The 253087-nt window shown below is 46.2% G+C and overlaps 2 protein-coding genes across 2 annotated transcripts; one reads left to right on the forward strand and one right to left on the reverse strand.

The window, feature by feature from the left end:
• Nucleotides 1-16295: 16295 nt before the first annotated feature.
• Wdfy4 (WDFY family member 4) lies at nt 16296-242837 on the reverse strand. Its single transcript, XM_057770469.1, has 61 exons — nt 242795-242837; nt 218863-219118; nt 210827-210941; nt 209838-209944; nt 208468-208602; nt 207248-207437; nt 204351-204540; nt 201712-201869; nt 199765-200217; nt 198555-198659; nt 195892-196082; nt 189196-189773; nt 180746-180839; nt 170113-170327; nt 167986-168162; nt 167498-167574; nt 166280-166501; nt 165107-165285; nt 163993-164224; nt 162633-162778; nt 161456-161567; nt 160818-161008; nt 158869-159021; nt 157642-157715; nt 155806-155967; nt 155143-155234; nt 152935-153034; nt 150199-150404; nt 149020-149189; nt 146889-147014; nt 142753-142917; nt 139708-139911; nt 139067-139181; nt 137259-137416; nt 135873-136111; nt 132707-132828; nt 130737-130922; nt 128998-129134; nt 108975-109052; nt 104385-104591; nt 102885-102936; nt 100198-100364; nt 87047-87195; nt 82590-82710; nt 80260-80345; nt 78570-78632; nt 48267-48309; nt 47254-47373; nt 44524-44641; nt 43537-43646; nt 35070-35223; nt 32777-32868; nt 31493-31705; nt 30748-30898; nt 29149-29333; nt 28236-28394; nt 24861-25040; nt 23743-23925; nt 21447-21531; nt 17642-17753; nt 16296-16723 (listed from the first exon to the last, which is right to left on the reverse strand). Exons 2-61 carry the CDS (start codon nt 219094-219096, stop codon nt 16657-16659), a joined length of 9405 nt encoding a protein of 3134 aa, XP_057626452.1. The 5' UTR covers nt 219097-219118; nt 242795-242837; the 3' UTR covers nt 16296-16656.
• Nucleotides 67541-73389, forward strand: Lrrc18 (leucine rich repeat containing 18). The gene is made up of 2 exons (XM_057770468.1): nt 67541-68337; nt 72871-73389. The coding sequence occupies exons 1-2, from the start codon at nt 67574-67576 to the stop codon at nt 72893-72895; spliced, it is 789 nt and encodes a 262-aa protein (XP_057626451.1). The 5' UTR covers nt 67541-67573; the 3' UTR covers nt 72896-73389.
• Nucleotides 242838-253087: the final 10250 nt, after the last annotated feature.

Here is a 253087-nt window from a genome sequence, read left to right on the forward strand (position 1 = left end):
TGTGTGTGTCCACTCGCTTGTCCGTAGACACTTGTGTCATGAACAGTGCTGCTGGGAACAGGGTGTACGGTACCTGTTTGAGCCTTTGTTTTCAAGCTGTTCATGTCTCCCTCAGCACAGAGTCTCTTAAAGAGCGATTGTCTACATGAATATACCATGGAGGACTTGTTCCCAGCATTTGCTGTGCTTTGAATGAGTTCCCACTCCGGCAGTGTCAAAAGGTGGGGCCTAATGAGAGGTGCTGAGCTCAAAAGGGCTCTCGCCTCATGAATGAATCGATGCTTCATGTAAGACTTAGAGACTGTGAGGTCAGCTATGTGGCAGGTGTCTTTTCTTACCTTTCTGCTTCCACTGTGGGACAATGAGACATTAGATGCCAGCTCCTGCATGAAAGTCTCCTCAGATATCAACTCCTTGACCCTGGACTTCCAAACTCCCAGAATCATACAAAATAACACTCTGTTCTTGATAAACCAAGTTTCAGGTGTTCTATTATAGCCACACAGAATGGACTCAGACCCCATTTGTCTCCTCCCAAGAGCAATGGGTTTCCTAGTTTTGAAGAACATGCCTTTGTAAGTTAAGTGTCTCTGAGAGACACTGAAAAGTTGTGATATAGTAAATTGATAATAAGCAAGGATAATTTTTTTTACTGGTTTAGATAGTAAACCATAGCTTAAAGCATCTATTTGTTTAACTCAATAATTGGAGGCATGGAGAGTTGTGATCACTTGCATGAGAACATTAAGAAGCTGTGACAACGAACGTTTCTGGTAGGACATTCCAACAACCGCATTTGTAGAGCATGGCTGGAGATCTGGATTTGCTTAGACCCTCAGGATTACAGTGACACTGATGACCATGGAAGGGACAGTGTGCCTCAGGCTGGTGACCAACAGTCGGCCAGATGTGCTGGCCTCTTGCTGTCGTTGGAGTCAGCACACTTGCCCATCTGATCTCCCTCCCAGGAACCATTGCTCCTCCATCTCACGCATTCCGGCAGCTGTGACCCTAGCTTCCATGCTTTTAGTGGAACAAATACTAAAATCACAAGGACTTAGACTGCGGAAGGCTCAGGACAAAGAGGAAGGAGGCAGATGGAGTTGTTTAAGCTTTAAAGGGGAGAGAATAAGAGCCAGTCATGGAATCTTCTAGCATTTCTGGCCATTCTTGTGCTGTGTCCAGTTTCCCATCCTGTCATGAGAGGGGCTTCTTCACGGGCTAGTGATAAACTTCACAAGATTGACATAAGCCAGGGACACAGACTCCCATGGCCTGCTCATGCTTATCGTGGCCTGCTCAGGCCTCCCCCCCCCAATCCCATCCCTCAGGCCTCTTCCTTCCCCCACAAATCCCATCCCTACTGTTTACCTGGGGGTGGCCAGTTCTGCACTGTTCTGCCTGTGGTGGCATCCTTGGGATGACGGAGAGCACAAGCTACACGGACTGAACCAGTGCAGAGGCATCTGTCAGCAGGTGCTGAGTTCGTGGATTTGGGGTGTCAGAGGCTTTTCCTTCTTCCCTCCTCTCCACACATTTGCTTGGCTACCTCGGGCCTCTGGTGGGGGCTGCTGTGTGGGAGTCTCCCTGGCAGGCCTCTACTCAAGCGACACTAATTGTACCAGAGAGAACGGCTCACTAGAGTGGAAAATAGTCGTCGTATATCTAGCCGAAGACCGTAATGACCTTTTAAATAACAGAAGCAATTTTATTTCAATACCTCAATTACTCTGAACTCTCAAATGTCAAAGTGCTCGGCACTTTCAAAAGAGCTTAATATAGACATTTATAGCACTTAGACACAGCTAGTTTCTTATCTAACCTAATTATGGGTTGTACAGGAAATGGCGCAGCTGGCCGTCTGTGTTATTTTTCACAGCCGTCCTCTAGCGCAGCTTTTATCCTGGCCTGGTCTCAGTCCACAGGGATGTCTCGCCAGGGAAAGCAGCTATTGCCTGAGAGAGAAGATGGCAGGGCCTTGGAGGGTAGGGAGCTGACTTCAGATATCACAGGGAGGAGGCTAGAGAGGACCTCCCTGTAGTAGGGAGCTGCGGGCCTCTTCCCACAGCCCGGCTCATGGTTGCCTGGCTAGCTTATGCCCCAAAATAACGACACACAAACTCTATTCTTTTAAACACTGCTTGGCCCATTTCTGTTCATGTATGTAGCACCCCAAGGTGCGCTTACCAGGAAGATTCTAGCCTACGTCCATCCTGGGTCAGAGCTTCATCGTGTCTGCTCTGGAGAGGAGAGCATGGCGTCTGTCTCTCAGAGGAGCTGCCCTGCATCTGAGCTCACTTCCTCTTCCTCCCAGCATTCTATTCTGTTTACTCCACCTATCTAAATTCTGCCCTATCAGATGGGCCAAGGCAGTTTCTTTATTAGCCAATGACCTTCCTCCATCATTTCCCCTTTTTCTGTTTAAACAAAAAGGAAAGGCTCTAACATAGCAAAATTGCATATAGCAAAACAGTTATCAAGTAAGAATTACAGTTACAATATTTACATCTATTTTATCTTTATCATAACTAAAGAAAACTATAACTATCTATCTATTCTTCAACTCTATCAAAGACTCCAGAAGAATACAATATTACCTAAGCAAACAAAAAGTAAGCAACTTCTAAACTCTAGAAATGACAGAGACATCTCACTGCCTGGACAGTCACCCAAAGTTTCTCTGTACTGTTGGGGCATCCATCTTCAGCCTTCAGGCCCATAGTATCCAGCAGACTTTTCCATGAAGCAGGAAGTTTCAAAGGCAGTTCAGTCACTATCTGCTGTGTCCTACAGAATGTCTCGCAGACTCTTTCATAAATCAGGAACCCTGAGAGATCATCTCACCTTTAGGCAAGTTCAGCAGTCCTCTCTCTGTGGGTTCTTTGTGTCCAGTTTATGCAATAGTCCAGGCAAGAGCAGTTTCTTGCCCAAATGGCTATCAAACTCCATAAGGTGCCTCTTCGATGCCCATCTTCTGCTTGAAGTAGATTGGTGCTGCCAGGAGCAGAGTGTCTCATTGTCATGAAAAACCCTAAGTTATTAAAACATTTAAAATACCATATTCTCTAGCCTTTGAAAGATATGATGAATGCCTATCTGAAATATATGCATGCACATCTAGAAAATCTAACATGACTACAAACTTGACTATTATTGATAATTATCCATTAACAACCTATATACATTACATTTTTAAGTGAACTACACAATCACAATACCTTAATATCAGAAATACATATACATATAATAAAATTGACCTTAAATTAATATCAGTAAACCAAGATTCATATCAATGCAAATTATTCACATCTATATCATCTCCCCCTTTAAATGTAAAAGAACATTTATAAACAATATATGGGAACATGGGCGCAGTTTTTTCTCTCTAAACTGCTTCCTGCTGAATGGGGGCGCTGTTAATCAAGTCTTTCATGGTATAACCTGTGTGCTAGGTTCCTCTCAGTCGGCAGTTGAGAAAAGTAATTTTTTGAAGGTGTTCACAGCAACCCTTCAGGAGGACGTGGTCTATCATACCATATTGGAATAGAAAAAATCGACAGGGTCTCATCCTCTGTGAAAACAAAAAAAGAAACTCTTTTCCAAAGTATCATATCCTTAGATCCAAATTCTGAAGTCAAGGTATTTTGAAAATATCTATCTTGGATTAGTTCAGCAGCATTTATAAACAAATATCTTTTAGCATCTGTTGCTCCTTTCTCAGCATTAAAACAATTCAAAGAGAGCATAATAGCATACAGTATCAAGATTCTCTGTGTATTTTCCATCTTTGTGCAGCTTTATTTTAACTCTATTTTGTTTACTTTTACTTTTGTTTTATATTCTCTGTATATATTTGTCCTGGAATAACTCTGTAGACCAGACTGTCCTTGAACTCTCAGAGATCCTTCTGTCTCTGCCTTCCAGGCATTGGGATTAAAGGCGTGTGCTACCACACCTTAAAGTCACAGAGGTAAATTTCCCTCTGCCTTCCAAGTGTTGGGGATTAAAGGTGTATACTACCACACCCAACTACTCTCTTTCTTCCTTATTTTACTTTTAGGAACTTTAACTTTCAGCCTGCATATATTTTTAAACACACTGTAAATCATTTAAAGTTTTCTTTGTCTTTGAATCTCTCTTTACTGTATATCTCTCTTTTTCTGACCACATGAGTCTTTAATTTACCAAGCAATATCAGTAGGACGAAAGCCGTGGCTTTGACGGCTGGATTCAGCCCATTTCTTTGCTTTCCAGCCTCATGGCTGAGGTACTGGCTGTAGCCATGTTTATCACCACAACTCTGTGGCGTTTCAAGGTCCTTGCCAGCAAACAAGCTGCAATACTATATCCACAGACAACATTCAAGTCCTCTCTCTGTAGTCAGCCCTCCTGCCTCAAACAGTCAGAGTTTGCCCTGGCAGGATGGCCCAGAAAGCCGGCATTTTAAAACAGCACAACTTTTTTCCTGCTACGGCTGAAAACCGAAAAGCATGCCTTCAGCTTTTCACCAACACCGTTTTAAGTATTTCGTGGCAGGACCTCTTAAATGAGCTGCAAAGTTTCACAGCTGAAGCTGAGTCAGGAAGCCTCTCTTAGATGAGAGCGCTTGCTTGCCTCTAGCAAGCAGAACAAAACCAAGAAATTGCTGCTACCAAGAAAACATGCTTTATTCTTTCCCAAGCTTTCTCAGGCTTTCAGTGGATTCAGTCATCCACGTCTGGGCGCCATCTGTAGTAGGGAGCTGCGGGCCTCTTCCCACAGCCCGGCTCATGGTTGCCTGGCTAGCTTATGCCCCAAAATAACGACACACAAACTCTATTCTTTTAAACACTGCTTGGCCCATTTCTGTTCATGTATGTAGCACCCCAAGGTGCGCTTACCGGGAAGATTCTAGCCTACGTCCATCCTGGGTCAGAGCTTCATCGTGTCTGCTCTGGAGAGGAGAGCATGGCGTCTGTCTCTCAGAGGAGCTGCCCTGCATCTGAGCTCACTTCCTCTTCCTCCCAGCATTCTATTCTGTTTACTCCACCTATCTAAATTCTGCCCTATCAGATGGGCCAAGGCAGTTTCTTTATTAGCCAATGACCTTCCTCCATCACCTCCCGGTTTGTTGATTGCAGCTGCACCGTGCTCTGCCTCAAAGGACCCGCATGTGTCAGGTGGAAGGACCCAGAGACAGAAGAAAAACCTAAGAAGTAAGCCAGTGTCAACGGGATTAGGGCAGTGGGACGCTCTGCCTATGTCATTCAGCAGTATTAAGAGTTACCTGTTCAACATGTGTGGATAGGGTCACCTGACATGGCCACCAATGTCTTCTTTCTTCTCTCTGGCCTGGTCTCTGCCACTACCATGTCCCACCAGGATCCCACTGGGCATTTCTGTTTCTTGCAGCAACCTGTATCTGTACTAAGATGTATACCTGGCTGTTCCCATGCCGGGGACGCACTCTTTCTGATCATCTAGCTCAAGTGAGGGGTGCCCGAGTTTCCTGCTCTTTGCAGCAGCCAGTCAGCATCCTTCTGTCGCAGTTGGCTGAGCTTGGCACAAGGACTGCGGAGAGAAAGCACTACCCTTGTGAGCATTGGGGCTGCTCAAACATACAAAGTGTCCCCTGCCTTGTGCTGTCCAGGTGACACATGTCAAAGGCAGAGGGGACCCCTGTACCGCTTTTCTTGTGCCTGTCACCTACTTGCAGTCCCTGAAGTGTCCTTTACCCACTGGCCCTGCTACAGGGCCTTCTGAGTTCTGTGCATGTGCTCCTCAACCTTGCTGACCGAAATTACACCATACCGCACACAGAAATAAGTAATGACACCCCCTCAACTTGGAGTTGACTTTGCCATCTCAATCTTTAAAGCTCTCTAAAGAGTTTCTCATGTTGCCTTGGACACTGACCCAGTCTCAACCCTGAAAATATAGCCCAAGGGTAAAAAGTGTTTATTTATTTATTTATTTTACATTTTTAAATGTTTGAAGACAGTCATTTTGTCACATAAAATGATAGAAAATTCTATGTTTTATCCATAATACAGAACACAGCCACCCTCATCTACCATGTGATGCTCAGGGGAGGAGTTTTCAACTTTCATGTGTGGGCATGAAATGCAGAACATAGAAAATGAACCTCAGACTCGGATTTCACTCTGGTCCTGGGCTCATGCGATACTGGGGAGCACGGTGTAGCTTCAGCTCCAGTCTGAAGCCCTGGATGCTCAGTCTGCAGAGCTGCGCAGCAATGGTGCTCCCGGCTGAGGGGAGTCTATGCATTCTAGACTTCTGCTTTCTGTTCACTGTGGCTTTGGGAGGCACAACCGGATCACCCACGCAGCAGCACTTGCGGTTTTTCTATTGCTGCTTCACATTCTGAAGACCGCACTTCTTTCAAGCAGGTGTTTGCACCATTTTACATCCCAGGGCTGTGCAGAGCCCAGGGTCCCTTCGGCCCTGGCCAGCTCTCAGTGTGCTCTGTTTTCTGAGTGCTCGCTGTTTGTACAAGTGCTGCACGGTGTCACTCGGTTCCATGGGCTTCCTTTCTCCTTCCTCCTTCCCTCTATTCCTCACTTTCTTCCTCTTTTTCCCTTCCTTCCTTTCCCTCCCTCACTCCCTTCTTCCTTCCTTCCTTTCTTCCTTCTCTTTCCCTTACTTACTTCTAATCATTTTTATTAATTCAATTTATTCATTTATTTTACATTCTGACTTCAGTTTCCCTTTCCCCAGCTCCTCCCACTCTCCCCCCAACCTCCTTTGCCCCTCCCCCACCAACCCACTTCTCCCGTGGATATCATGGATATCGACAAAGCACAGCATACCAAATTGAGGTAGGATTAGGCTCCTCCCCTTATACCAAGGTTGGGCAAGGCAACCCAGTTTGAGGAATAGGTTCCTAAAAGCCAGCCAAAGCCTTACGGGCAGCTCCTGCCCCCCGGCTAGAGTCCCACAAGTAGACCAAACCACACAACTGTCACACATTTGTAGAGGGCCTAGGTTGATCCCGTTTAGGCTTCCTGGCTTGGGGTTCAGATTCTGGGAGTACCTATGAGCCCAGGTTAGTTGTTTCTGTGGGTTCCCCTATGATGTTTTTGGTCCCCCTGGCTGGTACAATCCCTCTTCCCTATCTTCAACAGGATCCCCCAAGCTCTGCCCAATGCTTGCCCGTGGGTCTCTGCATCTGTTTCCATCAGTTACTGAATGAACGCTCTCTGATGGCAATTGGGGTAGTCAACATTTTCTAAGTATAGCAGAATATCGTTAGGCATCACTATGTTGATATTTTTTTCTAATCATGTTTGGTTCTGTCTCTTTGCCATCTGACCTCTGGTACCTAGCACACCAGGCAGTGGCAGGGGTGGGCTCACTCTCTTGGTATGGATCTGAGGTTGGACCAATTTTTGGTTGGCCATTCCCACAATGTCTGCACCATCCTTACCCCTGCACATACCACAGGCCAGACAGACTGTAGGTCAAAGGTTGTGTGGCTGGCCAGTCTCCCATTCCCTCCACTGGAAGTCCCACCCAGTTACAGGAGAAGACCAATTCAGACTACACATCCACCATAGCTGGGGTCATCTTTGTAGATTCCTGGGAGTTTCCCTTGCCTCGGGTTTCTACCTGATCCCGAAATGCTCCTTTTCCAGTCCTCTCTTTCAGTATCCCCTCATCTACCCCAACCCTATCCCTCGGGGTCCCATCTCTACCTGCCCCTAGTCTTCCCATGCCGCACATCGCGCCCCTGTGTCTGCACTGTGCACTGGCACCCAGTTCGCGAGCTTCGGGCAAGGGGGCTGGAGGTTAAAATACACAGACACACACAGACAGAGAGATAGTGACACGGGTCATCCTTGAATTCCCCAAGAATGCCCCCTTTATTGTGTTCAGGGCCAGATTATGTAGAGATAGCCACGCCCCCAGCCAGCCCACCAGAAACCACTCTCCTGCCATCAGGAACTCCTGAAGGTCTCCTGCTCAGAGCAGTGTAGACACTTAGATCAGGGGAAAACAAGTAGTTTACAAGAAATTCAGGATCTGGGGTCTCATTGCTCCCAACATTCCCACACAATCTTTTTTATTTCCTCTTCCATGGGAAATCTGGGCATCCTGCTTGAGCCCTCCTTTTTTCCCATCTTCCCTGGGATGTGGATAGCATAGCTGTCCTTTACCACTATCATTCACTTCTAAACAAGTGCATACCATGCTTGTCTTTCTGGGTCTGGATCACCTCAGTCAGGATAATTTTTTTTTCTATCTCCAACCATTTGCCTTCAAATTTCTTGATTTCATGGTTTTTAACAGCTGAGTAATACTCCATAGTGTAAATGTACCACATTTTCCTTGTCCGTTCTTCGGGTGAGTGACATCTAGGTTGTTTCCAGGTTCTGGCTATGACTAATAATGCTGCTATGAACATAGTTGAGCACATGTCCTTGTGGTACGATTGACCATCCTTATGGTATATACTCAAAAGTGGTATAGCTGGGTCTTAACATAGGTTGATTCTCAATTTTCTGAGAAACCTCCATATTGATATCCAAAGTGACTGTACAAGTTTGCACTCCCACCAGCCATGTTCCCTTCACCCCACATCCTCTCCAGCATCAGGAGCTGTCTCTTGTATTTTTGATCTTAGCCATTCTGAAAGGTGTAAGATGAAATCTCAGAGTCATTTTGATTTGTATTGCCCTCATGGATAAGAATTTTGAACATTTCTTTAAGTGTATCTGCCATTTGGGATTCTTCTGTTGAGAAATCACTATTTAAATCTTTACCCCATTTTAAAACTGAATTTGGCTTTTGATGTCTAGTTTCTTAAGTTCTTTATATATTTTGGAGATCAGCACTCTGTTGGATGTAGGGCTTGTGAAGACCTTTTCCCATTCTGTAGGCTGCCATTTTGTCTCATTGACAATGTCCTTTGCCCTACAGAAACTGTTCAGTTTCAGGAGGTCCCATTTATTGTCAGTCTTAATGTCTGTGTTACTGGCTTTCTATTCAAGAAGTGGTCTCCTGTGGCAATGCATTCAAGGCTATTTCCCACTTTCTCTTCTATCAGGTTCAGTGTAACTAGATTATGTTGAGGTCTTTGATCCACTTGGATGTAAGTTTTGTTCCTGGGATAGATATGAATCTATTTTCAGTCTTCTACTTGTTGACATCCAGTTATGCCAGCACCATTTGTTGAAATGTTTTCTTTTCCCATTGTATAATTTTAGCTTCTTTGTCAAAAATTAGGTGTTCATAGGTGTGTGGATTAACATCTGGGTCTTCTATTCTATTTATTTTGTCTGTCTGTTTTTATGCCAATACCATGTTGGTTTTATTACTATAGCTCCATAGTAGAACTTAAAATCAGGAATGGTTATACCTCTTGAAGTTCTTTTATTGTACAGGATTGTTCTAGCTATCCTGAGTTTTTGTTTTTCCATATAAAGTTGAATATTGTTCTTTCATGGTCTGTAAAAAATTATGTTGGAATTTTGATGGGGATTGCATTGGTTCTGTAGATTGTTTTTGGTCAGATTGCCATTTCCCCTATGTTAATCCTACTGATCCATGAGCATGGGAGATCTTTCCATCTTCCAATATCTTCTTTAATTTCTTTATTCAAAGACTTGACATTCTAGTCATACAGGTCTTTCACTTGTTTGGTTAGAGTTCCCCCAAGATATTTTATATTCTTTGTGGCTGTTGTGAAGGTTGATGTTTCTCTGATTTCTTTCTAAGCAGACATCTACAGAAGATTTCACCCAAATACAAAAGAATATACCTTCTTCTCAGCACCCTATGGAAACTTCTCTAAAACTGACCAGACACTAAGTCACAAAGCATGTCTCAACAGATTTATAAAGAATGGAATAGCTCCCTGTATCTTATCAGATCACTATGGATTAAAGTTGGAGTTCGATAAACAACGCAAATAACAGAAAGCTTCCAAACTCGCGGAAACGGAACAACTCTCAGCTGAATTGCCAATGGGCCAAAGAAGAAATAAGAAAGAAATTAAAGACTTCCCAGAATTCAATGAAAATGAAAGCATAGCGTACCCAAACATATGGGACACAATGAAAGCAGCGCTAAGAGGACAGTGCATAGCGCTAAATGCATGCAAAAAGAATTTGGAAAAATCACATACTGTGACTTAACAGTACACCTGAAAGTTGTAGAACAAAAAGAAGCAAACATACCCAAGAGGAGTAGACAGCAGGAAATACTCAACGGACTGAAACAAATAAAATAAAAACAAAAAGAACAATACAAAGAATCAATGAAACAAAAAGCTGGTTCCTTGAGAAAATCAACGAGGTAGATAAACCCTTATCCAAGCTAACTAGAAAGCAGAGAGAGAATATCTAAATTAATAAAGTCAGAAATGATAAGGGGACATAACAACAGACACTGAGGAAATCCAGAAAATCATTAGGTCATACTTCAAAAATCTATATTTCACAAAATTGGAACATCTTTAAAAAAAGAACAAATTTCTTGATAAGCCATATACCAAAATTGAGCTAAGACCAGATAAACAACTTAAATAGACCTATAATCCCTAAGGAAATAGAAACAGTCATGAAAAATTCCTAACCAAACATTTATTTTAAAAAATATTTTGAGTCTCAAGTATACTGGGATGGCTTTGAACTCACTAAGTAGCTAAGGATGACCTTATCCTCTTGCCTCTACTTGCTGAAACGACAGACAGCCTGTGCCAATATGCCCAGCTCTCCTTTGCATTTTCCTAATGACAATGACATTGAGATGCTTTCTGTGTGCCTATGTACCAAGCAGAGATTTTCTGTGATGAGGTGTAAGTTCAGTCATTCTTAGGTGCAATGTTGAGGCTCCAGATCCTACATGCAGAGTTTTGGAGTTTCCTCTGCCCATGGTTCACCAAGGGGCAGTGTTCCTGTGCACTGCAGAGGGCATCCTGGGCTTTAAATTTGACCACTTCGGCCTCTGTCCAGTCCTGTGCTCTAGCCTTGAGCAAGGCCTCTCTCCTCTGTGTCTTTCTCCATGTTTGAAGTGACAGAGCTTGGGGTCATGTGTGAGCCACAATGGCCACAGACTTTGAAGATCTGTGTGTTGGGCATCTGAGCCTGGACCTGGTCCTTTTACATCAGCCTCTCAGCTTGGCATAGACCATATACTCAATGAACCCTGTGCAAGACAGGTGAGTGTCTGAGTGGCTTACCAGGTGCTTCAGAGGAAGGTAACATTATCCCTATGCCAGTGAGAACTCCTTGGTGCCCAGAGCCTGTGCAGACCTCAGGCTGCAAAGCATCACTTCATGGCACCGGTGGGGTGGCTTGTTGCCCTTTCTCACCGTAACTATAACGTGAAGCAGTCCTGGCAAAGCACAGGGAAACGTCATGGATAAGGATGTCACAGGACACAGCAGTTTGGGGGCAGTCAGAGATCTCAGGTCAAGGCAAACACCCGTGTTCTCTAAACCTCCAGGGCACACAGGTGGACACACACCCCCATGCTCAAACACATGCCTACCTCGCACTGACATGTGATGTGTACCCGAGAATCTACTGATGGAAAGCTGATTTGGGCTCAGAGAGATCTGATTTTCATACTAAGTAAGTTTTATCTAGATTTACATCCGAAGGGTCTATTCATCCCCAAACATGCCCTGTCTGGCTGCATTCTAATGTGGGCAAATCCAATCCCTGAGTTCTCTCCAGGTCCTGTGACCGAGTTCTCCAAACTGGCTCCTGCTGCTGGCTTGGACCAGCCAGTTGCTGTCTCTTGCAGGGATTGAATTTCTCTTCCGGAGCATGAAGGAATGAAGGACAGGGGCCAGTGTCAATCAGGATGCTGTGGCCCCTAAAAGATTTCCAGAGGAACCTAGAAGTACTAGTAGCTTGGTGGTACCAAGACCTCATGGGGCCCTCTTTGGGCTTCCACTTTTAAATGCCAGTTTTCTCTACATAGGCAATTCATTTGTCATCCATAGTGTTACGATAGCCACCTCCCTGTCCAGGCGGCAGCTTCCTCATTTGGCAAGTAGAAACACAAGATACCTGGTTAAAGTTGAATCTCCTGGGAAATACTTGGTTTGTGTGTGCTTGTCTCAGGTAAAGTCAGGCCTGTCCAGACTCAGAGAGGGGTCTGGCCTGAGCCTTTGGATGAAGCCCATTCCCAGAATTCATATGCCCACCATAATGCCAACCTTGTGCTTTCTTGGTGAGCCCTGTTCTCCTCAGTCCTAGAGTTAGAAAGAGTCCAACTGCCCAGCTGCCTTTCCTCATTCCTCAGAGGATGTAGCAGACTGAGGGAGGCCCCGAGTATGCCTCTGTGTCAAATGACTGGGCAGGAGCATGTTCTGGGGGTGTGTGACCAGAGCTGACACTTCTCTGGGGAACAAAGGTGCTCATCTCAGTGGAATGAGCAGGAGCCGTGGAATCACCTGGTGGGATGGGGTTGGGGCCACAATTTTAGGAAGTTGTGATGAAAGGCAGCTCAACTGAATAGGAGGCAGTCCCCTCTGTGTGTTGTTTCTATTGGTTAGTGAATAAAGAAACTGCCTTGGCCTGATAGGCAGAACTTAGGTAGGCAGAGAAGACAGGACTGAATTCTGGGAGGAAGAAAGCAGAGTCAGAGGGACAGCATAGATCCATGGCCAGAGGTAGACATGCTGAAACTTTTCTGGTAAGCCACTGCCACATGGCGATACACAGCTTAGAAATGGGTTAAACTAAGATGTAAGAGTTAGCCAATAAGAAATAAGAGCTAATGGACCAAGCAGTGATTTAATTAATACAATTTCTGTGTGGTTATTTTGGGGCAAGCTAGCCAGGCAGCTGGGATGAACAAGTGGGCCCTCCTCCTACAACTGGTGAAATGTGGGTTTCTGACCTCTGAGGCCTTGGATCTGCAGCCATCTGGCCAGCCGGGTGGGATGAGGAGACAGCCACCTCTGCATGATTCCAGGACTCCCGAAAGCCTGGATTTCACCCCAGCATGCTTCTGGGCAATACTATCCAGTGTGCAGGGCTGCAGTGGCCTGAGATGCAGCTGGGGAGGCCAGCGTACCTGCTGCCCTCACCCCTGTTGCCTCTTGTCCCCTGAGTCTCTCCTCAGTCAAGTAACAGAACTCTGTTCCCTGAACTCCAGCACAGGGCAGGCTCAGCAAGGTAAACTAGTGAGCAGACATGTGAAAAAGAAAAGAGAAAAAAAAAAAAGCTTGCACCATGCATGGCCATCAGTCTGAGTTGGCTCTATTTCCTAGAATCTCATTAAATTTATGATAAATAATATATCACATAATATTCCTTACTTTACAGTCCATCATTTTATTATTTCAATCTCACAAGTTTGGGACATCCACCAGAGTCCTGTTTTAAAGATACAAAAACAAGCTGAAATGGATAGGAAGCAGACACCCTAAGAATGAATGGTGTCAGGCTCTGTCACCCATGCACTTAACGGAACTACCTTTCTACCTCAGTCTCAGGTGCCATCTGTGCCTGAAGGTTTGTGATGTCCCCTGCTCAGACCCCTGCACGGTGGCCGGGATCTGTGTGGTCCTTATCACCAGCAGCTGATACTCCTGTCCTGCCAGAATGTCCTTCACCTGTGGGCGTGCTGCCAAATCCTCTCCCTCTCATCCATTTCCAGGCCTCTGCCCTGACTTCCCTCTATCCAACCAAGATGTCTACTATGAGCGGGATGAACTGTTGGAGCCGCCATGAATGCCACAGCTGCTGTGAATCTCTGGTGTTAGCTCTACTAGATGGGGCTTCTCTATCTCAGACTAGCATGGCTCTGCTGTTTGTAACCCTCTCTCCCTGGACCAGCAGATGAACGTCTCATGAGCCTGCAGTAAAGTCTCATGTTTAATGCTTCAGGGACATTTATGTCCTCTTCCAGGTCAACCCAAAGTCATTTTCCTCCTGCAAGTAACAGCCCCCCAGAACCCTGTTACCAGGTGTCACCAAATATTCCCAGACACACAGCGGTGGCCAGTTCTTCCAGCCTGTCCCGTTCCTCTCCATAGTGATCTCTCCACTTGCAGCCCCTCTGTGTCCTCACAGCATCTCCATCAGCTCCTGGATGCCCCAGCATCCGCCTTCCACTGGCCACATCCTAGCCCTGTGCTAACATCTGCTAACATCCACACACGACTCCTCTAACTTCCTCCCAACCTTCTTTCTGTTTTACTTCACTCCACACAGAGAGGGGTGGTTGCTTGGACCTGCTGGTGGCACTCAGGCTGTGTTGCTCCTGGAACCATCGACTCTAGGCCATTTGCTACCATGGTACATCTACTTGTGACACAATCATTGCCTATTTGACTCTTGGGGACCTGCTCCCTGGGAGAGGACATCCATCTCGGCTTCTTACTCTACTCACACTGCCCTTCAACAACCTCCAAGCCTTTGATCAGAGCAACAGCTTTCACTTTGGTTCATCCCTTCTCCCTTGGTCCATCCATTCTCCCTTGGTCCATCCGTTCTCCCTTGGTCCATCCATTCTCCCTTGGTCCATCCGTTCTCCCTTGGTCCATCCATTCTCCCTTGGTCCATCCGTTCTCTCTTGGTCCATCTGTTCTCCCTTCGTCCATCCGTTCTCCCTTGGTCCGTTCTTCCTTTCTGCAGCCCAACATGCCCAGAGTCTAATCCACTATGACTGGTGTCATTCTCAGAAGATAGCAGGGCACAGGCTCACAGAGGTAAAGGAGAAAGTGCTATCTGAAGAAAGCCCCAGAAGGAACCAAGCCTGTTCGCACCTTAATCTTGAACTTCCAGCCCCAAGAACTGTGAAATGAATCTCTGCCACTTAAGCCACTCAGGATGGGGTACTCTGATAGCAAGCAGCCTAAGCAAGCAGGCAGCTGAAATGTCACCTGTACCTACCTATGGCATGGGATATCTTATGCTATCTCTCTCACCCAAGTCCCATTTGTTTGCATTGACATCTCAGCCCAAAAACGCTAGCAAGAAGACTCAAACCTGTCTCCCCATTTTCCCCTTGGGAGAACAGACACAGCAGGAGGAGGCTGTGGCTGGGGTGGGGAATCCCAGAACCATTTGGAATGGGGCAAATGAAAGGTAAAAATTCTACTGGCATGAATGAATGGAAGGCAGACTTTGGACCAACAAGCCTGTCAGCCCTGATAATGGTATAGATTGTGTTTTGAAAACTGACAGCAGACCCAGTCCTGGTATTTATGGCATACTTCTTGGCTTTCCTGGGGAGCAGGGCTCCCTGATGTTATAATTATGGCCCTTTGGCGCAGTCCCAGCCGGACACGGCATTGCAAATGGACTGTTTGCTAATAGTGCATGCAGATGATGTGGGGGGTGGCATGATCCTTGACCCCAGGGTCAGACAAGAGCCCTTCCCATCCAGAGAGGGGTATCCTGGACTTATGAATTGGCTCGTCCCCCAGCTTTCCCCACTGCTAAGCCCTTGAAGTTCAGAGATAAACCAGGATGCCCTAACTGCACTCTTTTGCTGTGTTTGCCATGGCCGTATACCACCTCACCTTCCTTAATATTTATCTGTAAGTTGGTTCACTGCTCCTTAAAGGTGGGGTGATCCAAAGCCACCAGACACCAAATTCATTTTCCTACCACCCCTAGGGCTGGGTTTAAGGGAGTAAAGACAACCGCCATAGCCTCTTCAGGCTTGGAGAAACATGCAAAGGAATCATATCCCTGCTTGGGCCCCAGAAGAATATGCTTTCAGAAAAGGAGCTGAGCTGCTTCCAACCCCCCTCCCCATGTACCTGCAGCTACCTGAGATTCTTGATGTTATTGGTTTTGATTTGTGTTTTTTTTTTTTTTTTTTTTTTTTTTTTTTTTGAGACAGGATTTCTTTGTGTAGCCTTAGATGTCGTAGAACTCGCTCTGTAGATGGGGCTGGCCTTAAACTCACAGCGATCCATCTGCTTCTGCCTCCCAAGTGCTGAGAGTAAAGGCATACGCTACCAATGCCCGGCCCAGCTACCTGAGTTTTAGTCCATTAAATACTTCTCCAAGATGAGGAACAGCTCACAATCAATGTGAGGGTTGGGGACATTTGGTGTCCAGTTAGAAATGGACAGAGGGTCAAGCTAGCCAAGGCAGGGCCTGGCTGGGAACCACCGCTTTTACTGTAAAGTTGGGGTAGGGATGCCCAGGCCTGGTGTATTGCCCTGCCTGAGGCCGCCCGTGTCAGGGTCAGGTGACAGTCGTGTGTGGCCCTTGATTGAGCAGCGGTCAACACAACTCGTGAACTTGTTGACTTATAAGAATTCAGACAAAACAGGGTGAGGTGACGCTTAAGCAGCCTTCCATTTGGGAAATGGTGTTTTAATAAAATAGACCGCAGAAAGGCTTCCATGAACCAATACCCGCTCCTTTCTTTTCTAGCACAGTAAGCCTTTGTAGATGAGTCACACATCAATTTCCTGCACAACTTGTCACCAGCTGGTCAGTTTCCACAGGAATGTCTACCAGCATCCTCATACAGAAGTCTTGTGAACCCCAGAGATGTTTGGGGTATACAGTACAAATCATCAGGTGTCCTTGAGAACTGTGGGAGGAGAGTTCCCCAAAAAAGCTTGCTCTGGGTATAGGGCCAGGCGACACATCACCTGGATGCCAGCAGCCTGCCGCTGCAGGCCCTGAGACACCCAGCTTCAATGCCAGTGCTTTCAGCATTAGTGTGCTCCTACCCATCAGCTGACCAGCAGAAGATCCTCCCCTTCTCGTCGCCAACCAAGAGCTTGGTCTGGTTTCTTGAGAAGAAAAAGAAAAGATAAGAACATTGGAGTTCATCGTCTGAGACCCACACATCCTAGCCAGCACCTGGGAAAACAGTGTATGGGGCTGTATCCAGGACACGGTGGAAGCTCCTCTGTCCTGTCTCCTCTGATGCTGATGGGGGAGTGGAAGAAATGGACCCTGTATGGACCCGAGGATGGGGGTGGGAGCTTTGGGAGGGGATTGTTGCAGATCCAGAGGCCCTGGGGGAAAGCCGAGGTTCTAAGGAGTTGGCTGAGTTCTCCCTCCATCTCTCCATCTCTGGGAGAACATCTGGCTGAGAAAGGATGGAGCTACATCTCTGATGTAGGATTAGCATGTGCACCAGCGAGGACCTCAGGTCTGCTCTTTTCTAGTCCCACGACCATATCATCCCACTCAGGCAAGCCTGGCATCCAAACTACTGAATTCCTCACACCGAGGACTTCAGAGGGCGATGGTAGGCCAGCGAGAGAGGAAAGAAAGATAGAAAACCAGCTGCTCTTGAGATTGAAACTCCTTAGAAGGGTTAACTGGGTCACCATGACAGCTAAAATAACGAGAACCCAATGTCATCTTTGAGACTACTCTTCATTGGATAAGGGACTTCAAAGTACAATGGTCGTCATCAGTAAGTTATAATGACTATTGGGATTCAGGACAACAGGACCTCTTCAAGACAAAACTACACAATATACTTCCCTAGCATTTGCAGTTCTTCATGAAGCTGCATATTCATGAAATAGAGATCAAGGACATATAGGGATTAACAACAAGATGGGTTTGCTTGGGTCCCTGCAGTGATGTGACCTTCCTGGGTCTGATAATTTAAACTCAGCTGGAAATACTGGAAATTGGCAAAGTTGACTGTAGCGCCCTCTGCTGGAGTCCTGGAGAAGGCCGTCTGCTCTTACCTAGTTATGGCCAAAGCTGTCACAGCCGGGCTTGTCTTGCTAGGCTTGCCACTCAAAGCAGCACTGACATCCAGCTCTCGGCTCAGGGCAAGGTTTTTGGCCCACTTGTGCCCTGTGGAAAGCACAAGAAAGAAAAAGTTAGAGTGCCCCGTGGCTTCACGGACAAGCCCATATGCACCCCATGCATAGGACCACACAGATACTAACATTTATATTTGTGGTCAGCAACTTGTTAAATTGAGGGGGAAAATATATTTAATCTTGGCCTGTGCTGTTGCAAAAAGGGCCGTCCCAATTTAATTTGCAGGCTGTGATAGTTACATGTGCTGACGTGCCGCGGTATCCATTGTGTACCAAATTGGATTTGTGTATTATTGCTTTCTAAATTGCATGCCTAGTTCAGCAAAATTGCTCATCAGTGTTTACTGGCTTTATGCTTAATAAGATGCCCCACAATACCTTGCTGCCAGGGTGTAATGCAGCCTGTAATTGCCTAGTAAAAATAAATTACATAAAGTCTGCATTATCAACTTAGCGAAATCCTCTCACGCCCAACCAATAATTAAATGCTGAGAGAATTTTCTCAAAAAAATATAACTCAATGATTGTTACTTCACTCATTCTAATGACTACATTTGGAGACAGACAGCAATTCCTTCAACGTGAAGGGTGAGATGGAGAAACAGCATGTGGGCACGTCCCTACGAGACACGTCATTGTCTCAGGGCCTGAATGGCACCGCACCCCCAGTGGTGCTGAATTGGCCACTTAGGGGTGCAGAGGTTCAGTGCACCAGGGGACACACGAGGATATGAGTAGAGAACACGGCTCGTAGGAAGGGACAGACACTTGGAAATCTGAGCACAGCTCCAAACATCACGCTTTCCCTGAGTCCAGATCTAGGAGCTGCTTTCGGAAGCAGATCATACTTTCGGTGGTGGTGTTCTTACTGCAAATGAGGAATAAATGCGTTCCGGGCAGAAATGAGATTACGGCTGCCTGAAGTGCGCATCCTCAGCGTTTACAGATCTCCTCTCGTGCCCCTTAAGACATTTGAGGGGTGCAATAACATATGCACCAATAGGACACATATGCAAATATTCGCATGCCGTGCTTAATTCTGATCCCTTCCCAACAAAACGGCTTTGAGCAATATGATGAGGGCATCGTGCTTCCTTCTTAGAGACCTCCAGTGGGTTATGTTCACAAATTTGTTCTCAGATTTGTTGACTTCAACAGAGGCGCAATCCAATTTTCTGTTAACTCTGTGTGCCCCACCCCCACCTTGTCGGCTCATCTGAGTTGTAACCCTGCTCCTAACTGTCAGTTCCGCAGGGCAGCTGTGACCCCCAGGTCAGGACAGACAGCAGGGGGACAATGCGGATCCTGGAACTCCCTGCCAGCCAGAAACCATCTTGTAATTCCCCTAATGTCATCATCGCTATATTCAAAGAGAAAAGTTTTAGAGGTCTGAGGAATGAACTCTGTAGAGTAGATTTTTGTCTACTATTTCTCTGTCCCCAGCACCCTGCATGACTGGAGTCACAGGGGGATATTCTCAACTAGCCGAAAAGAAACAGGGCCACACCAGTTGTGAGGGACGGAGTTGGGTCTCCAGCTTAGTCTCCTTCCTGTTCGCCAGACTACATGGCCGTTACTCTTGGTACCTAAGAGAAGCTGGGGTCCTCCACCATGCACTGAGGATCTGTCGGCCAGGACCTGAGCTCACACTTCTGGCTCTGAAGGGCAGTTGATCCCGAGACCTATGTAGGTCCTGTGACTTTCAGTGTCATACATGTGTACATGAGACGCGTTTCACAAATAGCCAAGGGAAAAGGATGCCTGAGCTGGATCCTTCCAGGGGGACAGAAGCAGGGGAGGGGGTGGAAATGTTGCTCTCCAGAGAAACACAGAGCACACGGCCAGGCCCTCCTCATGGCCTCGAGTCACGCTGGAGGAACAAGGACACTGACCTGGAGACGGCTCTTGGTTTGATGATGTCTATGCTCTGACTCAACCCAGATTACCAGCCAATTGCTGGAAATGCCGAAGGATGGGATTTTCAGTCTAGACAGAGTGTAGGACAGAGAGGAGCCCCAGCAAACATCCGTGAGTGCTTACAGAACTCACAAATGGGTGCCTGGATGAATCAGGAAGGCACAAAACATGCAATAGAGGCAAACTAATTGAAAATGGTCACTACATGGCCAAGGGAGCTCTGTGGGGTCGGAGAAAGTCTGATCCTGTGGACAGTCATGGGTCTGGAGCTAACATGAGTACTTGGCCGACTGGGGAACTCTCCAAGTATGGTAATGTGCTTCCTTCATTGGGGGCCGAGGAGGGACAGTTTGGCTCTGGACTGAAGTCTTCTAAAGAAGGAGATGAAAGGGGGAATGTTTGCAGTGGAGGGAGTGATGGTGGCAGGGATGATGGCAAAGACGGAAGTGAAGTAGTGTCAGCTATGAGGACGAGGCCTTTACCTGCATTGTATTGCAGGTGCTGCTGGTGGTGATGGCATGATTGCACTTGAGGTCAGGGTGACTGTGGCTGCTGTAGTGGCAGAAGTGAGGATGGTGGCAAGCTTTGGGGATGACCTTAGGCAAGTTACTGAGCTGCTCTGTGCCTCAGTTTCTTTATCTCTATGTTGGGCAGCTTGCTACAGTCTGCTGTGCAGGACTGCAATGAGAAAGGAGGGGTGTGTAGGAGGGTTCAGAGTGTCTCATGCTCTCTGAATCTCAGCCCTGGGTATCCTGGGTGGTGGAGATGGCAGAAGGGTTTTGTGTTTCAGTCTCACCTGCTATAACGAGAAGGCTTTGCCACCAGATAGAGGTCCTCTTGTTGTACATATAACTGGGAACACATGTGATATTTTCAACCCATCAACTGAACTTTTTCAGGGGCGTGGGCTGAGTCCCAGGATGGAGCACTACATTTGTATTAAACCCATGGCTAAATGGGAAGGGAAACATAATGAAGGCTAATGGGGCATCTGAGGCACAGTAGAGCCACCTCCTCCTCACTGGGAGAACAGCCCCTCCCTTCTGTTTACAGGATGCTAACCAGTTACATCCAGATCCCGGGCTGTGGACTCTGGCTTTCCAGTACCATCGGGGAGCATCAAAGAAGAACACGAGGGCATATGCACACCCCAAAGACCTGGGTACCTGACACCCACCATGTCATTGTCCACTGTCCAATGGGTACCATAGTCCAAATGAAGGACTCAGTGGGGCTTTTCATGGTGCTTCATGATCCACTAGATGCTTGCAGGACACAAAGTGTTCTCTGATACCCTCCCTGCCACTGTCTGGATCTGAAGTGTCTCTCAGGTTCATGCTGGGAATGCTCGGAGTCCAGCACTGCTTTGAAGGCCATAGGGCCTGTAAGGGATGGAGACTGTTTGGCAGGAACATGTCACGGGGTGGGCACTTGTCTGTGTCATACCCAATGCTGGTCATGCTCTAATGTTCTGCTCCCTGCTCTGTTGCATGGGGACGTCTAACGTGTCACACATCCTCCGCCACAGATGGAGTCACTCCTGCCACTGTGCCTTCTCCCCAGTGAGGGACTGAAATGCCTGAAACCATGAGCCAAAGTAAACCATCCTGTCTCTGACCTGTGTCTGTCGCGTATGGGATCGCAGAATGCAAAAAGTCATGGATCTAGTCCCCACCCTGGCAGCGCTTTCTAGAGCACCCGTGGCCTCCCTAAACTCAGACGCTCTGGGTGGGCTGCAGCCCTGGTACCAAGACAGGGAGAGAGGAGTACAGGAGGGCAGCGTGAGTTAAGCTCCTCAAACGGGTACCTCTGGGGCTTAGGGGCTCAGTGGAGGGCTCTTCTGTCACTGCCTTCCTGGGAACAGACATCTTCACGTCCTCTGTCTTCCAGATCTGTCCAGAAAAGAGAACATGTCATGCTTTGTAGAATGGACCTGTCTTCAGGGTCAGGGTGGTCCACCCCATTCTCTTGCATCTGGGGGAAGGGGTGCTGGCAGATGGGGATGTGCTCTGAGTATTCACTTCTGGTGTTATTATCAGGAAAACGGTTATCTAGGCTCCAGCCTCCCTGTGGTGGTTCAGCCTGTAACAACAGCAGTTTGGATGGCTTTATTCTCTTCCCTGAGGCTCTCAAGTGGATCTCCTCCTCCTCCTCTTCTCTGCAATCCTTTATCAGTTCGGTGTGTGTGTGTGTGAGAGAGAGAGAGAGAGAGACAGAGAGAGAGAGAGACAGAGAGAGGGAGAAACAGAGAGAGACAGAGAGAGAGAGAGATCACAGACATGCATACGTGAAGATGTGAAGGCACATGCACCCATGTATAAGCCTGTGGAGGTCAGAGGTCACCTTCGGGTGTCTAATTTCCATTCTCCTTCCTCTGTTTTGAGACAGAAGCTCTCACTGAAGAACTTGCCCTTTCAGCTAGACCAGCTAATTAACAAGCTCTCGTCACCACCCCCTAATGCCTGGATTTCACACACAAACCACTTTTTATTTTAAACCTAGCTTTTGCATGGGTGCCAGAGATGTGAGTTCAGGTCTTCGTGCTTGAGCACATATTTTAAGCCATGGACCCATCTCCCAAGCTCCTCCTATACCTTATCTAACCTTAAACCCTGCCGTCTGCTTGTCATATTGTCACTGAGTCAACCACTTAGACCCTACAGTCGATTTTCCTGCTGTCACTGAGGGAATGCCTTCTTATTCTGCCATCTTCTAGGCCCACCTGTCTTCTGGGTTTGATCCTAAACCTTGTGTGTGAGAGCCCTCAGGATGATCACAGGTGGCTTATGTCCGCTGAAGGCAAAACCAGCAACGGTTCAAAGGTTTCTGTGTGCTCCCCAGCACCTCACAGAGCTGGGGCCAGGAGGTTCCAGGAGCCCCGTCACTACCCTGACTGAATGAAGGCTGAGCTCACAGTCACCTCCTCCGTGTGTCTGCTACAGACTCAGGGAAGAAGCACTCACCGCTCAGTCATCCCAGTTCCTCTTTCTTGTCTGCATTCAGATCATACCCACCAAAGCAAGGTCTTTTTGACCTTTTATTTCCTGGCCAGGTAAGGACGCAGGTCATGTGCCCCTCACTGAGAACATTGTCGGTGATCTTCCTGGGGACATCTCTCTCCAGGCTCATCTCTTGCCATTCATGCTGGCCGACTGAACTCCCAATATAGCAACTGTTCCGCATCCTTAGAGCTCAGCTAAAACGCCACCTCTCCCGAGGTCTGTCTGGCAGAGGGAAGTACGTGCTTCTCCTGAGCCCTACTGCATCACCCCATTTCTCCCCCAGAAGCCCCGTATTCTCACAGGTCAGCACTGTGGGCAAGCCTCTCAGTTATTCACAGTTGTCTCCCATTCTTTCATCCTCCATGCCAGTCTCAGAGAAAACAACCTGAGCCCTGTTCTTCCGATCTCATCCCCTGGCTTCAGTGTTTCCCTCTCTTCGTGGCTTCCAGAAACTCCTTTCTTAAGCTCATGGTACTCTTGATTATCTCAGCCACGAGACACTCCACATGAGTAACATTTTACATGTACTCTTCCAAAAACCTGAGTGTCCCAGGGAAAAGTGCCTGGCAGTGGCTTATACAAAATCCTTGGCACAGGATTAAGAGTTAAGTAAGTGGGTAGATGGATAGACGGATGGTTAGATAGTTGGATGGGATGGTTTAATGGATGGATAGAAAGATTGCTGAAAGCTTGGATAGATAAGGGATGGATAAGTCAGTGGGTCGAGGGATGAACAACCAGGTATGTGGGTAGATGGATTAGTGAGTGGATAAATGGGTTGATTCATTTCACATATTGTTTTTTTTTCAGTATTGTGTTATCATCTGCTGAACTGGACCATTCATTATTCATACCTTCACACCTTATAATACTTTACTATATGTGTATGTATGTGTGTGCAGTGCCGTATTCTCTCTCCCTGTCTCTCATTTTTCTCTTGGCCGTGAAAAAGCACCACCTTTCCCTTGATTTGCTATACGTAACTAGTATGGAATACTTTCAAATTTCATATGCGGTACTTGGCCCATGGAGGCAGTGAAGAAATGAGATAAACACAATTATCCTCCCGTGTACTCATTCTGCGCCCCCAAACACACTTACCCGGACCATGCCATCCTTACTCCCTGTGATGATGACATGGCTTGCATCCCACACTGGTCCCTCCACTATGCAGCAGCATGTTATGGTTCCTTCTGGGCCCCAGGCTGTGGTAATACTGGCCAAGGGCTGACCATTGACATCCCACAAGGACAAATGGGCTCCGGCACAGGAGACAATGGTTCCCTATAGCAGTGAGAGTTGGCTTTATTCTATGCAAGATTCACCAGCACTTTCTCCAGCTCAGTCCCCCAGTTTGTATACCAAAGTACCCCAACTTATCTTCTTCCAAGGCTTCAAATCTCATCAACCCACTTAGACATTTACAGTTTGATGGCATTGTTGAGATGTAGTAGAAACTAGGTTTTTCTAAGTTGGAATAAACAGGTCACTGGGGGCATGCCTTTGAAGGGTATATCTTGTCTCTGTTCTTTGGGGGCACTCTGTTTCCTGGATACCATGCCATGAGCAACTCTGCTCCGCCACGCCCCATCTAAGTATTTTTCTGCCTTGTCTTGGACCTCAAGCAATCGAGCCAGCTGAGCCCAGACTGAAACCTCTGAAATGGAGCCGCAATAAACCTGTGCGTTATGACACTGGCCCAGGCTTTGGGCTACTCCAAGATCCTGATTCCTAACCACATCTTGACTTTCACAGCAGACAGCCTGAAGACTGCTCCTGTTTCTCTGGATAAGAGACCTTTGATTGGCTGTCCAGCAGTGCCTCCATGAAGAAAATGTGCATTTCATCTGGCGGAGGACACACAGAGGTGCCAGTGACAGCAAGTGGCTCATAGAACTTTGCAATGTCCTTTCAGAAGTAATCTTCAGGGAGAGAGCGAGCCCTAATGCCTCCTAAAATACTCCTTTATATCTTGAGTGTAACTTACTCTGGGCACATCTTCCTGTTTAACCTTGCTGTACCTATACCAGAGCAAAGACCCCCTAGTGCCTACCTTCCACTGGCAGAGGATGGTTGGCACACATGGGGCCTGATCCACATTTGGGAATGACCGGCATATGTCTGTCCCTGGGTTTTGCGGTACTATCCAACACAGTATTTGTGTAGACCCCAAGACATGGTGAGTGAACCCAGACACGCAGAAATGAAAAAGGCCTCACCGAAACATCACTGATGGCAATAGCGGAGATCCCTTCCCGGTGGACAGGCAGGCAGGCCACTCGAGAGAAATGGTCCAGGTCCCAGAGGTTACAAGTGCGATCCTGGGAGCCACTCACCAGGAGGCTGAAGGTGACTGAGGCTGTCAGACATGTGACAGCCTGGGTGTGTCCATACAAGGCCTAGGAACAGGAGGCATAACCAGAAGCTATGAGAGAGACTCATAGTATAGCTACTAGTGGGTTGCTGCTGCTTCTGGGCCTCAGATGAGGAAATGAAAATTCAGAGCGAGCCAATGATTTTAAAGATGAAGGGGGCGGGGGAGTGCATGTGTGTGTGTGTTGGCCTCTTGGTGGCATCCATTTCTAGGACCTGAGATCTAGCTGGAGAGAAGAGATAGTCCTTTTGTAGTAAGTAATCCAGCCCAGAGTTTCCTTATGCTTTTTCCCCTTTTTGAATTCTTCTTGTATCTGAAGCAGCTCCTAGCACAGTTAGTATGCAAAGGTTTCAAAGGGCAAAGTATATGCCCATACCAGAAGCCTCATCAAATCTGGGAGCTTAGTGAATTGGCCCCTGGTCTTCCAAATCAGGAACTCTGGTGATGGAGCCCTGGAATCTGTATTCTTTCACATCAAAGAAATTCGTATTCAGGCTGGAGATGTACTGCACTATGGGAGACTCAGAAACAAAACAGTCCTTAAACCAGACTGGGAAGACCGCAGGATAACACAAGAACACAGTCCACAAAATCAACAAAGCAGGGTTCTCAGGGACTCGACAATCAGGGAGCCTGCGTGGGTCTGAGCTAGGCCCTCTGCATATAAGTTATGTTTGTGTAACCTGGTGTTCTTGTGGGACTCCTAACAGTAAGAATGGAGGTTGTCTCTGACTCTTTCACCCTCTTCGCACCCTTTTCCTCACACTGGGTTGCCTAGGAGTAGATCTAGGGGAGAGGGGAAGTGCAGGGAAGGGGCTGGGATAAGTTGAGGGAGGGGAAAGTGCAGCTGGGGTGTAATATATGAGAGAAGAATAAAAAAATCACATTTTTTTTAAAAAGCTTAATCTTTTGTATTGAGACAGAGCTGTTGGCAACACAGCCTAGGTGAATCTTGAACTCATGAACCTTCAGTCTAAACTGGGATTCTAGAGCTCGAATTATCAGCATGAGCCACTGGGTCTGCCTAAAGATATGGATCAAACACAGACTGACATGCTTGGCAGTGAACACCTTCACCTGCTGAATTATCTCGCTGGTGTAAAACGTTACTTTTTCCAACCTACGGATGTGAGTGCATGTCTTGTGGGTCTCGGGGGACTTGTTTTTAGCCTTCCGGCTTGGACCGTTTACTCTTGGCCTTCAGGCTTGCTTCATGGATGTCTGTGAAGACAGCTCTTTCCAGACTGCTTAAGAGGCCAAGTTCCTTCTGGGGACATTGCTCCTGGCTATGGTGAGGATTCCTAAGCATGCCAGAGGATACCCAGAAAGCCTGACATGCCTTGGAATCATCGAGGAACGGAGAGGTGGCACACAGAAAGGGTCTGGCCTGGCTCAACCACGCTGGAGCTCCAGCCCTGGCAGAGACAAACTGCTGACTCATTTTGGTCATCATTTCTCAAAGCTGACATCTTGCCTGGTCACAGCTATTAAACATTTTGTCACAGGTTCCCATTTGTCCTCAATGGAGCCTAATGTGACACCTGCCAGATGGTGGTGGCAAATCTCTGGACATGACTCACTGAAGAAGACTTAAGTTGCCTCAAGAGTGTGGAAATGGAGAAAGGAAGAAGCTTGATAAGAATTCTCCGATCTTCCAGAACAACCTGAGTCTGATAAGTAAGTTCTGACCACAAATGATATAACACTTCCAAAGGACACAGCCAAAGGGACCCTGACAAAACACTTGGGGCTTCAGAGAAAAGAGCTTGGAGCCCGAGTGGCAACGCAGGCTGCATTGTGGAATCAAGTTAGCCTGTGCTGGGCAGAGAGGGCCCATGTGCATGGCATGGTATGCCACTGCCGAGATAAGCGTGGTTTACTGTCACCCATCGGCCCAGAAACTGCAGCATCAGAAGGCACCCAGTACCCTGTCATCTGGGAAGGCAAGGAAATCAAGGCAGAGCCCACAGTTCTAAATGTGCACTTTTCTTTCCTTCTTTCTTTTTTGCAGAAGATATGTCAATTAAAAAAACCTTTGCTATATCATCTAAGTAGCAAAATATAAATACAACGCAATAAAATAAAACTTCTCAAAATAATTCTCCATAATGGTGGTTATGGTGAGGTGGCTAGTCTCAATAAACTCTTGATAGCACTGGAGAGCTATAGAGTAATTTTGAAAAACTTTGTGTCATTGCTCAGTAATTCTTCTCAAAATACATCACAAGGAAACAATTAGTCAGAAGCAAACAGCACATATATAACATGTTTTCTGCGGCACTGTTGAAAATGGTTAAAAGTTAGAAATAACCTAATTGTCTAGTTTTAGAAGAAATGGTTTATTAAGTCGTGGTATACTGACATAACAATTGAAATGTAATTTTATGAAAATGGAATAATCTGCAACAATTGAAATGCAAATTATACAGGCCATAGAAAAACAGAAACAATTTGATAAGCTGACAGAAAATGTAACAAAAATATTCATATAAGATTCAGAAAGGTATAAATATGCATATAGGGGTTGGTAGTATGCAACAATAAACAATTTTTATAGGGGAAGCAGAGAATTTATTTTTAAAGTGAATTTAAATTTGTCTTTAATGTTTCACATCCTTAAACAGTTTCTGAACTGTTTTGAATCCATTTCATAACGACCTCTAGGAATACAGGTCAAGGGCAGACCCTCTTTGATGAGGAGCTGGAGGTCTCTGCTCCCAGCCTGCTGTGGGTCTGCCTTTGCTTACGTCACTCCCCTTTGGAAAAAGTTCCATTTTTCTGGATCTAGACACTGGGAAGAGCCACTTAACTTCCTTGTAACTTTTTTGTTTTTAACCAAGGCTGTGGGGGTGGGGAGGGATAATGGTCGGTTCTCCTTTCCCAGGACTGTTAGAAGGTAAATCACAGGATGCTGTGAACAGGCTGTGTCGGCAGCCAGGGCAGAAGGCTAAAGCCTGGCCTGGCTCAGGAGACTCTGCTTCCCTGACCCTGGGCAGGAAGCAGCGGCTTGTGCCCCCAGCATCCTGCACTACAGTTGGGCCTCCGTGGAGGTCCCTGCTCTGTCTGCTCAGCAGATCTACCCACCGGCATTGAAACCATTCCCCAGTGACAACTGCGGACTGAACCTGCATCCCATGCACTAGAGAGAGGCAACACTTTTACCGGATTGTGGTTTGGCACCACAACTGCCAGAGACACCACACCAATGACGGGCACATACCTGCCGGAGGTTCAAGCCTCTTGGGCGACCTTTGACCAGGCTGAGCTCCCACACGCACACCACTGCGCTGGCCCCAGAGGTGACGATCATTGTAGGAGATGGGCATACAGCACACAGACAGATGCCCCAGGCAGCCAGGTTCTCAAACGTCATCAGGATCTGTGAGAGATGATGGGCCACGGATGCTGACATGGGGCCAGCAGACACAGAGAAACCAGGTCGGAGAAGTAGGGGGCGCACAAGTGAACGTAGGGGGGCCGGGGAATGGGGGCCATGCTCTAGGTTCTACCAGACCCAGGTGACTGAGTCTAGGCCATCCTAACGGGTCCCCACAGAGGAGCTCCTACTCCAGCCAGTGGGGAGAAGAGCAGGCATCTGAGCGGCTACTCAGATGCTGTAAAACCCTTGGAGTTGGGATGGGGGTGCAGCTCAGCCTGAGACAGTGGTAGAACCGGAAATAGAACTGGAGCAGGATAGTTTTGATGATTGCCACTGGCAGATGGTGGGGCCAGGTTAGAATGAGAAGGGCTAGAGACATGGGATATAGAGGATTCATGGTATATAATCGGGTGGGGTAGGAGGGGGTCTGAACAGGGAGGGCTCTGTGAAAAGGTCAGAGACAACTGGAAGACTTTAAGGATGGGATCTTTAAGGAGAGAGAGAGAGAGAGAGAGAGAGAGAGAGAGAGAGAGAGAGAGGTTTTGCAAGTTGCTAAATGTTCATTCTGAGCTGCTCTCACATGAGTGGTGGCTGTGGCAGCAGAAGCCCAGGAAGTCCCAGACTGAAAGCACATCTGGATGGGCCTTGTGTAGCCCTGTGACCAGAGTGGGCTGTGAAGGTGATGGTGTGCTTTACCAGCCTAAAGTCCCCCTGGAGAGAGTCAAGACCCCAGAGCCCTGCCCCTGTCACCCACCTTGTCAGAGCCATAGCTCCCCAGGCAGCAGCTGAAGTCATCAAAGCCCCAGCTGAAGGTCCTGTTCCAGAGAGGCGGCAGCAGCATCTTGTTCTTCTCCACCGCCAGGATAGTCTTCTCGGTAGGAACGATGTGGCCAATGGCCCCTTTGGGGGATTCTGATCCTAGAGAGAAAAGGTACATATCTGCTCCCCAGTGAGTACGGTGGAGTATGCAATGAGGAAAGCACTCACTTTCTCTGGGCCCAGGGAGACAATATTACAGAATAAAGAGCTTCATCCTGCACACGGCCTGGCCAGGAGCCACTCACCCAGGATCTTCTTCTCCCACTGGTAGCCCAGGTGCCCCTTCCTCAGCTCCTCTAACTGGGACTCACACGTTTTAGTGACTCTCAGACAGGGATACCAGAAGAAGCCCAGACAGTCTGTTGAGGCAGATGATCCAAAGCCACAGGGATCTACCTGTCTACCTACCCTTCCTGCACTATCTTGAAGGGACCTCTGGCATGTGGCCTAACTCCTACCATAGATCCACTAGTCAAACTCTGGAAGCCATTCCTGGCCCCATTTGGAACCCAGCTCAGCATTCAGCTTGCCGATGACCAGCTGATATCCCAAGCCTGTTATCCCAGGGAAGTCTGACCCTTCTTTCTGCAAAGTCTCTTTGGAGAAGCAAAAATAATGATCTCCTCTCAGAGTAAGCTTGCCAACCGGCCAGCACAGGTACTCATGCTATGGGAGGGGACTGTGTGCAATGCGTATTCAGTCACGGGACCTGCCTTCCATCATGGTGGCGGATGCCCCTCGCTTACCCTGTGCAAGTTCTTACGAGAAAAGCACCCTGTTCCAGAGCAGAGTTCACACAGCTGGAAAGCTGTGAGGCTGGGCTTCACAGGCACCTGCCCCAGGACACATGTCCTTCGCTATGAACTCTGTGCTTGCATGCATCTGGGGGCTTGAGAGCAACAGCGGTGCAGAGCCAGTCACTGTTTTTGTAGGGGTGTGTATGGAATGTGTTAGTACACGTGTACAAGAGAGAAGGGTGTGTGTGTGTGTGTGTGTGTGTGAGAGAGAGAGAGAGAGAGAGAGAGAGAGAGAGAGAACAGACAGACAGACAGACAGACAGACAGAGGGGCAGACGGGCAGGCAGGCAGACAGACATGTGGGTCTAACCTAGAAGTACTAGACTCCTCCAGCAGAGACCACCCTTCACTACCCATTGAATTTGGAGACAGTCATTACAAAATCCACTAAGTCCCAAGCCCATGCACGCCCTTGAGCTCCTAGAGCAGTATTTCTCGACCTATAGGTTATGATTCCTTTGGGTGGGGGCGTTGAACAACCCTTTCACAGGGGTCAAATATCAGATATCTTGCACATCAGATATTTACATCACAATTCATAACAGTAGCAAAATTACAGTTGTGAAGTAGTAATGAGATAGATAATTTTATGGTTGTGTATGTGTGTGGTGGGGGTCATCACAACACGAGGAACTGTATTAAAGGGTCACAGCATTAGGAAGGTTGAGAAGCACTGCCCTAGAGGAATTCAGTCCCTAAAGAGAGAAGCCTGAGACAATGCAAGGACAGGCGATCACCTTTGACTGTGACTTGAGACGGTTTCAGTGCTGGCAGGTTGTGGAGGAAGGACTGGGAGTGGCCCGGAAGGCCCGCTGGGGAGGAGACATCCTTTCCAGGCAGTGGTGGCTTCCCTGTGCTGTTTCTGGATGGGTGAGGTTTAGTGAAGATCTGGAGATACATACAAACACACCACATAGGTCGCTAGGAGGTGGATGCCTTAGAAGGGAGCCATGCACATCACAGTTGTACCCTTGCTCTGGCCACTCTCAGGGCTGGCCTTTCTCTAGCAGAACTGCTGTGTCAGCAGGGTCCTTGGATGTTACAAATGAAGGGCCTGGGGCTCAGAGAATGGCCACTGTTTTCTCCAAGTCACAGGACAAGTTCTGCTAGTTGTCAATTCTTTTCTCTCCCAAACTGCCTGGGCAAAAGCTGCCCTTGCTGAGGAGGGAGGTCCTTAGGAGATCCTTCTCAGCTACTTGACAATCTTAACTCATTAGGAAATTAATAATAATAATAATAATTTATGGTATCTATTAAATATGTAACAGAGGAACACAGCATTTGCCCCGTATTAATGATGTCATCTGACCTCTTCAGGTGGTAAGTGGGTGGAGCTCTGGTTCTGAAAACGGGATGAATCTCCTCTCGCCCCCACCACAACCTTCACTCCTAAAGGCATAGAACATCCTTGTCCTCTTTCCCAAGCTTGTGCTGTCCACGCTCTTGATAAAGAAGACGAGCGTCGTGGCCTGTCACACCTACCTGCTTGGGTACCTGTCCGAAGTTGCTGATGAACCCCAGGATGGTGCTCTTGATCAGGGGGTCACTGATGCTGGTGAGGTCTATTCGGTCACCATAGAAGTAGGGATGGAAAGTGTTCACTGCCTCTACAGCAGCCTGTCCCTGCTGCTTACATCCGAAAACCAGGTCTATCCAGTGGTGGAGGTTACCACTGACGAAGTCGCTCTCCAGAGCCTGAAATTGAAACCCGAAGAACAGCAAATCCTAACTAATGTTTTTATAAAATTCAGTTCTCTAAATTTAAAGGCACTGTGTGTATGGGTTGGTGTATATGTGTGCTCATAAGTGTGTATATGAATACTGAGGTTAGAGGTCAAATGCAGGTGCATTTCTGCAGGTGCTGTCCTTCCCCCACTTAAAACTTTTTTCTAATATATATATATATATTGGTTTTTTGAGACAGGCTTTCTCTGTAGCTTTGGAGCCTGTTCTGGAACTAGCTCTGTAGACCAGGCTGGCCTCAAACTCACAGAGATCCGCCTGTCTGTGCCTCCCAAGTGCAGGGATTAAAGGTGTGCGTCACCACTACCCAGATAATTTTATTATTATTTTTTAAGACAAGATCTTTCACAGGCCTGGAATTTGCAGAGCTGGCTAGACCCCAGAGAGCCCAAGGATCTCTGTGTTTCCACACCCCTAACACGGGGCTTACAAATGTGCACAACACCCAGTGTTTATTGTTATGGGTATGTTGTAGCATCTCATTCTGATTTGAATGAGTTTCTTTGATGACTAATGATGCCGAGCATGTTTTCATTTCCTTTGGCTAACCCAGAGGAAGTGGGACCCAAGACAGACGTCCCCACGTAGTCTCTGGCCTCCATCTTCATCAGTTTTTCTGGATGGCAGGCTCAATCATCTCCACTATTAGAAAGCCCTGTGGTAGGTGAGAGCTTTATGAGGTCTCCAAACCATCTCTGAGCAATACGGAGAACACAGCTCGGGTAAGTGGCACTACTGGGGTGGGGGTGGGGCTGGAGAGGACACTGACATGCCACCAGAGCAGCCTGAAAACATCAGACACGACACATGCTGGCACGATGCCCATCACAGCAACCTAGTACAATCACAGAGCAAGCCGGTGCTCTTCAACCATCCAAGGACACAAACTTCCCTGGTGTGCTCTCTTCCCTGGTTCCTCCAGACATCAAAGTCTCAAGGTTTGTCCCCACCAGTGAGATAGAAAACTACACGGAGCCTGCGGGGATGCCGAAGTGCACATGAGGATAGACTGGAGTGTCTCACCTGTCTGTGCAAGCTGATGAATTTCCTTGGGTCCCCATCAGCCCAGGGAGGGAGTTGCACGTCCCCCAGGGTTGTTCCATCCTGCATGCGCCCTGAGTGTGAAGGGAAACAGAAGACATAAGTGAGACCACACTAGGTTCAGAACCATGTTGTCTACAACAGCCAACTCCCTGCAGGTTGGAATATGAGCTGGATCCGACCAGATCACACTGCTTCCCGCCACTTCTATCCACAGAGCCAAAGTCTTCCTCAGCTTGGCCATACAGCTGGCATCCTTCATGAGGTTCTCCTGGCTTCCCAAACGACACTAGAGCTAGCTTTCCAAGTCGCACAGTCTTACTGCTACCACTATTGGTACATCTGCCTCACCACTAACAATGCCTTTCGCTGGGGGAATGAAACAGAGGAAGAAGACGCTGATGATGACCCAGGCATGCAAGTACCCAGGTCTCTATCGGGCACCACTCGAAGTTCTTGGCACACACCGTCTTCCTAAGTCTTCAACCACTTATAGTGGGTTTTTAGTGACAAATTCCAAGAGAGCAAGAAGGGCAGCCTCGCTTCCAGCCCATGTCTCCCCTTTCCACCAGCTGACAACTTTGAACAAAATGCTTGGCCTTCCTGGGACTCAGTTTCTCCATCTGTAAGGGTGAAGGTACTGACCAAGTCTTACAGGGCTGACACGAGGTGAGAAAAGCAAGCATACAGCACTCACAAAATAATACCAGCCATGACCAGCATTCAGCAACGCTCCTATGGTTTGATTGAGCCCTCTAGAGCACTTACGATGCAAGCTGAACAACATTCCCCTCTGGTCTGGGGCTTTCAGGCCATGCCCACCCTCATTTTCTCATCACCCACACTCGACTCCAGGATCTCCCTGGGGAACAGAATAACACAGGTGCCCCCAATTCATTCTCACATCATGGCCCTGATAATTTCACGTCTTTATTTGTTTATAATGTAAATCCCGTCCCCTCACCTGGAACATGTCTTTAGGATAAACCACATCTGTCTGAGGTGCCTGTGCACAGTAGATACTATATGGTCGCGTGTTCTCCTAATGACACCTGGCTGTCTCTGACCCTGTTGTTTCTCCATCTAAGCCTGTCACATCTTCCTTCGAGGACACAGCTGTAATCCAAAGGCAGAGGTGAACTCTGCAAGGTTCTGCTAGGCATCTGAGAACCAAAACACTGCCAGGCTCACCAAGGACCCAGGTCAGGCTTGCTGGCTGGACCAGAACTGAAGAGACTTGAGGTGCTCCATGGCACTGTGGCTTCATGCCCAGGGCTGGAAACCACATGAGATCTCACTTGGCCTGAATCCAGGCCCGAACCCTTGCTTGAAGGAAAAGGGAGAGGCTAAGGGTGGGTGGGCCTGAAGGATATCGATACCCACCTCCAGGTATTGTCTGCAGCACCCATGGCCTGAAGGATATCGATATCCACCTCCAGGTTGTCTGCAGCAGCCATGGCCTGAAGGATATCGATATCCACCTCCAGGTTGTCTGCAGCAGCCATGGCCTCTCTTGATCTGGCTAGAGAGCTTGCTTACTGTCTGCTCCAGCTCTGATCATTTATCCTCTCATAATATGGTTCCTTGCACCTTCCTCTCACACACACGGGAGAGACCCCTGGCACATGTGCAGTCTCCAGGGCCTCCCTGGGCCCCTGAGTCTCTGTCACTGTCTGTGCTGTCTCTGAAGCAGGAAGAAGGCCTGACACAGCCTAGGCTACGGGACAGAGAATGTGCCACACGGCAGTCAGCCACAGTGGAAATGGGGCTAGTGAACCTCAAATAAGAACATGAGGCCGGCGGTGGTGGCGCACACCTTTAATCCTAGCACTTAGGAGGCAAAGGCAGATGGAGCTCTGTGAGTTCAAGGTCAGCCTGGTCTACAGAGCTAGGTCCAGGACAGTTAGGGCTTTTACATAGAGAAACCCTGTCTTGAAAAAGCAAAGGGGGGGGGGGAGAATGTGGGTAGGCAGTGCTAGACCTGAGTTGTCAGCAAGGGTTCTGGATTCCTGGCTACTATCTTACTACGGACATCATCTCTTGGCATCCTCAGAAAAAAGGCAACTGCCCAAGATAGGTACTGGGTGCTGAAACCTGGGACTCAGCACCCTTCCTGGGAAGACACTTATCCAGCAGAGACTTTACCCCCCACACCTCAGTGCACCAGCCCTGACTAGGGGCCTAGTGTGGTTTCCATCAAAGACACTGATGAAATCAGTGTTTTCCTGGAGACTCCCTGGCCTCCCCCAGCAGGCTCTCCCACACCTCTGCTCACCAAACTCCACTGCATTACAGTTGGTTAGAAACTCGGGCAGGTAGAAGAATTCAGGGGTCAATTCCCTGACGTCGCTCATGTTCTCCTTGGAGGCAGATTCCCACGTGCTCTTCACACTGTGGAACATTCTATCAGCCACATCAAAGCTTCCGCCCTGTGGGAGGAAGGGAGACGCCATCAGCCACATGTATGTCTCCCTCTATCCACTAGGCCTCCGAGGAAAGAGCCCTGAAGTCAGGAATGAATTGGCATCTCCATTCTATAGACCAGAAAACTGGTACCCAAAGTGCACTGATTTCCCCAAGGCTACCAAAGCAGTGGATGCCAGAGCTGGAGCCAAGCCCATGGGTACAGCTATAAAAGGTATGTTTTACTCTGCCAGTCCCCAAGGAAATCGCTGGAACCAGCACAAACTTGGCCTACTATGTGGACGCGGAAGGTTGAAGAGGACTCAGCTCTTTCTGAGAGAAGAGGATCTGTACAGATCTAAGGCATGTCACCTCTGGGCAACCTGGTAGCCAAACACTGGGTGGTCCATTTTCTGAGCCAGAGGTATTGATCCATTGTGAGCCATACATCATTTTCTGCACAAAGACAGAAACACTAAGATATCCGGGTCCCCATGAGGTCTCGACCATAACACACAGCTTCAAGATGTGCCCCCACCCAGGTCACTTTGCTTTGCGTTAAAATTAAGAGATGATGTCCACCATCAAATCAAAATGGAAATAGAAATGAAGTGTTGGAAATCTAAATAAATCTTCACCTAACGAGTTGCTCATTGAAATGTATTAAGAGCTTTGTATATTTAATCTGCAGTCTGAACCTCACATCGTGGGAGATTGATGTCTTCTCCTGGTCCCATTTTTTCCTTTTGCAGCTTTTATAAGTGCTGATGGTAATCTCCTGAGAAACAATATGATTTGGTAATAAAAAGATTACCTGTATTAAATAAAAATAATATATACATAGGAAATATTGTTAGTGCTACAAATCTGGTTAAAGATATTACCACAAAGAAAAATGTTATTTTTTCACAGCTGTCTAATGCAGTTTAGCAAAAGTAATATCTTTAAAACTTAAGCCTGTATTATTTATAAAGGAAGCAATAACTGATTTTCCTATTTCCTATATTAATAAATGTATTTGCATACATTTGTTTCAAAATTAATGGCTTTTCTCACTTCTGCAATACAAAAGAAAACACCAAATTCCCTAGAAGAAAAAGTGGAGTTGCTTTGTTGCTTGCATTGTGAGTGTGCGGGTTGACATAAACTCCAGTGCCCGCTGGCAGTCATTCTCAGACAGAACTTGGTTCTTAGGCAAGCAGGCAGAGATGACAAGAGAGAGGGCAAGACTGAGGAGCAGTGAGCTATGCGGTTCAGCCTTGCAGAGTGACCCACAGGAAGAAAATCCGCCAAGTGGAGTAAGCAACAGCAAAATGTAGTCTGGGAATGGGGAGGAAGAAAGTGATGGGCAAGAGCTTCCCAGCTGAGATTGTCCCCCTTGTCCATCCTGCAGCTGCCCTTGCCTGTCATGAATAATGTGTATGCAAATGACCAGTGACGATCATATGTGAGGATCAGTAACATAACTGCTCAACGGCAGATGATGTCCTGCGTGCTGCTCAAAGCTGGAAAGCCGTGGAGCCAAGTTAAGGCCGCAGAGCTCAGAGAGAAAAGGTTCACACACATGATATCACACACATGGAAAATCACCGGCAATGTATTTTGAATATAGTAGGGATCAGAAGATTATCTGCGGTATCTTGTTTATCTATAATATTAAGAAGCACTCAGCAATACTGAAAGATACAAATCAAAATTATGAGTGAAGTAGTGGAGAGGCGAGGCTGTGACAAGGGGAGTTTCTGAACATCAAATTAAAACCAAGGAAATGTTGGTCCTTGCGCAAGCACATAGGTTGTAAATGACTTGCCCCATAATGCATATTGGTGAAAGCATGCATGCAAAATGCTCCGTTTGCATGAGCCTTAGGTTGCTGTCATCCCTGGGTAAACTTTTTAGTCATGGCGTTCTTAAACCCCTCTCTAGCCTGGGCAGGAAGAGAATGTCAGAGGGCAAATATTCAATTTTTAGCCCATACTCAGAAGAAACTCAGACCTTACATGTGTTCAAGGACATGTGACTACACATACATTCTTTTCTATTAATATATGTTATTTTTCATTATGTATATATGCACAAATGATATACACACACACACATGTACATACATGTGCATAGTGTTCATGCCCACAGAGTCAGAGGCAATAGATTCTACTAGAGCTAGCAGTTGTGAACTGTGAGCATGGGTGCTCAGACACAAACTCAGGGCCCTTGCAAGAGCAGTACCCACTTGTAACCATGGAGCCATCTCTTCAGCCCCTAGATATCCTTATGGTATATACTGAAACCCTTCCAACAGGGACCAATACAGACCGGCCCACTAACATCTAGCTAAAAAACTGAATTGGTTCTGGGAGCGGATTGATGACCTATTAGCACTGTGTAGGCATTTTTTCTTAATAGTTGAGAAGTATCATGTAAGCAGTGCACTTGCTTACTTGGGTCAGCTGATTTCAACGACCATCTGTCCATCAGGCAGTGTGCCATGGTAGAGAATGCTGTGCTCTGGAATTAAGCTGACTTAGGTAAGAATGTCCGTGCTTACTTGGAGGGTGAATAGGAGTTTTTAAAATCGCTTTAATCACCTATCCCCTCCTCAGTGAAGCTTGAGTGATTGTTTTGGCTGTGAAATCAATAATGTATATGCCCCAGCAAGTATATATATGAGAAGGCAAGATATACCACCTCCAGGTGGTAAGCTTGGTATAAAGAAAGCATTATCAAAGGAATGAGTCCTGTATCTTTTTTAAAATTTGTATTGAATTACCTATATGGGTTTTTGAACACACATATATGTCTGTGCACCGTGTTCTTACATTGCTCACAGAGACCAGAGCAGGCATGGATCCCTGGAGTGAAGTTACAAAAGGTATAAACCACCTCATGGGTGCTAGGAATCAAACTTGGGTCCTCTGAAAGCGCAGCCAGTGTTCTTAACCACTAAGTCATCTCTCCAGTCCTAGTCCTATATCTTTTATTCTGTATAGTTCAGGGACTGTGATGGGATCCCAGTCTTAAGATTCAATCTCAGAGTAGATAAGGAAAAAAACCTGGGGCTCTCCAAAGGAATAAAGAGAAATGGAGTGAAAAGTATTGGAAACAAAACGTCGAGTCTTGGGGGACAGGTGTCTCCAGTGCCTGGGATGGAGTCAGGAGGGTAGAAAAGGCTAAGACACCTTAGGATGGGGACAGGAAGTAAGAGGGGCATTTCTAGGGCAGGTCATAGTACCAAGTAAAGAGGAAAGAGTGGGAAGGTAAGAGGAAACTAGCTGGACATCCCATGAGCCTCTGCAAACAGCCTATCTCGACATCCTACTCCAAAATATAATGCTATGGGTGACATTTGGGAAGTCCAGGCACTAGTCAGTGCTGCTCTCAACAGGGACTGGTCTGAGCTAGAGCAGCCGCTGCTCTCCTTCCTGTAGGATGAGACCTTTCTCTTAAGCAAGTACCCCAAAGCATGTTGACATCCATGCTTCTTACTGTGAGTCAAGCCAAGCTTCCATCCTCATCAGTCAGGGGTTGAAAAAGATAGGGAGACTGCAGCTCAAATATTCAACTATCAAGGAGAAAGTCTAGGGCCAGTTTATCTGGGCTCATCAACTCTGCCAGTGCCTTTTCCAGTACCCCTAGATAAAGTCATATATCAAAATTATTCCAGCCGGGTGGTGGTGGCGCACACCTTTAATCCCAGCACTCGGGAGGCAGAGGCAGGCAGATCTCTGTGAGTTTGAGGCCAGCCTGGTCTACAAGAGCTAGTTCCAGGACAGGCTCCAAAACCACAGAGAAACCCTATCTCGAAAAACCAAAAAAAAAAAAAAAAAAAAAAATGATTCCATACTAGAGACCCTGAAATTCTTGTAGGTCATAGTTTAGGACCATGAAAACCCCATGTTTTCAAGTTCTGATGATACGTTTAAAGTGTGACTGGAGGTTTTCTGGTTCAGCCCTATCCTTACTATGCACAAAGTATTTGGTACCAAGGGCAAGGTACTTGGTTGGGGGCCGGAGCCTAACCTGGAAGCTGTGATGACATCAGGTAGGAGGCACAGAGGCAGTGCTCACTGACACAGGCTCTCTGTCTTCCTCATGTTACTGTGACCCTGGTACCTACCTGAAGCTGGGAGGTCACAGCACAGGCTGAGCCTACTCCAAGATTCTCAGTTCCCTGCAGTCAGCAATGCCTAGCACTAAGTTCTGCCATCCTGCCCTCCCGCCATCACGCCTCAGGTGGTTTGGGAAACCCTTCCCCGCTGCTGGTAACAGCTGACTTCACGGGGGTGGGACTTAATTAGCACAGTGTTTTATTTCCATTTCTTATTAAATACAGCAGCTGCCGCCACACTGTGTCCTTGCTGGGAACAGGCTGCCTTGCTGGGCAACACTCAGGCGAGATCTCATCTTAAGCCTGAGAATATACAGCACTTTTGCTAGGATAGAAACACAGGCCAGGGCTAAGGTCTCACAGCAGGGGTGTAGCCTCACAATGACTTGGCTATCAGGAAGCTCATAGATCCCAGATAGGCGTAGACTAGGCTCATGAGAACTATAGAATACTGGGATTGTCATTAATATGGGGTAGCAGCTACTTGCCCTGAACACAGTGGTCCATCCCTCCCAGAGAAGGAGTGAACCATAGAACACGTGACCATGACAAGTCTGGTCACAGTCTACATACATCCCACCTCCCACCTGCTCAGACCACACACAACACACACATCTACAGTTGGAAGACCGTATCTGAGGGATGGAGCCACACTTAAAGTAGAAACCATAGACAGGAAATATTTTAATAGATCATGTCTCTCTCTAGTGTATGGGCTTTTTCTTCTCACGGTTCACTGAACCATATAGTATTACAACAGCTTATAGGACATTTGCACTGTAGGGACATTGTAAATAATCTAGAGGTAAAGGATATGGGAGGATGTAGAGGTTCTATGCAAATACGATGCCCTTTTATCTAAACCACCTGAGCATCCTCTGATTACAGTATGGGAGAGGGGGCCTGGAACCAACCTCATGGGTGAGCAATTATTCAATATCTTCTAGACTATAAAAATCTATCGTTGTATTGACAACTTTGAGTAGAAAGAGAAAAGCATCAATACTGAAGAGCATCAATTCTAAAAATGGCCTAAATGTAGGAGCATTTAACCACAGGGGCGTAAGGAGCCTCTTACAGAGTCAGGACACAGGTCACTGAAGTCCTGAAACTGTGGAAATCCTGGTGCTGTCCACACTCTGGGCCAGCACATGCTAAGTCAGTAGAGCCCACAGTGTCCCGTGTCAGCCTGCCAGCAGCTCAGCAGGCCACACCAGGTGTGTCGCACAAGCACACAGTGTATGGCAGACAATGTGCTCCGTGGCACACTACTCTGGCACTTCATACCACCGAGCTCTATGTTTAAACATAGCTACAGGGTAGATACCACGTGATGGACACTTTGCCACATAGGAAAGCTTAAACTTTTTAGTGGTGATTGTAAGGTACTTGGCATCATCTGGAAGTGTGTTCCAGACTAGTGCTGTTATGAAATGAACTTCCAATAAGCCGTATCTTACCCTCCGTCTTTATCTCATGAATAAGGAAACCAAATCCAGAGAAATGCAATGGTCTGTTCCACATCAGAGGGCAGAGCCAGGACACAGGGCCCTGAGGCCCCAGTGACTCACTCACATTAGCTGGTGAATGGCATTCTGCTCAGCTCAGAATGGAGAGCATGCTGACCCTCAAAGCTCAGAGCCCCAGCGTCCAGCAAATACAGAAGGCCTCTCTGCAGGCATGCTGAAACCTCCCACTCTCAACCCTCCAACTCATCCACAGCCAACTTAGAAGTCAGATCCTCTGGTGGGTGAGACCACAAGGAAGGAGACAGTGTCACCATGTAGGAGGGCAGGCAAAAGTCTCCTGAGAAGAGACAGGCCTGCCCCTAGGAGCAGACGAGATGAAACCAAGATGCCAGAACATTCCTTCTGAGATCTGGTGAGGCCCAGGGAGGATTCTCTCACAGATGTTACTCATCCACTGAAGAACTAAAACTGTTCTTGTTTTGTTCTAGGATAAGACAAAAGATGCCTAGTTCTTCAGGGCAGTGATGACCAACTGGAAATTCACTGGTCCAGAGCAAAGGGTTTACACAGGGAGCCCACATGATTACAATTTGGATGGACCAATCTATCAAAAGACAAACTTGAGCCAGAAAAAACTAAGAGTCACACTTGAGATTCCCAGCGCGGTCACACTAATAATTGCTCAGCTGCCTCCTAAATACATAAAAAGTTGGCTCTGGTCATCTCACCCTGGGCTAGACCATCCCAAATAGTTGGAACTAACTAGTTATTATTGAAGCAAACTGGCTGCAGAGAGCTCACACTAATGATTAGCATCATTACCCAGATATTCTTGTGGGCTTCGCAGAACCTGTTTAATCTGGCTCAGTCTGCTCTGGGATGCTTTATTGTAGTCTAGGCTGCTTTAAAGTAGTTTAAGCCAGAGGAGACCAGCTTGGACAAGTTCAGTTCTGCTCAGATCAGATCTGTTGGTCACAGAGGGAAGAGGGGAAGTAGTCATGGCTGACCACCAGAAGTGCCAGGGGCTGGCGTAAGGCTTCAACGCAAGCACTAGCAGCTTTCCTTATGTTTTTTCATTTGCTCTTCTGAATGATCCAGTGATCTGTGCAAAACAAACCCTCATTTCCAGAGGTAACATATCACGTGGGTTGTCTGTATCTATTAAGTGGAAGGTTTGTAAGTCTCATAGCACAGCCTGTCTCCATTCCACTCCATCTCTTCCCTGTGGGGAAAGGCCCTTAGAAACAAGTCGAGCTGGGACCTCTGCCTTTACTGTATCTGGCGTGAAGGCCAAAGGGAAGCTGTGAAAGCATCTTGAACATTTGACGGCTTCGGCTCCCTGGCTGGGAAGCAGCAGCAGAATCCATCATTATCATCAACAGCAGTGATCATCATTTCTTGTGGATTAATGAGCAACATCTGGAAGAAGTTCCTGGCTTGGGGTAGAGCTCTGGGACCATTCATTCTCCAAACTAAACTTACTTAAGATGCTTGTTGCCTGAGAAAGGCCCAGGGGGGGCACACTTATTATTTCTGAGTGGATTTCCAGAGATACGGGGGTTATACAAAGTCTAGACAAGCCACACAGTCAGGGAAAGGGGGATGAGTGCCAAGAAACAAATGATGCGAGGGTTCACTCCTTACTGGAGAAGATGCCTGGCCTTGCCTTTCCATTCTTTCCCAGGGATTAGGTGCATGTCAGTGCCAGCTAAGGGTGACTCTTGTCTTTCAGGGTCATCTATTTTGAGTGATCCAAACTCACAGTTTCTGGGACACTAAAACTTCTCTGAGATAAGGCTCACGAGTTAAAGTGAGGTTATGTGTGCTCAGTGGGCCCCTTGATCATGAGGCCCATGGCTTTCTCTCACAGGACTATTGCAAGGTGGTGAACATGTCAGCCACGAGCTCGGTCTTGTAGTGCATTCTCCCTGTAGTGAGCTCAGCCGGCTGGCTCAGGCTGGGCTACCTGGCAGCTTTCCACATTTCCACAGCTCTGCCTCTGGATGGGATCCTTGGGTTCAGGATTTCAGGGGAGGGTTTCATGGTAAGGGAGACAAAGCATCTCAGCACTGTCCCAGTGTTGCCCAAGAGTGACTCTGACTTTGAAATTTTGCAACCAGGATCCCAGCACTGGCTCATCTCCAGCTCCTCCAGGATGGCCAGATGAAACAACACAGGTGACCCAGATAACTTAACTCTCGGAGAAGCAGCAGATAACTTTGCAGTGTGTCCTTGCTTAAGTGGAAGTCGCTGACTATCCAGAAGCAGACTTGGTTAGGTATCTGCTTCTCATTTGTGAAACCTGCCAATCCTAGGCTGGCAAGGTAGCGGCTTGTTAGCTTATGGATGGGTTCTGAGTTAGCTGTTTTTTGTTGTTTGCTTGTTTGTTTTTAGTTTAAATAATTGATTTGTTCCATGGAGCCTTTCATTTGCATTTTGATTCTCATTGTCCCTTTTCTTTATTGATCTTTGATGGTGACATTTTTAGTCTTAACAATTTTTACTTTTCTTTTTCACTCTATCTTATTTGTATTAAATTTTCACATTTTTTTCATAAGAAATTTTCTTATTCCCTGCTCTTTGGGGTATTTTTTTTTTAACAAATTAGTCAGATGTGCAAGTATTTAGAATAAAAAGCAGTCTTCCTACAAGTATAGGCGCCAAGTTAAGGTTTGGGTTTTCGGAGAGGAGGCACCCTCCTTAGCCAAACCTGAGACTCTGTGTATACATGCCCTTGCATTCAGGAAGAAACGACAGTAGCTTACCTGTAAGGAGCAGAAGGCCTGCGTGAAGGGTGGCATCCGGACCAAGTAAGAAGCAACGATGATGGCTGAGGAGTAGTGGGTGTAGTAATGGCACTGGACGGTCATGTCGCCTACAACAAAAGGACACGCTTGAGGGTGGCTGCCCGCCAGAAAGCAGAAGACAGGCTTCCCTGTGCTTGAGAAGAGCATTTTAAGGTGCATTTATTGAAATTCAGGCGAGTAGACGTAAGGAAAAGCATCAAGGCACTAATGGCTCGAATGGCATACGAATATGGCAAGGATTGTAAAGGTGATGTATGGATTGCAAAGTTTGAGGACTGAGCTCTAGGGCCAGTCAACAGTGGACTCTATCATTGAGAGGTGATTAGGTTGCTTAAACTCAGAGTTTCTTTTCTCTGCGCTTTGGGAAGAACTGTGCCAGACAGAAACACTAGAGGAGTGCAGTGTCCCTCTAGCTTCCCTACCACCAGATGTGAAGTTGCCAGCTCTCAGCATATTTTTCCCATCCAGGATGGCCATAAAAATCACCCAGGCTATGCCTTACTACACACTTAAAAAAAAAAAGAGAGAGAGAGATTTCTTTTTATTTTATGCTTATGGATGTTTCGCTTTCATGGAAGTGAATCACATACATGCACTGCCCACAGGGGCCAGGAGAGGGCATTGGATCCCCTGGAGCTGGAGTTAAAGATGACTTTAAGTAGCCTTGTGGGTGCTGGGAACCAAACTGGAATTCTCTGCAAGAACAGGAAGCGCTCTTAACTGGTGAGCCATGTCTCCAGTCCCCTTAGCTAACAAGGTCTTAGCTAACAATGCTAACGGCTGGATTCAAAAATTCTTTATAAACGTAATCACTGGTGGACTGTGCGACCAACCAAGTTATTGATCTTTTCAAGAAGTTGAGAACAGCACTGCACACACTTATGTATAACTGTGTACACACACACACACACACACTCAGCCAAAATTAAGAAGGTATGTACCCACCTTCAATCTTTTCAACTTCTTTAAACCTCTGGGTAAATTTCAACTTCCTTTCCTTGGTCTGAGCCCCCATTGGCTTCGAAAGATCCCGGAAAGTCTTGGGATTTGTCAAGTTCAACATCTAGAAGGCAGAAGTGAAGCTGAGTTAACTCCCCCAGTCCCCTGGTGCCCCAGGAGCCACGCTCTTTAGTTTTATGGCTCCCTTTATTGGTTTATTGTCATTTGGTCTGAACCCCTGTGGTGATTAGCTAGCTACCTGGAGTTTTATGGCCCTGAAGCCAGTGATCCACAAAGACTTAATAGGGCAGAGATGGGAAGTGAGAGGAGGGAAGATGGGTTCAAGCCGAGCCTGTTCCTAGATGACCCAAATCAGAATGTGACCAGGCTCTGAAAGAGACATTCAAAAGAATTCTCATTGCCTGTAAGACTTTTAACTGTTGCCATTACTAAATAGTTTGCTGCAATAGTTCAGGGGCCTGCTTCGAGTCAAATTGATTTTATTGGAAGCTAGAGGTCATGGGACTGGTGGGGGAGGAGGGAGATGAGAGGAACATGTTCATTTTTTTTTTTTTGAGGTCCATTATCTTTTGGGCAATTAAAGCATGTAATGCTGGCCCTGCTCCTTGTAGAACCCAGCCATGACAAGCTCAATAGAGGCCCGATTCTCAGTAGTTTACCCTTAGACAATACCTGGTTCCAAGAAAGATCACAAACTGAGACTACCCAGGCACCACCTAGGAACAGACCATCCAAAGGAAATTCCTAATGTTCCAACCATTGTAGACAGGATCACCTGCCAGCACACTGCCATCGCTTTTCACCAGGACACCCCCTAGACATATGCCAGCCAATCAGGGGTCATGAATCTTAGAAATCCCTCACCCCTACCTTTGCTATTATAAAAACCCAACCCCAATTGAGTTTGGGGCTCTCCTACCATTCCAATACGCTGGACACACGGAGAGTCCGAGTTTGCAAACTTGTGTAAGAATAAAGGCTCTTTGCTTTTACACACAGGACTTGGTTTCCTAGTCAGTTTTGGCGGACTCTGTGATCTGGGCGTAACACTCCTGACCTTGAGAATCACCTCAGTGGGAATGGGAAGGACTTCAGTGTCTTCAGAGACTTGCTCTGTGTGTTGGGGGGGCAGTGGGGACACTAAGTATCCCTGGACTTAGACATTCACAAATCTCTTTTCACAGTCCCTTGATCGAGGGACAGTGCTATCACAACTGCAAAAGCAGGCAGAAAGCAGTCCCAGACAAAAGGGAAGCAGCCCCCCGCTCAGTTTCCAGGCAGTGGTTCACAGCTGCCAGAGCTCCAATTTTCCCCAAGTTCCCAGATGTTCAGGAGAAATCCTCCAAGTGCATGTGTGAATGTGTGTGAGTGTGTATCTGAGTGTATGCGTGAATGTGGGCATCTGTGGGTATATGAGTGTATATGTGGATGTGTGTGCCAGTGTGTGTATGTGTGTGTTGCATGTATGTGGTTGTAGGCTTGCAAGTGTCCAGGTGCCCATGCCCTCATGTGTGAAGGTGGAGGGTAGAAGAAGCTCTTCATTGAACCAGAGGCTCACGGCTCTGGCAAAGCTGGCTAGCTAACATCTATGGGATTATAGGACACCCAGCCATGCCCAGCTTTGTACATGGGTGCTAAGGTTCAAACTCAGACACCCATACTTGTGCAGAAAGTGCTCTAATCCACTGAGCTATCTCCATGGCCCCCTAAATTTCCCAATTTTTAAACACAGGAAAATAACCATAATTTTAAGCCCCAGGTATGTATTAAACAGTGAATGTTTACAAACACTGCTTTGCAAGCATGGTTTGATTCTTGAATTTTGAAGGTTCCTATTTGTAAGGCCTTCGCTTTCAGGTGAACCATTAGTGTGAGAAAAAACAAGGAGTGGCCCAGTGAGAAGACGTTGCTGCATTCAGTGTCTGAAGTGGAGATGGGAAGCCACGAGACAGGAAGACTTCCATCCTCCAAACCTGAGACTCTTCCACATAAGCATCCATAGGTAGAATTGGTCAGGGCAGGTCAGGCTGCTCTGACCCCATGACTCACGAACTTTTGTTTTTCACACACACTCAATACATCCCCTGATAAACAGAGTATCAGGGCCCAGACCTACTTCACCACCAGGTTGTACACACACACACACACCACTCAAATATTGCTGTGAGGGTTTTCTCCCTCCTGACTCCTACATGCTGAGATCTAGGAATGGAGGCCAAGAGAGATGAGTGGTCTGATCTTGCCATAAGCCTCCCTGGCCATGTCATGTCTTTATTCAGGCACTGGGGTGGAGCTCAGATTCCACAGTCTTACTAGGCAGAATGGGTTACTGTCTTTTCCTTTTCATCTCTCTGCCTCAGACCCCATTTCCCTCTCTCTGTACCCATTGATTCTAGGAAGGAAGCCCACAAAGAGGTTCTCTGTGAATGCAGCATCTTCAGTGCTGACTCAGCAGAGAGGCTACAGTTTCCTTCAGAGGTGACGGGAAGCACTCTGAGTCTCACGCCACCCATGTGTTGATTAACATAATCCCAGTCGTGGTGATAATCTCTCACTGGATCTGCAGCAGGAACCCAGGTAAAGATTGCCATGGCTTCAGAAGAGCCTAGCAGCCTTGAGTCCCAGGGAACTGAAGTTAACGGTAAGGATCTGTGTGCTCATGATAGGGACAGGAAATCCCCGAAGCCTTGACGCCTATCCTGGAGAATACTTTACCTCTGAGGTGTAGTCAGCAAGGACCCAGGGAAACACAGGATACTGCATGTAGTCGTTGTAGGTCCTTCCAGCCAGGGTGTTGAGGTACATGAGGTATTCAAAATTGCTGAGCTCCCTTTTCTGTCAGAAGAGACAAAAGGGGACAAGTCTAACACATCTGATAACCATCTGAGGCTATACGGACCTAACCCTGAGCCCCCAACAGGAAGCCTGGACTGCAGGAGAACAAGCAGGTGGCACCTAAGCTCTCTGTCCAAGTCTTATACAGAGCCGGCACCATGGCAGGCTAGCACCCACTGATCTGAGTGTGAAAGGAAGTGAGCATATTTAGGAAGCTATACTAGCCAAATAAGTAGACCAGCAATTCAAAGCAAAGGGTATGGCTTTCTTTGGAACACTCAAATGCTGACTGAATGCCAGCACACATGCTGGCGGTGAACTCGTTGCTGGCCCTCTCACTGTTAGAAAAATGAGCTAAAAGATGATAGCTACAAAGAAAGGAGTCCTCACTGGTCTGCCTCTGATGCTCTGGGAAGGGCTTTCCCTGTTTGTCTTTATCAGGGTAACACACAGGGCTCTCCGGCTTAAGCTGAATGTGCACAGACAGAGGTACAGGCTCCATGTGGAAAGTTGTGCAGGACTGACCCCTTTGGGGTCTCTTCTGCACTGAGAGCTCCAGACTGTGACTCATTTGTGTTGGAGCCATGCATGTCTCCTAAGAAGTGACTTGCATGGCACCCCCCTCTCCCCAGCGTGTGCATGTGTGCACATCCTCAAGGAAGGGAGGATGGATACACATAGAGGCATCTATACATCCTCCGCTTCCTACTCCAGTGCTCAAAGACTAATCTTCCATCCCTGAGGTCTTGTCAGAGAAAGAGCTGGAATTTAGCACACTTAAAACACAAACTTTCTCCTGAAGTACATGGCACAGCTCCTCTTAACAGATCTGGGTCCTTTCTGCTTATGCAGGCTGTCCCCCCACCAGCACTACCACTGGGGAATGGCTATACCTGCCACTTCTGCAGCATGGTCCTGTCGAAGCCCGGGTGTCTCCTGTGGTACAGAAAAACATAGTGTGACCAAATGTTCTAAGACATGACCTTGAATATGGGAGATAAGGCTTCCTGGAGATTTGGGAGGCCAGGGGATTCTGGAAATCCCCAGACTTTCACAAACATGTGACAGCTGTCAGAGGCCAGCCCAGATCAATCATTTTCTGGGCTCATCTTGCGTACCCTCCCTACTGAGGTTAGTTTTTCACAGCCACCACCACTATACACAGTACACACATTCTATCACATACTGTTATCAAGTGTAACCCAACATGTCTCCAGACCTCATTCACTGTCCCTCCTGGTTCTCATGGCTTCATATGAGTTAGTCTCCCTGACGCCACACATTTTCTTGGATGCCAAATATAAATATGAATGTTACTCAGGAAAAAAAAATGTGAACATCATAAGGGAAACTATACAACATAGGTCTTCAAGCTACTGCTTGAACCTAACAAGCTTAATTAATAATTTCTAGTTGTGTTGGCACAGAGAGCGGTTTCCCATGCTTATGTCCATATGCTTGTGTATTTTGTGTTTAATTGATCAGACATGGACTCAGGTCACATGCACAAGTTCCCCACCTCACGTGTTCAACGAGGCTCCTAGAGACGCACTCACGTTGCCCTGGGTTTGTGTCACAGCCTCAGGACTGTGCCACACGGGTGGGTTTCCAGCCGCAGCACTACTAGGTAAGGAATATTTTGAGCTTCATTACACCTTGTCAAACCCTTCTCTTACACTTCTCTGCAACTAAGACATACAGAGCCAAGGAAGGTGAGAACAGTGGTTGGCCCAGCTCGAAGAGTGAATTGAAAAGTGCATCAAAACACAATGTTGGGAAAGGTGTGGGAAAGGAGCCCTGTTCCTTGTCATTCACCAAGACTTGTAAAGCTTGATTCTTGAGCCCCATTGCTGTCCCTTCCTTCCTTTGCCACCTGTTTTCCTCCATGCCGTAGCCATGAGAGTTCTATTCTCTGCTCAAGATACTCCACTAAGTCCAAACCACATCACATCTCCTAGGACTGCCCATATTTTTATGAACTGCTCATAAATGCCAACTCCCACAATGCTACCTGCCATGCTTGGCCTACCAGGATGGCCCCCACCCAGACCTCAGCTGAAACAGGCCTGGATGCCAAAAAGTTCCCAGCAGAGACAGAGCTAAAGCCTTAGATTCACAAAGATAAGGTAGATGATAAAGCATTTTCTTTAATTTTGCTTAATACAAAGAGACTAAATGTTATAACTGTAATTCTTGCCTGGAAACCATTTTGTTATATGCAATTTTACTATGTTAAAATTAAAGCCTTCCTTTTAATTAGAAAAGGGGAGATGATGTGGGATGTCCTTCTGTATTTGTTTGCTTTTGGTTAATGAATAAAGCTGTCTTGGCCAATGGCTTAGCAGAGTAAAGCTAGGCAGGACATCCAAACAAAGATATAGAGAGAGAGTAGGCAGGGTGGAGGAGACACCATACAGCCGCCAAAGAAGAAGATCCTAACATTACTGGCAAATCATGAGCCTCACGGTAAAATATAAACTAATAGAAATGGGCTAATTTAAAGAGAGAGTGAGCTAGTAATAGCCTGAGCCATTGGCCAGACAATTGTAACTGACATTAAGCCTCTGAGTGGTTATTCAGGAACAGGCCAGCAGAGAGAAACTGGTATGGGGCTGGGGGGGGGGGGGCAGCAGGACAGGGATACTGGAACTCTACAGCATCTCACCATCTTCCCGTTAGAGCCCCACCACTGCAGTATCTGCCATGAGCACCCACCCCTCTGCATTCAGTTTTTTTTACTTGATAAATTTTCTACAAGGGAGCAACTCCTGGGCTAGAATTTTTTCTCCATTTTTTTTCCATTTTTTTTCTCCAGGAAAACCACCAACACTCTGGGAGCAGAGCATTCTCAGGTTTAGTGACCTAGCAGCAGAGCCTTGTGTGAAGCCTCTTTTGGTTGGGTTCTATCTCTGACCCTGCCCTCACCCCATCACCTGCCTTCACCTCCTCCTGGAGGACAGTTTCATTGAGGGCTGTAAAAGGGAGCAGAACCAGGCTGGCAACAGTGAGGGGTTGCTACTTGGAACCCTCAGGAACATTCCAGAGCCATAAGCATGGACCCGATATACTGAAGCCCTTCTAAGCTTACTTTTTATTTTAGAATATGAAAGAAGAGTGAGAATTTGGGATAAAATTTGGTCTTTCAGAGTTCAGGAAATAGAGGAGCCTCTGCCATCATTTCTTTCAGAAAACATTCTAGAACTCTGCTGGCCTTTGTGAGGTTTCTCTCAAGTGGAATGATGTTGGAGAAAAGAAGGCCTTCCCTAGTCCACAGCCCCAGATCACCGGCTATGAGCTCCAAGGAAGGTCCACCACTCCTGCTCCCATCGTAGAAGAACACCATTACCAATGGTGATAAGACATCTAGCCAAAAGTGAGTTATACTTTTAAACATATTATTTCTCAATAATATATCGGAAAAATAAGTCTATCTCTTGAAATAGTCCATGGCACTGCTATCCATACCTGGTGATTGATAAAAACCATTTCTTCAATTGATAAAACTGCACTGTCCATCATAATAAGATGTGTTTGGGAGTAAATATGATGTCAGATGTGGCTCCTGACTTTCTAAAGCCCTCCTGAGTTACAGGAGAGGCGGTGATGGGAAGACATTTGGCTTCGGAGATGAGAAAGCCTGGACTCATAGTCACTCTGCCCCATTTGACTAAGATGTATGGACACCCAGACCATCTGAACCTTTCTTAGCTTGTACTTCCTACACACTAGTTGGACTTACATAGGAGTGTGGCAATCAAGTGTGAGCATCAGTGTGGATAAGGCTGGAGCAGGAGTGGGCCCAACATCCCCCATGGGTGTGATGGTAACAGATACTGGCATTCGTCAAGAATGGTGGCTTGACTGTTTTATGCTCCAGAAGGAAGAGGAGTGTGGCGGCCAGAGTGGGACCTGCTTTCTGATGAAGATGGGTTCCGTTCTGCCCATCCCTTCTAGGTGATTCTGGAATAATGTATAACCTGTTCTTTCAACCCAGTTGGCTCCCACAGTTCACTGGGAGTCTGAATGAATGTAGTTACTAGGCATGAGCCTGGGCCCTTGGGCAGCTTGAAACTGAGTTTAGAAGAAGAGAAGTTCTCAGTTAAAGCTGTTAAAGATGAGAGAGTATGACTTTGTCTAGGCTGAGGGTGGTGTAGCTTGGTCCCCACAGAAGACAGCTCATCTATCACCTCTTCATCTCTAGGCATCAATATTCACTTTCTTGTTAATGACTTTCAAAGATGAAAGAGCAATCTCTCATGAGCTGCATGTTGGATCTGCTTCAAATTCTCCCTTCTTTATTCTGAAGGGATTTCCAATGGGGCTTTCTCCATTTGTGATCACATGTTACCTTAGGGGCCTTCCAGACCCCAAAAGCTGTATAGATCAATGTTGTTTCATGGCTATGCTTAGACTCTACTGGCCTGGGATAGGCCCACCAGACCAGCATCCCAACAGCACTTGGAAGCCAATCTTCTGGAAGGGTGAATGGTACCCTAGCTGTATTCCAAAAATTTACATCTCCTTAGAGGGCTCGACAGAGCTCCCTAGAGTTGGGCCTTCAAAGGTGGTGGTTAGTTCCCAGAACAAACTTTCTGCCATTTACTTGACTGCTTGGAATCTATAGTCTCTCCACCCAGGAGGGAACCTGGAGTCTCCTTCCAAGCTTCAACCCTAGGTCTAATCCCAATTTGGAAGATATTCAAGGAGAGCCCAAAGTTTAACATGGCTTCTGCCTCAAAGAAAAAACATCTTAATGCCCAACTCCTTCTATGATGTTTTGTCTTTTAGAAAACAGTTGGAAAGACACGATAGGATAGGTTAGCAGGGAGCTGGGAGATCCGATAGGATGGGTTAGCAGGGAGCTGGGAGATCTGATTCTCAATCATCTAGAGAAAAAAAAGCCAATCCACAATGAAGAAGATTTACTAATTTCAGCAACTGGAACTATATCTCTGCTGGTGGGTTTGCTGTGTGCCTCAGGACAGGGGAGCCTGTGTCCAGCCCAGTTCTTAGCCTGGTAGGGTTCTCTGTGCCAAATGACGCTAGGGACAGTGTCTACCATGAGCAGTCACCTACCAAGAAGCCAAGAGGCTGGCATTGGAAATCTAATTCCCAAGTTGTCTTGTTGTTTGAACCCCAGAAGCAAATTCAGGTTAACCTGAACCCCAGTTTTCATATTCAGGTAACAGATCAATAGAAATCAATGAGGAGAACTCAGCATAGTGGTTCATGCATGTAGACCTACCATAGGGAAGGCTGATGCAAGAATATCACAGAGTTTGAGGCTATCCTGGGCTACAGAGTTAGACCCTGTCAAAAAAAAAAAAAAAAAAAAACAGAAAAGAAGAAAGAAAAAAGAAAAAAATCCACAAGAAGACATATTTTTTTCAGACTAGAGACCTTTGCTCTGATTAATGGGTCTTTCTTTCATGGCTTCTCTGCTCCCTCCTGAGCCCTCCTTAGCGCACACACCTTGCATACAGTTCTAGACTTAATGATAGGATGTCATGGCTGTCTGGCCTGCTCCAGATTACAGGGATGTCTCACCTATTGTCTGATTTCCCACTATAGCCCACTTCCTCATCATAAGTAAAGGCAATGCCTATTTCACTGCATCTACTACAGCTAGCTGCCAGAGTTACACCTGTTTCCCCTTTCCATACGAATTTATGTATCAGTACTTTAAAGATGTTTTTCTTTATATATATATATATGAAAAATTATTGATTTTGTGTTTTCATTTATCTTAATTTCATGACTTTTAAATTATGTTTTCTAACTTAAGAATTCATATATGTATGTATTCAGATTATAAATATACCATGCAGTAAAATTTTGAGTATTTTAAATTTTTTCTAATTGTATTTTTAATTCAGTTAAATCATTTATTGTGTAGATTCAATAATGCATTTTATATTACCTTTATCTTTAGGCTAAAATATAAAATAGTAGTATCATGACATCAAGATCTTTACTTAATGGTGAATTTTCTTTATATTTTTAATTTAAAATTAGTTCAGTTTGCTTCTCTATACAAAATTTTTCATTGTTTGGATCAATTATAGATCAATATTAAAATATTTTACTTAACTGTTAGCCATTCTATTTGTTTTCTAAATCATGTTCAGTATGAGGAATTAACACTACAATAATAATTTTATTCCTCCATGTCATTCCTACAATGTCATTTTCTTACTTGCAGAATGATGCTCTTACTTGTTGTTTGACTGATTTTCTTAAATAAGAGAAATTTGATCTAAAGCAGAGACCCTTTGGGGTCAAACAACCCTTTCACAGGGATCGCCTAAGACCATCAGGAAACACAGATATTTATATTACGATTCATAACACTAGCAAAGTTACAGTTATGAGGTAGCTATGGAAATAATTTTATGGTTGGGGGTCACTACAACACGAGGAACTGTATTAAAGGGTCACAGTGTTAGGAAGGTTGAGAATCACTGAGCTAAAGGAAAACACAAGTTGTCAAACAAAGCCAATGCACACGCAGGTATGTGAACTGCAGCTGTGGTGTCAGTTCAACGTGACACCATCCAGGTCAGGCTTGACTTAGTGCATTAGTTCAAGATACAGATCCCAGTGACAGCACAGCAACGTTGGCTGAGAACAGCTACCAGACAGAAAGTGATTGCATGCTTGTGTGACCTCATGAGCACTGGAGTTGCTTTGCTCCAATCGGGTGAAAGGAAAAACAAAGCTGCAAGAGAAGTCAATAAATTCAAGTAAATAAACATTGAAAGGACAGCCTTCCCCCAACAGAAGAGCAGGAACACCCACAAATACATGGGAAATAAGAAGGAACTCGAACGATAGCTTGTGGGGCTGAAGGCTACTGAAGATGGCTTTCCTTAAAGGGTGCCATGTGGACTGTTCAGTGTTGCTGGGGCAGTTGCCATGGAAAGTCTCTTCCTTGGAAACTCTCGCCCTTCGCCACCCTGCTGTTTGAAGCTGGGGAAAACACACAGAGATCAGGTTTCCTCTCCCTGGGAGACCAGTAAGTAACCTCAGCCTTTGCCTTTCCCTGTGTAGGCTGAGTCAAGAGTATGCTAATTAACTCCAAGTCCCAAGACCCTTGTTGCCTGGTGACAAAGTTGCACAGAGGAGGAGCACCAGGAGGAAAGGCAGGTAAGGTTTGCTCCCTGGTGGCCTGCGCTTACTCATCTGCCTGAAATGGGCTTCTCTCTGCTCTCATTAAACAGCTCGCAAATGCCTGCTCTCCCGGCTGCCTCCTTACAGAGCCCAGACACCAGCTAATGCATTATTTAGGGGAGGAGGCCACACACCCTGAGCCCTGGCCAGGACAAATAGTTAGCTGGGGATACAGGCTGGTTTTCAGGTGTCTGGAGCCATGGGCAAGTTGGGCAAGGGAGACACGGAGCCACAATTTGGTTCTTCCTAAAAGCTGGGTCTCTCTGGACATTTGTTGCTGGCCCATGGCAGGCGGAGGTAACATGCAGGCTCGGAAAGGGCAAGAGACTTGTACAAAGTCACACAGAGAGAGGAGTGGAGCAGTGACTGGTGCAGGTAAGAAAGATACATTGTCCTCAGCCTTCAGAGCAGAAGGGAGGGGCTGAGAAAGCCACCTTGTCTCACAAGAGTCCTGGAGTGTCCAAGCTTGTCTATTGGTTTGTCAATGCTAGTGCTTGGTGCCACTAGCTTCTCTGTGGGTCTCCACAGGGTCTTTTGGGGCTGGGAGGGGGAGAACTTAATACACTGCCCCCTTTTGTTGGCAGAGTGGCCGAAAAGCGAAAGTCAGGTGATCTTTCCAGGTACCTTTTCCTGTGCCTACCGAACCCAAGGTGCGTAACTGAAGCGGCCCCTCATCCTGACAGGTGACTGCGATAGCCACCTCAGTTTATCACCAGTTTGATCCACCGCCAATTGCAGATCAATGTTTCCCAGCTTTCTCTCAGTCTCAGGTAATGAGACTTGTATAATACCATGGCTAGGTGTGTGAGGCACACATGCCTTAAGCCATGAGGATAGACCTTGGCCTGGGCAGGAAAAACATTCCCGCATCACTTAGCTGAGCTCCCTCTAGCTCCTAGAAAGGCTCAGAAAGCCAAATGCATTGCAGTTTACTGTAAAGTCAAACTTCTATTGGCAAAGCAATCAGAAGCTAGGTTCACAACACAAGGAAACAAGAGACGCGGGCTCTAAGTTAGTAGTGTGTGACTGATAAAGGAGAGGCTGTCAAGCCTGGAGGTTTCTTCTGGGAAGTGGGGTGTATATGGGTTAAATGAGCTGAGGTTCACAAAGTGCTCAGACATAACTTATACTGCATAAAAAAGGGGGGTGGGTGGAAAAGGAATAGTAAATGCCAAGGCCCCTAAGGCTCCATCTACTGCTCATACTACAGATATCAAACCTACCTCTGGGCACACATTACCTTCCTCTGCCACTACCCTGTGTGTCTTTTCCCTTTTTCGGTCTCCTCAGCAGCCAATTATTCCTAGCTAGACTCAGGCAGGCCTGCTCCTAAGCAGGTACCCACCTCTCACACATACTAAGTATCCTTTGTGCCACATGCTTTTGCACCCTGAGATCTTTCCACCGCCTGTAAATGTAAAGAAATTCAGTCTAGGAAAGCGTGACTCATCCCCAAAGTCCCATCTTAGCAGGAAGTGGGGAGCCACAGCCATAGTCCTCCACCTCTCTCCATGTGCCAGGCCCCGCCCACAATCTGTTCTTCCCCTGTCTCCATCTCTTCATTCTCTCTTCTTCAAGATGCTCTCACAACTCCCGTAACAGCCCAGGCTTCTCCCAGCTCTCAGGACGTCTGTCCTGGAGACACCGCTCTCCCTGGACTCTTCTTCCTCCAGTGTTCTCATGTGATGTCTCCTAAGCATTCAGCAGGGCAAATGCCACCTTCCTAGAGAGGACTTCTCAGCCCCCTCTGAGATTAGCCATCCCCATACACCAATATCTGCAGCCTAACTCCAGGCCTCTCTTTTCCGCAATCACTTCTATCTTCTGTAGAGCATCTACACCATTGGAAATGGCCCTGGGTTTCTTGACTTGATCGCTCAGCAAGTGGGAAATTCATGAAAAGCACACCACTGTCTGCCTTAGTCATTCAGTGTCTGTCTCCTGACCTGGCCTATAGCACAGCCCCAATAAAAACCAATGCGGGGATGGATGAACAAATGAATGAATGAATGATTCGCTTGCACTATAGAGAACTCTAGAGATTAAAAGCAGTAAACACATCTGTAAGTTGATTTTATATTTTTGTATTGCTGGTGATAGTAACAGTGTGAGTTTAAAAGTTGCAGCTGTTTCATTTGGGAGTCTGCAAAGACTGTTTCCCAAACCTACACCTGACATAACGGACCAATAATAGTGTCCAGGGTCGCTGGTGGGAGGGAGATGGTGAATGGCACTGCCAGGTTAATCTCAGTCCACAGGAGCTAGCATCACTGAATACCCACCATAGTCCTTGGCATATACAAATCACCATATTTCCTTCCTATCTTCCTTCCTTCCTTCTTCCCTCCTTCCCCCTTCCTTCTTTTCTTTCTTTATAACAAATTATATTATCAGCTTACTGATATATTTTGCAGATAGGCAAACTGATTCCAGACATGTCACATGGCCAGAGCTGACAATGACAACTCCCGTTGCCTGCTCCACAGTGCTCTCATATACATCAGGAAAGGGACAGACCACATGGCCCCCGTATGTGAGAGATCTGAGAAGTTGCCCTCACTAAACACAGCAGAGATAGTTGACATGAGTCTTAGTAACAGTCATGTCTGTCCAAAGTCAGCAGGAAGGGCCACTCATATGCCTAACATCTTGAGAGTCTTGCTCTTACACACACACACACAGACACACAGACACACAGACACACACACACACATGCACACACATACACATGCACACACACATGCACACAAATACATGCCCACACACATACACATTTAAAACAGAGTAGAAAAGTGATCAAAATTTGTGGAACATGAAAAAAAAATCATATTTGTGAGTGTATGTGAACACTGCAGAGAATCCAGAAACTGCCGACAGCAATACTGTACTCTCCAGAGCGTATGATTGTTGCTGCTGGCTGCTTTTTCCATTGCTAATTCTCTCTCTCTCTCTCTCTCTCTCTCTCTCTCTCTCTCTCTCTCTCTCTCTCTCTCTCTCTCTCTGTGTGTGTGTGTGTGTATATACGTACTCATTTCTTGCTAACATTATCTTAAACATCTTCACTTTTGGAAAAAAGGTTTTTGCTTTGTTTTATATTTGATTCATTCTGTGACTGTATAGTAATTATTCACTATCATCTTTTATTTGACATTTTAGCTGCTTTTAACTATTTTGTATGCAGGAGTTCTTTGTTTCCTAAAAAGGGGATCTTAGAAAGAGTTCCATCCATTCCCAACAGCTGGGTGCATCTCTCCTGTTCTCTGCACCATCTCTTCACTCCATCCCTGTAGGCCATCTCTCCCTCTGGGTGTTTCTCCTTCTCTTCTAGGTTTAACTCCATTAAACCAGCTCCAGCTGCCAAGCCCTCCCAGAACACTCTGCTGTAGCCACACACACTACCATAGGGATGGAGAGGTGGCTCTTTGATTAATTAAGCACACTTGCTCCTAGAGGACCCAAGGGTGGTTCCTAGCACCATGTAGGGTAGGTCAACCACCTGGAATTTCAGTCTAAGGGATCCAACACCCACTTCTGGCCTCCATCACCATATGTCATACATACACACACACACACACACAAACACAAATTTAAAAATCTATAATTTGAAAAATAACCCAAAGTATTTCTGACCCCAAGAGCATCACACGCAAGGCTGGCCATCGCTTTCAGTGATCAGCCAACACTTGAGTGCCCGAGTCCCCTTCCACCCACAAAACTCTGAAAAAATATTGTGTTCCAGGAATCATTTTTACATGGATAGAAAAACAATGAATTAAGTTAGTTATACAGGGCCAAGATGTGTTGGGGCAATAACAGAAATGCATGTATTACAGGCCACACGTGACATGAGCCCTGCGCAGCTCCATGTGTCCTCTTGTCTTCCAGGATGGAGAAAAGCCTAGGTGACAGGGATGGCTCTCATAGTGCATCAGTGATTCTCAGCCTGTGGGCTGTGACTCTTGAGGGGGAGGACCAAAGGACCCTTCACGGGGGTTGCACATCAGATATCCTGCATATCAGATACTTCCATTATCACTCATAACAGCAGCAAAACTACAGTTATGAGGTAGCAACGAAATAATTTTATAGTTAGGGGTCACCACAGCATGAGGGACTCTATTAAAGGGTCACAGCCTTTGGAAGGTCAGGAACCACTGTGGTACACGGGGTGGTCAGGCTGCAGTTTGTAGGGGATTTCTACCCAGCAAGAGTACACTATGGGCAGTTTCTACCCCACTGTGCAAGCCTGTCTCCCCACTCCTCACAAGGCTACATGCTCTTCCCTTGTATCTCGGCACCCCTCCCCTGGAATCAGCCTTTGTGGTATCTATTACCAGCATAAAGTTCACAAGGCTCAGAAGGTTGTCCAGCTTCACGTGGAGGATGAGCAGGGAGGGACCACGTGGTTAGCACCCTGTTCTAACAGCTCTGGACATCTACCCGCTCTACTATGCTACTTCTCTGAACCCCAGTTCTCTGCTTTGCAAGGGGAGGGTTATCTGTACAAAACAAAACAAAACAAAATGGAAGCAACGCCTGCCTGCAAGAGCAGACCTCGAAACCCCGTTAGAAGCTACCAGGCTGACATGAGCCCTTTGTCCTCTGCTTGTGTTCAGGCTGGTTTGCGTGTTTGGAACATGTGGTTGATGAACAAGGCCTTTCTAGTCTGTTAAACTAATAATCTTAAAATTTTATTTTAATTGTAAGGCACCTATTCCCTTTTGTTCCTTTAACAAATCCAATTAAAACAGAGTACATTCAAAATTACAAAATAGATGCTATTAAGCCAATAAGAAATCATAATCTTTCGTTATGGGGCCATGTGACCCCTGGGGAACTTTTGCTCCAAATAAAAGTTGAATTCTTGTTACCCACCAGGGGGAAGAGGACAGTTTGACAGATAGCACTTTCAGGCAGTACGTATGCCAAGCCACGCTGGTGCAGAGAGAGAAGTAAATAATGCGAGGGTGGGCAGGGCTGCAAACACAGAAGGTCCCAGCAAAAATCCTCAGACCGGCATTATCATATTAACCAGATAACTGCCGAGTCAACGGTCACCCCATGTAGAGAGTGTTGACGCTGCTATTCTCCAGGCTGGGAGGAGCTGGGACAGGATGGAAGGAGATTCCTCCTCTACAAATCTAGAACAGAAGGGTTGGCTTTTCATGTGAGCTCGTGTGGAAAAGAGCAGCCAGTACTCTCCAGAGCAAAAGTATGGCTGCTTAGGCAGGAACCGGGAATGATGTTAGCTCAGGTCAGGCTGGGTGAGAATCTTGTCTCTTTATAGCCTCGGCTCATTCAGTATAAAAAGATGCTCACACTAAGTCAGCTCCATGGGTACTGAAAGGGCTGAAGGACAAAATCCCTGTCTTCATCATTGCCCACATAAGCAAACAATCAAGCACACATATTTATTGAGCTGCTGTACGACTTCTTTGTGTATGACTTCTAAACACCCCCTTCTCCTCTCTCTCATTTTATTTTAAGAGTTAAACTACCACATCAAGACCATTAAACATTACTAAAATTTATACTTTGTATATATCTAGATGATAGATAGATACACACACACATACATACATACATATCTACGAAGTGGTTAAAGGGTCAGCCTAAATGGTTTCTACAATTCCCATCTTTCTATGTTCCCTTCAGAAGTTCAGTGGGATATGTGCATAGCTGACCCACTCAGAATCTTAGGCCAAACTTCTTGTCTATGTAGTTGGCAAAGAGCTCATTCCCTTCAAACAGTTCTCATATCAAGATAGGGAACATTCACATGTACCATAGCCAGTATCTGGTCACCTAGAATCTGAAGACCCTAACATTCCTGGGTCCCACTGTCATGGAACCCACTAGTAAGAATTCACCTTCTTGGTTTGGGGCATGGTCTTAATATTCTGCTGCAGAAGATTGGATGGGGTTCTAGTCTGGTAGTACTAGGATTGCAGAATGTCTTCCTCATTTTGGAGGGAGTGGAAACCAGCACTGTGACCCCCACAGGAGACATTTACCACCACTGTAGCACAGATAGAAGAGGCTGAGGGTCAGGCAGCAGATTGTAGTGGAAGTCTGTTTATAAATTCTGAACCATCTAGGTTTGACTTTGCCTGTGGCCTGTGTAACCTGGGGCAAGTCACTTGACTATTGTGAGTCTAAACTCTATTTCTTTAATAAATCGGGTTGATCTCTGGTTTAATGGCTATAGGGACCGGAGATGTATGAGGGCCCAGCAGCATGTTCACAGCGAGGACCTTAGCCCATCTCACTTCGTTAACAATAGCACACAACTCTGGACAGCTGGCAGCATTCCACAACAGACATTGGAAAATTTTGGGATCACAACAACCCTGGAAGATTCCATCCGCACTGTCCACTCTCTCCAAAGCAGGGGCAGTTAGCGGAAAGCGTGGAACATTTAACAGCTCCATTCCCATAACACTCCAAATAACACCATGAAACAAATAACACACAGTTCCTGGTCCAGAAAGGGTGCTGGACAAGCAGTAATCCTTTCTCCCAGCCCAGACTGCGCCTAAGTCAGGAATCAGCGCTGACCTGGGGGAAAGCTGTAAGGACTTCCAGACACTTTGTCTCCACAAAGGGGACTCAGGGACTTTTGTCTTTGCCTCCCGAGTGACTCTTCATAGGACACTAAAGCCCTTCCTTGGAGTGAGTAGCACCTGCTTGGGGGAATGATAGGAAGCCATGTGGGCAACCACAGAAGCAGGTGAGCCCGTTCGTTCGCTGCCTAGTAAATGTGATGGGCAAAAGAACAAATGTAGTTCCAAGGATGCTCAGTCTAGGACGATTAACCCTGAGATTTCTTGACTTCCAGGTGGGGGCAAAAGTAATAACTGCTCAGCATTATACTTGGAAGGTTTTTTTCTTTTTATTTTAAATTGTGTTGTTTTCCCAGTCTAGTAGTGTGACACATGAACCCCTCTCTCAGTGGTGCGCAGCTCCCACCAGCACTCCACAGGTGTTGTGTTGCTAAGTTGGGCTGTTTGGGAGACTGGGTCGAGCCCATGCATAGTTCTCTTACAAGTGAGGAGGGATCGTCAGGGTATAACATTATGCTGCATTAAGATTCAGCTGTACTTAGGGGTTAATGGATTTCTCAGGGAAGTTCTTGTCACTGCCTAAGAGGGCCCACAAGCCAAGGGTATTTCGTATTTATCATCCGTGTGACATGAAGTTTCCCCAAAACACTGGCTAAAAAATACAGTGGTAATTTGGCAGATCCAGTTCGATTATATTCTATCCTACATTTAAGACATCAGTCAAAGAATGAAGTAATTATTGTGATTCTATGCTAGGAAGTTATTGAGACATATTAAACCTGTGAAAACAGTCAATGTTACTTAAAAATGAAGTCCAAGACTCAGGAGTGTGAAGCACCAGACACATGCTAGCATTATTATGATTGCAGGGCGCTTAGAGCTGAAGGCATTTGCAAATGTTTTGGTGGTATTAAAATATAGGTTGCCATTACATTTTTAATTTAGATATCCGTGGGGTGTCCTTCCATGCTGTTTCATTCACAATGACTAGATAGAAAAATTATTCAGAAATTAAAATCAGACCAACTGGCCCACTTACCCCCAAGTATAAAACACAGATGCAGAGGACAAAAAAAATATAGGACTTCCTTGGAACCCTCTCGTACTGGGCTTTCCAGTCTGCGCATGTGCAACAGGACCCCCTCCATCCGTAGATCCCCTCATCCACAACCCATCTGTCTGTCTTCTGTATTTATGTATGTTCTTCCTTGTGTGGGTTGGCCACACTATGATATTTGAAGACTTTCACAAGAACAAATCTAGTTAAAGTTTTGATCATCTGCTAATGAAAGATCATTAATGATCTAATTAATGATCAAAGACTATCTGTTTCTCTTCCACCTTCACCGCTTCCTCTCCTTTTCCACGGGTGGGCAGGCCTGGCCTTAAACAGAAAAGTGACAGGGGATAAGTCCCTGATTTTTCTGCCTCTGAAACAGAACTCATGACCCTGCCCAATTCCAGTGATCCTAAGCAGCTTCGGGGATCAGAAGGGTCTTTATTGGCACAGCGTTGTAGGCAGCGTAGTAGGCTGCCTACAACTGATGATTCCAGCCAGTGAATGGTGGCCTTGAGGAGAGCATTAATAAAAGGGGAGAGGATCCTGATGTTCCCATGTGGCTTGATCTGTCTGGGGATCCAGACTCACTAGGGAGGTGGCAAAGTGCATTAGGCCAGTCAGCCCCCTACTCTGCCTTAAGCTGATTGATGGGTAGGCTCAGAGCCAAAGGGCCCATTGGAGAGAGGCTCCTTAATGGACCAGTTCTATAGCCGGTCCCCAGCGACTCCCTTGCCCCCACTACTCAGACCTGGGAAGGCTTCTTCCCACGGCATGGGTGGGCTGTGGGGGAGGTTCAGCTGGCCTGACTGGATCCCAGTCTGCTGGAAGCATCCTGTCTTGTCTAGGAGCCTTCAAACTCATGTTTGAATTTATCTTAAGAAGAAAACCAAATGGCAGCCAACCTTTGAATATGCAGGGCAGTCTGGTGGCCAGAATTAGTGACTGTTTGGATTTTAACTATTTAAACTAGGGTGTGAGTTCATGTACAATGTATGTCGTTCAGAGGCTTGATACCAGGTAGGCCCCGGTACACTCAATCAAGGAGTAAACAGATGGATTCAGGCAAGAATAAGCAAAGGGACTTGGTTTAAATCAGTCTCAAAGGACTAAGAAGGCCTTCAGACAAAGGGAATTTTGTTTACTGCTTGTTCAGGCCCCAGGCTACGGCTACCTAAAATACAGCCCTATGCAGGATTTGAGATGTTCGAATTAACACTCTCTCTTCTTCATCTGAACTCAAGTTTCACTAGTGACTCTTAATTTTATTTGCAATGTCTGGGCACTCTACGAGAGGCACTGATGAACAGAAGTTTATGAGTATATAGGTTTTCTTGCGCTGAATTCATCTGTTTGGTGAACTCAAGTGCAGAACAGTTTCTCTGACATGCCTCCCGTGAACACCTCTCCCTGTGTTCACAGCAACGTTCAGATGCTGCACATCGGCCTCCTCTTAAGGGACAGAGTGGAACTGTTGTGGACACACACACAATATCCTCGAGAGCCAACCTAGTCTGAACAAGCAAGCACAGAGAGAAAGTCACAGAGATTGACCATGGAGTTACAATTAGTTTTTAAGTTTAAAATGTAGCTACATAGCATCTCCCCTTTGGGGAGGCAAATCTCTGAACTTTAAATATATACAGACTCATGTAACTGTCCCCAAAGCACGTCCAGAAAAGCCATCTCCAGAACACTCAGCCACACTGCTTCCTGGAAATCTACTGTCCCCAGCCCATAGCCCCTGCCCTGGTGGATCTGTTTCCTGCAGCTACATAAATGGATTCATTCATCATGCAGACCATTCCAATGGCTGCTTCTGGCAACAGTGTGCTCTTAGGAATCACTTAGGCTATTGCACACATGAACAAATATGTTCTTTATGGATATTTGAAATGCATTTTTATTTTCACTGATACATCATAACTGTACGCATTTATAGAATGAGGTATGGCATTTCAATGCACACATACAAAACCTAACAATCAGACAGAGATGATAAACATAGCCACCTCCTTTATGCTCTGCAACATTTTAGTGTAAGGGCTCCATCTCCTGAAGGATGCACCTGCCCTGTGGGGCAGTTATGAACGTGGCACTGATAGACACAGGAGTAAGCTTTTACATGAACAGAAGCTTTTCTTGTCCTAAGTACCTGCTGGGGAGGATGAAACAGCTGATGATGAGAGTGCGGCTAATTTGTAAGAAATCGCCCAACATTCCAGGGGCTGCCCCGTTGTCCATTCCACGAGGGGCTGCATGGCCTCCCTCTATTGTCTACTATTGGTTTTCACTACAGACCTTCTTCCTCTGTTCTGGATTCCAGGCCTCTTTGCCTATGTAGCTTACAACTATTTCCCTCCATTCTTTGAGTTATCTTTCTATGCTTAATGGCTTGTTCACAGAGCAAAATTTTTAATTTTTCAAGCCCATTATTTTTTTAACATTATCTTTTAGAGGAATGAACTTCTGCCAAACTATAGGTTATAAATTTTTTCTCCAGTTTCTTTTAAAAGTTTTATGGCTTATATTTGTATCCATGATCCACTTTGTGTTAATAGTTATTTCCATTAAGTAGTTAATGGTTTATTCAATTTTATTGTTTTATGTATGAATGACCAATCACCCACCACCATTTATTGAAAAGTTTATTTTTCTACTGAAGTTTTGTTAGAACACAGTTGACTGTGTTGTCTACATCTGTGCAGATCTGCTTTCTGGGCAGTGTCTTATGTCTGGGTGGTAGTCTATGTGTCTGTCCCTTGACTGATAACACATGTTAATTACATGGGAAGTTTTAAAATTATTTTAAATGAATCCTCCTTCAGTGTTTTCCCTTTTTCAAATTTGCTCTTTACTTCTAGTTCCTTTATCTTTCAACATTTCAGAATTTCAAAGTTTTAGGCATTCTTATGCATAGAAACATGAAATAAAAATCTATTCATACATAGATATATGTATATAATCTTGCTGAGAGTTCAAGTGGAATCATCTTATGTCGACCAATTTCAGGAGAAGTAGCTTAACAATATTGGGTTGTCTAACTCATGCATGCTATGGTTTCCTATGAAGAATATTTTTCTTAAGTCATTATTTCATAATTTTCATCATAGAACTCCTCATTAGTATATATATCTATATCTATATCTATATCTATATCTATCTATCTATATATATATATCTGAAATAAGAATGCATTTTCCTTTGGGGAACATTTTTTTTTTTCTTTCAGGTTTTAGCTTCTGCTTGTTACTTGCTAATATGCAGATATCTGGCAGGGCAGCTGTGTCTTAACCTTGCTTCCCATGATCTTACTAAGTTCAGTTATCAGTTTAAAGACTGTCCTAAACATTTCACGGTTGTCTCTATGTGGACCGTCGGGTCACCTGCACATACAGGTATCTTGACTTCATTCTTTTCTGTTTACCCTTCATTTTCTTGCATTATTTCACTTCCTAGAATTTCCAATATAAACTGATAGGTACAGTCAAACGTCTGTCTTACTCAAACACCTGAAGACTTGAATTTTAAATTAGGTACTTATGTGTATATCTGTGTGTGCACCTCAGTGCAGTGTCCCCAGAGGCCAGAATAGGGCATTAGGTTCCCTGGCACTAGAATTACAAGAGGTAACTAGCTGCCCAAGTGGGTACTGGGAACTAAACTTGTCTGCTACAAGAGCAAAAAAAATGCTCTTAAAGGCTGAGAGGTCCCTCCACATCCCGTTTTCCTTCCTAATACAAGCCTGCAGAGCTCCAGGGCTGCCTTAGACTGCGTTTGGTTCTCCTAGGTTTTGTTCTGTTTTCCCTTGTCCAGACTGGAGATTTGGGAATGTGTTGCTCCATTGCTAACTGTTTAGAGCCTGTCGCTGGCTGTCGCTGGCTGTTGCTGGCTGTCGCTGGCTGTCGCTGGCTGTCGCTGACTGTGTAGAGCCTGTCGCTGGCTGTCGCCTCCCTCACTGCTCAGCATCAGTCTCCCTCTCCAGACAGCAGGGACAACACTGGGTCTCCTGAGACTGTTGAAGAGTGGGAACACTCTGTGTACTTAGTAACTAACGGTTAAGAACCCCCATTACCAGTGCTATGCAGAATTAGACAATCTATATCCCCTAGCGGCTCTGTAAAGGGACTGTTTTCACAAATAAGGAGACTGGGGCAGAGAGTTGAAGAAAATTGCTAACTGCTGAACTGGACTTCCAAGACAACTCTCCACATTCTAGGCTCTGTGTGGTGCTCTCTGTGCTGCCCCCAAACCTAGTTATGCAGAACAATCTATAGGTGACTGTTGGTGTGAAGGATGTGGGGGAGGCTGTGGAGCAGTGGAGATGAAAGAGCATTCTCTAGAAGGCTTGGCAGCCCCACCCTGGCACCCTCCATACCTAGGGAGAGGAGGGGCACTCTGGATGCTGCTCCCCAGACCCAGGGCTGCTCTTACCACTCTGTAGTTACAGTAACCAAAGCCTGCTAGCTCTTATGGGTCCCAAATGTGAAAGGGATATGATAGCCATTTTTAACACTCACTGTTTCCTCCCTTCCAGGCTTCTGCTGCCTTTGACGCAGCAGCCCCTCCCTCCGCAGTCTCCCAGGGTGGTCTTTTGACAATGCTAAGGAGACTCTGTATGTGAAAGTCTGGGAAATTAGAACATAGCCAAGCATACACACCCATGCACATGCACACATACATGCACACTCAGACACACAGGCACAGACAGACAGATACAATCCACACACACAACCTGGAGTCAGGACACACACACATACACCATACACACACACACACACCCTGGAGTCAGAAGGACACACACACACACATACACATACACCATACACACACACACACACCCTGGAGTCAGAAGGACACACACACATACACCATACACACACACACACCCTGGAGTCAGAAGGACACACACACACACATACACCATACACACACACACACACCCTGGAGTCAGAAGGACACACACACACATACACATACACCACACACACACACACACACACACACACACACACACACACACACACACCCTGGAGTCAGAAGTCTACTTCCCAGGAAAATGGCCAGAGAATAAAACAGTGAGAGCAGCACCGAGCACACTTCAGCTCAGCACTGCCTCTCCCATCTGGGAAACTGACATCTGGAGAGATGAGAACTGTTGAAGACCTCTGATCTACTGCTGCTATCCTGATTCTTCTCTTCTACCCTGTTTTGTTTTGTTTTCTTTTCTCTCTCTCTCTCTGTACCATCAGGGGTCACAGCACAGTGTGGTGTCCTCTACTAACCAGATTTATCTTGTTCTCTTCTTATCAGAGCTTCCCTTCTAGCAGTTTTATGTGACTCCTTCCTCAAAGTCATCAGCATCAACTCAGAAAAATATCTTTCAAATACACTCTCATACTAAGAGACCATGGCCAAGGGTGGGAAAGGCCCCAAGGGCAAGAAGATCACTCTCAATGTGGCCAAGAATTGCATCAAAATCACCTTTGATGGGAAAAAACGCCTTGATCTGAGCAAGATGGGAATCACCACCTTTCCCAAGTGCATCCTGCGCCTCAATGATGTGGACGAGCTCGACCTCAGCCGGAACCTCATCAGGAAGATCCCAGACTCCATCTCCAAGTTCCAGAACCTGCGGTGGCTGGATCTGCACAGCAACTACATCGACAAGATCCCTGAGTCCATTGGTCAGATGACCTCCCTGCTCTTCCTCAATGTGAGCAACAACAGGCTGACCACAAACGGGCTGCCGGTGGAGCTGAACCAGCTTAAGAACATCCGCACTGTGAATCTGGGCCTCAACCACCTGGACAGTGTGCCCACCACGCTGGGGGCACTGAAGGAGCTCCATGAGGTGGGGCTACATGACAACCTGCTGAATACCATCCCTGCCAGCATCGCCAAGCTCCCCAAACTGAAGAAGCTCAACATAAAAGGGAACCCCTTTCCAAAGGCAGATGAGACAGACGCATTTGTGGACACCATCAAAAGGCTGGAAAACCTCTATCTGGTGGAAGAGAAGGATCTGTGTACAGCGTGCCTGCAAAAATGCCAACAGGCCAGGGACAAGTTGAACAAAATCAAGAGCATGGCCCCCATGACACCAAGAAAGGCCATCTTTTCCAATTTGGTTTCCCCCAACTCAATGGCCAAGGATTCCCAGGAGGACTGGAGGTGACCTGGGACCCTGACCCTGAGGCAGGAAGGGAAGAGGTGGTAAGGGGGAGGCAGTGAGCTGCACCCAAAGGAAAGGACTCTTGTGTTACTGTAGGGGTCTTTTCATCCAAACCATAAAACACCCTTCCCTACCTCTCTGACTATGGTTTGGTTGGTTGAGGGGCTTTCTGTCTCTTGCTATTCTGCATACTTTATTATTTCTTTCCATACATGCAGCTCAGGGAACAAAGAAGCCCTCATCTATCTGTCCATCTCATTTCTGTCCCGAATGCTCCTGGTGTCACCCATTGCCCAGGGAACTAATGCTACCAACATATTCTATCACTAGCATTTGGGGGCACATTGTCAATTCCCAAATATGGAACTCATTCCATGGGAAAGTTTTGGATGTAGGCCTCTAGGCCAGCAGTCTCTTAGGGGTTGGTAGAAAAGCAAACGGCCCAGAGATGGACAGGCATTACCACTAAACTTTGCCAGGAAATAGCCAGAAGCAGCACTTGCAACTACATTTGCACAGCTGCTCTAGGAGCTTTCCTGAAGGCCCTTGATGGACTGTGAATGCGCCCAGTGCCCTTTAGGACTCTTAGGTAATGAAAGATGTCATTGTAGTAGACGCAGGGACCGTGTGCAAAGGAGAAAGCTTGGTTGGTATTGTGCCAGCTGGAAAGAGGCCATCTGAAAGGAGCTGGCCGGAGCATTCTGACCTGAGAAACTTAACAAGTCAGGGACTTTTTAGCTTCTAAGCCAGGTAGCACAGAGCAGACACTCAGGAGACTTCAGTTCCATCCACAAACAAGAGCCTAGAGTACAGCCAAAAGACTGCCATAGGCAGAGTCAGGAGCCACACTAGTTCTTCAGGCAAAAATAGCAGTTGTGGTGATAATGTTCCCATTATTGTAAGGCCCCACCCTCAATACACACACAACCCTACCATGTGTCCCTTTCATTCACAACTTCATAGGCCTGAGAACACAGGACTGAGAAAGATACCCTGCAAAAAGGCCCTTCCACTGACTTGGCTAAGTGGGTGGCAAGTTATGCAGTAGTGGCCAGTGCACAGCTCTGATGACCTCCGTGCAAGGAACAGGCAGTAGCCAGTGCACAGCTCTGGAGGTCTCCATGCAGGGGACAGGCAGTGACCAGTGCACAGCTCTTAAGGCTTCTGTGCAGGGGAGAGGCTCATTTCTTTACACTATAAGCCACAGTAGACAGCATCTTTCATCTTCCAGCTCCTTAGGATTCATTTTCCTTTCATAATGCTTAGTTTGCAACACTCCCTATTGGACTTAGACTTCTAAAATCTCAGAATAATCTAGATTCAAAATTCCTGCTGCAGTTTTCCCTGCTTATTAAATATTTTCATTACAAAAATAACCCAAACAGTCTAGTTTTAAATAGAATAGCTGATCATGTCTACCATTCTGTGGCATAAGCCAGCTGTAATAGTGGCATGCTTTCTTCCTGGTTATTTTTCTGTGTGTACACTTCCACATGGCTAAAATCAGAGCATTCATATAATTTCTACCCTGTTTTGAAACCCACGTTGTCACATGGTCTTTGAAGCTAACATTGCAAACATCTGCAAGACGCTCGTTCTCATGATATGCAGAACTATATATTCCTGTGGGCATTTAAGTTGTTTCTAATTTTTGCACTAATGGAAATGGTTCTGTGATGAGCGCCCAGATGACTAACACATCGTACCATGGTTTAGATTATTTCCTGGCAGTCTTGCATCACTGCAAATAGTGTGTTCAAGGGTCTTTGTTTAAATAGCTGCGACACATGTCATCAAGTAGACTTTACACATTTCTACCCACCAGCAATAAACATCACAAAACCACTCGCCACATGCTCCCCTGTGTGGGTGCTTTCTCTTCCTTTAATATCACAGATGATTTATTGGGAAGCCATCTAAAGGGGATGTTATATCTGAGATGTGAATCACTACAACAGAGCCCTGGGCACAAGGATCCGTGAAGGAAGCATATCTACTGGGAGCAGAAATGGTCACTCAAACAGCTCTGGTCTTAGGAAAAAAATATTCTCATCAGGTCTGCTGATGGGGCCCATAGCTAATTCTGCATGGATGTGTTTCCCGGCTTTTGTTTCTTCTTCTCTTTTCTTCTTTTCCCATCCTGCCCGCAACATTTCCTCTAAGCTAGCCAGGAATTCACTGTGTAGACCACGACACTAGCCAGAGATAGAAAGTGAAGTGTTGAGCATCTTTCTGTCCAGCCCTGCATCTCTAACATCTGGGCAACTGATGTCTCAAGAGATGGCCTTTGCTGTGGGTTGCTGCTGTTGATGCCCTGACTTCTCTCTGCTACCCTGCTTCTTTCTCTGTAGAATCAGGGATCAGAGCACAGTGTACTGCCTTCTCCTAACTAGACCCATCTATTTCGGTTCTTATTGGGGTCAGTCTTCTAGCAGAGATTGGGCCATCTCTTCCTCTCAAGTGCTTGGACTAAAGGGACCACCCCACAAGCTGTTTCTCTTTCCTACAAGTTCTAACACTGCTATGGGGGAAAGATACTTAGAATTTCTGTCTTTCAAGTTTTAGGCAAAACTCCAAATAATTTCATTTATAAAGTCACTAGCCAGGTCTTCAGGTTGTGAGCTCTGGTGACAGAATTTGTCTGGCCCCTCAGCAAGAGCATAGAGTTCTGCCTTTTAGAAGGGAAACCTCCAGGGCTTCCATCTGTGGCTCAGTGGCTATGGGTGAAATCTGGGATAGTGACAGTTGTCAAAACTAGTATTTCCTCCTTCCTTCCTCCTTCCTTCCTTCCTTCCTTCCTTCCTTCCTTCCTTCCTTCCTCCCTCCCTCCCTCCCTCCCTCCCTCCCTCTCTTCTCTTTCGCTAGCATCAACAATACCTTCTGCCTAGCTTGTGATAAAATGGAAAAACTGAGCATTCCTGCAGTCCCATGGCTTGAGAGACTAAGGCGTTGTTGCTGAGAGTTAGATGGTAGCCAAGATTAAATAGCAAGAGTATAAATTTCTTTTAAAAAGGAATATTTTGGAAATGACAGACATCTACGTCCCCAGTAAATCCCATCTGTTCACAGCGAGGTTTCATTCTTCCGCATCTTCTTCCCTTGTGACTTTTCGCAGTTTGTGACCTCCTTGGGAGGCTTCTGTGGTTCTTTTCTGGCACCCAAATCTGGGGTTCTTCTTGGAACTGCTTGTCAAGAAAGTTTGGATTTTGCTGTTGTTATTGTTCTTAGTCTGTGCTTTTGGTGCCAGTGTGCAAAGACAGTGAGAAACTTAGAGGCCCAGGGCTATTTGGACATCTCTTTGTGGTCTGCAGGAGAGCCCAAAGTGTTGATTTCTTCTGAGCTTGCTGGTGAGGTGTGATTACTTCATTCTTGTAGAACTGCATGGCACAAGTGATTTAATATCCACTCTGATGATGCACTTGGTTTCTAGAAATGGCTGTCTGGAACACCTGGCTACTATGTCTTGTACCTTGCTGAGGTCTTGGGTGAAGTGGCTGGCAGAACACCTGGCTACTATATCTTGTACCTTTCTGAGGTCTTGGGTGAATTCAGAGTTTTAGCCAAGGCTCTCAGGACATATCATTTTCATTCCAGGCATGGAGACTTCTACAGGAATCCTTACCCCGAGCACCCCAGTTAGGAGGTAGAGTCTCGGATGTGCCCACTAGGGAGCCAGGCTCGCAACTACAGTTTCTTTCTCTCTGACTCAGGCATTTCAGGATCCACACAGAAACATGATCTAGGAGAGAGCAGCAGTCTGTGGATGCTGCCCAGTCCTACTGCTCCTCCTGAAGCTCTTTCTCTGTAGGATGGGTACCACCTTTCCTAGGTATCCAGAGGAGTCAGCAAAGAGAAGTTAAGGAAAACATTGCAGCTACAGTCCATGCCGAGAAGGGTCTGGGTCTTGACTGGATTCTCCTGTCTGCTGTCTCTACTGTTCTCTCCCTGCCTCATCCCCACTAGAGTTGCCACCTCTCAGCATGCTTATCACTGGTCCTCAGAATCACCTCGCGGACTTGCAGCCTTCCGTTGGGCTAGTGTACACAATGATGCTTCCTTTCCATCCTCACCGAAGGTGCTTCCTGCCACTTTCACTTTTAAAAGGGGTTTAAGCACACTGAACTTCATTAGGATTGAGAACCAAGCAGGCAGACATCTTTGATTTGTCTGGCATGCACTCCAATCAGACCCATTGTTAGCTAGGAAGTGCTGGGTACCAGACAGCGCAAAGATTGGATTGAGCACTTATCCGCCATCTTCTGCATCTTATTCAATATTAATACTCTTTCCTTCTATAAAATGCCACTGCCATGTTTATTCCCTGAAACTTGCATTAAGCCTGGAATTACTTGATACAAAGCCATGGGTTTCTCTTTTCCCAAGTAGAACAGAAACCGTCCACTGTGACAGTAGTCCCCATTTCTCAGAGCCAGGTCCAGCCTGGGTGGCCCTGGTGTGATCACAGTGTGACCTGTGTTTTGCCCTGGTTGCCTGGAGCAGTTGCCTTAGTTTCTTCTGTCTCTATTCCCCAGGATGCGCTCACCATCTACCTCCTAGAGTACCTTATGGCAAAAACATGAAGACCAATCAGCCAACAGAAATAAACGACTTTGAAGAGGAAAAGTCCCAAATTAGAAGACAGAGTGGCAGAGGGAACATTCTGGAAGACAGGCTCTCCGATGCTACCCAAATTATTGAATTGCTTTATAAATTTCACTTTGTTTCCCTTGGTTCTAGGCTCCCTCCTTGTGAAATGCCTTTGGAAGAGGTTTTGTGTGGTTTTCTGCATGTACGTAAAAAGAGCATCTAAGAAAATCAAAGATTTTATAAATTAATAGGTAATTAAAGTCTTAAAAGCCTACATTAAGACTGAAAGTTTCAGTCAAAATGGTACATTCTCATTACCAGTAACTTGTAAAAATTACATGTACATAATTACATGTAATTATCAGGAGATAAAACATATAAAATATGCACAAAGAGAAATGTACTCAAACATACTATAGATAAGTTAAAGCCAAATTTTAACTATCCCCTTAGTTGTACACAAAAAGGCAGCAAAAGAAAAAACAGGGGGCTGGAGAAATGGCTCAGAGGTTAAGAGCATTGCCTGCTCTTCCAAAGGTCCTGAGTTCAATTCCCAGCAACCACATGATGGCTCACAACCATCTGTAAGGGGGTCTGGTGCCCTCTGCTGGCCTGCAGGCATACACACAGACAAAATATTGCATACAAAATAAATAAATAAATATTATTTTTTTAAAAAAAAAGCCGGGCGGTGGTGGCGCACGCCTTTAATCCCAGCACTCGGGAGGCAGAGTCAGGCGGATCTCTGTGAGTTCGAGGCCAGCCTGGTCTACAAAGGGAGTTCCAGGACAGGCTCCAAAGCTACAGAGAAACCCTGTCTCGAAAAACCAAAAAAAAAGAAAAAAAAAGAAAAAACAGGAATCAAGAAAAGCACAGACACAAAAGATAAGATGGTCAACTTGTGTTCTAACACTTTAATAATTACACTAAATGTAAACGGCCAATTTTATTTGTAGTGGTTCCAAATTAGAAACAACCAAATGGCTTTCAATCTACAAGTAGCTGAGCAAACTCTGGTATCATACCATGCATATAGAGTACTACTCAGCAATTAAAAAGAAGCATACTATTTGAATATGCAACAACTTAGTCAGATCTCAGTGATATTACTCCAGGGTTTAAAGGGCCAGTCTTCAAATATTGCAAACTGTGATTAAGTTTATAGGACAGTCTCTAAATAACAAATGAAAGTTGTGAAAGGAAGTAAGCATAAGTGACAGTCAGTGCAAGAGCTGTCTTTGTAATGACAGAAAGATAGCACTTGCATGAATCTGCACACATGACAAAAATCACAAAGATGTAGACATACATGGAATAGTCCTGGTTTTCAAACTGTTTAAGTCAGCGATTAAGCATGCTCTCAGGAGGGTGGAAAGTAAATGAGACAATTATAGAGACTCTGCTCTTTTGCAAATTTCTGTGAATCTACAGTTATTTTTAGAATAAAATTTAAAAAAATACAGTCTAAACTCAATAATAGGCAGATCTTTGCACATTTCTCCAGTACAAACTTAAAAGTCACTATGGCATGGTTAATGTGAGACTCTAGCATACTGAATAGGCTCTGAGCTGCAATTCTACAGCCATGTCATAGAGTTAAGGCAATTCAAGCAAAAGAACATATTACCTTCAGCTCACTAGGCATACTCATTATTGATTGTATCCTTGCAGAGTCTAAGAAACTTGCTTTGAAAAAAAGTATGGCATCTGTGTCTATGTTCTAGGCTTCTTGGAGTTAGCTGAGTACATGTAGCCTCTGGGGAGGATGAACCAGTAAGCTGCTTCCCACCACTCCTAGACCTTCACACGCCTATTGCACAATTCATGTTGCTCTAGGAATGTGTAAGGAGCATCGGAGTGCTAGAATATTGGTTGTCACGCTCGTTTTGAGTTTTGTGGCAGCATTTATTCTACCTCTGGTTATAACTCATGTTCCCTACACCCAGAGGGATGGACTGAGTCATCTTCCACCATGGACCTTTCAGGGTTTCATATGATCAAGACATCCAAGAACCTTATTGCTCCATTCAGGGAGGAGCCAAAGTGAGCTTTCCTAAAGTGGTTATGTACATTACAGATACACTGATCTCCAGGGAGAGAGACTGGAGGCTGAAGCATGGTAAGAAGGGGACTTGATTCTGAGCTTGAGGCTGCTGAGCCTGTGCCCTTGGCACTGTCACCCATCCCAAAAGATCACCATCTTATAGGGATTTCATAGCTTCTTATCACCCATACTCTAAACATTTTTAAAGACAATGTATAAAGAAAATAAACAGAAACTCTTCAATGGTAGAACACTATGCTGAAAATTGGGTTTTGTTATAAATTCTAGAGCACTGTGTACTGTTCTCAGTGGATGATAGAAGGTTTCTACGAGGGTCTCCATTCTGGGGCCTATGTGGGAACTATGCTGGGCAGGCATGACAAAGCATAGCCCAGGCAGATCCTGCCATATTGTGAAAAATCATCACAGTGGACCTAAAAGCAGCTGTTCCATACATGGGAGGAGGCACACAAGGTCATTATCAGCCTATGGATGAGGGTGGAATTTCCAAATATTTAACCCATCACAGAGAACTGTCGTTTAGCACCTGACAGCCATTTCTGTAGGGATCCCCAGGGTAGGGGGTACGGTCAATTTGTCTACCACATTCTTCCTTCTACCCATTTTGTCTGCCTCCTGGCTAGCTGAGCTAGAAACTGAGACAGATGGGGGTGCTGCTGGGGAAGAACCCCTTAAGAGTCTGAACACAACAGCCTGAGAATAGCTAGAGATGGCTAGGGATCACCGTGTGTTTCACAGGATGTGTGTCTAAGAGCACACCGACCTGACCGACCAAACCATCTGGTTGGTTCTAAGGTGAACATGTAAACTAGGTTCAGAAAAAATCAGTTTAGGCTATTTTGCTAAAATTACCTGGATACAGTGTGTGGTATGAGGCAGATCTCCTATGTGACTGTTGGTTGGGAGATCCTGGGGCAGTGATGCCAAAGCGTTCTTAAAGACTGCCTAGACCAGAACTGGCCAAGGGGAAGTCCTCACTTAGAGGTCAAGCTATAGCTTCCAGCAGACTTTGATGAGCCTAGAAGAGTCAGTCACACACGGAGGTGAGCTGGGTTGTTTGTTGCTTGTTTTGTTTTGTCTCCAGGCAAACGAAGCGATGAGTCCTCTTTTTTGCTTCTATTCATTCACTTGGGTGGATAATTACAACTTCCAACGAAATGACCTGGGGACCCCAAGTGTAGGCACTAAGTCTCTCACAAGAGCAGTGTAAGATGCCCAGGGGTTATATCAGCCAGCCGGTGATATCCTAGAGCTTATCTTCATCAACTACTGAACTATGTCCAGTAGAGATGGCAAACAGCCACCTTACCACTGAAGACCCACAGTAGTGCCCCGACTCACCGTGACATCCCACTCTGTGAGCGAAGGAGCTGATGCCCTGCTTCTGTCAGCAGCAACTGACATCGGTCGGAGCTGCCAGTGATTCCGTGTTGCCAAGATCAGTGGTCGTATCTCAGTTTATATCCTGCTTGGCCTACTGAGACTGTTTGATCACTCCTACCTGCAGCGCTCAGCAGGCTTTTTTGAGCTTTTCCACACACACAGCCTGGGCTAGTTAGCTCTCTGTCTCTCCCCGCTTCACCTCTAGTGGGCCATCCCACGTGCATCCTCTCGGCAGGCCCGTATGCTTACAAGGCACCGCTCATGGCTCTCCACCTCTTTCCACACGCATGCTTTCACCGGCTGCTCTTGTCCACTTGCTTGGTTTGAAATACCATTTACTCCAAATTACATCTAGTCAAGATCCCTGCCATCTCTCCCCCCTCCCCCATTAAACTCGGAAGTTCGCATTTCTACATGGTGCCCCATGACCCCCTCCTGAAAGTGTGGCAGACATTTCTAAATTCACGCATCCCAAACAAAGCTGCTGATAGTCAGCTCAGCCACAGAGCAGCGACTTGTCCTGGCTGCCCCCGGTGCATTTTCCAGCCACTCAGGACTGAGTGCCCCCTCTCACCAACACCTCACACCTGTCATCAGATCCTGTCATCTGTCCCTTCAGCCCTGTCTGCTGTCTGACCATTCCCATCACTGCTCTGCTGGCTCTGACCAGCACCGATCCCCAGGTCACTGCAGCAGGCTTCGAACCCCAGTCTCTTCTGTCCTTGACTTACTAGTTTCTTTTCCTGACCCAACTGCCAAGATAATTCTTCTCAGACATAAGCCAGGCCCCTCCTCCTTCTGCTGACCATTAGCCCCCTTCCTCCCAGTTACTCATTAAATCGCCCCGCTCTCATGGTCCCTCCAGGACTTCAGAAACTCACCACTGAGCCTCTGTCTGGTCCCTGCAGCTCCCTGCATGCCAGTGCAGCAGCCTTCGCCAGACTAGCCAAGCTCCCTGTGTGGCTGCACTTTGCCTCCTGACCCCCAAAAGCTTCTTCCCAGTCTCCCTCATGACAGGCCTGTCACTGACTATGTCTTAATTCAAGTTGATTTCTCTTATTAAACTTTCCCTCACCAGACCTTCTTTCAATTCCCAGACAAAATTGAGATGTGTATCCTTCTCATGAGAATATAATAGTCTCAACAGCATAAGGGAGTCTGGGGTTGTTTTGCTTGTCACTTGATTGAGCACCAGACACCACATATCACAAGCTATTGATATTTTGAGTGAATTGGTAAGACCCACCCATAGCTAATACGAATTCACTGAATACCCCTCCTGGGATGGCAACTGCCCTGCCCATACATACTTCTGGATAAAACTAGTCCCATCTTCCTAGTCTCACTGCCGTCAGAAGTAAAAACATCTGCTGGCCCTAGATTGGGCTTCCAAGGAGCTGGAGCCTGCCGAGGAGGTGTTACGCTTGGGGATGGAAACCTTACCGTTGACCGGCAAGATGACCCACACAATAGGCTTCTAAGTTCCCATCTAATTCACACACCACTCATACTGAGTCTCCCTTATATCCAAAATGCTTAGAACCAGAAAATCTTGGAGTTTGGACATGTTTTGAGTTTTGTATATTTGCATATACATAATACGGTGTCTGGGACATAACTGTCACCGAGAAATTCCTATGGGCCTGTTAACAGTCTGTGCAACTCCCTTGTCAGCAGGTTCAACGGTCGTGTTGCATAGATCCTCTAACAAAGCCTGAGCACTTTTACACAATCTTTTTAGTGTACTTGACTGGATTGTGACCCACGTGTCACTTGAGGTAACACACAGATGTTTCTACTTGTGACAACCCATTGGCGCTCACTGATTCAGATTTGAAGAGTTTTGGATTTCCCGAATAAGTATGTTCAGACTGCATTGATTTAATTTCTGAACATCCAGAAACCCTCATGGCTGGTGCACACCCATTCCTGAGGGCCTGGATCAGGCTGTGCTGGAGTTATCCCTTCTATAGCGGGGGATGAGAGCTTTTCAGGCCTGAGACTGTCAGGGACTGTGCGGGTGGACTCCAGGCCTATTTGTAGAAGTTAATTTGAAAGCAGAAATGTCAGGAGTGATAATAAGGATGTCTGAAGATTGGAAAGAAATTTATAAACAAATGGCTGTGCCCTTTGTATGGATCCTGAGCAGGAGAATAAGACAGAGCCAGGACAGAGTGCACCCTGACCTGACATTACCTTAGGTTGAATGGGTCCTCTGCGTTGCCTTTTCCTTTCAAGCTGGGCTGGAAAGTGCAAAAGCTAAACAAAAAAATAAATCGTTTCGTGAGCAGAGTCACTGCCCTCCCACCAGCTTACTCACAAAGACACACACACACACACATACTCCCGCCCATGTCCCTCCTACCAGCCTGCCCTGCAGTCCTGATCACCAGGCCTCGGGTGCCTCTGAGGCGTCTGTTTGGCAGCCTCACAGGCCAGGTCCATCCACAGCAGCGACAGCAGGAAACAATAGCTTCTGCATTATCGCATCAAGGGGTTTGAAAGTCCTTTTCAGGGTCTCGCATTTCCATGACCAATTTGATAACTCCTTTCACACATTTCTGTGTATCACTGTGGACTCTCAGCTAACATTACAATCCTACACACACACACACACAAGACCTGGAGAAAAGACTTGGTTCCCAGGCTGCTGCTATTGGACTGTGATGGGACTTTGGGGAGACGAGAAGAAATGAAGGCCTTTAGGTCACTGTTGGGCCTGTGGGACCCCAGATGCCTTCATTTGCTCCTGTTTACTTCCCTGCCATGAAATGATGCCTTTGTCACATGCTGTATGTATGACGCACTGTTTGACAACAGGCCCAGAGTGATGAGGCCAACTGATCAAGTACTGGGACCTCTAACACGCGACAACAAATCAACAGCCCTACTGTAAAATGGGTACCTCAAAGACACCTTTAGCGTGGCAGAAAAGAGATGTGTGAGGCTTCTAGAAAGCATCAGGAAAGCTCAGCTCGTACCCAGCAGCTAGAGGAGCACATGGGCAACAAACATCAAAAGTCTGCTCAGGCCAGCAGACAAGGTGGCTTTTAGGAGGCGGCTGACCCAAAGTGGGTAGCTCTGGCAGACACAAACCTGTGAACCCCATTTCCTCCATTCCACTCCTGAGTCCTGGATAAGGCAACCGGCCCTGGGGTCACTTACCAGCCAGGAGCACCCGAAGGACAAATCCCGAAGCTCCCCAGGTCAGAGGTCAGAGGCCACCTTCTCCCTTGAGTCTGTTTGCTCTGCTGGTGGCCAGGGCACAACCCTCCTTTCTGCCTAGTTTCTCTGTGGACCTGTCCCTGCCTCTGTAAGTCCCTAACAACAGAAATGGATAACTGCGTGCTAAGGATCCAGTCGCAGGCTGGCGTTGCGTAGATTGATTCATCTCTTTGGAGAAGAGAAGGAGCCGAACTGTGACAACGGCTTCTCTTAGGAAAGATGCTTCAGCATGTGAGTGGGAATCAGGGTTTGGAGTTCTTTCCGGTTAAAATATGAAATTGGAATGACCAAAATTGGCTATTGGAATCCAAAAGACAGACTAAGCCAAAAAGAAAAAAAAAAGACTTGGAAAATTAGAAAATATAGCAAAAATGTTCTGGAAGGTCCATTACACAGTCACCATCTTAAAGAACTCTGTCTGCAAGACTTTTTCCTGGAGCCATTACCACCATGCTACCTCAGTCCACAGAGATGAGACTCCTAGCTAGGCTTTTATTTGTACTTTGTCTCAAAAGTCAGGAAGTTCTTCCTTGTACCTCACCTAAGTTCTGCTTGCTATGGGTTGGGAAGCCTTTTCCCAAGAACACAGCTGGGAAATCTCCATTTCTCTGCCCAGGGTTTGGGTCGGTTTCTTGGAAAGGAGAGTGTGTCAGGCCCTTACCTTTTGAAGGCTTTACCCCGGTCGCTGTTGTAGAAGACGAGGAGTTTAGAGTCGCCATTTTGGAAAAAGATCTCCAGGGAGATGTCCTATGCAGAGAAACTACTGTCACTACAAATGACTCCTGGAACATGGGTGCTCGTGGATGACAGAGCAGCTGGCATTTTGCCGTGTGGCTTCTGGGGTAGGAAACCCATATGGTTCGTGTAGCCCGGGGGGTGACCACAGAGTGCACCTGCTGATGGAGCAGGAAGTGGAGGCTTTCTTTGCAGGACAGGAAGAGCAGACTGAGGGAGAGCACGCGCAGTTGCGCCCTCAAGCTGCGTGACCTTTCTGTGTCATGGGCTTGGTTCCCTAAGGCAGGAATCAGCTCCACCAGAAGCCCCAGAAGCTACGGAGGAGGGATGACGCTCTGTGTGAGCCCCACTGTGTGCTCATCTGTCGACATGCTACTCTCGGGCGCCTCCCACACCCAGGGTGCTGAGTCATCCTGACGTGACCACACAGTGTAATGCCTGATGAGTGGACTCCACATGCTTCTCTTGCCTTTTCCTTTGGCTATTTCCTCTCCTTTCTCCGCCTCTCTTTCCCTTCCTTCTATCCCAGGATATGCATATAACACACTTGGAATAAGGGATGCCACAACGCCAGAGATGAGCTGAGCCTCAGGGATGACATGGTATCTGGGACGGAAAACTCCCAGTACTGGAGGGAAGTCCAGGGAGACGGAAGCCTGGACATGGGGAGCCAAGGGCCAGACTTGGACCTAGGCTTGTGCATCCAGCAGCAAGCAGCACTTGCTTCTCCTGGTGGTCAGCAAGCTCTCCCAGAAGGGGAGGCATCTGTATGGGCACCTCCAAGTCCTCTACCAAGACGTAAAAGAGCTCTACAAAGAGAAACGGAAATGACGAGAAGACAGAGGGGACAGCTTCCTCAGATCCTTAGAGTGACAGGCTCTAGCTCTCCTGGGAGAAACTTCTCCATCAGCCACCCTGCCCCTTGGTGACACAGATGCTCCCCCACCTCTGGGTTCCACAACCATACAAAAAACAACCACCTGGAAGCAATCGCTATTTCCTGGAAAAGAAGAAACCCACTGCCGGTAACACTTCCTATGCGCATAAGCTGTGAGGCCAGCACAGAAACCCAGGAAAGGTTTCTGTGTGTCTGACAGGTGCTCGGTGCTGTATGAGGAGGGTGGGAAAGGCGAGGCATGGCTTCCTATGCCTGGAGAGTGAGGTGGCCTGGAGAATTGACCAAGGGAGCCATACTGGGGACAAAGCCCAGAACCTTGTCTAGGATCTCGCTGGAAGAGACTCTTCCACACTCGGCCTCCTCACTTCCTCCTCTCCTTTGGAAAGAGCTCAGGGTCAGAAAAAATAGGAAGCAACTTCTTCAGGCAACAGTGGAGGAAAGGGGGCTTAATAGAGCCCTAGACCCTGGTCCACAGGTAGCTGCAACTCTAGAATTTACTCCCTTTGGAGGGCCTCCCAAACTTCAGCTTTAGGGAGGCTTTCATGAGGAATTAAAGTGTTCCACACACCCCAAATGAAGTCACAAATCCAAGGAGCCCTTAGTAGATTCTTCCAAGTCAAATAGTGTTTTTCTCCATCCCTGTGTCCCGAGGCTGCCTTGAAGGCCTTGGAGGCAGCCCTGCCCTTGCTGAGGCCATTCTGATACAGGTAAGTTAGGGTGTAGGCCACTGGGCTCCAGAGCTCTCTTCTTCCTACCCATGCTGCAGGTGATGATTCTAAACAGAATGTTCTAGGCAGAAAGTGGTGTGGGAGCTCATGACTGAGTGCATTTTCTCACAGGAGCCTCCATCTGTGTTCAGAACACAAAAAGGCCTTGTAGTCAATGGGGAGGCTCTGGGAGGTATATCGGAGGGGAAAGCCACCAGGTCCCTAAATCACTTGGTCTGGGACATAATGAGAAGCTCAGAGCTAGACAAGATCTAGGGAAAGTCAGGAGAGGGGAGTGGTGACATGTGCTCAGGATCACCAGCTCTAAGTGATGTCCCCAAATTCCTAAATCATCAATACATTTGTGTATCACAGGAAAGATGCCTATTCCTAGATGACCCTGTGAGCAAGAATAGCTCAGCAGTTAAAGGCCTGGCTGGAGAGCCTGGAGAGCCTGCCAGAGCTCCAAGTTGGTTGACAACCAGATGATGCCCAGGGAAATGATACTTATGGTTTCTTCATAAGAGTCCTGAGCTGTATATAGGAGCCACGAGGAGTCAAAGACAAGTATCTCTGATGATGCCCAGTTCACTTGTCATGATGAGTGAACCACCTCCTTTAACCGTGGTGGGTCAGAGCCCCTCAACTCACCTGCAGGAGAAAGCGGGCCTGCCGGAGCTCTCTGAGGTCACTGTACGCATAGCGTTGGCAGGAGTAGTGGTCAGAGGACCTGTCTTTGCTGCACATGTTGAAAATGAAGGGATCACTGATGCTAAAAAGGGAACAAGACATGTGGTGTTAGGCTCCTCCCACCCACTGCCATCTCACTGGAGGAGAATGTAGTCCAGCCTCCTGTTCTGTTGGCCTCTGATGATCTGATGAGCCGAGTACCAGAAACCCATATGTTCTGCCCCTGAGGAGTAAACCAAGTGCCAGCCTCATTGGGGGAGTCATGTTGACCCAGGGTGTGGGGGCTGGGTGTGTGAAAACAGCCCCTGTGTTCAGAAGTCTGCAAACTGCTTACACCACATGGTTCTTTGGTACCTTTGACCCACTTCCCCCATCCTGTATCTTTAATGGCCCCGGAAGCTCTTCATATGGACCACCCAATTGTCGAATATGCCTCTCTGAGACAGAGGTCCACTGAATTAGAAGACGCAGTAGAGTCAATGGACAAAAGAACTAACTGGAAATGATTTGGTTTGCAAGATCCAGCCTTGGTTGAGAGAATAGAGTACCTTCCAAATTCTCCGAAACTGGGCCTTGGAGGGTCAACCAGCAGCCTACCAGAGAGTAGAGCAGAGCCACATGTGACCTGAGTCCCACCTCCTGCAACAGGGAGGGGTGGCCTGTAGGGTCCAGAAGGTAGAATGGGACCACACAGAGATCTCAGGTGGCTTTCCATCCATCAATTATTGAACAGTTCAGAATGAGCCTTCATCCTTGAAGGAAGAGGAGAGGGCAGAGAACCTTGGACATGCCCGAATATTTGTTCCCAAAGAGGAGAACAGTCTATGTTTCAATCACTAGTGAACCTTGAGTAGGGGAGCTTTCAGCACCCACACAGATGGCATCTTGGGAAATAAAATTACCTCCCTTTACAGACACATCCACTTCTGAAAAGCTAGGTCATGTAGCCAGTATTTCACATTTATTTAGATTTTATTTCATCTTAAACTGTGTGTGCACCACTACACACTTTCTGACCATTTTGATAAAATTTCCATTTTAAGATAAATGACACCTGCCCCCATACATCAGTGCTACAGAAATTCATACTCCGATCACAAACCTAGAGAGGCCAGAGATGGAGATATGGAGGGGGGACTGTTTCATCTCCTCCTGGTGTTGCCCCCTCCCCAGGAAGTTCATGAGGCCTCCATGCCACCATTCTGTAGCTGAGAGGAGTCAGACTGTCACAGACATGGTGGGGATTTCTAGTCTAGTCGGTGGACCAGGTTCACTTTATGAAGAGCTTGTACTTTAATATTATTTGAAGGTTCCCACAGGTCAGGGAGGAAGCCTGGACCCCCTGGGTAGCTCCTTATACAAATAGTGTTGAAGATGCAAAGTCAATCTCTTTGCAACCCCTGCTAGCCCTTCTCTAAGCAGCCTTCCTGGACCCTCTGCTCTGAGCCACATCGCTGTGGGTTAATCAGAGAGAAAATGTGGTTTGGGTTTTGGAAGCCTTGGCCACGGAGCTTTAATTCAAAGCTGCTGCTGGCCGAGGCCCATTGTGCATGTCTAGTGCCATGATAAGTTGAGCTGTTTCTAAGTATTTCTGACTTTCAAAGGGGCAGCAGTGGAAAGTCTAGCTACCACCCTTGGCTTAAACCAAACAGCATCCAGGTCAAGGTCTGGTGGGAAGGACAACCACTAATCTTGTTTGTGCCCCCACAGGCTCCTGCTATGAGAGCCATAGAAAACCCCCTCTACACCTTAGGTCCTCCACAGAACTGGCCAGCATCTCCTGTGCAGGCAGAGGCAGAGGCCTTGCTCTTGGCTTCTATGCCCTCATCTTCCCCTGAACCCTATGCATGTTTGCTAAGTGACTGCCATGCTCCCCAGTTGCACAGTGCTTCCCCATCCAGGGTTTACTTTGGTCTGAGATGAGTCTCCCCTGAGCAAGAGCCAGTTCTAAACCTGGAAGCTGCTTGTCAGAGGTGCTGCTTCCCCAAGGTGACATTCTGTTACTGTATTCAAACCCAGGTCCCCTTGATTCATAAGCCCAAGCTCAAGCAACAGTGTCCTTGGAGGCAGAAAGGCTGGCCTCAGAGTTTTCCCAGAGCTCTTCTGTTCACATCTCTCTCCTTTCAGCTACCCCAAGCTACAGATTCCACCACTGACCTGTGGCTGTGTAACTATAAAAATCTTGTTATTTTAGGCCACTTAATTCTTGACAACCCTAATGAACTAAGGCTGAATTTCCAGTCATGGAGGGAGCCCAGTGTAAGTAACATGCCTAAGTCCAGTGGTGGGGCACTCATGGTGTTCTTGGGATTGACTGGGGGATATTATTATGGTGCATCAGCGAACCTCTTCCAAGGCCTAATGCTCAGCTGTGCTCTACTTGATGACTTTTAGAAAAGCATTTCAGGGCTGGCCCAGCTTTATTTTTAACAGGCTTATTTATGTATCTTCCTTAGTCTCCATGGTCAAAATAAGGCCTAATCCCCATTGATCTGACATGATCTGTGATCCTGGCGGGGAAAGCTGCCTCCTTAGTAGAGCTAGCACTTTCCCAGGCCACAGACGAGACCAGGAGCAGGCGGTGTGTGTGTGTGTGACTGTCTGATTAACAAACATTTCCTGAGCGTGAACTAAAAATACCCAGGCAATTCCCTGGAGATACCCCAAGGTAATCAATTGTTTCCACTCTCCCTGTATTCTACAAAAGTACGGTTCAAGACAAGGAAGTCACTCTTGCCACACAAATCAAATACCCAACCGCTGGGTTTCCATTGCGACTATGGGGATAAACAACTTGATGCTAAAACAAAACGTAGCTGGTCAATAGGCTTTTAGCTAAGGCTAGTTCAATCCAAGCTCAGGTGAAGTATGAAGCGATGGGCTGCACATGTCATTTCATGGGCATGCTGAGCAACTAGAAAGAACAGAGAGCTTCCATCAGCTTAGAAAGACCAGCCTACAGACCCACTGCTGGTATTGATCGGTATCCATAAAACACGAGCAAGAAGATGGGATAAGTGTGCCAAGTATTAATTATACTCCTCCAGCTTTGGAAAATCATCAAAGACTTGCAGCAATAGAAGAAGTTTCAGTATGAATAAAAGATGGAAATTAATGAGAGGACTGGTCAGCAAAGATAATGAAGCAAATTTCAACCCTACTCTAAATCAGGTGGGCTTGCACGCAGTCTTCTTTCTACATATCCTTTAACCTTCCTGACATATCCTTCCTGACCCAAATTGGAGATCATGACCACTGGGAGTTCAGATTCTTACTGTTGAGAGGTCAATACTGAATTCTTTGCCAACATCTGAAAACAATGGTTTTCAAAGTATGGTCCCCAGTGACTAGTTGAATCAGCCTAAGCTAGGAGCTGGCAAAGTTTCAGATCCTACCATCTATTGCATTAGAAACTAGAGATAGGGCAGAGTCCAGAAGTCTGTGTTCTAATGATCGCTCCAGGTGACTCTGGAGTAAGCCACGCTGAAAGTAACTAGTCAGTATGCTAAGAAGTTACTTGGTCACCATAGGAACCTTTGTAAACCATGTTGAAAAACAAAACAAAAAAACCTCTCCATCCATTAAAAGCAAGGGCCACAGGAAAACACACAGTTTGTCAACTTGCACAGTTTGAATTCGGGGGGCCATCCTTTCATGAGCACAGAATGGCCAATAGGGGCTAGTTGAATCCCAAAAGACCAAACATTTGTCACTACAGAAGGGTCTTAGGATTTCCTGCCGGCGATGTCTGCTACCAGTTGGGGAAAAGACGGGAGACTCCAGTTTCTTTCCTTATTTGGTTGTTTTGTAGTGTTTTCTCAAGATAGGATTCTCACTTGTAGCCCTTGCTGGCCTCAAACTTGGGATCTTCCTGCCTCAGGCTCCTGAGTATTGGGATAATGCATGTGCCACCTGATCTGTATGATGGCTCAAACGTCCTGTCCAAGGCTCACCCATTGTTAGGTCTTAGCCACACCCTCAGGCAACCCTCCCTTATCACACCAGAGCCAATATGTCTCCCAAGATGGTTTGGTCCAGAATGACAGTGTGCTCAAGCTCTTTTCATGGAGCCTGTTTGTGCTGTCTACAGCACTTGAACGCCTCTGCATACAGGGCCAGCAGCACTGTCTCATAGAGGACGACGGGCAGCCAGCCAGTTGTTGCATGTGTAACCTGATGTCAATAAAGTCTTTTATCCAAATAACCTGAAGTAAGGTCCCCAAGTGCTATGACACATTTCCAGGAAGGAGAGACATAGGAATTGCCACGCAACATGTTACCCAACCCTGAAGCTGACTTTGGGGAGCCATAGCCGTGGGTTCTAAACCCTCAGCAAACAGTTGGAAGGGGAAGAGGAAGAGAGGGAACTGGAAGGAGGCAGGGCTGGGAGGAAGCTGCCGGGGAAAGTGAGAACTCACTTGGATAAGCAGTGGCGGGTGCAATAGACATCGCCTGTGGGAGACAGGGTAAAGTTCTCACAGATGTAGAAGTGCTGTTGGCCAAAGAGCAGGATCCCTTCTGAGACCAGGTGGCCCTGCACAATCACCAGGGGGACCTTCTGTGACACCTGGAGGGAGAGAGTGTGCAAGAGTCAGGTTGGATGCAAGTGAAACGTGCCTATGAATCTTATGAAGAACAGGGGGCAGTCACCAGTCACTCCCAGGACGTTAGGAGGTAACAGTGGTGGTGGCATGCAAGAACGACAAGCTGTACCATCCCAATTGCAACCCATGTGCTTTGTTTATACTAAATACCTCATACCACTTATAATCTACCCAGAGACACAACTACCCTGATCATGCCATCTGGGTGACATCTATTCCCAGCACTTGAGAGGCAGAGGCAAATGGATCTCTGTGAGTTCGAGGCCAGCATGGTCTACAAAGCAACTTCCAGGACAGTTAGGGCTGTTACACAGAGAAACCCTGTCTCGAAAAACCAATATATATTTTAATTATACCATTTCTCCCTTCCTTTTCCTCCCTCCAAGCCCTCCCATATGCCCCTCCTTGCTCTCTTTCAAACTCAAGGCCTCTTTTGCCATTAATTGTTGTTACATAGAATGTATATGTATATAAATATATCTATACGTATGTATTTACATACACCTCTCTACATATATACATCTATACACACACACATATTCCTAAATACAATCTGTTCGGTTTGTGCAACGTTACTTGCGTGTTTCCAGGGCTGATCATTCGGTTTTGGATAAGCAGTTGGTGTGCTCTTCCCTGAGGAAGACTATTTCTCCTGCTCCCAGAATTCCTTACCCGTTACTCTGCCCCCTCTTCTGCAATGTTCCCTGAGCCTTACACTGGGGAGTGTTTTGTAGATGTATCTGCTGGGACTTACTGCTGTAATCCTAAGCATGCCCAAGTCCTTTCTCTTACATTAAGCTCCCTAACAAACAAAACATTCCCCAGTTCATAATGAGGCAAGTTTGACTGGGGACAAGCAATTGTCCAGGGACCCTCTGGTACTAGCCAATGAGTAGCTGAGCCAGGAATAGAACCCAGGGATGTCCAAAATCAAGTACAAGCCTGGTACTGTTGCCTCTGCAAAGCCAAGGCAAGTGTGAGTTCAGGATGTTCAGCGTCTACACCGACGCTTGCTCCTGGACCACAGTTCATACTCCTTCACTGATTGATAGCACTTGGGGCAGGGGCACAGCCCTTCCCAGTGACAACTTGCCCCTAGCAACAGGTAGTCATGAGGCAGGGCCTCTTTGCCTCAATTCTGAGTCACTGCTTGGGTGTGATCAGCTGAGACCACTGCACCACAGCTGTGCCAGGCCAGACCTGAGTTCCACGCACCAAAATCCTTCCCGAGAGCATATGCATGTGGAGATCCTAGGGATTCTGACTTGTAACAATGACTCAGAGTCCAGCATGAAGGAATAAATGATGAATAAAACCCAAAGGGGCTAAGAGTAAGGCCAAAGCTACTGTTTCTCCAAGTATTTCCATCCTTTCAAATGTATAACTGACAGGTAGAGGTGGTACACATTGGCAATGCCGACTCTGAGGAATGAAGGGGCAAGGGTGTCTAGAGACGTTAACACAAAGACTGGGGGCTGGAGAGGTTGCTCAGAGGTTAAGAGCATTGACTGCTCTTCCAGAGGTCCTGAGTTCAATTCCCAGCAACCACATAGTGGCTCACAACCATCTGTAATGAGATCTGATGCCCTCTTCTGGTCTGCAGCATATATGTAGGGAAAATGTTGTATACATAATTAATAAATAAATCTTTAAAAAAAACACAAAGACTGAATGTGGCATATACCAGGAAATGCCAGTGCTAAATTCTGAGGCAGGGAAGGTGTGTAGGGGGCGGGGGTGTGAATCTAAAGGCTGAAAGCAGCATGCACCTGTATTCCTAGCTACTCAGGGAGCTGAAGCAGGAGGAATAGTTAGTTGAGAGACTTGTTTGAAGCCAACCTGGACTACAAATGAGACCCCTATTTCTAAAAGGAAATACGTAGAAGTCTTGCCATAGTCACCAGCAAACAGCGGTTTGTTCCAGCAAAACCCATGTTGAGGTCAATTTCCCACAGTCACAGCCATTGGGGCCATTGGGAAAGACACTTAGGGCTTCATAGTAGATCCCATCAAATTATTGTTTGTTTGGTGTTTCATCTTACACAGTTTGTGGAGACTGGAGGGGAACCTGGCCAGGAATCAGGGAATGGCTGTGCCTCCCAACGGTCTTCTGAATGCAAGTCAGGCTTTTCTTACACTGCTCTGGTCTTGACACAAGCACCAGGTTTCCACAGTTACCTTGTTATGGCTAGTCTTTTCCCTGAGCAGCCCCCGTGGAGCGCCTTCCTACCGGCCTCGTGTAGACATGTCTGGCTTTCAGTAATAGTGACAGACTATCCCAGCGCAGTTTGTTTGACCAGTTTTTCCTGAATTCAGCTTTCAAATATCTGGCATTTGCAGGGCTGTGCCAGCTTCCCTCACGCTGCACGGGTCTCTTTGAATTGACAGGTACGTCTGAGGAATAAAGTTCTGGAAGCCAGGCAGGGGCCGGGGTGAGGGTGCTTTAAATCCTCACAGCTGTTGCAATTACTCCAGTGCAGAGTGACACAAGATTGCTAACATTGTAAGACAAGTGCTACAACCTGAATCCAGTTTGACTGTATTTCCCAAGGACTCAAAGTCTACTGCCCATAGTGAGGCAGGAGGGTGGAGAGGAGGGGCTCTTTGGACATGGTTGCTAGTGCATCATTAACTTCAGCAGGATGGAATCTCTAAGAGTGCTGACCTTAAAAGAAAAAGATCAGAAGATTTGCGTTCACACAGACTCCCTGTATCTTGTCACACGATACCCTGTTTCACCCGAGACTATGTCATCCATATGGACCCTCTGCCATCCAGACCCATAAGCCTAAAGAAACCTCTTTTCCTTATAAAATAACCAAGCCTCAAGTCTTTTAGCATAGCATCACAATACATACTGATAATGAAGAGTTATGCTAGGTTGTTTAAACTTTTTTTCCCTGTGTCTTTTACAGGTGAAATTCAGAGATACCACCTTCAAGTTTATAAGGTGATATGTGAAGTCACAATGCTAACATTGGCACAGGCACCCCCAGAACCACTCCCCTGCCCAGGCATCAGCCCCATTAAAGCCTTCACAGTTCCAGCAGTGGGGTTTTGGAGCACATGCCAAATCTGATCGGACGCTTCCCTTTGGGGAGGCTTAAGTAACAACCAGAATAAACCAAACCACAAGAAAAATGTCTAAAGAGAGCTGGGTTAATAGCTTAAAAATTGATTCTGTTAGAAAAGAAATGGCATTTTAAAAACTAGAAGATGAGCCCAAGTGAACTATTACCTGCTCTTCCATTTAAATTAGCCCAGAGAGGGCTCCATTCGTGTTTACTCACGACTAAGAAATCCCTCATGCCTCGATGCTATCGATCATTTGAGACAAGGGGAACTTTTGTTTCTGCAGAAGAACTTTTTAAAGACCTACTAGATGATGTATGGTCATTCCCAGCGGGTGGATAACTGAGAAAGTAAATACACCTCCATTTGCAGACGATGGACAACAGGTTGTCCGGAAAACCAGAAAGGTTGGAGACAAAATCACTGGGAAGCAGCTCACCAGGACACATGGCCCGAAAGCAAGGCTTCGTCTTGGGGTACGTCTAGAAAGCGCAAGGACAACTACACATTTCTGGAAGCTGTGTGTGGCAGCATTAGTCTGTAATCTAGTGCAGTATTCAAGTTCATAGGAGGAAAAACTGAGATGCAGAGAGGCCATTGGAGCCACGGAGCCAGCAAAGGAACTGCCCGATTTGTCTATTCTCTCTTCTATTTCTGAGCGGGTGAATGATGTACCCCCACCCCGTCTTGTGTCCTCAGTACGTGCTATTAGCACTAGGAAACGGATTGGGTACAGCTATTCCTTGGTATTCTTGGGGATGATTCCAGAACCTCTGTCCACTGCTACCAAATTTCACAGATACTCAAGTCCCTTTTATCTCTATTAAATAGAGAGCCTATTGCTTTAAATCATCTCTAGATGATTTTTAATACTTAATATATATAATGCCAGCACTGTCTACACTGTTGTATTATATTGTCTAGAGAAAAGTCAAGTCAGGGTTGGAGCCTGCAAGATCTCAGAACAGACACAATGCTTCAGAGATAGTTTTTGATTCACAGGTGGTTGGCTCCATCGATTTGGAATCGATGCTTCCATAGCATTTGGAAGCATGAGAATTTGGTTATATATTTAATTTAAAAAAAAAGATTGTTGAGAAAAACTAAACTAAAACTATGAAAAAGGAGACAGACTGCAAAAGCCATATTTGTGCTGATTCCCATAAACCCCAGCTCTTACATTTCCTCATGGATCACAATTACCTAGAGCTTCAGTCACACCAGTGATGAGAGAAAGATTTCTAAGGCAACGTGGAGCTTCTGCGTGTCTGCCTGTGTCAATACGGCAACACTATGAAGCAGCACCATGCTGGGCCTTTTTACACGAGTGCTTCTCTCTGAGACAAGGAGCAGGGATGCCCCCTGCCTGCCTGGCTGTGCCACTTCTACCATAAACAGTTATGTCAGCCGCCCTCCTTTCTCTGCAGGCTGTGGGACCGGGTGGAAGGATGGCGACTCTGGCACTGTATGGCTGCTCCAGAGTAATGTAAACATTACACGAGTCCCAAAGGCAGTTCAAGGCTCAGTGCCCACCACTGCCGTCCCTGAGGGTAAGCTTGTTGACACTCAATTGGTGGCGTGTGGGAGTGTGTCTAGCCTGGATCTCTGAGTACTATAACCCTGGATTGAGGGTCTTGGGAATTGTTACTGTTGACATCTGAAATATTCCAAAGGCTGGTGTGTTGGAGGCTTGGTAGCCAGCTGGTTGATGGAATAGTTGAGAGGCAACTGAGTCGGGACAGGGGGGTTCTGGCCTAGTCCATGCCTTATTGAGATGGGAACCCTAGTTGGAGAAGGGAAGTAACTTTGGGCCTCCCCTGGAAGAGAATGACTTTCTCTGGTTGCTCACGTTTTCTCTCTGCTTCCTGGTAACCGTATGGGGAACAATCAATCCCTGCCGCATGCTATAGCCACCATGATGTTCTTCCCTCTCAGACCTGAAGCAGCAGGGCCAGACCTATGAACTCTGAAACTGTGAGCTGTTTTCCTCAAGTGTTCAAAGACGGTGACAAAGACAGATGTTTATCAAGAGTTACCAAAGCTGCTGCACAAATGTCATGGTCCCAAGCTGCGTCTCAGTTAAGCAGGTGCAGCCTTGGGCCTTAGAAATAGCATTTTGAGAACACGCCTAGAAAATTCTGGTACAGATGACCCGAAGAGCACACACTGACAAGTACAGAGAGCCAAGAATTCCTGCTACGCAGAGAAACACTGTTTCATCTGATTTAAGCATGTTGTTTGGAACACATTCATCTCTTTTCTCCTTCATTCATTAACTCCGGCACAACATATTAGCAAGTACCCACCCACTGGAGACACAAAGGAATTGAATCACGCCTTCAAGACGTGTGTGATCTGAGGCTGCTGGACAGCAGTGGTGGGAAAGAACAGGCTTTTGAAAGTACCGTGAGGGGATCTTTCACAAGCTGCATGGGAGAACAGTTCACAAGGAGGTGACCCCAAGGGTGAGTTAGGGATTGGAAAGGGGTGTGTGTGTGTGTGTATGTGTGTGTGTGTGTGTGTTCGGAAAGGGGTGTATGTGTGTGTAGGTAGGTAGGTAGCACTTCTGTGCAATTAGGTAAAAGGTCAACCGTGTACATGCATGTGTGTGCATGTATGTGAGTTTATGCACATACAGAAATGAGTTATGAGTCAACTCAAGGGTCGCCTTGTGTAAAAACTATGCCACAGAGAGCTTCAGAAGACATTAATCCGGGATGACATGGGCAGCTGTGCTTTTTACCAAGTCCTGTTGAGTCAGTGAAACAGGAAGTTTGGAAACAACCAAGTTAGTACTCTTGCTAATGTCCTGCAAGCAGTTTTAGTTAAAGATACCAGGGAAGAGCATATGAGATGCGCTGTCGAGAACAAAAATATCTCACTTTGAGCTCGCTACGAAGGTCAAAATCACATTTTACAATGAGTTTGCATGAAAAAAAACCCAGTTATTTAATTTGTCATGTAGTCAAAGAGAATAACAAACAGCAAAAAGAAGCCAGCACTATAGGTCTGAGTCTGGATGGATCCAGAAGCTGCATGGAAGGGCATGAGATACTATCCCAGAATGGAGTGACTGAGGGGCCCACAATTAACATGCATTAACTCCACCACACAAACACAGACAAATGGAGATGATTGCAGGGAAATGTGCTGTGGTTCTGGGAATCACTAATCAATGATGCAAAGGCAGAGCTGAGTAACAAAGTAATTACCTTCCCAGGTATCGCTCGAGGCAATGAGGGCTCAGTTGATCACACAAGGAAATGAATTCTGCTGAAGCCACCCTGGAGTTCCAGGGCTGTGCCTTGGCTTCCCTGCATCCAAAACAGACGTACAATTCCAAAGGTCTCAGCAAAGACAGACTAGGTTTCTCGAGGTTACGCACGGGGCCTCTCGAACTAAGAATACAGGCTCTCCAGACAGCAGAAGGAAGGAAGAATAGGGATTCTGAGAGGCAAACATGGATACCCTGCCATGAACTTTCCTGGAGCATTTAGAGATTTAGAACATGTGGGAGACCCAGTGTCTTGTGAGGACAAGGATTTATCTTCATATTTGCTTGAGTGTGTTCATATTTCGAAGAACCCTGCTCCCACTCATTTCTCATGAAACTATAGTTCCATGCTTGACAAAAACAATGATGAACCAAGAATGATATCACAGTTGGCCAGGCATAAGACCATGAAAAACCAGAAATAAGGTCATCATGCACAAGGATAGGCCATGGTAGACTAGAGATGAAGTCATTAGGCCATGGTGGACTAGGGATAAGACCATGGCAGACCGAGGATGAGGTCCTCATAGAACAGGGTAAGACCATCATGGACCAGTAACAACGGATGTCCTGGAGACCAGGAACTTGACCTATGCAGCAGGACAGGGCGCATGCTTAGCATTGTGAGTCCTAGTAGTGGAGCTGGGTTGGTGCTGACTTAGACACCTGTCCACCCCACGTTAACATGAAAAGACTATATAGGAAGTACCCAAAACCTAAAGTACTATTTCCAGGCTGGATGTGGGAAAGTTACTGAAGAATCAAGATGGGGACAATTTATGTCACTTGCCCAATACAGAGAATCAGAAGACATTAGAGAGAGGAGAAAAATGACATGAATCAGAAGCGAAGAGCAGGAGGTGTGGTGATGAACTCTAGACATAAGACTGCATGCATCTGGGTGGCCATTGTGTGAAAAGTGGATCCAGTCCCAGAGCCAGCACCACCAGCTCAGCTCCGCCCAGCTCAGCTCCGCCCAGCTCAGCTCCGCCCAGCTCAGCTCCGCCCAGCTCAGCTCTACCCAGCTGTCCCTGGTTTACAGCAGTCTCCTTCCTCCAAACCATAGGTTTGCAGCCCCATGTGAGTTCCCAGGGCCTGTTTCCTCACATTCCTCCCTGCTTCAGTCTCTAAATCCAAAGGCCCCCTTAGTTTTACCACCTGTCAGTCCAGACTCCAACCTCAGGAAGTTTCTTCTTCCTTAGAAAAGGCACATTTTATGGAATGCATTCAAACTTTGAGAGGCCCCGTTCCAGCGGGCCAAAGTTTCCTCGGGTCCCACCCTGACCTTTAATACATTCACCACCATCTTGGCAAGACAAAAAGATCCATTCGAACTCTTTCTTTTGGATGCCTACTAAGCGTGTTCTCCACAGCATGTCCCTAACACCATTCCTTGGCTCATGAGATCATCCATCTGAAACAGGCATTCCTGCTTCATAGATCCCTTGACATTTACTTTTTCCTATCCTCGGGGCCATGACAGAGGTCCTAGGGGTTTTAGGAATATGAGAACAAACTGACAGCTAGGCCACTACAAGGGCAGCAACAGCAATCACTACGGCTGAGAGTGTTTGGTTGGAAGTATCACCCTAGCTTCCCAACACGCCTTTATACAAGAAGTCTGGATTGTTTGCCTGGGGGCTTCACATCAGCTCCTGGAATAAGACCACTTCCACCACTGGGGTGGGGAGGGGGTTACTTAAACTGCCCCCCGCCCCGAGAACTAACAAGTGGTCTCTCCTCTCTCTCTTTCCCTCTCCATGCCTTCCCAGTGCCACCCGGGAGCATTGCATTAAACATGGGCATCTTGTCTGATTCGGTCTGGTTGGAGCTATTTGCGTCGGCGGAGAGGCTCGGCTTAAGGAGAACCTAACCGAGCTCCACTTGAGGTCTAGATACAGAGGGCTCAGCACAGAGAGTCTCAGGTTGAGGCATGCAGCACCTCTTGCAGCTTTGCCCCAAGCCAATAGACAAGGAGTAGAAAACTCCATTTTGAAGATGAAGTTCTGGGAAGTTCCATTAAGGATCAAAGTGGCTGAGCTTGGTGGTGGTGAAAGTGGAGAGGTGAGGCTGGGACGCAGAGGGCTCTATACACAGCCTTGAGTGTACTGTCCACCCAGGGCTCTCGCACTGACCTGCTTCTCCAGTGACCTGGGTGGGCGTGGAGGGAGGGGCACTAAGCCCTTCCCTGCTTCTACTGAGACTAGAAGCATCAAGAACAAATAATTCAACACAAACCCAAGAGTGACCAATATGAGTGACACTTGCAAAATCCCACTACCCAGCCAGGAGGAAAATCCTCTGGTACAAAAGTCTGCTTCCGGTTCCAGGTTGCTGGTGCTGTATTCCCTCTCCCCCACCGCCTTGCCCTGCAGGCACAGGGACGAGAACACTAACTAGGCACTGGCAGTTTCAGTCCCCCCCCCCGCCCCCCAATTCCTTTCTACCCCTGCTGGAATTCAAACACTCTTATTTGCACATCCTGGGGACCCCTGCTGCTGCAGCCCCCAGCACTGCCACGGCTTCCTGCTGTGTAACAAGGAAACGAAAAAAAGACTGAAGCTTAAGTAAGACCCCAGGAAGGATAAAGTCCCTGCTGTTTGCCTTGCCTCTCTGTGGGAAAGGCAGCCTCCTGTGTGTTCCAGATCCTTGTTTACCCAAATGAGACCCCAAGAAATAAGCTGTCACTGGGTGGTGGATATGCCGGAGAAAACCATACAATCTGCAAAAACAAGACTCTCAGACAGAGGGAACGTGTTAAGGACTTCTGTTGGCTGCAGGAGATTGGAACTGGAAGTCTTCTGAGTCAGATCTATAAACCTCGGAGGTTTCCCACAGTCGTGCCCACAAAGCGTTGACTGCCACCATTACCCTGCTGGTCTTGGAAGAATAAGAACACCCAGGTGTCTAGAGAGGTTTTCCCAGAAGCCAAGGATGGAGCTTAGGTGAGTCATGAGTCCCGGGGATACCCCATGCAGTAGGTTACAACCCAAAACATCTCCAGGGATCCCAGGCCGCTTATCCCACACACAGTAGGCTAGCCGGCTGCTCTGAGGGGGTCTGGCTTCTGGAGATCTTTCTGGACCATCTGGTGAGGCCAAGGCGAGCCCTGATTCCAGCAACAGAAGAGTCCAGTAGAGAGTAGCATCAAAAGAGAAGACAGAGACTGGATAAGGAGAAGCAGAGCAATTCATCTTGCTGACTGGCTTGCCACAAGGCCAGGGATGCAGGTCCTTTCCAGAAAGCTGAGGATGTCTAAGCTGACAGTCATCAAACCTCAGCCATACAGAGACATGGACCAAAGTCTCCCAGCAGCTGAATGATGCTGGAAAGAATACATTTCCAAAGCCCCCAGGTTGCAGTCCTTGTCAGCATCCCTATCCTGCAGGGCTCTACCGGAACCAGAGGGTCCCACGGTGCTGGATTCTTACTAAGGTCATGGCTGTTTGGTAGCAATGGAAAACTAATACAAAACATCACAGGGCTGAGCATCTTTCATGTTTATTTTGTTTGTTTTATTTTTATTTATTTATTTTAATTAATTAATTTATTTATTAAAGATTTCTGCCTCCTCCCCACAACCCCTCCCCCAATCAAGTCCCATTTCCCTCCCCCTCCCCCAATAAAGTCCCCCTCCCTCGTCAGCCTGAAGAGCAATCAGGGTTCCCTGCTCTGTGGGAAGTCCAAGGACCACCCACCTCCATCCCGGTCTAGTAAGGTGAGCATCCAAACTGCCTAGGCTCCCACAAAGCCAGTACGTGCAGTAGGATCAAAAACCCATTGCCATTGTTCTTGAGTTCTCAGTAGTTCTCATTGTCCGCTATGTTCAGCGAGTCCGGTTTTATCCCATGCTTTTTCAGACCCAGGCCAGCTGGCTTTGGTGAGTTCCCGATAGAACATCCCCAATGTCTTTATTTATTTTTGTTTTGGAGACAGTGTTTTTCTGTGTAGCCCGGTTGTCCTGGAACTCTTTCTATAGATCAGGCTGGCCTCTTTTAATTTTTATTATATATTATTTTATAATATAATATTATTATATCTTTTATTTCTCAAGTGCTGGTGTTAGGAGTCTGTATTGCCACATCCAGCTACATGATTCTCCTCTTACCAAAACATTGAGAAGAATCAATATGGAGATGGCATGAAGTCAGCTTCCCTTTCTCTTGAGGAAAACAGAAAGAAGTGGTGCTTGCTTCCCATCCCATGTGCTCCTTCCACCCCTAGGGTCTCCCCATGTCACCATACACACTGTAGCGTGTGCCAGCATTCCTGGTGTCCCCCTTCTCCCCACACACACTGTAGCGTGTGCCAGCATTCCTGGTGTCCCCCTTCTCCCCATACACACTGTAGCGTGTACCAGCATTCCTGGTGTTCCCCTTCTCCCCACACGCACTGTAGCGTGTACCAGCATTCCTGGACTCTGATGGCACTAAATCCCCTGGCCCCAGTCACGACAACATGTCTCCAGGCCTTGGGAAACACCCATTGGGGAGGAAACTTACCCCTCCCCCAAAACTGCTACTTTATATAATCAATCCATTAAGGATGTAAGGTAATAGAATGCTTCTACAGAAAACCCGGGTCTCTTAGCGCTCATCAATTGACTAGGGGTTTACCTAATGTTCAGTTGCCTTTGTGAGCATGTTAATAGAAAACAACTGTTTCCAATTAGTCCTCAGCTATAGGTCATGATGAATATACATATACATATGCAGAGAACCAGCAATGACAGAGGCAGGCAAGTCAAGGTAGCTTGGGTGTCAGTGGCAAATGTGGGAGGTAATGCAGGAGGCAGTAGGAACAACAAAAAGGGACACACCAATTCTCAGGTTCTAGAACAGGGAGCAGATAAGATTAGCTGCAAGAGTTGGTTGCAAGGTTCCCATAAGCAGAGTACTGCAGGCGACCGCCTGTGTGATGACCAAAGTCAGTAGCTTGATACAATGGACGACCATAAGCCTGCTGGGACTGGAGGTTGTGCAGGTGAAATGTTTGCTGAAAGATTGGCAGCAGCCAGTGTGGCCAGCATTTCAAGCCAGTCCTCTAAGCCAACCCTGGGGAAGACCAATGCAGCTTTACAAGCCCCAGGAGTCCCTGCAAGGAGACTGAGAAAAGTACTACAATCCCTGAAACCTGCGCATGCCTGTCCTTGGCTCTCCGGATTGTCATTTGTCCCTAGAAACTCAGCCCGCTCACTCAGCAGGCCCCAGTTAGATCCACCCTCACCAATTCAGGGGCAGCCTGGCCCTCAGTCTCAGACATTCATCTCCTTAAAATATTTACCCAGTTTTCTGGGTTCACCCTGCCCCCCTCATATTTGTCTGGGGCTTCTCCTTTGCCTACATGCCACGGAAGAACCTGCTTTCTGCTCAAGACCTGAAGCCCACAGCATTTTGCAAAGGGAAGAGATTAGTGTTTATTGAGTACCTCCCATGTGGTCCATCCTCATTAGTCTCTTCTGCTACCCGGTCTAAGCCTGCCAGAGCTGCAGGAAGAGGATGCCAAGGTCCACAGGAAAGAGGAGAAAGCAGGGCCACAAAGGTGGTCAGAGGAAACTTGAACTCGGATCTGATTTGTTCTAAGACATGTGGTTCATCTTCCATTCTGTCTTCAGACTTGGGTAAAAGGACCCTTTCCTGGGACCTTAACTTTATTGTGTTCCCCATCACACTTCAGTATATTTTGGATGAGTATCCACCAAAGGTTCCATATCAAGGTTTGGTCCCTAGGGTCACAATACTAGGAGGTGCTATATGTATTTAAGAGGAAAGGTCCAGTGAGAGGAACTTACGTTCCTGAGACTGTGCTTTGAAAGAGCATTATGGGATGCTAGCCTTTGTGTCTCCCCCTGCCCCCCCCCCGTCTCAGTCCTCCTTCTCTTCCTCTCTCTAGATGTGATCAGTCCACCATCCCACCATGCTACAGACTCCAATAAAGTTCTAAACCAATGGGGATGCTCAGTCTTGGACCTGAACTCTAGAACTCTAGGCCTAAACAACTTTTTATCTTCATAAGTAACCTTTCTTAATTATTGCTTTGTAGCAATCTGAAGCTAATATATATTCCTGTGGCCATGCCAGGGACATGTACAATAACTTGGGATCCCCAAACACTACCCACCAGAACCCCAATTTTTTGCCATCCAGCTCTGGCCTGTCTCCAAGATTTGTGTATACTTCCCCTCCATACAATCCTATGGAAGATGCACGATACCACACACCACTCACCCCTAGGCGTGAGTGATGTCACAGAGTTGCCATGGTATAGAGGCAACTTAGACATACAGGTGGGCATGTCAAAATATAGTGTCCCTCCAGGTGTAGATGGACCTTTCAGGGCAGCCACATTTTAATGCGAGACCCAGGAACAGCTACAAGGTCAAGGGAAGCATTTAGAAGGCATTTCATACACCAGTTTGTTAGCTTGAATCTCATCTTGTGGATGTTTTAACACAGGGCATATAGGACGTCAGGGAAATCAGGAGCCTGCTCCCTCTGCTCATTGTTCATGTAGTTGGCAGGTGTGGAAGTTATTGGAGACTCCCTGCACCCGTAATGACACCCCAGACTGTCCTGTCAGACAGTCTTCATGGATTACCTTTGCTTGGACCACATATTACCTTTTCTCCATCAAGAAGCTCTTGTAAAATGATTTGTCTTTCCTTGCATAATTCCAAGAAATCTTCTGAGTTCAGACTTTCATGCAAAGCAGGAAAGAAGGTCAGTTGTGTGCAATCCACCCCCACCTCGTCCGGCCTGTTCTCAGCTTCCTCCAGTGTCAGCTCATCTGCAGTAGCATAAAATGGACACATTGTTGTGGTGCGGGCTACACGATGTCACAAGGCAGAACACACAGCACACGCCTTTGCCACTGAGAACTGGGAAGCTCTGAGGCAGAAGTGGCCAGCGTGCCCTTCCACTGTTTCTGGAAAGGAATACAGCTGCCTGACCCCGTGTTACAGTTCACACTCCTGCAAGCTGCACCCAGCGTGGGTGTGCCCAGTCCTGGCTACTCTACAGCTTTCAAATGATGCAAGGCAACATTTTGGAATTTACCCTCACTGATTAATGAAATGTATCTCTATAGGTCTAGGATTTGCTCCTTCTGAGCCTGTTTGTTTTCTTTTCTAAAAGAATGCCATTGATATGTCTAAACTCCAGAAACCCTGGCTTCTTACTTAAAGGAGTTGGGAAAGTCATACTGCACTAATAAATGAAGAATATCATGCTTGTGTGTCCTGGGGTATGAAGAGTGTCAGCCTCCATCCAGTAAGTGCTCTGGGCTGGACACTGCAGTGGCATCTGTCTATATAGTTCTATCTCAGCTACAATATCCCACCCTCAGATTGCAAATGAAAAATCTGAATAAGGCTTGGGACTTTGCCCAAGATCATATGGTTACTGAGGGATGGGAAGCAGATCTCCTGGGTACAATGTAAGGTCTACCCCCATATGTTTAGCCCACTATTCGGCAAAGTGACTGAACAGCTTTTGGTATATTTTCTGTATATATGTGTATATGTGATTTTTAACATAAGAATAATGTTGTGCTTACAAAATTTCATTCAAGATTATGTCATAAGTATTTTCCCAATCTGTTTTAAAATTTTTTCAATAATTTAAATGGTATTGAAGTATTACACTGTGTGGCTATTTCATAATCAACAAATACCTTTCCTGTTCTTTAGAAACATGATGGTTTCCATGTCTGTACCACCAGGAATATTCTGTTTTGTTGTCATTCGTAGTCTAGATTTGTCTGGCAAGAGCCAGGACATCTGGATCTAAGCTAAGCTGATAACAGCATGGATGTCTGAGCTAAGGAGACCACAGCAAGAATGTCTGAGCTGAGGAGACCACAGCATGGATGTCTGAGCTGAGGAGACCACAGCATGGATGTCTGAGCTGAGGAGACCACAGCATGGATGTCTGAGCTAAGGGACAACAGCATGGATGTCTGAGCTAAGGGACAACAGCATGGATGTCCTCATCTTACTCCTTTCTCCTCACTTGTTCTGAGTGTGTTCCTGTCTGGAGTAGGCATGTTGGTCATGACTGCAAAGCTATGAGCCATGTTCTTTGTGACAAAGTTCAGCTCTTTGACCACCTCCCCATTGGGAATCTCACATGAGGAAGGATGAAAGTACCTGCTGTTCCCAGAGCCAGTCCCACAGGCTCTGCACAGAGCATACTTCTGTAGGGACAAGTATCTGAGAAGGTCCTTACTATTTTTTTTATAAGAAATTTAAAGTAGGGCCTGTGCTGGCAATATTAAGGAGGCTCAGGGCTGTGTATAGCCATAGATTCTTCATCTAACAAAAGGGTGAAGCAACCTAAGGTTACATCTATGGAAACCCAGCACACACTTCCCAGACCTTAGCTCCTAACTTGGAGAGGTGGAGAAGGTGAGGATGCTGTGATTTGGAGCTAGGAGTTTAGAGTGTAGAGGAAAGAAGCCAATGGGCACATTGTCATCTCAAGTCCCAGTGCACAGTAGAATGCAAAGTCAACCTGGGATCAGAACCTGAGATTCTCAGTCTGAGTTTGTGTTACTACATACTGGCAGGCAGCAACCTCAACAGCAGCCCTGCTACTCAGGCAGCAGAGGAGCCAGGCTTAGTAGTGCAGAGATGCCTGCCACAGGGCAAGGAGCAACCACTGGCTGCCCCTAAGATCCAAGGAACTCACATGCTGGGAGCGTGCACCTCAAAGATAATCATAAGCGAAAACACAGAATTGAAATTCTCTCTCTCTCTCTCTCTCTCTCTCTCTCTCTTTCTCTCACATGTGTGTGCATATCCTAGATTTTAAGCAAGTCATAAATGACTCCACACATTGTCTTTAAGCCTAAGGTATATAGGGACTGCCATGTTGGTCACGACATAGAATAATTTAATGTGAAAGTATTAAACATATATACGATCTATTTTCTTCTAAGACATCTTATTATTCATCTACATATTTTGAGCACATACTAAACATGTATTTAAATTGTGTTAAGGTTATTTAAAGTCTACTCAATAAAACAAATTGATGAGGTACTCAAAGTTACTATTTTAAGCTTACTAAAAACTCTCTCACTTCCAGAGGCCTGGGTCTGGAATAAGTCCCCTTTGTTCTGACACACAGTACTGAAGAGCTGTGTGCAAACTGCTCTGGTTTCTCAGTATTTTCTCTCCCCAAACCTACACATATAGTAATAGCTTTAGTGAGATGTTAAAGGAAATCAGCAATAGGTTTTTGATTACTGAAGAGAAAAACTTATTTAATTATTGAAGGGAAAAAGATAAATTTATAAACTTGATACCTTGGTTTTCAGCATTTGTCTGAGAAAGACCATCTTTTCTGTCTTGGCTCTCCTGAAATAGGACCAAAGAGAAGAGAAAATAAACTCACAGACATTGTTTGTGCCCCTTTCCTTTTCCATAAAGTTACAGACAGGCGTAAACTTGTGTTTTCTTCATGCTAGTCTAGACTAAGGTACAAAAGGACTAAGGTACAAAAGGAAGAATATACTAAATCTTAAGGGATCATGTAAAATGCCTGTGCTCATTGTTGCAGTCAGAGCGGAGACTGCAGTTAAGTAGCATTTCAAGTAGTTTCCATGAGGTGCCAGGGGAGATTCGACAGCATGCCGATGTGACCAGGTTACAGAGCACTCTCATCCGCACAGCCAACAAGACAACTTTTCTCCTACCTCCACATCCTAAACAAACGTTCTGAGGGGAAAAAATGCTACCTGCCTCTAGTCATTTAGTCATAACTAAAACTACAAGGTCTACTGAATAAATAATCATATATTTATAAAATAATTTTCTCATACGTTTTCTGGAGGGCAGGCTTAGAAATGGGTAAAGGTGCTGGAGACTTCAAAATCAAACTAGCTCCATATCTTGAAAAGGAAGAGAGAGAAGAAAAATACCCAGCATCCCAGTGTTTGGGGATGAGGATAAGAAAAATCATTGCTACTTTAAAAAAAAAAAAAAAAACTACTATAAAATAAAGCCAAATGATTTCTCTTCCTTAAAATGCAAAATGTGTATCTGATGATCTAGTTATGTAAGCTTCAGGAAAGTCAACTCCCAGGTATTTCCTGATTCCTCCACTCAGAAGCCAATACAGCCTGGGTGCTGTGTGGACTAAGTGGGTCACTGGTTTGAGCTTGCAGAACTGCTGTGTTTGAGAGATTTTTCCACTGTAAAACTTATTACAGGATTTCTTTTTTTTTTTTTTTTTTTTGGTGTGTGTGTGTAACTAATTCCCAGAAGGGCAGATACCAAGTGTTCAATGAGAAAAGATTCATGTGGGCAGACAGTGGCATTGCCAAGCAGAATTCCCCTGGATTTCTGTGGGTTGTATTGCAGAATGGATTAGGGCTTAAGGAGAATGACTACTCATTCAGGCTCGGGGGAGGTGAGTGCTCCTCTTTCCCCTCCTAAATGGCTTTAAGTATAAACTTGAGGACTCTTTTGAAATTATCTAGGTACATTCTGTCATCTTGGTTAACAAAACAAAACAAAATAATCACACACACACAAAAAAAAACAAAAACAAAGAACCAGCCGGGCGGTGGTGGTGCACGCCTTTAATCCCAGCACTCGGGAGGCAGAGGCAAATGGATCTTTGTGAGTTCGAGGCCAGCCTGGTCTACAAGAGCTAGTTCCAGGACAGGAACCAAAAACTACGAAGAAACCCTGTCTTGAAAATCAAAAAAAAAAAAAAAAAAAAAAAAAAAAAAAAAAAAGAACAAGACATGAAGGCCACACAGCCACTACCCCGTATACTTCCCACCATACCCAGTACCTACCGTGCCCCCTCCTTGGTTCAGGGCCTCCCAGGAAAATAAGCGTCTGATGCGTTTCCTCATTCGAGCTGGTCCTTCTCTCCTGTCCAGTTCCCACTGGGAGCAGGGTGTGGATTTTGTCATTTGGCCCCACAATCCCAGCTCCCCAAAGAGCTGTTCCTGAATCCTGGCCCAGGCCATGGCTGCCTTGATGCTGCCACTTTTCCGTCTCTGGGAAGCAGAGATATAACACCACGCTTAGATACATTCCCCTTGCAGGCCTGCCCCAAAGCTCCTGAAGTGGTTATTGGAGAAAAAATGGCCCTCTAGGTAGCCCTCAGGATTATACAACATCCTCTCTGGGGCCAAGATCAGGCCAGGGAGAAGGAAATAATTTCTCAGCTTCAAGACTATTCAGAATCAGGTGGGGAAGGAGAAAACTGCAGCCTTTGGCTTCCTGAGCCACTAGCCTGTTGCTGGGATTGTACAGGCAGCAGCAGGAGCTGAGGACGTGGGGTTTTCCTATGGCCCCTGACTTCTGAAACAAAGCCTGTTCCTCTGGGAGACCCAGACGGGTGGCAGAGTGGGAACTAGCAGTCCTGGGATGAGTGACGGCTTGAGAGAGCCAGTCTCATCTCTGGACTTCAGAATCCACAGTGATTACATAATAAAAGGCTCAGCCCGCATGGTGTGTGAGGACCTTTACATCCTATTGTCATATGATTCTTGAGTATGGAAGGGTTCTAGAATAGTCAAGGAAGGGAAACCTGGAGTGAGTGTACATGCAAATGACATGGCCTTCAGGAAACCCTCTGTTTAAGTCTTTTTGAAAGCGCACTGACACGCCACACTGTTTTTGTAGGCCACATTCAGGTTCATACCACGCCAGCAAGGAAACACTTGTCTAGTTTGAACAGCAGGGTTAACTTCATATAAACTTTTGTAGTTATTCAAATATTCGATGGCATTGTCCTAAATATTAATTTTTCAGAAAATGGACAGGTAAATACAGTAATGGAAGCAACAGATGTTTTAAAACTTAACATAAATAGAAAGGGAGTGTGTACATGATTTAGGTCAGGTTTGCAGTACTCTCGGAAGCCCACCCAAGCAGAGAAAGCAGGTTGGCCCTTCTACCTATGTGGGGCATTTCCCCCTGGACAGTGACAGCCCTGCAGACATGTGACTTGGCATTGAACGAACTGGAAAACTATCTTGTTTCAGGATGAGGCTCGGTGCGCAGAGTGAGTTCACCCCAGGCTCGTTCATTTACCCATGTGCTCTTGGGCTTCAAACTCACCAGCAATTTCACACGTGGGCGTTTGTTGCCAATGTGTGAGAGAGGAATACTGAATGAGAGACAGAAAGAAGAGAGAGAGAGAGAGAGAGAGAGAGAGAGAGAGAGAGAGAGAGAGAGAGGAAAAGAGGGAGGGGGGAGAAAAAGAGGGAGGGAGGGAGGGAGGGAAAAACAATAAAGAGAGATTCGAGAGAGGAGGGAGAGGAAAAGAGGGATGGAGGAGGGGAGGAAAGAGAATGGAAACGATGGTCATCTGGATCTAGTTCTGCATGAAGCCAACCTTTCTCCTGAGTTTTCTTTATCATTTTACCAGTTGCATAAGCCAGGTAGGGTTGATGCCCCGACCCCTGCTCCTGAAGAAGCTATACAAAGACTTAGAGACAGAGCCTGAGAGAGGAATGAATTAGCCCATTGGTCCCTAAGGAGCCCGGAGGAAAGCACATGGCTCACATGTGAAAAAAAGAGCGTCTGGGGTGACAGGCATCCTGTCAAGACTTTAAGACAGCAAAGGCAGGCTGAGGCACATCTGTGCATCATGGCAAGGCCCTGGCGTGGTAACAGCATGGCCAGGCAGAGAACAGAAAGAGGCAGAGTGTCAGACATCTGCAGAGAAGACAATAGGCAGAGTTTGGACAGGGCAGAGGAACAAGTGAGCAAGTCAGAACTGAGCGATGCTGGCAGAACTGCTGTCGGCAGAGACATTTAGGGAAGCTACTGTCTGATATGACAATGTTGAGGAGGACCTTCAAGGGCACTCTGGGTGGAAGAACCAGGGATGCTCTGGGCTCCCTCCATCTCTGTGAACCTCTGAGTAAAGTGAATGTTGAGGACTTCTTTAGTGGCTTGTTATTGGCAGCTCTGCAGTGGGGCTGCTGGCGGGGCTGCTGGCTTCACTGCCACTTCCATGGGAGAGGGTCTCCTTGGGTTCACTTAGCACAGTGATTCTCAACCATCCCAATGCTGCAACCCTTTAATACAGCTCCACAAAATTATTTTAGTTGTTACTTCATAACTGTAATTTTGCTACTGTTATGAATCAGAATGTAAGTATCTGATATGCAGGACACCTAATGTGTGACCCCAAGAAGGTTGAAACCCATAGGTTGAGAACCATGGAGTTAGTGGAAACTGACCCAGAGTAACCATCAGATTTCAAAATGCCAACTTCTGTCAGTGTTTGAGCTTGTCCCCGGAGCGATGGCTCCTGCTTTTAATCCCAACACTGTGGAAGTACAGATAGGCAGATCTCTGTGAGATTAACGTGGTCTATTGTGATCTATATAGGCAGTCCCAGGCCAGGCAGGGCTACATAGCAAAACTCGGTCTCAAAACAGACTAGACTTTGAGCTTGACTTCTGTGGATGTGATGTGTATTGAGTAAGTGTGCCAGCCCTCAGAAAAGTGGGGTGAGTGCTCCAGCCCCATTATCTCCAGCAGACATGATCACATCTGCATTCCTCTAAATATCGAAACATTTTAAATATTTAAAGACTTGGAAATGTAAAATACCTTAAAAATGCTGATTTTTCTTTAAAAAGATTAACCAACAGTAAATCACACAAATTTTTCAAGTACTTCTGAACCCCTAGTCAGGTCCCACTTATGAAACCAAGCCAAGCTGGCGCTTCAGAAGACTGGTGCCCTCCTTCTTGGCTGGCACCTCTGTTGCAGTCCTAGTCCTACCAATAGGACTTTTGACTTTGCAGAGTCAGCAGGAACTTAGAAAGCCCAGACTGTAGCTCTCTCCTTGGCAGAAATTAGTGGACCAGGTTTTCACAACAAAAATAGAAGGCTCTTGGTGAGATGCTGATTGTATATACCCTCTGCCACAAAATGGCCTAAGTGTGAGGTGAATTTCCCTAAAAGAGAATGCAACCTGAACTCATCTCTCTTCCCTTTCGGTGGCAACTGACTGTGTTAGCAGCATTGCTCACTCCGGACAAAATCAGTGAGTCCTTTCAGAGGATGAACCGATGTCCAAGGGTCTCGTCCCACAGCCACAGACAGTACACAAACAGACCGGGAGGTCAGGGCTCTTCTGACTCCCAGTCCCAGGCTTCCTGTGTCAGCCTTTGGGGGTCTTCACTCCAACGCCTGCACGATGTATACTAATGCTTTCTTCTTTCACCCATTGTGCCCTCACAGTGGAACATTCCAATGTGAGCCTAGTCACCCTGTCCTGGAGATTCTCCTTCACCCCTGGCCTCGTGCTAAGCTCGAAACACCTTCAAGGCAGAGTGCCGGCTTTACAAATGCTGGGTTTTCAGTACAGAGCACAGGCTTTGGCCCAGACACATTCCTCTATAAAGGAGAGATTGGTGAGTTCTGATACTGAGTACCATGTTGTAGAATGGGTACCCAGTGAAAAGGTTCTGTTTTTAATATCAACCAAACCCTAACGTCTTAGCAATTGCATAGTCCTGTGTGAAATACCTCTTGTCTACCAGTCACAAGCTAAGGACATAATCCTTGTTCCTGCCTTCTTTATGGTTAGAAAAATATTTTTGTCAGGGAAGGGGTTAACATGGCTAGAGTGCTTTGCCTAGACTATACAGAAGTCACACCTGTGTGGGTGCTTCAGATGTCAAAACTCGCCCTTATTGCTGGCAGCTTTCTACATTTAAAAGCAAAACCTTAATGTGCCAGGAATTGTCTGTGGTTTGGTCCCATATTCATCTTCACTCTGTGACTCCCAGTCTAGGCCCTTCCTACCAGTTCTTTCAGTAAATCAGTGACATCCAGCTCCCTCCTCCCTCGGGATCCTTACACACATTTCCCAAAATTCCCTAAAAATATTTCAGCCCATGCCATCCTCTGCAGGCCTCAGCTTAAACACTCCCTTCATCAGACAAGGCATCTAAATTGCCCAAATTAGATTATTCCCTTTGCTAACATCTTTTATCTCCTTGTTAAATCCCCACTATAAGTCACAGATAGCTACTGAGTTTGTTAAGTTGTTTAATATGAATCTCCCCCTTATAGTGAAGCCATCCGAACACGAGACCCAGTTCAGTGTTTTGTAATAGCACTTGCAGCTCCCAGCAGGGTCTGAGGAACCTGAGCTCACAATGTCCACCTTCTGCGTGATGCAAGACCCAAAGGGTGAATAGCAACAGAACCAGGCCCTCTGCTGCTGAGCTGTGGGCACCGTGCCCACTGGACAAGCCAAGAAACCTGGACCCATCATTGGCGACTTTTCCATTCTAAAACTTCAAAGTCACCCTGGTTCTCTCTCCTCTTTCTCTTTCCCTTTCTTTCTCTTGGTTCAGGGTAGCTGCGAGCATGCTCTGTAGTGGAAGGCATATCTCGTTTCTTACCTGCACATAGTCTCTGTACAGAGATGCATACAGCTCCTGCCCTTTTCTTCTGTAATTCTCGATACAGGACACAAAATCCTGGAGAGGAGAGAAAGCAGCCACCGTTTAGTGATGCATAGGAGAATGACATCCACGTCTCCACTCTGAGCAATTGTGACAGGAATTGCTGGCTAAGGGTCTAAAACAGTCATAATCTTCTGAACAGTAATTTCACCTGTGCTGATCTGCTAACATGTTCACACACACGCACGCGCGCACGCACACACACACACGTGTGTATGCCTTTCTTTTCTGACTGTGACAGGCTCTGTCTCCCTCTTTCGAATAATCACCAAAATGTAGCTTTTGAGCAATCTACTTCATAACAGACGTTAGAGAGGTGGCCAAGAGAGATGTGGTTCTCAGTCCTGGAAAGAAAGAAAGCTCACCAAGGTGTACCTAATAATAATATCTTCACGTTTTACTTTGAGATACTTGCATATTTTTAAATGGAACAGGGGATTGGGCCGCTAAACAGAAAGTAGACTCTAAACAGCTGAACTCAGTGGGGCTTATGGCTGCATCGCCTGGGGGTGGGGGTGGGGTGATGGTGGTGGAGAGTTACCCTCCGAGTCCACCAAGGTATTCAGACCACAGAGAATCAAGGTCCTGGAAATAGGGCAGTAAGGAAAATTACACATAGCTTTCTGTATCCGTGACCTCATAGAGAAGTTGACAACTGAGAAACGGGGTGAAATGGAGAAGCTGAGGTGAGTAAAGACTCCCGCAGCCTCAGTTTGGAGATGTGTGTTGAATGAAGACTTAAAGGTGGGATTTCTGTTAGGTTTCACTTCTCAGACTCACTGGTTCAACAGTCGGTGTGTTAAAATGGGAAGTCTACATAAAGCATTCCCGGAGACTAAAACAACTGATGGCTGTTTTAAGGATAGGTGAGCATGCTTCCGAGCAAAGCTAGGGGTCTCCATCACAGAACAGCATTGCTTTTGTTTGAAAGAATGACTGACGACAAAACCATAATTATTGACACTGAGTATTTGGCAGATAGTCCCTTGAAAATGAGTCAACGGAACAAGCCATCTCCAATGAAACAAGTGGCTACATTTGTTGCCAAAACATGTTCAAAACTGAGACTTCAAGCTTCAGGATGCTGGAACCCTCTCTCTGCCCTGGGAAGGCAGCAGTTTCCCACCTGCCACAGGCTTCCCTGGTGAGATGACTGGGGACTCAAGCCTGCCTTGTCTGTGCATGAGTCATAGAGTTTTTTTGGGGGGTGGGGTGGGGGGAGGGGTTTCGAGACAGGGTTTCTCTGTGGTTTTGGTTCCTGTCCTGGAACTATCTCTGTAGACCAGGCTGGTCTCGAACTCACAGAGATCCGCCTGCCTCTGCCTCCCAAGTGCTGGGATGAAAGGGGTGCGCCACCACTGCCTGGCTCGTCATAGAGTTTTGATTGCTCTGATAAAACACCGTGACCAAAATCAACCTGGAGAGGAAAGGGTTTATGTCACCTTATAGCTCTCAGATACCACCCTACCACTAAAGGAAATCAGAGCAGGAACTCAAGACAGCAGGCTGGAGGGGGCAGAGACTACGGAAGAGCTCTGTTCACTGACTTCCTGGTGGCTTACACACTGGGCTCTCTCATAGCACCCAGAAACACCTGTCCTGGGGGCCACTGTCCAGAGCTAGGCCCTCTCATTGATCACAATCAAAACCTACAAATTTATTTACAGACAAATCTCATGAAAATGTTTTTTAATAGTCTAAATCTGGATTTGTTTACTCGAGTGCTGGCAGTGCTAAACAGCGCATTTTCCATGGCTCTGACTGTAACAACGTTTATTCTCTTGTAAAAATCCCTTTTGTGCCAATGTTTCAACCCAGGCCGGCCTTCCTTCCTTCCTTCGTTCCTTCCTTCGTTCCTTCCTTCGTTCCTTCCTTCCTTCGTTCCTTCCTTCCTTCCTTCCTTCCTTTTTTCTTTCATTCCTTCCTTTTTTTCTATTTCTGTTTTTTTATACTTTTCCTTTTATTGAAATAGATTTTTCTCTCACTTACTATATCCTGATGATTGGTTCCCCTCCCTCTACTCCTCCATGCTCCTCCCAACTTCTCTTGCCATCAAGATCCACTCCTTTTTCATCTCTCATTAGAAAACAGATTTCTAGGTGATAATAATAAGATAAGATAAAACAAAAATTAACACTTGGAATTAGACAAAATGTAAAAACAGGAGGAAAAGAGCCCAAGAGAAGCCACAAGAAGCAAAGACCCACTCATTCTCACACTCGGGAATCACATAAAAATACAAAACTGGAAGCCATAAGATATTCGCAAAGGACCCAGCGCAGGCCCTGTGCTTTACGCTCCGGTCTCTGTGGTTCATATGATCTTTGTTCATGTGGATTTAGAGGGCCTTGTTTCCCTGGTGTCCCCCACCCCTTCTGGCTCTTACACCGCAGTTTCTCAATTGAGGTTCCCTCCCAGATGTGTCTAGGTTTGTGCTGAGTTGACAAAGACCCAGTGGCACTCTGAACAATGAAATGTTTCAACAACCACGAAACACAACTCGGGAAACCAATATCTCCGTTGTGTGGGACACACATACTATAATGCCTGTTCCAAAATACAATATCAATATATATTATATATACAATACAGTCTCTATTCTAAGTGCTAGGCAGATCAAAACAATTTAATGTAACAAAATAGAACGATTTCACTGGCTAAGATTTCAGGCGAGCTTTAAAAACATTGCTATTTAAGCCTAGTGGTGGCACACACCTTTAGTAACAGCTCAGGAGGTTCTCTGAGTTTGAGGCCAGCTTAGTATACAGAGTGAGTTCCAGAACAACCAGGGTGAAGTCACAAGTGATGGGTGACCCAGACACATGGAAGGGGAAACACCCTGAACCCATGTACAGGCAAGGTTTTCTGAATCCTGCTCCTCCTCAGTCTTGCCAGAGAGGATTTAAATAAAAGACTGGTTTAATTCAATTTTTCTCCTCATTTTTAGCATTTTTTGATTTAGTGCTTTTTGTGGTCATCCTGGCAGCAATTTTAGATTGAATTTGGTAGAGGGAATTCCCTGAAGCTACTACCGTGGCCCTGCGGGGGAGAAGCCACAAGGTACAGAAGCATCAAGTTTAAGACCATCAGTAACAATTGCTGGTAGGAACTGGCAAGTGTATGAGAGGGTGAGGATAACTCTGAAACTTCCTGTTTACTTACCTGTGTGAATTAAATCAGATAAGCCAAGAAAGAAAAAAAAAAAACAGAAGAGATTAGAAAAACTAAAAAGAAAGAGCAAAATTGATTGTATGATTAAAAAAAAAAGACAGCTGGGTCTTTGCAGACGGAAACTCAGAAAGTGGGTCAAGGCCCATATAAATCTGTGAGTTATTAGCAGTGTAGAAAAGGCCCAGTAAAAGATCCCCCAGAAGAACAATGACAGAGTGGGGGCTGATGGGACAAGGTCAGAAACCTGGAGAAGGGTCAGGCCAAAGGCTCAGAGAGTTGAAAGGGAACCAAAAGGAGACTCTTTGTTAAAACTAAGGGTTCAAACTCAGCACAGAAGACGAGCGGTGAGACGAGGCCAGGAAGGGGACCCGGATCCACCCTGAGGAAGGAAGCTACGTTTCAGAGTCCTTTCAGAAGAATAAGTGGAGGGCTGATAATGGTGACTGAACAGAATCATACAGGAGTAATGAGTGTGAGCAACTCACTTAAGAAGCATGATTCTGCAAGAGAAAAGAAGCAGAGATGAAAACAAGGCATAGGCTCCAATAAGATAAGACTAGATAACTTTCAATAAGATGTTGGATAAGAAGACCCCAACATCCTAGGAGTCAACCCAATGAAGAACAAAGGTTTTAAATACATATTCTTATAATATACAGCCCTATATAGTCAGGTCTGTCTGCAACGAATATCTGCCTGTTCTGAATATTTGGGGATGTTTTCCTTGTTTTCACTTCTTTTGTTTGTTTGTTTGTTTTCAAGACAGGATTTTTCTGTGTATCCCTGGCTGTCCTGGTACTCACTCTGTAGACCAGGTTGGCCTTGAAGTCACAGTGATCCACCTGCCTCTGTCTCCTGAGTGCTGGGATTAAAAGTGCATGCCAACACCACCCAGCTTGTCTTCACTTTCTAAACAGTACCGTGTAACAACCACATACACAGCACCAACAATGCAGCCAGGTGTCGTTAGTAAGCTAAAGATGATCTGAGGTGCATAGACGTTCACAGGTTAGGCACAAATATCCATTACACCACTTTCTAAAGCATGGAAGAGCATCCGTGAGTTTGGGTCTCAGTAGAGGGTCCTGCAGTCAGTCATGGACCAAGGGCTGACTGTATGTAGTAGCGGAAGGGAACATGGCGATAGGAAGGACGAGGTCAAAACACAAAGGTGAGAGAAAGGTCCCCGGCGGTACAGGATGTGAGCAATGGCAAAGAGAGGCCCTTCCTGCTTGGACACAGAGGGAAGGGGTGCAGATGGGTGCCTATATGGATTAGGTGTTGGTGGCACCTGGAGAGTGAGGGGGTTCACCCTGATTGTTTCCACCTCCAGTGCAGAGAAGGGAAGTACGGTGTTTTCTCCCTGAGAGCTGAGCAGGAGTCGAGTAGAATGGCAAATGGGAGGGGACTGACCTGGAGCACATTCGTGATTTATCTAGGAGCATGGAGAATCCAAATGCTGTACTATCCTCTACCTTATACTCAGGGAACTGACGGGCACATAGCACTTTGCAGCTGATAAAAGGATCTGCATGTACAAAGCATATCTAATATTAAGCTTCCTCATAAGCCCGTGCCGTTATTACTCCCATTAGCCCAATCAGACACTGAGGCAATGTGGGGATGAGGGACTGTAGGTGGAATGGGAAAGCAAGATGGGTCTGGACCCTGTACCACAAGCATCTTCCGCATGTACATCTTCATCTGGGGCATCTCCCCAGTGCTAAACAAACCTTGAGAGCCTGTGACCTCAGAGTCCTTCTCTGCCCTGGAAAGTTGCTGTCTACAGGATGCAGGAATAAGAGTAAGGAGATTTGGGTCAATTCCAGGTCAGAGGACCATCTGCTCGGACAACAGTGCATAGGACATATTGATTAGGGACAAATTCACAGTGGAGTTTTGTGTCGCTTATTGGAACTGAATAGCCTTTGTTTAGCGGCCGGCAGTGTGTTAAAGAACTTGAGAACCCCTGAAGCAGAGCAAAGGGACTCCAAAGGCTGCTTAAGCCTTTAAGGGGGATAGAACAGGTACGCAGGGCCCTGCTTTCTGGGTGTCTCCTTAGCAAAGCAAGGGCTTCAGGATACAGGCTTGATCTCAAGATGGGGGGTGGATTAAATAACACATAGAAATCATTTTTAAGTCGCTGACCACAGCTTGGTGATACCAGGAGTACCCCTGGGGCTGGCCAGTTGCTGGTGACATGATTGTCCAAATGGGACGCACCCGCTCTCCACTGATAAGAGTCATTATGCTCGTTTGTGCAAAGGGTCATTAGTCCTGTAATCACAGATGTGTCGTCTCCCTAAGGGAAAGGCCGCTAACAGAGGGTTGAAGCTCAGACTCTGCTTAGGAACTTGGTGCAGAGCTCCCGTTATGAGTCCTGGTTTCTGCAGCCCAGCACCATGCTGCCTTTAGCGTTCTGACCACTTTTCTCATTGCTGGTAATTTATCCCAAGGACACCATCAGATATCCACACAAACACTCAGTTGGCGGGTTGCTTTTTTTTTTTTTTGTAACCTATTTATAGAAGCAGAAAATGAAGCAATTTGCATATCTGCATAAAGGGATGCTTTGTCCCTGTCACAGAATACTATGCAGCCATTGCAGACTGCATAAAGGAATGTCGCAAGTCTCCACAGCAAAGGCGAGACTGTAGCTTCCCTTTGCCACCCCTAACTGGATTCTCTATACAACAGTTCACGGTAGCCTTAGTGTCAGAAAAAGACATTCCTACCATAGTGAGATTTTTAAAATGGAGTTAAAAACTAATAGGCAATTACAATGATAACTAAAACAACAATTACATTTGCATGGAAAAGAAAATGAATATCTAGATAGATGATAGATAGATAGATAGATAGATAGATAGATAGATAGATAGATGATAGATAGATGATAGATAGATAGATAGATGATAGATAGATAGATAGATAGATAGATAGATAGATGATAGATAGATAGATAGATAGATAGATAGATAGATAGATGATAGATAGATAGATGATAGATAGATAGATAGATAGATAGATGATAGATAGATAGATAGATAGATAGATAGATAGATAGATAGATAGATAGATAGATATCCAGGAATTAGTGCTCTTTGACCACAAGTTCTAGCTCTCCCCTCCTGTATTTTTGTGGTATCATCACACTTCTTGCTAACTCTTGGTTATGTGAGATCAGGGGGAAGGATACTTAAACTCTTCTTTAATGGACCATAAAATAGAACATTCAAGAAAGCAACTGCTCTAGTGTAACCAAGTGAGGTTAAGGCACTGAATCCTTGACCAGTTTGCAATGCACGTGTAGTGTAAGTGGGAAAGGAGATTGCTGCTTTGGGCAAGCTGGATCTGAGAGTGCCTGTCACTGGGGCAACACTGGACTTTTTCAGAGTTATATACAGAGCAGAAACAATGGGATTGGTCAGAACGCAACTGTGTCTAAAGATTTGCGAGTTTTGGAAGTTTAACTTGGTGGTTGACTCCATCTTCATTGAGCAAGAAACACTGAGTGCCACTCCAGCAAAGCCCCACCCAAACCAAACAATAACAACTGAAACAAAAACATATCTGAGGGCAGGGAAAGAGACCAAGAGGGTTACGGTAAAGGGCGAAGCCAGGTAGATACTATGGGCGGTGTGTTAGAACAACTCAAGAAACAAGATAAGCTACTTAATGGACTTAATGGATCCTACTCCTGATTCTGAAATAAGCATGGATGATTCCCTACTGAGATAAACAAAACACTGAATAGACAAAGAGATGGAGGAGAAAGGATAACCCTTCCTTGAAGGAGAGTCTCAAATGATTAGCTTGTTCACCCTGCTCCTTCAGGAGGTGGGGTTCACTTGCCCCTGCATTTTAAGGGTGGGGTGGACTTGCGAGTTGAATCCCAGGGAACAAGCGGAGGCAGAAATGATCAAATGGCAGTAGAGTAGGCTGGCAGATACAATCTTGACATCTGTGTGATGGATTCACCTGACTATCGCAAATTCTAACAGACTTTACCCGACCTCTGTCTTCGTCCTTCCAAAATGCCATGCCTCCAGAAAAACAGTAAACAAATCAAATCTGACAGAAACTCTACAAAATACCTGCGACTCCTCAAGCTATCAAAATCATAAAAACAGCTAAGACTATGTAACAACTGTCACAGCAGAGGAGGTGAAGGAGCCATGACAACCCTGTGCCCTGTGGCTCCTCAGTGTCCCGGATTAACGGTAAAATGCAGAAGACAAAGTGAAGCAGGAGACGCGTGGCTTTGATGGATGAATAGAGGCAAACCATGCCTGCTTGCAATCTCACAGGTAGAAGGGTGTCAACGGCCACAGATCTTAGCATCCTGGACATGTGAACTTTGTCTGTCTTGTTGACAGCTTCCCCTTTCTCTGCCTCCCTGGCAATGCGAGTCACCAACCTCACTGGCGCATGATGAGGGCTGTTCACAAGCCAAATAAAGGCTATTTGAACACAAGCTCAGTGTTCCCGGCAGTTGAGTCTGTCTGATCAGTGATTGCCAGAGACCACTGAAGTTAATAAGGATATCACACAACCAAAATAGCTTCTTAGTAACTGATGGGAAATAGGTGTCTGCAGTATGGGGGACATCAGACAAAGGGGTGATCTACCCCGGGGCAGGGCAGAATGGGATGTGAAGGTCTTCACCATGCATACACCACCAGTATAGCGGTGTGGACTTTCAAACTTAGAAATCATTTATCTCTAGAATTTTCGCCCCAGTATTTTCAGACTACAAAGAGCAAAACTGAGGATAAGGGGGATGGCAGTACCTCAACAGTTCCTATAGTTTACATCTTGCAAATAAAGCTGGCATAGGGACCTTGAAAGTGTGAGTTCTTAAAGAAGACCTGAATGAGGGCAAATAAGAGAAGCAATTAATAAGAAAGAAAAACTTAAAGGTAATGTTTCCCCAGGTTGCTGACGAATCACCTGCCATGTCTGCCGCTGTGCCCTTTGACCCTAGCTACCATTGTGAAGAAGACGTGCAGGTGTTGATGGCAGTAGAGCCCGGACTCTGTGTCAGCCAGAGTTGCAGCTGAGGGTCTTTGGGGGGATTTCTATTTGGATGACACAGGGCAAGAGATTTTCTTTCTCTGTGTGCCCAGATAATTGCACTTTTCTCTGCTGTGGAGGCTCAGCCCCTGGAACCTTAATAAATGTCAAGCAATACCAGAGTAATAATCATATTTCCAGCAATAATGACAAACAACTGGGGCCCAGAGTGGGTGAAGAGGGACCAGCTCACCACAGCGCAATTCATCTCTGGTTAAACTCACTCACATATTAATTTCTAAGATGAACAGTGGGTTCTAATTTGTCTTATTTTTGAACTGTGATGTTTTTATTAAATTCAATCGTCATGAGTACATAGAGAATGACTACTTGAAAAAAAAAAAGAACACCAGCACTCTAGTGTAGCCAGAGTAAAGACTTTAAAATTGTTAGAAGCAAGGTTTCTAGAGGAAGCCCACCCTCCCTCCTTCCTCACGGTATCAGGGCTTCTGTGTGGCTCAAGACAGTTGGGAAATGTCACTAGACTGGCCTTTCTCTAACACTGTGTCTCTGAGGTCACACTCACAAGACTGCTCCTCAGAAAGGGACAGACATTTAGGAATTACAGGAAGGCACCCAAGTAAAGAATGAATATCAGTTCTGCCTGAGAATTTGCTACTCAAGGAGACATGAATTGAGGTTTAAGACACTATTAGGGACTGAAGTGTGTTCTTATTCCGGTTATTCAGAGGACCATATAAGAGGAATAGATACCCAGTGGACAGAACAGGAAACCAAAACAATCCTCTGCTATAGCCCCAGACCAGGGAAGGACTAAACATCTGTAGTTGAGGCTGTCCTGCACAGACATTTTGTTACGTTGGCCTGAGCTGTGAGCGTCCCTCTTGCAAATGCCAGAAGTGATTCGGATTTCATACTTGGCAGATTTTAAAATATTTGCACATTCATGATGGGGTATCCTGTAGATAGCACATTCATATAAATCACTAACTGATTTATGTTTTGCATGAATTGTAGCTTCATGGGCAAGGTGATGTGTTTTCAGAGCACCTGGGTTTGGGCTCCAACCCTTTAAAAGGGAGTTATGAGTGAAGTCTCCCACTTATGGAGCCATGTTGGTCTTAAAAGGGTTTAGGATTGGGGACTTGGAAGGTTTTGGTTGTGGAGGCTCAGTCTATAGCAGGTGTTTTCACTCCAAGGTTACGTGACATTCAAGTATCTGGACAACTCTGTTGACATTCACAGAAAGGAAAAAAACATGGCTGGAATTCATGGAGAACATGCCTGCTTTGGGCTTACCGAGGACCCTTAGCCAAGGCTGCTTGTTGCTTTCCCCTCAGAGTAGAACTTTGCTCTAAATATTCAGGACAGGACTGGCTGCTACCTGGGGACCCAGCTGAGTTCTCTGAGGAACACACACACACACACGCCTACCTATAGGACATTCACCAAAACTGTCTACTTGGCACTCTTGAGACCCACACCAGGGCTTACTAGTAGGTGCCCACTATTGATCCACACCATGTCTCCAAATCACATGGTCAGCAACCAGCCTCCTCATTCATCTGGGTCCTCACAGGGGCAGCCATTGTGGGGAAATGGATGTATAAGCAAGAGCTCCCCTGATCTGGACCCTGTGCCGTTTCCAGAGTCTTAGAGATGAGCATAGCATAGTATTTTCCCAACATGGACTTTACACTCTTCTGAGGAGAGTAAATAAGACTGAGGCGAAATAGCCCAGGGTCATAGTCAGTCTAGACAAGGTTTAGTTGGCTACCAGAAGTAGCAGTGTTCTTTGAGCATGGGAAAGAGGATTGGCCGACAGAAGGAGAAGGCTCCAAGTAGGACCTTCGAAAGCCGATGGGGAGAGATGGAAGAGAGTGAATGATTACAATGGGAGGGTCCAGCAGGAGGAGGACCTGGAGGACTTAAGATGAACTTGGAAATGGGAGGGAAACCAGCTGCACAGGAGTTCCCATCCAGCGATTCTGGATCTGAAACTGTTCCAGACATCATGGGACCTGATGATGGGTGTTGGCGAGTATAGGACAACCCTTGGATGTGACCTTTAAAAGGTCACAGTAGGGGAGTGAAGGTAAGCTGGGGCAGGGCTAAGCTGCTAGGCAAGGTCTGTCTGCCGTGTTCTCCTGTTCGCCTAATCTCAGGCTTTGGCCCCCATCTGGGTAGAAGCACAGTCAGTGGATGAGATGTTAATGTGTGAACTTTCCAACCTCTTGTGGGCCCAGACCCAAGCTGGACTTTATAGACTTTATATTTATGGTCCTAACTCATCAGAAACCACTTCTTCTGTTTCCTAAGCTCTTTTCTTTATTGAGTGCATCTTCATCTAAATGTATCATAAATGATTTGGAGAGTGGGTCAAAAGTTAAATGTGTTAAACTATCTCTGGTATTTGAGTCATTCCAAGCTGGCAGCTGGCCCCTAGGCAGGACAGTCATAACTGACTGCTGCTTTACACCTGGAGGGGCTTTCTTTCCCCACCAACCTGCCTTCAGACCCTCTTTCTCCTGTAGGACTCAGGCTGAGTTTTCCCTAACCATGCTTAGGCCTGGGTTCTCCTTTGAAAACCTCTTACCATGCCACAATGACTTTACCTACCCAGCAGGAGGGCCACTAGCTTGAGGGAACTATGCTTTTTCTTTTTAGCATCCCCAGCCTTGACTAGGCGTCTGAGGCACAGTAGGACATCAGTGAATGTGTGTGGGATGCTGGAGGAAGGACTAATGGAGAAGGGCAGTGAGAGCTACATGTGGATGAAGATGGACACCCAGAAGCAAAAATACAGAAAAACGTGTCCCTATCACCCTCCTCCTGGTCTAAACCTCCATCTGACGTCCACAATCAGCCAGAGGGGTTTGTCCATGTCCTCCACACACGAAGTCATTGTCACCCTACAGTTTTGGCACTCTCTTTGCTCTTAGCCCACTGCCACTTTCCTGAGAAGCCTTCCAGAACACTCTAACGGGGTGCTTCTCCTCTGTTTATTTTATTCTATTCCTAGCCTCTAAACAATTTGCTCCATTTGGCTATTAGTCTGTCTCCCCGCAGAGAGAAGGTGCCTGTTTTGCTTCATTGCCCCTGTCTGTAGACCGAGTCTCTGATGTGAAAGTCTCTGAATCAAAATTGGTCCAACCCAAGCTTGTCCACTTGTATTGTTCCTTTTGCTTAAAGTTCTCAGCCACTACCTTAATGCTCTGTTAGGGTAGGACTAGGTGGTAAACTGGTACCCAGAGGTCGTCGGGTCTCATGCTCAGCCCAGTCAGGACCAGGCTCGAAGGCTTTCTTATACTCTCCGCATACTCTATGATCAACCTCTCTTCTTTTCTTTGTCAGGCCAACGAGCCAAGTTTCCATCCACCCCCATCAACCACGGCAAAGCAAAAGCATTTCCCGAACTTCCCGTTCTGAGACTTTGAAAGACTTTTTTAATTAATCAAAATGGTTTCTCATAATAGATGGGTCCCAGGGCGAGAACGCGGCTGTAACTCACGCGACAGGCGCCCCAGCGGCCGGGCTGCTAGCGGGGCGCCTAGCGGGTTGTGAATGGCAGCAACGCCTCAGGAGGGCCCCAGCCTGATTCTCCACTCCACGACCATCTGCCGTTCTATCATTTATATAGTTGGGGACACTTCTGTCTTTGGGAACAATAAAGCAATTTTTTTTTTGCTTTGATGAATACATTTAAGTTTTTAAAATTTGAATTTAGAGAAATCAATAAAAATGTACGTTGCCCCACTCCAAAATTCATATCTAAAAATTGAAAGCATTTCCTGGGATGAGGTCACTTGGCCCCAAATATAACCCCAGCTTTTAGGTTATAAGGTTACTAGGACGTCCTTGGGCAAACAGTACCTCAGAGAGATCCTTAGTAATGACTAGCCTCTCAAGGACCATATTCAGGCTTCAAAAGGATTTTAGCCAGAATTGTAAGATGAAAGGATTTCAAGTGTTTTGATTTACAAAATTGTTGTACACTGAGCTTTTTTTTATGTCTGACAATTGTCTGCTCTGATTTTTCTTATATGCTGTCTAACCAGGAAGGTAGCTACACTACAAGGCCTGCTTCAATTAGGGAGCATGAGGCTCTTCTCTATAGACTTAGCAATGCTAGTCACACACTGATAAATTGCACATTTTCAATACATATTCAAAAGTATCCCGAGTTGAGTTACAGGCTTGAGTCTTAAGACCCTTGAACTCTTAATTCCTTTATGACAGCCGTCAGGGACAATTAGCTCGACTGTGTGATAAAATAATTCACTGCCGAAGGGAAAAAGAACCTGTAACTAATTAAGGGTATGGTTCTAGCTAGCCTTTTTCAGACTAGACGCCTCTGCTTCTGTAGAAGTCTTTGAAGATCTGAGCATCTTTCTCTGGGGACTTTCCCAAGGATGATTTAGAAATGATATGTCCTTCAGTATGCAGTGGTGACCCCAGGTAGAGAATGTGCCACTGATTCACAAGCCCCGCATTACCTCTGTGCCTGCTGCTGAATGGCTTTGCCCTCTTGCTCCATCCCCACCAACAAACACCCTATTCTGTGTAAGGCTGAATGATCAAAAGGCTGGTCAAAGAGACAATTTCCTGCAGAGTACATAACCGTTACCCTGACTAAAGACGCAGACCAGACAAGGGTGAGCATAACCAGGTGTGAGAAGGACGGCAAGCCACTGTGATTAGGCAAGCTATGTCATACTGATTATTTAGGTGGTGAACTTTGCAAGCTTAATTTATGAATGAGACAGGCTATATTAAGAGAAGCTCTTCGGATAGATTAAGAGAAAAATCACGGTGTAGAGAACTGTAGTGGGTAGGTAAGGTAGACGCTTGCTGCAAATCGACCTGGCACTCTCTGACCTTGGCTGCAGATTCCTTGGTCAGTTTTGGATCTGGCTGGCTAGTCCATGTCTGCATAATGAATGAGCTAAGGGGGCTCCAGTTTTAATGGATATATGAGGGGAAGCCATCCTTCATTAAGTTGGTACGAGCACGATGTAGATCACAGGTTTCTGCGGAGTTCAGGGAGACAGACTACCATCTCTTCTCTGTGGAGCCCCTGCCTGGATGCTTTGATCACCCTGGCCAGCCACCTCAGGGCCACTGTCATTCAATATGCACTTAATGAAGCCATCAACACTGGAAAACAAGCCACTCTGGGTTTCAACCATCAGGTATTTGTCTGTTCCCTCAGTGATGAGCAGTAAGTGGGCAGTTCTGTGGTTTTTATTTGCAGCCTCGATCAACAAGACAGTCTCTGACCCCTGTGTTCTCTGCCTTCATTTGAAATCTACCTAAACCTAAGAGACCTGAATCCCACTAACCACCACTGGAGCCGTGGTCCAAGAACAGGCTGATGTAGTTTGATACCAGGATGAGATACTATATCAGGGAGGCAGGCGTCTTCAACAGAACCCTCAAATGACCCAGAAATTCATGTATAAAGATGCCAAGAAGGCATACTTAGGGCCGTGTGCTCTGTTAGGAGATAAACATAGGATCTAATCTGGATTCTCCCAATGCTGAAAGCTTTGGCACTTTGGGGGAAGAGGTTTCTTTCACGAGAAGCTTGGGACACCCTTGTGATTCAGAGTGGTCTTAATCAAAGGATGTGAGTGATTTTAGTCCTCATTGGGCTCTTCTCAGTTTTAATATTGCATCAGAAACCACAGACTATCCAAGAAAGCACGAGGATGTCAACTTGGAAGCAAGGACCACTGGACCACACGTTTGAGAAGCGCAGTCTCTCTTTCCTGGGTAGGGAGAGGAACAGTTGCACCCTGCTGAACTCAGCGCACTAGTTAAGTTCACAACAAACATAGCTGACAGAAAGGACGCATTAAAAATGGGATAAAAGAGATGGCTCAGAAATTAAAAGCATTTACTGCTTATACAGAGGGCCTGAGCTTGGTTCCCTGCACCTACACTGGGCAGCTAACAATCACCTACAACTACAGTTCCAAGGGATTTGACACCCTCTCCTGGCTTCCATGGTCTCCTGAACACTCATGTTGTACTTACATACATATACACACTCAGGCACATAAAAGAAAAGAAAAATAGATCTTTTAAAATGTTTTCTCTAAAATGTCTTTAAAAGGTAAGTTTGTTGAGAAAAGTTAAAATATGAATTATGAACATTTTTCAAGAAAAGAATCAGTTGTGGTTTTTTTTTTACATGAAGAGCACAACAATAAGCAAATACTTTAAATAAAGTGATCAAACAGGAAAAAAACATTACAATGTACAACAACAAATCTATCAATTCAAAGCTGAGTGTCGTGGTGTGCAGTCCTTGCTGTAATTCAAATACGGAACAGCACAATGGCAAGCTTAATACTCACTGCTAATAGCAAAATGGTTCTTTTTATTGAAGATGAAGAAAAAATAAAAACGATGTTGCTCTAAGCAGTTTTGAAATGAATATCTGATTCAAAACTTCCCCTGTGCATATAATTGCATGCTAATTTACATTTTAATTACTTCCTAAGAAATCAAAGCATTTGTTGACAGTAGAACATAATGTCAACTTCACGGTGCACTGTTGGTGGATGCTTAATGAACTTAATTAGATAATTAGTGATGTTAATTATCCTTCTATTATGAAGATAAAGATGTCTCACAAATGATGTACTCAGTGAAGAAACATCATTCAAGGCCTCCGTGTTTGCTTTTTTGTTCATTTACACCTAGTTTTCCAATTCCTGTAACCGGCTTATGATAAACGGTGACAAGTAAAACTTGCTTAAATTGGGAAGGGGGGGCAGTCACTGCCTTCTTTCAGCTTGCTGTTAATCGTCCCCTGTATTCTGGGTGACAACACCGTGATGGGACCGCTGTTTTTTTGCTAAATGTCTGCTGTACAAAACTACAGCTACACACGCATAGCAATGTTAGAGTAAAAGTAAAACAACATGTACGCCATCGGTCTGTAAAACCGTAACGGAACGGCAGCATCCCCATGGCCTAATGGCACTGTAGTCTCCCCAATGTACTTGGGTGGTGGTGCTGAGGTTGACAAGCCTGAGCGACCAACCTTTACCAGCTCAGCACTGGCACACACAAGCTCCTTGATACTAGTCACAGGCAGCGTAACTAACTGTGGCTCTAAGTGTTATGTTCTACTCCATCTCCTGCAGACAGCGCGCTGGGCTGCAGCAGCAATGATCTGCCGTGTGCCGTTGATCTAAGGAAGAAGTCACCATTTCAGCACAGGGTGAACTTACTCTGCTGTCTATTCGATCTGGGATGTGCTCCTTCCACTCTTGTTCTTTCCCGAGAGTTCAAATTCCTACAGTTCCTCTATTTTATCACAAGGTGTACACCTTTTATGTATTCATGCACAAACACACACACACACACACACACACATTTTGAAACCATGCCCATCACCACTGGACAAATATCAAATATTAATCTCAGCCTCAAATCAATAAAATCCTTCCATTTCTTTGTTCAAGAGAGCAGTCTGGCCAACTTTGGTCAGTTCCAGGCCTCTTTGGTTCAAGTCCCCATAAAATGAGGCTTCCTTGTCCTGGTCATAAGATGATTTGGTCTCATTTGAACTGTCTCCATGTCAGGAGTTCCTGCCATCTGGCCCACCACAATTAAGAAAACCAAGATCCCATTTACAAGGTCTTGCAATAGAGCTTACACCACTAAAATTTTAAAACACATTTTTTCCAAATGTGTTTAACACGTTTTTTTCTTTGCAGATGACTTTTATTCCTTAACAGACAGCCCTATTTAATTGCTTGCTCTCACAATTTCTTTCCTCACAACCAAGTTTTCCATTAATTCCTCAGAAGGTCTGTATGTTCAGGTTGGGAGCGGCTATTTCTGGTTTCCAGTACCCCACACACCTCTTGTCTTGTGGACACAGTGTGACTCTTCTGCCTGCCAGCAAGAACATGTCCCCATGACCACCCCTCTCTCTAGATCCTCTGCACCTCCATTTTAGAAGTTTTTAGGCATTTTAATTTTCTCTCATTTTAGACTACCTACCTCTAAGCATCTCTTAACGTCATATTTGGGTACTGTGGAAGTCCTTTCTTGCCTGCCAACAGTAAGTTGCATTTGCTATGCGTTTATGTAATAGTATTCAGTGTGACGACCTTGTGGGCTTCAAATGTTCTGAGCTTTTCATTAGCTCTTTGGCATCTCTGACTCCGGCTCTTTACAACAGGACATCCGAGAACTCTGGCTCACTTGGCAACTGCCTTTTCACTTCCTCAGCTCTTACTCTCTACGCCATTACACACTTCTACTTCTTTTCAAAGCCTACCCTAGCTAATTTTGAAAATCGAGTCCAATCCTTGGACGCGCACGATCTGAAATCTCCTATCAGGGCTTGAACTCTGAGGTTTGCCCCAGAGTGCTTTCTCTCCCAAATATGGAGGAGCCAAGGCTTTAAACTTGAAGGTGGCACTGTCACCAGCAGACTGCATTCCTCTTTTAGGCTCTGCGTGAGCAACAGCATCCTCAGCCCCTCATCAGGGAACACTAGCATAAGCATGACAGCAAGGAACCCATGGACAACTCCCTTACACCGTCCAGTTCCGTACACTTGCTATCTCTTCCATAGTTACAGAGCAGATGGTCAAAAGTGTCGCTTCCTTTGCCAAAGACATTAGCAAGGGTGCCCTTCAATGGGGTTGCCACCAATTTGCTGGTTGGGGTATGCATCTTGTTCTTGGCCACGAGTAAGGCTGCTCCGTGGGAGGAAGTGTGTGTGGTATATGATCAGGGATGGAGCTGATAGGAGATGGGCTATGAATGGCAGATCCACAGCCACGTTCTCACATGAGTGCCTTGTCCTAAGATATCCAAGGCCCTCAACATGGCTCCTGATGGTGTTTATGGTGATGTTGATGCAACCGGTATATGTGGTCAAGGACAGACTTCACAGGACCCTTGGGGCACTTGGAGCAAAATCAAATGTTCTTCTGGTCTTGGCAAGGCAGAAGTCCAAGTGCTGCCCCCAAAGCTTATCTTTGGTATTTTAGCAACTCCAGGGAAAACCTCACCCAGCCTTTCTTTCCCTCCACAAGGCCACTTCACCTTTATTCTATGATAATGAAAACAGCAACTAGAAGTGTGAGCAGCTGTGTTGCACTGGAGATGTGGTAGACACGGGCTCAGCACTTGGAGTATCCTTCTTTAGCATAAGCCCTCAGCTTTGATGGGATACCAGCAATATAAGGTCTCATTCCTGCAGTGGGCACAGTGGAGGCTGACCCGGGAAGCTGTGCACAGGTGTACAGCATGTGTGTGGTTTCCCACGACAAGTGGGGAGAAGTCCAGCTCATCTCCACCCAACAAGACATGGGTTGGTGGATGCATGCATTCAGATGAGCTCCCATTTCAAGGACACCACCCCCTGCCATGCCTTCTGACTCTCATCTGTCTCCTTGCCAACAGATGCTTCTAAGCTTTACTCTCTCCTCCCACATCCCAGGCTTTCCCCCTTCTCACAATCATTTCTTCTGGCCTTGCTGGACTTCTGTCTTTACTGGTCCCAGCCTTGGATAGCAGGATTTTCCTGTATTCTTTGACACTGGACACTCCAACCACTGTTGTTATAGCCCTACCCACCTAAACAATGGGACACCTCCTGGACACTCTTTTGCCTCAGAACTATCACCCATTACCTAACCTGTACATGAACAAGACCCCACCACATATCCCCATTCAACCTTGTACTTATGGATACATCGAGAACAGTCATGTGGTCCTTATCTGGTGCTAATTGTTGTCTTGCCCCTGACAGTACTCTTGGACTTGTCCTGCCTGGCAGCCCTGACCTACACCATTTTCCAAACCTCTCCTCTTCTCACCTCCACCCTAAAGTAACCTCCCTTGCATGAGTTCCCAGTGCATCCCAGGGTCCAGACCCCTATTCTGTTTGCCAATGCTTTTCTTTCCATGCATGTCAGTAGAAGGTGATATGTTTTGCATTTTGGAATAACTTTAACTGTAGATTAACTATGGAGACAATACAGAGCATCGGTGTCTACCTGACCCTCACCCGATTTTCCATGACATAAGCCAATACTATATGTCATGATAATGTCCACCTGCCAAAAAAGAATGGTGTTTGATTACTGCTATGGTTTGAACACAAATTGCCTCTGCCCCCATGGGCTTATTGCATCAAGCACTTGGGCCTCAGCTGGAGGCATCATTTTAGGAAGTCTTTAGGAACTTAGGAGGTGAGGCCTATCTGAACAGCTCTTTCTACTACACATCCTTGTCTACCACAGTGTTCTGCCTAAGCTCACGGACCAAGTCACCATGTCCTGAATCCTTGGAAACTACCAAGCAAAACAAAACCTTCTTATGCCAGGTGGAAAGGGAACTTCTCAGCCTGTTCTGAAATAAGGGCATCTGAAATCACATAGACAAGAAAGCAACATCCTCTGCTATGGAGAAAAATGGCTGGCCAGAGTGTCACCCAAGATTCTCCAAGAAGACAGTGGACATGGTAAAATGGCTTCCAAAGCTCCCTGAGCTGGCTTTTGGAGACCCTAGGAGAGTCCAAGTTCCCAGCCCCCATCCAAATCTTCAGGTCTTTACCATGCCAGCCAATGTCACAATTTGGTCCCAGAAGGGACAGTGATGGGGTCAGAGGAAAGAAGGAAGAAATGACATCTATCAAAATAAGTGACATCAATCAAATCGGCCTTGACTCAAAGTTCAGCTTCCCTGTCAGGAAGAGTACATATTCTTGTGAAGAGGAAAAGAAGTCAAGAAATGAGGAAGCCCACCTCAACATGTCTCACTCCCAGGAACAATTTATCAGCGCTATAGAGCTGTCAGCACTGACATGATAAGGCGTAACACCAAATGAATAATGCTTCCTCCAGTACCAACTCCTTTAATTACAAGCCTCTTCTTTCCAGAAGAGAGACAGAAGATGCGAAAACACCAATTTCATGCACTTGTGCCTGAATAATGTCTCCATGCTGCTTTTTCCAGATGGCGACCTCCTCACTGGAGGGACTAATGATGTGGGCATATTTAGGGAAAAACCAATAACAGAGTCTTTAACCTTCAACAACAAAAAGCGTGTTATACAAAATGTTCCTTGGGATACATTAGAAAATATCAATTACATTGCTCACTGAGGTGTAATCAGCTGTAATAATCAAAATTAATTTTTAAAAATAATTAAACAGACCCCAGGGCAAATAGTTGATGCTCTTATCTTATGACATCACAGTGTACATATGTACCTGAGAACTGTGCCTTCTGGTAACGACAAAGACGGCGCGTGGAGATGAGTGATGGATGTGGGGTGTGGAAGCTGCTGAGCTTCAATGCAGTGTGAAATCAGGAGCCGTCTACTCCTTCCTTCCAGAACCTTCTATGCCCATTCTTTAGTAGCCTTATCTGTGGCTGTTTCTGTGCCCATTCCAACTGGGTGACCAGTATAGGAAAGTCTAGCTGATTTTAAAAATTAAAACAGGTTTGCCTTGTTTCAAAATGGATTTGTTTTTCAAAATGTAGGTTCCAAGAACACCCGTTCTTGGTACTGAAAAATAATCCAGATTCATTTCCAGTTACTGTCAGCCCCTGACCTGGTTTTTCTATACGCGGTCCCATCTGGAAAGCCACATACACACCTTCAAACACTCAGAGATCGTAGAATTTGATTACAAGTGGCAGACAGAAAAGTGGAGATACCACAGCCGGGCTTGGAGATGCCTGAGATGTCTCCCCTGACAAGCCTCACCTCTGCTCTGCATTCAGGGTCCTTCACCTGCCGCCCTGGCATCAGTCTCATGGCTGAGGACAGACTCCCACTCCACGAAGTCACCTTGTTGTGGTATGTGACACTTGAGCGACTGGCTAGTGACTTCTTCTCAGATGCTGTGGGAGGAAACAGATATCAGAGCTGAAGTTGAAAGAAAGAGCACAACATCAGTTCCACAGCTGGTTTGAGTGTCCCCCTAAGGCCTGGATGTCGCCTGCCTGCCGCCAGAGAAAAGCAGCCATGCCGCGGGCACACACTGCCATCTTCTGATGTTCCTTTCACTAAGAAATGGATGTGACCTGTGGGGCCCCTAGACCTGCTCTAAACTCCTGACTCCACGGCTTGTTGGTGTCTAGTGAGACATAGAACATATGTTGACCTCCCAGAGTTACTGAACCTCAGTGTTCTCGTAGTGAAACAGGGACGGAAGAACCCAGACCCGCTGTGTGTCATGAGGGTGGACTAAAATAATGCGCTTAAAGGACCTGGAACATTTTAAGTGTTCAGTACATGACTGCTAGGCAAAGAGAGCCTCAGAGTCAACCTCAGCGTTGCATTACTTTATATCCTCATGGGTATATGTGTCTTGTTTTATTGCACTTCTCTTTGGCATACAGTCTGATGCTGTGACTCCAAACTGCATGCACACGTATTGCTGCAGCTTGAGGATTTTCCCTTCATGCTGCAGTATTGTCACCACTACGATGCTAGGGAGATTTGGAGAAGTGGCAAAGTCATGAGGCTTTGTCCTTACGGATGGATGGATGCCTTATAAAAGGGCTGCAGAAAATGGGCTCAAGCGCTCTCTGTCCTTCCACCCCTTCTACTAGGTAAAGATACAACCGCACAAACACACCTTGGTGGATATTGCAAAAAGGCCTGACTTATTAAAGCCAAAGACTTTGGCAGACAGTGAATCTCATACACCCAGATCTTGGACTTCTTGACTTTTAGAACTCTAAGACATAGAATTTCTGTTATTCATAAACTGTTCAACTTATGCTTTTATTCAAGCAGAACAAATTAACTAAGATAAACATATTCATGCATATTTTCTGGACCATTTTGGAAAGCCAGTTAGACAAGGGCTCTAGACCTCTGAACAGTAAGGCAATTGACATGAAACAGCTAAGACTTGAGATGCTGTAACTTTGTGGGGTTGAAGGACTTTGAAGGAGCATATGAATTTGGAAGAAGCCATCTCAAAACCTCCCCCAAAGCAGAATTAAAATCTCATTGCTGAATTGGTAACTGTGAAGGCAAACGTTTGATTACTGTCATGCTCCTGTCTTAAAGGGAGTCATTCACTTCATGAGTGACAGGACAAAGCCTGAAACTCAAGACTGATGTGTAACTTGGAGCAAAGTTTCAGAGCTGAGAAGTGATGATCAGGGTCAGACCTAGTGCTCCAGTCTCCCAAGTCTTAGCCAGAGCCATGAACCAATGACCAGTCCCTCAAAGAGACTATTGCAAAATGCCTGCTTGGTTGGTATTTCCAGCCTTCCTTTCCCCCAGCAGGCAAACACAGCATTCATTCTCTGTAAGGACAGATAGGAGTGTTTCGGTGATGTCACACCCACCAAAGGTGTGGAATAGAAAAGGTCCTGGCCCTGGGTAGAACCCTGGATAGAAAAGGCTCTGCCCTTGAGTGAAACTTTGGAAGATTTGGCTCTATGGAACCCAGAGGTTTTCATTCCTGGACTTCAGTAGACAGAGACCTAAGTAATGCTGCCAGGTTTTAAGCATCGTTTCCTCCCAGAGTGGGGTGACCTCTTCGATCTTCACTTCACTCTCCCCTGCTTTCACGGAGAGGTCGATCTTGAAGGCATCCTCCAGTGTCTGTCGCCTCTGTGCCACCAGCTGCTGCCAGAGTGTCCGCACTGACTTCTGGATGTTGTGCTGGACTAACAGAGAGAGTACATATCACAGTGAGGGTGGCCTTCCCCAAAGAACGCCAAGAGGGCCGCAGCAGAACATCACTACATGTTATCTTGATGATTGCCTCAGCTTGGTAAATTCCCCCCAGGAGTCAGTACGTAGAGCTAAAGTTACCAACATCCATGTCAGCTGGGTTCTTCCTTCTTCTCATGTCTCACTACATACCACAAAGTGCTGCCTATCTCTCGTGCCCACATCTAGAACATGAAATGAGGGGATCAAGGAGCCTCTCTCCAATCTCCAATTCTGTCTGACACCAGTGGTATCCCGTGTGTGACTCCTTGGTAGCTTAAGGGTTAGCCTAAGCAGCTCTCCACAACCTCCCTAGACATGTTGGTCTCTCTGGAGAATGGAGCACAAATGCAATCCTCACATTGGATCTGCTTCTCATAATCTGCCCTTCTCAGTGCTGTTGGGTTATCTGAGACCTAGAGCTGTCTCCAGCCAGCTCTTCCTGGTACATGGAAGTCCCTAGTCCCTTGAACTATATCTGAAACTCCTCTAGTCTTAAACCACTGGTCCCTCTCTGGTGATAATCCTAGAGTCTCAATCTCTCTCTCTCTCTCTCTCTCTCTTTCTCTCTCTCTCTCTCTCTCTCTCCCTCCCCCTCCCTCCCTCTGTGCGTGCGTGCGTGCGTGTGTGTGTGTGTGTGTGTGTGTGTGCAGGTGCATCCAGACATGTGTGACCATGTGGAGGTCAGAGATCAATGTTAAATGTCTTCATCACTCTCTACCTTTCTCTGACTGAACCAGCTTACTGGTTTGGATAGAATGAGTAAATCCCTTAGGATACTCCTGTGTCTACTTCCCTGCTGCTGGGATGACAGGGGTTTGCCACTGTGGTCTTCTTTTTTTTATGAGCAACAGGGACCAGAATCCAGATCCTTATGCTTTTTTAGCAAATGTTTACTGACTGAGATACTCCCCAGGCCTAGAGTCTGTTTGGCTAACCCAACAGGGATGGATACCTGTTCACCTTAACCAAATTCTAGAGTGGACTTATTCATGCTGTAATTAACACTGTGTTCATACAAAGTTTAAAGCCACAGGCTTCTGAAGGCTTAGGAACCTCTGTGACTGTAGCCCAGATGTGTTCAATCTGATGCTTTATGTTACAAGGTGACACAAGGCAAGTGTCACAGACTTCAAATCAAGTGGCAGAAACTTGGGACTTCTCAATCAAGACAGAATGAAGTCCTTTAAACTCCTAGATGTGATTGTCATGTATGAGCATGTGTGTGTGTGCATGCATGCATGTGTGTGAGTGTGTGTATGTGTGTGTGTGTGTTTATATAAACTTTCAGTTCTGAGGAACAAAGCAGGGAGGTAGCAAGGTACTGGTTTGAACTAGTTAATATGGCATGTCAGTTTCAAATTAAGAATGAAGAGTCAATGGATTGATGTAAGCTAAGCTTCCTCTCCATCTTTTTATCCATCCCTTTATCTCACCATCCATCCAGCCATCCAGCCAGCCATCCTTCTACCCTCTCATCCATGCCTCTATCCCCCAGTTATAACATCTATCCATCCATTTCCATTCTATCAAGCCTACACAGACCACTCCAGTGCCTTTCTTCTCAGCTTGCCGTGCTCTCTCACCCCTCTAAGATTTCCTAGGGTTTCTTTTGACTCTGGAAGCTTCTTTCATATTCTTTGCACACTTCACTTGGGAGAGATCAATGGGAAAATGCAACACTGCAAACTGTTGCTATCCAAGCCCACTCCCGCATGGAAAACCCAGCAAAACGCACCATCGCTCAAACTTGGGAGGCCTTTCTCCTTTCTGTCTTTCACTTCTTCACTTGGAGAAAGGAAGACTTGATGATAAGGAGTAATTCTGGGCTTGGGCTCCAATCCAAATCCTTCTGGATAACTAGTAAACAGGAAAATTTTCAATGCAAACTCAAGTCTCCTCAGGACCACACCATGGTTCTTTATGGTAAAAGGCCACCCCTTAAAATCAGTATATATCAACATAGAAAAACAGACCAAGTCAATCTAAATCAAATACATCATAATGATGTCCACAACTAATATTGAGCAATGGCTTTCCAGTCAGCTGGAGAATGCCTTATCCTTATAGGTTGTCCTAGCTTATGAAATTTACTTGTGCCTGTAGTAGAGACTCCGACTCGTATTTCAGTGCCTCATTCCTGTCATCAGAACCACACTCCTAAAGCACTGATGACCCTGTTGAACTTTGATACCACCCTACAGTGCCAGGGCTGGTTCCCAGGGCCTGTGTCTGTACTGGGTCCTACACTCTGAAGGACTCTGCTATAACCACCTTGGAAACATAGTGATTTGTAAATACATACTTCATATTTTAGTTTTATGAGGGCTCCACACTTCACACATCCAGTTCTAATGGAAGCCCAACCATTCACACATTGGACTCCCCAAAAACCTTACAGGGTGGCAAACCCATTCATGCTAGTGCCCTGTGCCTTCTTCCAGAAGCAGACAAAAAGTACTTATAATCTGCAGTTCAAATATAAAATAGCAAACATAGAAATTAAAATCTTCCCATGTATAAAATGACCACTGCTGAAAATTTGAGAATAAGATGTCCCACAGAGGGGCCTGAGGAGGATGCCAATATGCAAAAGGGCATTCAGGTCCCCTCACCTGGGCTCCCACATCAAGTGACAAGGAAAAGCTTCCAGATTAAGCAAGCACTGAAAATGAATGTTTTACAAATAAAAAAATGGAAGAACAAGTGTTCTCTCTCAGATAGAGGCTTCACCGGGGCTCCCCAAGGCCTCTATTTAGTCCAGGCTAGCCTTGACCTCCCGACCTTGCTGCTTCAACCTCCTGCGGGTACAATGCTTGGCTTGCTAGAGAGTCGTAACTGAGCCAGCCCCAGTGACAGCTGATGTTCAATAGGAATAGCTTCAGGATTTAGAGAAGCCATTGTTTTCAAGTGATTAAACTTACAATTTATATTGACACAAATATGATCCAGAAAATATGATCTACCACATTGGGCATAGTGGTAGACTGAGGCCAGACTAAGCTACTTCTCAAAAATAAAAATAAAACCAGAGCAGAAGAGAGATGCTTGGGAAGCAGTGAACACCTGTACTCCTAGCGTGCAAGAGGCTGGAACAGGGGGACTGCTGAGAGTTTGAGGCAGCTTGGGAGAAAAGGTGAAATGACAGAGCCAAGTCTAATACCCTGCTGTCTTTTCTCACTTCACTCAACACAGCTCTCTTGATGAGAAGCCACATTCACGGCCTCAGTATGAGCAAGCATCCCCAGCCTGACAGCTGGAGGTCAAAAAACTCCGGAATCTGAAATTTTTCAAAACAAAGTGATACTGTAAGCGGAAAATTCTACACTTGACCTCATGTGGTATTTCCCAATTGGAACAAACATGTAGTAAGCATAGTGTACATAGGCCACATATGTAAGGCATATTTGAAACAAATGAACATGTTGTTTACTTCTGATACCAACCCCATTATATTTAATTTTACATACATTATATGAATACATATATGCATATACATCATATATGTAGAGAGATACAGACATAGATATACCTAGAAATGAGTGCAAATATTTCAAATTTTTTAAAAATCCAAAACATGAAACACAAATGGCCCCTGAAGAGTCCAAGAATAAAAATATAGAAATGTAGATTCCAACAATAATAATGTAGAAATAAAGAAATATACAGTTGTAAGCCTAGGAGAATGAGAGCAGCTTTCTCAGCAGCTTAAGGATTAACTGCTAACAGGGGGTCTTTGCTTTACAACCCATAGCTCTGTCTGCAAAGCTGTAGTGGCCCTCTGCAAACTGAGGGTCAGCTTTTAGATGCCCCCCACCTCCCACCCCCAGCCACTCATGACCAGCAAGTAATGTGAGCTGAGTTAACTTCTAAATGATGGGATATACCTGACTGTTTGGTTGTGCATTTTCCCACACCCTACCCTGCTACACAAAACTGGCAGTATCAGGGGAGAGTAGAGCTTTGGTAAACACCATCAGAAAGTGCCAGAAGAAGCAATGGGCTAAATACAAACACTAGTTTAACTTAAAAACCCAGTTAATGGAAATTGTTAAACACACACACATACACACACACACACACTCACAGGCAAATTGTATCTGAGTTTTACCTCAAAACTGTAAAAATTCTTTTGCTCATGCCTTCTTCCCATAAAATGGAGAAGTCGGAAACAGCCCATTGCCACAGCCTTACAAGTCTATCTCTGGGTGTGGTCTCAGTTAGCTGATAAGATTTTTGTGCCCATGGAGATTTTTTTTTATTCTAGTTTTATTTTTTTCCTGGAATAAAGTTTGCTTCTGGTTTAATAGATTTTGGTAGTCTACCCCCTCTTTGCATCAGTCCTGTGGACCCAACAGTTCCAGAGAGTTGAGCTGAGCGTACATGGGGTCAAGCATCATGGCTTCAAGTGGGACTTCCAGAAAGAGGGCCTATTCCCCAGCAGTTTATCAGTGTTTCTTAGATGAATGTGTCTGTTGATATTGTTTGGATCCCTGTAGCTTCTGCAAAGAAAATTATCTCTAGCTTGCATGGTACATTGAATTATGAATTTTTTCCCATACTAAGAGTGCATTTATCAAATATTAATGTTTCTGAAATCTGGCTTTTTTAAAAAAATCAATGTATATGCTTAATGTTTGCCCTCTTCTGTCTCAAAAAGTGAAATCAATTAAATATCTTAGAATTGTGGAAATAAGGTAAATTATTATTATTTTTTGATGCCTCTAGTTGCTCAGTCACACAGATTAGGGGATGACTTGGCAATTATAAAACACTGCACATAGCTTTTGCAGTCCAGCTCAACAGAAAGCTTCTTCCGTTTATATTGACCTATGTATTGATATGACCAGATAGCCTTCCCTTCTGTGCTGACCACTGGCAGAGAAGAAGGCCCCAGTTCTTACCTCCTGGTATTCAGCAGCAAAAGACAATGCATGAGGCACAGGAGGAAGCTGACATTGGAATTGTAAGTGGCAAAGATAATGTCCCAATGCTCCTGTAGGAAGTCCAGGATCCTGAGGAGGCCAAGACACTCAGACAGGGACTGCTGGGGCTTGGAGAGGCAGTGCAGGATGACTTTATTCAAACTGCTGTATAAAGCACTCACGGCAGTATCCCTTTGGGAAGACGGGCTCTCAATGACCTGAATTACCAAAAGAAGACACGTGCACACTCATGAACAGTTTGCAACTTTACACACAGACCCAATTTACAACAAAAACCTCTTTAGAAACAGAGCCTCTATTGAAGAGGAGGACCCATAATGGTAATTTTCAGAATTCAAGTAGAAACTCATGTAAACACAAAGATGCTAAGAATGGTCCACAGCCATATTTTGGGAAATGAATTTAGTAACCAGAAGTTTCAGAAACACTGGCCATGTGGCTGATATTCAGTATGAGAAAATATGTTGTTAATATCTGTGTTTGAAAACAAGCACATTTAATAATAGTCACAACAATATTAACAATTGAAAATGTAGTTAACAATCACAGTATTGTTATTACGTAACAATATATTAGATTATATATAACAAAATATTTATATATTTTTATATATAACAAAATATTACATATTTTGTTGTTTGGTGTTATATATCATATATAATTAGATTATATACGTATATATATTTAAATGTATCATTTTATTTAAATGGCATGATATCATGAAGTAGACAATTAGATGACCTCACTTTAAGGATGAGAACCTGAGGTCAGAGTAGTTAGGTAGTCAGCAGGGTCACCTGGGACCCCTGAGCTGTGCCTTTCTTTCATATGCTCCCTAAAAGAGTTGGAACCAATGGATTTTATCCCATTGATTAGCAACTCAGGGATGGTTGCAGAGGGCCAGAGAATGTAGCCTTAGCACAGGGGACTTCACAACTTCATCTCCATCCATCTTCTACAGGCTGTAGGTCAATCATGGGCAGTTTTTCATTCTACAAAGTTGGTTTGTTATCTGGGTTCCCTTGGAGCAGAATGGCTAGTGCCCTATTTCTCAGTTGTGAAGTTTCATTTGCCTGCAGCCTGCTGATAGGTAGGGTTCGTGTTATCATCATCATCCCGTCCCCACCTCTCAAACCACGCTTAAGGGCTGTGGGTGTGGAAGGCCAAAGGCAGGAAAGCTGAACTGGGCCTGAGGGACCACCCTTCAGGGTATGCGGTGACTACCAGGCACACCCCACATTTAAAGAGCGCCCACTTCCGTACCGACTTGGGTTCTATCTCAACTCCTGGACAGATCTGGAGGAACCAGGAGGCCTCTCCGCCCACCAGCAGGTGGCTTCTTACCACCACGATGTGCTCTATGATGAAGAGGAGGATGTGCCTGGGATCTGCCGAGAACATCCCACTGTACAGCTTCTCCACCAGCTTCTGGGTGAAGTGGGAAATACTTGCAAGGGAAGGAACAGCTGCAGCTTCTGGGTTTGCCTGAGGCTCCGTGCTCCCTAGATGGGGTAAGGAGACAGATGGATACTAGAGTCCAGTGGCTTCTCCAAACCCACAGTCTACAAGTCCCTCGTGGAGACCATGTCCTAGTCACGTGTGTGCTCCAGTGTTCTGAAGACAGAGCCCCTAGTAGGTGCACAGTGAGCACGTATTTACTTAAAGCCAACAGATCGTGACTGAGCCAGTGATACAAATCAGAGGATGAGAAGACACGCGAAAGAATGTTCCTTCGGGGGCTTCTTTGACATGAAAACAAGGGAGCTGAATGTTCAAGACAGATGAGGAGGGTCCCCTAGACCATGCCGTCATGTTGGACTGATGTGCTGGCTAGATTTTAGTCATCTTGACACAAGCTAGAGCTGTCTGGAATGAGAGATCAACAGTCGTGGAAATGCCTTCATCAGAGTGGCCTGGTCGCAAGTCAGTGGGACATTTTCTCTACTAATGATTGAGGTGAGGGCTGGAGAGATGGCTCAGTGGTTAAGAGCATTGCCTGCTCTTCCAAAGGTCCTGAGTTCAATTCCCGGCAACCACATGGTGGCTCACAACCATCTGTAAAGAGGTCTGGTGCCCTCTTCTGGCCTGCAGACATGCACACAGACAGAATATTGTATTCATAATAAATAAAAAAAAATGATTAAGGTGAGCGAGCACAGTTCACTGAGGGTAGTAGGACCCCTGGATACATGGTCCTGAGTAAGAAAGCAAACTGAGCAATTCATGGGGAGCAAGCCAGTAGCAGCATTCCTTCATATTCTCTGTTTGTGTTCCTGCCTTAACTTCCTCAGTGACAGACTGATCAGGATGTGTAAGGCAAACAAACCCTTTCCTCCCCAAGCTGCAATAGGTGATAGTCTTTTACCACAGAATAGAAAGCAAACTAGAACAACCGAGGCAAGAGCAGACAGCCAGACTCACTTACACAGCAGGCAGCATGTTCTCCTCAGTGTATGGAGATCTCAGATGTTTCCTAGAATCATCCTGAGCTAGCCAAGACTGTCCTCCACACCATCCAGGTCCAACCAAAACAAACCATGGGATTACTATGTCAACACTCTGCCTTTGTTGTCCCCTACCCTCCTCTGTGCCAGATACCAAAAGAAAGTCACAAACAAGTTTCAACACTGTGCCACAGGAGAAAATCCTAGAGGCAAGCCATGTCACATGGGATTCCTGTGGCTCAGAAAACTCTGTGGGGACATGGGCTTGATTTTGAGAAGTCTCAGCTGTCCTGTAATGAAGACCTCAAGTGTTGAGGGATAGTGGCAGCACCTTCATTGGGCCCTTTGATTCAAGAAATGTTTACTGTCAGTGATTCCATCATCAGCATGGTTAAGGAATATCAGAGCGTGCTGGGCTCAGTTACCTCACACTCGCGCAGGAATGAGTTGGGTTTCTGATGACATCGGAGGAGACTGATGTGAACCCAGAAGACAGAAGGAGTTTCTATCTCAGAATGGCCCAACTATCGCAGGGATGTCATGGAAAATAGAAACTGCTCCCCCATCTGTGTCAACAGAGGTCAGCAGATTCTTGCTGAAGATGCACCCAGAGATGGACATGCCAGGGGATGGCAATGCTCAGCCTGGGATCTTGGTGACCCAATGTGCTGCCCAACATGAGGAACAGAGAACGAAGAAGCCACTCACCTCTTAGGGTAGGCATGCTACCCTGTCTTGTGACATAGAATATGTCCATGGCACAAAGTAGGACCTCAGACTGGAAGTCCCTCTTCTGCTGACTGGTGATGCCATCCGGAGAAGCCTGAAAACATGGCCTGTGACTGAGACAGCAGCCACTGAGTCGTCATGTCCTCTCAGTGACCACATGTCCTTGCCTGCCTAGTGTGGGCTGCTGCTTGGTCAGGATTGCCTTTCTCTGAGGTGTGGAGGCACTGTCTTTTGATGACCCAGGAAGTGATATCCTCCCCCAGAGTGAAGAAGCCAGTCCTAGGAGCGCACAGCCAATGGGCACCTGGCAAATATCTCAAGGTGAAATTGACTCTGGGACACAGTATGCCACTTCCCCCAGGGACTGGAGCTGAGAGCATTCTTGAACAGACTTCTGCCCCAGAATTCACTTCCACAAAACACTCCGCTCTAAGGACCTCGCATCTGTTGCTCCGCCAAGACTAGAGGTTCACAGGCTCCGCACCAGGCCACTGCAGTACTAACAGTCAATTTCCCAATAGCCAGCTGGTCCCTTCAGTCAGGAAGTGTCTGCCCTTGAGGGCCAGTCCCCTCACACCTCCCACAGTTCACAAACACCCAAACACCCCGTTTAAACCTACCTCCAGGAGTACCTCCAAGGGCAACCATTGCTTGGGGCTGGACACTCCAAGCAGCAGCTCCCTGAGGAGGATTTGCATGAACTCTCTCAGCTGCCTTCGAGCTGGATGTGACTTGAAAGAATCCTGGAATGCATCTGCAGTACTGGTGGATTCAGGGGAGGTCCCAGGACTGCTGGTGTTTCCAGAGGACTCAGATACTGGCTCCTGGAAGACAAGCCACACAGCAGCATGGTTGGCCTGGAATCTTTTCCCCCATGTACTTCTGTTCAGAACAGTGTGGGTAGGATTCTCAACAAGCCCAGCTCCTGCATGGAGACCTGTTCTGCAGAAGTATTAAGATTGGCCTGGGGCTAAACTGCCTGTACTGTGGCCACAGCTGTCTGAGATGCCCCATGAAAGCCACAGAGTCAGAGACCAGCAAGGAGGTCTAAAATGCCGTACTGGCCGTGATGATGTCTGGCTCTGGGCTACAGCTCCTGTCCTGAGTCTCCAGGCCTCCACCTGCCCCCGCCCTGCTAATGCTGACAAACAGCACCTCCAGGTGAGAAAGACAGAAAGCCGGAGCTGGAGGATCTTTCCCAGATCCCCAAAGATGTCTGGAACTTGCTTTAAAAAAAAAAAAGTGGCTAGAGCTCATTCCCCTAGATAGCCCAGGATGACATGGAGATGTTGGAAGCCAAACGACAAACCCAAGGACACATGGCCAGGGACTGTGGACTCCCGCCCCGTGAACTTTTCATGTGCCTTCATCTGTTGGGACCTCCCTCTGCTCATTCATAAAATTAATGCAGCTATTCTTAATTAAGCCATAAAATGAATTTAATGGCACCTAGGGATGTGGTGACTGCATTAATTAGCTCCGTGCAGTCTCGCCTGGAAAGGTGCCATATAAATTCACAGCAAATGGGAAACTTTTGCCCACCCGCCGCCTGCAAGGGGAGGTTCCGCCGCATTGTCTGTGCAACAAAGGCCTGGCGAGGATGACTTAGTTGAGGCAAGGTAGGATGAAGAGAACTTCGAAACCAGACCGGAAGCCCTAAGAAGGGCTTGTTGGCTGGAGAAATGACTGTGGAGGGAGGGACTCTTTTCCTCTACTTTCCTCCCACAGAAGGCTGTGACTATATGGAGGAAGCCCCTTGGGTCAGTGTGTATTTGGCCAAAATTCCCCAGCTCAGCAGAGGCTAAACCTGGCCCAGACACAGCACCAGGGCCACAGTGCCCAGCCGTGGACTTTGGGGGGCTGAGGAGAGTCAGAGCAGCCTGAAGCACCATCCTTCTCCCTGCCTGGCCCAGGTCACCTGACTCTGGAATGTAGTCCTCTCCTAGCTGCAGCCAGCTGTGGGCTTCTTTGGGTTTTCCTGGATTTTTCACTTATTTTTCTAGTGACTCACTCAAGTTTATGTGAATTTGTCAAACCACTGTATGATCACTTTCTCATTTTTTACATATCTTCTAGCTTTTATCTTTAACCTCCTTGTTTAACCTAAATGTTCTTGTCCCTTAGCATCCATGGGATATTGAGTCTAGGAATCCCTGAAGATATCAAAGTCCCAAGATGTCCAACTCCTTTCTAGAAAATGATAGAGTGTTTGCATAGATCCTGCCCATATCTCCCCCCGCCCCGCCCTAATAGTTCATCATCTCCGCATGGGTGGCAGTGCTTAATGTAACATTAATATTGTTAAAATGCATTGTTTATGGATGAAGAATTGGGCATGTTGTCGACAGATAAGAACAAGTTTAATGTCTAAAAGTATTTCCATCTGAGACAGGCAACACTCCCAAACATGGAGCCCATTGATATAGAGCACTGGCTAGACGCCAGTCCTAGTCCGCTGTTTATTTTCAGCTGACCGTAATGGAAAGGACATAGGTTTGGAGGACCGCATTTGTTAATCCTGGGAAAGGCAGTGGTTCTCAGTCTTGCTACCCTTTGGCCAGATGGACCCTCAGGACGCCACGCTCAGCCCAAGGGTACACAGGGCCATTTTGCTTTATGAGTCACTGTGTTCTCTGACTGGCATTGCCTTCATCTGGTGCTGTTGGGTTATACAAAGCACCAGGGTCAAGCCTGTGTACTGGGGGCTCAGGAGATGAGCGCTGTCGCCATGCACACACTTCAAGAAGGGGCTGGATCAGGGCACCTCACTCAACACACTGGCTTTTCGGCATGCGGAGATGCACAGCCATTCCACGCCCAAGTCTGTGAGAGTTGGGGGGGGCGTAAGTTTTGCTTCTAATATGCCCTGCTGGCCTTCATTACAATATGCAAAGAAACATCTCAGCTCCCTCTGGGTCTCTGCTTCCTAATTCACCAGGCTCATGACAGAAGTCCTCTATTAGGTCCTCGGACCCTCCTCTCACCTCCTCCCCAAGGCTTTTGACTCACCTGCTCCCACACAGCTCTGACGCACCCACCTTTGACCTTCTGGAACTGCTTCTGTGCCTCAAACCCACACATCTTCCCAAAGCCTCAGCTCTAACCTTCCAGCAATCAATATTCAAGATCTCCTCTCCTCGCCCCAAGTGAGTTCAGTGTCCTCACTCTTCTTGGTCCATCCGGCTCTGAGCTGGGCCCTCACAAATCTACTGCCCAGGAAAATATCTGGATCAAGCCCAAGGGGGACAAAGACACAAACAGTGCTAAAAACAGAAGGTGGAAGGCAAAACAATGGCACCACCTACTCCCTGTCTGTGGCACAGATGCCAAGAGGTCTCTGGCATGGGATAATAGTTTCCCAACACCAGGCTGGTATATATTCCATATATATTTGAACTTGAACTATGGTCAAATATCTCAGTATCGAGGTTCCTAACAAACAAAAGAGACAAACAAAAACCTGGACTCTGGAGCTGAACTTGACCTTGAGCTGCACCTCAGCTAAGAGAAGGGAAATGACCCACATTGTTTATTCAGTGTCCAGTCAAGATGCTTAACGTGCATTTTAACTTTGGGAGGCAGGAAGGTACTCAGTCCTTCACCCGTGAAGGGTGATGCTGTTCATAGCTGCTCACCCTGAGGCCGCAGAACAAGGCGAGTCCTACCTTCTGGGCTTCCAGGGGGAAAGTGATGATGGCCAAGGTTTGAAGGAAGTCAGGGGTCCTCCATGCTGGGTCCTGGGGGTAGGAGCGTTGCACCAGGCCGAGGAACTGAAGAATACTCCTGGGGAAGGTTCGCTCCCAGGCACTATCTCCTGAACCTGCAGGGGGCTGAGGACACACTCTGTGAGACATGGGCTGTGATATAGCATACAGCAGCATGACAGGGGCAGGGGAGTTGTATTAGAGACGGAGGAGCTAGAATCCGGGCGGACACCTTCCAGAGACTTCATATGACATGCTGCTGGCAGTTGCCTAAGGCAGCTGGGCAGCAGCAGGCACTGCTCAGAGAACAGGTGTGGACATCGTTCTAAGTGTTTCACACACCCTTCACACACCCCAAACCTTTAGGGAATAGGTTCCATGTTTACCTCTGTTTTGCAGATGGACACATAGGCCTAGAAAGGTCTACTCCACCAAAGACCACCCAGTAGGTGAAATTCAAGAGTGAGTCGAGGAGGTGTGCTAGGGTCTTCTGGGTCCCCACACTATCCCTGCTCTAGTAGACTTGGCATATTGGACTCGGGAGAATATGCCTGTAGTGCTCAGCCCAGCCTTATTCAACCCAGAGCCAATTTTCCCACTAGAGACTCCACCCTGACCCACACCGGGGCCCACCTTGACTGAGCAGGGCTTAAAGAGACCTAGCCCTGCCACCCAGGAGCCAGGAGTTCTGTGCTGTAGTGAGTTGGTCCCCGGTGCCATATCTGGACATGAGTTTCTTCCCACAATGTTATCTCTTCTCTGGTCCAGGCTACACGGATGAGCCTCCACCACCTGGGTCCTGACCAACCCCTGTGTCTTCCTGGACCCCAGTTCCCTTGTCTAATGTGCGCAGCTGCCCATCTAGAAGCCAACGTATGCCCCAGCTGGGACATCCAACCACTGTCTGGGGTCTTGCTATTCTGAAAAGACACCTGGAACTTCAAATTGATCAGCCTCATGCTTATAGAGTTTCACCAACCCAGAATCAACACTCCGCCTATGACAGATGACTCCTATGTAGACACTGGTGCCCTTCCTTTGAGGGCCTTGATTGTTCAGCGGCAGACCCTCTCATACATGGATTTCTTATTTCCCCAGCAGCCTGCCCACTGGTGCTGACCTGGTGGGCTTGGGTGGGAATGGCCTGTGTTCCAGAAGGTCTGGACTGTGCCTCATGCTGGAAAACTAAAATCTAGTGTATGGAGAAGAAACAAACAAGACATGGGAGACCCCCGGAATCACGCGTCCAGGCCCCAAGTGAGTTTGGAGGTGGGCTGGAGCAGATAGGCACGGAGGAACTCCCCAAAACAGCCTGCATCTGGGTCTCCTGTGAGTTCTGCAATGTTGGGTTTAGAGGTGAATATGGAGAAAGGAGTTCCCAGGGCTCCCTCCAGATGGAGCCTTTCCTCTACCACTTAACAACGCTGTGTCTTTGGGGGTGAATCTTACCCTCCCTGCACCATGGGTTCCAGTTCTGTCATCTGAGAACCATGCTAGGCCCATTTTGGAAGATTGTTGCCATGAGAATAAATGAGAAAGTGTAGCCGTGTGGGTATTTTCAAGTGACTGGCCTGGGGAAAACACAGAAGCAGCTGGAAGATGAGGTCAGATACACATATGCAAGACTTGGGCTTTTGGAAGAGGAACTTGGATTTTTTTCTGCCACTCAACAGAGATCCCTAAAGCTCAGGGCATACGGCACTAAAGCTGAGTGCATGTGCCTTTGCTGCCCTTCAGCTAGGGACTCTGCTTGGGTGAATTAACCCCCACAGCTTCAGTTCTGACATACCCACAGTGGAGACATTGTTGTCAACTGTCCCACACAGCAAAATGAAAATCAAACCAACCACCAAACCTAACAATGAAAAAAACGTGTCAAGGACATACAACAGCCAGAGCCAGCCCAGAGTAAGACCCGGTGAGCACACACATTGGCTCTTCCACCTTGGAGAACAATTTGGTACTATAGAGCGAAGTAAGCTTATAACCCATAACTTCCCTCCTAAGTACATTTCCAACAGAAAAGAATGTGTGCCTCTGCCAAAACACACGTGTTACAGGCTTGCAACAGCATCATTCATGGTACTTCAGAATGACAAGATCTCAGCATCAGTAGTGGTTATCTACTATAGGATAATCCTCAGCAGTGAAAACCATGACCTCCAGAACCATGGGAGTGGGTCCTGGAACACGACGGTGAGTGAAAGCCAGCTGCAGAACGTATGCCCTGTGTTTCCATTTACGCTAAGATCAAGAATAGGCAAGCTGATCTATAGCACTACTTGACAAGAGTGTGATAGCAAACAAAGAAAATGTCTAACCGAAAATAAAATAGAACTGTTTCAGAGCTAGCTTTTAGCGTTATTCTTGTGTTTAAATTGCGGACTTTGCCCTGCATCCCTTTAAATGTTTGCCATGTGTAAAATCTTGAAATTGGCAAATGTTACTTTCAAAGCAGGCACTTTCAGTATTAGATCAGTCGCTGAGTGGCTTTGTCTCCGTTATTTATGTATCAAACTAATATCCTTAATATGTGGAGTCAATGTATTTGCTAATGCATTAAAAACATTTGGCCTTTCATTTCCCTCAGCACATTCTACACCTTTTTACATGAGTACCTATCATTGCTCTTGGTAGACAACAGATTCCTCATGCTACAAACAGAAAATATACATCTCGGATATTCCAAAAATTAACTGCATATTAGTCCTCCAGTAGAATCGGTAAATTTAGAAAAGACAAAAACTGTAAATATATGTGTGTATGTATGTGTGTGTACATATGTGTGTGTGTATACATACACTCAGCCACATGGAAATTGGAAACCAAGAGATCTTTAAACACATAACCACAGGAATTCTGGGAAATAATAATTGAAGATGTCAAATATAGCAATCTTAGAAACTGATATAAATAAATTGGCATATTGATCAATATATCCAAGATAGTGTTCTCAAAATAAACCCAAAGGTCTTCAGGTTCTTAAAAAAAATAGAAAAACTGGTGGAAAGAAAGCATGAACTCAGAACTGAGAGTAAGAAAGTGGAAACAATCCCCAGAAAATAAGTTAGAAGAGACCAGCCACTGCCTGGAGCTCCTATGTCCCTCAGGGGCCCGTGTGTTAAAGGATTGGCACTGTTAAAGGTATTGGAAACTTCACAAACTTGGGACAAATAGGAAGTCTTGAGTCATTGGGAGTGTAGCCCAAAAGGGGATTGTTGGACGTGAGGTTTGTCTCTGCTTTCTGACCGTAAGGGGCATAGCTTCACTCTCATGCACTCCTGCCATGAACAGACATCACAGCCGCAAAGCTATAAGGCAGCCTCCTAATCACCAATGCAGGCTCTAAGTGAGCCAAAACCAAGCAACGCAATATGCATGTATTTCGGACACACCTATTTTAAACAAACATAAGTCTTACATTTTTCTACTTTATTGATATAAAAATATGTTCACAAAATATTGGAGAAATAAAAGGAAATTTGTTATGTGATTCTATCCTCTAGAAGGACATTGTATGACTTCCAAAGGTGTCAAACTATTCCACTATAGTTCACAGTGGCCATGCCTAGGTGAGGGGGTTTCAGATGACTTTTAGGTTCATGTTTCTATTTTGTTTGTATGTGAAAGATGATAATTACATACGATTTTAACGAAAACAGTGATGTTTCCTCACACAACAAACCTCTCGTCAGGCTTGGTTTCTGCAGAATGAAATTGACTTGCTGACCTAGCTTGACGTTGGTCACTCCTGTTCCCAGACCTAATAGCCTTCACTGGTCACAATTGCCTCCACATCTAAAATAATCCCTCCTCCCCATTGGTCATGAGCCTTGATGGTCAAAATCAAGTGGCTCCTGCGCCACATGCCAAGCAGGTGCTGGTACCATGCTCATGGACATTCCATGATTCATATCTTTGAGCTAAATCAGCCTCAATCCCTTGTAAATTATGGTCACAGGCATTCTTCTGTGTAACAGAGAATGGATTAATAATACCAGCATTACTGGGAAGCTTCTGGAACAAAATAAGTTGGCCCTTCCAAACTCCTTCCCCTTGGAACCTTCTTGTATATTGTGTGGGGGAACAGGTCTCACCTGGCTCATGATGGCTTTTATCATTCCCAGTAGCAACAGGGCACCTTCTGTGCACAGCCCCACCTGGAGGACTTCTTGCTGGTGATATTTCTGTAGAAGCCACTGAAGCATTGAGTCCAAGCTCTCCTGGTAGAGGAGGAAGAATCATAAGGCTGCCCACTAAGGTGGCGAGTTTTATCACAGTGCATTGCATTTTCCAGGGGTCCCCAGTAGGAAAAACGTAAGAGGACAAAAAATAGGCTAGTTCATTAGCTCTTATGAAGCCTTCACAGAAACACACAACTCTAGGGGTGCTACATCTCCCAGCAACTTGCAGCAAGTTGAACTCTTCAGGGCTCAGGGTGTAGAACAAGGGAGCAGCACGTGTCTGGAATGCTCACGGCCCTGGGCTCTAATCTCAAAAATACTCAATGTCCCAGCCAAGTACAGTGGGCATGATAAATGAACTTATAGAAGACAAGAAGGATGCCAAGGTTCAGGGAAAGAGCAGAGAGGGATCAGGGCGTAGACTCAGGAGACCTGCCACTGCCCTTTTAATAGCTCAGACAAGCTACTCAGCCTTTTGGCGGTTCAATTTCCTTCTCTATGAAATGAAAGCTCACATTATCTACTCCCACGAGATTGTTTAAATATCAAGTGAAATAGAATATGTAAAGTGTCTCTTCCGGGTCTTAGACCCTTAGATGTTTGCTTCCCATAATACAGAGAGAAATCAAAACGCTGGGTCTCATTGAACTTAACACAGCATATTCAGAACCTTGTGCTGAAGTGATTGACATACTATTTGTGCCTATCAAGTTGTAGATCCAATCCATAAAATATGGGACTAGGAAATGGGCTGAATGTCTTATCCATGTCTTTTCCCATTCCAATTTAGTTCAGAACAATGCAACTAAAGGCTAAGAAGTGATTTCCAGTCCTGCCATTCATCAGGGACCCAGGAAGATGAGCTAAAGGTCACATTTGTTCCCTGCTTTCTCGGGGTTTTGGGAGGCAGCACCCCCTAATGTAAGGTCAATGCTATGTAAGGTACAATGGGGCACAAGGAGGACTTGTCGAGAGCTGTCAGCAGATGTGGCAGGTGACAGTGGGAGAAAGGAGAAGGGCACGACAGGTAGACACACGACAGGTGAGCACAGAGCAGTTGCCTTTAGACATGACTCAGCAGAGTGACAGTAGGAAGGGCAGGTAAGTTGAAGCCAGGTGGAAAGGTTAGCCAAGTCACCACACTGAAGGAGTCCTAGTGCTGGCTGGGGTCCACATCCACCTCGTAGGTAGAAAAGCCCAGAAAAGCTCGAACCAATATGAGTAAGAGTGGATAGATGGTGAGATGATGCAGTGGGTGTGGGCTCTTCTTTGGGGAAATTTAGCAAAAGAATTTGTAAACGTGAGAAATGGGGCAGGAGTAAGCCAAAGGTATGAATTAAGGAACAACTTCTGGTCTAAGTGGGACATAGTTGAACTTGTTTATGGTCTATGGGGGAAGAGTCAATGAAAAAGGAAAGACTAAATGGGAGAGAAGAAAAAGGCTGTATAGGGTGAGCCACTCGGGACTACAAAAAAACAAAAGCTTCATCTCCTAGTGACACTGGAGTGGGAGCTTCTGTGATGAACAGAGCTGAGACCTAAGGCAGGGCACTGGGGCATGGCCAGTCTAGAGTCCTGTAATTTCTCTAGCCATGTCCAGGAAGAGAAATATTAGATTGATCACATCAGGTATTATAAGAGAGATAGTGGGAGCCAAGAAAGTCACTAGTAAAAAAGGGGCAAGGAAATCAAATACTGGGTGGTAGTGGTGCAAGCCTTTAATCCCAGCACTCAGGAGGCAGAGGCAGGTGATCTCTGTGAGTTCAAGACCAACCTGGTCTACAAAACGAGTTCCAGGACAACCAGGGCTGTTACACAGAGAAACCCTGTCACAAACCAAAAAAAAAAAAAAAAAAAAAAAGGCTCTAAAGCTAATAAGAGGGAATCTGAAAGCTATCTAGGGAGTGCAATGAATGAAAAACGTCAGACATAGTTCCAATAGGAAGAAGTAGAGGGATAGAGAATCTTAGGGAACAGCCATAATCATACAGAATCAGAAAAACCAAGTATGCCCCTCCTCCCCTGGGGTGTACCCAGAACGTACTCTGGGTCCATCAGTCAGCTCTGTGAGTGGTGTTTGGAGGAAGAAGGAGGACACAATGAGGTACACTTCTGGAATAAGGACATGGTAGGCCAGAAAGTCATTCAAGACCTGGAACCCAGGAAGCAGGCAGGGGCTCTGGTCAGGCACTGCAGGGCGGCTCTTCAGGTTGTCTGTTGATCAGGTAGGGGAGGCATAAGAGTCAGATAAGAACAGATACAGCTACAGAGTTAACACACTGGTTACCTCACAGAAGCACTGTGACAAAACATGCTTCATGTACAAGAGCACAAGAAAATGCTTCATGATCATTTCCTGCTGGTTCTTAACATGCCCATCCCTTTATTCATCCATCTACCCATTCATCTATCCATTCATCACTCTTTCATACACATGTTCATCCCTTCATTTATCCATATACCCATTCATCTATCCATCCATCACTCTTTCATACACATGTTCATCCCTTCATTCATCCATCTACCCATTCATCTATCCATCCATCATTCTTTCATACACATGCTCATCCCTTCATTCATCCATATACCCATTCATCTATCCATCCATCACTCTTTTATACACATGCTCATCCCTTCATTCATCCATCTACCCATTTATCCACTCACTCATACACATATTCATTCATCAAAAGCAGATACTAAATTCCAATTGTGCAGAAAGCAACAAGGCAGCTCTGTACTTGGCAAAAGAGCTATTACACTTCAAAAAGATGTACAGATTCCAGGTACATGTGCAGCAGACAGTATAGTGGGAAGAACAGGCATCAAGCCATTCATATAAATTGGTATGTGTCTATGAATTGTCATGGGCATCAGAGAGATGTTATATAGAAGCAGAGTGTTTTTTTCCAATCTCTTCCTAACTCATGTTTGTCCACTCCTGTCTTGGGGGAAGTGGTATTGAGCTGGGACATGAAGGACAAATTTGCATCCACCAGCAGAGGCGTCCAGCAATGTACCCAGTGTATAAAAAGACAAGGCGATTTGAGGAGCAGAAGGCAGCTTGCAAGAACTAATAAGCATTCAGCAAAGTCAGTCTAAAGAAGCAGGCCTTGGGGATAGGGCTACACAGGCCCTAAATGGGTATGGTGGAGTAGGACTGATCTTCGCTCATATCCAGGGCAAAATGGTGGTGGTTTCCTGGAGGCAGCCACACACTCACCCATCACAATGTCCACACCCTCCATGCTGCACTCCACCCAGCACCCAGCAGACAGGCCATCTCTAAATCGCCCACGGAGAGAAGGGTTCGACAGAAAGTACAGCAGCAGCTTCAATGCCAGCGTGGTGGTGCTGGGATGCAGGTGACCCTGTAGGAGCAGCAGGAACCAGTCGGGTCCCAGGTTCAAAAACACCTGTTCCTTTGTCCTAAAGAGGCAATACATTACAAGAGGTTATCTCTCATCCCATGAACAAGAAGCATGCCCTGAAAGACAAATGTGGCCTCACAAGTCACCCCACATAGGGAAGTAAGGCAATGCTTGGCCATTGAATGGAGTATGGATTATATTTTGAAGGAATATGTTAAAAGGTTGGCATGGTCATTGCACCACAGATTTATCTTTTAACAGTGAGATGCAAGCAACCAGAGCTTCTCAGGGCAACTGGGAACTAAGTACAGGCCTGAAGACAAGTGTGCTCCTTGCAGCTCTACTCGCTGCTATTCATATTCTCCCATCTCACTTCATTACCAACAGCATAGTAATCTAAACACACTTTTATTTACGTCTGTCTCTGGTCAAAGCTGATCAGAAATGTCCAGTGGTTAGCTGTGATGAACTGTCACTTCCAAACATGGGCTTTCAAATGCTGTACTTAGATCTGCTAGAGGGAACTGGGTGGCATGGAGGTCAGAAGCCTGTCTAGAAATGACAATAGAGAGCAAAAGCCCTAACCATCTAAGAGTCATAGAGAGGTTGGTCTGTGCAGGGCAGGCTCTCAGCATCAGCTGCCACAGTAGGCATGCTGAGGGGATGGCTGGTGACTACCAACACGAGCTAATACTGGACTAGATGTGAAGAAACTGCCTCTCTTTGTATTGCCTTTGCTGCTTTCTAACTGGGTGGCTTTGATGGGGCTCTTAATGTGCTCTGCCATTTCATTCGATGACGATACAGATGATAGTGCTGGACGTAATGGTACTATAGATGATGATAGTGATGATGTAATGATGGGAACCATGATGATGCTAGCAATGATAGTCGTGGTGGGGAAGTCAACGGTGGTGGGGAAAGCGGTGGTGAAGATAGCGATGAGAATTAGCTTATAGAATCTTCATGATATCTTAGGCACCCTTCTCAGAATTACCTGGTAATTCACTTTATTCTCACCCTGTCCCTCTGTGAAAACTGCATTTTCATTCTCACAATGAGTAGAAGGAGACACACAAAGGTCATGGAACCTCCTCAGGGCCTTGGGGAAAGAGTCAAAACTCCAGTCTGCACAGTTTTCAGAGTGCAGATGTGTGAGAACCACACAAGACAGAGTCTCTTCCAAAGAGAAGAGGAAGGGACAGGAAGGGAAAGGGCTGGACTCACTCACCTCTAAGACACTTTCCAGATGGTGTCCTGATTCTAAGAATGTATAGATTTATAGACTGAGAGATTGGCTTTAGTGTGTATGTGTGTGTTCACATGAATTTGTGTCATGTGTGCATATGTGGTGTGTATACATGTGTGTTGTATGCATGTGTAAATACATATGTGTTGTATGAAGGTGTATGCATGTGTATATATGTGTATGCTATATGCATGTGTGTTGAATGCATGTGTTTACGTGTATGGTATATGCATGCATGTTTGGTGCATGAATGTGTGTATGTGTTGTATGCATGTGTGTTATTGCATGTATGTGTGTGTTACATGCATATGTGTGGTGTGTTTATGTGTGTGCATATATGTGTGAAGACTACAAGTTGATGTGAGAATCTTCCTCTATCATGCTCCAGCTTATTTTTGGTACCAGGGTCTCTCACTGAATCTGGAGATCACCAGTTCAGTGGACTAACTAGCCAGTGGCTACCTGTGATCCATGTGCCTCCACCACGCTCCCCAACACTGGAGCTATGGACACACGACATGCATCTGCTTGTGAGAGCCAAGGATCCAACTCAGGTTTCCATGCTTACAAAGCAAGTGCTTTACCCACTGAATCACCTCTCCAGCCCCAAACTGAAGTGATTAGCCACTATTTTCAGTTTCTGTGCTGGGGTGTTCCTCTCCACGACATCACCAAATACACCTACTGACTCCTAAACTCAAAGAGAGAACAAAACCACGGAATGGCTGGTTTAAGGTTGCATCCTACGAGCCAGGAATACAGTATACAGTATTCTGGTATACAGAAGGTACTCAACAAATAATTGCTAAGAGAATGACTACAGAGTCTCGGGCAGGCAACAGGAAAAGTAATGTACTCAGTCTTGTGGTTAAACATTATTCTGACAGTTAATTGAAGTCAGATATTTCTTTTTATCCAAGTTGGAAGAGCTAACTAAACTGCTAAGTGAACAGCACAAGAATTTGGCAAACCTTCTCTCTGATAGATGTTATTTAGGCTAGCCATTTCTCTGTTCTGTTGTCTGCCAAGCATAAGACATCAAAGACAGCAGTGGTTACAACTGCCAAAACAATAGCCATTATAGGATATGATGGTGACAAAAGGATTTATTGAAATGATTTCAAATCAGTTTCTAGTTCTCTGTGCCCATGGAACATTGCATCAGTACATCTCAGGGCAAGGTCTGGTTTATTGGGTGGAGAGAATATTATTTTCATTCTGACTAGTGAGGACACACTGCAGCAAGCAGGCTCGGAGATGCTTTTCATTAAGAAAAGGTTTTAACACCCTACCCTGCGTGAGGCAACCCCAAGCCAAATCACTCTTCCCGGGTACTCACTCAGAGGACAGATGAAGTTGGGGGGAAGATATTACACCAAACAGCATCTCCAGCAACTGGTTTCTAAGCCAGATTGCCTTTCCAGATGTTTGGCTTCCAGCTAAAGAAGGGGGAAAAAAAGAAAATTCAGATTTGAGAGCAAACAGATGTAAAGAGACATAATATTTGCTACAGCAAGCAATTGTATTCATCAAACACATAGTTTACTTAGAAATTGGGCACAGATAGGGCTCAAAATCTTGGCACTGAATTCTAGACTTCCACGAGACACTTGAAAAGAGCTTTGGAATATGTTGTTCTGTTTCCCTTTACTTGGAGGTAGATTCAATGTTGTTTACTCTTGGGGAACAATCTTTAAGATGATAAGGTCAAAAATACCTTTCAGCGAGAAGCAACCTGACTCTTCAAGCGTCAGAAAAGCTCTAAAGGACAAACTCATGACATTTAACAGGGATTTAAATCAAAGACTCATATCAGGCATGGCTATGCCCATCTTTAATCCCAGCAGTAGAGAGGCATGGGCGGTCGATCTCTGTGAGTTTATGGCAGCCTGGTCTAGCTAGGGAGTTCAGACCAATCAGAGCTATGTTACACAGTGAGACCCTCTCTCAAAAAATAAGGGTGGGATGGGTTAAAAATCTCAGCATGAAATACATGTGAGAAAGAAAGCTGGCAAACTATGTCACTCTTGACCCCCTATCCATTCACTCATTCGCTTGGCTATTGCTTGGTGACAAGTTCAAGGAACACATACCATACAGCAGAAGCTGAGAGAAGAGTCATATTTCTATTTGATTCTGGATCTATCTCTTGACCTTTTGGTTCTGTCATCTGAGAGATGGGAACAGTAATTTCTGCTTATGAGGCTTGGACTAAGAAGAGGCCCCGAGAGCATTCTGTGATGGTGAGGCTGTTTTAGATCTGCCCTGTCCAAAGCAGTGGCTACTTGCCCCATGTGGTGACTACGCTTTCAGAATGTGGCCAATATAAAGATCCAAAATTCCAATTTGAACCATTTGAATTTTGTTGTTTTATTTTTGTGTATGTGGTATGTGTGCACGAACATGCTTTTGCGTGTTCATGCCTATGTACGCACACATGGATAGAGGCCAGAGGTCAATGTCAGAATAATCTTCCTCTATTGCTCTCCACATTATTTGTAGAGACAGGGTTTCTCACTAAATCTGGAGCTCACAGATTCTGCTAGACTAGCTGACCCAAGAACCCTAGAGATCACCCTGTCTCAGCCTCCCCAGCACTGGGGTTATAGATACATGCAGGCGTGCCTGGTTTTTCATACGAATGTTGGAGATCCAAGCTCAGGTTCTGTGTTTGTAAGTAAGCACTTTACCAACTGAGCCATCTCTCCAGCCCCTAATCAGTTAAATTTTACATTTAAATGGCCCCATCTTGAGCAGTGCAGATCCAAAGGGCCCAGGGCAAAGTGGCTGTAGTTGCTGCCCTATGCACCCCCAGCAAAGCCATACTGAGTAAGACAGGACAATTGTTATGCATAGGTAAGAAAGTGGCTCAAAAATCACATCAAAAGCTGGGCAGTGGTGGCCCACACCTTTAATCAGGAGGCAGAGACAGGTGGATATCTGTAAGTTTGAGGCTAACGTGAGGTCAAGGACAGCCAGGTCTACACAGAAAAACCCTGTCTCAGAAAACAAAAATATCACAGACTATACATTATAAGAAGCCCTTGGACTTCAGAAATAAAAAGCCTGTGGGACTGGAAGTGACCAGTCTATCAGAGAAGGTAGGGGATGGGGCAGGCAGGGGGTGGCATTCCTGGAGAGACAGCATGCCCCCAGTATGAACAGAGGTTGTCGCCTCATACAAAGCTATGTGTACTGCTTCAGAGGGCCAGGTTGAGGCTCCTTGGGATACTGAGGGACCAGTGTTTCAACCAGGAAAGGAGCCTGAGGCTAGCATATAAAGGATGCCTAGACAGAGAACTGTCTGTGCTGTGGGCCTTGGAAACCCACAGGAGGGTGCAGGGTTTGAGGCAGGAATATATGACTTGGTGGATTGTGTAACCGGAATTATTAAATGTAGCTTCCTCGGTCACTGTTTTGCCCTCACAGCTGTGGGTGTTTCCCCTTCTTTCCTACAGCTCATTTACATGCAAGGTGGTCCCCAGTGTGTGCCTTGGGTGCCCTGAGGGTCATCTGATGCTTTGGCATCTGAAGAAGGGGATCTCACCAGGTACAGAGGGGTCCTGGGCTCCATCCAGGCAGTTCTGCCTCTCGTTCACTGACGAAGGTTTGAGGGTGTATATGACAAACAGTCCGACCCTGTGTGCAGCAAGAGAAGGACACACTTAGGCAGGGCTCTCAGCTGTGCCCGCTGGGTTTGTGGTAAGTGCTCGCTACATGACCCACTCAAGTGGGGCTTCTAGTGAAAGTCTGAGGGAAATGGGATTTTGCTGGGATCAGCACAGAGTTTCTAGAGACTTCTAAATCTCTAAATCTATCAGGGTTGGGCAAAGAAGTTAACTCTGGTTCTTCCAGGTCAGCTTTTCAGATAGGAGTGAAGAAGGAAGGATGGGATGTGGAACCGTTTGACCATCCTGAGGGAGCTCAGAGCAGGTAGACACAGGGGCCATTGCTGCTAAGGTTGACTGTGGGAAAGGATGATCCTGAGTCCTTGGGATGGGTGTGTGACTACTTGAGGCTGGGAAATCAGCCTCTTCCACCCTGAATCGAGTAAATCTACTCTTGTCCCAATGCTCCTCCCTGGCTACAGATCTCTACAAAGGCCTAGGTATTGTTAAGTACAGGGGTGAGGGTAGGCATATTCCCATGTAAAATAGTTCCAGCCTCTTCCACCTGTACGGCCACCACTCCCAGGAGCTTGTTCAAGTACCTGAGTAAGTCCCGGATGTTAAAGTGGCCCTTCAGTTGACAGCCCAGAATGGCGATGATGGTGGAGACCTTGGACAGGGCCAGGCTCGGTTCATTGAAGAGGAATATGAGCTTGGGTACCAGCTGTGCCTGGTGGGCTACTTCAGCATTCCTGGGTCCTTCCCTGGTGAGCCCGGGAGAGAGACAGTAAAAGCTTTGGCCGGAATGAACCAAATTCTGTTTCTGCTAAAAAGGTTTTCCAAGCTAGGCTTGTTCCATGGCCCTCGGACTCCAGTGTTCTCCTGGCAACTAGTCAAGACACTAGAAGACGCCCATCAGGTATGTGTCTGCCGAGTGTCAGAGTTACTGGAGCATGTGCTGATTGTCCCTTCCCATCCCGGGAAACCGCCTTTAAAGACAACCCCAATTACTGACTTGAGTTCTGAGCCTCGGGGAGAGCTAATGCCGGCCTCAGAAAACCCAGAACAAAGACAACAGACACACATGTGACCCAAGAGCACTTCCCAACAAGTAGCAGCGACCTGCAGAGCCCGTCTGCATGCCTGATCTTCCTGCCCACCCTAAACCACAAAGTGGATGAGCCAGAGGAGAGAGATGGAATTCAAGTGCCCACACCCCTCCTCAGGATAATCACGATCTTATTTCCAGTAAGTTCTACTCTAAAGACAAGAGCCACAGGGGCGATGTCTGTTACTTAGACAACAGGTACAGAAAGTAGAGAATGTAGAGGGTAGGGAGGTGGATGTGTGTGTGTGGGGGGGTGCTCCTTTGGCCCGTTCTTGTTGGCATTAGTATCTTCAGTTCTGCAGAGTTTTGCATCCCAGAAACAAATGGGAAGAGATCACAGAACTGTGTGACAGGAAAGACCCCAAACCTTCCACCCAAAAGCTGGGGCTACCTAGGCAGAGAGTCAGTCATAGGAGTTTGGATGAAAATTCTGTTTACGAACACATTGATAAGAAGGGCGTAGCGGTTACTAGGTCGCAGGCAGAGGGGTAGTCCACAGCTCTGCTGCCCCTTTCTCCCTCCACAGCCCTTTTGTGTTTGCTGTAAGGCCTCACTAATATTCTTCAGCCTCTGGAAAGGCAAAGCCATGCTCTCAGGCTGGCCGTGAGACCGCAGTGGTCCATCAGGACTCAGTCCTGCCCTAGGACTATGGAGTAAAGCCCATGAAGGGTGCCCAGCAAAGAGGAAGACCCAAGGAGGTGTCCCACAGCCATACCACAGAAGAACATCTGCCCAAATGAAGCAGTGCACACTGAACCAAGGTCAAGAGGGGCAGAGGGGGGTACGTAAGTGGTACCCTAGCATCCTTCAGGCTATGCACCCTCCACTTAACAGATGCTAATGAACTTCTTGACTACTTCCTCCAGCCTCTCCATTTCCAGCCCCCCTCCTCCCTGCATTCTGTCTTCCTCAGAAATTCTGAGGTTTCATTTCTGCCATTGGAACCTCCAAGTGGCTGTTTCAAAGTGACTTGGAGAGGTCAGTTAGAGAAACAATGGACAGAGAGCAGCTCAGGGCCCAGAGCAGCTATACCTTCTGCAGGCCATCTCACCACTAGCTGAGCCCTAACTGGCCCAACTCAGGGCTAGTCCTTAGGCTGTAGACCTCTAGTCCCCAGCACCATCCTCCCAAGATCTATCAGAGGAGAAAGAGCTTCCTGCTGCTCCGCAGGGCAAGGTGAGGACCCAGCATACTGGGAGGTTGCAGACAATACAGATGCTGGACCACTGGTTGTCCTGTCCCCTTAGCCCCTACTATTTGTTTGAAGACAAAGTCCCAACACAATGAAAGACATTCGTTCTAACCCTAGAGCTACTGAAACCCAGCCAACCTTGGTGACTGAAGGATCTCCAGGAGGTGGGAAAAGAGAGCAAGCTCCAGGTTATCCGCCGTGTTTGTCCAGAGCTGAAAGACAAAACAATCTTCTGATAAGACCAAGGTATGGGTGTAGCAGGGTCTGCTGAGTCTGACACTGGGGTTGCTGATGGGTTTACTGCTCCGGAGTCAGGCTAATACCCTGACACTGAGCAGGCACGGAGACCATCCCTAAGGGGCATCCCAAGCATCTCTCCCATCGCCTAGTGCCTCACTGTGGGTCTGGATTCTCATCAAGGACATCTATCAACCACCTCTCCCAGGATGCTCTCATGCTGAATGTTTGCAAATAAGCCCTCTATTGACAAAGCCTTTTCCCGCCGAACTCTGCTAACATGGCCCAGGGTTCCTGGTCCCTAAAGTATAACTGGCCTTCACTCCTCAAAAACCCTGTGTCTGACTCTCTGTGGTACTGGGCAGGTGGGGGGGGGGGCGTCAAAGTGTCTTCTTGTTCCTTCTGGTAGTGAAGAAGGCCTGGGCATTATGGCATCTTCAGGATATAGACAGCACCTGGGTACCATGGACACTCAGTAAATATTGCTTGGGATGGATTGATCCATCCAGAGGTCTGTTGATCCTTCCATTTGTCCTCAGAGTCTCTAGGTGCACCTCTCAGGTCATTCTTTAAAGAATACTTGGAACAACAAAGCACCATGTAAAGGGGGATTGGGATATTATCTTTAATCTTCATATCAGATTGTGCTTCATGGCTTTAAAAGCCTTTCCAAGACACTATCAGATGTAACCCTTATGCCAGCTTGCAAGGAAGAAATGAAAAGCTTGGTTTCATAACTAACCAGAATAGATCATGGCATAAAGATACCTGCTTGGGATCCCAGCACTAGATGGGCTGAGGCAGGAGGATCATGGGTTCAATGTCAGCCCGGGATACATACCAAGACTTTATCTCAAAAGAAAAGTAATAACGAGATCAGAGTAATCAAGAAGCATCCCAAGGCCAAGGTCACACTCATCAGAGATACCAGGGCTAAACTATAAACCCAGGTCTATGAGCTCGAAAGTTGTTACGATTTTTCCCAGCTACTATCAATATGATTATGAAAGAAGGTGAGGTGCCAGGCTTTCTTAGTGTGTCTTATTCTCATACACACACACACACACACACACACACACACACACACACACACACCCCTGAGGGTCTATGCGTCAGTCTCCAGTTTACCTCAAAATTGCAGAGCACATGCTGGAAGACACACGTGTTAGTGAGAGCAGATGGTCGGAAGCCCAGCTCTGCAGTGCCAGCCACTGAGAGGATCAGCTGGAAGATGCGGTGGTTTAGGAAGGCTGTCTTCTTCCTCAGGAGAAAGGCTAAGATCTGGAAAGGAGAGACACACCATGGGATTCCTAGATGAGTTGCTGGACCCCTCTCTCCTATCACCGTTAGTTCCCACAGCATCCCTGCTCCAAGCCACACCCCTCTCTCTGGAATGGCTTCCTTCATTACATATTCCCACAAGACTCACCTGCACCAAGTTCTATGGCACCTTCCCTTTCTATGCCCGTCTTACTGGCTATCGGAGATGTGACCTCTCACAGGGACCTCTGCTTCCCCCTCATTCTCACCCCTCATTTCTCCACGCTTTTCCTCATTTCTCACTGGATCTATGCATTCATCACCATCGGCTCTCATGGGCGCTGCAACATCATCAGGAAGCCACTATGTGTCCACATCTGATCGCACAGCCTTGCTCAGGCTACAGCCCCTGGGTGTGTCCTGCTATTATGCCAGAAGGTGAGCAAGGCATACCATCCACTCCAGGATGGAGAAGACAAGGCCCTTGTTTCTAAAAATGCATTGCAGAGCTAAGGAAGAGACTTCCCAGAAAGCCTTGTGTTCTCAAGAGCTTGGTGACATAAAAATCAAACCACCTGTTAACATCTGAGCCGTTGTCACCTATCCCTTCGGAAGTCAGATCACTGTACATAATTCAGTCTTCAACATCCAGTTCTGACAAAGCTTACTCTCTGCCCCTGTCCCCCCAAACCATCCCTGTTCCCCTTCCAATACTCCTTCTGAAAACGCTGCTCATGGTCGGCAAATATGTGACATTTTTCACTCTTTTCTGGTCTTTTTTTGATACATCTTCAATCTGACATCCCTTTTCCCCCAAAAAAGACCTCACTGTGCTTCCTCTCAAACTCCCCATGCAACCCATCTGGGAATGACTGGCAGGAAAGATCTCCATCAAACCTTCTCAATTGCAGAGTCATGACAACGACATGAATATGTCTGCAGCAACTTTTCTGAGTAGGCACTCTTCAAGGTTCCCCACATATGTCCATAGGCACAGTCATCCCCATCTTCATATCTGCTAGCAGGCCTGTTATAACCATCCCCATCTCCGTATCTACTAGTAGTCCTGTTATAACCATGCCATCTCTGTATCCACTAGTTGCCCTGTTATAGCCATCCCCATCTCCATATCTACTAGTAGTCCTGTTATAACCATACCCATCTCCATATCTGCTAGTAGGCCTGTTACAGTCATCTGTATCTCTATATCTTCTAGTAGTCCTGTTTTATACATGAGAGAACAGCACAAGGAGATTAAGAACTCAAAGCAGAAAATATTTGCTGAGCCCTGACTCTTGATCAGGCTTAATCGGAGTCCTTCATTTGTATGAGATCCTTCAATCCTCACTATAAGCTAAGAAACAGGAGGAATGATATGAATTTTATAGGTGGAGAAGCTGAGGCAGAAGTAAATTGTTTTCAAGGTTAAACAGCAAGTTAGAAGATGGGGCGGGCTTTCAAATCAGTCTGGGTCTATAATCTGGACTCAGCCAGTGTGAGGGAGGCAGAATGAGGCATCCTAGGTGATTCTGGAATCATCGAGGAGAATGCTACTTAGCAGACAAGAGAGCAAACTGGCCCAGACAGAGCTCCTTGCAGCTGTCACCTCGGCACTTCTGTCAATGAACGGCTGAGCAATCTATTGGCTTGGGTGGCCAAGGTCACAAGGGATGCAAGACTAGCTGGGATTCTCTTTCCCAGAAGTCACTCCAGACCTGCTGTAATGCTAGTGGGACTAGAGAAGCTCATCCTGGGGTTGACACCTCTTTGGGAAGCTGCAGGGCCAGCTGCAGGGTCAGCTGCGAGGGTGGGATTACCTGGTACCCACAGATGTGCTGCATCAGGTAGTCACACATGGCATTACTGGTCAGAACCGAGTGTAGGACTTTCATGGCTGCATACATGGTGTGATCATCTGTTGCCAGGGAGATGAGGCCCAAGAGGATGGCAGGTCCTCCAATGTAGTCCAGGCTGCTGGCGGCAGGGCTGGAATGGAACACCCTCACCCCTGAGGGAGCCAAAAAGGACATGTCATTAGTATGTTACAACAATCCTACACTGCAGCAACTCCTGGCAGCCGCCTGTGTCTCTCTCTGCCCACGTACAGGAAGAAAGGGCTGGGAAGAGAGATTGGCGCTCCAGAAATCTTGGCAACATGTCTGTTATTTTCACTCTAATATAGCCATGGCTCCTGCTCACAGACCACACTGTGCTCCAGAGCAAGGGTCCTGTGTGTGTGTGTGTATGGTGGTGGCGGCGGGGGCGGGGGGGGGGGCGGGTAGTTGAGCTCGTCAGTCAGGAAGCAGCAAGCTGAGCTGAGCTTCACTCCTTGGTCACTCTCTGGCTCTGGCCCTCTTCACAAGAACTCCCCAGGACACTCCATCTTGTCTCCCACTCCAGACTTCTAACATGCACAAGCCCTCCTTCCCAAAGTAGAGTCTATTGCTTGACCTACCTAAGTGGCCCACGGCAACAGCACCGAGAGTCCGAAGAGACCCTGAGAGGTGGCCAGCACAGTTTCTCAGCAAGAACACAGGCGTGGCATTGTCACGGGAAGCAATATTCATCTAGAGGAGGTGACAGCAGTCAGTGCCACAAAACCCCTGCGAGAGAAGGGTTCAAGAGACCTAGAGGATAGACACCCCAACGCCCAAGGCTGGTGACATGTGTGATAATTAGTGGAGGATTAGCCATTTTGGGGGTCTGAAGCTAAAGTGTGGGATCACTGTCCCATTCCTCGTTCGTGGGGCAATGGCAAGTGAGTCAGCTACAAGCACACAATCTGTATACCCTGTCTTCTCACAAAGAGGAGGCCATGGGTAGGAGGAACCCAGGCACAAAAGCGAAGCAGCACTACCAAGGCCTTATCAAGCTGGGTGGCAGTGGTGGCACACTCCTTTAATCCCAGCACTCTGGAGGCAGAGACAGGCTGGTCTCTGTGTTTCAAGGCCAGCCTGGTCTACAGAGTGAGTTCCAGGACACTCAAGGCTGCACAGAGAAACCCTGTCTCAAAAAACCAAGTACAAAGACTATCTCAGCTCAGGCTCTGCAAAGCCCCGTTTCTACTGCTGATTCCAGAGACCCAGGAGGAGAGGAATCCTGCCTTCCGTAATCAGGATATGCAGGAAGATACAACTTTGATGCATGCCAGGGTCTCGATCCTGACTCCTGGGGCCCTCTGCCCATCAGAGTGAAGAGAATATAAGCCAACCAACCAACAGTCCTCAGCACCGAACTCAACAGAGATATTAATGCAGGGATTAAGAAATGGTGAGGCACACAGCATCTTTCTTTACCCATGCATTTGGTTGTTGTTCTGTAAGGTCACTAGTGTTCAAAGCAAAGATCAGTTGTAGGGTTTCCAAAATCAAAATGATATTGAAAGAGTTCTGAGTCCGTCACCAGGAGGGGCACACATATTCCTCTTCAAACAATTTTAAAAAGGCTTAGTCCTGGTGGGGAAGCCGGCTGTGTCCTAGCAAATGGGGCGAGAAGTATGGTGTGCGTGCACCTGTCTGTCCGTCCACAAATGGACAAGCACAGGATAGTTACTGAAGCCCTGGAAGCCAACAAAAGCCACACAGCAAAGTTTGTAGTGGGGAAGAGGGAGGCAGGGACATGCGACGCTGTACCTCCTTGGCGATTAGGCGGCTGTCCACCTCGTTGTAGGTGTTTCTGATGTTCATTATGCTGGTGATGGAAGAGCTGGACACATGAAGGCCAAAGGAAACCCTTTCTTCCGCAAAGAGGGGTGTGGCTTCACCATCCGGGCCTTCTCCTAGGACAGCATATCTTTAGTCAGTTCCCTTTACAGAGAAAGAAACTGACCCTTTGACCATTAATGCCCACCACCACACATTAAAGCCGTCACTGGACCGGTGTCTGCATGTTGCTACATTTTGTATATCTGTGTGTCAGAAGTTTTACTCCAGCTATGCTTCTCTGGTTCCTAATAAGAATGAGATTGGAACCAAGTGTGGTGAGGCAGACCTTTAATCCCAGCACTCGGGAAGCAGGGGCATGTGGATGGATGTCTGTGAGTTTGAGGCTAGCCTGGTCTACATAGTGAGACCCTATAAGGACAAAAACAAACAAAACATTGGCAACAAATAAACAGACGGCAAGCTTTCAAGATGGACTCTTCTAGAAAATGAAGGTGCTGCAGGTATGAAATTAAGAAGAATAGAAACACCTATCAAAGCTCTCGCTTCACTTCCAAGTGGCTAAGTAACTTTGTCTGAAAGAGAAAAAACGTGGGACTGACAGACCTAAGACTTTGAGAGCTGCATGGCTACTGTGAACAATCCACTTGGCATGCGTATTCTGGTTCTCAGGTGACTGACAGCAAACCCTTACTAAAGGAACGCTGTATGACTACAGAATCAGTGAACCTCAGGCTCCAGACCCGAGCCAGTGGCTCTGGTCAATGCCGTTGGCCACAGGAAATGAAGGCCACACCAGACCTGGTCCTGGAAACTGAAGCACTCAGCAGCACTCAGTCGCCTTGGCCGCACATAAGGCCTTCAAACGCGGATGCATTTGTCTTTATTTCCAGATGGGAACTGACCCCCTGGACCTGGCAGAGCTCAGAGAGCAAGCTCCCTGCTTGAACAGCCAACAATCAATAAAGAAAATGGGGATGCTGTCTGCCTGTTTAATAATTGAAGACAACAGTATACTTTAGTTAAAAAGCGTCTTCATTAAAAGGAATGTAACTTATTTATCCCATTCCCCCTCCCTTTCCTTGCCGAGAGTATCACTCACCTACCCTCCTCCATTAGGCACTGAGGAGTTGAAATCTAAAGGCTATTGTCATTTCCTCTTCTGTGACAGTTTCTCTTGGGTTGTAAATATATAATGCTCCAATTACAAAGGCCTCCCCTAATGATTGACCTCTACTGAGTTTATTCTTTATAAATATGCTATAAATAACTGGGTACCCACTTAAAAACTCGTACGAGCAGAACCGTTCTAAATCAAAACACTCCGTACCTTGAAGGTGCACAGCCTGAAAGTTGCCACAGTACCTCGGGCCAAGTTTGATAATAAGAGCTAACGCATCTACTGATATGTCTTCTTCAAAGAGGTATGCGGGGCCAAGACGCCAGATTAGTGACGACTTCTGTTTCCAAATTCTAGGGGTCCCAATGTAGCCATAAACATCCACAAATGAAGATGGGTCCATTGAAAGGAAAGTCCCTGGCAAGGCCTGAACATACAGCATCTGTTAAAACAAGAGCAGCACTTACCCCAGAGCCATCAAAGTTGTATGTGATGATACAATGTTAGAAGCTCATTTCCCATACCAAAATAAAATTTTGTTTTATCTAAAAAGTCAGAAAGATGGCTCTCAAATCTGGGAAGCACACAGCAGAACACCCCAGAAAGTGTAGATGTGGAGGGGCGTGGCACTTCAATGTCACTGTTGGAAACAAATTTGACAAGAAATATCAAGAAACATAGACGTCCAACTTCCTTGGCCCACTCATTGACTAAGAACATTGCACCAGGTCCATTATTGGAACATTAATAGTTGCATGTACTTACAATAATTACTGCTACATAGTTCAAAAAGAAGAAATAAAAGGTTTCTATCTGCAGATGGCATGCCCATGAGTGTTTTCAATCTCCTGGAACTACTGAGTGTATCAGAGTCACAGGGTATCCAACCAACACAAAAATCAACTGCATATCTATAAACTAACAGTGAAACCAAACCCATTCACAATTATTCAAAGGAAGAAAATGGTGTATTTAATAAAACATGAACAGGATCTGCATACTGAAAATTCCAAATTGATAAGAGAAAATTCAGAGATCTATGTTAAAGGAGAGATACACCATGATCACGGATAGAAAGACTCAACATGCTAAAGATGTCACATTCCTTCTCATTGGCTTGTAGGCCAATGCAAGGTCATCAGGATATCACACATCCACACATCCACACGTGTATACACACATGCAGATACACACACATATACATAAATATACACAAACACACACACACACACACATATATATATATACATAAATAACAAGTAAAAATGGTGAGGTAAGTAATTAGCAGATCATATCAAGGCAACATCTTGGCTTTGACATTGACCTTGGCTGAACCAATAGCTTGTCCGTCCAGATACGTGGTCACAGTGCAATTCCTCTTCATTTCTTTGCTGACCACCACAGCCAGGTGATACCACTGGCCACAGGTCAGCAGCTGGCTGCACCTGACCTGTAGCTGGCGTCCTGCAGAGGGCTCGGCCTCATCTTCAGGCTCCATGACATCTGCAGAAGAGAACAGTGGACCTCACATGAGGCAATATGCTACAGAGACCCAAGAGCAGCGACGAGGGTGATACCCCTGGCTAGCCCACGTGGGCCTTATGTCTGTGGACCAGACTCCCTGCAGCAGTAGCTGCTGCAGACTCCCCGAGCTCAGCCTCTGTACCAGACACTAGTTAAACATGGCCACCAGCATTACCTCACTAAACATCCACAGCCCTGTGGAGCGTGGTCCCCGTCATTGCACCCACTTACTACCCTAAGGCAGAGAGCTTAGGCCAATCACCCAGTCAGCTCTTACAGCTTCAGTCAGGCACCTGTCAGGTGACCTGAGAGGGAGGAGGCAAGCAGGAGGAGTCAAGCAGTCTGACTAAACACCAAGAATGTGGCCATTTTCAGGACTTCCCATAGACTTAGCTGGGAGGCAGTGACTCTTAGCACAGGAGTGATGGCTGAAGTATCTGGGCTTGACCCTAAGGGAGGTGAGCTTGGGGATATGCTGGAGTCTGACGGGCAGAGCCAGGATCAGCCATTGGTTCTACTGAGCCAGCCCAATCAGGCTTCCAGGTACCCAGAGTTACCAACCTGCCACGTGAAGAGCTGTCAGCCCTCTGAATTTGGGTCATTTGTGGACAGGTCTAGGGCTACTTCAGCTACAACTAAGTTGAGTCTATTCTTCATAAACCTCCCCTAATGATGCAGTCTGTGCTCCATATGACTGACCCCAAGTGCCACCAGTGTTCCTCCTGTCAGGGCAGAACTAGTTTTCTGGAAGGTCAATGAGCACGACCTCCAGAGCCACGCAGGCCCAGAGCAGAGTGGCACACTACAAATATTGACTTAGACCTTTCACCGTGTACAGAAGTCAAGGGAGCATTTAAAAAGATAAAGAGATACAGGGTGTCACCAAGTTTCCATGTACATCTGTGTGAGAACATCTGGCTGGGCCTCATTCCCCACACAACAGCCACACAGGCCTTGGAATCCAGGGCCTTACCCAGGGGCTGAAACTCTTTCTCTTCTGTGGACACAACCAGGGAGAGGTCATCCATGCAGAGGCTGACGGAGAAGCAGATAAAGGGCTGCTCAGTCCTGGCCAGGTGGCGCACCAAGGTCAGGAAGCGCAGTGGGTGGCCCTCCATGACAGTGGCCTGCCGGCTGATGAGAAACCAGCAGGAGAAGGTGAGTCCTCCTGGTGGAGGGAACAGCCTGGGGGTGCCTGGGGGCGGAACACAACATAGCTTTACACTCTGTCCTGCCAAGGAAGCGACTGAGACACAGACACCAGGCAGCTCTGACTCCACCCTGCAGGGCCGCCTACCAGGAACCAGCTCTGTATCTGGCTTACTCTACACTCCGCACTCAATCCTACTCCACCAAACTTGGGGTGCTTCTCACTATTTGTGCCAGGATAAGGAGGCTCCCAGACCTGGAGCCCTGCTGCCCTGTGCCTTTGCAGGGCATGTGGTCTTGCCAAGGGAGCAGAGAAGTCGCTGTCCCTGAGGCTTCTCTATATCTAAGCCTCTGCAACTGATCTCAAGTCAGGCTTGGGGCCCCGTGGAGGTGAGGACCCTAGCTCAGCTGAACCTAAGGTGAAGAGATGACCTGGTCCAAGGAAGCACCACGTCCTTATTGCAGCAGAGTTGGCAATACCGATGGCACTACTGTCCCCACTAGCATAGCAGCTGCAGCCGTGTTAGCACACTTGGGACCATTCGTAGAGAGGAAGTCTGTCCTGAACTGACAGGCCAGCCATGAACCACCAGGAACCAGGCTTTGATAATAGGGAACGCTGACCTCAGGTCAGTCTGAGCTCTTGCGCCGTGCTGCCCAGTGTGTTGTAGGTTCAGTGAAAGGCTTTGGAAAGCATGACCAGGCTCACAGCTGATGCCCAGAAACCACCTACCATGGTTTCACCTCCTCCTGATGTCCCCCCATCCCAGAGCTTACACCCCTCTCTAGAGAAAGCTGACAGCATACACTGCTCCATTTCAGCCAGTTCCTGGCTTCCGTGCAATGGCTCAGCCTCAGAGGCAGCTACTCCACAGCTGTCAATGCTACCTGAGAGCTGGCTGTAGAGTGAACCCACGCAGTGCATGATGAATAGGGTAGCTGCTCTAAGGGACCGTGAGCAGATGCAGTAGGCTGAAGTCTCCTCATCTGCAGAAACTCGAGACTGATGAAAGGGTCCCCTAAGGACTTGGGAGACGCTTACCTGATCCAGTCCCTCCAGAGATGGAGTGCTCTGTGCTGGACCCCATGACCGTAGACAAGGTTGGAATAAAGAGGCAGCTGGAAATAGGAGAGAATTGCTGGTCATTGGATGGCATCAGCAGTCTGGGCTGTGACATCTCCCTGCTCCACCCTACTCCAGCAGCAGTATGCCCTCTTAGGCCATCGGGTTCCAAGAACAGAAAACAGTTGGCACTGATGGGATACCCAGAGAGGATGAATCATCCCTGGGGGTCAGACAACATGGAGAACATTCTAGAAGCAGGTACAGTAGGAAAGAAGAGGGCTCTGGTCCTCCATGGATAGAGATTCTGCCATTCCCCACTGGACAGAGGTGTAACTACTTAAATACACCTCTGTTTGAGCAACGAGAACCAATAGGGGCCAAAATTGTGTAGCCAGTGTTATATATCATCAGAGGTATTGGGAAAATAATTAATCATTTTCCAAATATATAAGAATTCTCCATACCCATAACCTTCAACAGACATGTCAAATTCCACAAAGGATGGAGTCAGAGCTGCCCTCTGAGGCTGCAGATTGCGAGGGGAAGTCATGGAAATGAGGCTCAATGTTGTCTGGAGGGCTGTGGCTGAATCTTGAGAGGTCCACAGGGATCTGTGGTCCTGAGACTCTCCAGGGCATGGGCTGGCATCTGTATGTTTTTCAGTTGTATCAGCACATGACCCTGAGGCAGGGAACAAGAAAAAGATGTGTGCTTGCCTGAGGTACCACTCCTGTTCTGGCAGTATCTCTGATGTTTCTGCCACAGCCTAATGGAGCATCCTGCAAAAGTCCCTCAGTACTTTCCAAATACAGTGGACCCTCAGCCTGGACTCTGCCCATTTAGACTCCATGCAATGGTGGCAATAACCACCTCTAAGTGACTTCTTTTAAGTCTAGCATGTTCCTTTCTCTGCATAGCATTTGCAGCTGCTGCCAGTGTCTTGCTTGCCTGGCTGCCATTCCTTGTTGGCCTCACAGTGACTTGACCAGCTCTGTCTTCCATATTTGCCTGCCTCTGGCTGCCAGCTTCAAGCCCAGCTCTCCACCTTTGATTCTGAGCTGGCCTTTGCTTGCCTCCGTGTGTGGTCTTACATTCACGGTGTCTGTAACATCCTTCTTTCCAAACTGGATCCCTAGCATGGCAAGCTCTCAGATAGCTGGCTCGACTCTGGGCATTGTCCAATGCTTCCACTCCCAGCATCCCACTTTGCTTCTGAGCTGCGAACTTTACAAAAAGCTTTGCTGCTCACCTCTGCCCAGTTCAGCACATGGAACCCCTGGGTTGTAAAGAAAAGAGGACCATTGTTTTGTGACCTCAGTAAAAGGGTCAGGCAGCTGCCTAATGCCACCTGTCTCACGTGGAGGCTGGAAGAGGTTCTGGGACCCCAAGCCCTAGCAAACTTCGCCTACCCAACTGAGTAGCAAGGAAAAAAACCTTTTAAAATCTGCCCACTTTTCTATCTTATAACAATCATTCATCAGTAATACAAATGGATTCTCTCTGACTCCTCCCTTCTTTCTCCCAGCATTCAGTTTAGTTTTCCTCACCTAGCTCTGTTCCGCTATAGATCTGCTATAGGCCCAAAGCAGTTCCTTTATTAACCAATGGTATTCACAGCATACAGAGGGGAACCCCACATCAGTTAACTGTTCACTCCTCAACCAGTCCTGTTCTGTCTCCTCACCTGAGTTTCCAGGGTTGTCTTCATGCCCAGGAGACGAATGGAGGCTTTTCCAGGCAGCTGGCTGTGGTGAGCGAATTCCAAGGCCTAGGAACTGCCTGAACATCATAACATCAAGAGAGGCAGCTAAAGTCACATTACAGGCAAACTTTTCCAGACTTCTTCCCTAGAACCTCCACCCCTGACATACAATTTCCAAAAGTCAACACACAAACTGTGTGCCCCTGCCTTGTTATCTATCCAGCAGAGTTGGTGAAGCTGAGGACTTCAAGCTGGACTTCATTCTATGCACTATTTACACGTTTATAAATGTATTTCCTGTGTACTTAGCTTTGTGGCCTGGTCTGACAGGCCTGAGAGTACCTGAGAGGCTTCTCCAGAACCTGGGTCCCAGAGCCACTGTCTGGGGGGTTATTCTCTGTTCCCTCTGCTCCTTTGGAAGTAGCAGTCTGCTGAGTGTGAACTTGAACCATCTTCTCCGTGCTGCTCCAGCACAGTAAGGGCCTTAACATTTCTTGCATGATGCATGTCCCTCCCCTGCTTTCTTGTCCCTTCTCCTGAGTCTTTTCTATCTCTCCTGTGTGCAGGAAGACCTCTGCAGGGTACAATGGACTCCTGCATCTGATCCTCTTCATGCAGGCCACTGCCCCTGAAAGTCTGGCTCTTTGCAATCTGACTCTGGATCCAGTACAGGCCTCAGTATTAACTCTAGATTTACCTCCTTGACATTTCCATTCCCCAGAGAATGCCAGATGAGACTATGCCTGCTCTGTGTGCATACACATCCAATGCTGGTGCAGAGGAGAGGAGGATGCACACACCTGTCCCTGGTGACTTGATTGTGCACAGGGTACTCATTATCCATCCTGCTTTGGGGTCTATGGTTTTGGATGTTTAATGCATGCAGTACCTTAGCACGTCTGGCTCGATGGCTTGGGAGCCGAGCTTTTCAAAGATTCTGATGAGAAGCGAGTGCAGGACACTGCCCCCCGTGCTGAGGGTTCTGCTGCAAAAGGTCATAAGTGTCCGAAGCATCCCTGCCTCGCACATGACCTGGCGATTCTTCTCCGATTTCACCAGGGATAGGAGGTGACTGGCCATAGAGCACTGGACCTCCTCAGAAAGCTAGGAGGCAATCAAAGCAAGCAGTGAGTCTGGGAGAGCGGAATGTCCTCTGGGTGGCTCTATCAGGCCACCTGCGCCCCCCACAACTGCCTATACCCACTGTCTCAGCCGTTCTTCTGAATGCTAGCTTCACCTGCAATAACAGGCCATGGAAAGTCGACTACTTGAGTTAGCTACCAACTCAGAATACAGGCTGCACACAGGAATGCAGGAATCTGGGTCCTCCTCAGAAAGGTGATGTCAGAACCATTTAACACTAGGAAACTTTCTGAGTTGATTGCTACCACTAAAATGTCTATGGATTTCAAAATCAAGACTTACATCTCCTACAAAAGGCAGGAAAATCTGGTCATACAGCTTTCTGACTTTCTCTGAGGAAGTCACTGGTCCCGAAGAGTGGCTATGCCACTAAGTGGACCCACATTCCCCAAGCTGAATTTATTCAAGAAATTTCTAAATTTTAGTTTGTACTTGAGTACCAAAGCTAGGATCCACCTAGTTGCATGAACAAAACAGTCAACACACACATGCATGCATATATACATATGTGCGTGCACACACACACATGCACACCATCCTTTAAATATTTTAAGTCTTTGTTCTACTTTGTGGTTTCAAGAAGTCTATGCCAGTGTCAATGATGTTAGGATACCAGAGCAAGGCCAGGAGAAACCACAATGGCACTTACCTAATATAGTCATCCCCACCCATCCCACGAGAGAGGGACTCCAGGACTCCCCTCGGGTGCCAAAACCCACAGATGTTTGAGCCATTTAGATAAAGTACCATGGTATTTTTGCTTAGCCCATGGACATCATCCCGTACCCATTAAATCACTTTTAGATTACTTAGGACATGCAATACAATGCAAATGCTGTACCATCAACATTCTGTTCTACCAGGAATAATGACGAGAAGCAAAGTCCACACGTTCGGTACACATGCAGCATATTCTACTGTCTCCAATCCATGGAATAGGCTGATATGGAGGCCGGCTGTGATACCTCTCTCATGAGCACTGGCATCTGATCTCACCAAGCCACAGATGTGTGCTATTCCCATCCTCTAGGGAGGTTTCCCTGGAACCTTCCCAAGATTCTCTTTGTCTCGTTCCTCCAACAGATACTAAGGGGCCCTGCACTGGTAATGCAGACACTGCCTACTCTCAAGAGAGTCACAGACTAAAAGTGATATGGAAGAGAAGCCAGGGAGACCATTTATACACAGTAAGGAAAATGCTCTAACACAACTCAGTGTCTGGGAGAGAAGGCGTTTCCCGTGGCCCTGTGTACATTTCATGGACTCTTAAAGGTAAAATAGAGGCCAGGGATGATGTTTGCTTTAAGGGTCATGTTCCACCTGTGACAGCAGTAACTTCTGGGTACTTAGGATGTGCTCTCAGCATTCCAACAAGGACAGAGTGTGTAATCACGGCATCATGGCCGGCTCTGCTCTGTACACGAGGAAGCTGAACTCAGAGAAGGTAATTGCCCAGAGTCACATGGCAAGGGACTGGACTGATGATGACCCTGGGACTCATGCTCGGAAGCATATCACTTCATCACCTCCTTGCCAGGTTTAGTCATTTGTGTAGCTTTGTGCCAAAAGATAGTACCTTCCTGTTGTTACGTCATCCTCAAGACTTACCTGCCAAGCTCCCGAAACTCCTGTCTCAAAGTTAGGACATTCAGTAATTCCCCCTTTCTTTCTACCCGTGTGTGTGTGTGTGTTTGTGTGTGTGTGTGTGTGTGTGTGAGAGAGAGAGAGAGAGAGAGAGAGAGAGAGAGAGAGAGAGAGAGAGAGAGAGAGAGCACTTGTGTATGTGTGTGTGAATTCGGGCATCAATGCATCACACCCTGCACGTGGAGGTCAGAGGACAACTTCAATCTCTGTCTTCACTTTCTACCTTAAGACAGGATCTTTTGCTGTTTTTTTCCATTGTGGATGACATACCAGCTTCCAGGGATTGACGTTTTCTGCCTCCCATCTCCTAGTAGAAGGAGTGCTAGGATTACGGATGTTTGTGTTCTGGGAATTGGAACTCAGGTTCTTAGGCTTCTACAAGCAGCTCTTTTATCCTGAAGATCCCTCTAGCCCTTTAACGCCCCATGTCTAAGTTACCTTGAGTAATACTTCTGGCTTAAAATTTGGGGACATGCCACTATGTGTGGGTGACTTTAATAGTGACTTTCTTGCTGGGCAGAATTTTGTCATTCAAAACTGTCAGCTTTGCCAACACCACCACTGACTGACATTGAAGACATGTCTCATCACGTGGAGGAGATGCTGCTAACACTAGCCTGGTTTCTGTTACTCTAAGGAAATGACTAGCACTGTATATTATAAAACAGGTCCATTTAGCTTATATTTCTGGAGGCTCAAGGGCATGACACATGCATTTGCTTAGCTCTGGCTATGTTATACCTACTTGTCTGTGTCACGTTCAGATGGCAAGGTAGAGGAAAAGGGAGGTGGATCACAAAGTGAGACAAGAAGCCAGAGATGACAGAAGGGGCACACTTTCTCTTTTAAGACAACCTGCTGGGGTCGCTATGTCAATTCCTGTCAAAGGCAGCATGCCCATGGCCTCCCACTAGGCTCTGTCCCTTAAAGCCCCCTGGACACTGCCCCAATGGGAATGGAGCTTCTACCACAGGAACCCTTGAGGGACACATTCAGACCACTTCTAAAGTATCACAGGCTTCTATTTAAAAGTGATCTCTGCACAGCTGGTCTGAGCTTGCTGATACCCACGCTTAGACAAGCAGGGATCAGAGTCTAAAAGCAGACATGATTAAGTTGGTGTACATCAAATAAGTCCCGGGCCATAGCTGGTACATCAAGGGCCTCATCTGTGTGGAAATGCATCAACTTCCCTGCCTTTGCTTCCCACATCTTTCCTCTGATGCTGTCTTTTCCTGCATCCATGTGAACCTTGTCTGCCTTTCTCTGCACTCCTGATAGCAGAGAGAGAACATGCCTCTTCCCGCCGTGACCATCCTCTCTACCAGAGTCGGGCTATCATTTGGTAACTGCATTCTTTTAATTTGGGGTAAGAGTTGGGGAGACAGTCTGCATGAAGCTAGATGCAAAAATAATATCAGAATGTATTATTAATAAGAATTAAATAGAAATGTCTCCAATCTCTAATTTTTCATTACCAGTAAGTATTTACTTATTGCTTTAGGGACTTTGACTCTGTTTTTTGTCTTTTGACTCCCTTCCCCCACCAGAGAGCTATAATTACAATCTAAATATGCAAAAAGGAAAACAGAGAAAGTTTTCAGAGGGGAAATGCTGATCCTGTCTAATGCTGCCACAAGTTCACTCCAAAACTGCTCAATACCCCATAATGGAGGAGGCGAGATTGATTGTTCTCATGATCACGGCAGCCCCATCAATACCAATATTGTCTTGTTTGGAATAAAATGTGCTGGCTTTTTTTTTCAATGCTGGTTCCAGTAAAATAGGGTTTTAGTGAAAATATGAGCAGTGGCAGGAAACCAGTCTGGTTTCTCCCCCTGCAAATGGATTGATTTCCCTAACGCATTGTACTTCCAATGCAGGAAAGGGGAAGGTGGTTCAATTAGGACTCTGTGGTAAGGTCAAGGGTCACCAAGCTGGTGGGTTGGATTCTCAAAGCTAACTCACAAAGCGATAGTGGGGTGGCCCTAAGTAAGGTTCTGCTTTGTCCGCCTAACAGTCAAGACTTGGGTCCTTCCTGGCTTATTTATTCTTTTTCATCCCCCCCCACCTTCCCAACTTTCTTCCTGGTCCACATTAATAAGTCACAGTGTCCAGAAAGAACTGGGTCTCAGTGGAATGGTGACATCCTTTAGATGTGGTTTGTACCCCAAGGGGCCACATTCTGGAAGCTTGGCTTGTAGGATGGCGGCCTGGGATGTGGTAAGACCTTGAAGAGAAGGGCCTGGTGGGAGCTGTATGAGCCGCTGGAGGTCATGCCCTCAGAGTTAGCCTAGTTTGTGGGACCCCAATTTCGTACCATTAGGGCGCTTTCTCTCTCTCATGTTTCCCTCCACTATAATGTCATCTGCCAAGAGGACCTATCAGAGTTGAAGCAATTCTAGTTCTGCAGCCAGAGGCTTTTGAGTCTCCTCTTCTTACAAAGCCTGCAGCACCACTTGCTTTCTTACAGCCGTAGAAAAGGGGCTAACACAGCTAAGCCTGTTCAAGGAGGCTGGAGTGTTGAACACTCCATTCCGCAGGGTGCCTTCCCAACACTAACCCTGATGACCTGAGAGACAAAACCTCTACACCCAGAGTCGGCTTCTTCTAGAACTCTGACAGAACCAGGGGCTTTCTTAGTCACTCATATTGGATTCATTGTTTACTCCAATTTGGTTGAAATGTTCTCCTACTTGGGGAGCAAGGTGACGGGTTTTCCATGACATTCACTCTTCTGGTTACTAAAAATTATAAGAAGGTTGCTAGGATGGGGTCGTCTGGAAAGCAGTTCTTGATAAGTTGTGGGGGTTTTGTTTGTTCTCAAATTGCTTACTTAGAATCAATTTTTTCTCCTTTCGTGGCATGGAGCTGGCGCCTTGCCATGGTTCCACGTTCTTCTGTGCTATTCCTACAGAATCCTAGATGTGGGAATTCGTGATCTCGGTTCAGTTTACATCTTAGCTAAACTAAAATGTATTTTCTTCAGGTTAACATTTGCAGAGCTGGAAATGCCATGACCTCAGCTCCCAAGAGCCGAAGTTCTGGATGAGGAGCACGCCGGGCATATGCATGCTAAGGGCACGGGGCTCAGGCCTCCTGGGCTCCCTCTCCACTGGTCTTTTCAATAGGAGCCATTACCCACTTTGCAGGTGAGGCCCTGAGGCCTGAAATGCTTCCATCCATCTCCTTAGGTCATGATAATGACGTCAGAACAGGCACTGTCTCTAGCTGTCTTTTGAAGGTGGGTAGTTCGCCGCGTATGCTGCCTTCATGTAAAGAGAACTTGGCACCTCACAAGGGACGTAAAAGGTGGCCACAGATGTGTTTGGGTTTGCTAGGTGCAGTTTGTTTTTATTTCTACTTTTCCCCTTAATTAAATGTAAACCCCATTATGTGGATAAATTTACCTTCTGTGACCAGAGGCCTTACTACTCCTTACCACCTGCCTTTATTTATACATTCCCATGATCCCTAGCCCCAAGAAATTCAGTCTGCAATTTTTGTGACTTGTACATAATTTGAGGCACTAAACTTGAGGTGCAAAAACAAGAAATGGCATGGTAAGATGGCAGAAGAAACTAGAAGAATGATCAGCTGCCATTTGGGCCACATGAATCCCACTAATTTTAATGTCTACCCCATCACCCCGGGTCCCAGTGAGCTTTTCGTTCTCTTCATCTCCATGTAAGATCAGGTCCATTTGCTTTGCTTAACAGATCACCCCAAGAAGCCTCCTGGATTTTGAATGCAGCCTGAAATTTTTCATGGGAGAATAATGGAAATACTTGAGGTTGGGCTTTGTGGGAAAGGCAGAAAACACAGACTATTGACTGCGGTACAGTGTAACAAGCACAGATCTTTACCAAGTTCCGTGTTGGGCAAAATAGCCCTTTTCAATCACTCGTCCTCATGTAATGCTATCCACAGCTATTAGCACTGTCGATATTTTAGGTATTTGAAATTTGATGTTTAGGTATTAGTTCAAGTGTTTGAAATACAAAGGCAAATTCCAGAAAATGACACCCATTTCTCAACTTAGACACAAATGAGATCACAGATACATGAATCTCATGTCCCTCCTCTCTGCCTCCATAGCCATTGCCCTGTCCAGAGCCTTCAGGTCTCTGGAACACACGTGGCACTAACTCACTGGAGACAGACAAGGTCTCTCAGATGCCTGGATCCGGACAGGTCACTGCTTTCCATACTTTCTCACGGCCATGCCTCTTGCAAAAAGGGCAACCTGGCCAGGAGCAAGTGGTTCAAGCCTTGCTTTGGGATATATACCAAACACTCAGCAATGATCTTAATTTTGCCCTTTGCTTTTTGAAGCTCCCAAGAAGAAAGATCATATCTGTACTGTACATCCTACAAGGTTCATTGACCTATTAAAATATTCATGATTGTAGAGTTGGGATGTTACAGACCCAGAGCCAAAACTGACTTGGGCTACCTTGAGTCCCCTTAATAGCCAATTTATCGCCCACCTCTGTATCTGACCTAACATCCTATAAGTTAGCAGACCACTAGCTTGCACCAACTCAAAAGTTACGAATATCCATCGAATAGCATCTACAACTCTAGCAAGGCTTTCCCTCCTTTGCTGTGACCCACCTGCCTGCCATGCTCACTCATTGTCTTTGCCAGATGCAATGCTTTATCTCGTTATGCATGCTCCACCTATAACAGTTCATGTGATCGCACTCACAGTGGAGCGTGTCATTGCAGGAAGCCCAGAACTGTGATCCCAAGCCACATTCAGTTCAGAATAAACTACTTCTTACTCTCTTGAGGGAAATTTTGGGTTGGGGCCCAAGGACAAGTCATTTTCACAAAAGGAGCCATCTGGATCAGTGCCAGGCACCAGCACAGGCGCTTGCTCGATTGTCCGTGTTGCCTGACCGGGCAAATGTCACTGAGCCTTCCTGCCCAGTGGTTTATTCTGAGCTGGTAACGAAATATCCTTTAATTTGTGGAAGCATTTCTCAGAACCATTGTTTGCTAGCAGTCTGTCCTTTTCCCTCCGTTCCCCCTGCATTCAACTCTGCAGCTCTTGCTGTCTCCTCTCCTGCCTAAGGGAACCTTGCCTCTTTTAGTTTAAAAATGCAAAGGATTGGAGAGACAGCTCAGCAGTTAGGCACACTGGCTCTTCTTCCAAAAGACTCGGGTTCAATTCCTACCACCCATATCATGGCTAGCAATTGTAACTTCCATTCAAGGAAATCCAGCAGCCTCCATGGGCACCAGGAATGCAGGGCAGAATGCTTATACACATGAAGATTTTTTAAAAAAGAAAATGAATAAGAGAAATACCAAGTGTCTGATTATGAAGTTGCTGGAAAGAAGAGGTGCTTGCTCCTGCCAGCCCAGTGAAATGGGCATGTTTTGGGACTCCTCAGGACACACCATAGCCTCAGCCAGGATAACAAATACCACCCCACAGTCTCAGGCCCCTTCTTGTCTGCATAAATATGTAAAATAATTTGAGTGGGAGGAACCGACCTTGAGGCAAGCCCAAAAGAGCTCCCTACCCCACCTCAGAACAGCCGGTAAATCCACACATCCACCAGTCTGCAGAAAGGCTCCAATTTCCCAAAAAAGGAAAGTCATGTCTTTCCTTTCAAGCCTCGCACCAGTGTCCCTCCTTCTCTCTCCGCCCCCAGGCCTGTAGAGGAATTATCCTACCACCAGGTCAGTGTTATGCACCTATCTTCTGTGACCTCTGCCCCTCCATCCTCAACCCAGAGCCCGAGTTCTCATGCCACTCATCTGTGAAGAACCGGAGGTGCACACTAGGGGATACCAGTTAGTCACGGAAGCAAGCCATCCCATTGGTTGCTCCAACACAGACTGGGCTACAGACAACTTTGTTAAGTTGGATCCTACTCTGTACTACAGCTGTCCGATGCACAGGCAATATCTCCATGCCAACAGCTGACTGACGGCCCCCGGCCACAGCCCTGGAGGAAGTAGAGAGGCATTTAGAGCTGGTTAGAGCTCCCACCCACAGCCATGTCCTTGCAGCGTCAGATCCTCACCGCTGCTGAGAGCGATGGGAAACGAAGGCATCTTCCCAATGAATCGGGGTTTTCTGAGCCCAAGAAACTGAGGTGAATTTCATTTTTTTTTTTTTTTTTTTTTTTTTGCATTTGTGCACCACTGATTTCCTACCGTTTTTAATATGGGTGAAAACGCTAGCGGCAGAGAAAGAGCGGGGTTATCTGTTTCCAAGAGCAGCCTGCGCTACTGGCATTTCTAAGGGCTGACACAGAACAAATTTAATGTAGCCGTGATTGAAAATAAACCAGAACGGGACACCCATAAAGTTAGTTAAGCAGTGGCCTCTGGCATCAACCATTTCTCAGTCAAGGGGAGGAAGGGTCAGAGTAAGATGAAGAGCACAGTGAGGGCTAGGAGCAGCCGGCAGACCCTCGGGAGCTCAACAGCAGCCGTTCTCCATCCTTTCCTAACACTGCCCTCTACTGAGACACCCAGTCCTCTCCTTTCCAGGCAACAAGGTCAGCAGGAGCTTAAAAGCAGCTCGCTTTCAGCAATTTCTCGTGTGGCTTCATTTCTCCTTTGATTTACTGTTCTATCTGATAGTATGAGGTTTCCCCTACCGCCACCCCCCTTTTCAGAAATTAATTACTGTAATTATCTAACTTTTAATAGCTGCTGATTTGGCATCTGCAGAAAATATCCGAGAAAATGCATCACTGTGTTCATTTGCATATCTGAGAAACGGTGAAGATGAATCGGGACTTTCCCTCAATTACATATTGACCTGAATAGAAGAAGAGGATCATGCCAAATGGATTTCTTGTTTGCATATTTAATTTGCGTGGTTGATACCACGGAGCGAGCAAACATCTGAATGCCAGGTTCAGCTACATCCGTGAGGATAAGCAGCAGTGAGACAGTCCTCTGTACGTCAGCTCTGTCCCCTCACTGTCTGTCACTGGAGTGGGTTTCTGCAGAACATAGCCATCAGGTTGGTTGTCAAGACACCCAGACCACTAGCATAGCCATTCTCGTAGTACTGTATGAAACAGCCGAAGGAGCCAGCCTCGTGGGGAGGTGAATGCCCGGGAAAGATGCACCATGCCAGCACATATCCCTGCACTTCACAGGAGCTGCAAAGATCAGAGCCTACTCACTGAGCCTGCGCTGGGGCCAGGTCTTGCAGATCTTCTCCTCACCAACTATAAGATCTTAGGAAGTCACGTAACTCTCCTGAACCTCAAGCACTTGCACAATGGGGCAAGGAAGGGCTGCTTATGGGCTTTTAAGAACTGCTGGAGAATATGGCTGACATTGCACTCTTGGCAGAGAGGGTCTGTCTGATGTATGTGTTTCCAGTATGCTTAAGACAGGCATATGGAGGCATTAAGGTAAAAAAGGAAAGCTCTCAGAGTTTAGGTAACTCATTGACTACAAGGCATTTGATTTAAGGGCAGAATGCCTCAGGAAGTTGGTCTTTAAATCTGGTCCCCTTTAAAGTCCCCTTTCCTGTGCACACTTGAGAGCACCCACATTGATAAAGGGGTGTTTAGTTCCCTATGTGCCAAGGCTAAGCTGAGCTTGTGACTTTCTCACTTGGAATGATGAAACACTGTGGAGACAATGTTGACTTGTCCCAGACCTGAATTTCCAGAAAGCCTAGAAGCCTCTGTTTCCGTGCCTTTAGGGACCCTAAGCTGTTGTGTGCCTTCCTGGAAATCCACACAGAAACACTGGCAGAGGCCTGATGCAGATGACCCTGTAGAAAAGACCTAGACCAAATTGACAGCTTGAGACAAGGGCACAGATAGATGACCAAGCTGAGCTGGCTCTTCAGTGGCTCCTGGTCACAGGTGCTGGCCCCCTGAAGTGTTGAGTCCATTCATAAAGGAGCCTTTTGTGGGGTTCCACCTGAGCCAGTACCGCGGGGAGTATGTTCCCATCCCTGCTGACACACAGTGTCGTGAGAAATACTGTCATGTGCTGCTTAAAAACAGGGATACACCCTCTTAGGTCACTTCATCACATGAACACAGGAGAAGTCTGTCCCTGGTGGAGTATCACCCCATGACCCAGGACTGTGAGGGCATAGTTATCCCTAACCCCGTAGCCCATGTATTTCGTCCATTCCACGCCGTTACAATGCACCTCCCCCTTCCCCAGCTTTATGCTCACTGTGTCGCTGCTCTTCAGGAGAACAGCATGCAGAATGAGAAGCGAAGGCACCAGGGAACAAATGCGCATAGAACATAGTAGGACTATTTTCACTCCTACGCCAGACACCACCATTTCTTAGTTAAGACCAGTCTCATCTCTATCAGCAAGAGTCTCCCACTCCACTTCACTTTTCTCAAGTTTCAGAGACCTGAAAATTTGTGCCATGTCACAGTTACATTCAGATGGCGTGAAAACCAACTGGCTGCCATTTCTTCCCAAAACAGATGCCCTCCGTGGATGAAGCAAGGCTGATCCTATTACCTTTAACTAGGTTCTTTCACCTGTTGTTTTGAGAAGGCCACCTAATCCAGGAGTGACTGCTTTGAATGCCCCTTGAAGGCTGGTCACAAATCTATCCAGAGTCCTAGAAACACTGACGCCACCCTTCAAGAGGGTCTACCTAGTGGTGACTCAGTAATTACTGTATAATAAAATGAAGAAAGTCTCACACCAGATGGCACTCTATAGACAAGCCGGGCAGCAAAGACGAAATCCATGTGTTCATCAAGAGATACCTGTGGGTGGTCGTCAAGGTACAGGCGAGGCAGCAGTCTCACCATGATGCATATGATCCCAGGATGCATGATCGTGACGTCACCCTCATCCATCCTGCATTGAGAAGGAAAACAGGACATGTGACACTTCACGTTAACCTCTGGCATCAAGCCAGTGTGTATGACCAGATATGAGAATATGCTAGACATATGCACATACAGCATACACCATGCACACACACACATGCACACACACACACATACACACAAGGAGATTTGATTTATATCATTAAGAAGACACTGTCTGAGCAGGACAGATTAGGACAAGGTCACAAAATGACCAACAGCAAAGGAAGACAAGCGAGGGACTTGCTCATGGGCTCTGCCCTGAAGAGCACCCACTGAAACCTTTCCATTGTCCGGTGCATGCCAAAGTGTCATTGAAAAAAAAACACCCCCTTTATGAACACAAACTATAGACATGACTTAAGCCCAGTCACAAGTGTCTGGGATTGCTACTTTGGCAAACATAAGGAATCAAAATTAGTCTCAAAGGCCTGGCCAGGGCCAAGGAGAACAAAGGCTGGGTGAGGCCTAAACCAGGAAGGAGAGGGCAGTCCCTGGCTGAAAGGATTTCCTTCTGAACTTTAGAACAGTCACAGATGGTGACTCTTGGAACTGCCCATCCTGTCACATTACAATCCTTTCTACAGACTTCCATGTCCAACACTGTCCATGGAAATCAGAAAGGCTTGTGTGAGGAGGCGGAAAGGATCCCAGCGCCACCTTCCTTGTCCTGCTCCACCCATGTCCTCTGCATTGTCCGCTGGCTACTGAGAAGTCCATAATCCCTCCCAGACAACATCATCTGGCAAATTCCAGCAAGGTTTGTTCGACATCACAAGCGCATCTGCATGCGGGGAGTGTGCCCACATGCTTTACAAACGCTTGTGCTCTGTGATGTGTCGTGATGTGTGGTGTGTGTGTTTTGTGGTATGTGACGTGTGTAGCACAAGTGTCCTGTGTATATGTACTCCTATCTTTTATATAGGATGTTTGTTCATAGAAATGATGCTTTATGGACTTTGGAAATTACAGCTATGCTTCGGGATTATGTAATATGTAACTTCTATTTTGATGTTTTAAAGATCTTTGCTAATGAATTCCTAATTTATCTGTTGGGGGCACCTGCCTTGGCACGCATGCGGAGGTCAGAGAGAAACTTGAGGGAATCAGTCTCTCCTTCCACCATGTGAGTCCCAGGACTCAAACTCAAGTCTTACGACTTGGTGGAAAGCGCCATTACCCACACAATCATCTCTCTGGAAGCTTCTATTCTGTAAAAAAAAAGCTTTCTTAAATTATAGAAGCTACACATATGGAATAAAGTCTTGCTGTGAAGAGAGGCAAGCAAGGCCCTTGGTGTGCACATGCTCAAGAAGCAACAACTGTGATGGTTCTGACACCGCTAGCTTCCGTAACCCTCTCCTCAGCAGGATCTCCCACCCAGTCTAGAAGAGGAGCATGCAAACGGTGGTCCCAGGGAACACACCTGCCACTAAGGCACAGAGCCAGCCTGACTCCAGCTCCCACAGCCTCTTCCTCTAATCGCTGGAGAGTGGACTGTCACTGCAGAGGAGAGAATGGAGAGGCCTCCTGCCCCAGAGTCAGTGTCAGGGTGGGGCAAAGATGGAGAGACGGCCTGTGATTCCCAACCTGCCCATGGCCCTGTCCTCACCCTGGCTTTCTGGAGAGCTGGTGTTTCACTTCCTGTTCTTAAACACCAAGAAAGGTCAAAGCTAACCAAATGAAAATGTTCTATCCAAAATGTAACTTGTTCGCTTGTTTATTTATTATGTGTACAACATTCTGCCTGCTTGGATGCCTGCATTCCAGAAGAGGGCGTCAGATCTCACCATACATGGCTGTGAGCCACCATGTGGTTGCTGGGAATTAAACTCAGGATCTCTGGAAGAGCAGCTAGTGCTCTTAATCTCTGAGCCGTCTCTCCAGCACCAAAACATAACTCTTAACACATCTTAAAATTACTCACTAAACCAAGATGACACCAGACATCGGTGTCATTATAATGAAGCAGGGCTGTGTGTCCTGTAGAATGAGCCTGAACTTTAAACATCAGCTTTTCAGGCCACACTGAGAGACCGATTGGGCAGTTCATCGCCTCTATTGTGCAATGTCAGGGAAGGGCAGGAAGAAAACATACTCAAAGCATGTGTATGCTTGCACACATGTACACACACACACACACACACACACACACTGGAAGTCAACTGGGTCACACTCTGACCCTCACATGTGGCCTTGGACTGTTCCTCATTCTCAGGTTTGGCTTCCTCATTGATAAATTTCTAGCCTGTGGAGGAAGTTAAATAAAGATAAACACTGAAGCTCAGTGTTGGGGACAGCCATCAGTGAACTTCTCACTTGTTCCATGTTTTCTGATGCTAACAAACATGCCTTGCCCACCAAGAGCTGGTAGAATAAACTGAACAAGCTTCCTGACCAAGATAAAAACTTAACCCTGCACGGCATCAGGTCACCTGAGCTGTCCCTCAGAGCACTTCCGTGAAATGCAGAGATCTAGATCTTTTGAGAACAAATGCTCCCCAAGAGAAAGACCGCAAGAGAGCAGAGCATGGTGTCTGGCAAGGCCTGGCTGATATAGGAAAGCTACCAACTCCAACAAACATTTCTACAGCGTCCGAAAGTCAAGGTATCCAGGAAGACATGGCTTTCGTGGAGACCTTAGAAGGCATGATTAACAATCACAACCCACACAGGAAGCCTTCAACAACAGCCACAGACATAGAATCAGATTCTCAAAAGACACAAAAGACAAAATTATTGTGATTCATGTGGTTGAAGAAATAGAAGAGACAGAAATGTGAGCCAAGGAAAAGGGTCATAAGACCATAAAGTTGATTTATAAAAGACCAAATCGTGTGTGTGTGTGTGTGTGTGTGTGTGTGAACTGCAGCCTTTAAATTTTGAAACAAAACCTAAAAAGCTAATAGTGCACATCAGATTAGCCACAATTAATAGGAAACGTGGTGAGTTGGAAGAGAGACCAAAATAAACTACAGAAAGACTATCTAGAGATTAGGAGATGGAAAGAGAGAGTGGCTGAGATGCAGAGGATAAGAGGGGAGAGTGAGGCACATGTTTATCTGTCTTAACATCTATTATAAGTATGCACTAATATATATTAATTATATGTTTTTTGAGACAGAGTTTCTCTGTGTATCCCTGGCTGTCCTGGAACTTGTTTTGTAGGCCAGGCTGGCCATAAACTCAAACTCAAAGGTCCACCTGCCTCTGCCTCTTGAATGCTAATATTAAAGGTGTGCACCACCACCACCAGGCAGGCTGTAGTGTATGTTTTTAAAGGTTAGAAAAGGGTAATAAAGTTACATGGATAATTGATGAGGAAGCTCAATGGATGTCAAGAAGAATAATAAAGTCCTAAAATACTCCCCACCAGGATTCATGAGGTGAAACCACAAAGCAGAAATGATGCAGTTCTTTAAAGACCCCAAAGGAAGTTGAAAAAATAATTTCTATTTGCTGGCCAAGATTTTTCCAAAGAAAAGAAAATTAGTTAATAGCCACAATTGAAATCTATAGCTAAGGGGACTTTTTACATGCTCCAAGGGGGAAAAAAATGTTGGTCCAAAAGTGTATACCAAGAAAAACTATCATCCAACAATTAAGGAGAGAATTCATGTATTTTTTTCAAACCAATAAAACTTAAGAGAGTTTATTACAAATAGACCTAAAGAATGAAAAATTCCAATGGTGTTCTAAAGGGAAACAAAATACCACATTAGAAGATAAAAGTTCAGGAAAGAATGAGGTATGGGACATATATAGTCTAAATATGGAGTTTAAATTATATAGAGAGTCTAAATAAATATATGAAAGTCTAAACTTTTTTTTTTTTTTTTTTGGATTTTTGAGACAGGGTTTCTCCGTAGCTTTTGGTTCCTGTCCTGGAACTAGCTCTTCTAGACCAGGCTGGCCTCGAACTCACAGAGATCCGCCTGCCTCTGCCTCTCTAGTGCTGGGATTAAAGGCGTGTGCCGCCACCACCACCCGGTTAAATAAACTTTGGATAAAACAATAGATAACAGATTTGCAAGGCTGACTGAACTAAAGTGGAACTAAACTACAAATCAACACTAACATACAAGTCTGCATAGTAGCGCTAAGATCTTTGGGTTCTTTTTGTATAATAAAAAAGAAGAAAAGATTTAACTTTAAACATTTTTTAGAATGCCTATTAAATTACTTTGGGCAATCACTAAAATACTAAGCATAGAGGGTATATACTGAATACTAATTGATGGAAAACGTTAAATTAAAAATCTAGCTACTTGGATACAAAGAAAAATAAGTCAAATATAAAATAAGAAAATATCAAGTTTCCCCTTCATCATTTTATACTGGATATGCACCTGCAGAAGAATGAAATTAGATCCACAGCACTCACCCTGCTAATCAATTCAAAATTAAATGTCTTCATCTACAACATGAGACTGCTAAAGGGGACACACTACAGGTCCCGGCGAGACTTTCTGAGCAGAAGCCTAGTAGCACAGGAAGTGGGTGCAAGAACTGGCAAGTGAGATGGTACAGGATTAGAGAATTTCTCTGTGGCAAAGGACACTCTCGTCCAAGTAAAATGATGACAGCCTCCAGAAGAGGCAAAAAGTCTTTACCAGCTGTCTTTCAGAGGCTGTAACTGCAATACACAGAGAACTGCAAAAATTAAACAATGAAGAAACAAAACTCCCAATCAATAAAATGAGTAAATGAATATACAGTTCTCAAAAGCAGAAACACAAAATGCCAATAAGTATCTTTTTTAAATGTTCAACATGCTTAACTTTTAGAGAAATGCAAATTAAAACTTTTATAGGATTCCATCTCACCCCATTTAGAATAGCTAACACACACACACACCAACTCAAAAAAAAAAAAAAAAAACCTGTAACACATGCTGGCAACTACTTGATTGTGGAAACGTAAACTTGTACAACCACGGTGGAAATCAATTCGAAGGCTTCCCAAAACACAACAAATAGAACTAACCTAAAACCAAGCTATAACATTCTTCTACATATTCCCAAAGGATCTTGTCCTACCATAGAGGTACAGTCACATCCATGTTTACTGATGTTTTTTTTTTTTTTATAACAGCAAGGAAACTAAATAAGTCTAGATTTCTGTCACCAGATGAATGGAGAATGACAATGTGGTTCATGTACACGATGGAATTTTATTCAGTCATAAAGAAAAGTGAAAATGTCAGGAAAATTAATGGCTGGAAAATATTTTGCTAAGTGAGGTAAGCAAGGCTCAAAAGACAAATGCTTCTGAGGTGTGTGTGTGTGTGTGTATTAGTAAATATGAGAAGAGACAAGGAAAATAGAAGAGTCTCTGAGATGGGCAGGGGATTTCAGGGAAGGAAGTATGGAAAGTTGGGGAGCACATGAGATGTAAAAGTGGAAGGGGAAGGTTGGGAATGGGAAGGTATAGAGAGATGGGCCAGGGAGATGGGGGTGGGGAGAATCAGTCAAAAGTAAGTTATATAAGAAATTGCCATAAGGAAACACATTACTTTGCATGCAAATTAAAAATAAGCTAAAACATTAATAGATATATATTTCCCATTTTAGTGGTTTTTAATGTATTTTTCTTGACAAGTATCATGCCAAGCTGACGTAACAATTTGATGGAATGGGAAAACAACTACAAATTTGATCCAAAAACTGAATATTGTTCGAACAATTAGAGGATGGGCATTTTTTTCCCAAACCCATTTGGAGTATTTATGAAAATTCACCACATGTATGGCCATGGAGGTAGCAGTGGACAAAAAAGGATAAGCAGGGCTGGTGTGCAGCACTGCAAACTCAAAGACAAGCAGCACAGATCACAAGGAAAGCAGGACACAGAGCTGTGCAATGATGGAGAATCAACTGTACTGAACATGGAACAGATGACAGAGAAATGCACGTGTTTAAAGAAGACCGAGATTAATCTCCTAATCATCTGAGGCAAGGACAGGAGTCCAGAATGAGCCCCAAAGGAGAAAATGATGACAAATCAAAAGAAACTGGAATACTCAAGTAAGAGAAACAGAAAATGTCAAAAGCTGTTCAAATGGCAAATTAAAGACGAACCTCTGACTGAAGTGCTGAGGGAGGAAGAGCCAAGGAAATCACTATGCAGGATGTTCAGGATAAGATGGGGGGAAACTCAGCATCAATCACTATGTGGGACATTCAGGATGAGATGGGGACAACCCAACATCACAACACAAATGCTAAGAAGACAACAGGGCCTGCTGTCATACATCTGAATTCCCAGCTACCCACAAGGCTGAAGCAGGAGGATCCCTTGAGCCCAGAAGTTTGAGGAGAGAGCCTGGGCAACACAGTAATACATATACCACCTCCAATCCGGAAAGAAATTTTTTTTTAAAAAGCAGCCTTTTCCAATAAATTGAAATTTGGATGAATGAAATAGGGGTAATCTTGAGCAGTAACTTACCTTGGTAAGTTCAAAATAAAATTGTTATCCAGTAAGATTTATTCTTACAAGAAAACACAGGCCCACAGCAGATTGGCAGTAAACCCTAGCACAAAGCCCAGGTCTAGAAGTGTTTTGTTTTTGTTTTTGTTTTTGTTTTGTTTTCCCCACCAACTCTGCCAGAGAACAGATGAAAGTACAACTCATGCCTGGAGTTTACATTTAACAGTAAGAACATCTAGAAAGGAATAAGAAAATCAAATGCTCTCATGAACACACATACAAAATCCCTCCGAAAATTAGCAAATCAGGTGTGACAATCAGTAGACTGTGAATACCTTGATTTGTGGAGGGATATAATATTAGACACGATCAGTATACTGTGAATGCCTTGATTTGTGCAGGGATACAATATTAGACACGATCAGTATACTGTGAATACCCTGATTTGTGCAGGGATGCAATACTAGACATGATCAGTATACTGTGAATACCTTGATTTGTGCAGTAATGCAACAGTAGACACGATGGGGTATGTTAAGGATGGAATGGCCACAGACAGGATGCATGATTAGAAACACAAAGCCCATTAACAGACCAAATTATCCACAAAACAAAACTGTCTAATGACTGCCTCAGTTTGTGGAGACTTAACAGCTATCTCTCTCACCTCTGGAAAATGTGGACCTTCTCTGGACAAACTGTAGAGTCTCTCGGGAGATGTCCCTACAGTGTTAATGTCATCTGTCTCTGTTGCTTGTGTGGTGTAAAAGGGCATCAGCTACTGGTATTATGATTTTAGCATGCACAGAAAGACAAACTATGTTTTCTCTAATGTGTGGGTCCTAGGCTTCTTTAAAGACATGTAAAATACAGAAGGGGCAGAGGAGGAATAAAGAAAACTGGAAAGCGGGGACAGTAGACAGCGTACGTACAGTGCTGAAGGACCCTGGGATGAAGGGAAAAGTGCCTAATATTTGAGAGAAATGCTTTCTGAAGAACCTAATTCTTTGTTTGTCTGCTTGGTTTTCAAGACAGGTTTCTCTGTGCAGCCCTGGCTATCTTAGAAACTCACTCTGTATTGTAGACCAGGCTGGCCTTGAATTCACAGAGATCAGCCTGCCTCTGCCTCCCAAGTGCTGGGATTAAAGGTGTGCGCCATTATCACCCAGTGTGTAGAACCTAATCTTGTGTGCAGAGAATTTACATCACTAAAAATATTTTTGGATAATAAAAATAAATAAACTATGATTTTTTTTAACACACTGCAAAAGAATTTTTAAAGTAATATTTAAACTAGGTGGGAATGGGTCCTCACATTCCTTGCGTTAGTGGAACTATATTCTACAGTTAAATGTTTTTGCAGAAGTCTGAGTCATGAAGAGGTATGACTTGTGGAAAGAAGGATGTCTTTGCTAGGAAAAATAGAAGTGATCCAAAAGACAAAAAAGAAAGAAAGAAAGAGCCCTGTGGTTTGTGTCTTAACAAACTGAAAAAGCTCAACCAAGCCCTGGTAGCACTCTGATGACAAGGTCATAGAGGCCAAGGTCACCTGAACACTCAGGAATACTCCACCTAAACACCCACAATGCCCAGGAGCACAGAGGATCCAGAAGAAGAAGTCTGTCTCCCTGGAGGCCGGCTCTTGCCTTCAAGGTACCCAGAAGCCTTGCAGGCTCTTGTATAGATCAACAGACTCCTCCAGCCTTATGCTGACTTGAGTCAAATTTGCCATGAGCTCCCAGAATAGAGGGGCTTGGAGTCCTCTCAGGGACTTAAATTCTGGCAACTCTAGCACACCCAGTCTGTAACTTGACCTGCCTTCCCACTATACCCACAAGGATAGTTGTATAAGAAAGGAACGGGCCCCGGACACACTGGTGACACACAGCAGAAGCAGCCAGTTCAGTGCTAACCTCTCCTCCAGGTCTGGCCACTGCTTGAGTTTGCCTTGGCGGCCACTGGCATCTCCCTTTTGAGCATCCACAGAGGGCTCCTGCTCAGCCCTGGCCGGCTCCATCAGGTCCCTGCGGAGGTGGAGGGTGCCACTGGCCATGCTGTCTAGGAAGCTCAGAATCTTTAGGCAGCTCTGCAACCTGGGTGGGAACGGACAGCTGGAGGAAAAGGCACAGCTCAGCAAATCCACAAAGGGCCTGGCCTTCATGTCAGACGAGGAGAGCCGCTGGGCACCCTCCTCCTCTGGAGCTCCGAAACAGCCCAGCAGACAGAGGTCTTCAGCCAGTTTCTCAAAGAGCCCTTTGGTCCTGAAGAAGTGCTCGTTGACAGGGTCCAAGTGCAGTGCAGCAGACATCACACAAAGAGTGTGCAACACCAGCTCCAGGGTCTGGCTGAGGGACACAGAACCCCATGTTGGCACTACAGGCACTTGGAGGGACCCTTCCAGGTCAGAAAGCAGAGACAGCAGTCCATTGAACCCACTGGAGACTCGGAATGCAGCGTGGCCCTTGGGGGTCTCCAGGATCCGGAGCAGAGACTGAAAAAGCAAGCAAATAAAATGAGTGAAATCCAGAGGCAGATCAAGGTCACGTACAAGCACATCCATCCAGGTTCAGCCCTGTTAATCATGGACACCAGAAACTAGGTAAGCAAGACGGGCATTCCTCAAGCATTATGATGGCAGTCTTGTTCGTTTCAGCTGTTATTTTAGGTTGTCTGTATGTACCTTTCCTCAAAGGGTGCTCTTTAAAGGGAGGTCTATCTACCTGCTCGCATCTTTATGGAAATATTTTTCCCTAACAGCAGTTCTCAATCTGCAGATCACGACCCCTTGGGGAGTTACATATCCGATATTTACATCACAATTCATCACAGTAGCAAAATCACAGTTCTAAAGTAGCAATGAAATAATTTGGGGGTGGGGGATCACCACAACATGGAAAACTGTATTAAAGGGTCTCAGCATTAGGAAGTTGAAAACCACTGGTCTAGAATGAGTTTTGACCCCTGGCCCACAGCCCTCACCCCATCCTGAGAACAAAACTCTTACACACACACACATACACACACACAACTGCTGGGAAGTTGTCTCAGCTTGCCAGCAAACTGGGGCTACATTTGTTAAGGAACCACACCAGACTTGCTCACCCCAAGAGAATCCAGTCCTATTTAATTCTCTCTGTGAGGGATGCGACATCCCTCAGATGTGTAGAAGACCCAAAGTGACAATGTAAAGCTTCAGCTTCCTACCCTCTATCTCCCTCTCCCTGTGAGCAGCGGGTTCCGTCACACGAGGAGAGAGCAGAGGCAGTCTACTCAGCCACAGGCTGGAAAGATGAGTCCAGAAGGAGGACAAACCTTCCATGGAACAAAATCCATGGCTACCATACAGCCTAGACCCTGTGTGGGAAACGGAGCTCAAGGGGTGAGAGCGTACACAGAATCTCCCACCCTCCAATTGGCTGAGACTTCTGCAGGAAAGCGTGTTTCTCACAAAATCAAACCTTCACAGGGCTCCTACACAGTACATTCTCTGCCCTTAGTACATGGCAATTGATAGATATTCCATACGTGGATGAGAAGGATGAGAAAGAGGTGAAGGGAAGGAGGGAGGGAGGGAGGGAGGGAAGGAAGAGGGAAGACACGGAGGAAAAAATGAAGCAGGTATGGCCAAGTTTATAGACATATTTAAACCCCACGGCCCTTGACCTCTATGATAGCTAGCACTGGAGCCTATCTGAGACCAGACGTCGTCTCCGGCATGTTTTTGGACAGCTTATGGTCTTTGTGTAGTAGACTATGGAGAGAGGTTTGAGGTACTTTGTTTTATTTAGAAAGTCAACGCTGAACTGAATCAAGAAAGGGAGCACAGTTCAGGATCAACTCTGGGACACTCGAGATATGATTCAAAGGTCAAAACTGAAAGAGACTCACACTTTGGGCTAAGAACCGATGCTGTGACTTAATGACACAGCTTAAGATGATGACCCAAAGCTGGTCAGGTGGAAGTCAACAGACAGGGAAACCTGGGTACTCAGAAACAAAAGACCCAGACTAGTCCTTCAAGACAAGCATGTATATGGTCAGAACAAGGTTCTCTCAGAAGGACAGTGCTCGGTAAACATGAAAGCTCATGGTACACCCCAGGGCAAGGCCCTTGTCTGTATAGACAGGGTCATAGCTACCTGCCATTACCTATGGGGAAGGCCCTTGTCTGTAGAGACAGGGTCACAGCTACCTGCCATTATCTATGGGCAAGGCCCTTGTCTATAGAGACAGGGCCACAGCTACCTGCCGTTACCTATGGGCAAGGCCCATGTCTGTAGAGATATGGCCACAGCTTCCTGCCATTACCTCTGGGCAAGGCCCTTTTCTGTATAGACAGGGTCACAACTATCTGCCATTACCTCTGGGCTAGGCCCCTGTCTGTATAGACATGGTCACAGCTTTGGAAACCCTGGTCTGCGTGAGCAACTCATTCCCAACTGAGAAGCATTTCTTCAACTAAACAGGGAACTCATTCTGTAAAGTAGGTGATAGTTTAAGCCTTGTCCTTCTAAGTGATAATCCACACCGCTGTATGAACACGAAAATTGGCCTGTAACTGAGACTGGCCTTGGGCCTGGTCATGTGATACATGTCATGAAAACAGTCACCAAGATGTTAGAAATCAGTCACCAAGATGTTAGAAAGCCTTATGAAGGCTCACATCCAACAGTCCACATCTCCATGAGAACCTCTAGTGGCTCATGACCACTAGGAGATTGGTTTCAAACAAAAGGAATGAAGAAAGCCCTTTTGTTTGTCACGTGACACAGGCCAAAGCAAATGCAAAGGGGGAGAAAGATTAAAACTGAAGACTTAATAGACTGTAGCTAATTGTCTGGGCACTGGACCCTAGTCCACTTAGGAAGCAAATCTCAGTAGCCAACGATATGCCAGACATGGCTAAGAAGGGTTTCATCTAAACTTCCAAGAGTGGTGGGAACATATATTTCAAAGGAGAATCAATCCAACAATAATATTTACCCATGATCTGTGTCTCTCAGTGGGTGTCACCTAGATGGCGACTTTCTTTCCTCTGGTTGGGAGGGGGAGGAGAAACGGATGCCCTTAATTGTTGCTTTGTTCGATTTATTAAATTCCAGGTCATTATCTAAAATGGGGGTAATCTCATTAGAATGTAGACGGCTCTATTATTTCTTGGGATGGGGTTAATTTCATATTTGCAGAGTCATAAGGTAAAGAGTCCAAAATCCAATTACAAAGGCTTAATTTCATAGCAACTAAAGAGAAACATTTCTATCATAAAGGAAAATAAATATTTCGGGACTTCGGGAAATGATTTGTCAGGAGCTGGGGGCCCAGGAGGAGGGGTCTCCATTACTGTCATTCAACTTTGCATGATAATGCATCACACAGGGTTCCAAGTCTGCAGAAAGGGATAAATTGAATCAACAGAAGTCACAGTAATCAGGGTAGGGTTGACACATTTCAAGAAAGGTCAGCCTTTAAGCGCATTTTCTCATTCTTAACTCACTTACCATGTCATCGGCTCTGAGTTAGTATTCCTCTAGCCCGAACCTCTAAAATGGATGTCTGCGGCACGGTGCTAACTGCGTTAGGACTAACAGGATTTATTTCACATCCTATTATTTGTTATTCCTCATAATTTTCCATGTGTCATGCTGGAAGACTGGTGAGGTAATGTGATTAAGCTCCAAGTTGAACAGCTAAATGTATATTAGCAAATCAATCTGAATTTGTGCATAACCCAATCACAGTCCCCTGGCCACAGGGAGGAAATTCATTCGCTTATATTATCCTTTAACTCCGTTATCCTTTGCCAGAATCAGTGGTGTAGTCACACAGCTCTGGTGTTGGTACGGAAGTGCCACTGGATTCTGGAAGCATCTGCCCCTAAGGTGGCCTTCCTTCTCCATGTGTGTGCTGTGACTGCCCTCCAGAGACTGGAAAAAACGCTATCTGCCTCCTTCCCTAGGGTCCCAACACGCCACGATGGGTCCCCTACATCCTCTATCTGACCCTCTATGGAAACCCTATCATCTGAGCACAGCCAGCCTTCAGCTTCTGAAATGGCAATCCAGGCAGAGAGCTCATTTCACACGGATGTTTGTGAAGTTGCAAAGGGTTCTCAGATGATTTTAAACCAATCAGAGATCCCACATCAGCTTCCAGGGAACATTCACTAGCGACTACTCGTGTACTCAGAACCTGGGCTAGGCTCTGGGGACCCAGCCCTCTCTACCACCCACTGCACAGCAGAGTATAGCAGGTCTTACTCCACTGGGGGCTCGGAACTACCCAGCAGAGCCCTGGAATGAGGAAAAAGCGGGAGGAGAGGCTGTGGGCTCTGACTTTGTTAAATAAGCTCACAGAGGGCTCATTCCTTATGAACTCTCTTGACGCTGTGATTCTGAAATTATATTGAATCTGTAAAACACTATAATGGCTTTGCATTGCTAATTCTAGAAGTTCCGTCCTATTACCCAGGGGCTAGCACTCCAATAAGACGCCTTTGGGCTGCAGAGTAAACGAGATGAACTTGCTGTGAATAAGACAGAATGCTCTCCTCCAGTTTGGATGAGCTCCTTTCAGTTTCCCAGAACAGTCAGAGCGTAGCTTTCTTCTCTGTGGGTCTGATCGGATTTCACTACGAACGTTTCAGAAATAATTTTGCACCCCATGGAAAACCAAAGTTCTGGCTGCGGTCCTACCTTCCCAGTTCCTATCAGAACACACAAATCCAGCCAGCAAAAGCTTAACAACAGGGAGTGGCTGCCCCGTTCTCAGCTGCTGGGCTTATCTTGAGTGACATTAGTCTTGGAAGACCTCTGGATGCTTCTGCTTCAAACAGGAGAGAACTAGCCCATATCACTCTCAGGTCTTTCTCAGTGCTAAATTCCAATGAACTTTTTGTCCTTCTCTGATGCCAGTTATTGGATCCCAGAGCCTCACTACCATAGAGCCTCACCCTAACCCTCATTAATCTTTGTTTTGGTTCAAATTACAACAGCATTAATGTGTCTTTCAAAAGACATTTATTTTTCTTTTTTCGTTATTAGTAAATTTTTTCACTCGTTTTCTTGCTCTGTAATTAGATAATTACTTGAGTTCTTACCATCCATGAAATGCATAATTATGATCACGGTGTCATTCTCCTTTGCCTCTTGGGATGCCTTGTGTACCTAGGACTTCAGGTAGGTCATGGGACAACATTGACTCCTTCAGTGCCTGGCATGTGTTCTGCAGAGACTCAAACACCACACTCCTCACGTTCAAAAGGATAGTGGAGAGAGAGCCAGAGCCAAGGCAGTATGGTTCAATGCCAGGGCAATTGTATATTTTTCCTAAAGTTCCTCAGTAACCAAATATAACAAGTTTGGGAAGCAAGAATGTTTTTGTGTTGTGTTACACATAGAGACAACAGCTCTGCTTAGATCTCCAGGGGAGTGTTTGCATTTATGTCCCTTCATTCAAACACCATAAAACAAAGAGAATTAAAAAAAAAAAATACCAGCTGATAGTTCATCCATTAAAGTCTCAGGCTCCCAACCGAAAAGACACACACACACACACAAAAAAAAAAAACTAAATAAATAATATTGAAAAATTAGAAAGTTTTTTGTTGTTGTTGTTGTTTTGGTTTTTTTTTTTTTTTTTTTTTTGAAGCACAGGGTCACAGTATAGTGATAGCTCTGGCTTATTTGGACCTCTCTATAATAGATCAGACTGGCCTTGAACTCATAGAAATTTGTCTGCCTCTGTACCTGCCCCAAGTGTTGGGATTAAAGGAATGCACTACCTCACCAACCTCAAAAGAGAGTTTTTAAAAGGCATAGGTCACAAAAGAATAAAGGGGAAAAACAGCAAAAAAAATTATAAAATAATGATAAATTAATAGAGTATGCATTTCTTGGACTCCTTTAAGACAATGTGATGACTATTGATCATATTACAAAAATAAATCCTCTCTGCTCTGCACATGTGCTAACCCAGACTCTCATGTCCATCTGTGTCCCTGCCCCTTCAGCTTTGACTCTTGTGAGATTCCTTTCCAGCTCCCGCTATTCTCTGGGAGTCCCCAGATGAGTCTGGCCTGTCACCCTCTTCCCACAGCTCTCAGTACCCACTGGGCATCTACTCAGAGTGCCCACCACCTTCCCTGATGTGGCCAACACTCATGTATTGTGAGCACTGCTCCCTAAGCTCTCAGATAGCAAGGGTTATGTCTCATTCGATGTGTGTCCCAAGCACTGTCATCAGACCTGGTCACTGGTAGATGCTCAAAAACAGAAGTCAGCAGAGCCCCTGTCAGGGCGCCACTGATTCACACACTGATTTGGGGGGTGCACACCTGCAATCCCAGCAGTTGGAAGGTGGAGGCAAAAGAATCAGAAGCTCAAGGTAATCCTAGACAATGCGTCTGATGCCAGCCAGAGCTACATGACACCCTGTCTCAAGAAATGTTTGGGTCAGGTAACTAAGTATATGGTATTTATTTATTACAGCAGCTCAAACTGCCTGGCCCAACTATCCGCCTACCCAACACAATGAACCAATGCACAAACAAAAGTAGATCACTCAGAGCATACACATGAGAAATCCAATTACAAAGAAGGGCTTGACTTCACCTTGAGGAGATCCAGCTTCAGCTGCAGCTCCCCCTGAGTGGAGGAGCACAAAGCACCCACAATGATGCTCATGTACTCCTCTGCGTTGATGACTGAGAGCTGCTCCAAGATGCTGAGTGAAGCCCCTCGATAGGACTCATCATCCAGGAAGATCTTGATGAAGGGCACCATGCCATGATCTTTCAGGACAACTGGGAACAAGACAGACAGCACTAGAGAAAGGTGGACCATGGTACTGCAGTTCCATCATAAGGAAGTTATTTTTTTCTTTCAGCTTCCCAAATTCATCATGCTGCATTCTCTCTTTGACCCTCTGGCACATAGTTTTATGTTTTATAATTCGCACCCATATGGATTAATGGGAAAGAGCAATTTTGGTGTTGAGAATTAAGAAGAAAAACCAGTTCAAACCTTGCTCCGCCTAGACTTTGTTAACTCCCCATGGAAAGCCTTACTCTTTCTGAGGAGTGGATAGGGGTGGGGTGAGTGGAAGGTGGGAGAAGCAGGAGGAGGGGAAGGAGAGAGGACTGAGATTGGAATGTAAAATGAGAAAAGATTACTTATAAAAAATAAATTAATTAAAAAACCATATTCTTCACCAATGAGGATTCTACTTGGGGGGGGGGAATTATTTGGCCAACATCTTCCCATAGGAGAAAGTTCAAGATAGGAGGGATAAATTCAAAAGATTTACTGTGCAAGATAATGACTAATTGTGGTTTTGAAAAACTTCAAAATCTAAGTAATCCAGCCCTTGAGAGTCCACTCTCCATCTGCTTACCTTCATTCCCTAATCCAGGGCCTACACCAATTCTTCATCCTCTCTGCCAAGATTCTTTTTTCAGTGTGTTGACTTATTCTTTGGGAATTCCATACAATATATTTGATCATATTATTTCCCTTCTCCAACTCACCTATCTACCTTCCTGATGTCATATATTTTGTTGTTGGCCACTGCTCCTGAACACGAGGCCTGCCCTGGGTGTTTTGATAGACCCACTGTCATTCTATTGAAAATAAAACTGATTTTTTTTTCTCCTTTCTCAGCAGCTATCAATTGAGAATAGCTTCTTGGCTGGGGTTGGGATCTTGTCTTCTATACAATGCAAGCAAGAATTTAAGTTAGGAACATATTTAATATCCTAGGTCTTTCCTTGGGGAGAAATTAAAGGAATCTAATTTTGGTTTGTTTTTGTTTACGGGCAACCTCAGGACAGGTATTTTCTTGCCCAGGACTAGCATTCAGGTTCATTCTCGTGGAATAAAGACTCAGCATTGACTTGCCAACCCAAGAGCTTAATGAGTGAGGATTTGAGAGTTGCATGTTCCTGAGTCAGGATATTCAAATCATGGCCACATTCCCTCTAAATGGAAATCATTCTAGGAAGCCTGTTTAAATGCAGATTCCTGAGACTGACCTCGGTCTGCTACCACCTCAGGGTCTGAAAGTCACCTTAGAAATGTGAATTCTAACCAGCACTAATGGGGAATATTTTGTAGGCTTTCCTCTGCTGGAATGATAGAGCATAGACACTCTGTAAAGGCCTCAATGCCCCTGGGATCTAAATCACCAAGCCTATGGATGACAGGAATCTGTGTTGCTGCTTCTTGTCATACACTGATATGCAAAGAGGAGCCTTTTTAAGAAGAAAACCATAAAAGCCACATGATCTTAGAAAACTAAAGCAAAGCCACGAAAACAAAGCTAAATATAATTGCTGAATTTATCCTTGACTGGGGGAATGTATGTATGTATGTATATAACACACACACACACATATGTTTGGTTGTTTGGTTGGTTTTTGAGACAGGGTTTATCTTGGTGTAGCCTTGGTATTGTGGAATAATCTTTTTGTACAGTGTGAAGATGTGTCTTTCTTAAGGCACCTTCTGATTGGTTTAATAAAGAGCTGAATGACCAATAGCTAGGCAGAAGAGGATAGGTGGGATTTCTGAGGGGAAAAGAGGAAGAGGAGATGGATCTAGGCATGGAGAGACACCAGCAAAACAGGGAACAAGTCAGACATACAGAATGGAAGAGAGGTTAAAAAAAAAGCCACATAGCAGAATGTAGAAGTTGTAAGAGCTATTTGGAAGCAAGTCTAAGCTAAGGCCAAGCTTTCAGAATTAATAAGTCTCTGTGTTGTTACTGGGGAACTGGTGGTCCAACAAAAAAGATCAATTATACCTTGGCTATTCTGGAATTCACTCTGTAGACCAGGCTGGCCTTGAACTCACAGAGATCCACCTGCCTCTGAGTTCTAAATATTGAACTGCTACCTCCCCCAAAGTTTAAATTGTATTTCTTAAAAGATTAATGCGTTCAATGTTTTATTCTGTAGCTTATATAAAAAAAAAACAGTGTCTCTAGTTAATGAAGCAGGGTACCAACACATTTTACTTAAAAAGAGGTGAAAGGAATTTCAATGGTCTCATTAATTTAGAAAATACTATACTGAGCAGCATTTCTTTGCCACCAACTTTATTATAAGATATTAGGAAATATCAACTTAAGTGTGTATTTTACAGATGATCACCAAGTACCAGTGAGCACATGGATATTAGCCACCATGGTCACACTGACCATTCCTTGAACACTCATAGGTAATTCATAGTTCTTGCTTTGTTGAAGACTGACGCAGCACAGTTAGTACCATCATTACCTGCATTGCGAACAGAGCCTTGCAGAAGTGCGACCACAGTGTTCAGCATCACACAGGTGAGTTCCCTCTCTGGATCTTGCACACCTGGACTGGGCACTTTGCTTCCTGCCACATTTAAGAATAAATAAATATATACTAAGTCTGCACGGTACAATCAACAATCTCTTCCTCCTTAGGTGTCCTGCAGAGATGCTAGTGCAATGCCTCCATTAGAAGGGAGCAGGTATCCCAACCCTGAAGAGATGGCCATGAAAACTCTAACCACATTGACTCTCTGACGTGAGCATATCAGAAGCCTGAAAATACTAAGGGCAATGCTGAAACCCTTCCTTGGGTTAGGAGATCTTGGATACGACCAGGTAATTCTTGTTTCTAACACATTCCCAGAAGAGGCCGATGGGCCTACTGCAGCAACCACTCTCTGAGAAACATTGCCCTCGATGACAATCCAAGCCCTGCTCTCTTGGTCTTCCCCTTACAGGCTACTGGTGTCTAGGGGGTATGGCTGCCAGTTTATTGACTGAACTAAGAAGCAACTTGAGGGAATCTGGAACAGGTAGATGGACCACTAGATCTTCGAGACCCAAACTGGGTCTCTTCATCCACCGCTGATTCTCATGGCTGGGACTTACCAACAGAAATTGCAAGTTTACCTCCTATTTGGGAAATTAAAAATAACTAAATGAATGAGAACAAGAAGAATTTATTTATTAGAGACAGAGTATGTAAGAATCAATAGGTCACATTTAAAAATACAAAGTAAGATTGGAAACATTAGTTCACAGAAAGAAACTAAACCCCTCTGGGAATGGTTGTAACTCTGAGGTCAGATGGAAGAGCAGATTTGTTGAAAGGCATTGTCTGTTCAGGGTACCACAGGTGCATTGAAGGAGACTGTGTACCAACTGCCCTGTGAATGCCAAGGAAAGCAAGAGAGCTGATAACCTCATGCAGGAGGCAATTAAAGACAAGGAGGAACTGTGAGCTCCCCTAGTCAGTTTCAGGAGTTCCCTCAAAGTGGCATCCATCCCTCTCACCTCTACCAGGGAAGACCTGGAAACTTTCTGATCTTTGTGAAGTTACAAGTGCCAGAGTTCCTTTCTTTCTCCATCCCAGTGTGATGCACAGGCTCACATTCTCTGTGGCATAGTAGGGTGGGTTAATCAGCAAACCCAGCCTGGCTAACAATGGCGACAGCGCATCTACCCACCTGACTTCCTCATGATCTTGGCCTGCTTCCGGAGCTGGGCCAGAAGCAGGCCTAGCAGGCCTGAGTCCCGGAAGATGTCTGTGAAAAGCTGATCACTAGCCGTGATCCTGAGGATGCTCTGCAAGGCCACAAGGGTGCAGGGCTGCTCAGGGCTCTCCTTGATCAGATGCTGCACTTTAGCCAGGATCTCATGGGGCACGTAGAGAAGCTTGAACACCAGAGTCTCCAGCAGCTGGAAAAAGTGCACCTGCACCAGGGGTGGCTTCAGGGGCACAAGCTCCACAAACTGTGAGATGGGCTGCAGGGTCCACTCTAGCAGGAAGAAATTCCGAGGGTTCCAGGCCCACATGGTCTTGATGGCCAACAGCACTTTGGTGCAAAGGACAGAGTCGCTGGCTCTGTGGAAAACATTCTGCAGCACCTGGAAAGCCTGGAGATTCTTCACGGTCACCCCTGGAGATGGAAAAAAGCGACAGTTCTGCAAGTGAGCTCTCTGTCTATCTAGAAATATATGCATGTGTTCTCCTCAGGACACGGTATTTAGATTTTCATTTTTATAGTTCCAATGAGTACATGTCTAGAAAACCTACAAACTCCAGCCTGTGGTGGGGAAAGAGCGACATCAGCATTTTGGAGACAGGTTAGCTAACCGAGTGCTCCAGCTATGGCTGCTCTAAACCAAAAGGTGCCCATGCAGGTCAGATACACAGGATCCCCAAGGGGCAGAAAAGAAAGGAAGCAGGAGTCTCATTAACTGCTCTGCCTTCAACTGTACATTAAGATATAGTATCTGGGACCTACGGAGGTAGATAAAAACATGTGGTCAGAAGTAACTCAACCAGCTTCTTCTCATTTAAAATCAAAGGTAGATATTTCCACTGAACAAAGCTGGGCCAAGAAGTTTGGTTTCAATCTACTAGAATCAAATGTTGCTGGAGAGGACCTTACAGGGTCAGATTTGCTTCTAGGTGGGTCAATGGATACACCTTCCTTAGCCCCTTGGCACTTCCCCCATTTACTCTTTCTTCCCACCCCGGGACACCTAGTCCAAAGCCCCTTTCTGTCTTAGAGTTGCTAAAACTCAGGATCTCCATTACCAATCGTCTCTGATCCTCTGTGTCTGCCCAAGCTCCCACCCAATGCCCTTCTCCGCCTGCGGCCTGCTGCACCAGTTCCCTCCTCTCGCAGTTTGTAACTTCCCGCCTCAGCTCGCATCTCCAGACCCACCCGGCTGTTTCAGAGCACCGCGTTTCTTCCCTGGTCAGTACTCTGTGCCATTAAAGGCTTCCCTTCACCTTCATCCTGGACAACCGGCAGCTTAGCCTTCAGAATTCCCTCGCCAGCAGCTCTGCACAGGGATTCCTGACCGACCCACTAGAGGTCAGGCGTGTGCCGGTGCTCTCCATCCAGCAGGCTGTGTGTGATGTGTGCGTGGCAGTGTAAGCAGAGGACATGAGAGAACACACACTAGCTGTTCGCACCAGCACCCAGTAACGTACAGAGTACCTGTCACTCAGAAAGCATCAGTGCACTTGCTGGCATCATCAATTCATGTTCAGCATCCCGGGAAGAGAGTAGCCCGGGTAGCTACTGCGGGTATTAGTCTCCATTATAATGGAGGTATATGATCCAGGGTAAATCACCCACGGGTAGGGCTGGAATCCAGAGGTTGCCTGTTACTTGACAGGGCCTTTGCCTATGTTAAGCAATATTTCCCCCCACTTGCCACACAAAATAAACTTCCTTGTACAAAGCCAAAATTACACAGCTGAAATGTAGATTGAGGGGATATTTATTATCCACAGGCCTGGGTCATGACTCTGAAGGTCACAGAGGCATCAGACCATGCAACATCACTGACGGGTGCAAATGAATCAGAAACACACAGGGCCCTGTCAAGGACACCACTCTGACCGCCCAGGTACTTGGAGATGCAAGAGGACCCACCAGAAGCCTCCTGATGGAACTTGAAGCCTTCAAGCTGGGGATAAGTGACACTGTCAAACACCTTCAGTTCTGAGCGCCCACAGGTGGTTAGCCACATCACCAGCTCCAGCAGCTCCTCGAGATGGGGTTCTACCTCACCTTGGGTCAGCCCGTCATACCTGCAGGACAAACAGAGTCAGCTCCTCGGACTTCCTGGATGGAGCAGCCATGTTTGCAGGTGGTACTCCTTAGACAGACCAGGGAGAATTCAGCACCAAAGGTGACGAGAAAGCCCTGGATAAACATCACTCCATCTGCAATCCACCATCTTTCACCCAGAGAAGTGTAATCAGACTCAGTTATATCTAGTTTATGTTATGGGTGTTTTGCCTGCATGTCTGTATGTGCACTGTGTGTGTGCCTGCAGAGGCCAGAAGAGGACACTGGAGCCCCTGGAACAGAGTTACTGATGCTCACAAGCCACCATGTAGGTGTTTGGAACTGAAACCAGGTCTTCCACAAGAGCAAGGGTTCTTAACCATTGAGCCACCTCTCTGGCTGCAACACTTCCCTCTTCTTAGCGCTTTGCTCTCTAAAATGTCCATTGTTGTTAGTCAGCTGCAGCCTTGGAACATCAGCTGAAACTGGGGGTATAGGTTAGTTGATAGGGTGCTGATCAAGCATCCACAGCAAACTGCATAAGACCAGTCATGGTAATGTATGTCTAGAATCCCAGGATTCAGAAGGTGGAGGCAGGAGGATCAGAAATTCAAGATCATCATTGGTAGTACAGAGAGACTGAGACTAGCCTGAGTCATATGAGACCTTATCTAAGTAAAATAAAACTAACTTTAAAAGCACACACGCACACACACGCACATATCAACAAAGAATTCCAAAAATAGAAAAATTCATTCTTCAAATTAAATTTGTTATAGTATGACTATATACAAATATTGTATTTTGCTATTAACCGTTGTTGTTAGCTTCTTACAGTGCCCAGTTTGCAAGTTCAACCTGATTATAAGTATGTATGTGCAGGAGGAAACATGCATGTGTGAGGTTCCATGGGATCCTTTGCTGCCAACATCCCCTGGAGATCCTCAGAGCATCCTTCCTTCCAGGAAGCAGAGATGCTATACAGAGGAACCTGCTGGAGATTAACCACAGTCCTGTGTAGAGAAAGGCTGCTTTCCATAGTGGATCCCCAAAAGGCATGAATTTAAGAGGCTCACAAAGCAGAGAGCACCTCTGGAATGAAAGACTTGATGCTTCCAAGGAGGAAAAAGAAAACCCAGATGGCATGGGGAAGATGTGGACTTTTGTAACTTCTTCATACCTAGCCTATGGCTGATGGTTGCTCCCATGTTTATATGGTGATGGCCAGGTAGTGCCTTGCTCTGCTCATGGGACAGGGCCCCTGGAGTCTCTGTCCAGCTCTATTCTTTCTAGATCAGGAAGACATGAAACAAGGCTCCTGGGAGGCAGGAAGGCAGTGAGCTTCCTCATTCTGGTTCTTCCTTCTGTCTTCTATAAGAAGCCTAGGAAAAGCTGCCCATGCAGTGAACAGAAGAAACATGTAGGAACTGCAATCCAGAGCACCATAATGGCCAAGGCAACTGACCATCAGCCAGACTGCTTACTGTGCTCTGTAGGTAATACCCAAAGTGTATTCTTTGCATTGTTTTGAAGGAGGGTTTAAAAAAAAAAAAAGCCCTGTAGAAATAGAGACTACACTCAGGGCCTTCAAATCTCTCTCATCCAAATCATCTTCAATGTATTTGAAGCTTGGTTCTGTCATGAAGTCTGTAAAAGACATTGCTAAGGGCCACTTCACTGAGATGCCAAGAAGAGCCCAACAGAGTATGCACAGCCTTGCTCTAAGGCATTTCCCCCAGCTTCAGTGGAAGAGCCTGTGCCACAATGGGGTTTCTTTTATTTCCATCATTTGTTCTTGCTAATACCTAGGTATTAGCACTCACCCCCTGAATGCAACACAATAACCAGAGTGGAGAAGCTGATCCAGCCCCAGAAGCACAGTGTCTTTCCCAAAGTTCATGGGTCTGGGAGGGAAGACTTTCCCTTGGAAGTTGATCTCAGAAAGAACAAGCAGGGGGCAGGCCTTATAAAGTAAAAAAAGAAAGGGAACTCCCTGAAATGCATTCTCAAGCAGGTGCCTTCCCAGACTACTATGTTTGTCCTTCTGATGGATTTGGGATGGTGGAGCAGAAGCATCCATGGTGGGCGGTGGAGCCAGGGGTGAGGCATGGTTTACCCACACACAGTCCTCCAAACCCTGAGCAAGGGCAACTTGCAAACCCCAGAAAGCTTCTAAGAAAAGCATAGAGGCACATGAGCTCTAAGAGGTGGAAACCAGGCCAGCAACATGCGTGGTGTGTGCCGATGCAGCAGACTTACTGAAGTGGTGATTATTGTTGCTCATTGATTCCCTTAAAGAAGTGGTTCCCACATTTGTCTGCATGTTGAGTTACTGCTGCCCAGAGAGAGTGTTTCTAGTCATGCTCTTTGGAGCCTTGGATTTCATAAGACACACTTAGACACTCTTGCTGTCTGTCTTGCCCGAAGGAGTGGGATGATTCTGAGCACCACAGCTTGACTGGTCAAGCTTCTCCCCGCTCTCACCAGGCCCAGCCACTTACCGCAGCAGTACCTTGAGTAGCAGAGGGTAGCCCTCCCTGTTCTCAAACTCCAGGAGCAGCGCAGAGGAGATGGGGTAGGAGTCTTTCACGAAATTCAGGATGAGGCTCACTGCCTGGCTCACCTCGGGTGCGGGGAGCGTGTCAGCCAACTTGGAGAGGTTCTGAACTGAGAGCCTGACACAGTCAGCAGCTGTGGGAGAGAACACGGCCCTGTTGAGCTAGGAAGCCGAAGGCCCAGCTGCTGCCCCCTCTCACCACCATCCACCTCCACTCCAACTTGTACGGCAAGACTTGAGTGAGAACAAATTGAGAATGTTTTCTACAACCGCTTGTATTCAAGAAGAGGTTCCCTCCCTGTGGGAGGTGCCCTCCTGGGAGCCACTGACACTAGGGTATGAGAAGCAGACTCTTAGCTCCTCCTTCCTAGAATATGAGCGATCCAGTCCCTAGATAAGAGATACCCCCATAGCCGGGCGGTGGTGGCGCACGCCTTTAATCCCAGCACTCGGGAGGCAGAGGCAGGCGGATCTCTGGGAGTTCTACAAGAGCTAGTTCTGGGATGGGCACCAAAGCTACAGAGAAACCCTGTCTCGAAAAACCAAAAAAAAAAAAAAAAAAAAAGAGAGAGAGAGCAAGAGATGCCCCATAAGACTGGAGCAGAGAGGAAGGCCTCAAAAAGAAACATGGAGCCACCATGGGGTGCTGAGCAAAAATCAGCTTGATGAGAAATCCCAGGAAGGGGCAGCAGATGAGTGAGGAGGTGGAGGGCCTCAGAGGGAATGTTCCGGAAACTCAAGAAGCCAGGGCATTCAAGCAGAGTGTGAGCAGTGGGGGAAAAGGGAGGTGGGGTCCACTAGTGAGGAGCCTGCGTTGACTTTGTCGGTCACCTGGAGTGGTGGGAAGGCAGAAGAAGCATGTCCTCAGAGTGACATTTGCACTGAGTGGAGACTATCCTAAGTAGCAGGCAAGTCACAAAAGTGGAACTGAGAGGATACAGGATCAGACAGACCATCCGCTGTAAGGACTCAGAAAAGCCGGAAGTGGAACCTTTGGCAAGAGAGGACCCAAGAGTACTGATGATGTAGTGACCACCCGCCTTCCTTCCTAAGCACCTTCTAGCCCATAGCCTATAGCAATTACCCAGGCCTAGAAGAAGGTTCTGGGATGAGAATATGGGCAAAGAGGTCAAGACCATGATGGGGTCATCCATTGAAGCAGTTTACCCGAGCTAATGGGAGCTCACCAACTCCAGCTGCACTGGGAAGGAACAAGCATAGGACCAAACTAGTCCCTCTGAATGTGGTTGACAGTTGTATGGCTGAGGCAGACTGAGGGGCCACTGGCAGTGGCACTGGGATTTGTCTCTGCTGCAGGTACTGGCTTTTTGGGATCCTATTCTCTTTGGATGTATACTTTGCTCAGCCTAGATGTAGTGGGAAGGGCCTTGGACCTTCCACAGGGCAAGGTGCCTTGCCCTCTCTTAGGATTGGAGGTGGGTGGGGTAGGAGGGTGTGTGGAAGAAATGGGAGGAAGGAAGGGAATGGAAATTTGGACTGGTATTTAAAAAAAAAATCTAATAAAAAAATTTCCTCCAGGGGAGAAGCTTTGTGAGGCCTTGGCCGTAGTAGCAGAGGGTAACAGTCAGAGACCCCTGCGGTCCCTGCCTGCAGCCTTTCCCCAGCCACTCAGCCTCTAGCTAGGACAAGGGTAAACGAAACCAAAATGTCAAGGCATGACTCAGCTTCAACTATAGGCCTAGGCTGAGCTAGCGGGAGGCTTCGAACCCCATGGTGTCCCCTTAGGAACTGGCTTACAGTCAGAGAAAAGGCTGGTGGGCATTCTCCATTCTAACCAGCAGATGTCCCTTGTCACAGAAAAAGGAACAGATCAGAGCACGTATTTGGGAACATGCAGGTGATATTAGAAGCTCGGAAACCCAGCTTGTTCCCAAAGAGCCCATTCTCTGGGATCAGCCCAAGATAAGAAGTGTTGTGTTCCAAGATAACTGCTGTGCTCATCTGGGAAAACATAAAATGTTGGGCAGAGGGTGGGAGGTGAGCAGGGATGAACGCGAGCTTTTCTCGGCATGTGCTCCTTTGAGCTGGGTTTAGAAGGCTTTCTTCTCTAGACCAAGCACCTCTCCGGAGACTTGTGTGCAGTCTCAAAAGTCTCCATGCTTATCTGGAGTGTTACCTGGCTCCTGCAGAGGCAGTGGATGCTAAGGAAGGTCCCTGAGAGAGCTAAGAGATTGACAGCAACATTTCATCTCTAATAAACCCCCCAGGGATGCATGTGATGCTGAGGCCAGTATCCAGGTGCTGTCTAGGCACTGTGGGCATACCAACCACTGAAAATCAGAACACAAGCAGTCAGCGCTATCCTACTGCCCGTCTTAGAGATAAGACAAACAGGATACCCCTGTGGTTACAGCCCTGAGATCATTCACTGGAGTTCACAGCCTGGCTGTGGTGCCAATCACCAGCCTTCACCCCAGCACGCTCCCTAACACAGGCACTAAGGTGCAGGAATCAGATGTCTCCACGTTTAACAACAGAATTTGTCAAGTTCTTCTGCCACTCCTGAGCTCCACTTTCACGGTGCCAATACCTACCTCCAAGGGACTGACGATGTAAGGAACACGCAGGCCCTGAGTACTCTCTGTGTGGGCGAACATATGTGGTAAACGAGGCCCCCTTTCCTCCCTCCTCCAGTGCAGCCTCAAGAGGAGCGACGCACATGTTTTCCCAAATGGAGCCGTATAAAGTGGGGTCATGTACTGGGTACATGCAGAAAGAGCAGGGGGTGGGGGAGTGGGGGGGTGGGGGGTGGAGCTTTGCTCTGAGTTGCAGGAACCCCTTGAGTGACCCACAGCCCACACCTGGTCTCCGGAAACCTACTTCGCAGATACTGGATGACGCTCGGGCTCTGAGCCTTGGAGATAGCCCTCAGCACACAGAAGGTGGGCTCCTTCCAGAAGTAGCAGCTGTGTTCCCGCAGACAGGTGGTAGCAATCAGCAGAGACTGGAGCTCGCTTCCTGAGAGAAGTCCCTCCAGACCCTGTGACTCGCTGCAAATGTTTAACAGCATCTGGGAGGGATGCAAAGTGAGGAATCTGGTTAGGACAGGCGCTCTATGGCAGCTTGCTCCCCGCTTCTCTGGAGCGTTGACAGCCCTGCCTCAGCAGAAGGCACTGAAGAGAGTACACGACCACCCTCTGGCCCAGCCAGGACTGTCAGCTAGGAAAGGGACGTACTTTCTGCTTACAAAAAGAACTTCCTGTAAAACATATCCTTCTTAAACATATCGAGAGGTCACACTGGATGACTGACGTGGACAGTCTAGGCCTGTGCACCTGTACTCTATGGTACTCAAACAGTGAGAGGTCACACTGGGAGACTGACGTGGACAGTCTAGGCCTGTGCACCTGTACTCTATGGTACTCAAACAGTGAGAGGTCACTCTGGGAGACTGACGTGGACAGTCTAGGCCTGTGCACCTGTACTCTATGATGCTCACACAGTGAGAGGTCACACTGGGTGACTGAGGTGGACAGTCTAGGCCTGTGCACCTGTACTCTATGATGCTCACACAGTGAGAGGTCACACTGGGTGACTGAGGTGGACAGTCTAGGCCTGTGCACCTGTACAATATGATGCTCACACAGTGATGAATCATGGCACCTAGCGATTCACCTCTCAGAAGTGATGTAGCAAGTGCCGTGTGACTCCATTTTTAAAAATTTGGTTCCTGTCTTGCAGGTCAAACTGGAGAGGGGGAAGTACAAAGAGATGTGCTCCCATATGCCAGGGAGGGGTGGAACTTGAGAGTACAGGTGGAAGGGGAGCTGGGGCAGTGAGGGGAACCAAGTTGGGGGAGAATCCCACTCTTCATAGAGAGCACAGGGGAATGTGGATATTGATACATGGATGCTCTGAAGAGAACAAGGGAGAAAACCATCTTGCAGCCACACGGATGTTGCATAGTGGAGATGCAGAAAGAGCAGAGCCTAGAGAGGACAAGGCATTTGAAAGCTACGGTTGAGATGAGCAAAATTCAGGAGCCTGGCCCCGGCCAAGCAAGCTCAAGGCATGGGAAGGCCAGGGCCCCGCTCACTCACCTGCACAAACATCCTCTGCCCTTGAACATCACCCTCTAAGAGCTCATCCTTCTCCACGGGAAAAGCAAAGAAGAGGTACAGGCACTGTAGGAGCAGGGCTGGGAGCCCTGACCCGACCACTCTGCCCAGCGTCTCCTGCAAGGGAAGAGCACAGGTCACCCACAGCAGAGGCAACTCTGGCATGCACCGATGTGAGGACATCTGTGGAGCCGTGGGGAAACCACTTCCCCTCTCTGCATCCCATGCCCTCAGTTGGGAAATGTAGGTGATCATGGGACCCATCTATGGGGATTGCTTTGTTGAAAGATAATGCCCTCCCTCTGTTTGCTGGAGCCCTGGTTGTTCTTGATTTCCTAGGGTGTCCCTGTCCTCCTCAACAGCAAACTTTTAGCTTCCCTCGCTGCTTCAGGGCTGTCTATTTCTGTGGACATGAAGTCCCCACTTAGACTGCAGACAGTCCCTGCCCAGGACAAACACTGAGTACAAGTCATAGGCTCCCTTGCAGTTGGCATCTATGATAAGGCTGTGAGCCTGTCCCAGACAGCCATGACAGGTTATGCCACCCCAGTTCCACCCAAACATCCAAATACCTACCTGCTACTTCATGCCGAGGGCTGCTGCACCCCAGGTCCCTTGCCATAGCCCCTACAGGATACTCATTCCCACTACCTCTGTACATCTCTTGTCCTGTCCTGCAAGGGTCTGTGGTCATTTCTTCTGATGACCACAACTGCCAGTGTCCCTGAGAGGGAACTAGCCGCTCATCCACTAACCACACGAGAGGAAGCCTGCGACACTCACTTCCGTGGTGAGAGGTTACAGTCACAGCCAGCACAGGGCACAGCACACTCAGGACAAGGGTCAATGGGGGACCTCACTCCCATTAGACCAATTGGGAAGCAACATGGAGCCCAAATCAGGAGCTCTAGGGACTCTGGACAGGAGTCTTCACACAGGAAGTACGCCTTCTTCATGCATCTCAGTAACCCAACTCAGGGTCCTTGAGAAGACTAGTTGGCACCCTGCCTGGGACACACCCTGCCTGGCCTTTATGGATAAAGTCAGCCATAAATGTTCTCACACTGACCCTAGGAGAGAGGCATGACTAACCCAACTTCTAAAATCAGAAGCAACAACACAAGCAAGCAGAAGACGTGAACTAATACACTGCTCGTCCACTGAGAAGGCAGGGTCCAAGCCTGAACCTCAGGTCCTGAAATCCATGTGTGACATCAGAAAGGAAGAAAGGAGCTGAATATAATGAGTCACTCTATGGAAGGGGACCATACATTAGCCTGTGCTGGACCTTAATTCTCTCTGTCCACAGCTAAGGGGCACTGGGGACCCCTGGGCAAAAGCCTGGAACTCACCGAGTCTGTCCCCGTGAGCACATACACCGACTTTAGAAGCAGGTAGCCATCCTGATCCGTGTCCCCCTTCCACCTCAGTAGCTGTCCAACTGCAGTCCGGGCTTGCTCTGCAAGATGTCAAAAAGCTGATTGGTGAAGCATCCTGCCCATCCAGCTTCCAGGACCTCCTCTTTCCCCAAGAGGTGCTTATGTACTGCTGAAAAACACAGTCCTCCTTGTCCAAGCTTCAAGGCCACCTGAGTATGCCCCAAACTCCTCAAGATTAGTTGGGGGGAACTTTAGTACCAATAGTAGTCACCCATGGTTCTGTATTGCCAAATGGGTAATGACTAGCCCTTCACACTGGACCCCTACAATCCAGACTTCTCACCCCACTTCATGATTAACCCAACAACTTATACCACTGAAGACCCAGTAACCCATGACATGATCAAACTTCTTTCTACCTTAAATTCCAACCCTCATCTCACAGACCCTGTGGTACCCCCACCAGCCTCCAAGTGCTGGCTCACATAATTGGAAGATCACTAATTGGGCACCCCCCCCCCGGCAAAAAAAGGATGCATTCTCTGGCCTCAGCATCTTTATCAGACCAAGCTTTCCACTGAACACATGGGTCCTCCTCTGAACCCAGGAAATCTTCCCAGAGACCCAGTGTGTGTGTGTGTGTGTGTGTGTGTGTGTGTATGTGTGTGTGTGTGTGTGAATGCAGCATTTGCATGAGTGAAGTATCCATGTTTAGTGTCTTTTTGTGTGGTGTGCAGAATTATGCAATGTGTACAGTGTGCTGTGTGTGGCTGTGAACATCTCTGTGCTAAGTATTTGTGTTTTGTGTCTCTGCAAGCAGGTGTAGTGACCATGTGTGTCTGTGCAGATGGAGTGTCTGTGTGTGTGGAGAGAGAGAGCTCCGGGGGTCAGTGGGTTTGCAGTCAACTCTGTTCTCCATCCTGTACAACTTTGTGCACATCCTATACCACCTCTCCTCTTACCTGCAGGCTTTCCTGCAAGTGCCTGCTGTATTTCTTGGGCGAGTTGGTCGGACACATCTTCTGCCAGCCTCTGGAGACTACGAAAGCAGATGATGCCCACGGAGTGTTCCCAGGCCTGAAAGGCAGCAGACAGACTCCAATTAGAGGGAGCCATGCAACGAGCAATGCGCGAAAGTCACCTGGCCTGCCTCCAGCCAGCCAAAGGCTCTGCTTTCAGTCCCAGGTGTATCCAAAAGGCTTCCCATCATCCACTGGGATGGTTAGTCTTGGTTGTCACTTGGCAAGATCTGGAATCCACATGGCATCTCGCCTCTGTGTGTTTCTCGAGGGATTTGCTACATTAGTTTAACTGAAGTGGGGAGAACATACGTATGAGCATCAGCTCTCTGTGTACTGGACCCAGGCTGAATAAGAAAGAGGACAATAAGCAGCAAGAGAGATGAACGCTCTTGGTTAGCTCCCTTTTTCCTTCTTATTCATCCACCCTAAGGAACGCTAACTAAACTTGCAGCCTCTCCAAGCTGAACTTGAGTAGAAATTGTTTGTTTCTGCATCCTATTTGGGGTGAGAAAACATTTCACTCACACATCTTCAGAAAAGTTTGCCCAATAAGTGGTTCTTCAGGTTTCCTTCCTTGCCTTCCCTCACCCAGTCATTGTTTTATCACACTGATTATCTTCTCAGGAAGTGTGCGTGTTCTGCTACTATAACAAAATGCCTGAGTTTTACATCAAAACAGGGTTTATTAAACCCATAGTTTTGAAGTCTGAAAGGCCAAGACTATGTGGTTTCATCTGTTTGGACTGTGGTAAGGGCCACTCCTCTGTGACACAGCACAGCAGAAAAGTAGAAATAGCAAAAGCACATGCAGAAGCACCTGCAGAAGGGACCAAGACATGGAACATTGTTTTCTAACAACTTACTCTTTTTTAATAGTTTAATCTTTTTCTTTTGTGAATTCATGTAAAGTTGTCAGATCCCCTGGAATGGAGTTGCAGACAGTTGCGAGCTGGCATGTGGATGCTGGGAATTGAACCCAGGTCCTCTGGAAGAGTAGCCAGTGCTCTTAACTGCTGAGCCATCTCTCCAGCCCCTCTACCACTTACTCTCATGAGAAGCCACTTCAAGAGACCAGCATTAATCCCTCCTAAGGGCAAAGCCCCCTACTCACTCGCTTCTGGGTCCCACCTCTGAAAGGATCCTCCCCTGGGTCCAAGCTTCCAACAGCTGAGCCCTTGAACCTCAAACCTGACCTCAAACCATGTCCAGACTCCAGCATACAGTTTTCAAATCTTACACATGTCAGTTTCAATCACTCACTTATGTCACTCAGCTAAACTCTAAAAGGTGTGGTATTGCAGGCTATCTCATGGCCTTTGGTTTAGTACTGTATAATGTCATTACCTCCTCCAGCTGAGAAATGTCTTCATGGGCTCATGCATTTAAATACTTGGTCACTGGATGGTAGTGCCATTTGAGGGCAAGGGTACAGAACCTTTAGGAGGTACAGCCTTGCTGGAGGAAGTACATTGCATGGACAGGGCTTTAAGAGTTCCTAGTCTCACCCCACTTCCTGCTTGCTCTCTCTGCTTCCTGTGTGCAGGGAAAGGAAGGCATGGCGACAGGCGGGCACAGTAACTGGAACAAGAAGCTGAGCAATCCCGTCTCAGTTGCGCACATACTGTGTCTAACAGCTGTCAGCATTCTGTTCTGGCTGAGCTCGAGAGCACTGTTGCGTCTCCTGTTTACAATCCTTTGTCAGTTAGGTCAGCATTTACAGAACAGAGAATTTAAAATACAAAACCAAAACTTCAGACCTCATGTAACATTTAGCTCAAAACGTAGCATATGAATCCTCACCACCTCGTATATAAGAAATGAATCAAATCCTGTGGCCACACCGTAGATCCCATTCTTGCAAATGTGTGGGGACAGTGTGTGTGTAGTTGAGCCACGATTGCTCAGATTGTTGCTATGTTACTATGCCTGCCTGTTGCCATGCTTCCCCTGCCATGATGACGCTCTAGTCCCCTGGAACCTTAAGCCAAAATGAATCCTTCTATAAGCCACTCATCTTCTGTGTTCTATCACAGGAACAGAAACGTTACTGACACAATTGCCATATGCACACCATGGGCTTCTCCACACCCAGCCCTCCTGACCGTCCTTGTTACTGTCATCTAGCAAATGAAATGTTGCTTGTCTCAAGTTCAGACTGTGGCGTGCAGAAGCGCTTTTTCTGCTTCTTACACTGCAGACTCATCAATGAACTGAAAGGGACCCACACCCTAGAGAACCCCAGGTCCACTCCTAGACATAGTCCCCAGAGAAATGTTGGCGTTGGACACGAAATACTTCTTCAGCTTTATGTGTGATTGGAGAGAAGTGGAGAAAAACCTTGCTATGAATAACAAGACGGTGGGTAAATACATTGTGGGATGCTTATATAATAGGTCACAAAAAGTCCTGAAAATATTAGACTTGATGTAGTCCCATGGATAAACACCGGAAATGTAATGTTTTGAGAACCAATTATAAGTTCATCCCGGTAGGCATCTACAGAACCTACTGGATTTGTGCTTCATTTTCCATATACTAGGTGGTGGGGATTCGTGCATGATCTTTTGAGCTAAATATTGCATGGGGTCTGAATTTTTAGTTTTGTATTTTAAATTTTCTATTCTATGCATGCCAACCTAACTGACAAACGACAGTAAACAGGAGATAAGATGGCACTTTGGAACTTTGATAAAACAACAAAACTGCTATTGACTGTTGGACACAGTATGTCTTCAGCAAATACTTGACAAGCAGGGAAAATGATTATAATAACCACAACACACAATAATAATGATGGCCAGATGCTTAATACAATGGTCCTATTCCCACTGATCACACCAGCCTTTGATGTCGGCACTGCCTTTAGCCCCACCCTGCAGAAATGGAGTGGTCTGGTTAGTGCCTGAGAAGAAAGCCTGGATGAGAAATTTTCTAATCAAGTTTGCCTGGGTGCGTGTCTATGGGGATTTGTTTTGGTTCTTAATTGATATAGCAAGACTCAGCCCAATTAGATAAAGTAAGATTAAGATTAGATAAAGTTAAGTGCAAGCAGGCAGACAGTGTAAGTGTATTTGTTTCTCTCTGCCCTTGACAATAGAGGCAGAGGAGACTAAGTTGTTTGAGTTCATGCCTTGACTTTCCCTCAGTGATGGACAGTACCCTGGAATTATGGGTCAAATAAACCCCTTTTCCCCTATGTTGCTTTAGTCAGGGTATTTTGTCATAACAACAGAAAAAGAACTAGATAGAATCCCAGATGTGGGGGAAGGATTAAACAAAAGAATCAGTTAAGATGCCGACTCAAGAGTTCAGTTGTTTCAGCTGGACAGGGTAGTCCACACCTGTGGTGCCAGCACTCAGGGACTGAGGCCTGAGATCACAAGTTCAAGGCCAGCCTGGGCTACATAATAAGACTGTCTCTGGAAGGAAAACAGAAAGAGGAGGAGTTGAATTATTTCACACATGGTGAGCCCAACCAAGTAGCTTTTTTATGTCCATGAACATGGCAGCCACCACCTGGAAACCAAGGGTCCCTCAGTCACATGATCTCTAGGTGGAAAGTAGTGCTTCAGCTTGGAATGAGGTAGGGTACTACCCTTCCCCAGGAACACAAGCTGGGTGGTGCAAACTTTCAAATAAGCTCCTTACCTCCTCCCTGTACTCCCAAGCCTTCAAAGACCAATTTCCAGGCCATTGACTCTGGAGCCTGGATATTGTCTCGGGAGCAGTGGGACTCCTGGAGGCACGCGGCAATAAAGCAGATAGGGCCGCTGTGATTTGAGCAGTAATTGTACTCAGAGCTGGGCCTCCCAAGGCACAGCTTCTTCCTGGGACTATGATGGGCGCTTTCTCCGGCTGCTTTAACTCTTTCTGGCCACCAGGGTGCCATTTGATGTACAAAGCCAATCAGTCACTGAATGGTACCATGGAGACTCCAAAGAGTTAAAGCAACTTCCAAAAGGCCCTAATTTTTCCCCCAAACTGGGACTTGCATGCTGAGAGAATATTGTTCAATATTTAAAAAAAAAAAAAAACAAAAACGTTTATTTACTAACATTATCTAGGCTGCACCATCATGCCTTGTGGCTGTCCCTTCTCTTTCCAGGTAGGAAAGAAAATGGTGTTAAGCTCTCCAAAGGAGAATAAACAAAGACAAAAGTTCATGAGGAGATAAGAGAAAAACCCCAGCTTCTGAGGACAAAAATAAAAACTGTGGCTGGGTTTCCTGCCTGACCATGGTATTATCACTCTCACTGTGGTCTAGGAGGTTTGCCTTTCAGTTCCAGCCATTCCCAGACTTTAGGTGGGGTTTTCTGCTTAGTGTGGGACCGAGAACACCTCCTTTCTAAATCAAAAACAAAAGTAAAAGTGCTACGGGGAAGCTTCTGATAAAACGGCAGAACTGCAGGTCCCCCACGGTGAGAAAGAGCCATGGCCAGTCTCCAAGGTAGGGCAGACTCAGGAGTCAGCCCGAGGTAGATAGACGCAGGAGTGAACCAGGAGACAATGACTCTCTGTGTCCCTCTGGAAGTCACACTAGAGAAATAATTGTTAGTTAACCCTTCTATTATATTCAGCGTTACTTAACTTTCTTAAATATTACCAGTAGATTTACTTTATAATTGACCACATTCAATGAAACAAACTCCGTCAGCTCAGTAGTTAGTTATAAACTTGGGTACACCACTCTCACACCCGCACATACACACTCATTCACACACTCATTTACACACTCATTCACACACACTCATTCACACATGCATGAACATACACTCGTGTGCGCGCACACACACACGCACACAGGGAGGGGCAGATGGATGAGGGAGAATGAGCATATCCCTGTGCACATGGCTCTCCACTCAGGACTGTCTGACCTTCTTACTACTCGTCAGCAACACACAGGAAGTGAGTGAGTATCCCAGCATTCCAAGGGACAAGAAGTAGACACTTGAGTTTCCTGAGCCCTGTGCCTAGAAGTGTTTTTCTTCCTTATTCTTTTAGTCAAGCCACCAAAACCTACCTAGATTCAAGAAGAAGGTTGTGGTAAAATCAGAGATGTGGAGGCAGTCCCAATAGACACACCTACGATAGAGTTCCCACACCTAAGGCTAAGGGATCATGAGGAAGAGGAGACAGAAAGACAGTGAGAGTCAGAGGGTCGGGGAGTTTGCTGTAAGATGGTCTCTTCTAAGACTGTTGGAAGCTATACTCACACAATCTCACCAACATGACTCTCCAAACGTGAGATAAACAAGGACACAGCAATAAATACACTGTGTGCACAGAGAAAAGCCCAAGAGGCCTATAACCAAGAGGTCTATAGGTATATAATCCTATACAATGACCTACAGGCAACTAAAGAGCGCTGAGACCAAAAGAAATAGTCTTCCCCAAGAATCGCAATTATTATCCAACCCCAAATGGTCAACCCTGGAAGTAATATTATAGGGCCTGAGCATGTTATATTTATGTATTTAGAGATGTGTGTGTGTTTGTGATTTTTAAAGTGGTACATCAAAGCTTTTGCTGAAACAAAAAATGGTGTGTGTGTGTGCGTGCATGTGCGTGTGTGGTGTTAAACAACAATTAATGAGAAAGAAGCCACGGATTTAAAAGAAAGCAAGGAAGGGTATATGGGAGAGAATGGAGGGAGCAAAGAATAGGGGAAATGATACTCTTATAATAGAATCTCAAAAATTAGAAGAAATAAGTTTTACGGACCTCCCCTCTTCTATGGAGGAATGAACCCATTGGCAGAACCCTAGCTCACCACATCCACACATCCCCCATTTCCCCCATGTGCCTCCCCAGTTCCATACAGTGAAGGATTTTACAGTTACTTCTGGGCTCTCTCTGCCTCGCTTCCTCTTTTTCTCAAAGCACAAATTCTAAGAACAGTCTTCAACAGTAAGACCTATAGTGTTAGCCCTCCTGGCATGCCTCCCATCTCCTGGAACAAACTCAGACAAAAGCTAGAAGCCAGCCAGCCATCCGTGCTTCCCCCAGGCATACTTCTCCTTCCAGCCTGAGACCCTGTGATGGGGAAAGTGCTCATCAATCAAAGCCACTGTTGCCTGGACAGCAGTCCTGATAACATCGCCCTACGTGCGGCAGAAGCCACTGGCCCTGTGCTGTTTCCTATGCAATGCAATGGCACCTCTTCCCTGTCTGCCACACCCTGAAGTCAGCTGCCCAAATGTCATGTGTGCAGGGAATGACAATCATTTTGTCACCAAGGGAAAAGTAAGATCCTAGCCAGGCAAAGTCCTCACACTGTGAGTCATTATTGGTCAGGGAAAGGGAAAGCAGACAGGCCCGTCCTACAGACTCAAGCACTGAGCAAGGGAACCCAGCGGTTAGCAATGCTGCCTTCAAGAAGCCTTTCCAGTTCAGTTCTGCTCCCACCACCCAACTGGATAACCTTAGGCAGGTTTCTCAACATCTGTAGACTTCCTCATAGAGTTGGCATAAATTTAGGTCCTGTCCATAGCAGGGCTATGGTAAGAACCTGTAAACCCCTAGCCCAGTGGCCCGGTCAGATACAATGGTGGTGAGTGCTGTCTAGGTCTCACTGATGACAGTGTGTGTTCAGTTGACATCACAACACTGGTCTGAAGGTCTTACTTCTGCCCCTTGCTAAGTCTTTGAACTTGGGGCATCACTCTATTTCAGGTGCTGTTTGTTTCTATTATGCTACTGGATTTACTATGAGTTTGCATCCCCAAAAATCCATTGTAAATGAAAATACATCAAACATAGCTAACCTACTGAGCATGCTCAGCTTGGCTGCTCAGCTGTCATGCCTAGGCTAACTAGGAGCTGGGACTCACAGCGGAAGTCCAGTAGAGAGAGAGGGAAGATCATATACCACACACTGCCTGCCCAGGGACGATCAAGATCTTAAATCTAAAATCCAATTTCAGCTGACCACACTTTGCATATAAAGTTGAAACATCATAAATCAAACCACGGTAAGTCAGTGAGCATCTTCATATAGTTTTGGAAGTGCTTGTTAAAGACAAAACAAGGTAATACTAAAAAAGAAAGATAAAGAGCAGGGGAAGAGTGACCCTAGATCAGGATTGAGACACTGTTGATTTTAGCCTGCTTGATAACCTCTTCTTTCTGTGCAGAGGGGACATGAGCCCCAACCACAGGGACAAGCCTATGATCGTAGAGGGGACTTGCCCCTAATATAAGCCCCTGTCATTATTTTGTACTCTTCTGCCATTCTCAAGAGTCCCTGGGCTAAAGCATGTCTAACTGCTAACCTTCCAAGCTTAACTCCACAAAGCTCTCGCCCCTTCAATGTCAATCTAACTGACAAAGAAGTCCAGCTGGGCGTGACCTCATACCTCAGAAAATACTCCTTTCCAAGCAGGAGCAGCTCAGACTCACGTGTGTTCAATGCCTTCATTCAAAGAACATTCTAGATCAGCTTATTTTTCACTGGGCAAAAAATTAAGAATCAAGTTTAGACATTTCAGCTCCATCAACTAAAGCCATCCAGGGATTTTTATATGCACTCAGGAGTTTCAACTATCTGGTTACTGATATTATATCTACCAATGTATTTTCAAAATAAATGGAGAAGTGATTTCCATATTGCTCATAAGCCATGACAGCTCATGAACGAACTAAGACAAGCCTTCTTCGGACTCATCAGAGATCCTTGTGCTGCTATCCAAACCACCAGCTCCATTCTTAGCCTCAAGAGTCCTCAAAGCACTGTATCAGGGTATAGTGGCAAAGACCAGCAAGGTCCTCATGCTAACAGTGGCATGCGTTTCCAGATAGCTAGAAATGGGGCTTCCTCACAATCTTGCCAGACACAAAAGGTAAATGGCTGAAACGCACAGCTTACTAAACAGTCATGACCGTTGGCTGGCGAGTGTATCACAGCCCCACAATGTGCCCCACAAATAGCTAGAGTCCTTATGGGCTAAATAAAATGAAATGAAATTTGAGGTTCTGACCTTTAAGAACAGGGGGAGCAGGCTCAGCAGGTTCTTCCGACGTTCTTCTGGGTTCTTGTGCGTCAGCTGCTGGTATTCCAGAAATTTCTTTTCAAGTGTGTCCCAGAGGGCAGTGGGGCCAGGACACTGTCCTTCTAGTGGGAAATCAGGCTTCATAGCAGGGGACTGGCCTTCATTTTGGAAACCCGGATCTTCAGGTCTGTCCTCGGCCTTTGAGAGATCTTCAGCCTCCATCTTCAGCAAAGCAGATCTGAATCTAGAACAAACAATTGAAAATGAAAAGTGCTGCTACTTCCCTTCCTGAAGACTGATTGGGAGACAGGTCCAACATTACTCAGTTCAGCTTCTGGAAAAGTATCTGAAACCTACTACAATGAGGAAGGACTGCCCAAAAAATTCAGGTTTAGACATGACTAACACACACATAGTTCACAATACCAAGTGTCCCAGGCACTGGGCAGCCTTTACTGCACAGATTCTCACACAGTGACACTGGGGGTGGGGGTAGGGGCTTCTGACACTCTTCTGCGGATACCTAAGGAAAGCCGCTGGACCAGAGGTGTAGGGGGAATAGACATCAGGCTGATAAGGTGAAGCCTTATAGCTGCTCCCCTTCTAAGAGACTGTGAAAGCACAGGAGATATGCGAACTCTTGAGCTGCTTCTGTAAGGGAGAAGGGGCTTTAAAAACAAGTCTGGGGGCTGGAGAGCGCTCACAGGTTAAGGCCACTTGTTGCTTTTGCACGGGCTCCAGGTTTGATTCCCAGCACCCACATGGTGGCTCAGAATCATTTGTAATTCCAGTTCCAGAGATCTTACACCCTCTTCTGTCCTCCGTGGGCATGAGGTACACATGTGGTGCGCATATACACACGCAGTCAAGATTCTCATGCATACAAAATAAGATAAATACATCTTTAAAAACATTTAAGTCTTAGGCGCCTTTAAAATGTTAACTAAGATATAATTCATACAACACACAATTCACTTACAAATTTTCTAAGTTATAGACACATATGTTACAAGTATATACAATTGGAATACATGTATGTATTTATAAACAGATGACATATTAACAATTTTGAAGCATTTAAGTGCCATAAGTAAAGCTAAGGGACAGTCTGATGCACCCTCCTGTAATCCCAGAACTTGGGAAGGTGAGGAAGAAGGATTACAAACTCAAAGCAAGCCTGAGTTGTGTAATGAGTTACACGGAAGCCTAGTACATTGTAAGATCCTACCTCAGACAGAGAGAGAGATCCAGGAAGAGAGAGAAAAGGAAATGTTCACAGTTGAACAACCATCACCATTAGCAATGCCTAAAACTTTTTTCTTGGCATGGAATCTATATCTAAGTCATAGCTTCTATCACTTAAGTTCGAAAGGGTAGGTTCCCCATTCACTCTCAGCATTGTTTGCTTTGTAGTCAATATTTTTAGAATACTGTGTCCTCAAAATGACCCTTGAAGCTCTGAGCATGCTGGGGTCTGTAAATATATACAAGGACAGTCTATGGGAGCCAGCACCACACAAGTCAGTAAACACAAGAACAAAGCCTTGGGGATGGTAGCCGCTATATCCAAGTCACCAGGCAGCCGTCCCCCCCACCACCACACACACACACACCAGAAGCTGCTTTTGTTTATATCCTTGGCTTCACTGTTAAACATCTCAGATTAAATGTAAGCACAAACCAGGCTTGCTTATGGTCCATTTGTCTGAAGGGAAACACATTCCAAATAAAGACCAAAATATCTAGATTGTCAGAATCCATCCTGAACTCGAATGCAGAGGCATGCCTGTTACACTTGACTGCATCGGGAGAAAGAATGGGGACTAGATGTTGTCCCTGCATTACCTGGTGAAGCTAACCATCGCCCCTCTCCCCCCGTACAACATTCTGAACTTGCTTAGGTACAAATCTGTGCTTCCCGGGTCCTCTTCTGTCACATGTGTTTCATACTCTTAGACATCATTCCCAGAAATCATCTTTACTTGCTTTTTAATGGTTAAAAAAATTGTGATGTATCCATGCAGTGGAATATTGCTAATCCACTTCAAACACAATGAACAAACTGATAAATATTAAGTATCAGTTATGCTGGATGAAAGAATCAGGACGCTGGACACCACAGCTAAATGATCTCATGTGTGTAAAACATTAAAACATTCATAATCTCTGTTGACCGAGTTGGTCAGTGGCCACCTGAGTCTGCGGGTAAGGGGGAAATGCCCCTAGGCAGGGACATAATGGAATTTTTGCGACTATGAAAATATTCGTTGTTGATCACAGAGTTAGTTTACGTGAGTGCATACACTTAGCATGTGAGTTTAAAATGGGCACAGCTGTTGCTGGGATGGAGAGGACTCCTAACGTGCTCAGACCAGACAGTGGGGTCCCTCACACCCGTCAGTCCCTTCCCTGACCTTGGCAGGCTTTTCTGGTAGTCTATTTTCTCAGTCCCTGTCTTTCTATTGCCCCCTTTATCCCCATGCTTGCTTAGTGGATAATGTTCTCCTGGTATGGACACTCCAGAAGCATAGCCCACAGTGTCTACTTTTCAAGCAACCTGATGGCCAGATCTTGTCAGCATCTCACTCGACATGGTGTCTTCAAATAGGAACGTGTAGCCGTGGATTTGTCATGTCCCTGTCCTCCGACTGCCACTTGTTTGCAAAGTGGTGTTCCATGTGCCTCCACTTGACAGCTGCCACAGTAACAGAGGGCTAAATCACTCACAGCCTCCAATTCTGCACACCTTGCTGTCAGGGGGCAGATCATGCAGGTGACCTCAGGGGACTATATGGCATTGGTATGCACCCCAAAGCATCAGCGCTGAGTAGAGAACCCTATGCATGCTCAGTTCGAACAGATTCTACCAAAAACGCCTCCAGAAACCAGGCATGGGGTATGCCCCCTCCAATAGGCATTGGAGGCTCCCCTCTCACTCCACAGCCAGCCCCCTGGATTGGCATTATCCTCATTCTAGTGGTTGACGATGCCATTAAACTGAGGGGTGCCTTGTCGCCATGTTGGTGTGTCTGCCTGAGTAGAAACCTACTCCCTGTGCCTTTCGGCCTTCCGGCTCCTCCGTGGTGAGCTGGCTACCCATCATCTTTGCTTATTTGTCTTGTTTGTTTCCAGGAGTATATTAGAGAAGACGGGCTTGGTGGCTTAGCAAATTGTAAGTATCAGGGACATGGTTCAGTCTGTATAGTGCTGGAGCTAAGGACCTGAGTTCCATCTCCAGAACCCACTAAAAAAGCCAGGCATGGGGGAGGGAACTGGAGGAGAGGAGAGAGGGGGAAACTGAGATTGGTATGTAAAAAAAAATTTAAAAAAGTCACAGCCAAAAAAACCAAAAAACCCAGGCATAGTGGCTTATACTTGTAATCCCCAAAAAATGGGAGGTGGAGATCAGTGGGCCCTGTGACTCCCTGACCAGCCTGCTCAGTAAACTCCAGACTAATTAGAGACCCTATCTCTAAAAAAAAAAAAAAAAATATATGATGGGGGCAGAAGAGATGACTCAGCAGTGAACAACACTGGCTGCTCTTAAAGGGAACCAGTCTGGTTCACACCACCCACATGACTGCTGATAACTTCCATCACTCCAGTTCCAAGGCCTCCAAGCACACATGTGGTACACGTGTGTACCTGGAGGCAAAACTCATACACATAAAAAAATAAAAATAATTAAACCTTTTCTTGAAAAAAAAATGGAAAGATACTGAAATCTGACCCCTGACCTCCATATACATGCATATACACACATGCACCCATACAAATACACATAGATACACACAAGGAAAAATACAAATATCTTCTAGGGATATTTTTCTCTTATAAACTGCTTCATAATTTATTTTGTTTTGTTATAATGAATCTTTTTCATTCCCCTTAACGTCTCCATGGAGACTGAATGCAGGAGGCGTGAAGGTCTTTGTGTTCACACACAAGCTCTAGGGAACGCTGGAGTTAAGTACATCGGGGACCTGTTTTCCACCTGAAAGGCAGGTGGAAAACAGAGCTTGTGCTTCTTGCCTGCCGACCTTTGCACTATCTGTGTGGCTATAAAAACTATCCTCAAACTGGAGAGATGGCTCGGCGGTTAAGAGCACTGGCTGCTCTCCCAGAGGACCCAGGTCCAACTCCTAGCACCCACATGGCAGCTCACACCTGTCTGTAACTCCAGTTCCAGAGAACTGACATCCTCACACTAATGCATATAAAATAAAGTTAAATAAATTATTTTTTAAAAAACAAACAAACAAGACCTATATTCGTGGGCTTTACAAAGAATTTCGATGTAGATCTGCATTTAGCTTATTTTGCTCCTCAGGGGATTAATGCATGCTTTGTCGGGCACATGGGATTGAGTTACCAACAGAATAGCTGTTATCATCACCAGAATAGTTTTCACCAAATTGCGCTGTGCTTAAATATGCCTAAAATAAACTCCTGAGGGTCAGACTTCAGAAGTTTAGACCGACTGAATCCCTTTTTTTAAATTATTTATTTATTATGTATACAAGATTCTGTCTATATGTATGCCTGAAGAGGCCATCAGATCTCATTACAGATGGTTGTAAGCCACCATGTGGTTGCTGGGAATTGAACTCAGGACCTTTGGAGGAGCAGGCAACGCTCTTAACCACTGAGCCATCCCTCCAGCCCCTGGACTGGATCCTTTTGAACTGAACTGCCTTCCCAAGGATCCTCACTCTGCTGGCTGTGGAGGTTGTCAAGGCTATGGAAGCTGAAGAGTGATGACCATTAATGATTCCACACACTTAGATCAGCTACTAACCATTACAAACAATCTTTCCATCTAGAAGATGAGCCACAATGTTTTCCTACATTCCTAAGAGGAAAGAGCCAGCTCTAAAAGTCAGTACACTGTCTAGGCTCTGGATCATGTTTTCAGTGAGCTTTTCCCTACCACCACTGGGCACAAGGGCATACTGTATGTCTTGGATATTCCCAGTTATTTTATTAACATATATTCATTTTATAAAATAATGGATTTCTTTATGACATTTTTACACACGTGCATAGTACACTTTGGTCTCGTTCACCCTAACTACCTCCCCTTGTCTCCAATCCTCCCAATACCATTTAGTTCTCAAGTCCTGCTGATTTTATAAGTACAACAGATACAAAGCAAACACCTGCCTGTAGCTTCTGGTTGTGACTGCTACAAAGTAAGGAGCTGTGGGTGTTACTCGTCCAGTCCACTCCAGAGTCCCTCCAAGGCTGCTATTCTGCAGTCAGATTCCAGTATGTTCTTGCCTTTTGCTTCCTTGCAAGGGGCTCAGCTACTTTCTGTGGTCTTAACTCCCAAGGGCACATGTCTAAGGAGTGTCGGGTCTAAACACTAAGGTACTTAATAAAGAAAGTGTTATTGACGAAGTACGTGAAAGAATACAAGAGCCAATGAATAAATCAGCCTCCATGTAAACTGTGCCACACACACACACACACACTCTCTCTCTCACCTGTGTCTCTCTTTAGAACCTCACTCTAAGATTTTCATATGCTTTTCCCAAACACAGAGAGACACTTTCTGTCAGTCAAACTGCTATCCCTATGAAGCTGGACCATATCCAGATGGTCCACCCAATCCAACACATAGTCTTAAGCATGGGCACTATCCTATGTATCAGTCACACTGTTACCACACTCACAGGCTCCACCAGCCAGCCTAAGTAGAGGCTATATCTGAGGACCCACACAGCACCCAACATCGGGGATAAGCAGTGGGGAGACAAGGCATCAGATTGTAAAAGAATGTGTGTGCCTGACCCAATTAAAAAATGACCCAATTTAAAAATGGAGTACTAAACTAAACAGAGAATTCTCAACAGAAGAATATCAAACGAACAAAAGACACTTAAGAACATGTTCAACTTCCTTAGCTATCAGGGAAATGCAAATTAAAACAACTTTGAGATACCATCTTATACCTGTCAGAATGGCTAAAATCAAAAACACCAATGATAGCTTATGCTGTAGAGGATGTGGAGTAAGGGGAACACTCCTCCATTGCTGGTGGGAATGCAAACTTGTGCAACCACTTTGGAAATCAGTGTGGTGGTTTCTCAGAAAATTGGGAGTCAACCTACCTCAGGATCCAGCAATACCACTCTTGGGAATATACCCCAAAGATGCCCAATCATACTATAAAAGCATTTGTTCAACTATGTTCAAAGCAGCATTATTTGTAATAGCCAGAACCTGGAAACAACCTAGATGCTCCTTAATGGAAGAATGGATAAAGAAAGTGTGGCACATCTACACATTAGAGCACTACTCAGCGGGAAAAAAAATGGCATCTTAAATTTTGCATGCAAATGGATGGAAGTAGAAAACACTATCCTGAGTGAGATAACCCAGACCCAAAAATATGAATATTGTATGTACTCACTCATTGGTGGATTCTAGCCATAAACAAAGGACATTGAGACTATAGTTCATGATTCTAGAGAAGCTAAGTAATAAGGTGAACCCAAAGAAAAACATATATAGATCTTCCTAAAAATTGGAAGCAGACAAGATCGCCAGGTAAAAGTTGGGAGCAGGGGGGCGGGAGGAAGAGGGAAGGGGAGAAGGGGAGAGAGAGGGGAGAAAGGGAGGGTTAGGAAGAGCTTGGGGGAGTGGGATGGTTGCGATGGAGGAAGGACAGATATGGGAACAGAGAAGGAGATATCTTAATTGAGGGAGTCAATTTGGGGTTGGCAAGAGGCTTAGCTGTGGAAGGGTTCCCAGGAGTCCACGGGAATGACCCCAGCTAGGACCCTGGGCAGTGGAAGAGAGGATGCCTGAACTGGCCTTGTCCCATAATCAGACTGATGACTATCTTGAATATCATCATTGAACCTTCGTCCAGTGAAGAATGAAGACAGAGACAGAGACCCACATTGGAGAAACTGGACTGAGCTCCCAAGGTCCATTTGAAGAAGGGTAGGAGAGAGAATATGAGCAAGGAAGTCAGGACCACGAGAGGTTCACCCACTGAGACAGTGTGCCTAAGCTAATGGGAGCTCATCAACTCCAGCTGAACTGAGAAGGAACAAGCATGGGATCAAACTGGACCCTCTGAATGTGGTTGACAATTGAGGCAGACTGAGAGGCCAATGATAATGGCACTGGGATTTGTCTCTACTGCATGTACTGGCTTTTTGGGATCCTGTTCTCTTTGAATGCATACCTTCCTAAGCCTGGATGTAGCAGGGAGGGCCTTGGACTTCCCACAGGGCAGGGTGCCTTACCCTCTCTTACGACTGGAGGGGGTTGGGGGGAAAGGGGGTTGGGAGGAGTGGGAGGGAAGTGGAAGGAGGGGAGGAAGTGGGAATTTTGATTGGTATTATTTAAAAAGTAATTTTAAAAAAGAATGCATGTGCCTGACAGGTGTGGTGGTGCACACCTTTGGTCCCAGCACTCAGGAGGCAGAGGCAGGAGGACCTCTGTGAGTTAAAGGCTACCCTGGTCTACAGAGCATGCTCTAGGGCAGCCAAGGCTACAACCAAAACAACAAAGAATGCAGGATGTGGGGTCTGACAAGCCCCAGACATAGCCTGTCCCCTCTGGGTGGAGGAGCAGGGTTTGCTGAACTGAAACATGTGATTCACCTTCTCAGAAACACACGGAGACTTCGGAGAAACAGAAGTTTCTAACAAATACGGATCCATGGAATTAGTTTCTGACTCAGATATGAAGCTGGGGCCACAGCCCTCAGCCTCCTGGCCCTTACCTGTGTCGCTTCAGTTCTGTTTGTCAGGGGAAGGAAAACCAGGGTGGAGCAGGTGAGGTTGGTCAGGGTAATGACCATCAAGAAGAAACAGTTGTAATGGCCCTTTACCAGGAAGCAAATATCATAAGGAAGTTCCAACACTGGTTCCCACCTAGAGAAAAAAGGAACCAGTATTGGGTGAGGGCCACTGGAGAGATCTCTTGGGACAGGGCCAGCACAAGGCATTCACCACACACACTAAATTCAAAGATTTTGTTTGTTTAATTCCAGTGTGTGTATATGCGTGCGTGTGTGTGTGTGTGTGTGTGCGTGCGCGCGCCTGAGTATACGTGTAACAACCAAGTGTGTTCAGCAAGCACACTGTTTCTAGACCTGCTAGAAATATTGAGCTCAGGCAGGATTTTAAAAACAAAGCATTTGCATTTCTTGTCTCTTCTCCCCAAGCTGCCATCTTGAAAAGACTGGAACCTACAAAAACTCCTGAGATGCTGATGTTTTGCTGCTAAGGAAACATTTGAGGGCTGGGGAGATGGCTCCATCAGTAAAGTGCCTGTCATGTAAGCAGAAGGACCTTCCTAGCATCCATGTGAAGGCCAGAGCCACAGCACACGTTTGCAGCCCCAGGCTGGAGCTCACTGTGGGGCCAGCCTAGTACAACCACAGCCAATGAACTCAGCTTTCAATGAGAGATCCAAACTCAAAACATACAGTGGAGAATAGTCAAGAAAGACACCCAGGGTCGACCACTGACTTCCATTCACGTACACACGTGTGTGAGCACACCCACACTAACACACACATATACACCAGAGGTAGGGGGGATCCTACTGCCATTTCTGAATTTCTATTGAGTTACAGGCAGGCAGACCTTTCTAGCTGTGTGCTGTGACTTATCAGCCTTTTACACGAAGATTCCAGAAGGTGCTTTAGGGAGAAACTAGTCTTGGACTGTAGACTCTGGAGCAAGAAAGCACGGGAAACAGCCTCAAGGGTGGGCTGGGTGAAGCCAAAGGAAGCCTGGGGACGAAAACTCGATTCCATAAAATAGAAGATAAAAATCTCCTCTTTGCTTTCGTGTCTGCCTGTGACTGTTTCCAGTTTCTACGCTCCTGGAATAGGTGCTGGTCGCCTGTGTCACAGGTCTTCCCCAGAGCTAGGGATGGCCCTATCTAACTAGGAGCCACAGAGTAGAAGAGTGACCGTCCATGTGTGTCTGCTTTCCTTCCCATTCATCTAGTGAGTTCTCCACACTGGGCCCACGACACGAGCTTGTGTGCGCAGTTGGATTTAATTCCCTAAATTACAGAATGCCCTTCCCTTCCTTTTTGTAAAGATGAGGATGCATGGGGGTCATTTTGACATAAAGCAAATCCCTAGGTGTGTCACAAACCCCTCTCCTTCACAGAGAGATACGAAATCTCATATGGTCTGAGAAGTCAGTAACATTTGCCACATTTGTGGCAGGCATTAAATCAATGGGGTAAGGGGAAATCAGTTATTGATTGATGAATGACTAGCTCTGGGTCAAACAGACATCTCTAAAGTAGAATGAGCACACAACTGAGATCAGATCAGTAGGGAAAGGCCGGGTTGGAGAACATGAGGAGAACTGCAGAATGGACGAGAGCCTAGGAACTCCTGTCACATGTGGTCCAGGGCCAAATGCAGCATAGGCTTCTGGGGCCTGAACTGTCTGCTGGGCTTACATACTGAGCTCTAGACCTCTCCTGCTCTGTGACAGACACTGCTGGGCTGGCCAGACACGAGCTCCTGAGTCCAGTATGTGTTCAGTCCTAGAAACACTTCTTCCTCTTACCCACAGCCTTCAATAACCCCACACAGTGCCTCCCACATTCTGCACAGTGATATTTGATTAATCCTTAGGGTCCAGCCCGAAAGCAAGGTAAACTGTCCCAGTCCCACCCAAGACCCACTTCTCTCCTACATCGCTCCCTCCTCGCCTGCCACTGGGTCTGTCAGATCTTAAGTTTCTCCCAGCAAGGAGCTGGTCTGAATGGATGTCGTGTACAAGTGACCCTGAGTGTTCAAGCCAGGGCTGGAAGTAAGGATTTACTATCTTGAAGAAAGTGGGTAGCTCCGGGAAATGGGAGGACAGTCCCCAAGACTATGAACCTTTGTCAGGGGACACATGAGGAGTAGTAAAGCAAATGGCCATACTAAGGAGCAGGAAAGGGGAGCAAGGCAAGGGGATCCCCAAGGGTGCTCACAAGGAGTCTGGATGCTCAGCTTCTTAGGTGAAACAGGGCAAGCACCAGACCACAGCAGGACTTGACCTCTCAGATGACCCCATCAAACCCCTTGGTGCTTCCCCACAGCCCTGCCGTGAACAAGCATTCCCACTTCCTACCCAAGGCAAGCACCACACACGTACCTCAGGAAGACAATAGCAGAGCCAGGCCCTGCAGTCTGCTTCACAGGTCCCAGAAGAGAGAGATAGCTCAGGTTATTCCCAGAAGCTCTGGAATTCCCCTAAAGACAAAGTAAGTGGGTCACCCTTGCCAGGAACCAGTTGGGTCGACAGAAACTTTTAAACACTGAGGACTTCCTTTTTCTAATCCCAGGCCATAAAGCGCTCAAGGCTAGCACACACACCTCTGTGGTTTTTGCAACAGCAACTGAACACAGGAACTCTCCATACCCTGCAGAAGGAGCTACTTTTGTATCTTGCTTGGTGAGTGTACCAACTTCCACATTGCAAAAATGGCCAAGGAGTGCTTCCTCTGCCTGAGACCCTAAAGCTAAGCTATGGCATATGTCAGGAGCAGCTCAATGACAAGAGGTTCAGCCCCTCCACCATGGAAGCTGACATGTGACTTAGCCTCACTGAGACTTAGGAAAGGTTGCCATGGAAAGCCTGGTCACACATAGATGACATCTTCTAGCAGAGAGATGCGTGTTTTCTACACACAGAAAATCTACTAGCTGAGGGTCATCATTCCCATGTGTGTGGATGGGCCTTGGAAGACTGAGAATCCCAGACTCTAGAGAGGAAGCAATAGACCCGAAATCACACTGCTAACAAGCATCAGGATCAAGGGCAAACCCTCCCATTCCTTCACTCCAGGTTGGCTTGACACAGTAGTCAACCATCGAAAGAATATGACAGGGACCTCCTTGGACACCCAGGCTAAGCTTACAAAGTTTTTACCAAATGCTGTTGACCCCAGATAACACCACAGTCAACCAGGATCTGAGCAGGAACCCCACCCACTCCAGAGGCACCAGAACATTTAGCACAGGCCCCTGTCTTGCAGCCTAAGTCAATGGACTAAACCCTACTTGCCAGGCTCTGTATTGGATTATTGGTCATAGAAAGAGAACAATCATCTAAATCCACACCTTGGACCTCAACACTCGCTGTCAGAACAGTCAGGGAAACCGCTGAACAGATGTTGAGCAAAAAGACACCTATCGAGGACATGGAGAGACCTGTGGCCCAACCTGTGGATGGCCTGGACATCTGGAAAGGCTGCTCTGAGAGCCATGATGGGCACTGTGAGATTGGGGTGAGGAGCTGTGGCAAGGGGACAGGCAATCCAGGCAGCGTAAGCATTTGAGGACATGTTCTGTTTCTCAAGAGAAACCAGAGCAGAGAAAGCCGAGATTGGAGAGGTCATGCACGTGATAGGGCTGAGAATGCCTAGCTGACAGGCCCTGGTGACCTAGCTGACCTTCTCTGGGGTGATCTCAGCAAACAATAAGATGGGTTTCTAACAGCAACCTTCTGCTGGCTTCTGCTGGCTTCCACTGGCTTCTCCTGGCTTCTGTTGGTTTCTCCTGGCTTCTGTGGACCCAGGCCTATTCTCTAATTGCTCACAGCCTCAGGAACAAGAGTCAGGGAAAGTGATACTCAGGTACAAAGACTGAAGTAGCCTTGGGAGGAGAACAGAGTCAACTCTGGGGAGCCCAGAGAAGGAGCTGTTTGTCAAAGATGATGTGGAGTTGGTAAGACAGTGGGAGACAGAAGAAGCTCTGCAGAATCAGGAGCAGAAGTAAGCCACATGGATGTGTGTCAGGGAAATTGAAGGTGTGTGGGTGGTTTGAATTTGAATGGCCCCCATAGGTTTACATGTCTGAAGGGTTTCCCTGTTGGTGGAACTGTTTGGGAAGGATTATGAAGTATGGTCTTGTTGGAGGAGGCCTGTCCCTGCAAGTGGGCTTTGAGATCTCAAAGGCCCACTCGAATCCCAGTCTCTCTCTCTCTCTCTCTCTCTCTCTCTCTCTCTCTCTCTCTCTCTCTCTCTCTCTCATGTGTGTGTGTGTGTGTGTGTCTACACCCTGCCACTTTCAGTGCCACACCTGCCTGCCTGCTGTCACGCTCCCCTCCATGATCATCATGGACCACTCACCCTCTAAAACTTTAAGAAAGCCCCCAGTTAAATGTTTTCTTTTATACATTGCCTGGTTCATGGCATCTCTTGGCAGCACTAGAACAGTACCTAAGGCAGCACGGGAGAGGCTGAGCTAAAATATGTCTGCTTCTGTGCAACTGGAAGGGTGTAGGGTAGGTGTGGGGCAGAAAGCAGGAGCAGGTCACACAGGTCTCCAGACTCAGCTCCCCCTGCCTCATTTGTCACCTTTATACCTCTGATGTCACTGGCTCAGATTAGGAGGATCTGTGACCTTACTGGAGAGCTTGGATAGTTGTGCAACCATTCTGTTTAGCTAATTCAGTAGCTCATATAACTTGTTCAGAATATAGGAAAAAAGATTCAGTTGTAAAGCATGTCTGGAAGTTCACATGATTGACCTTTTAAGAATTCAGTACCTCTCGGGGCTGGAGAGATAGCTCAGCAGTTAAGAGCATTTGGCTGCACTTCCAGAATACCTGGGTTCAATTCCCAACATCCAAATGCCAGCCCAAAACTGTTTATAACTTCAGTTCCAAGGGATCCGACACCTTCACACTGACAAGCACGCAGAAAAAACACCAATGAACAAACAATAAAAATAAATAAATCTTTTTTAAAAAGAATTGAGTACCTCTCAATTCTCAGAGATCATGAAACCCTTTAAAATGAGGCCAAATCACCTGGAAGACCATCAAACGCATCACAAAACAAGAGCAGAGCCCTCAGTCACTGGGAGTTCTGGTTTCCATGCTGTAAGAGAATTCCTCTTTTCTGCACCAGGGGACTCTGGACCCAAGAACACTGCTTTTTGAAAAGTTCCACTCTCTCACTATGGAGAACCAGACCCTTCCTGACGCACCTTTTACCCAAGATGCTTCTCTCTCCATTTAAGGTAGGAATCAGTCTCGGGTGGATTCTCCCTACCTCTGCAACTCAGGTTCCTACCACAACAGCTTGAATAGATGTTCTCTAAGGAGCTGTTTGCCTATGCAGGTCTGCTTCGCTAGGAAGCCCAATGCTGTTCACAGACTCTCCTCTGAGAGCTGAATGCTTCTTTAACCAGAATGAGTTTCCCAGGACATGTTAATGTGCCAGCATTATTTCTTAAGCCAGACCCAATCATTCTATGTGTCCAGGAGGGGGCGAGAGTGGAACCCATGAGAAACGGGAAGTGCCAAGAGAACCAATAATGCTACTCAAGCCGGGTGAAAGGCTGACCGGGTGTCTGGTTTCTCTGGGGCATCTCCAGGCAGTGGGGGCAGATGCTACATTGTCCATCCCTGCTTCACAGCCCTTCGTCCACCTTACCATGGCAAGCCTGGCTGCCTACAGCCTTCTACTCTACCCTACACTGTCAGACTTAGACATGTGGATCCATAACGCTACTGCTCCTTCTCTCGAATATCTACATGGCTCCCGTATCCTCCAGGAGCAGAGCCAAGCTCCAAGCCTAAAGCAATATTGACCCATTGTCTTCCTTGTCTAGTTTCCCACTGCGTCCCCAATGGGATCTGGCCAAGGTGACTGTTCACATCCTCCCATCTTGACCCTCTGCCTTTACTCAGCCTCTGCAAAGCAGAGACTGCACACAGCAAATCACACAGCCTTCCAGACTATTCTTAGCAGTCTCCTAGACACCTCCCCAGCCCCCAGTTCCTCAAGTGTGGGGTCCCCTCACTGCCTGCGATGCCAGGGGCTCTCTCAATTTCTTCCCTACTTCTCATGACTCATGAACAGAATTCTTTCTAGGGCTCATATTTCCTCAAATATGCTTCTATCAATTATGAAATGTCACAATGATTTCATTAACACATTTTGGGGATGAGTCATATTAAGCCAATCAAAAATCAACCTGTTCAGGGATGTTAAATCATGTGAGCAAAGACATAATCTTTTGGTAGGAAAGCCCTGTTTGGGGCACTCATTTGGGATAACCTTCTTGTCAGGAGCAGAGGCACAATCATTCTGAAGGGCATAGATCTCCCGTCCCCTCTGCCAAGCACTGTCTGGACACTCAGCTAAAGTAACTGTCACAGCCCACTGGCCTATGAAAGGAGCAGCCCTGCATTCTGGTGGCAAGGGAGTGGCTCTGAAGTCCCTACTCCACCCACTACCCTTGATTGAAGGACATCTTCCATCTGAAGATGGAGGAGCTTCTCATCATTGCTACCCATGCCCAGGCGGCCCTTCCTACTTTCTTCAGGGCTGTGGCTCAGGCACAGATTCCCCTCCCCCACCTTCATCCCACCCTCACTCCTGCCCCTTCCTGAGAGGAAACCCAGTGCTCATTCAGGCCTTGCTCCCTGCTCCTGAAGCATCCCTGGCTGGAGCTGCCAAAGGCTGTCTTTCCTCTTTTAAAAGGCACGGGGGACAGAGCGGCAAAACCTTTGACCGTACCTTGGTCACATCGACCTCACCTCACCTGCTGCATCGGGGGCCTATCTCCTAGATTCTCTTTACAGTTCCAGGGAGCCAGGGGCAGATAGGTCGGCTCTCTGTGACGCTATGACACTGGCAGACATTTCAGTCAGCCTCCAGGATGGTTTTCCCTCTCTTTTTCCCCATTTATTGTTTACTGAATATATAAACGGCTTTGCAGATATATTTTAATATATTTTATTAATTCTCTGAGAATTTCATACAATGTACTTTTATTATAATCACATCCCATCTCGCTGCAGTTCCCTATCCTTTTATGTTTTTATAGCCCTTTCAGTCCAGCTTATGTCGCCCATAGACTCCTGGGTGTGGGACCACCCACTGGCGAGTGACAGATCTACCAGGAGCCATGCCCTTGAAGAAACCTGACCCTGCCTCCTCCCGGAACCATCAGCAGTCCACAGAGACTCGGGTCAGAGCTTGGGGACATCTCACACACACACACACACACACACACCATACTAAAATGTTGACTGGCTCCATCTTGTGCAGGCACCTACACAGCTGCCATGAGCTCATAAATGCAGCTGTCCTGTTGTTTCCAGAAGACACTGTTCCGCTCTGGTTCTCCCAGATCTCTGACTCTTATGATCTTTCTGCCGTGATCCCTGAGCCTCGCAGCGGAGGGTGCGTGTGATTCATTTATAACTGAGCCCTTGGACCAGGTGTGAGTTTCTGCCTTAACCACAATCCACAGCACAAAGAACTTTCCCTAATGAGATCTTAACATTTATATAGAAGCATAAAAGGCCTCAAATACCCCCCAAACAATCCTGAGCAATAAAAGCACTGCTGGACAAACCCTTGTTATCAAGTTGTTCTACAAAACAATGGTAACATCATAAAAACAAACTCAAAGATCCATGGGATGGAATAGAGGACCCGTACATAGATACCAGGAGCTGGCAAAGATGCCAAAAACATGCATGGGAGAAAAGACAGCATCTTCAACAAATGGTACTGGGAAACCTAGAATTCAACCAGCAGAAAAATGAAACCAGATCCTTACCTCTCACCCTGCACAATTCCAAATGAATCAGAGGTCTCAGTGTGAGAGCGGAACCTCTAACACTTCTAGAAGAAAGAGCAGAGTGTGCATTTCAGTATAGATGTTCAGGAGAGGACTCTGGATAGGATCCCAACTGCCCAGGAAATGAGACCAGCAATCAGCAAGTGGGACTATAAGGGCTTAAAAGGCTTCTCTGCTAAAACAGTTAACTGCCTGAAGAGGCAGCCTACAGAGTGTGAGAAAAGCTTTGTCAGATATATACCTGACAATGGATTAGTGTCTAGAATGCACAGGAACAAAAATAGGTAGATAGATAGACAGAGAGAGAGAGAGAGGAATGCACAGGAACAAAAATAGGTAGAGAGAGAGAGAGAGAGAGAGAGAGAGAGAGAGAGAGAGAGAGAGAGAGAGAGACAACTAAAGAGTGGGCTATGAAACCCAACAAAGGGTCCTTGGACAAAGTAGCAACGGCTGAGGAATATTTGGTTTTCTTTGTTTTTTTTTTTTTTGTTTTGTTTTTTTTTTTTTTTTTTTTTTTTTGATTTTCGAGACAGGGTTTCTCTGTAGCTTTTGGTTCCTGTCCTGGAACTAGCTCTTGTAGACCAGGCTGGTCTCGAACTCACAGAGATCCACCTGCCTCTGCCTCCCGAGTGCTGGGATTACAGGCGTGCGCCACCACCGCCTGGCACCTGAGGAATATTTGTAAATGTTTGCCATTCTTAACAATCCACCATGGAAACATAAATTAAAACTACTCTGAGCTTTATCTGACCCAGAATGGCTATTTTAAGAAAGCAAAACCCAACCAGTGCTGGCGGAGGTGTGGGGGGAGGGGAACTCGTGTTCACTGTTGATGGGGATGCAAATTTCTGCGACCATCGTGAAAATCAGTGTGGAAGTTCCCCAAAAACTAGAATAGATCTACCACGTGACCCAGCTGTACAACTCCCGGGCAGATACATAAGACTGCTTCCTGCCACAGAGACACGGGCTCATCCATGTCCGTCACTGCACTGTACACTGTAGCAAGGACGGGGACACAGCCTAGAAGCCCACCAGCTAACGAGTGGATGCTGAAAATGCTGTGCCTACACACGAGAAAATTTGCTTTAGATGTAATGAAAAACAAAATTCTGAAATCCGCAGGTAAACCGTTGAGCTGGAAAACATCACCCTAAGTGAAGTCACCCGGACCCAGAAAGACAAACATCACACAGTCTCGCTCCCATGTGGACCTCAGGGGCAGGTCCTTCGATTTGTGCATTTGGTTTGAAACATTCGAGGAACCCAGGGAACCAGAAAGGGACCACGGGTGGTGGAGAGAGGACCACAACAGAGCCCTGCAGATGCGGGAGGGAAGATGGGTAGTAGTGTTGTGTGAGGTGTTTTACTCTTTTGGCTTTTGAGGGCCACAGCTCCACACAAATCACACACAGAGGCTTAGTCTTATGATTTCCTGGCCTTAGCTTGCCTTGTTTCTTGCCAGCTTTTCTTGAATTAACTTGATTATCTTTTGCCTCTGGGCTTTTATCTTTATTTCTGGATACCTTTCTTTGCTTCTTTCTCCCTGGCTGGGCAGCTGGGTGACTGGCCCCTGATGTCCTCCTCTCTTTGTTCTCTTGCTCCTCCCTTCCTCTTGCTTCTCCCTCTACTTATGATCTCTGCCTGCCAGCCCCGCCTATCCTTGCTCCTGCCTCACTATTGGCCGTTCAGCTCTTTATTAGACCATCAGGTGTTTTAGACAAGCACAGTAACACAGCTTCACAGCGTTAAACAAATGCAGCATAAACAAAAGTCACACCCCTGAAAATAATATTTCCCAACAGAAGAGGGGGGTTTAAGCAGAGGGAAGGATGGGAGAGGAGGGTGGAAGATAGGGTGAGGAGTAACTAGCATTAAGGATGTTTTAGATATTTCAAAGCTGATGTTAGAGTATTATTTGGACAATTTTTTAATTTAAAAAATAGTCAATGTGTATTTAGAAAGTTTTCTAGTTGTGTTGAATAGGAAACATGACAAAATATATTTTGCGTGCTCTATTCCCATCCAAGCATGCTGAATAATTGATGGGTAAGTTGACTTAATTATGTAACCACCCACATTCTATCATAAACTTACGGTACGTTGACATTTTTCTTACGTTATCGGCCTGAATCACCCTCTTCTTGACCTGAGTTGCCTCCACCACAGCCCAGTGTCAGTCCCCACCACTTTGATAAGGGCTGCTGGCAGAGGACGCTTGCCACGGTGATTCTGCTTCCTTCGCATCATGTGACACTGTGAATTCTTAAGGGATGGTTTAGTTAATCATTTCCCCGGAGTGAAGAGAAGCGTCACAGTACTGCCACACGGTGACGGTCATCTGGAGTCCTAGTCCTTTGATGCCTTAGTGGTTGTGCTGTCCAATGCCCAGGGCATGGTATGACCGGGATCAATCCCAGCTCACTCACCATCTATGAGCCTCTGTAGAATGGGGTGACACTAGTCTCGCCCTGGGGTGTAGATGACCTCCGCCTGGTCACTGTGGGCCCTACTCCATTCTCCTTAGCATCAATACGCCCTTCTTAGAACTAGGTGGGCTAGCAGCCCTTCACGTCTCTGGCTTCTCATCCTTCTTGAATCATGTTCCTCATGGAAATCACCGAACAAGAATTCCCCTGCCTCTGACAGACACTATGCAATACAAACATCAATGCAAACATAAAGCCTGCCATGAGCTCAAGCTATGTATATAGCCATAAAAGAAAACTAAAAGTAAATAGATTAAATCCATTTGAAAATATGTTTCCCAGTAGGCTCCCTACATCTTCAGGTTCTACACTTGAAACACAAAATATTACGGGAAAATTTGCATCTGCAAATAGGCGCGTATAGACTTCCTTGTCATCGATCCCTACCAATGTAGTACAACTGCTTACATCTCATTTGTATTGCATTAGATAAGTTAAGCATTTTTAAATCATTTAAAGTATAAGGGAGGTGTAAATAGGTTGTATGCAACTATCATGTCATTTTATGTAAATGGATTAAACGTCCTTGGATTTTGGTATGAGCGGTGGCTCCTAGGACCTTGCAGATTCTTGGTTCTAGGGGTCTCATGTACAAAATAGTTCCATTTTATTAGTTACCAATATTTTTAAGTGTTAGCGAAACACTTCAGATTTTAATAGTTATTCATAATATCCTTGAACTTTGGTATGCTTTTCAAATTTACAGTACATCTCAATTTGGACTGCCCAAGTTTCAAAGGCTTAGAAATATTGTCTGGAAACATCATTCCATCTGGACATTTGTGGTTCAAAACAGTTACAGGAAGATAACAAATGCAAAGGCCTCATCGTAAGTGCAATGAGAGATGCCCCCACCATGATGTAGGGTGAACCTGGTAGCATCTTCTTCTTCCCTCCACAGTTAGCCAAACTGCCTTGTTCACTTAATACAAACTAGGTCTGGGAGAGGGGTGGTACCAACACTTGGTTTTCAGGTCCCTGTCTATCTCCATCTTCATGTTCCTGAACCACCACCTCCCAAATCTGTATCTATGCCCTTGGCCCAACTCTGTGCATAGCAACCCAGGAGTCCTGACATTCTGGGCTTTTCATCCATTTGCCTTTTCTAGAATGTGTTCAAACCCCACTCTCAAAGTATGGTTTAAAATCTCACCAACCTCCACTATCTCTGACCCTATCTCTTTGTGGCAAACCACTATCACCCCAGCCTCCATGATGGCACAAGCTCCAAAGCCTTGTTCATATTTTCTTCTTCTTTTTAATTAATTTTTTTCATTTATTTTACATCCTGACCACAGTTTCCCCTCCCTCCTCTCCTCCCATCCCCAAACATACGCCATCTATTCCTCTTTGTTTCTGTTCAGATGGGCAGGACTCCCATGAGTATCAACAAAGCAGAGCAAATCAAGTCGAGGTAGGCCTAAGTTCCTCTCTTGCTCTCTTTTGCTTCCCACAGCCTCTTCTCCAAATAAGAATCTAAACAACCCCATCGTAACAAAGACTCATCAACAACAATACAAAACTTCTTATTTAACAAACCTTAAAATGATATAAAATGAAAACCACTTAGGAGTCAATCTGAACAAAATGTATGCTGCTTTTAAGAGATAAAGCATTAAATTTTACTGGAATATTTTCAAATACCTCCTTAAATAGGGAGACAAACCACGTTCATGAACTGGATGAGAAGTCTTGTCTTTATAAATGAGCATTGCTTTTCTGTTGAACTCAATAAGCTAATTCTGAAATCTACATGGAAGAGCAAAGAACTGAAAAAGAAGGAAGAAAATAACAAGATTCTTTCCAGACATGAAGATTCATAATAAAGCCCAATAAACAATATTGCTTGGTGTTGGCAATGATAGTCGGACGATAGTGTTGGAAATGGCAGCTAAAACAACCAGAAACAGAGCCAAGTGTGGATGGTGACCTAACTCACTGCAAAGCTCTTACATAACGGTGACCTTCATAATAAATGCAACTGAGACCCTTGATTATCCATGTGAGAAAACCAATGATTGTGCATAAATGATCTGAAAGTAGACGTAAGAGAATCTGGGGCAAAGAAGAAAATTGTGGGAAAAATGGGATGATCTCAGGATGTGGATGTGGGGAATGTCATGATGGACTTGAAAGAAAGCATCCTTAACACAAAAAGGAGAAAAGGGCGCAGGTGCGACACTAAGTAGATGCGCATCTAGAATTTTAAATAAAGATAAAAACCAGCTAAACTGCTGTCATTTTCTTAAACAACATGACTTTTAACTGCACCCTAAATACTTCTATGTGCACACACAGATACGTGCTGCTCTCACCCCTCATCAAGGGAGCTCCTTTTTGCAGCAGAGAGCATTAAAGAAAGCCACCCCTGCTCACAGTGCAGAGAATAAGGGACTGCGGGTGACCCACACCAATGCATGCCTCAATAATGCAATCCTTACACTAAAGGCTCAGGGAACATCATGGAAGGGGGTGGGAAGATTGTAAGAAGCAGAGACCAGGATGCCTGTGCTGAATATGTCCCCCAGGCATGACAGGGGAAACATGCATATGAATTTCAGCAATACAGTTGCCTAGACAAGACCAGCAAAATGGTAACACCAGCTGACATGCCAATATAGATGGAGAAAACTTCACAGGGCTCCAACCCTACAAGAAGAACTGCAGAAAAGGCTCTGAGAGAGAGAACAGTTTCCCCCATGGATGAGTTCACTCCTAGGATGTCAAATCCCAAGTCTCAGTCCAGGACACATGCACATATGAGCAGCATTAAGTGAACTAATCAGGTTATATATACATGTATGCATATTTATACACATATATACCTGTATGTATATGTAGCAATAATAAAGAGGTCATAGATTTGGGGAAGGGAGACACAGAAGGGGTTTGATGGGAAGGTGGGAATGATAGGAACATGGCATTCACATACAAAAATCTCAGAAGACAAAGCTGAAGAACAAAAACAACCAAAAAAAAAAAAACATTTTAACTCCTACTTCACAATGAGTAGGGGAAAACTGATTTCCAACTGGATAAAAGGCTGAAAAATAGAAGGCTAAAGTACTTTGTAGAAATATTGCTACTGTCAAGTGTTGGCAGGACTGTGGAGCAGAGCAGCTCTGCTGCATTGCTGGTGGGGAGGTAAAATGGTTCACAGGGTACATCTGCAGGCTCCACGTCTCTGGGTTCAGCCATACATGGGGCAGGAGGAGGGTGATATGGAGGTAACATGCAAATACTGTACCAATTTTCAGGATGGTCTTGAACATCTACAGATCTACATGTGAGGGGAGCCGTGGAAATAATCTTCAGAATACACACCAAGACTGGAGATAAGTTTACCTGTGGCCCATTCCATTTCTAGAATCTACAAGTTAGAGCAATTCTTAAATATAACCTAGTATATTTTGCTTGTAACAGTTAAAAAAAATCAGAAATATGTCATGTGCCTGTGAGCAGAATCTCAAAGAACAAAGTTCTTGGGATAGAATGCTACACAGAATTAGATATTAACAAATTAAAGGGACATGCAGCAATATAAGCAAATTTCAAAAACAGCTTTGAGACAAGTAAGTCTTCAAAATATTTAACTCAGGCTGGAGAGATGGATGGTTCAGAGGGTAGAAGTGCTTGCTGTGTAAACATGTTGACCTGAGTTCAATTTCCTAGCTCCCACATAAGGGCTAGCACAGCAGTAGAGATCTGTACCCCTGTATCTGGGAGACAGAGATAGGCAGATCTCCTGGGCTTGCTGGTCAACCAGTCTACTCAAAAGGGCATCTCTAGGTTTAGAGACCTTGTCTTAATGATTTAGATGGAGAGCAATAGAGAAAGACACATGATGTCAAAGTCTTCCCATCATATGTACATGCTCAGGGAAGTGCACCTGCAGACACGTGCACACACACACACACACACACACTATATATAATGTGTTCAGGCTAATGAAGTTCAAGAATGTTTAAAACAAAACCACATACTGTCTTTGTTCCTTTTCTGCTGCTCTGATAAAACACCATGACCAAGGAGACTCATGAAAGAAAGCAGCTAACTTGGGGGTTCCAGTTCCAGAGGGTTAGAGTCCAGGATGGCAGAGCAAAGGAATGGCGGCAGGAATAGTGGAGAGCTTAGGATGCATCTTAAGATGGAACCAGGAGGCAGAGAGAGACACACACACCAGAAACAGGGTGAGACTTTTGAAACCTCAAAACCCACCCCAGTGACTCACCTCCTCCAACAAGGTCACACCTCCTAACCCTTCCCAAACAGTTCCACCAACTGGGACCAAGTATCAAAATATATGAGCCTATGGAGGGCATTCTCCTTCAAATACCACACATTATTAAACAATGCAGAGATTGTGGGAAACCAGAAATAAAAGCAAGGGAAGAGTGGGACAGTCATGCCCATCCTGGGACAACAGCTGCCTCTGAAGGAAAAGAATGAATGCACAAAGGGCCTCAAAGAAGTGGTGGCCTTTAAATACAGAACTCAGGGGTCAGCACATGGGGTCAGGTATTCTTAACCCTCTGGCCTCTAGACTTTGTCTAAGCTGTTCCTCCATCTACCCAATGTTGAAAATGCTCCTGGGGGTGGGGAATGGCTCAGCTGTCAGGAGCACTAGCTGCTCCTCTAGAGGACTAGGGTCCGGTTCCTAGCTCTGGCATGGTAGCACACAACCATCTGTAACTTGGATCCCAAGAGGTCTAACACTCTCTTCTGACTTCTGGGTGTACTGCATGCAGGTGCCGCACAGACATGCACACAGTCTGCACAAAATAATAAAATATTTTAAAAAAAAGAAAGAAAGAAAATTCTTCCAGGCCCATAGAAGTTCATACAAGACATCCAGGATGGACAGGCAGGAAGATCTTCCCACACTTGAGCCCTGCACCTCAGCCCAGCTGGGTCCAAAGGCTTCTAAGAGCAATTCTCAGAAACCACAGTGCAGGTTCGAGCTCCTCCAGTCTCCTTTCGGCAGACGAGAGCCCTGCCTGTCCTTCCTGCACACTCACCTCCAACCTACCTCACATCACTGCACAGAGCACCACAGGCCTCTGTCTGTGAATTGTCCCTTTGCCAGCTTTGAGAGTTCATTGAACGATTAAACGGATGGAGACACATAGACAATTATATTGACATGCAAATATTCCCTGGAAAGGTAGTGCACAATGCCTTAGTTACCACTTCAGAAAGACTGGGACAAAGGTTCAAGAAGGATGAATTTTGAAGAAGGAGAATCAGTCCTCAATCAGAGAACTGTTCCTGTTTCTGCAGAAAGGTTGACATTCAAAGGTTGGGTGTGACAATTCAGGTGAGGAAATGAGGCGTAAAGGGACTTCTACTTACCAGATCCTGGGGCAAGCGAGGGTAGGGCCAGCTAAGGGCAGGACCGGGTCTGCCAGCTGTCCTGAAGGCCAGCGAGGATGGTCACAGAGACAAAGAGGGGGAGTGTCGCAGGCAGTGCCCCCTCTCTATGTCTTGACACCTGGCATAGGCCAGACCTAGTTTTCCCCAGCTGTGGCAGACTCCCACTCCCCCAGCAGAGCCCAAAGAGGAGACTTAACCTGTGCCCAGAGAATAAGGAATGAGTCGTTGCCTGGTCAGCTTGGCAAAGCCCACAAGTGACAAAACCAGGGTCACTGAGTAGCGCTAATCACAACAGCTTCTCTCACCGCCTACTTCCTGCCACTCAGCTCTCCTCTCTACCACCCCAAACTCAGACTAGGTACCCGTGGTCACCCATGTGCCCCACAGTTGGCTTTGCAGGAGGCAGTGAGGTACCCACCACAACACACAGGCCCCAACAGGCTGGCCTATCTTGTCCGAGAGCAGGAAGTCGTACCTGGATGGGTGGCATTCAAAGTCTGCTGACGTCACATGGTGTGGGTCCTTCCATCCCCGGCCTCCAATGGCTCAGCTCAGGGGAAGGGAAGACCTGGCCTCACACGGCAGGCCATCAACAGTGTTTCATTATGAATCACTTGGACTGAGTTAGTTTCTCTTCATTTCCTGGAGAAAGCAGAAGTGGGAAGTCTGCAGATGCCTGCCCTGCTCGCCCAGCCAATGACAGAGCTGCTTCACTGATGACTGGCAGCACAACTTGGGTTTCACAGAAAGGTCCTGTGGGACTGTGTGCTCAGTGGTCAAGCAATGCCAGGTGGGACCAAAGACCAAAGAGGAAAGGAGAGCTGACTGCCACATCTGGATTCTATCTGTGCCAAGCTGGCTTAGGTCCACATGGCTCCCAGTCCTAACCCTCACCTGCCTGAAACTCGATTTCAAATCCCTAGGAACTGAAGTTGAATAGTTTCCCTTCTCCAAACGGTTACAGTATGGGAGCAGACATGTGGCACACCAATGTGGGAGAATGGCTTTCTAAGACCCCAGCAGAGCTCTTGGAGTCTCCACTTGAAGGGGAAGACTGGGTTGAAGCAGAGGTTAGAAAAAGTCAGAAATACCCCTAAGCCAGGCACTCGGGGAGAAGGAGAGGCAAAGCCAAGGGCTGGTGGGGGCAGGAGTGTGAGGTTCAGAACCACACCAGCAGAAAGTGCACATTCTCCTGACAGTGTCTTCATTCTTTTGGTTGATGTTTGCCCAGGTGACCCACAGGACGATGTGGGATAGCAGAGGAAGGGCAGAGCCTGGACACTCACAGAGACAAAGTGGTGTCTCTAATTTTGATGTTGCTGCTTCATGTGCTTAGAATACACAAGCTCTGATAACCCCACCTTTTCCTGGGGGAAAGTGGTTATGCAGTGGTTCACAACTGTGCTCAGCAAATAATTCAGGCCCAATGCAGAAGCTGCCCACTAGGGAGCAGAGTGACTCCTTCCAGAGGTGGATGCATGGAAGGAAAACACACTTGGGCTCTTCATGGTCAAAGTCCTGAAGGTAAAAAATAACGTCACCAAAAGTGACAACAAAGAAAGGCTCCAGGGAACAACTTGATCCACCTGAAGTTGATGTTATAACAGAAACAACAGAAGTCAGAGGACAACGGAGGCTCGTTGGGCCTCCCATCTGTGTCAGACTGTTGACTAGCTTGATCTTGGGCAGTCACAGCTTCTGGGAGCTAATGAGTACAGAGTCCTGTCGTGTCCAAAGGCACTGTTAGACCCCTGCTCTCCATGACCTCTGACTCTTACGATCTTTCTACCCCTCTCCAATGAGGTTCCTTGAGCTATAGACAGTTGACAGTGGCTGCTACAGGAAGTGAGAGTCGGCTTTCCCCTGGAGGGAAGGTCCCTGGTAGGTTAGCTATGCTCTGGCAGATGACCCCACAGCTAGGAGTATATGGGCTGCACTTACCAATCTCAGGGATTAAAACTGAGACAGAAAGACAAAAGGAAAGGAGAAATGGCATGAACATGGGAAGAAAATATGGACTCCAGGAGAAGCTGGAGGGGATGGAGATGACAGAGGTACATTGCATGCGCATATGAAATTCTGAAAAATAAATGTCTTAAAATGTAGGAAAATAAAAACTTAGACGGTGGAAAGATATCTTTAACCTCCTTTAAGAAAAATAGTAAGAAAAAGTTAGCCCATTTACATCTTTCTATAGCCAGTGAAGAAGACTGAGCATAAAATAGTTATTTCAGACAAATGAGAGCTGGGGCCATTCATGTCCAGAGGGCTTGCAGTAAGAATTCCAAAAACCTCCTCGAAGCTAAAGGAGAATGTCTCTACCAAGGGCAGCAGCCGGAGCACTGCTGCTATCAACACGTGAGGGGATTTCGCTCTCGCCCTGATTTCTCTAAAACAGTATGAGTATTTAAAGGAAAAAATTGCATCATGCACTTTAGAGTTTACGTTACTTATAGATTATATGGAGATGGTTCTCAACTTTATTCTCCAGCCTACAACTGTGCTGCTTTACAATGATGCAAAACCACTGTGTTCAACAGAAGCCTTAGAGCAGATTAAGGCTTAAATCTTGTCCCAAGCTGGAGTTGTGTGTTCCAGTCCTCTCCCATGATTCTAGGCGGCGACAGGAAGTGGAGCTCCCAGCAGTTGTGAGGGGAACAACGCAGGCTGGGGTACACTGCCATATGAGCATTTTCAGATGTAGATACTGGATCATCTCACGAGCTGCTCAGTTCTCCTGTGTCCATAGGCTTTGGGGGCGAGCGCTCTGGACTAACGAGCCTCCATGCTGGGGGCTGGGGACACGGTGCAGTGGTGTGCTAGGTGTACAAGCATAAGCACTCGAGCTAGCATCCCCAGAACCCATGTAGAAACTGGGTGCAGTAGAGCCCATCTGCAGCCTCAGCTGACTTATTTTATGTCATGTTAAAACATGTTAATTCTACACATTATGTAATAATGGAAAGACTGGGAAATGAGATCTAAAGTTGCTGCCCTGCTGACGGCTGCCAAATGTGTGAGGACACTGCACTTTCTCCTGGGTTTGCCTTAGCATATGTTTCTGTCTCGTTACTATGTTTTGTTAAAGTGTTGGAGTCAGGGTCTGTCTTCTGCTCTGTTCCCCACATTTGTGTGTGTTGTTGCACTGGAAGGGGCCACAAAAGCCTCAAGTGTTCTGTCTCCAGAGACTCCCTGTCCTCTTTAACTGCCCCCTGGGCCTGGCACTATGCAGGGTCCACATCCCCTGCCTTTGCCAAGCTCATGGACATCATTCCCATCCCTGGGACTGAAACACCACGCACAGCGACACACACCTCAGGTTTTCTTTGGGGGAAGTGGGAGGAGACAACCAAAGCTTCATTTTAACTCTTAAAGGCTTGTTTAAAGCCTTGTTACTCATGAGACATTCCTAGAAATGGCGTCTATGTGGTTTAGGTTTTTGTCAATTTGACACAAGCTAGAGACAGCCATCTGAGAAGAGGGGAATCTCAGCTGAGAAAATGACCCCATCTGACTGGCCCTGTGGACATAGCTATAGGGCATTTCCTTGATTGCTGATTGAAATGGAAGAGTCCAGCCCACTGCGGGTGGTGTCATCCCCTGGCAATTAGGTGTGTAAAGAAGCAGGTGTGCAAGCCAGGAAGCAGCACTTCTCCGTGGTCTCTGCTTCAGCTCCTGTGTCCAGAGTCCTGCCTTGAGTTCTTGCCTTGGCTGGCCCTGATGACGGACTGTAAGCTAAATAAGCCATTCCTTTCCCCAAGTTGCTCTTGGTCATGGTGTTTTGTCATCATAATCAAAACCCAACTAAAAAAGGGTCCTACCAAAGGAGTATCAGGAAATCTAGGATATCCACAGTGGGACATAGGGGGGAGCTGGCTTCACAGGGAAATTGTAGGAGGAAGGCCGGCTTGTTGGTTCGGGCCACCTGGCTAGCTTAGCCCCGAAATAATCACACATAAACTGTATTAATTAAAACACTGCTTGGTCCATTAGCTCTAGCTTCTTATTGGCTAACTCTTACAATAATTTAAACCATTTCTATTAATCTGTGTATCTCCACATGGCTGTGGTTTACCTGCTAATGTTCCAACCAGGATCTGTCTCTGTCAGCTCCATGGCGTCTCCTCAGTGACTCTGTCTCCTTTCTCCCAGCATGCCATTTAGTTTTCTCCACCTACCTAAGTTCTGCCCTATCAACAGGCCAAGGCAGTTTCTTTATTCATTAACCAATAAAAGCAACACACAGACAGAAGGACTTCCCATACCAGGAAATGGCCCATGGTAGGGGCCATATAGGGAGTTAAACCTCTTTCAACAGCATGGAGAGCCACAAAGAAAATAAATTAAGGCACCTTTGTCAGACATCAACCGACCTTCATGACTTTATTCTGAGCTCTATCCTTCTCCACCTATAGATGTGTCTATTTCCATGTCAGTGTTGTGATATTTGCTTATTCTGACTTTGAAATTTGACATCATGAGGATGTGTGTGTGTGTGTGTGTGTGTGTGTGTGTGTGTGTGTGTGTGTATGCCGAAAAGTCAAGTCTTCTTTGGGTTCATTTCAAGATTTTTGTACGTTTCTGTGAATAATCACATTGGAATTTTGAGTGTTTATATTGGATTTAAACATAAACTTTTAAAATAAAGTTATAGAAGAAAACAAATATCTGTGCAGCTGAGAACAAAGACTTCTTAGAGGGGCCATAGAAAGAAAGAGCAGAGAGAGAGGGGGGGGTGCATCTGGCTTCATCCAGATCTGTTTTCTTCTGGTTAAAAGAAGACACGGTTAGTAAGGGAAAGCACATGCTAGTTAATCAAGGAAGTGCCAGAGCCCAATACATACAGAACTGGGAGTCGGGTGGTAGCCCAGGGGCAGAGAGCTGGCCTGCAATGCACAGAGCTCTGGATTCCAATCCCATAGAGGAGTAGGAAGTGGGAGAGGAGCAGGAGAAGAAAAAGAAGGAAGAGAAGAAGGAAGAGGAGAAAGAGGAGAAGAGGAGGAGGAGAAGGAGGAAGAGGAGGAGGAGAAGAGGAGGAAGAGAAAAAGGAAGAGGAGGAGGAGAAGGAGGAAGAGTTCATCACTCAGCAAATTGATAATCAAAAGCTAAACTACTTGGGCCAGCAAGATGGCTCTGTGGGTAGAAGTACTTGCCCTGCAAGCCCAACAGCCTGAGTTCAATTCCCAGAACCCACAGTGGAAAGAGAGAACTGAATCCCAAAAGTTGTCTCTGACCATCACTTGCACATCTACACACACACACACACTAGTTTTGTGAACATCAAAAAATAAGCAAAAATCATGAATATGTACCTTGCATCCAGATTCAGAAAAGACTGGAAAGGGCATGGAAAAGTTCTCACTACTGTTACTTAGCAGAGAAGTATAAATTAAAACCGCATTGAGCTATACGGGTCTCTCCTGCTTTCCGCATTGCTGGTAAGGCTATGTGAACATCATAGCTTTTGTAAATGCATCAGCAGCTCCTCATGAGGTGAATATACAGCAGATATGACCATATTCCATTGTATACATACATGTCATTCTCAAAAACAAAAAATATATAATTTTTATAAGTCTCTGACTTTTACACAAGTGCTGAGTGACCCAGGAACTCCACTCTCAAGATGATAATGCATGAACATTCATAAGAGATTCATCATTTTGGCTGAAAAACAGAAGTAACCCAAATGTCCATCCTACTGGTAATGGGTAAACAGATAGTGGTAAATTCATTCAATATGTTAGCTTAGCAATAAAAAGATTGCAATGATTGAGCCACATTGAAAAATGAATGAATCACACAGACATTGCAATTAATTTTTTAATGTACAAAAACACTCAATTCAAGCAAAATTTTCAAGTGGGTAAAATGGTAGTGATTTTGTTTTTTTAACATTTTTAATCATTTATTTTTTATTTTATGTGCATTTGCGTGCATGTATGTCTGTGTGAGGACGTCAGATCTTGGAGTTAACAAACAGGTGTGAGCTTCCATGTGGGTGCTGGGAACTGAGCCTGCATCCTCCGAAAGAGCAGCAGTTAAGTGCTCTTGACTGCCCAGCCATCTCTCCAGCCCGGTAGCCCTTGTTTCCATGAAACTTTCTGAAGTGGCAAAAATATGTCTACCTCTCAGCTTCAGAGCAGTTCAGACTCTACACACGAGGCAACTTGTCAAAATCAGAGAGGCAAGGGATAGAGATTGAGAGCTGTGTAATTCAGCTCTGCCCTGTGAACAGGCCCCTGAGGCCAGGGACACCCAGCTGCAGCACACAGACCAGAACACCCAACTGCAGGCTCCAAGAAACCTGGGGGAGGGAGAGGGTGAGTGGCCGGAGCATTTTTCATCAGGGACCCTTGGGGACCAGATGCCAGAATCCTCATCGCAGACCCTGTTGTCACTCAACACTCCAGTGACCTGCCTCGCTGACAGTTGAAAGAGACAAATCAGACATTTTGAGTAGCTTGGCTTTGGAGAAAACCAGAGGGAACCAACGGCTACGATCAGCGACTCTGGGAGGCAGGAGTTAATAGGGACAACATACCCTGTGCAGTAAGCAGCCTCCCTGGGAGCAGTGTGTTGTGGGTGATAGAGCAGAAAGACCAAGTATATTTCTGGTCTTGGATGTGAGCTTGGTCGAGGTTGGAAGCCTCTCTGACACGGAATCTCCCTCGAGACTATGTGAAGGCCGATGAAATGGCCAAAGGAAGGGGCTTGCCTATCCCCTGCCTCAGGGACAACCTCAGTTGCAGGGACAGAATTCAGCTTGGGGCTTCTGCTGGGCACAACCCCTCTGTCCAGGGGCAATAGCTAGGAAGAGAAGCTGTGACACCTTAGGTGGGGCCTGCTCCAGGGCCTGCCTCTCATGCCAACAGCGTAGCTCCCCAACAAGCGTACCCACAAAAAGCTTGCCCCAAATTCAGCACCATCAGCTCCTTCTGGATATCCCGCACCTGTTCTGAAGAGGGCCACAGGAGGCCTGGAGGAAGAGGGACAGGAGCTGGCCCACACTCCAGCTTGGGGGAAGAGGGGCGCTAGGGTGCATACTCTCACCAAGGCCTGCACACTTAACCACACTGAGACTGTTTCCTCATCTGAAATGGAGGAACTCATCACTGGTCCATACAGACTTTGTGTCTGTGAAATCAAATATTGTAAACTAGCAGCTGCTCTGGGCCACATTTCATAGGCACCTACTTAGGAGCACATCAGAGACTTTCCGTAGAGGGCATTTCCAGAGCCTTCAAGGGCCCAGCAAGAGGGAAGCACCTCCTTGGTCCAGGTCCTTTGTTCCATGCCCTCCTTCTGAATTTCCCAGCCAGACCCTCTGCTCCGTTCAGGTCATCTCGTTCTCCTTTATGTGGTTGCAGCGTTCACAGTGTGAGGCCTGTCTTTGTGTATCCAGCATGCCTTGACTGACGTGATGTCAGCTACCTCCATGGGTGTCTTGCTCAGAGGGAGTATGGGGTAGTGGGCCACAATATGCTGGCCAACACTAGTTTATCTCTTTCAACCCTTTGCTGCAGAGAAGAGGAAGCTGCCTGCCTGGCTAATCTACTACACTGTAGGACCCTGAGCATGGACTTCACAGTCTAAATCTGGAGTAGTAGAGATAAAAATAAGAACAAAGCGTATTGCTAAAGGCAGTGTTCAACACACCGTGTGTATCTGTGATGCTGACAGGTACCTGGTGTAGCCAATCCAGTCCTTCCTGCCTGGCAGGCGGAGGGCAGAGCCAAAAGCGAGATTAATTACTTTGGGCCATTCAGAACAACAGTACATGTGGGCAAAGTAAAAGACTCTGTGGATGGGATTAGTGCAAAGCAGACAGGATCCAGACTGAAGAAAGTAAAAGTTGTTTTTATTATTATTATTATTAAAAATTTCCACCTCCTCCCACTTCCCTCCCCCTCCCTCTCCAGTCCAAAGAGAAGTCAGGGTGCCCTGCCCTGTGGGAAGTCCAAGGCCCTCCCCCCTCCATCCAGGTCTAGGAAGGTAAGCATTCAGACTAGGCTCCCACAAAGCCAGTACATGCAGTAGGATCAAAACCCAGTGCTGTTGTTCTTGGCTTCTCAGTCAGCACTCATTGTCTGCCATGTTCAGAAAGTCCGGTTTGATCACATGCTCCATCAGTCCCAGTCCAGTTGGCCTTGGTGAGCTCCCATTAGATCAGCCCCAACATCTCAGTGGGTGGGTGCACCCCTCATAGTCCTGACTTCCTTGCTCATGTTCTCCCTCCTTTTGCTCCTCATTTGGACCTTGGGAGCTCAGTCCAGTGCTCCAATGTGGGTCTCTGTCTCTATCTCCATCCATCATCAGATGAAGGTTCTATGGTGATATGCAAGATATTCATCAGTATGGCTATAGGATAGGGCCAGTTCAGGCGCCCTCTCATCAGCTGCCTAAGGAACTAGCTGGGGACATCTCCTTGGACACCTGGGAACCCCTCTAGAGTCAAGTCTCTTGCCAACCCTAAAGTGGCTCCCTTAATTAAGATATATACTTTCCTGTAAAAGTTGTTTTTTTAAACAGTGCAGTTTGTTCATGAAGTTATTCCTCCATGTGGCAAACAAAATTCCATTTGTGAGAACGTAAGGAAGGGCTTTGCCTTGTCCTGTGACCTTTCTCCACTTGCACAAATGGTCATTAGGCATGAATGACTTTAGAGTGCAGTGTTTGCTGTGAGTCTTGTAACCAATTCTCCTCTAGGGTTTATTCATGTCAGACAATGCCTTAAATATAAAAGCTCAGGAAACAGCCTGGAGTGAGGCTTAGTGGGAGAACAGGTTCTTCATATGTGCAAGGCCTTGGGGCAGATCTTTAACCCTGGAAAGAAGGAATGGGAAGAGAGGAGAATGGAGGGGAGGAGAGGGGAAAGGAGGGGAAAAGAGAAGAGGCAAGGAAAAATGAACCTAAAAACCATCGGGTTTGCACAGTCTTCTCTTCCCCTGGCTCCTGAGTGGTCTATAGTATTTTACTTCACTTTTCTCATAACCGACTTTCTGATTTTGTTAGTTATATTTATTTGGCTTTTCAGTAATTTTCTCTGTGAAATTAAGTAGTTACATTCATTCTTACAGATACCCAGTTAAGATATTTGTTCTATGAAGAGCAAAGACTTCAGCGTAGCTGCTCCCCTTCCCTCTTCCCCCTCTCATCTTACTTTGTTTACTGTGTTTATATCACCATGGTTAAAACTTTTTATGTTAACTACTTGTTCTGCATGTAGGTCCTTTTTTGGGAACTAGTGTTTTGTCAGCATGTACGTACATGCACTGAGTGATTGCAGTGACCCCAGAGGCCAGAAATGGGCATCACATCCCTTGGAACTAGAGTGACAGGCAGTCAAGAGCTTCAATGTGGATGCTGGACTCTCTGGAAGAAGAGCAAGTGCTCTGAACTGAGGAGCCATCTCTCCAGCCCATATCCGTGGAATTGAATTCTCTATAATTGATCCAATTCCTGTGTCATTCACACTTTAAATTGTGGGAACTTATAACTAAATAATGTAGATTAAAACAAAGGCAGTACACAGCAATTATTTATTGATTAGGTCTAGCCACCGGGGACAAGTTCGAGGTGTAGTCATGAGTCTTCCCAGCTCCGCGTGTGGCGATGCCAGTGGGCAGCTTAAAATTGGCCATGCTGGGAGAATTTACACTGTAGGAATCGGCAAATGCTACAAACAAGGGCTTGGTTTATTGTTTTGGTCACTTGACTTTAAAAAAATGGATAAAGAATTGGATTCTGTTTGTTTCAGCTCTTTTCTCATTTTACCGTTTCTTCGAGAATTGTGTGTAAAATATATTTCGATCATAATCCCTCCCTCCTCCCTTCTCCCAGATTCATTCCCCTTCCCAACCCACAAAACTGTGCCCGGCCTGTTTTTGAAACAAGTCAAATTCGTGCCGCCCACATATTCTCGGGTTTGTAGTCTTTGCGGAAGGGTGGTCAACCCACCGTAGGCCTCTCCCTTCAAAAAGCTAAACAAAGCAAAAAACCCTGACCCTCTCTCTCCTAGATGCTATCATTCACCGAAAATAGCTCCTCGGCTGGGGGTGGAACTTGGTGCCCGCCTTCCCCTCCACGCTGTTTTTGTCTGGCTCCAGCGTTCCCAAATCTTGTGAATGCTGTCTCAGTTCACAAGCGTACACGTCCTGCTGTGTCCAGAAAACAAACACCCCAGTCTCTTGTGATCATTTCACCCCTTCCACAATGATTCCTGAGCCTTGGGGAATGGGGAAGGTAGCAGGAATATACTAATAAGATAGATGAAACTTCAATTGCTCTGCATCGATAAACTCTATAACGTGAAAGCCACAGGAAAGTGGGGGAGTATTGTCCAGTGTTTGAAACTGTTACCCCAAATCAGCAAAGCGACTTGTACCATGGACAAATGAGTGGAACCCAACCCACACGGAGCTGGAGGTGCGAGTGTCTTCCATCTGAGATCTGTAGCGTGTGTGAGAAGGCCAGCTCATCACCAGTGGATTGCAGGTCAGGGTTTATGCCTATGAATCTATTGGGTAAGCTGTGTGGACTGGGATGTAGGCCTATCTGTCAAATCATGGACAAATGAAGACATAGCTTAACTTAGACACAAGAGTTAGGCAAAAATAAATGAAAGCATTAAGAATCAATCAGCCGTGCAGAATTTCTAATGAAGAGCATTGCATGCTCCATTGTTTGTAGAGAATTGCTGCCTATCTTTTATATTAGCACATTTATTTCAATTTATTTTTATTTATTCTTTTTTCTGCCAAGGAAT

Source organism: Chionomys nivalis, chromosome 5, assembly GCF_950005125.1.
Source record: "Chionomys nivalis chromosome 5, mChiNiv1.1, whole genome shotgun sequence".
NCBI classification, from domain to species: Eukaryota; Metazoa; Chordata; class Mammalia; order Rodentia; family Cricetidae; genus Chionomys; species Chionomys nivalis.

Bases quoted from the DNA above. Each gene is read 5' to 3' on its own strand.
- Lrrc18 (XM_057770468.1), top strand. From the start codon at position 67,574: ATGGCCAAGGGTGGGAAAGGCCCCAAGGGCAAGAAGATCACTCTCAAT. The intron at 68,338-72,870 runs GTGACCTGGGAC...TCTATTCCCCAG, and splicing joins GATTCCCAGGAGGACTGGAG to GATGCGCTCACCATCTACCT.
- Wdfy4 (XM_057770469.1), bottom strand. From the start codon at position 219,096: ATGGAGGCTGAAGATCTCTCAAAGGCCGAGGACAGACCTGAAGATCCG. The intron at 159,022-160,817 runs GTAATCCCACCC...TCTCCTTTCCAG, and splicing joins AGCACATCTGTGGGTACCAG to ATCTTAGCCTTTCTCCTGAG. The intron at 25,041-28,235 runs GTATGTGCCCGT...TCCTGTTCCTAG, and splicing joins GAGGCTTGAACCTCCGGCAG to GCCTTGTATGGACACACCCA.